This window comes from Pagrus pagrus (assembly GCF_965226575.1).
Source record: "Pagrus pagrus genome assembly, chromosome: 18".
Lineage (NCBI taxonomy): Eukaryota > Metazoa > Chordata > Actinopteri > Spariformes > Sparidae > Pagrus > Pagrus pagrus.
Window position 1 is genome coordinate 9,889,136 of NC_140202.1, and position 239,881 is coordinate 10,129,016.

Here is a 239,881-nt window from a genome sequence, read left to right on the forward strand (position 1 = left end):
ACAGTAACAGCACAGATATTATGGTTTGTGTGACATTTAGTCAGATTCCACAGGATTTATAGGTCTCTGTGGACTGAAATGTTTGTGTGCAGATCAGTGTTAGAATAATGAAAAACATGGGGGATAAAATTCTTAAAAAAAGAAAAAAAAACAAGCTCTGTTTAAAAGGCACCGATGTGGAGGAATGACACTTGCTATTCTGATACAGTATCTCAGAGCTCAGAAAGTTTTATCCACAAGCAGCAGTAAATATTTGACCAAAACACTGAGTGCCACTCTGCAAGAAGTGAGTCTTGTAAACAAGGTCGGGTCCTTCTGGAGCCTACACATCCTTCTCTGTTTTTTCCTCCGCTGGTATAATTTAATAAAAGCTTGACAGCAAATATTATTCTGTGTTAGAGAAACTTTTATAAGCCTTAAATGGAATCAGGCCTGAAAGTGATGCACACTGGTGCTCTCATGGGAAAGAGACAGGAAGAGAAGAACAGAGGGCGAAAATATACGGTGGAAGTGTCCAGATGACTCGACAATAGCGTCATTGTTCATTGTCGCTGTCTGTTTGTAGTTTACAGTGATTCCAGTAAACCCTAAATACACAATGTGATGGACAATTATTTTCACATTTGACTTGACAAATCCTCACAAGAGATTAACTGTAAGTTGTGTTAAATATGACTCTTTCATATATTAAAGTAGGGGTTCACAAAACGCAGCCTGCGGGCAAATGTCCACCTTTAGAAAAATGTTGTGGAGCCCCTGAACATGACATGAAATATATACAGTATATTTTAATCATTCTATTTCATTCAATAGTGCCATTATGTAACATTTAACCTTAGAATAACAGCTTCAGAGTTAGGGTGAATTGTGTCTTGTGTCTCTGTGGGGGTGTTGCTTTAATAAAACACTCGGCTGCTGTGTCAAACTGTGCCCGACCCATTTAGGAATGACAGTTTCCCAGAAAGTAACTAGTTGCATGGCCATCAAGGCTAGTGCTGTTAGCTAAAGTTAGCCATTTTGGTGGCTAACTCTGCAATGTACTGTATGTGTGGAAGTGAAATGGACAAGCCACCACAGAAAAAAAGCTGCATGGTTGAGCCGTGGGTTTCAGGAAAAACATTTTTGTCTGACCTCGGGGGACAAATTAAGTAATCTGGCTTATCTGCAAAGAGGTGAATTTGGTGCTCAAGGTATTTAAACTTAAATGCCACACTCAAAATGATAATAATAATAATATTAACCCTAACACTACAACAGTGACCTTAAATGTTTTAATTACATGTAAAATTTCCATCTATTTTTTTACATAAGTTCAGTTTTAAGTTTCACATTGAATGCAAAGTTTATTTTGTCATGTTGAATCAATGTGAATAAATTCAATGACTTGGTCTGATTAACTTAAATTAATGCAGAATTATGCATAAACCTTATGCATTTATTCATTTGTGACATGACATTAGGGGAACTTCTATTTTTTTTAGAAGACTAATCACAAATACTACAACAAGTTCATGGGTTTCCCTCAATATTTTTATGATGACTGGCATTTTCAGCAAAAGGGTTCTTGGTTCACACCTACTGACCCGCCTGTGGGGTTTGTATGTTCTCCCTGTGGTGCTGCAGGTCACTCACATGCAAACACGTGCAGGTTAGGTTAATTACCGCCTCTGAATTGCCTGTAAGTGTGAATATTTGTCTCGCTCTGTGTGATTGATAAGTGACCTGTCCAGGTCGACCCTGCAGCCCTCTGAAGGATAAACAGGTAAAGCTAATGGACGGTGTTTAAAATGCAAACAGCATCCCCTCTACTCTGACATTCTCTGCAGCAGACAGACCCAACTGACCTGCCAAAGTGAATTTACCTAGTAAAGTGAATTACAGGGTGATAAACGATACTTTGGCAGCAAGGCAGTAAACTGCTGAGAGAAGCTAAATACTAATGCGATTTGTCAAGGAGTTTATAAGCTGTAAGTGCTGCGATGAAATGACTGCCCCCGTTGGAGGAGATAAACACGAGGGGAAAGTCTTTGTTTTGCAGCCTAATCGACCACTGGGAGGCCAGAGGAGAGGAAATGGTTAACATTTAGTGTTACTGTTTACACATGGAGAGGAGAGACAGTGCTTTCCTGTATGGTAAAGCAATGTACTGTACTGTTGAGCAGAGCAAGAACATCTTAAGACAGATACTAGACTGCTGATGTATGGGCTTCTTATGAACAAATATTTTCTGGTATAACCTTTTCATTTCCATATGGGAGGTCTCTTATATCTGAGGAAACTAGATCCTCAAAATATCTCCTTCAGCTTGCCCCAGACTCTACCCGACCTACATGGATGGACACACACACACACACACACACACACACACACACACACACACACAAACACACAATCCTCACTGTCACTGTGGCTCTCCTGTGTTATGCTGTGGGAGGCTGAAGTGGCCTTTGTGGGCCGAGCTGAATATCTCTGTCCACTCTGGCAGGGCCTCACAGTGCCTGCTGCCGCCTGCTGCCTCAGCCCCGGGCACGGGCTGCCAGCCGGCCCGCCGACCAACCTCCCTGAACCCCTGCCAAGCTCCTGACGCCACCCTGGGTGGTCCCGCTTCATGCGGCTCTGGCATGGCCCGGCTCGAATCCCCCCCCACCTCCCCCTCCTCTCTGGCTCCCTCAGCAGCCGCAAACAACCTCACTGTGTTCCCAATGTGGAGCTCCACTGAGAACCAGTCAGTGTTGCAAGTTATATTTTTATCGTCAGGGAGGATGTGGATGTACTGTATTTTTGAGGGTTTTTGGAGAAGTGAAAAGTGAAAAAAAAGAATGTCTGTAGGCAGGGACGTTTATATTTAGTCTGCAGATGAATTTGTGTTTATATATTTGCATTCTTTTTTTGGGGTAAAAGTGTTACTGATGGTTCACACAGACTGAAGGGAAGTCTCTCTTTGCTCTTTTGCCTCCAGATCTAATGAACTCAGCCTCTTGCTGTTACCATCTCTGTCCCTCTGTCTCTCCCTTAGTCAATGAACCACAACCAAAAGTTAAAGTTAAGTTAAAATCATCAAGACGCAGCACCGAAATCATCCAGCGCGGGTCACAGTGATGAGTTGGAAACCGACTGTCAAATTACACGACGAAGACTCGAGATTCTCCTGTTACAGATACCACAGCAGGCAGCCAGCAAATCAAGCCTGCCTGAGCCAAAGCGGTGCTCCCATTCCTCCTCTTGCTTTAGAGCGGGAGTCATGTTCCCTTGGAGCTCTGGAGGTAATTGTGCCACGCTCCTACACACCGTTTGAACCCCCTCCTTTCTGTTGCCCCACCAAAGAAAACACTCTCTCTCCCTCTCCCCGTCCGTCTTGTCTCTGTCTCTTGTCCAGAGATTTGTGACTCCTGCACCTGATTGCGGACTATTAAAATCATTAGAGGTCATTAGCGGGAGTCACTTACCACTGAGCTTGCTGTGTGGATTGGGTGGGGTCTGGTGGAGACGGGGGACAGAGGACAGAGGTGTTGCAGGAGCTGGTGGGGGTAGGTAAAGGTGGGGTTTCAAAGGGCAGACGAGTCTCCTCTGACCTAAACGAAAGCATTACAAGCTGCCAGCGCCCAAATGCGCAAATATCCATCTGCCCCACCCGTCCACCTTTGTCAGTCTCACACACACACACACACACACACACACACACACACAAACACCAAAACCACCCAAGCTGCAACTGATACCATCAGCAAAAAGTCTCTGAAGAAAAGTGCCAATGTGTGTATTAGCAGTGTGTGTAATCACAGGGCCATTGGGGACCCTAATGGATTAGTACACTAACACACTGTCAACTCTGGGCCAAGCTGGGACCACACTCACACACAAAATGCTAACATTGTCAAATGACACAATCACTGTGCTGGAAAAGTCCTAATTGCCTCTGTTAGACATCAACAGAGGACTTCATTATACTCAAATGACTCATTTTTTGTGCCCAATGTTTTGAGCCAGTTGATTAGAAAAAGGCAACAACACAAACAGAGTATTTACACCAAGTGATCATCGTCGGCTATATGAAAATGTGCTCGCTGTCAGGAGTGTGTACGACGGCTTTATTTTGAACACAGATGCAACGCAGATGTGTTTATCTCTCTAAGTCACTGCGATAACTGCAGTTGGTTTAAGCAGCCATATATTAACCTGAACGTACTCAAAAGCATGTTGCCGTCAGGCCGATGCTATCTGTCTGTCAGTGACTGGAGTGGGTGGCTGGACAGCTGTTGTAGCCAGTGCGTGCTGTGAGTGGATCACCGGGCTGTAAGGCATGAATAATAGATGCTGTTTATGAGTGTATGTTTTCCATCTGACCCCTGGGTCTACAGCGAAAACTGTAGCAGGCCTCTTAAGGGGCTGAAGGAAAAGCGAGGAGAAAGTGAGAGAGAGAGACAGATGAAGCTCGTCCAGGGAGGCGATGGGTCATTTAGTGCCCAGGGACCCCCCATCAACCATCAGTGACATGTTCAATCAGGGCTTATTGTGTTATACACAGAAAAACACACGCTACCCCGCTGCTGTCGACACTGAACAGGGGACGCTGCTTTCACACTGCAGCATTTTTGCCACAGTAAGCAGCCTCATATTAAACCCAGGTGTTTACGCTCAAGGCTTTAATATCATTCTGACACATATCAAGCAGACAAACACTGGACAGGTTCAGCTCTTGTGTCGCTGCAGCGGGAAAATGCTAAATGAGAAAAGAGTGTTTAGGTAAATACTATACCAGCTTGGTCATTAAAAACATGGACCGGTTCCCTTTTGTATCAAAATTAGGACCCAGGAGCCCACTGCAGTCTGACTAATGAAGGTCAGGCCTCTGGTGCAGGTTGTGAGGCCTAGACGGTGGGGTTCACCTGCTTCCCAGCACTGGCAATTAAGTAAGGCAGACCAGAGCTGCTTAAGAGGCTGCAGCAGGCCTTACAGTAAGACTCGCACAGCTGGCCTCTCCCTAACACTGCTTCTAATGACACAGGGGTCAGAGAATGTGTATGTTTTACAAGGGCGGTTATGGTCTGTGGGTTGCTGACAGTATTCTCATATGTTGAGAGGTTTGGGGAGGAAACAAAGGGGTCGCCCGAGCCCTTATCGCTCGGGTTGTTAACTTCAGTCGAGCCTCCAATCCTCTCTTTCAACTCTGCAGCCTGTCAGAGGTCTTTACCTTCATCTCCAGTGAATGTGACTTTGAGTATTGATAGTGAAGTTAGTGTAAGCAAATGACGCCCTGTTAAGAAGGACCTGTGGCTGGAGTACCACTAGGTGGCATGGTCACTTTGAGCACACGCACGCAAGCACACAAAGCAAACTCCTGAAAAATAAAACCACAGACATTCAAATGTGAGGCTCAGCATTGTTACATTTCATCATGTTGACAGCTTGATGAGTAAGAAGTTTTGCTGCGTATCTGATTGATAAAGAGATAACAGCTGACACACATGAGAAGTACAGAACATCAAGACAGAAACTGAAGTGTCGGAGCATTATGTGAGGAGTAAATGCTGATCTGATAGATATTTAAAAAATAACACGGAGATAAGCATTATCTTTGGCCTTTGTACAAGCAACGTGATGCAGTCATCAAAGGATGATATGTCTTCAAGCATTGCTTGCCGTGTGATTGTAACCTGCACTTTCAGCTAAGTCACTGTGTCAACATTTCTCAGAAAAACTATGCAGATGTTATTTTGGTGCTGCGTGAAATCACGAAGAGGAAGAAAGATTGATAAAAAGGAAAGATAACGGCTCAGTGTGAGAAATGTGTGTGTGTGTTTGTGCGTGTGTTTGGGTGTATATCTGTGAGCATGTGTGTGTGTGATCACAGTTTTAGCCTGCTGAATTATTCAGCCCCCCCCAGTGCCAACACTGACACTAACTGAGGGGAGCCATTAAAGATCCATGAGGAGAACATTACAGGCGGCCGCTGCACGGCCTTCTCCCCTTCCCTGGGGCGACTCCCTCTCCAAACAGTGTGGCCTTACCCCTCAACATGAGCTCATTCTCCGGCCCCAAGCTGCTACAGGGCCTGGGGGGTCAGAGGTTAGCCAAGCAAAGGCATGACCCGCGGCACTAATGCACTTGTAACACTTTAAAACACTTTGGCGAGAGTTAAACAGAACAAGCTCTGAAGGAGGACCACACAGAGGGCCGCTGGCTACTTTTTCTCCTTTTTTTCCCTTTTCCCCCCTCACTCACTACTTAGTCGGCTCTCGCTGTTTCTTTGGCTGCTCTTTGGGCCAAAGTTAGAGGAAAGTGAGATGTGTCCCTTCCTTTTCCCTTTTCTGTTTTATTTCCAGTGCTGGAATGTAACTGAGTACATTTACTCAAGTACAGAACTTAAATTTTACACTTTAAAGTGTCTTGTGAAGGACTACTGCATGTGTGAAAAGGTAGTATAAAGCCTTTTCTGGCTCCAGAGGAAGCTGCATGCAATCTGATTAATTGCCTCCAGTGATGTCAATCAGTGGCTAAGTTGCACTGTGGATGATTTAGGCACCAGGTTTTGAAAAGTAGTCAACTGATCCAGCATTGCACCTATAACGAAGTTGGACTTATTATGGACGGTTTAAAAACAAATGATTAGGGTCAATATAGCAGAAGCAGAGATATCACCTTTTTTAATCCACAAATATCTCTTAATTTTTTAAAACCTGGTGCCTACATTACCCATAATGCAATTCAGCCACTAAGTGATATCACTGGAGGTAATTTGTCAGATTACATGCAGCTTCCTTCCTGGAGCCACAAAAGGCTTTCTTCTTCTTTTTTTCACTTAAGCAGCAGTACTCCCCAAGATCTTTAAACACACTTAAATGTACAAAATTGGTGGAGTTGCCCTTTAAGTGTAAAATCAAGGTGCTTTTACTTTACTTGAGTATATCCATTTCATGCTACTTTATACTTACACTCTACTACATTTCAGAGGCAAATGTTGTACTTTTTACTGCACTGCATTTGTTTGACAGCTATAGTTACTAGTTACTTTTCAGATTACAACGTTTTAAACTCTTCCTTCCCTTCTTCCCCTCATGTGTCTCCAAATTTGGTGATTTTGAATTGGAATTTTCCTGATAAACTGAATTGTGAAGTGTTTTATGTCTTCAGAAATGTTCTTAGCTCATAAAACTTTTCAGACTTTTTCATAGATGCATGGTTCTCACAGGACAGCAACGCTACAAACACTTTATGGTCTTACGGAATATAATGTATTGATGTTGACTAAACTACACAACAGTATATAAAGTAGTTTATACAACATCCAGATTAATGTTGAGGGAATATCAAATATTATACATTTTAGGAATTTAAGTACATTCTGCTGGTTATACTTACATACTTGTGCAGGACTTTTACTTGCTGTGGATTATTTTTGCAGTGTTTTATTAGTACTATTACTTAAGTAAAGGATCTGAACATTTCTTCCACCGCTGTTTCTTTCACAGCAAACTGATACATTTGTATTCATTCAATTGCACATCTTGGACTACAACTCATAAAACAACACATATGATGCATTAAAAAACCTTAAACCCAAAATACATACACGTCTCTGTTGACTCAGAGGCCTGTGTTTACGACCACCTATGCATGATAAGCATCATTTCACATGTCCAATCCGCCCGCTGCCCCTCTCCCCCCCTTTCTACCCCTGAGACCTCCAACTGTTATCGTGTCATGTGAAACCATCAAAGTGGGCCGAGGGCATCGAGCACGCTAGTCAACAATTAGCTCACATTTGAGGTCCCTCTTGGTGCCAAATCCAATCAGACAAGAGTCACCACTGACCATCCTCTCTCTGCCCAGCATCACAAAGGCTGATATTGGAAGTCCTAATCACCTCTAAAACCCAGAACATTTGATTTGCTGACTTTTCCATATATCTGAGAATTACTGCAAGAGTGCATTCTGCATGCTTTATTTTCAAATTCTCATTCTCACATTTAAAAGCTTGACTTTTTGCATCTTTTGATAACGCAGATTACCCAGTGTTAACCTCTACTCCACTTCCATTTCCTTGAATGCAATCATGGTTATCTGTTGTTATTGTAAAAAGCCTCTTAAAAAGGTCATGCTAGTGTCATCTTTTACTGATGGCTGGGGTCAGAGGTTCAGCCAGCCACCAGAATGGCAGCTGTCATTTGACTGATGAACACAGTCCCATCTTCCCACCAGGAAGTTGAGGTGTGTATGTGTGTGTATGTGTGTGCCATAGAGGCTGTGGAGTGTGTGGTTAGCTGGTGGGTCAGCGGTGGTCCAAGAGTGGTCTGGTTCCAGCTACCACGGAGCTCTCAGGCAGCAGTGGCAGCCCAGAGCACTGACAGATAGTGGGCATTATCATTTGTTAAGTGCCCCCTTCGCCTCTGGTCAGGAACACTTAACACTGTCTGTGGTCACTAAATGCTGCTGGACTGCCGGTTGCGAGGTAAAATATTCATTGTCGCGGAGTGGTGGTTTTCCTCCAACACTAAAAGCTAGGCGGCTTGGTTTTGTGTTTTTAACCAGGGCCCTAAAACCAGGCTGCGCAGGAGTGGCCTTTTACTGGACAATGTAATGGACCTCAATAGGATCTGCATACCTTACCACAAAATCACTGAGAAGATTCAGCCGCAGTGTGGATGAAAGATCTGTAAAAATCCAGGGCAAATATGGAAAGAACTGTAAATAAAACTCACATTTCTAAAAGAAATGCAGTTGTAGATTTGACATGCTGTGCAATACCTTTTCTAAATCTGACAATCTGCATAGGTGCACAAAGTCTCAAACTAATGATAGGCCATGGTTGGCTTTATGGTTTAAGCGCAGATGTACTTTTTGAGGGCTTCAAACTCCTAGAAAGACTATATATATATATTTAGGTCAGCAACCTTTTCCCTTTTACAGTGAATGTGTGAGTCACCTAGTTCGCTTGCATTTGGAAGACGCTGCAGCCAGTAACCTTCATGAGTGCAGTGCCTGACAGCAGGGGGACTTCCCAGAAGACCCTCTCAGCCTGTCCGCCCTTCAACATGACCGCATGGCATTTACAATTGTGTTAACACGCTGAAGAAAACTGAGCAAGTTTACTTTCTTATTGCTGACTTGTTGTTCTGTGTCTGTTGTGGCCACCGCCTGCAGCATTGTTGGATGTCAAGTCACAGACTAGTTGAACAGATCCAACATTTTGCCTGGTTTTAATGGGGTCGAAAGAGGAGCTCCCACCTGTGGTGAGTCTGGCATTTAGCAGCCCATAAACTTCTCCCCCCTCTTTCTCTCCCTCACCACTCCTCTCTCTTTCTGCTCTCTGTCAGCCGAGCACACATAAATGCACTGCAGTTAGTATCAGGTGCTTGTTTCCACGTGATCTGTTTCCAGTTTTGTCTTTGTCCCAGTTCGGCTGCAGCCTCTGGTGTCTGAGCACCACAGAACCGAATTAAAGACAAGTGTGGTTTCTCCCCCAGTGGCCTCAGACTGACTCTCTCTCTCTCTCACTCTCTCCCTCCTGCTTTCTGGCGGGCTGAGCCCTTGGGGTTGTGGGGTTCTGGCTGAGGGGAGCCCTGCCCCCAAGGGTGCTTGGTGGCATGCTTGGTCAACCTAGGCGCAGCTCGCAGGAGGCTTGAGGCCAAGCAGAAGCCAGGCTGTGGCAGGTGTGGCTATGGGATATGTGAGGAAACAGCCACATGCACAGCCACATATTGCTGCTGCAAGATGTTGCAATGCCTCCTGTCCTGTGCAGAAGTTAACAAGATCAAACATTAAAGGTTCCCTATTATACTTTTATTTACTGTGTCTACGAGAAAATGTTTACATGCTTGAATGTTCAGAAAACACTTTCTTTTCTCATACTGTCAAATGCTGAAGTGTCTGTCTCTTTAAGGCCCCCTTCCCGAAGGCCACAGGCCTGAGCAGACACAATCTTCAGTGTTTCAGCTCTACAGTTAGTTTGAATTGTCATTTGTCATTTCTGAATATGGCTGTGTGTATTTCTAACTGGACTGAGCGTTTTGATACTTGATACAGTATTTTAGCACCTGGTCCTGCTTTGTAATTCAAAAAAGCCATAGAAATGTCACTTTCTATTATATAGGACCTTTAAAATGATTGTTTAATCATAAAGAAATGAAAATACAGTATGTAGGGATGCTGTTCACTGATGCCTCTTTGTTCATGCAGGTGCACAGGTTTGTCTCTCAGATGAAATATATGATGCACTCAAAAGCTATAACCCCCTTACAGTCAAACCTCATGACTAAATTAAATAAAAAAAAAAGTGTAACAGAATCGCTGCAGGATATAAAGGCAGTCAAACAGTGTGTAAAGCATGGCCTGACCTACAATGTTGCTGCATGTATGTCGATGTGTTGCATTTATTACCGACTTCAGTCATAGCCTGCACAAATGGCTACAAACTGAAACAGAAAGCAAAGTCTCTGTAATATCTGCAGAAGACAAAAAAAAGAGAGAAATGCAGAATTGAAGATGAAATTTCATCTGTGTTGTAAGATATTCTTTCCCAGAGACATCGGCCACAAGCCAGACAACCACAAGGACTCACAGGAGTGAGTCTGCACTTACTTTCAGCATATTTATTCAATATCTGATAATGATCTTTTGACATTTGGCAATGTACCGGTAAGAAAATTAAAGCTGACCATTAAAACCTCATTGAGGGTCTGAGTAAGAGTAGGTCAGGAGGCATGAAATCATTGTAGTGTGACTCAACTCAAGCCGCTGTGTGAGGCCTCCGAGACTGTGTCAGTGGTTGTGTGAGCCGATTTCCGTCAAATGAGTTCTAGTGAATTTACCCCGAGTAATGCCTCAACACACGCATGCAGAAGTACAGTGAGAAAACTTGGGTGACGTTGCTGTGGTTTGCTCAGACCAGGTGAGACCTACACCACTGTTTCCACGCACACTGTGACAGCAGAACTGGTGGCCGGCTCCCTTCACGTCAGAGAAAGCTGCTGGTGAGCTTACATTTCTTGGGAAATGACAGTACAGGACTGCTGTGCAGTATGTGCCAATGACTTCTCTGAGAATGATGTAGATGATTGTGAGGGAAATGGTTGGCAGGCATCGCTTGAGATTTATCAAGCAGCATCTATATCTATATCTTTATCTGAAATGTGCACTCACTTGTGATGCTGATTTCTGTGTTAATTCACATTCACATGATAACAGTTGAACAAACGTGGCCCTCTGGTCATAGGTGTCACCGTCGTCATCACTATCAAGATGACATTCCCACGCTGGCTGACCGTCAGTGCAGCACAAGGGCCGAGTCACGGTCTTTCTCATGAAACCACGGCGATGGCCATCAAAAAACCAATAACTTCCTCAGCGCGCCGGCTCACTTCCGCCTTCTGCATGTGGGGACCTGCCGTTGCCATGGTTCCCGGGCCAGCGTTTGCGTGCGAGCAACTTAGACAGCCGTCTGGGGTTTCACGCACACATAACAGGAAGACGCTGGTCGTACTTCTCAACCGTTTCTCACTTCTGCCTTCTTGATTTAGGGAAGGCTGGGGTAGACGTGCAGACACAACACACAGCGGCTGTGAGCAGCCGTGGAAGTCTAGCCCCCCCGCCCCTCCCCATTACAAAAAATGCTGTGTATAAAAATGTGATGTGTAATTGTGATGATTCATTTTTCTGAGCACTTCTGATCAAACTGAAAGTAACAGTTCTCAGGTAACATGTAGGAAAAAAAATTTGATGCAGACACTTTAGCAACAGTGTGCGTGCATCATTTTAAAATATAACAATTACATAGTGATCATGTAAAGCAATATCATCTGCATTTGTTATATCACTGGAATTAGGGCTGCAGCTAATAATTATTATCACTGCCGATTAATCTGTCAATTACTTTCTCGATTAATCGATTTGTTGTTTGGTCAGTAAAATGTTAGAAAAGGAAGGAAAATAAGTCTTTCCCAAAGTCCACTATGACGTCTTCATATGTTTTGTTTTGTCCACAACCCAAAGATATTCAGTTTACTGTCATAGAGGAGTGAAGAAACCAGAAAATATTCACATTTAAGAATCTGCAATCAGAGAATATAGCCTTCTTTATTCTCAATCAAAGTAGCTGGTGATTAATTTAAAACTATTGATCAATAATTGCTCTCATATATATTGTCTCTTGTAGGTACCTGGAAGCTTGTCACTGAGCCTCAGACGTGGGTTTGGAAGCACTTTCCTCATTAGCATAATGGAAACATCCAGCTAACGAATGTGACAACCACAAGTGTTGGATGAGGTGATTCATATCTGCCTCTCATCTCCAGGTTGTTGACCGTTGGCTTTGATAATGCTTATGTAAACCATGACTCACCCCACTTTACTAGTGCAAACACTTAAAAATATTTAATCTTTCTTTTAATGACATTTAATCAAAGGTCATAGGCTCCGACTGGAGGGAGCGACACAGCTCGTATTAAGAGTATGAAAAGGGTCTTGCAGGATTAATAGCCAGAAAAACGCTCACACTGATCAACTTGTCACAACATCTGTCACTTCAGGTGTCAAAACAGACAACCACAGCTCTCTTGTTTTAAGCACATGATACTGTTTGTGCTTGTCTTGAGAGGAAGAAAAAAAAAAATAAAGCTGCAGAAGTAGCCAAGTGTAAGTGTTAAGCAACCATAAGAGTAGCCTTAGCTGCTCAGCGGCTGTGGGAAAGTGCATAGCATGTCTGTCGCATGGTTAAGACTTTCTCAGAGCACAGAGTCGTCAAGCCACAGAGAGGCAAACTGTACTGTAAACTCATACCGGAACCCGTCTGCGGCCTGAGCTGTGCCAAGGCAAGTCTTCCCCATGCCAACCTGTCTCTGATTTCACTCAACGACAGCAGGCAGGTCTGCACTCTGCACATAACAAACAAACCTGAAACACATTCACACACACTGAAACCTCTCAGCCAAAACTTGAAAATCACTTCAGAAAAAGAAACTGTATCCCTCAGCATAGGTCTATTTAATAAGCTAAAGGTTCAAGTCATGAAAGGCTGCTGACATTCCTCAAGAATATTTTATATCATAGCTTATTTTAAAATCAGATTCAGGTTTCTAATGATGAATATCTCAGTCGAACGGAAAATTAACATGCATACCTCCGCATTTGTTTCCACATAGTGATTTTTTCCTTTTAATTTTTAAACTCTATTTGCATAAAGCAGCTGTATGACTTGTGTGACAGCAGCCTGAGACAAGGACAAAAAAGAAAAATGAACTGCAGCCCTCACATCTCCTTGTCTATATTATCGGCCTATATCTAGTCCTACGCCTTGATTTGACGGATAAAAATCTGCATGTATGGTTGCCCTAATTAGTTTTTAATGTGTGCTACAGTCAAATCTAGCAGTTTCTTCTGTGGAGCGATGGCTCACACTCTGCTAATGATGCAACAGGACCACTCATTCCCATACGCACATGAATCACAACAGTTACAGCTCTCTTAAATATCAGGTGATGTATAATACGGTTGACGTTGCAGTGGAAAAGTATGTATGTGGGTGTGTGGGTTTGTAGAAACCACGTTTTTGCTTTTGCTAAATTGTGAGCTTCAACCTAACAGCACTGTGGGTTGTTGTTACACACCAATATATTTTCTCAAATGGGTCTTGTCAGTAGTTTCGCTCCTGTCTCCTTATGGCTCCAACTGAAAGGAAAATGTTGCAAACAAACCGATCCACGACTGCATGAGGTCAAATCAGGACTTTGACAATGGCTAAATCTGTGTATTTTAATGTGTATGTGTGCAAGTGCTTCATCTGTGTGACTCAGATAGCACGTAGTGGTTTGTGTGAGGCTGAAGCTTGAAGCCTTTAGCTGTGTCGAGATGACTCAACTAAGCAGAACCTAGCCAACAGTTCTTGGTAAAGAGGTTTGGCTAACCAACACCGTGAGAATGTGGCAACATATGTCCTGTTCTGTGGCAACATCTGCCTGCATCCTGCTCGCAGTCTGTATACATGGCAACAAAGGTGTGAGACTGCTTCAGAAAGTGTGTTGGTGGAATATCATATAGAAAATCTGCCTTGTATTAAATCCAAATATATAATTAGATGCAGCCCTTCGTGTGGGCATGTGTCACTCTTCAGTAGAAAGACTAAATATGCCAAAGGTCAAAAAAACAAAAAAAATACATGTGACTCGTCACCATTCCTGATTACTGATGTATCATGATGAGCTGAAAATAGTCACAATCATTATTCTCAATCATAATCATATATAATCATAAGTAATCTATCTTTTACCACATGATAAACCAGCTATTGACACAGTGCACCCATGTCAAGAGCCCACAGACCTGTGCTGCTGCTTTCAAGCCAGCAGGCCACAATCATATACACCCTGGGCATCATGTGACACTATGCCACCATGGGTCCTGAGCCAAGGCTGCGGGAATGTCAGAGCGCTATCTTACTCCCACTCCAACCATTGTTTCCCTTTGTAGTGAGCCCGCAATGAGCTCCTCATGTGGGTTCGAACAGAGCCTTTGATAAAGCCAATGCTACACTATCCTCCGATCTGATCACTTGCTGCCTGCTGGTGTGTTTATGCAGCAGTAACTTTTGAGAGTGGCAAACAAGAGACCGCAGACAGAAAACAGGACAGATGATGCTGTGTTGTGTCTGCAGCGTGTATTGTTGCACTTGACACATTCACAGTTTAAAACTGCATTAGGAGAGTTGAAGAATAAAGGCTTACATGAACACAAACAGGCAGACTGCACCAGACATGGATATGCACTCTGGTGCACTCAAGTAGCACTGCAGCGGAAACCAAATCCCCCTCAACTTGTCACGAAATGCTCGTCAGTCTGTGAGCAACATAGAATAGAATTTATATTCACGTTATATTCAGACACACACACAAACACACTCACAAGCAGATAGAAACACAGAGAAAAGGAGACAGTTCCTTCTCGGTTGTCTGCACAGCAAGCAAGCCACCAACCACAACCACAAAGCCCCAGTATGTCAGCAAGCACCTGGCTATACACTCGCTCCCAGACAGACAGGAGACACGCACACACACACACACACACACACGCAAATATGCACATAAGCCCGGAAAGATGCACACTTGGTGCATTTCTCAAGTCTTCCAAGGAAGAAGATGCATAAAGCACCTGCTTCCTACAAAGCCTTGCCATATAATGTATATAGGTGGAGCAATGCATGGATCGCAGCGGGTGTCGCATAGTTTCTGTGTCAGTGTGTGCGTCTGCGCGTGTGTGTGTTACCCATGAACCCAGCAGCCTCTAAACCTATTTACAGTGATGAGCGTGGGAAACAACATCAGAAGTCTTCAAAACTGAGAGATTGTTCTAAAGCGAGATCGCACCATGTACATTCATACATGAAACAAAAATCCATCTGTCTCTGTAGAAATGTCCTTTACACACAGTTTAGATATATACACATTCATTTATAAAGTATATCTAATATTTCTCTTTCTGTTATACTTTCGGATCATTATGTATATAATTCCAAGGTAGCAAAGAATGCAGCTTTAGTCCATATATGTGTCCATATATATAGAAAAAATGCATGCAAAGATATCTGCGCGCACAAACAAACACAGACACACACTCTCGTGTTGGTAGATGGTAAAACAGATTCAGTAGATGCAGTGGAAATGTTTGCAGTGTCGAGATAATGACACACACGCCGGCTCAAAGCAGCAAGTCACAGAGGACGTCTCTCTAAATCATCTCTACACACATCTTCTCCCCATGTTTTAAAAAGTTTTATAGAAGGAAAAAATACATCTGGGCTTGATTCGGCTCTCTCTGTGATTTTACTGCCACCACTGTATTGTTCATTATCACTGCGAGTAGTTTGTATTCAAAGACCTAAAGGTGTTAAAACCACACGACAAGCGTGGATATTCACAACTTTCTCATTTCCATGTTGGTCTGAGACAGTTAGGCATTGAAACCCCAACACATGTGACAATCATCTGAAATTAAGTGAAGCCGTCTGCCTCTACTAGAATTTAAAGCCAGATTTATTCAGTTTGTTGTTTTATTTTGTGTATGAGTATGTACCTGTGTAAAGAAAAGCAAGTGTTACTTTAATTAATAGACAATTCAGTGATTACAAAAAAATAGTAAAAGTAAAATATGGGGTTTGGTAAACAAAATAATGAACATTATCACTGCAAATTTGCAACAACGTACTCAGTAATGATTCGCCTTTCCTCTCTACTCAAGATGGAAATCTTGAAACTGTCAAAAATACATATATTTCAATTTTTAAAAAGGCAAAATAACTTCCAGGCATAGATTTTCCTTTCTACTAGTGCGTACTCACAGCAGCCGGGCAGTATATGTGGGTGTTATGTAATACAAATATGGAGGAAAATGTCACACAATGCAACAGCGTGACTCATTGTGTTTGTTGGGCAACCATGGAGATGTATAGCACAGAAAAATAAGCTGTGTCAGCCTTCATCTACACGGACAATGCTTGTTAGCAGGATCACTTCACTGTTGGTTTAGGTATTTTGACGTCGATTTGTTCACAATAAGAAAAATAAATAAAAATCAGAAAACGGGACCACAGAGGTGGAGAAGGTTACAAACATTTGTTTTTATTTTATCTGATTTTCCATGCTTCAGGTCAGGAACACAGTAGTGGGAGGTTTGTGACTTTGGAGCCTTTTTTTTAATGGAAATCACAACCAGTGCTCAGCTTGTCTGCTTTGTGTAATTATGTGAGCAAAACCACTAAATAAAATGTTCAAAAGGACGTGTCTATGAGGAACAGTCCAGATTTCTTTAATAAATAAATAGTTTCTCGGGCTACTAATATTTCTGAATGTCTTCATAAAAGTGAACTGGACCCAGACCTTTAGTGAACCATGAGCAGGAGAGTCATTAGAGGTGGTCTCATCGTGCTCTTTGACAATATGTAGCATACATGTCTTTAGACTTGTGGAGAGCAGTGAGTGAGGCAGGTTTAAACCTTCCTATGCCGGTGTGCACCCTCGAGCCCCACCAGTCATCCAGCCTGCCAGCCAGTCCGGGGGGCCTGGGATGCATTAGAGGCTGGGGGAGAGGCCGCCCTGAGTGGCCTTCATTAGGAGCAGCAGCGACCCCCCCATGCACACACACACACACACACACACACACACACACACACACACACACACACACACATACACACACACACACACACACACACACACACACACACACACACACACACATCCCACAAAGGAAACACTGTATGTCTCCCTCAGAATAAAAGCCAGCCCTGGATCATAGATCAGACATGTGTAGCGTCTGCTGAGTCTGGTTCAGGACAAGTAAGGAGGGCACGCCAGAGCTGAGGGATCACACACACACACACACACACACACACACACACACACACACACACACACACACACACACAAGGAGACAGCATTGCAATGGATGACAAAGAGCAATGAGCTCTGATATGAAAGAGCACGAAGAGGACGAACGAGGAGGTAGAGAGAGACAGGGAGACTTGAGAGAGAGTGTGTGTGTGTGTTTGGGGAGTTGAGACAGTGTTAGGGGCCGTCAAGGGTGCCCTGTGTCACTATCACCCCATAAAGCATCCTAATGGACGTCGCTCCTATTTGTCAAAGAGAGAGACAAATGAAAGAGAGGCAGCGTGAGGGAGGGCTGAAAGAGAAAGTGAGAACGACATTTTTGAGAAAAATGGAGTGCGCTATTATGTTACTGGCTTTCAAAAGACGATACAAGCTTATGCACATATGCATACATTTACAGTTACACGGACACACACAGGCAAAAACACACACACGAACACACACACGCTGTGAACATAGCTGTGGATTTCCTGAGCCCCCTTCCCTTGTTCTAGGTCAGTAAAACCCACCAAGATACTGAAATGTGTGGGCTGCCATATGAAAGCAGGTCACTGCTACAAAAACACACACACATACACATTCACAGAAATCAGTGGCAGAGTGACGGGTGAAAGGTCTGGCTTCAATTCTGCCCTTTACACTGACTCGCAAATTCTTGGTAGGACAAACATGCACCTCTTTGATATGCGCATGTGCAGTGTTACATCCTCTAACCTGATGATAGTAAAGTGGATAACTGCCTGGTTAATATGGTTGATTTGTTTATCTCACCTAATATGTACTTCCATGTGGCCAAATTTGATGGCAGCAGCTTTAAAGCTACAGTTAGTTAAATGTGTTAAATGTGTTTATGATGGAGAACAACATTACAAGTAGGTTTGTGTTTAACAGAGTTACAATGATCTTAGAGAGATCAGTTACTGCACACTTATGGTTAAAATTGATGGTTAGACACAATGCTATTCTGCATTATTGATGCTGATTATGTAAAGTCAAGTTCTTTGGAAAATCCACAAGGACATCACTTTGTCACATGTTGTGTTTTAATAGAAGCAGGGTTGGTTCTCTTGAAATGATACAATTCAGGGATTTTTAAAGGACAAACTGTTTCAAAATAATCAAAATAGATGCTCACATATACCATTCAAACCCAGCACAGTACCAGAGGCCGTCACGGCCGTGTCGAAAAGTGGTGGAACATACCGAAAGTGCTCAGATCCTCAACACAGGCAATTTTAGGCAATGTAATGAGGTGATTTTATGCCGTCGATTACAGCAGGAGAAAATGTACATAATGGTGCATCAAAATTAATTTCATATCATTTGTTAGTTAACATTTCTTGGTGCAATCTACTCTTATCACATTTTTTTAAATCAAATTCTGATTTTTAAAAAGTAATGGGCATAAAATTGGTCATTTAAAAAAGTGGTAAATGACACCTATGTATGTCATTTTTATTTATTTTGCCTGACATTTGAACCTTTGGGAGTGTCAATGTCAGTGTCAATGGGTAACACACATTTCTTCTTGTTTCAGATGTGAGAAAATAATAAATCGCTCTAAAAAATGTGGCCATATTAGCTGCATTTAGTCGTTTCTCACACTCAGTCGTGAGTTATCATATTGCAAACACTCATGTTATCTCTCACGTGCTCTAGTCGTTACTTTGTCTAAATGAGACTGAATAACGAACAGAAAACAATCAGGAACAACTCCTTATGTCTAGATGACATTTTACATTACATAGAAGTTTGATTAACTCTATTCTTTACTACATTTCAGGAGGGAATATCGTGCTTTTTACTCAACTGCTTTCACTTGACAGGTACAGCTAGTAGCGCCTTTACAAATTAATATAACATTAAAAAAGCTTATTAAAAACATGTAGTTATTAAACTATCTACCAGTATGTAAAATGTGTCCACATTGACCATCTACAACATTTAAATACTGCTTACACATAAATATAACAATTACTTTTATTACTTAAATGAGCTCAATACATCTTACACAACATACCAGGCAACTGAGCACTTCATCTACATGCATTGCAGCAGTACTCTATTTGACTATTTGAGTCTGGACATATGACTGTTTCATGCAGCAACACATGCTCTCACGCACACAGTGTTGAAGCAAACCACTGTGACTCTGCTGTGGAGGAACATCCTGCCCCACACAGACGAGCATGCTTGCAGGCTCGTCTGTCACATCCAAAACCCATGTCTGAACCACAGGAAATGCGTATGCGCGCACACATAGACAGAGACAAACGCATACATACACGCACAGGTAATAAAACATGGGGAGAACGGCACCCTGACTTAAAAACTGCAACTCTGCAAAGCGAAACCCTCAGCTACGCAGACAATATGCATTTCTCACAAGTTACGTTTCAGCGGTAGAGATGAAAGAGTGAAAAGAAGAAGAATTTTTGAAAAAAACATTGCAACGTTGCAACATTCCACCTGTGTTAGCTCAAAAGATCCTGATGATGCACTGAGGTCAGTGGGATCAGTTGGGTTTGTGGCAAGACCATGGTCTGCTCTATTCTGGTCTGGCTGGGGCTGAGCTGTGTTTCTGTGTGTGTGTGTGTGTGTGTGTGTGTTGAGCGTTGGGGCATTTGGGGTAACTGAGGTCTCGGGTTTACGGGTGCTTTTATGTGAGGCTGCAGCACTTCACCCTCCAGCTGCTCCGTTGCCATGATGTGGTGCCTCTGTGTACCTCAAAGCCGAGTGTAAATTTACCACTCTGGTGAAGACAAGTCGTTCACAAAACACACAGGCACAATGTGATAAGCACTGTGAAGCAAAACATGAGACAACTACAAGGCGCTCAGCCGAGCCTAGTTTGTTCTATAACTCATCTTCCTGTTTCGATTTTCAAAGTAATAGACACTGAACACGCTGCACAGTTAGCAGCCAGTGTGTCACATTTGTTGCATCTTATCACCGGGACTTGAAAGCAGCATTGTGTTGTATTTACAAACCAGATAAAGGGAACAGAGTAAATCCCAGATCACTAAAGCTTCTCAATGGATCCACGAGTCAATTTGATATTGTTCTAAAAATAGACCTAAGTCTCCGTTGTTGAACAGAAGAAAAACTTTGTGTAGTGTGTGCTGGTCTCCTGAAAACTGAAACACTGAAAACAACATTATGTTTTTAAGTGTGTAGCACAGAACACAGGCGTATTTATAAAGCGTCTTCTTCATCTCTCTCTAGCCCCCTTTCCATGTCTGACTATGAGCTGTCCTGTCTAAATAGAGAATAAAAAAGCCCCCAAAAATCATCTAAAAAAAACCACTGAGATGTCCCACTGATATGTATATCTACTCTAACACCCATTAATAGATAAATATTCATAGCATATCAATTTCTCACCTCCCACTAAATGACTGGAAAATATGAATCATTGAAAAAACGTGCAGATTACATCGTTTCACTTGCTCCTCTTTCAGTGTAAGACTTTTAGTTGAAAACATTCAAAAATTGTAATATTAGCAGAATGCAAATAACAGTTCTGACATCTATGTATTGTGTTGCAAAGACATATACTGAAGTTAGCATGCTAACCAGCTATCCCCAACCTGTCCCCGTCTAAGCTCCTGTGCTAGTCTGAACTACTAGCTCCATGGCTAACTAAGCTAACGAGCAAATGGCAGCTACGGTTAGCAACGGTTGCTCTGGCAATATGTGGCCCCCTATTTCACAGGTGGTCAATATTTTAATATTACACCTTTAAATCATTATGATTGAAGCATGATGTGTTATGACTGTTTCAGAATGTACACAGGAGGAACTATATCATAAGCTCACTGCCAGTGGTTGGGGAGGTTTTGAATCAACCTGCTTTGAAGGAAGCTGGATGTTTGGTCTTTGTGTTGGCATAGTTTCTGAATAACAGGAAGAGCTTTGGTGAAGGGGGTAGGCTGGAGGGTTTACTACCTGTACACGTGTTAAAGAGCTGAGCTTGATGTTGTGCAATTAATCACAATCTTCATCTGTCCGCACACAGCTCATCTCTGATCACTCCTGACAGTGATCTCAGATTTTCTCCTTAAACATCCACGTTGCAGCGACAGCGCTCTCCTTCACTGTGTCGCTGTACACATGAAGCGCTCCTCTTGAACTCTGAGATACGGCCTGCTCAGCGTGTGGCGACAGGGCACACTCCCCTCCTCTCTGTGTGGTTACCACAGTCAAGTCTCCATGTCTGCTGGAGCCAATAAATAAATAATGGGCCCGGTGATCACTTCCAACCGTGATACTACGTGCTGAAACCACTGCATCTGGGAGTGCCTCGCTTACAAACAGCAGCAGAGACACACACGTGTAAACACACACATGCACACGCACACACACATAGACACACTTTTTAATACAGTTACAACTTTCTAAGAACTCAACTTTTAAATGTGACAAGTTAGGAATTTTTATATTTTTGTGTCTTGCACTGTCCTAAAAGAAGTGGGAATGAGCTTGAAAACTTCCAGAAGAGTGACCATGAAGTATAGTTATATACGAGTTATATAGAGTAGAAGTATATGTAAAACCTGCATATGAAGTCAATTTGTACATCAAATCTATACAAAGTCCTACTGCCATTTCAATACTGTTATTACTGTTACTTTATTTGCATTACATTTTAGTATGTTTAATATATTTTTTGTGTATTTTTTAATGTGTTTTTTTGTCAGTTTTTTGTTTATAGCTTAGCTTTTATATGTATTGTATTTGTTTTTTGTGTCCATCTTGAGAGTTGCAACATTTCATTTCTAAATAAATCCTCTTGAATCTTGACTGTTATAAATCATAAGAATAGACTATGGGTGTGCTGTACTAAAAGTGGACAGGAACATCAGTCTATGGAATGAGCAATGTAATATAATTACAAGGAAATGGCCAGTATGAGGTGTGAGCTGAGCTGGTAGGACATTGGACCCGTGCATGCAGCCCAAAAACGGGCTCCCATGGCCTATCCTCGAGGCAGGCAGGACCATGGTGTTTGATGCAATGACGGCCACTTCATTATAAAAGCCTCCTCAAGTCCCACGCTGCATTCCACGTTTATAGGGAACATATGGGGAAGCCTGCAATTTTTAGACCACAAAATAAGCCCCTTTGCAGCTGGACGCACGACCGCACTGGGTCCTTTTTGCCTCACGAGCCACACCCGAGAGGCGTAGGACCACTGACAGTGATTAAACCACCACAGTTTTCTCAGCAAAACAGGAGTTATATTAAGCTTAAATACAGGGGCTTGATAAACAAGGCCTGGGCAGGGGAAAAAAAAAATTTAGTGAAAGACGGCCACAATGATCTTCAGACTATTTTCCCCTCACGGTCATGGGCAGTGCAAAGCCATGAGATACATTTCAAAACATGAAGCAGATGTTTACCTAGACAAAGAAGAAAAAACACAGAGCTTAGACTGAGGACGGAGAAAAAGGCCTCGACTCCAGCGCTCTCTTCAAAATGTCACGTTTCGCCTGCACTACAATGGAGCCAATTCCCGTTCTTGCACAATGCTGTGGGATGGTCCTATATTTGTTTTGCTTTTCTCTATTCCTCATTGAAAATCCAGAGGCAACGTCTCTCACCACAAATGGACGAAAATAAGGAAACTGACTATAATCCGAAACAGTCTCGTTGTGAAAACAGCAAGCGGAAAAATATATTACACACTTAAATGAGATCTGCAAAACAAAACATGAATTATTACCAGCAGTATGTCTCACTTGCAGAAATACATGCATGTAAAGTGATTATAAACTGAAACAACCACAAGCCCCTTTACTGTGAAAATAGCACTCTGCAGGATCCCCTCTTCTAAACAAGTGCAGATGCGTACGGAACGAGACCCTCCACTCGAAAACTTAGGGAAAGCACAAATAATAAACAACTAAAACTAGAGAATCTGAAATGTGAGCAATCATGTCCCTGTCCTCGCACAGAGCAGCATTTCCCTGTGGGCCTGTGTGACAGCAGAGAGACACAGAGCTGTAATCTGTCCCGGGGCTGGCAGGCCAGGTCCGAGGCCATGTCGGGAGGCAGCAGAGGTGTGAGAAGAGGAAGCCTCGCTGTGTGTGAGGTTAAGCCCGAGGCCTGTAGTGGCCGTGTGGACGGACTGATAAAAGCCCTGGGGCCACGGCTGTGGCCTCAGCGTTCGGCCACACTTGCCGACACGCCGTGTCATTTAGCCCGCACTGCCGCCTAACTCAACGGCAACTGCTCATTTACAGGGCAGTGCGGGCTACCAGGAAGCTCTCTCTCTCTCCCTCTCTCTCTCTCTCTCTCTCTCTCTCTCACACACACACACACACACACGTACACTCAGAACATGGTACTGTATATACACATACAAACACATGCTGTGGTCCATGAGGCAGTTTTGTTTGGCAATTAGCAGAGGACAACGTGGGCTCACATTCATACACAAAGCAGTGTGAAACAGATACAGAATACACACACATGCACACACACATACACACACACAGGTTTCCAGGGAAAGCAATTGGGTCACATGAATGACCAGACGGTGGTTTGGGTCTGTTGTCCCGTGGCCAGACATGGTCAGTGTGTCACTCAGAGACAGGAGAAAGGAGAGAGGAAGTGCGGCTACCACAGGTTTGCAAATGCCAGTGATTTGTCTGCACAAACATGAAAAAACACACACACACACTCATGTAGTACTGACTAGATTGTCAGGTTAACAGGACCACAACAAACAGTTCTCACTGACTGCACATTTATCACTTTGCCCGTCAGTTCCTTTCTGTGTGAATCTGAAGCAATGTGAATCATTTCCTGTTTTTTCTCAACACTGCAGAAGAAGCAAATAAATAGAGTAAAAACTGCAGAAAAAGAAAAAGGCAACATTGGTATCAAGTGACATCTCACGCTGCTACTGTAAAAGTAGAAAATGAACCTAGAAAATGAAAAAGTGTGAAAACCACAACCAGGTTGAATCGCTTTGCAGTTTCAGAGGAGGGAGAGGCCACACATGGCCACAGACGCTCAGGTTTCTGTTATTTTTTTCACAGCACAAGGAAGCTCAGGTAAAAATAACTCAAAATTAAATTTGAATTTGAACTGAAAGTCATGTGTTCATATTAAGTTGAGTTAAAATCAATTAATGATAATCAAGGAAGAAAAACTGTAAATACAACCTGAAACAGAGGAACAAGAGAGAAGAGAGAAGAGGGAAGGACCCAAGGTAGAGTAAAGTCGAGCAACTGGCAGCACTGCTTCTAATGAGACTAAGATTATGATACTATCAAGTGGTAAGTGAGGGTGGAGGTTTTGCAGGCCCAAAACCACCGGTTCTTACAAACACAGATGTGCTGTGAGTCAGACAAACATAAAACTAGCACAAGACATACATAGACATTCAAGAACAACACGCTCACTGTTGTTCAGTAGTCAGACTGACACTTTCCTGTTTCTAGCAGCGACTGCAGCCGCAGTTACCTCTCATTTTCTCATTCTCTTCATCTCACACACTCCTGTCTCTTCTCCTCTCCTGTTTGTGTTAATACATTTTAACGCCTCTCGTGCTCTTCTGCACTGGCTTCGGCGCTCTCTGCAAACCTCAGTGAGCCACAGTGGCGCAGGCTGCTGCCTGGTTTGAACTCAAAAGAAAATAAAATGTTTCCAAAACTTGAACGACCAATGAGAAGCGAGAGTGAAGACAGCGAGTCAGAGAAGGAGAAGCATGGAAAGTACAAGCCCGAAGCGCAAGAAAACCAGAGAAAAAGCAAAGACGATAGCAGGAGAAGGGAGGGAGGGAGGGAGGGGAGGGAGGGTGGGAGGGAAAGGCCCGGTGACCTCACGTGACATGTGACGTGGGCTCCACCACTCACGGAGAGGAGTGTGTGTGTCTCTCTGTGTGGAGGATGGCGAGGAGGATGCAGATACACTGTGGCTTTTAGCCTGTTACTAGCACTGACGCTCCAGTCAGGCCACCACCATCGTGGGAGAGAAAGACAGACCACGCTATCAGACTAGCTGGCTAACCTCAGACCTTTAGCCCCCCCCGCGTGACAGAGGACCACAAACCCGGCCCTCCCCGCCAGCCCGCTTCCACCACCCAAGGGCCCCCCTCTCATCTCCAGCCCTGGTGAGTCCACTTCACACCTGAAGACACTGCTGTTGCCTCTGTGTAAAACTGCTTCTCTCTCTCTCTCTCAACTGCCTTCTCTTTCTCTTTGCTTTCTCCTTCTGACCCTGTTCTCTCTCAAACGTCTCCTGGTGCTGCTGCTAACACATGCTGCTGCTCTCTCTGCAGGCTTGTGGCTTGGGATTCCTGCGGTAGTCACAAACCCTAGATTCTTGGTTGCAAACGGGGCTCTGAGCTCCAGGAGTTTCATCCTCTCTCGTCTCTCTTTCTCGCACTTAGCTCCTGCGTTTCAATCTTCCTTTTCCCCTCCCTGAAGGTTGGTGGAGATCGACTGCATCGACAGCTCCACACCGCTCTGACTTCCCTGACATGGCATCCAACAGCATCTTTGACTCCTTCTCCAACTACAGCAGCAGTCTACTCAGAGGTGAGTGCTGATCCTCCCCTCTGCCCCCCCCCCCCTCCCTCTCCACCCCCCTCCCTCCCACCTCCATCCATCCCTCTCTACAGTTATCTCGAATATGCAGCTTCACTACCTGTTTCCTTTTTTTAAAAAAAAAAGTCTTCTTGTAGTGTGTGAATGCATTTATCTCTCTGTCCACACTCACACAGGACGAGCTGATCTGCGCGGTATAGCCCTCATCTAGTTGACTGATATGGCCCTTAAATGCCTCCTCCTCACCGCTCCTGTGTTTTCTGTAGGCTTGATGGAGTAGGGCCATAATGGGATTCTCACCACAGACATTCATTATCAAGTGAAACTCGGCGCTCTCACTGCGAGAATACGAGCTCACAGGCTCCATGTGACTGGGCCCTTTTACTGGAACACAGCAATACAAAAGAGAGCAAAGAGAAAAAAAAACAAAAAACATATTAGTGTCTCTCACTCTGCTTTACTTCCAGGAGGTACTTTTGGTCTGTGTGGTGAGGTGAGTGCACTATAGTTGGTGACGCTCCACAACAGGCTCAAAGGAGAAGCCATTTGTTGGCATGGTGATACCAATCAGACGGCTTTTACTCACAAACAAACGGAAACTTTTACTTGATTTTAACTGGAAACCTATCTGAGTTTACTCCTCTGAGCGATGATAAACCTCTCGAAACATTAAGTAGTCTTACTCTGATGGCGGCCAGGGGACTCAGTTGTTCCCACTGTTAGTCACTTAACCACTGAGATGGCCACCGAAAAAGGCAGCGGCGCAAAACAAAATCTCTGTCCCAATTAAGGCCTCGTTGCTGTGTTAATTAGAGACAGCCAGAGGAGAAGCACTACCAGCTCCTAATTGTTTGCAGAGTATATCTTAAAATCCCTGGAGCCTCGCACACACTCATACAGTGAGACGGTCGAAAACACACTCAGTACATCTGTGTCTCACATGAGAACAATCCTCTGATATCCTCAGTGGAACCGCAGTGACAGGAGATGATGTTCCAGTGTTCTCACAGCTTCTACAGACAGCAAGGCATTTATAGTTTCCTCCTGACAAGACTCGTCCCCCTCCCATCCTTTTACTCTCTACAACCGCTGGATCTGCATCCCTTTCTCTCCACCGTTTACAGATCAGAGTGTCGCCAACTTCAGGTTTTCACGCACGCCACCCATCAGGCTTTTGAGTCTGTTTAACCTCCAACGTCATGTGTGTTCTGGTGTCCGATTTTGATTCTGAACTCTACCGAAGCGGGGATGTGAGACAGTAGGTCAAAAAGGGGGAAAGAGAGACAAGCGATTAAAGCTGTAATCATCCATTGGAAATCGTTACTGAACATGCAATATCCTTTTACAATTCGTTCTGTCAGGAGGCTGAAACCGAACTGCGAGAGAACAAAGGCCAAGAGTCATTAAATCCTCCGGTTCAGTCTGAAAGCATTTCAAATTGGGACTACCTCATGTAAGCAAAATACCCCAGCGGTTAGTTTAACAACTTGCATTACACAGGCAAAGCAATTTGGCAAGTTCTCTTTTTTAGACTCAAATCAAACTGAAATTAAGAGGAACGGTTACAGAGAATCAAGGAGACTGTTAAATGTCTGGCTCCCCGAGCTCTGACTTTAATACGGTGTGACACGAAGCTCATGGAAATACTGGATTCGTCTATCCAGAGGGCAGGAGACACTCATTCATTTGAAAAATTACGCAAATTGAAAACACACTTGTGAAAGTTCCTGAAATTCTAAAAGCGATTTGTAAATTCCTCATTAAAATCAAGTAATTTAGGCCTTTAACGAAGCTGCACGATACGGTAACAAAAAAACAATCATATTGCAACTATTTTGACTGATATTACAACTGCAATATGATTCACCGTTAGTGGGAATGATCATTTCTGCGTCATGATTTTCATTGTCATTGAAAAAACAATTAAAATCATGAAGATGTGACATTTGTTGAGGCCTGTACTAAACAAACATGTTTTTTCTTATATCCGGGGAGCAGGGTTTATAGGCCAAGGCATCTGTACTACTACAGCACTTCTACTACTTCAAGTCGTGCTAAAATGTGATTAAAAAGAAAGACGGCAGCACTATGACAAATATGAGCACATACAAACACTAACAACCTGGGCTGTAGCTGTTAAATTGGTAACATTTGAGCCTATCTCTCACTGCAGACAGAGAATACATGTAAGCATGTGATGTGCAACATCAGATGCGCATCGCGTGAGAAGCGAGAGGACGCCTCACCTCAGAAACCTCAGTCCTCTGCTGAAGCTCAGGGAGACACACACACACAAACACACACACGTAAAACATATGACACATGCACACCGAGTCACAAAGAGAGCAAACAGACAGACGGGGCAGCTGTCGTTCTCATGATGTCCAACTCTGCATCGAGCACTCGAAACAGCTAATAATCTGACAGTTAGTAGCTCAGAGAGAGAGAAAGAAAAAGAGATGGAGAGCTTTGCGTCAGCAGGGTGTTAATCTGATGCAGACTCACAGGGCTGCTGCAGTTCACTGATAATAACCACAATGAGGCTACACCTGCTAACCCCCACACAGCAGCAACACTTTTTAATCAGAAAGCTGCATTTGTGAGACACACCACTCATTTTTTTTAAGCAGTAAGCTCCAAAAAAAGCACCGGACTTTCCCCCTGTGAAGCAGAGTTGTATACTTTACAACTACTACTTTACTATACTTACTATACAGAGTTTTCCACACTGGCAGTGTTTGCATCAGGTGGGGTACCTGGTTTATAGCAGCTGTGACTGGGCCTGCGTGGTGGCCTTGGCTCACTCTCTGTCACCGCATTTTCCTCCACTTCGAAGGGCCACTGTGTTCCCGGCTGGCTGTTTTATACAGGGGTCCGTTTTTTTAGAGTGTTACGCTCTTGGGAGCCAGCTCCCTTTGTGGCAGAGAAAAAGGCCCCGGTTTATTAGGGTGGGAATGGTTTTATATGTTTGGCTTATTGCGCTGCATGAATGGAAGTGAGGGCTTGTGTGTGAGAAACGCGCCATGCCTCACCACACTTGTAGCAAGGTTATTTTGGAGGATTCTGGGAGGTGGTCTGGTTTGTTCTACAAGTTTTGAGGAGTGAGAAGCCGGAAAGACACAGCGTGACACAGAGAGCATCAAAAGGAGTCATTCACACGAGATAAAATTCTAATTTCAAGCTAAGAACCACTGACAAATATAAAAAAGGCGCAGGACGGTAGCTCAAAAAAGCAAAAGGCCGTAAATTTGATAGAACACATGGTCGGCCTCTGGTGGATTTATTAATAACAAAGTCATATGGTGGAGATTTTTTTTCTCCTCTCTTAAATTAACATGCTTGATTGGAGCCCATTCAAAGTCCTGCTGAGTGTGAGGCCCCTGAGTGACGCCACAACATGAGGACTGGGCTGAAATCTGTAACTAGATATTAAGAGTTTCAATATTCTAAAGTGAAAGCAAATAATAGAAAACTCATGACAGCCACAGAGCGGTGAAATCCTGTCTCCAATTTGGCCTAGTATAATATCTATTTATAAAACTCTGAAGGCATATTGGATAGAGGGAACGCTCTGGACTTGATTAGGGCTGTAAACGTTTTTGGAGGTACTTATTTACTTTTTGGTCCGTCTCGCCGTTTTCACCGTCTGTCAACACGACTTTATGGGGAACACTTTCAGGGGTTGCCAGTAAGATGGCTTCCAGGTAGGCTACGCAGAGGGCTGTGCTGATTATGTGGTCGGCTAATCCCAAACCTGCCTCCGCCCCTGTACGTGCACTCAAACCCCCAAGCTCGGCGTCGCGTTGGTCAAGGTTAAAGTCGTGCTAAGTGTAGTAGTAAATACAATTTTCTGGTGGTCGGCAAGCGACCACAGGGGCCAGATTCTTTTCAGCCGATCTGATAATATGGATTTAAGCTGTAAAGGTTTCTCTGACTGAGGGGGAAAACATGTTCTGAAAGGGTCGAGCAGCTTCTTTCAACAAACAATCCTGCAGCTCTAAACTGTAGGTGCGTCGACTCCGAGGCAGCATCCAGGGAGAGAGGAGCGAATGAGATCTGGCAGTGAGAGAACACTCGGCTTGGTGTCCGGTAAACACAGTTCATCCAGAAGTTAGCCTGCGTGTTAAACTCTGTGATGTGACTGTGCATGGCAGCTTTGACAGCGGTGACCTCAGGGTACGCAGCGCACACTCACTGAGGTCAGGCGGAGCAGAAAAAGGAGCGAATGTGTGCTAAAGTCTTTCAGAATAATTAAAGAGCTGCAGTCGAAAATAATGAAATTGAAGGGCACAAATGTCCAGATATGATGTGAGTGATGTAAGAGGAATTCATAACGTCTAGACCAGCTTCTTTAAAAAAAGAAATCGAAACAGGAACAACCGACATGCTGGCAGGAAAATATGCAGACTTTGAAATACGCTTGCGTAATTGGATAACGAGGTGGAAATGATCACAACATTAAATTCTTTAGCTTGATTTTTTAAGAAGTAATGCCCATACCGGATGAGGCTCCGCAGTTCCTATGACTCACTTCTTTATGGTTAATTTGCTCCGCTTACGAGCTGATAATATTTCATATAAACCCTTAAGTTAAAATGATCATGTCCACATCACTGTTATTAGACTCTTCATGATCTCATTCATCCTGCATGGCGTACGACTAAATTAAGGAAAAGCCTTTCTCGCCATTTTCTGTTTCTTAATTTTGTTTTAAACCTACGCCCTAAACCACAGCTTATTACATGGTAGGGCTGGGACGGTAGAAAAAACACAAGTATTATTGTAAGCTAATTTATGTATTATTAACCTAAATTTATGCAGCAATTACGTCGGTGTATGGAATTTGCTTGCAGTTTTCAGTGAAGCTGGAAATAAGATAAACAATTTAAAAGTAAAACCTGAAATAAAACGTTGCAGGTTTAGTTTGTTTTCAGTAACTGGCTACAATTACAGAGCTGTGACCTGAGCCTGACTCAGATGAAGAAGACTTATTGTTTAGACCCCTCCCTGTATCGTTTAACAGATGTTGTCAACAACATCCTTTCTGTTGCACCGAGAAGCAGGAAAAAGCAAAAAAGCTGTCTGTGACTAAGCACAACGTCGATTGCTGTGCACTTTTGTTTTTAACATTACAGTTGCATTCTAACCCACAAATTACTTTAATGGGCAGGCATGGGTCTGGTCGGCAGCACATAAAATGACTCAAACTTATGGAGATCCCACATGTTCAGAAACATATCAGCAGAGATCAGCTTTTTATTTTTTTTTTTTACATTAGATGGAAGACAGGAGGAGCAGAGGCTTTTATTTTATCATGTGTGAAAGTTTAGCAAAGATCTGAGGCGCGGAGGAACTCATTCTGTCACCATCAAAGGATTAAAAGGAATGTTTTTCACAGACTAAAAAAAATCCATCCTCCAGACTGAATCTTCACGTCATTATGTGCAACTTCAATCATGCTCAAAACATCCTTATAGCCTATCCCTCTTCCCATAAGCAATAAAGAAAAAACTTAATTACGGTGGAGGAAAAATGCAGATAATGATAGGATGTGAGAGGCTGCAGGCAATGAAATGTTTTCAGATTCTCAATTTTCCCAGATTTTTTTTTCCTCTCAACTTGTTTACATACAGTTAATTGTCGTTGCTGCAATAAAACATGTTTTTGGGCTGCTTCTTCCCTCCCCTCAAACATAACTTTAACCACAGGGAATTGATTTTTGTGGAGACAGCGTTTCAAAAATGGGATTTTAGTTTTCTCTTTGCCTGTTCACTGGGGAGTACAAATAACTGGCTGTGCTCGCTGCGTCAGTAATGGGTCACCTAATTGTGCTTTTCGATTCAGCACTGCAGAGAGAGGATGTAAATTTGAGCATTTAGGGTTCTCATTTACATTTCTACTAAGAGATGAGTGAAGGAAGAGTTTGATATGTTATGAAAAAAGCTTACTTGCTTTCTTGTTGAGATTTAGATGAAGGGATTGATGCCGCTCTCATGTCAGTTCAATATGAAACGGCAGCCAGTTAGCTTAGCTTAGCATAAAGACTGGAAGACAGCTGGCTCTGTCCAATAGTAACATGTCTGCCTACCCACTAAAACTCACTAATTAACACATTCTGTTTGTTTAGTTTGTACTAAAACTGAAGTGTAAAAATGGCTGGTAGCATAACCACAAAATGACAACTAGACTCTAAGAAGTCACTGTGCCTGGCAAAGAAATAGTCCGACACATAACCCCCCATAAAAACAAATATTTGCTTAAAGTTTGAACTTTGTACCAAGTAAGTGGAGGGACAGTTCGCCTGGAATGTCAAAAATACATTTCCTCGTGCCTGCTGTGCTATTTATACAACTGAACTGTTTTGGTGTGAATTGCTGAGTTTCTATTGGCCGTAGAAACGTCTTCCTTCTCTTCAATATAATGGAACTAGATGGCACTTGACTTGTGGCGGTCAAAGTGCCAAAAAAACTATATTTGAAAAGCTCAACAGCAATGTCTCTTTCCACAAATCCTGACCCGGCTACTCAAGATAATCTGCAGACCTCATTTGTGCGCAGTTTCATGCCAAAACAATTTTTTGCTACTGAACTACACCTGCCAACTGTATCAGTAGGAGCAGAAGGAAGTGTATCTACTCACGTAAGAGAGGCTCCTAATCGTGACAGTGAGGGATGTGAAACTTGAATAGCGTCTCCTTTGGCTGAGTTGTAAAGTTAGCCTGTTTGGTTAGCTAGCCTCTCGTCCATTAATAGATGCATGCTTCTTTCTGCACAGTGTGGTTCGGTAGAAAGAAAATAGCTCCAACATGAGACTGCTCTCAACAAGGTCTGTGGATTATCTTGAGTAACTGGGTCACGATTTCTAGAAAGAGACATTGCTGTTGAGTTTTTCAAATGTGTTTTTTAGTGCTTTGAGAGCCACAAGCAGAGTGCCATGTGACTCCATCATATGCAAGAAAAGGCAGACATCTCTGTGGCCAATGTCTCCAAAACTCAGCAACTCACACCAAAACAGTGTAAATGGACGAATAACACAACAAGTCGGAGGAAAAATATGTATTTTTGATTTTAGGGGTGAACTATCCCTTTAGGTCCATTTCTTAATGAATTTAAAAATGCATTACTTGGGCTACTTCCTCCTTGAATGTTGCCCATCTTCCATACTCTAATTTTGCTTGTTCCGGACCGTTCTACATAATGTTATGCCTGTATCGCAGCAGGTTCTGCCCTGAAGTAAACTTCAGCGAGCTCGTACTTTCTCCGCAGCTGCTCACTTCTGTATTGGCTCAGTAGGAAACACCATGCCTGGGATTCCCCCTCAGCTGTGCAGCAGAAGTGGCCCCTCCATCTCTTCTCCATAGTCTGTCTGCTGTGAGGTCACTCCGTCTGCTACACATGCTCTTCTCACGGTCGCAGACACCGCCGTCACGAGCACAAACGCACAGGGAACTTTATGGTGCAAACTGAAACATACAGGCTACGCACACACACACACACACACACACACACACACACACACACACACACACACAGTCCACCACCTGAGTTTTCTTACCCGTGCTGAGTCAGAGAGGAGCAGTGCATGTCAGCATGATGAGCGTGACGTTTTCCCCACTCTAAATGCTGTCTGACCTCACCGTAATAGCTGGTCAGGACTAACATATGGTCTCCCGATGCCTTAGTCCAGCAGAATTACCCACACGGTGACTAAACAGCAGAGGACTTAACTGAAAAATATCAGTGATGGCTTTCATGATTTTATAAAGTGCCAATTTGTGTCTCGTGCTTAAAAAAATATTTAACCGACTACTGTGTACTGTGGTTACTCAGAGTACCTATCCAATGAGCCTTCCCTGTGAGATACAATCTTGTTGAATTTACATTCCACATAACCTAGAGAGGCTTAAAGCATTTCATGGTGCATCAACGAGCTTGATTTTTGCTATTTGAGGTGACTTTTTACAGAATAATATAATTGTTTGTAGTTGTGGCAAAAGGGGATCATGAACTAAATAGCAATAAAATGACCAAAATAACACCGACATCAAGTTGGTTTTCAATTAAACAGAGAGTCCCTCTCAATTTTCTACGTTTTAGCATGACAGCTAGCTGTGCTATCACTGCCAACCTGGCAGAAAGGCGTTTGTGTTAGCAGGGCCTGACGGACTTGAACACAACTTTCCCCCTTTAATCAGTGTGATGACATAAGAGGCAGACAGCGAGCCAGTCATTCAGTCAGTATAGAGTTTGATTAACCTAATCACCAGGCTCCAGGCTACTGATTGGGTTTACAAACGCTCCTTGTCATCGTTGTGTCATTAGCTCGTCGTTAGTCGCGGCCGCCTTGACGTGGAGCAGCGACGTGCCGCGCCTAAACACAGCAATCAGGGGATTAGTGTGCAGTTACAGCAAAGCCTCAATGGACGCCTGAGGCTCTGAGTCAAAGAGGGGAAAGTCCTGCCTTACTATGCTAGCTCCACGTGGCCAGGGTGCTAACTGTACATGGGCAACGCCACAACTGATTAGCAGTGGGGATGATGAGAGGAAACATTCAGTCACTTCGGACACACGGGTTTCCCCGGTGGTTGGTTTCCCGGACTCCAATTAAGCCAAGTGTTTTACTCAAGCAATGATTTGAATGGAGGGATTCCATTGAAAATACGTTTTAGCCTCCAATTAGGTTTGCTTAATCTAGAACTGGGAATGGAGCCCAAGGACATCACAGACACAGAGTTGCATGCAACGAAGTGACTCTGAAGTGGCTGCAGAAAGACTGGTGACATTTGGAGATTATTTTCTTCTGACTTAATTTTGAAATCAATTGGAATGATTGACAATAATCACTTACTGTGCAAAAGATTGGATTTATGAAGAGTGACAATATTATGTGTCTGAGTGCTCTCCTGAGCTCCTTGGCTTGCAGGCTTAGAGTCACCACACCCTTGTTTCCTTATGATGAAAAGCCCTAAGGGCCAGCCGAGTACTTTCCAAGAGTTGTCTCACGTCTGCAGAGGAAAGTGGCACGGACACTTGTCAGGAAACCAGCGCCGGGTTCCTGCTCGAATCTGGTTGGATTCTGCGGTGAGTCAAATGGTGCTTGGGAGGCTGAACCCCTCTGAAGAGGGAAATAAATGTAAATTCAATATTTGGGGGCTCTTTGAAGTCCATTTGCACTTGAATGAGTGTGACAGAACCTGGAATGACCCCTCTTGAAAGAGTCCCTTAACAGCGATGAAAGGAGTTGAAAGGGACAAACACTGATGACAATGGTTGAAAAGTTGGAGACGTGTACATGGTGTGTGTTTGTGAGTGTTCACAAGAGGCTGTGCTTGAATGTGTGTGCGCAGTGGTGTTAGACATGCACAGACAGCAGGGATTATTGAGTTTGTCTTCTTAAAACCATTTGAATGTGAATACACAATGGAAAACAATCTGTTTGGCCCTGTGCCGGGCTGGCAGGGTCCTGTCTGACTTGTGTTTTGCTGGTTGGCATTCATGCCATTCATTTCATACACTACATACCTCACCGTGCTCCTTCACAGCTCCAAGTACCAGGGACCTAGTCTCAAAAATAAAAACATGTGGCTTTTGTTGCAGAGAGGAATGAACAACAGCATTCCATGTGCAACCACATCAAAGGTCCCCCGCGCCAAGGGGCTAAATGAGGGCAGACTGTCCTGCTCGCCCATCCTGACATGACTGCCACTAATTAACCCGAGATCCAGAACTGACACTTAATCTTCATCACTTTTCTTCACGTCTTCACTCTAATCTCCACAGTTTTTTAAAAGTGCATGGCTCCTCTTTTCGAGAAGGGACAGCCACACAACAAGCACAAAGGGGCATTGTCTGCTGGTGAAAATGTGGTTTACAGGCTCTGTTATAATGGCTTGGTGGTTGCTGGAAGCCATGCGCACTTCCTAATATTTGACTCACATGCGATTTCATTTTGAGAAAAGACTGAGCTGTGGAGCTTTGCCTTTGTGCGAGGGGGACGCCTCACAACTTATTTTCTGAGCCGACAGGCCCCCTCCCTGCTCCTCACCCACTCTTCCCCTCTCTGGTGGCGCTACTATATTTGTGTGGGATCTCTAGCGATGGAAGGGGAGACGCAGGCTGCGTTGCCAGTCAAACGTGTTCGGGCTGTCAGACTGAACGGCTTCCAGCGCTGCGATCTGGCTCCTCTCCTCGTCAGTAGGAGCTGTTTGATCTGACAGAGAGACTCCATTAGAGACACAGGGAAGTTCAACTGCTGGGAGGTTGGATGGCTTCAGCAGTCAGAGTAGCAGCCCAGAGAGGAAAAGGTTTGCACACACAGTCTGGTTGCAATCTTGGTGTCTGCGCTGTGTATCTATAAATGTCTCTGAGTATTACTTGTCCTTATACTACAGTAGGTGTGTGTGGTTACACTTTGACGAGTGCAACGTAAGAAAGCCCGACTGGGTTGACATATTTCGGGGCTCTGTCGGGCAAAGGGGCGATGACGCAGTGGATAATGATATCATAAATGTGCAGCGCTGCTGAGCTGCAATCAGGGGGGGGGGGTTCGGGCATAGGTGCTGAGAAGAGCAAGTAAAACATGATATCCTCTTCAACACACACCATAGTTAACCCTCAGTCTCACGGTGGTGATGACCTCATAAACTTGCGCCGCAGTCTAACAGGTTAGGGTAGACACTTGTGTCAGTGGTAGACAATGGTTTGATAAATATGCATCAATGGTTCAGCCACAGACCGTCACTGCACTCCCTACATTTAATGTGGCTTCAACTTCCACTAATCAGGAGGAACTCTGACAAATGACTCAATTCTCCGAGATGTAGTAATAGACAAAGTAATATTGGGGGATTAGTACTGCAGTAAACCTGGGGGGATTTCATCAGCGGCTTGCACTGTGCGATAGCTGTTAAAAAGGAGCAGGGAGAGTGAATTGATGTGGCTCCTGTGAAGGTTTTGTCTCCTCATCTGTGTGTGGCAGCTGGGCTCTGGCAGGGCTCTGGCACCGGGGCTGTATGGCAGTTAAACTGTCACTGGCAGGAACTGTAAATCTTTTGCAGAAGGTGAATGCAGCCTGACAGCAGCGCAGGTGTATGTGCGAGTTTGTCGCAGGACAAGAGTTGCTTGTCTGTGTGTCTTTGTCTCTCAGCCATCCTGAGAAGCAGCCTCCAAAAGTTTAGCACATTTGGCTAAGTCAGAGTGAGTCAGGATACTCGTGCGTGTATGTGTGCGGGTGTATGTGTGTGTGTCTGTAGGGGGTGGGGGTGCTGTCACTTTGGCAACGCAACTGCACATATTGCAGCGATTACCACAGCGGAAAAATGTTTTTCTGCAACATGCAATTACTACAGATTACAGATTGCCGTCCTTGCATCAGAAGCTCTCGCTAGAAAAGGAGAAACACAGCGCGTCTGTGTGTGTATGTGGATTTGTGTGTGTGTCGTTACACACAAATAGACAGACAGACACAGAGACAAAGAAAGATGAGAAATGATTATAGCTCACACTAAAAACCACAACTGAAAAAAATGGGGGAGTTGACGTATTTATGGGACTCATTTAGATTTAAAAGTTATACTGACTTCCAGGGGTAAATAAAGACCCTGGAAAAAACACAATCTGTCCTTCAGTGAAATGACGAAAAGTCAAGCGGGTACTTTTCTCAGGCCTCTGTCTGTCATCATCGATATTATGAAAAACAGACACTGACGTCCTCATGAAGTACACAAACCTAAATTCCGCCAGTCATATCAATTTTTGGACTTTACATTTTGTTCCAGGTTACAAATCACCATGAATATCAAAAAGCTTACTTCAGGTCACACTAAACAATATAGCCCAAAAGTGGTGCCCCGCAGCAAGGCAGGGCCCTATTTACAAACCCACCAGATCAAAACTCAACCCAAACTGCTCCTATAATAGCACTGGGGCCTTCTGGTGAGCTTACCATCCAATGCTACTTTTAGTGGGTTTCCAAAGAATAAACAGGCCTAGGAACCACATCACAGGCTGCTGACTGTCATCGTTGGGTGAGTGTACCCGACGGATGATGTGAGGGCGGAGCGACCGTGACACCGGGGTTTACGGCGAGTTCCCCCCTGCCTGACTCGGGTGTGGTGTGTGCCATTGAACTGCCACTGAAAGGACAGGAAGGGGGCCTGACCACGTTTAACCCCGAACTCCGATCACAGTCAACTCATCAGAGCGTCTCACTGTGCCTTTTGTGATTTTTTTGGGTATTGTGAACAGAGGAGCAGTTCGGATAGAGTCCTGTTTTCTTTGTATTAAAAACAGGATGATGTGCAATCGGATATGCACACATAAACTAAGCCCCCTCTAGAACAATGGTGGAAGAAGTACTTAAATCTTTAACCTAAGTAAAAGTAACAATACTCCATTACAAGGGAAACTCCTGAATTTAAAGATATAACAGTTCTGCATTAAAATGTCTTCCAACAATGTTCAAACCCACAGAAATCCATAAGTTTACTCAAGATAATGGCGTGTTTCATTTGGTCTCCTGCCACTTTAATTTCCGGGAGAGAGTCAGAGAGTGTGACAGGAAGTTGGCGAACAGGACTTAAGTTAGCGTCAATAAGACTAAAACATTCCTTCGGTCATGAATATTTCTGTCTGAGTCACATAGATAGATTTTTACCATCACTAGTGGTTGCTTAAAAATAAAGACAAAAATTCTCATAATCCTGCGCTACTTACAACTTTTGTTTTTTTTTTGATTGAGAGACCCCTAGTGGCAGAAATGACATATTGTACATTTAAGATCCTACTAGTAAAAGTGTAAAAGTACAAGTCTCAATCGCTAAATAATAATAGTAAAGGGTAAAATGTGGTGTTACAATAGCACAAGTAGAACAGAGTCATAAAGTCAGCAAATGTATGTCAGCTACAAAGCAATATCTATCTCGAGTTAGCCAACATTAGCCAACATTAACCACCACAGGCTACTGGTCATACCAGACCAAGTACAGCTGTAGTAGTTAAACTGAGTGTAATGTACTGAAAAAAGGTGCACTTGATTGATGGTCAGTTCAACTTTTCATTAGTAAGACAAAGACTGTATTTTTATTTCCTTTCAAAATTACATGGTGTCGCTTTAATGTACCATAAGGACTCATACTGCAAAAAGAAAAATGGTCCCTGTGCAGAAAAGTTCAATATTAGATTGTTAAGAGTGATGCATTAGTGTGGAAGTAGCATTTTGCTGTTGACTGTCAGGTGGAGCTGGTTTAGGCAACTTCATATACACATATTTCAGTCATGTGGTTCCCAACCTGATGTTCACAAGGATATTTGCCTTTAGTAGAACAAATCATTAATATCTGAAGTCATACATGCTTTTTTGTACGAGATCACAAACCATAAAGTTTGGACACCACTGGTTTTCCCTTTAATACCATGTTATAGACTTACACTATTTTTTTTTTTTTTTTTTTTTTCAAATCTAAAAGCTTAAACTGAAAAGCAACAGGTAACTTAAGCTGTCAAATAAATGTAGTGGAGTAAAAAGTACAATGTTTCCTCGTGAAAGCATTCAAATAGAAGTATAAAAATGCATAAAATGGAAATGAAAATACTCAAGTAAAGTAAAAAAAACTTCAAAAGTGTCCTATGTGTGTAAATGTATTTCATTACTTTCCACCACTGCTCTAGAGAATTGTAGATCATCAAAGTGGCACCACTACCAAACTCGTCCCATCATTTATTCAATATGAAATGAAGTGTCGGATACAAATACATGACTGGTATGTTTGAAAATGAATGTAGTCTTTAAGAAGTCCATTTACATTTAGCAGACAGAAATAAAAACATAGTTGGAGTCGTCCCCCAACAGCCATTACGCTGCTCAATTGATTCAGAGGGCTTTTATAAGCCCTTGGCTCCGCTCTGCACCTTTTATAAAATGTAAGAATATTAAAGATGCATGAGATGAATGTGCTCATTGTCTCCTCTGGTGACTGCCGCGTCTCAACTCATCACGCTTACATAGTAATTAGCTGCTGGGTTTGGAAATGTCACCATCCTCTTCATCATTTTTAAGATAATATATACTCTAAACGCCTTCAAGGATCTGGAATTAGGGGCTGACACTCCTATGAGTTACTGAATGTATAAAGTGCAATGAGGGGTAAATTATAGAAGGAAACTATAGAAATAAAAGTAAAAATAAAGAGGGTTTTTTTGCTTAAACAAAGTCTGAATACACAAGCACATTCCAGTGATCATTAAAACTAACACAGACAGCCCTGGTGGAGAAAAAACAACATACAAATTTATATGATCAAAATTGTCCAATGTGTTTCCTATTTTCTTGTCTGAACATCAAACTGGACAAAAATGACCACCAATTGTGATGTGCTGACATATTATGTAATCAAAATTTGAAGAGAGAATCAGCCATCAGAGAAGTGCGAGCCCAAAACCCAAACAGTCTGTACCCACTCACTGTTGTTTAAAAGTTTCTCCATATACTTGTGTATATAAACACTCCAACGCTAGAATATGATTTGGCTTTGAGGGGCCTGGCACAAATGGCTTTGGTGACTTACATCATGCTTGGAAGTCTAATCACAGACACTCTTGTCATATCAAGCAGAAAAAGTCCATTTCATAGCGAGCTAAAAAAGAGGAAAAAAAAGAAGGGAAGGGTAAACAAGCTTGGCGTTCCACAGCCACCGCAGAATTCATCATTCATACAAAAAAATACCCTGAGCCCCAAAGTAGAGCTAATTTAATCCGAGAGGAATAAAACTCCATTTCATAGAAGTCGTCCATTCAGAACACTCATATTTCCACTGAGCAGAAACCCCCGGCTGAAATTCGAGCAGACACTTTTCGGAAGGAATGCATTCGGTGGGTTGAGGGCCAAAGCTCGCCCTGTAATTTGTGAATGTACAGAAATGTGTGACCGCCACGGCTCCTCTAAAGATAGAAATCTTTGTCTTATGTCATCGCCGAACCTCAAACTATTTCTAATTGCCCCCATAGCCCCCTTTTCCAAATGAATAGCTACCCATCCAGAGGCTTATGTGTGCATGTCTGAAAATAGCCCGGGAGTTTACACAGGCTAATAGATCATATTCAGGACAAAACAATGAAAAACTTTAAAGGGATCTCCACGTATCTGAGAGTGCCCCTCTCTTCAAAGTGACTTTAAAGTGGCACTGAAAGCTGTGTGGGTGGCATTTAGAGTCAGATATAAGTTTACAGACCCCAAAGGCTTCCCTGGGTTCCTCTGCTAATGGGGATCATACTCATATTAATCTTTACAATCTGACTCACTACACATAAAACCTAAAGTGAAGTTGGTTGAAGAAGTAGTGAGACTTTGTAGGGACTCCAAAGAACTTAAAACTGAAGGTCTCATTTTGAACCATTTGACTGATCTTCCTCGCCAACAAACCATTTTCTGATACCACAGGAAACCCTTTGCTTCGCCGTGAGCGTTAATTGTGACACAGTGATGAAGGCAACCTCACTCAGAGCAACCATCAGTAAACAATGATGAGATTTCTTAGGATCTATTTTCTTTTAATCCTCCGCTCGTAAGAATCATATATTCTGAGGCCTATTTGAGGTGGGTGCGGGGGTTTCACATGTCCTCCACGACTTGTGTCTTGATTTCAGGCTCAACCCACCCGGATCATTAAAAATCGTTCAGGGGCACGGCGGGCTCTGTCCTTGATGCCTGTTGCGGCTGAAACTGTAGAAACTGCATGTTGAAATGCAGAGGTCTAAATGTGACAGGCGCCCGGAGCGCACATTACTTCTGAGTAGGGTATAGCTGGGGTGTGTGGTCACGTATTAATAATGAACTAGGGCAGGAGGGCGACTAAAATATCACCGGCATTGTCATTGTCCCAGTCGAGCTGGGCTCAAAAATAGAGGCTGCATGATAGGCGATCTGATTGGAGGTGATTTTGTTGCAGTAACAAAAGAGTCTTTTATATGGGGTTCCCAGACATTTTGGATAAAAAAACACCTAAAGTGAAACACGGATATTCAGGTATTTCCCTAGGACTCTTACGAAGGAAGACTTCAGACGATGATGGCAATGAAAATGGCCTCATCCTCAAAATGAAACATTCTCGTTTCTCTAACTGGTGTTATTTCTAAAGTAAAAGGGCGTGATGTTTTTTTAATTTACTGGTAAACCTCTTGACTCACCGCACCCTGCTGAACTACTGCCCTAGATCACCAATATAACAAGCAACCACAAACAAGGAGTGTCAAGGTGTAACACAAGCGTATAGGTAAATACTAAATACTGTGGCCTGAAAAAAAATACATTTAAAAAATAAGAATACAGACATGGAAAATGTTTCATGTTGATTTGATGTATAGAGATAATTTTAACCAGCGCCTTCTTGCAACAGATCCTTCAGATACAGGTGTGTGCTATAGATAAACCATGGTGTTCCTGCATGCTGCATGCTGTGAGGTCTGCGGCCAGGGTTGATCCCACATAAACAGCAATCATAAAAATAAGCTCTAAAATCCCAATCATCCCCTTATTATTTCTGTAATTATGAATTATCTATTTTTCTGTTTTTAACTTTTAATCTCTCTCTCTGCCCCTCTCTCTCTGACTGTGGCTCTAGCGGTAATTAAGGGAAAATGTGAAGCCACTCCGATGGCTCCTCGCGTCACTTAACTGCACCTCATTTATTCTCGTGCAAGTAAACAACTTAAAAACCGCCGCACACGCACGCACGCAGAGACGCGCGCGCGCACACAGGAAAATAAAACGTGTTATTATTATTAAAATGAATCATCGATTGATTGGATGCGTTTGAAAACGCGCAGCAAGGAAAAATCCAGATGACTTGTTCAGTATCAATTTTACTTTCAATTTGCCGTTTGCATTTATCAATTCAGATCATTGGCTAGGCTATTTTATCATCTTTTGTGAGAGGTTTTAATTTTTTTTATGCAAGGCTGCATTGAATTTCTAAATTAATTTCTGCAACAGACATGTCGCAAAATCTTCCAGAATAATGTTCATATCCTGATCAATAAGAACGACTCCGTCAGTGCTCACTAAATCTACCAAGGTAAACCTGTGAACAATATTTTAGGGGAGAATTTGCACATGGATGTACATTAAAAGATATAAATCAGTACACAAATGGATTAACTGCATTTTATATTTTGACACGGACGCGTAAACTCTGATCCGTCACACGACGCCAATGTGCGTCAATTAAACGAATAAACGTCTGTGTTTTTATAATAATTGAATTTCTGAACAATTTGAGAGATTATTGTGCTTCAGCCAAAAAATCAAATATAGATGTAAAAAAAAAAAATTAAAAAAAAACATCACAAGCGCTTCTTCAACGACAAAAACAACTCATCGAGAGAATTCGTTTAACTGATGGAAAACAGTGGAGATTGGTTCATCTTTCCGACTATCTGCCAGCACAGATAAAAGTTTCCTTCTCTCTGCAGATGTGAAATGTCTGCCTCAGACCGTCCGAGCTGACAGCGATTGAAAAGGCAAATGCGCCAACTAGTGTCAGAAAGCAGCATGGCGGAGGGCTCTGCAGGGTGTGCCGCCGTCACTTGATTGTAACCCTCCACATTTCAGGTTTCTAATGAATTCAGCCTCTGGCACACACACACACACACACACACACACACATACAGAGAGAGAGAGAGAGAGAGAGAGAGAGAGAGAGAGATTACTCTGCTGTGTCGTTTGATGTGTTTGCTTTAATTCTCTAATAAATTAAGCTTAGTCAATTAAAATGATACGGATCTGTCCTACACCCATAATTTCACTTTATGAAGATGTTATTTACCGGAGGGAGAAGGTGTGAAGCCGCCAGACATAATAGCTTTTCATAATGAATAAATGAGAGTAAAGCCACATGTCTCTGCATTATAAATCCTTTCTTAGATAAATTAACTGCAGTAGAAATAGGTCGGTGGAGACGCTTTGACGCACCAGTGTGACGAGATAAAGGTCCACTTTTTACATGTTATTCACCATTTAATGAATTAAACTGGCTCCCTGTCAGACTAATAATTCATAACAACACAGAATCAGCTCTTATGAAATATATTTAAATCCCTTAAATTAGATATCTAAGACACATAGAGATCCTGTATCTGATTTAAACTGTGCTTTAAGTCGCTGGCTATCATTTAAAATCACCAGATCTCCAAATAACTCATTTTCACGCAATTCTGTACAAACCACGTGTCCCTTCTTCACCCAAAAAAAAAAAATTCTTACTGCCTCCCTGCATCGTGTTAACATGTGTCTATATGCCGTATAATAACACACGCAGGCACGCAAGAGCACAGATATGTATCAATAATTCAGCTCGTGTGTAACAACAGCACGGCGGCTGAAGAAGGAGCAGCGGAGAGTTTGATTGGTCTGGTGAAAGCCCAACCCAGCAGATTCATTGGTGGAAATCATCTCCACACTCCCAACCACTAAACACTAAAATGACTCGGGTAAAATAATATCGCGGCACTCTGCACTCCTTTCAGCCTCGCGGCTCCTTCTCGCGCCCTGTAACTCCTGCGCTACGAGGATAACTTTAAAGGAGACTCCACGGGAGCGACGGGGCGCTTCATCTCACACCAGAGTGTCGTTGTTGCTCTTGTTTTTGTGTGTGGGGAGATCCGACGAGGATAAAGTTGGAAGAACTTTTACGCAAGAAAAAGGGACTGATGTGCCTCAGCTTCAGTTTGACTTCAGATACGTTTAGTTTGACGGCTTTTCTCAGCGGAGTCTGGTGAGATCCGAAGCGTTTGGCTCTTTAGTCGACTTTATTTTTTGAAGAAAAAAAAAAGTTTAATCCGAAAAAGTCATTCAGCTGGATTGTCTAATTTTGCGCATCACGGCTGGATTACCTGATTCCTGCCAACAGACTGTCGCACATCGGCGATAGATTATTTAGGGAATCCATTCATTGATTTGAGATTCTAGACTGAGGGCTCAGATAGTTTGTGGTGTTGATATATCGTGTGCAGTCGGGTGAAACTGTCCATCAAGCGTGCGACAGATAAGAGCGCCGATATAACACAAGTTCAGCGCTGTGAGAGACGTTGTGCTTTTTTTTTTTTTTTTTGCTGAAGCTAGTGAAAACAAAGAAACCCTGATGTTCCTCAGGCTGACACATCCTGTGCAGCTGATCTAGCACAGTCATCAGACTTTATTGTTTCTATTAAGGTAGTGAGGCTTTTTTTTTTTTTCACTCACACGTAGCGCGCACTCGCCTCCATCCTCTGCGCTCACACGGTGGACTCCTGAGACCAGCCGCGTCTGGAGGGAAAAAACAGAGACTGAAATCAAACCGTTTTTCTCCCAAAGAGTCCCACTTTTCTGATACGACCCAGTCAGGTGGCACTGACCCAAGCTGTTGTGATGCATATTCCCGTAGAGCCGCCCACCACCAGACGGTTCACGCCGCCCTCCACGTCCTTCCCCTGCAGCAAGATTGGAGACAGCAACGGGGCCATGGCCACCCCGGGGCCCCTCAGGACGAGACCGGACACCAGGAATGTGGTGGACGTCCTGGCGGACCACGCCGGCGAGCTGGTTCGGACCGACAGTCCCAACTTCCTCTGCTCCGTCCTGCCATCTCACTGGAGGTGCAACAAGACGCTCCCCGTGGCTTTCAAGGCAAGACGCATGGCTTCTAATTATCATTTATTATAGTTTTATTTTAATGACGCACACTGTGGTTTTTATAACTGCGGGGAATGCATGAGAAAAGACTTTAAAAACTAATTTAAGAGAGCGCGGAGAGATTTTAACGGGGCAATTTAATTACATTTATCTAGAAATATGAGTGAGTCCTGCATGTTGTGCTTTTCTATTTCTGTATAATTCATTTTTGCAGGATATTAAATTATTATAAGTATAGATAGGCTGTGCTTTTATTGGCTTTAAACGGAACCATCCAGAATAAAAACATCCTACACTGGGCCAGGAATGATCACAGATAAGAGGTCGGAAATTAAAAGAAGTCTGAACAAATAGATGTGAACCCAAAGTTTTTATTATTATACTCGTCGGCATTATAAATGCTTTTAATTCTTTTTAAATATTTGCGGCTTGTGTCAATAGTAAGCCCTGCATCGTGGCTAAATAACAGTAATATCGCTGGTAATAGTTAAATACATGTTATATTAAAATGTCAGCGTCAGTGTCTATTCTACCTAATGAAATCTCACAGCTTTGCAATTTATGTGTTGATTTATCGTTGACGTGGTGCTGAATTTGTGGAGATGTTCCTGCTCATTATTATGGGATCCGGATGCGGTTTTACGCGCGGCAGTGTGTACATTTTGGTTTGGTGACCCAGAGTGACCGTTTCTTTCCTCCTGTCCTCCTGTGCGTGCAGGTTGTGGCTCTCGGTGATGTCCCCGACGGGACTCTGGTCACCGTGATGGCCGGGAACGACGAGAACTACTCGGCCGAGCTGAGGAACGCCTCGGCCGTGATGAAGAACCAGGTGGCCCGCTTCAACGACCTGCGCTTCGTGGGCAGGAGCGGACGCGGTGAGTTGAAATCCTCACTCTCTCTCTCTCTCTCTCTCTCTCACACACACACACACACACACACACACACACACACAGAGAGAGAGGCCTGCACACACACAGTGAGAGAAGGCTGCTTGTGATGACATTTGCAGCACCGTTTGGAAACGCGCTCATAATAAAATAATGGATCATATTCCTGCCTCTAAGTAGAATAACGACTGACAACTGACAGCATGTTATTATTTTTAGTGAATGTGAACAATTATTAAACGTCTAGGTCACAAAATATGTTGCACAGGCGCACATGAAGGAAACGCTGACCCATTCAAATTCAGCTTTTAAAAAAATATTTTTCTCTCAACTTCGGCCTGTTGTCCATTACAAAGAAAAAAGGAAAAGAGAAAGAAAGAAAGAGCAGATCTGGAAACATTTAGGTGTGGGTACAACGGGTGCCCACACTGCCAACTGACGTCCGCGGGTGTCATCCGAAACATCTGGCCTGCGTCACGGTGAGCAGTTGCGATGTGTGACTGTAATTTTCTTAATCCGAGGGAATACACATAATTATCCACGTGGTGTCTCAGTCTGAGGAGTGGATGAATAAACCACCTCGCGATTCAGGTCCCGAGGCAATTAGTCAAACAACCCCCGCCACCTAGAAGCTTATAGGTTGATGCATAGTATTATGGGTGTTGTGTTTAATTGCTGTTATAATAAAGCAAAAAAATCTCACACGAACTGGCCTGGATGTCAATGCAGAGGCCCGTTGAGGAAAAAAATAATTGTTTTCAAAAAATCTCTCATCCTTCTCAGAACCTTTTCCGGCCTCCTGTCGGCCTTTAATATTTCCTTTTCATGATAAAAAAAAATAAAAAAAAAATCTGTCACCAATGAATGGGGAAATGCGTCTCATCTCCAAATTAAAAAGTAGTCTAATACCTTTCATTTCTGTGGTCAATTACCCAGCAGAGAATTCTTCCTTTTTCCTCCCACGCAGTCTCTTTTTAACAAGAGATGCCTTTCTCGGAGGCGGGGACGAGCACCGGACCCCGCCGCACGCGGCACATGGGAGCAAGATCCTGCCTTGTTGAACAATAAACCATCGCTGTAAGCGCTTTCGGACAATCTGGAAGACATTCCCTCAATAATTTAAATCATACCCGCGGTCAGGCCATCAAAAGAGGTGGTCTCGGCCTGTTTTTTTTTTTTTTTTTTTCTTCTTCATGATGATTTTTTTTGATGATTTGAAGTTGAACAAACGAGGTATTGTTGCAAACGGGGGTCGTGTATAAAATATTAAAATGACATCCTTCCATAAACCTCACCGACATGTTTCTGTGCTGCAGGAAAGAGCTTCACTCTGACCATCACGGTGTTCACCGGACCGCCGCAGGTCGCCACCTACCACCGCGCCATCAAAGTCACAGTGGACGGACCCCGAGAACCGCGCAGTGAGTACACGCACGCACACACCCACGCACACACACACACGCACAAACACACAACCACACACTCTCAGTATTGTTGTTAGTGCATTGCGGTGTGAATGTTGCAGTGCCACCCAGTCAGAAGCAGCTACTTCTGGTTGTGAAAGCGGTGGGTGTCAGTATCTCTACATGCTAAAACAACTGCATGACTCATATGCGGATGGTATATGATAGCCTAACACCGAGCATATCTAGTAGTGTGTGGGTACAGGTATAAATCTGTTCACACGACCTCATGTGCAAAAAACTTGGCTTCCACTAGAATTATTTTGGGGTTAGGACTCGGTTTTGGGGTTAAGATTAGAATTAAGACTAGGCTGAGGTTGGGGTTAGGCATGCAGCGGTTATGGTAAGCCTCCGGAGAATGAATGTAGGGCAGTGCATTGTCCTCACAAGTATAGTAGCAGGTTGGAGTGTGTGTGTGTGTGTGTGTGTGTGTGTGTGTGTGTGCAGCAGGGGCACAGGGAACGGCCCAGTCAGAGGAAACTGTAAAGCATATTAAGGCATAACCCAAGACCACTAAGAGGAGCTGAGTGAGTCTCCAAGCCGCAGGTGGCTCAGCTCAGTCGACCTCCCTCCCTCCCTCCCCTTCCTCCTCCTCACCCACCCCTCACCCCTACCTTCCCCAGCGCTGGTCAGAAGGGCCCGTACCTGACCGACCACATAAGTGCCTCGTTGATTTAACACAGGGCAGACTCCGGCCGCTGTTAGCCCTGGCAGGGAGGCCCCGGCGCGCTAAAGCTGTTAGCGCCGCCGTTCAGCCACAGCTACATCCTCATGTGGTTTAATGCTGCTGCTGTGAGGGATGGGGGCGAGTAGAGTTACTCGGATGAGTCAGGGGGCGAGGGCTGGTGTACGCATGTATGAATTTTTCTGTGAGCTCAAGGTAGGATAGACGAGATGGGTAGGATTTCATGATGTACCTTTGGAGGGATCGTGTTTTTGACGGTGGATAGCTGTGGCTTGTGTTCATGTCCGCGAAGGGGACAGGGTGGATTTAGCCCAGTCAAAACAGAGAACAGCAGGCAAGAGAGAGTGGTAGCAAGTGCCACATGAGGGGGCACACAGAGAGGGGGCATCATAACCCCCACCTGCCAGGCTGAACACTATTTGCAGAGGCATTAAAGAGACTGCAAAGGAGGGAGGGACTAGATAATAATAAGCACTGTGTGCGTGTGTGTGTGTGTGTGTGTGTGTGTGTGGGTGGGGGGGGGATTTGATTGTCTTCAGTTAAAAGAAAAAAAAGCTTAACTTGTGCGTCTGCATAAATGCATTCTCATGGGCATCTGTGAGCGTCTCGGCTTGAAATAACTGTGTACATTAAGGCCGTCTCCTGTCTGTCTGTCAACATGTCAGGGCTCCGGCTGAGGCGTCAGAGTGGCCGTGCTACTTTTACACCGGCGCTGGGTGCTATAAAGTGACACTGTTTAATATAGGGCGAGGGGAATTTAGAGCTCTGTTAAACTCTGTTACCCGGCGCTGAGAGGGAATTCACAGAACGACAGAAAATACACTTCTGCAAAGGCTGATAAAAAAAAAAAAAAAAATCTGAATATGATTTCAATGTTGACTAACCAGAACCTCCTTCGGCTCAACCCACCCTGGAACCAGAGATCGCTTGATTTGTGCAAATGTTTGAGATGGCTGAAATAGAGCTGATCTGAAATATGAAAACATCCAGTGAAAACAGACCAGGAAATTCAGACAGCTGATCACAGTTAATAGAAAAGACATGCAGCACATTTATATTGTTGTTGTTGGTCATTATATACAGCCTATCGGTCTTATATATTGTCATATCTGAGGCTGAGATGAGTTTGGTGTATTGAACGACTCAAAATAGAAATCAGTGGCTGGATGAGATAAAAGACCTCTCATAGTTGAACAAAAAGCACATTCTGGTTGTATAATATCAGTAATGCTCCGGCACAGTCAAAGCACAGGAACACACACAACCATTCAGACATTATTAGGGCCATAAAAATAATGAGATTCTTCTTTAACCACAAGGCACCACATTATATCGGCTGTACAGCGTTTAGCGCCGAGGCAGAGAGGCGCTTTTGCCAACACATAAAACTAACAGCACATTTTCATTACAAATCTCATCCTCGCAGACGGTTATATATTCCAACGCTGCTTTCATCCTACTTTTTTATCAATGCCGCGCCGTGTTGCTCGTACATTTCAGCTTTATCATTCATAGAGTGCGGACAGCCCGAAGCCAGACTTGGCCGCGCCGCGCTCACCTGTCCGCAGGGCTGGCAGGCTGCAGGGCCGGCCTGCACATGGCTTTACAGGCTGTTTGCGCAGGGCCTGCATTTGCATGGCTGGCAGCCGAGCCGCAGCAGGAGTTGGCACAGGCGGGGAGGAGGTTTTTATTAATGTTTGCTGATATAGTTGGGAGAACCTGACAGACAGGACTGCAGCGGTGCCTCGCCTGCGGCAATGTAACAAAGAAACGCCATGCCTTCTGAACACACATGATCAGTAAGTGTATAGACACACGGGCACAAATGCGTACGCTCGTTTTTCTTGACATGCCCGCATACGCACAAACACACACAGGCAGCACTCTGTCCCCGAACAGACAGTAGGCTAAACGTTCAGCTCAGTATTTTTGTCTCCTTTGCTGCCGATTTCCTCATCACGCATCCGGCGTTCGTCATCAACCCCCCCCCCCTCCCCTCCCCCAATCTATCCGTCATACTATATTATCAAACTTCTGCTGAGGCCAAACTGGAAACACAACTGTTGCAGAAGAAACGTCTGCCTGCACTTCTGTCTGAGAAGCTGCTTTAACAACAACAAGAGAGAGCGTGCAGAGCTTAAAAAGAAGAAATGCACAAAAAGGAAAGCAGATGACCTAAGTGTGGAGACCCTCCCTTTCTGTCGCAGCTACCAGATGCCTCTGCATCACCTAATGCACCCTGCAGGGTTATTCTCACCAGTTAATACCACAACTATATTTTTGGTGTCCTTCTCACCGCCTCACTTATATATGACATCAGACGCTACTTATTTACCCACAGGGGAGGGGCCGTTTGTATTTCTGTATCTCTCGACCTGAAATGAATCAGTCCCCAGGAAGAAAAGATGAACTCAGCACAGGTCAGCCGGGTCAGAGAGATTAAAAAAAGGGCCGGAAGTATTTGAGCTTGTGAAACTCAGAAATAATTGTCATCGGTGTGTGTCTTTTTTAAGGGCTGAAAAAAAATGATTAGCTCGAGAGCGTTTCCTTTTTTTTAAGTTTGTGAATCTTTAGAAAGAAAACATATCAATTACAGACGCGTGGAAAAGATCCAAGTGCAGCATAAAAAAATTTGAGAACGAGTGACTAAAGTTTCATGCATGACTGATTTCAAGATTGAAGGAAAAAAAAAAAATTGTGAAATCTGAGGAGATATTTAAAGCTGTTATCTGTGTGTGAAAATCAGCACTCAAAGGCCTGTGTGTTTGATGCTGAAGTCACAAGAGCTTTGACTCTTAATTAATTGCCAACTATTTTGATAATCGGTTAAGTCAATTTTCAAGCAAAAATGTCAAGCATTTGCTAGTTTCAGTTTCTTAAATGTTAGTATTTTCTGCTTTGGGGTTTTGGACTGTTAGTTGAACCAAAGAAGCAATTTGATGAGCATTTTTCTTTTTCTCTTCTTTTTTACATTAATAGACTAAACCATTAGTTGATTAAAGATGCAGCTTGTAGTTTTGGGGAAGATATTTTAATCAGAAGAGAAACTGAATGATTTGTTTTTGTCTAAACAAACTAAATAAGCAAACTCTGTTTGTTTTCATGACTGAATAAAATGAGTAAACAAACTGACCTTAAAGGACAACACAATTTCATACTATTTTACTTTGTTTAAATTTGGCAGACCCTGCCAACTTTCTAGCTTCTAACAGAGTTGTTGGGACCTTATTTTCCACTGAGAACAGCTTGTTTATCCAGTTATGGAAAAAATAAATATTTCTGAGTGTGTATTATTACCTCGTTAATATTGTAAATATCAAAATTCAAAATTGAGTTTGAATTTCTTCTCCGAAACTGCATAGAGCTCCTTTAACCCTGAAAATAATCAGATTAGATTTTCATAAATGAAAATAATGATAACAAAATTTACAGCTGAATCTGACTGAATAATCATGTAGCACCATTTTTTAACCCAGGTAGAATTAATTCAAAGTGTCCAGCCAAATCAGCATGTGGTTATTTCCTGGTAGATATTTATTTATTTATTCTTCTAACAGTCTTTTTGGCCCTTTCTGTTCCCAGCCAGAGGTCTAAGTTACAGGGAGACAGTACAGGGACAGTTGTTTGCTGAATGTTGAAGACGTGGAAGCCTGTTGCCTCAGTGAGGTCAAAGTGGCAATTTGTATGAGGGGGAAACGATAGGCATGAATACACCCTAACCACTGACACAATTACCCAGTGTACATGCAATACCTGCATACGTTCAGATAGAGCTCACACACCTTCCCACCCAAGGGCCCACGCATCCATCGAAATCACACAAGTGCTGTCGTGTTTTGTTGCCTCTGTTTACTCGGCTGGGTGTGTTCATCACACAACTCCAGGAGGAGAATGGCGGGCGTGGGGGCGGCAGAGCTGGGGCGGCTGGGGTGAAGGGGGGGGGTGCGTGTTGGAGTTGGCGGGTTGATTGTATTTGCATTTGGCACACAGACTGTTCAAAGTATGCAAATAGACAAACAATGACATTTGCTGTGTTATTTTTCCTGTGATATTGCAGTCTCTCTGTAAAGTCAACAAAGAGATGAGCATGTGCGTTGCTGCGTTTGCTTGTGCTCGCCTCATACACCTGCCAGGTGCGTCCATCTTTTTAAGTCGGCCCCCCAACGGGCCACGCCCATGCTCCACAAATCACATGAAAGGCTCGCCCTCGCTGCGAATTGCTCTCTCAAAGGCAACTTTGATGTCTGAAAATGGAGATGGGGTGTCTTTGAAAGAAAGGCCTACAGGTGTATCAGTGCCAGGGGAGGGGAAAAAACAGTGGCATGTCTGATGCTGGGTGCTTTCCTGACTTCTAATAGCTCACTGTGACTCCCATATGTATAACCTAGAGACACACACACACACACACACACACACACACACACACACACACACACACACACACACACACACACACACACACACACACACACAACTCATGACTACCCAATTTATGATTTGGTAGAGAAGATATTCTGGTTTAATACTACTGACAGACAGATGGGAGCAGATAAAGACAAGATTTCATGACTTCCTAAGAAAACGACACGCTGTGGCGTCTGTAGCGACTGGCTGCCGTCGACTGTGGTGTTCCTCTCCCCTGGGGTCACTCAAGACGCGTCATACTTGGCCTCAGTGATTAGAAGTAGAGCAAATATTGGCCAACTGATAAATCCACTGGAATGCAGCAGTGCATACTGAATAGGTTTTGGACTGATTTCAGAGAGGGACTTGTGTGTCGGGACAAAACATTCTGAGGCTTGTGATGGGTGGCGCATGTCATGAGGACAGTTTCCTACAGCAGTCATGCAAGATGTCTGCGCACTGGAGACAGCCAATCACGCTCAATTATTAATTATTCTGTGAGACATTTTCATGAGTTTTAAAGTTAGATGTGGACGAGGTTGTCAGAGCCATTAAAGCGTGATGGGACAGACATGAAAGCATCTGTAATATAATCAAATGTTGTTGTGGGAGAGTAAATAAAGGACTGAGATGGAAGCTCTTTGACCACTGTTGCCACCTTAACCACATCTAGAAGCTTTAAGGCCAACTCCCTTTGAGGGCTGCACGCACAAACACACACCCATACACACGCGCACGCACACACACACACACACACACACACACACACACACACACACACAAATGCACACACAGCTGCTGGTAATCCTACTTAGGCTTTTGTACTTAGGCTTTCCTGTGAAAGCGGAGCTAATTAGTTTAAATACCTCAACTAAACTGAGATGTAAACAAAGAAAATGTACCTCTTAGTCTATTACTGGCACTTTTCTTCTTTCCTCACTGCCTCTGTTTGCTCTTCAACGTGCTGCAGCAGCGTCAATGCCTGAGTTTGTGCTGGAAACAGGAAAAAAGAAGAACATTGTCTAACATTTTCAAACAGCGCGACGTCTCCTCCTTGGGCCAGTTGATGACTGCTGGAGACAAACACAATGGCCTCGGGACGAGATGCCCTTTCGTTTTCCACTCAGACAAAATTTCCACCCCATATTTGCTGACGCCAGATAGAGCAGCAGGACGCACTAGCAACTACCGAATTATTTACAGAGGCCCCAGACAGCGCTTTTAATTCTCTTTGATGATGCAACTAGAGGACGTTTTCTCAGAATTGCTGACAAGCTCAGCCAACCCCTCTCCACCTACTCTCCCTACACACTCCCTTCTAGACTCACCGGCCAAGCGTCTTTCCTGTTTACCTACCTATGAGGGGAAGTAAAATGCCCTCTGTGTGTGCTCACTCTTCCTTATTTACACTGACCCATACGGGCGGGAGCCATTACAACCTTTCAGCTATAATTCAATAAAAGTTCCGTTCTGCATTTAGAAAAATAAATGGCCCATGAGTGGAGGAATATTTTCTCCCCCGCTGCATTATGACAATAAACCGTTTTCTGTGTGTTGGGGCAGTTGGTGGCGGGGGTGGAGTGGGGGGGGCAGGTTGTGGGAAGAAGGCACCTGCTGGTTACTGGAAAAGACGCTGTGTACCGCCGACCTGCGGTTTTGTTGGATATTTATTTCTTCTGGGTCTTGATGGTTAGGAACAGTGAGCAAATAATAGGTGTAGCAAGATCTTTCTTTCGCTTCCAAGAGCGGAGAAGGTTGTAATCCTCTGGCTCGTCAAAATAGGCTGAAAACATCTCAGAAAAGGAGAGGTCAACCTACTGCAGCAGTCCACTGACATGATAAATAAAGAGACAGGACTGAAAGTGAAATGTGTGCATGCCTACACAGTGGAAAATTCACACATATGACATTTCACACATTTACTGACCCACCTGGAATATGAATTGTCATTCTGTGGAACTGTGCATGTTTAGGGGCAAATGCACACTTGTTGCACATCTTTGTGTGTGACCCAGTATGCACGGAGGTGTGAACGCGAAGCCGTTTGACACATCTGCTGGCGTTGCATTGATGTATGTGACAGCGGCGGCTTGCTTTCCTTTCCCACAGCCTCACAAGGCCCCCACCTTTCCCCCAGCACCTCGCTGCTCAGAACAACCTGACTACCACATACACACACACACAGGCACGCACAACAACCCCATTCACCATTAGAGCTAAAATAACACACTCAAAGCAGCTTATTGCTTTAATATGATCTGTCACCGGAGCCAAATAGGCCTTCTGTGCTCGGCAAGGCCAGGGCAGCGGCAGCAGCACTGGGAAATCTACAAAGTTTGCAGGCAGGCAGCCAAAAAGGGCTGAAAAACAGCCCTGCTCATATCAACCCCAACACGCCTCAACTCCAGTGTAAAAGACAGTTACACACACACACACAAACACACACACAAAGTATGGAATGGTGGGACAAAAGAGGGATGATTGCTCTCAGCCTGCTATGGGCCTTGTTGTATTGTTGGAGAATCCGGGTGCATTGGGCCTTATTTTGTTACCCCTCCACTCGATCAGCCTGCCTCAACCTGCCTCGCTGTAGGGCTGTCCTTGTGTGGTACTGCTTCTGTTCCACACACACACACACACAGACACACGCAAACAGCTTTATCCCCTTATCAGAAAAGGAAGGCTGCGCTCTTTGCTCAAACAGTCTCATGTAGCAACTTCCGCTGTGAGCAGCTTGTTTTCAGGCCTGCGAGGGGGATTTTCACACCGCTTATGTCCCCAGAGAGACGCTCAAGCATCTGCCTGAGGGACCAGACGATCCCCTCAGCTGTGGTCAGATAGGGTGAACTACACATATATAAGCGTGCCAAAACTTTTGCTGACCTCTTCCTCAGAGCTTAGATGAAATTCGCAAAGCCCCCCTCCCCACTGGATTTTACGCCCGTCATGTTTGTGACTTCAACTCGACTTGAGACTTCAACTCACACTTAGATTATCTCCCAAGAAATAAACAGTCTGTGCATTCAATCCATGGTAATGTTAGAGTTATACAACTTAATGTATTCAATCTGAAACTGTTACAAGAGTGTTATGTAAATTAATCTAAAGCAGTGTAATGTCTGCGTGCAGCTAGCGTCGACTCATTTAGGCCCAGACGAGACAGCCACAATCACCAGCCAAGGGTAAAACCCACATCCTTCGGGGTCAGCCTCAAAACAAGATCTTTGATTTGTCCCCACTGTCAATACCTAACGGTGTGATTGGTGGCCTTGGCGAACACAGTGCCAAGTAGCACCGCCGCAGAGATGCTTTATGAGCTGCGTTGTGATGCCGGTAATAGAACTAAAAGGGAAGTATAAGAAAGAGCAGTGGAAAGAAGCAGGGTGGGGACGAAAACGTATGGGGGTTCAGGTCTGCTAGAGAGGAGGAAGAGGAAGACAGGTGTACAAGGCTTTGCTCAACAGATGTTGAAACGTCCCCAGTGTCTGCTGAGGGCAAACGGAAGTTTGCTCGCAGGCAAGTAGGCCTCGCTGCGACATGTGTTCAACTGTCGCCCCACATCTCACTGCAGGGTTCAAAAGTTGGATAAGGATGCTGCTCTTGTGTCTTTCTCACACTCGACTTTCACTATGTATAATCACGAAGCACGAGCTTACCTAAACAAAGAGCAAAGCTAGATCTATTTTAAGTTGTGTTACTATCCATTTGAACATCATCAGCGTCATCGACACAAAAAACCTCTGTTATAAGATGGAATCACAGTAATGTGCATACGAGAATCACACAAGCTTCTTACATTTTTGTGTAATCCTATAGCATACTTACATAGACTTTACAGTCCAGACATAGTTTTTAGTGTGATACCTGCGCTCCAAATCAATTCTAGCCTGTTATCAGGGGCCTATCAAGTCCATTTATACGTCGAATACAAATATTTACACTTCAAATATATTCAGTGCAGACTTGGGCCGGGGCCAAAGCACGTATTGCCCTTTGCCGTCCAGATAGAGTTTCACTTTGCCTCTGAAAAGCGCCCAGCCCTTGAAAAAGAGCTTGTGTTTAATGTGTCCCCTTTTGGACGGGAACATATGTTTCTTTCTTTCAATGGAGACAGGGACAGACATACAGAGCGAAAGAGAGGAGAAGTGAAAAAGAGAAAAAGTGGGGGGTGAAGGAAGGAAACAGGTCATATTGGGTGATCATTCAGCTGTGGTGTCGGTGTTTAAGGCCTGGCTGTCACCTCACTGAGCAAACACTGTCTCTGTGTTGAGCAGATATAGGCTTTGTGGAGGCAAGGCTGGGCAAAACTCGGAGGCGTTTGCTGTTCTTAGAGCATCGGGTGCAACCCCATGAGAAGTAACTTCACACTTTTCACATCGCTTGAAGCTTGAACCTGTCTCCACGGCTTTATAGCACGAGGGCAAAAGAGCAAGGCAATATCTCAGGTTATTCTGCAGCTATCAGGAAATAAAAAGACACACACACACACACACACACACATACATGCATGCACAAAACAAAGCAAGCCTGAGAGCGGCACACCCATGTCTTCAAAACAAAGCCATCGTCTTTCAGTACATCGTTAATACCAGACATTTTATATCATGCATTTTATTTGTTCTTCATAGACTTCCATAATGCTTTCAGATGATTCAACCACCACTCTGAGAGGAGGCTAGTAAATCTACAGCCCTTAGCATCCATTTCGGATCTGGGTGCGTATTGAGCGCTGCTGTTTAGGCCTCATGTGTGCATTGGCCCCCATCTCCCAGCTCTATCTTGTGGTTATGATATCATAGAGAGAAAAACAACGGCATTCTCTCCTAAGTGCACCCTGACACATTAAATATTCATCCGACCACAGAAACCCCTCTGAAATGGGGCCGGTGTGGAGTGCCGGCACCCCTCTGGCCCCCGGCACTGTAGAGTAGAAGTCAAATGTTGGCGGTCGGAGCAGACACACTGTGGCTACAGGCCGGGTCAACTGGCCAAAGAGAGCGCATTAAAACAAGGTTTAACTGGAAGATACAGGTCGAGTCTCTAGTGTGTTCTAGCAGAGAGTTTTTAAAACTTTTCTGCAGTGAGTGATGTTGTTTTCTTCCAGAAGTTATCGGTTTAAAGGAGGGATTTTACATAATTCATTTTTTTAAACCTCATGTTTTATGAGGAAAAAGGAAAAATAATCTTGGAAAATACACATAGATGCAAATTGGAAGCAAAAAAGTTTGCTTCCTAAGTCGTTACAGTCCAAACAATCTGTCTTAAAAAGGATGACAGGAAGTATGTCTGCGTGTGCTGCCCTCCTGATTTGCTTATTTTAAGTATCCAAGAGACAAAGGCAGAGAAGGCAAAAGAAAGTTTTGGGCTGCCTCCCCGTTGATTAGTGGTGTTAACAGCAACTGTAGGCCCCGGGGTTAATAAGCTCCAGGCCTCGTTTTAATGAAGCTCTCCCAAAAAGTCACCCTCTCACAGCCCACTAAAGCCCCTACTGGAAGCTCCAAACAGTGTGTCGCCAAACGCGGCGTGTCCCTGCCAACTGGAACCGGGCCAAGGGATCCGCAGCTCGGCTCAAGAAGCGTGTGTTTGTGGGCGGCTGAATGATCACTTTCATCCCTAAAGAGCCGGCCAATTCAACCTAGACCACCATTGGCCACAGAAAAACTGACCAATTATCATTTTTTTCCCCCTGCTCGTCTGTCTTTTTTTCCAACCGGAGAGCGACGGGATGTATCATTTCCCTGACCTCAGCCGTTTGAGGTGGTGTAAATCTCTTAATAACTACACAAGGACACATATAGCGGCTATATTTGGAGGGCTGCTTCCCCTGGCCGCCCCTGCTCTGGCCTGGAACAGACAGTAGCCACAGTGTCTATGTGGGTGATGGAGCCCGAACCTGGCGTTGTGTGTGTGTGTGTGTGTGTGTGTGTGAGTGTGAGTGAGAGAGAGGAGGATAGAGTGAGAACGTAGGCCTTCATTCCTTCCATCGCAGTTTAAAGAGTGTGAGTGTGAATAAAAGCGATATCAGAGAGTGAGTGTGTGGATATGTTTCTGAGTAACGGCACGGAGCAAACTGGTGGGCCGGTGGGTGGAATCACACACACACACACACACACACACACACACACACACACACAAACACACACTGTTCCTTTCCTTTGGCGTCCAACGTCCTAATGCTCTGGAAAACAAACAGCTGGAGAGCAGCAACAGGACTGCTGTCTCTGCTCAGACAGATTAGTCATGACTGAGTCTTTCTCTTTCTCACACACGTAAAGTGCAACGTAACTGCTGATCAGCGGGTGTGAGTAAAAAGAAAGTACAGCACGGACAGCGCGGATCTTGATTTCAGTGCCTGTCTGCGTTCAGGCATCATGTCTGTGCATCAATCTGCGCCTTTCTGCCTCTGCATGCATGTGTGTTGGGGGCCGTCAATGTTAGATATTTCTGTATAGTTCGTAAAGAGAGGGTGGAGGGGAGGCGGTGGGCACAAACAAATGGACAGAGCGGTAAACGAGAGGAAACTTTACCCATGGGTCAGCCTCCGAGGGAAGATATATTGCCCATGGGTCAGTGGAGAGAAAGGACGGGCAAAATCCATATTGGTCCGTCTGCCTTGCCCCCTTTATATAGTGATAAAATATTCAAATCCAGCCATTACTTCACATTAGGCTACTCTGTAGAGATGCCAGGGAGAAAACCACAGAATGTATACATGCCGGTTCACACACAGTTTTGGTGCATTGATAGTTACATTAAAATCTCTTCCTCCCATTAGAGGCATAGCCCTCATCCGCACTCACGTCTGACATTTAAGGTGTGTTCGCATGTAGAGCGCGCGCGTGTGTATGTGAACATGTGTATTTGTACATGTCTGCGCACGTGTGTGTCTACATTAAAGGCATGATCAGAGGCTTTTTTTTTTTCTCTGACCATCTCCCTGAACGGGACATCAAAGTGATAGGGGCGCTAAGTGTGTTGGTTAGTTTTCCGGGTCTGGATAAAAGAGATGCAGCAGATACACTTCACTTAGTTTATTCTCACCCCCCCGCCCACACACACATATGCACTCACACTCAGATCTAAAAAAGTTCTCTTTCTTTCTTTCTCTTTCTGTCCTTTTTTATCCGTTACGTTCAAAACCGATGACTACACGGTCTGGTAGCCCTGTCTGGGTGTTTCCTTCTGACTAAGTGCTGTTAGTCAGACCTGTGTGTGTGTGTGTGTGTGTGTGTGTGTGTTTTTGTGAGTGGGTTGGTTATTGGGGGCAGATCTACTCACTATTTCTCGTTTTTAAAGCAAGGCAAGCAAAGATAACTTAATCAGCTCGTAGACTTTTCTAATCTAACAGGTCATAGTTTTATTTCTTAGACTTTCGGTTCAGGGAGAGCAGCATTCCTCAAGTAATCATTTCCAACCACTACTGTTATCAGTCTTATCTGTGGATGACGCGGCAGCAGGTGCAGCTTGGGTAACACTTAGTGTCTAGCCAATGTATTTCAAGGTCTGCTAACATTCAAAAAATATTTTTGTATTTGGAAGCTGAAAAACACTGTGACGGTGTCTCTCTTTCCCCCGCCTTATATAATTTCATCCTGTGTGAGTGTGTGTGAAGTACAATGACCTTCACAGTCCAAGTCAATTTTACACTTATTACAGTTAAACAGGCAAAAAGAAGATCTTTGCCAGGGCATGTCAGTGTGCCCAGCGCCATTAAAAAAATCGGGGAGTAGGAAAGGTTTTCCAACAGGACTCTTGTTATTGTTTTTGCTATTTTTGTACAACTCTGGAAACATCAAGTGCCATTTTCCTGGTTGTGTAGGTGGTAAACTGGCAAGTCCTTGATTCCTCTCTTACCCGTCCTCTTTCTGTCACTGTTTCAGGGCACAGAGTGAAGTTAGAAGACCCGCAGAAGATGCAGTTCTCGGACAGGCTGTCAGAGATCGAGCGCTACCAGCGGAGTATGCGAATAGGCCCGGTGAACAATAATCCTCGCCCCATCCACCAATCCCACCTCAGTACCACACAAGGTGAGGACCACTGATAACCACAGGCAACCAAAATCACCAGCACTGCGCTAAAATCAGATCACAATAACGGCCATTACTTAGGAGTAAATAACTCCTTTAATAAAACAACCTTTTTCAATTTTATTAGGCCAAAGGGTAAGTAATCTGTAATACAAACCTGCGATACATCAACACAGTACATCCTGTTCGCCCGGCATTAAACTACGCCAAGAGCACTTCATGTGCGTTTCCTCCACAGGGGGCTTGCGACTTCTCTTCCACTGATCTGGGAGCTCTTATATGTGTTGGCCGTCCGAGTGGAAGCTCGTGTCAGCTCTGTCCCCGGATGCCCTGCGTTGGTGGGTCCGGGCCCCACAGTGCGCAGGGTTGAGTCTGTGGCCAGGTGGCATGGTGGGCGCTGCCAACCAAGCTTGGCCTGGGTGCTGAAGCTGGCCTCTGCACACTACAGCCTCAGGAATGTAGCAGCCGCCCGCTACCTTGGCAATCACGTCACACTCAGACTGGTCGAATGTGCAGGGGCCGGGGGGGTGGGGGGGTGAGAGTCAGACTGAGGTGGTGCGATGGAGGGGAGGGGTTGTTTCATGCGGACAGCTGCGTGGGTGATGGTCAGAATGAGGATGAGTGTTCACTCTCCGTCATATGTCAGAGCCTCTTTAACAGGATGCCATGTCTGGACGCATGCAGACTAAACACACACACACACGCGCGCACACACACACACACACAGACACTCCTCGGTTCTCATGCTAGCTAATGAACCTCATTATCTTTGTATCAGCACGCTGCTGTGTACAGGAGGGCTTGTTTGGGAGCTGTGGGTGGACCTCTATCAGCCATGCACTGGTGTTTGGCCTTGTGCTCCTCTTAGCCAGCACTGAGTCACCAGTATGGGCCTATATAACAGCTGACTGCGGAGAACACATGTCGTTACTTACTGTTGATATTGATTTTGTTCCCTCGCACAGGCTGTACCCAGGAGAAAACATGTCAGCCATTTTAGAAACATCAAGCTGAAAATAAACGCTGTGAAGCTTCAACACAATACGGCCAGTGTGATGATAATTTTCTGACGACTTAGAGGTTGGCGTGAGCTCTGCAGGTTGTCTGCCAATAAAAAGCCCCCTGCAGCTAAGCTTATACTGGGAGCTTTAAGTTTCTGAGGGCAGACTCGAATACGAGGGGGGGCTCCCGGTCGGCAGGGAGAGGTGTATAGACTTGGTCCAGACAGCAGGCGAAGAACCACTCTTTGCTCTGCTCTCGTCTGCCCTGCGCAGGATTAGGGCAGGAATTAGAGTGTCAGAGGCCTGTCAGGCTTCAAAGAGCTGCGATGTTGCAACACACACATGTACAGTACATACAATGTGAGCAGACACAACACATTAACAGCAGTTGGAGCTATCAGACACAGTTAAAGGCCTTGAGCTTCACATTGCAGCTGCCAGTGAGTGTAGGCCCTCTTTAAAAAGTGTGTGTGTGTGTGTGTGTGTGTGTGAGGCAGACGAGGGGAAGGGTTGTAAAAACCACACACCTTAATCTGTGGTATTAGCGTCATGACGGCACACCGCAGGGCAAGAGTGGTAAAATAATTAAATAACAGAGCCCTTCTCCCTCCCTCCTTGTCTATCTGTTGGAGCGTCTGAGCGGCAGACTGGAAATGTATGTCGCGCTCCTGTTATGTGTAGGGAATCATGCACAGACAACAACAGTACAGCATTACAAGCAAAGCTCAAACAAAAATAGACTTGTTGTAATAAATCCCATTCAGAGACACAGGGAGGTGTTTACATATCAACAGCACACACGTCTCTGCTTTTGGCAGCCCTGCCAGACTCTGTTGTATTTTGCAGATACTTTAAATCCCGGGGCCTGTTCGTTTGAGAGTTGCCGGGTGATAGATCGCCCATCAACACGTTATAATTAAATGGATTCCCGTCTCACTGTTACAAAAGATGTTTTCCATTATCCCGGCGGCTGGAACCTCGCGTTTTCCCCTTGAAGACGACTAAATAAGAAAATACAGTGTCATCTCCTCCTAAAGCCTCCTTGCTTCATTTTGTTGTCTGAGCTATGAAATACTGTCTCGGTTTTCTTGTCAACAGGACGCGTCTCCAGACATCTGCTCAATGCTACCCTGGATTCTTAAATCATTCTCACACACACACACACACACACAGCAGATTGCACCATAGGCACATTGAGAATACAAAAACACACACATACACAATTCTGTGCTTGTGTTGCAAGTTCTCTGTTAGTGCCCCAGACAGACAGGGTAATTAAGAGCTCATTACAGTGCATGCAGTGACAGGACTCCTGCTCGCTGGCAGACGCTGCATTCGCTGCTTGTTTTTGTTCTTCTGTGGCCACAGGTAAGCCTGCTAGACATGTGGAATGATTCTCAGCGAGGGCGGAGGGAGGGGGGGAGGGAGAGTGTGTGTGTGTGTGTGTGTGTGTGTGTGTGTGTGTGTGGTTGAGAATGCGTGGTTCCACCAGTGCAGTCGGGCAAATCTGACACTCAGACAATCTAGTACTAAATTGTTATTCTGTTTTTTTAAAACCTCAAGGGAGGTACATGTGTATACTATACTGTGTGTGTCTCTGGGTGGCAGTTTTTTTTTTTTTCTTCCTCTGATACAACATGTCGATCCCTCTCAAACGCCTATCCATGCCATTGCATTTATAACACGCACGGGTCTCTCCACTCGTAAGAAAAGCAAACAGACGATAGAAAATTCGATTTTCCTCGAAGAGCAAGGTAGAAAACAGATTCCAGTTTTACCTTGTTCCATTTTAAATGCAGACAAAACTGAACAAGCCCCTGGCACGGCCTCTGACAGACGGCCGAGACGAAAGCGGCTCTTTTAACTTAAATGTGTTTTAACAGCGAGAGAGGGGGGAGGAAAAAAAGGCATTCAGCAGCAATTTAATCATCCAACAAAAAAAAGTCCTGGCACTTTTGAGGTGGTATCATTTAACATGTTATTTGTTCCAACACCTGTGTGTTCCTCTCTGAAGATGAATATCAGATACTAGCATAACGTTCCGCCATCAAGTCAAGTGCTCAGCGCTTTGATGAGGGCCCAACAGTGTGTGTGTGTGTGTGTGTGTCTGTGCAAGTGTGTGTGCTTGTCTGAATGTCTGATCCATGTGTTGATGTCATTAAAAATGTCAGTAGGATCTTGGAGACATAATATATTACACTCTTCTTTTTTAAACATACTCAGCGTTCATGCTGCAAATTCTAATTCAAAATAAGAAAGATTTTCTATCAGTGACACAAATGTTGCTACTTCCTCCTGCACAACTGGCACACATCTGCTGCAGCTGTGCTTTGGCCCTCTTGTTCAGTATGTTCAGGCTGTGGCCTCTGGACCGGACCTAGCTTGAGAAAGTCCTGTTTGATGGAGCCCGACGCAGCTATGCCCCTCCCGCCTTGTCCACAGCGACCACACTGTTTACTCCACATAAACAAGCTGGCCGACCCCCCAGGTTCGAGGCGGCACTCTGCTACCGCCGCGGCTGAGAGGCTCACACTAATTCACACATCCAGAATGACATGATCAGCCAATTAGAAGCAAGAGCGGGACAGGAAATTAGCACCGTCAGGTAGCTGCGGTGTGGACTTTTGAGTATAGCCGTCACGCTAGTTAGGTTTCATGCTGATTTCTGCCAAACCCAAGCAGGAAGCTGGCCCTCTGAGGCCAATACAACCAAAACGAGCAGGAATTTGGACCAGTCCTTTAGACACTCTGTTTTACTTATGCACTTCACTATTTACATAATATGTCAATGGCCACCACCGAGTTTATTTGTTATGGTGCCTGAAAGCTTCACTTGTGGTTACTCTCTTTTTGTGACCCTGAGATGAATAATTCAAACTGAAAATGTTTTTGTTCTTTAACAAAAAAAAAAAAGAATCTTTTGAAGCCACGTCCTTGGTGAAAAAAAAAGGAAAAAGAGAAGTGAGAGCAAGTTCTTTTTCACCAGACTCAACTGTTTGTGTAAGTTATAATTTCACATCAGAGTCGGGCTGAGTTTTACATTTCAGCAATTACAGAAACTACATGTGTGCCATGAACAGTCTCTATTGAGTCTGGGGAGAGGGCGAGGGTGGGAGGACGATGAGCTCTCAAAGAGAACATAGGATTTTTCAGGCCATGTGTTTGTTTTTGCTCACGTTATAAGTGAGGGCTCAAAAGACATATCAAATGTCCCACATAGCTGAGCCAAGGCCGTGTTCCTCCCCTCTCTAACACGCTCTCTTTCTCTCTCCTTCCCTCGCTGGCGTCTTTCTTTCTCTCTTGCTTGCTCTCTCACATTCTCTCCCCGTTGCGACGCCTAAGGCCTAAGCGAAACAGGAAGCCAGCACAAGGACCGGCATTCACTGTGTCTCAATGACACGCTTCATTACGGCAGGCGCATTACATGTCTCAGAGGCGTTGCTGGATCCGGAGTCACGAGGATGGATGCCATTTTGGCTCAGAAGTCTTCTCAGCAACCCCTTTCATCTACACATGCACTTCAAAAGCAGCGCATGTGTTTATTTGTGTCCTCCCCAAAACTACACTGGCACCACCCCAGTGCTCTTTATTAGTGACGCAGTCGCCACTTCTTCCCGTCGCAGCCCCCGCCTCTCCTACTCCTCAGCTGCGTCCAGGGGGTTGGTCCTCTTATTAACAGGGGTAATCTGTGCCTCTGGTATTGACGTTGTCTGCTGGCCAATCAAAATATTTGAAGGAAATGTTTATTTTCTTGAGCGAATCGCACCAGCTGCTTGGAAGCCTTTCTGAATAAGGCCATTTATGCGTAAGAATTTGCCATTGTGAGGCATAGTGCAGGACCTCTCGGTGACTGAGTGCTGATCTGGGCCTTTGCAAAGGAAGTGGAGGAGCTCCAGGGGAAGCACAGATCTTACACATGCTGAGCCCAGTGTGGCTATAGGTACCACACAGCCCCCTCCCCTCTGGTCCTGGCATCCGCCTAAGTCCTAATTGCCACTACGGGAGGTGAGGAGTTTACTATATTGCGGTATCTCAACAGCGTGTGTGCAGAGTCATAGTGATACCACATGTCTGACTGCTGCTGCCATTAAAAGTAGAACACCATGAGGAACAAAACGTTATACAATATGCAGGTTTCTGTCTTGATGATGAAAATATTTAGGAATGTTCGATAAAAAAGTAATAAAAAATGTAACACTGTTCAGTGTTCAAGACTTCTGGACAACCAGTGTGCTGAGGCTGCCCACGTCCACAGAGCTCCGTGCAAGTTGTCTTGTAACAACTGCACCTTCTCAGACCGAGAGCAAACAGCCCCCGTTTGTGTCACCCCTCCTGCGGTGTGGCCGTTGAGTGTGAAGCAGGGTCCCACGCGTTGGGCCAGCAGGTCCTCGACCCTCCTTCGCTTCCTGACAGGCTAGCGAGTGTCCTGCTACTTCGCAGGTCTCCGCTGGCCCTCCGAAGTCTCGCCTGAAAAGACCCAAAAATATCTCCGTGCACCCATCAAGCATGTTTTTCCAAGCCTGCTCTCACTCTGGTGAGAAAACCACCCCTCCCTCTTCCCAGTCTTCGCTGCTCAGTCAGCAGAGGCCAACCTGTGACAGGAAGACACATCTCCAAACTGCCATATGTCAAGGCAATTTTTGACAAGTCTGTCATGAAAAGTTTTCAGGGTCATGGCTCTAGATTTCAACCCTCACGCATTGACTTTCTTGCCCTGTACACATATACAACTCACACATTTCTCTGCTTACCATTAAAGTTTTACATTCCTGCGCAAGCACATTTCCTCTACTGACTTATTTATAATAATTCTCATGTTAACCCATTGTTCATATTGTGTGTTACAACAGCCCTGTGGCAAGAGCAAATGGACACCCCCGCTCTGAAGACATGCAAGGTGGAGGAGGACCTGAGACCATGGCCAGGTGAGACACTGAAATGCTTGTCTTGATGTGAATTTGGGGAAAATGCATCTACATGCATATCTCTGTTAATGAGAAAATTGTTGTCAAGGGTGTTTGGTAGTTGCTGGGACATAATCATAATGCGTGGGCCAATCAACCATCAGCATCAGGGGTGAAGTCACCAGTAAGCAAAAGCCTTAATTACTATGTGAGCAAACAGACTTGGAAAATACAGAGGAGATAATTGAGGCACTTCAGCCTGCCAGATAGTTTACACCTTTCAAATCTACACCTTGAAAATGATCTCAAAACACATTTTAATTAGTAGACTCTTTCTTTGTAATCGAAACAAACAATACCAAAGATGAGAAGCGGTAAAAGGCGGGCACAACACAGGGTGTGCCATGCGTTGTGACAATCTTGGAGTCTGCTTCGTTTTGCCCGTAGGGCCCTACAACACCCCAAACATTCCTCGGACGCCACCACCCTGCTTGCCTCCTTCCCTCCCACTCTCTCTTCCTTTCATTTGTTTCTTGGCGATTTAGATTTTTGCTGCTTGTGCTCTAACAGCCCCCTCAGTCTCCTGTTCGTCCCCTACCCAGAAACCACCACACCACACCAGACATGCTGAGTCATCCACTCACACTGAGATGATGACACACACACACACACACACACACACACACACACACACACACACACACACAGAGGAAAGAATAAAAGACTTTTCTCTTTTTCTACAATGCAGATATAACACAGTGCCTGAAGCAGAGCATTAAGATTACAGATTTACATATGTTACTGCTTGTGCAAGACAGTCATGACGGTGTGAATGATGTGGTTGACAGTTATGCTTAGTAAAAGCATATGTTTGAAATGCCATGACATCCTGACAGTGAGAAAATGTAACAAAGTGTAATAAATTACAATGCTACTTGAACTCACATGCCTTTATCCTTACAACAACAGCGTACGTGGTCTAGGGTCAGCAGAAAACACATCACCTCACTGGAATTATCGTCTCTCATAGAAGAGGATTTACTTAACAAACATATTAATCATGTCACCTTTTTGTTGATGCATTAGGAAAATCTCCGGTTTTCTGTAATCACAAACTTCCTTTACCATTGCTCGTATTGCATGTCACAAGTTGGGGACATGCAAAATCCTCTGTGCTCACATGATAAAGTGCCTAACGTGGATGAGGCTTTGGGGCTGTTGACCATGGTGCCACAGTGCAGAGGTGATTATCATTTGCATCCGACATGATGCTCCGGCCCGAAGCCTTGCCGCTTAAAAAAACACCTGGAGATCATTTGTGTTCATTTGGGTCTCCTATTCTTCTGCCCTGGCATGATACTGCTTTGTCATCGTCGACCTATTATCCATAATAATGTCATCCTCATGGCATCTTCCGCTGTGAAAACCAACCGAACCAGTCGGGAAGTCAAAGAGAAGCTCTTTAGAAGGAGTTGCAGCGCAGCGATGTTTCTTTAGGGACCAGATCAGCGGCAAGATTAGAAAACCGTCTCGCTGCACAGTGCGGTGTGACGAGCGTGGGGTTTTCTCTCGCCCTTTTCCTTCCCTCCACTTATTTGCCTGAGACACCATTCCCTGGGCACTGGCCGTCACAGTTTGCATCAAGCCTGAGTAAACATTTCACAGGTGAGCGCCTGGATTTGCATCTCCCCATCGCCGGCCACCACATGCGGACACACACACACGCATACGTACACACGACTGCGCACGATTACACACACAGATGCGACTGCCTCAAACTTGCCCTTATGTTAACAACCAAAATCAGTTTCTCCCATATGCAAATGAGGCAAACCTCCTATCTGGGTTACACGCTTGACTGTGGACTAGTGGACCTCTTGAGCTGAGCAGAGAGGGAGGAGGACTCCACCCTTGGTGTTGCAGAATTAAATAAGTGCGCGGCGCTATGCTTCAAAGCTGGAGGAAGAAAGAGAGGGCTGGAACACTATGTTCTCTATAAAAGCCCTGATTCCCAGCTAGCTGCTTCATAGACTGGGAACATCGCAGACAGCAGACTGTGCCAGCTCACCCTCTGGGGTCCATCCCCTCTCCTGTCCCTGCAATTTAGTCAACACGTTTCAGATGAGCCTAATGGAGATCATGTGTGGTTTTGGGCCGCAGAGGTTACAGGCAGCTAATACTAGGCTCAGTTAGGAAGACCCTCTCTGCCAAAGATACACCACAGTTACCACAGCCACAACAGCGTAGCCTGTACTTATACTGGGTGGGGGAGGGTGGGGATGCAGAAAGGTATGCAACATGGTTAAGAGGGAGAAAAAGCAGACTGCAAAACTTTGCTTCTCAATTACAAAGCAGTTTGTTCAGGCCTCTCCTCCAGAGGGAGCTACTGTGCTGCAGAGAGTTTAAGGTGATAGCAGGCTCCTCCTGGCTCAGAGCCAACAGCCTGATACTGCACAAGCCCATTAAGGTGTTGTGATAAATGTCCGGTCCAGTTTCCCCTGACGGAACACAGGAGCTGATCCCCACCGCAGTTTAGCCAGCACGTTTCCACCGACTCCAATTAACTGGAGATCATGTGTGGGGTGTGCCGCAACAGCGAGGGCCATCAAGTCCCTGCGCCACACATTGCCTCCCCAGCTTCACCCTGAAGCCTAAATTTAGCACAGACAGAGAGAGATGAAGGGACAGACAGAGAGAGAGAGATGGAGAGAGGGGGAGAGGGGGAAGGCCTTTTGGGAGTCCGGTAGGAATAAGTGGGCCGACTCCACTTCACCCGAATCAACAGCAGCTGAAAGCTTGGATTTTCCTTGCGTGAAATCAGATACGCAGCCCAACTCCGGTGCCTGGTAGACTCTGGAAAAAGAAACAGCCCCCCCACCACCACCACCACCAAACTCCCTCATCTCAAAAAGAGGAGGAAATTCAACTGCAGAAATGTGTTGTTGAAAAAAAAAAAGGGAGTATAGCAGGGGCCATGGAAATTGCAAGGGAACAGATTTTTTTGCAGCTGAAAACGGACCCAGTTCTCCAGACATAGGGAAAAGACATTTCAACGAGACCGTGGCACGCAAGTTTGGCATTCTCCCCCCTCAGGGCTGTGGCGTGCAAGCGCTTGCTATTTCACAAATACAAGCCCTCTTTTCTCTGCCATCCAAATCCACATTTTACACTTGCAGTCATGTGGGCACACCGGATCCATGAAAGCCACATGCGGACAAACAAATGACCATGGACTGAGGTGTGTGTGTGTGTGTATGTGTGTACACACGGCAGGTGTGGACTGAGTGTGTTGTATGTTGGCATCAGGTATGAGGAACTCTCCCTCGTCATTGTGGCTTACGACCAGGTAAAGGGCGTTTACAGTTCCAGAGAATTCGGGCCTGGCTGTTGGCCACTTTCATCCAAAATATCTGACAGTCACGGTATTTAATTACTAAACAGTTAAGACTTGACATGCTTGACTTGTCAGGCAACTATGATGCTCAAAACAACTATGATGCAAGTGTGTGAATGACTTTTTCATGATAAGCATAAAAAACTACAAACTAACCTGAGAAACATGCACTGATATAATAAAATAATACAGCAGAAACATGCAACATAACTGTCCCTGTTCAAGGTCCAAAACGTAAATACCACAACAGGTGGCAGCAGGTAGCGTTCAGAAGTCCTACACGACTGCAGAAATGTGAATGGGTTCATATCCAAAGCTTAGACGCAAGATCAGCCAATAACACTCCTGAGAAGGGCAATATGGTGTTCGACTTAAAGAACCAAGTTGGTGACAGTAGCGGTCGCCCCAAATCTCAGAGAAGCAAACTGCCAAGTCAAAGCTAGAGCGAATTTTTATTTCCCTTTTGTCAGCTGAATAAATTAGAAAGTGTGCAGTGAAACTGAAGTCCTAACAGCTGGGTTCACAGTGCTCTGTGCTACCTGTGAGATTACACTTAGCAGTTGACTCTGACAGCCCCTGGACTGTGATACGCATTAGTTTAGCGGACACTCACACAGAAATGCTCTCTCTTTTTTGTGTTTCGCTTCCTTCCCTCTTTCCTTTCATTTTCCCTCTCTGTCTGTCTCTGATTGTGACCCGTATGCCTCTGTCGCCTAAGCGCGACTTATAATAAGTTGCATAACAGTGCAACAAGCCATCGGTGTTTATACAAAGCACCCCTCAGCACTGACAATGCCTCTTTTCATTGCTCTGAAAAAAGACAGAATACTGTAAGTTGCTCTCCTTTTGAAGGAGTGGTAGGAGGGCCGTGGCGAGGGGGCCTTTTCATAACTTGGGTCTTGTGCACGGGGCTGTGGGACGATGAGCTGTCAGTGTTTGATGACTGCTATTAAGCAAAAAAATGTCTCAGTTCATTACTTTGAGCAAACATTTCCATGGACAGACATATCGCAAGAAATCTGAGCTCAGAATTGGGGGTTTGGGGAAGTTCAAGGGTCGTTTTTTTTAAAATATTAGAAAAGGAGAAATCTCTGTGCTCCGTGTTCATAATCACAACAGCCGTTTTCAGTCATGGCTGAATGTTTGTTGACTCTTGTTTCTTCATTTCTGCCAACAGGGACTACAGATCTCTTCCAACAGAGGACCACCTTCCCGTCTCTGTCACCGCTGACTGACCCTCGTTTCTCAGACCCCCGTATGCACTACCCCGGGGCTTTCCCCTACTCCGCCAACACCTCCAGCACCGGCATCAGTGGCCTCAGCATGTCAGCATCTTCTAGATACCACACCTACCTGCCGCCCCCATACTCAAACAACCAAAGCCAGAACTTCCAGTCCAACTCCTACCTGTATTACGGCACAGGCTCTGGATCCTACCAGTTCTCCATGGTGGCGCCGGGGAACACCGGGGGCGAGCGCTCCCCCACCCGCCTGCTGTCCTGCTCGGGGGCCACGGGCGCAGGAGGGACCAACAGCCTGATGAACCCGGGCCTAAACACCCAAAGCGAGGGCGTCGAGGCTGACGGCAGCCACAGCAACTCCCCCACTGCCATGAGCGCCTCGGGCCGTCTGGATGAGTCCGTCTGGAGGCCTTACTGACTGACTGACAGCTAGACAATCGGAGGGTGTGGGAGGAAAAGTAAACAGGATGATGAACAAAAAAAAGATGAACACTGAAAGAAAAAAAACAAACAAAAAAAGAGAAATGCTGCATGTTTGTCTTTTATTTCTCCGGCACTCGCTTTAAAGACTTTCTGCGTTTTACCGACTTTCTCAAGACTTCCAAGCATTTTGTAAATTTTGAGTAAACTCCTGCACTGTGCTAAAACATGTACTCTTAAAGGACTAAAAAAGCCATACAAGTTGAGATTATGTTGAGCTAAAACTGTAAATAGACATGAGGGTAAAACCAGAGAAGCCATAGTGACCTATCAGGATCTGGTGTAAACAGGTACTCAAAGACAAAGAGACAATGGTGGTACGATCAATCAGTACAGCTGATGTACTGAAAAACCACAGTGGACATTCAGCAAACAGACTGATCCGACTCACCTGGTAAGTGGAGAAGAGCAGTCGGACTGGATGTTTTCTCCTCGGGCGACATCCTTCCAACGGCATGGCTGCACTGCTGTAGCAATCGGTCCTTCTAAGCTTTAATATCTGTAAAAATTTTAATATTGCAAACCATTTTGTGTCAATACCTTCACTTGCATCCAGGGCTGTTTCTTGTGCTCACAGTACTCATGCAGTAATTTATTATCCAAACGGACACATTTAGCCTTTGGTGCTACGGTATGCGGTGGATGTTTCAACACAATCGCTGAGAGAAAAGCATTTTATCTGTCAGGACTCACATGTTTGAGAAATGAATTGTCTTTGCTGTGTCATCAGTGTATCCAGTTTCAACAAGACAATGGCTGAGGAATGTAAAAGACGAACACAGTGGGCTGATTATTTGGTTTCTTTTTCTGACGGACTATTCAAGTCCTGTTGTGTTGACTCTTCGTGTTTCCTTTGATTTCTTTTTCAAGCCCTTTTCTGAAAAGAAAAAGTCCTGGTCTGGTGTCTTTGAACTGGATGACACGGTTTACTTTTGATATTTATTTGAGCCAAATTGTGAGGAAATGTTGCGCATATACCCAAAATCCTTAAGCATTTCTCTCTACCTTTCCTTTTTTATATATATATATATATATACAGTATATATGCCATATTTTGTTGTTGAGTATAAATTTGGAATTTGTGTAATATATTGCTACTAAATTATAAAAAAAACAAAACCTTTAATGTAATTATTTTGTCTTCCAATGTAGCTTTGATGCACTAAAAACTTTTATTCCTTATGAACCACGCCCAACAGATTCTGTTAGTGAGATGGTGTATCTATAGCCGAAATCTTTTAAACGACTTCCAAATTGCCTTCCTGCGCTAAATAAGCCATTTGCTTGATTTTTGCACTATGTTTGAACTTTCATTTCTCTTTTTTGGTTATGTATTTACAAATAGCTGAAACTCTGCCGAGCTAAATATGAAATATTCCTTCTCATATATTTGCTGAACACACTGAAAGTGTCCTTTTAACAAATCCTCCACCAAGTAAATAAAAGATTTCATGATAAGACACACACGCACATTCCTGCACCACAGGTGTGTGTGCACATTCCCCCTGTCCAGAGGGCCTTTCCCCTGCAGGTACACATGTGATCCCTCTATCCCCGGAGGAGGAAGAGTGTGAGGATGAAGGGATAGAGGGAGGAGGTGGGGTCAGAGTGGTATCTTCTTACTAACACCAAGGGCAGTAATGCAAGAAAAAAAACATCCCTTGTTGTGCATAGGTCCCTTTGTTCTGTATAATCAGTGAGTGCTTTGAAGCCTTTATGGCTCTGATTCTGCCTTTTCTGGTCTAATTTACTGATCAGCAGTGCCAGGGGCTCATGGCTCAGCCGATAATTCATACGCCTGCACAGATGATCTGGGTATGAGCTGTGCAAAGGCTTTTACAGCAGCTATCAGGTTTCTAATATCTAATAGAAAAGTCTTCCACAAGAACGAAGCATTCAGATCGGTATTTAGTTGCTATAAAAGTGAGATTTCATTTCAAAGTGGACAGTGATCCAAGGAGGCTTGCGTTTGCAGCTCAGGTAAAAATAAGTTATGCAAGGTGTTTATAAAGGCCTCTCTGCCTTATTCCTCTTTTTTAAACTTCAGCAACAGTAACAATGTCTCATTCCTATCTCCCTTTGATTTAGAGGAAAAGCCTTTATACTGTAGAGGACCTTACTTTATTACGGGCAAAAATCATGCAGCTAGAGGAACCACATGTGTATTTATATTTGTGTGGTTCCTTCAAAAGAAAACCAAAGATCTTCACAAACTGCCTGTAATACTGTCGGTATGTTAATGATGGGAAAGATGTGTGGCAAAGGAGTCGTGTCTTGATATCTGGTATCGTTCTTTATGCAAAACTAGGAAGCCAAACTGTACAAGTGAGTTGTATTTTAGTGTGTATTGGATTAAAGAGCACAATGTTACTTTTTCCTGTTGTCTTTACAAGATGTCACTTTTTCCTTTTCATTTACCCAAAATGTTAATTCATCTTGCTCCTCTCATTTCTCTTGATGCTCAAAGCATGTACATCTGAAAACTGATGTTAATTTAAGAATCTCATCTATGTATGTAATGACAATGTTAATGCTTCCATACTGAGTGCTTGTAAAGTTTGCGGATAATGTAGTTTTTAATCATTTTAATTAAAAAACATGTGTCTCACTTTGGTCTTCACAACTACTGTTTATTTCATCAAAATGACATTTTTTTACAGGATCTCCAGGAGACAGTTAAGATAACACATCATTTTTTCTTTTACCTGCCCTCTTAAGAAAATCACACACACATTAGATTTAGGTTCAGCATTTATGGCCACATTCTTCTACATTATTCGCTTTACTAGAAAAACAATTGCATACCGTACGAGCTCTCTAATTTTGAAACTCAATGCTCCAAAGTCTGGATTGTGAAGTCTTTTATGGTTAACAGGGGGAGGTGTTGAGAGTGAAAACGTTAAACATGGAGGCACAGGGTGTAATTCACCCCCAGGAACCCAGACACCATAACGGCGGCTGACAAATGAGCAGGACGAGAAAAACACCGTAAACGTTGATGGCTTCCAGCACATTCTCATCCAACTAATTCTTCTTTTTCCTCATACAGTAAATACCATACATGCCTCCATCTCATACCTCATCGGTGGTTCCTTTCTAGTAACCTCTCTTAATAATTATCCTCTCCCATTAGTGAGACTCTCGCTGGCAATTACCCCACACATCTCATGGGTTCGAAAATGCCTCAGCTGTCGGCGTAGTGGTACCCAGAGTGTAAATAAAGCACGGCTCAGGAATCCAACACCGCCCTGGCAGCCTCCATGTTAGCGCGCGTCGGCAAGTTGTCACTTGTTAAAAACAATACAGGAGAAGTTTGGAATGTCGGCCGTCTTTTTTACCAGCTATGTGGTTGTTAATTTATGCTGTGCTGATGGCATCTGTTTGGCCCATTTGAAGCCGAGCCACAAGATTAAACACTCGAGATGCTACCTTGTGGGGTGGTCTGATTTCAGATGTCTCATGTGGTTAACCTGAAACACAATACCCACGATTCCTCACTCTTAAACTAATGCCACCTGTTGATGTGCCATGAAAGGTCTTTCACTTCTCAACCCTTTGTTTTTCCTTCTTCTAATTATTCTTTTATTTTCCTTGTTTATGCCGTCCTGTGTCTCTTTTATCCTTTCTTCTCATTCGCTTCTATCCTTCCTTTCTTTCCTTCTGTGTGGCTGCTGCTGTGTCTGTGTCAGGCCTTCTATGGGGGCAGTGCTGGCAGAACAACAAAGCCTCAGGACGCACACACGCAGCCTTGATACACACTGTATTCAATTAACTCTGCACACACGCAAGAGAGACTCGCACACACAATCCCCTGCTGACACACTGGCCTCCACCCAGACAGCCAAAGCTCCACTTCTCAGTGTGAGTGTATGACAGATCTCCACCATCTTAAACATTTCCAACTCTTTCCTCCAGGTCTCTGTGACGCTCCTCGCTGATCCCCCACCGCTCAGGAAGCACAAAGAGAAGATGATAAGCTTTCAATTAGAGCAGGCTCAGGGGAATTTTCCAGCTGTCTTCACACACTCTGTGAGACCAGACTCTCTCGTCCACATGTGGGGAGCAGAGAAGCTCTCATCTGGCTCCGTCTTTGTCATGGACGTACATGAGCCGAGCTGCTTTTTTCATCTCATCCCTGTTCCTGCTACGATGTTCCTCTTCCGAAAATTGTAACTCTCCAGGAAAGAGGGGGGAATGTTTTCCTGGATGAGGCTGCTCGTCTGGATGTAATTGTAGTCAAAGGCATGATGAATTGGTTTATAAGACGACTTAGAAAATTGCATTTTAAGTGGATGAAGTATAAAGAGGACAGGAGACATGATTGTGAGTGTCAAATGAAAGACGAACTGAAACAATGAGAGTCATTGAAGAAAAAGTACTTTGTCAGGTCAATCATTTGTTCAGATGAACAGAATGTCTTTTGAGTTTTCCTGTAACAAAACCGAGCCTTGTCCCACACAGCTTTATCTTCAATTAATCAGAAAAATGAGAAAGATTAAAGCACTATTTATAAATTTAAATGAGAGGCAGACAGAGAGAGAGAGATGCAGCAGCCAGAGAAAAACAGAAAGAGAGAGGGCAGAGAGGGAGTGTTTTGGAAAGAGCTCAGAATCGTTAAAACCCTCTGATTTCTCATGAGTACAGTATCCCGTGTCGCTTCTGCGGTACCTGCATACGAAACCCATTAGGGCCTCCTCTGCAGCCGCTGACCTCTCCTAACCCGAACCCGTGAGAAGGACAGGCTAGAACCGGCTCGGTTTGGGTGCCTGGTACATGACCAGAAGTCTATTTTCTAACCAGCCTGGTGGTGGGAACAGAGGCTGCCGTCCAAAATCAGGGTTCCCACAGATTGACCGACAAACACAGGGGCCAGGGGCTAAGAAACCGCGAGAGCTGTGATGCAACTGTTCTCACACTGATGACTAGCACTGCCCTCGCTGACAGAGAGGGAGATATGAAGAGAGAGAGAAAGAGGGTTCTCCCAGTTCAGAGGGATCCCAGCGAAGGTAGTTTCTCATCCATGTTGGGTCTACAGAGACCGCTTTGTGTTGCGATACGCCAAGCAGCTCCCAGTTCCCACAGTGGAGCACCTCTCCATGGGGCTAGCACTACGTTCCCGCTTGGACCCAGAGGATCACTGAAAGCTTACAAGAGGCTCTTTGCAGAAACAGTCTCACTATCAGGTCGATCTAGAGAGCTGCCACCATAAATTTAAGGTCATCATCATGTGTGAGCCAGAGTTGTTGTGTTGAAAGACCGAATGTCAGATGATATGAAAATGTCAGCAAGATGTACAACTCAAAAGTTTAGATGAACAGAGCAAAAGCAAATGGTCAATTAACTTATTAGTCAATCAACAGAATAGTAAGGGACATGTGACTTTAAAAGTCAACATTTTCTGGTCGCAGCTTCTCAGTTTTTAGGATTTGCTGTATAATGTGATATGTATATCCTCAAGTTTCAGCCCAGCCACCGGGATATAATGTTAGCAGTTATCGTTTATGTAAACCGCAGACACCTCCGAGGTTGACATGTGTACCGAACGTAGCATATCATGTTCACATCAAATGCTTAATAGCTGGCTTTTACTTCAGGAGGTGGAGGGGAGGGTGGTGGCGATATTACAAGCCAACAAGCCGACCGCAGTTTAAGTCACACCAGTGGATACTTTTAAGAAGACCTGGGGATATTTCCAGCCTGTTTTGTGACAGGAGGCTTTTTTTTTAAGAGGTGACCTATGGACATTTCCAGCGTTTTTTGTGGTGACCAAATCTGGCTATTTTTCACGGGAAGTTGGACCATCTCCATCTGTGATCGTGGCGACCAAAACAGTTATTGTAAGCCAAACCATGATATTTTCCTAACCCTAACCAAGTGGTTTTTGTGCCTAAACTTTAAGCAGAGCATAAGCACAGCATGACAAGAGAGAAAAAGAAAATTCAACCTAAACAGGTTTAACACATCTGTGGTTTTGCAGAAATGTACTTTGTGAGTTTTTGATTTTGCTTAAACTCATTTATTAATTGTTGCAGCTCTATTGAAACAATTCTCAGATGTTTAACAACTTTTATTTAGAAATTCATTTTTCCAACCCACTATTTAGGAAAGCTAATTTTAGCTTGTAGGCAGCAGCAGCATCGATTCCAGGAATTAACATGACAGCAGTTATACAATGATGTTTCCTGATAGCGCTGATAAGAAACGGGCCACGCTCTAAACAATCTTCTGCTGAACTGAGTCAGCCTTGCCCACTCATCTCATCACAGGAAACCAAGGCACATAAATGAGTCAAAACCAGAAGAAGGCCTTTATACATTTATAAAAAAAAGAAACCAAAAGACCACTGCATGGTGGACCTGTGGCCCAGACCATGGTTAGAGGGTAATCCAGCTAAGACCACAGCGGCTAACTTTCATTTAGATGTCATAACAGCTTGAATTTAAATTCTTGTCATTGCATATTGACCACAGCTCTCTCGCTGTCTAAGCAATCTGGCCTTAATTTGATTAGTTAGTTAGTTGAGGAAAGGAAGAACATTTGACATGGGAGGATAATAGCTTGTAGTGTTTGAGGACTTTTCATTATTCATTGAATAAAATAACATGCTTTTCAAATTTTCATTTGAACATTGTATTTTCACTTTGCAGGAAGATGCGTTTTCTGAGAGAGAAGGGCAGCTTCCCAGAAACAATGACAGTTGTTTCCCATACAGATTCATGAGAATTGACACAATCTTTTTTTTTTCTCCCTTTGTTTCTCACAGAGAAAATCTGAACGATCTGTACATGCAAACACCGCTTCCTCTATAAAACAGGAAATTAACATGCACACACACACTGAGAGAGAGAGCACAATCACTACACACTATAGCTCTCTGCCAGGCTCTCCCCCATCACGGTGGGGTCCTGAGTGGAGGGGGAAACAGGGATCCCTGCGGACCAGGTCTCTGTTCACTTCCTGCTCAAGCAGGGGAACGCGCTACATCGCCAGTTCACATACACACTTTCTATCTTTCTATCTCCCTTCCTTTTTTCATCCGTGGACGCAAGTAGTGAGTAAGATGAGGATGATTGCTCAAGTCTGTTTTGGATCACGTGGGAACATGAACGGTCATTCAAAGACTAGATCATACTCTCTTGTTCCCACTATCTGCCTTGGTCAGATAAACGTATGTCTTTGGTTATTTGTTGCTGAGTCTAAAAGTAAAAGTCATTCTGAGAAAGACCTCCAGTCTAGATGACTAACATCCTTTCACCAGTGAGGGCTCATGTGGCTGTAAAGAAATCAGTGGAAACCGCTGAAGCACCACAGACCTGCTGCCTCCTCTAACCCATAAACTGGGCGACAACATTAAAAACATCTTTTCCCTCTTCCTCTCAAGTGTCGCTAAACACAAGAGCTTCACAAAAATGTGTCTGGCATCGTCTTTCTTATATCATCACTCTTCCCGAAACAGTCACTTTTATTGTTGTTGCTATTTTGGCACTTTGATCGTAAATATCAAGACAATCAAAGCCTAGTCTGAATAAATCAAGCTGCTGCTGACACCTAATAAAGTGTTGGCTATTGTTACTGTGAGACAGGTGAGGTGACTATAAGCCCTCGCTTTGGTGTCTCTGTCTCCAGTCTGCAGTGTGTGTGTGTGTGTGTGTGTGTGTGTGTGTGTGTGTGTGTGTGTGTGTGGCAGTGTTACACACCCCCGTGTCTGGCCGTGGCTGCCCCGCAGGCCTCTGCTAACCAGTTCCCATGGATCCATGGTTCCACTATAGTGACTGCCGACTTCCTCAGGGGACACCTCCCACTCACTGGTTTGTTTTCATCCTTAATGGGAGATCATCTTACACTCTTTATGGTGGGTGCGTGTGAAGTAAACAGTTTGTGTGTGTTATTCTTTTCTGTGCATATGCACCTGCATGGACAAAGGCATATCATCAGCTTTGAGTATGTGTGTGTGTGCATGTGCGCGCGCATGTTGTGTCGATCTACAGACACCAGACACCTTGATTTCTGTTCCTTTTGTTTTTGCCCATGAGGCAGAGGGGAAGATGAAGAAAAAGACACATATCTTTAGAGTGTCTGGAGACGCATTCAAATGTAGGAATAATTGCTTTTAAGTGCTGAAATATAACAGCCAAATGGCCCGTGGAACAAAGAGGGCCTGTGGGGGGATGGAAAATAAAGCATTTACATTCAGGGCCTGGTAATGAGGGGGTTTTCCTGAGAGATGACAGCGAGGAGAAGGATCAGAGATACACCGAGGGAGAGAGAGGTAAAACAGAGACTTCATCAGATCGGGGGGGGGGCAATTACAACACTGATCCCAGACAAGATTTTTGGCTGTAATGATGGCCTCAGACTGTGACACACTCAGGCTAGAGGATCATACACAATGCACACACACACATATTTCACCTTCCTACAGCTTGAAGCCTACAGGTGTTTGTGCTTCATGAGAGGCCCTATACTGTATCTCAGCAGGGGTTGCAGCAACGGAGCGAGCCAAGGAGGATTTGGGCTGTGGGACGTCTCGGTGTATTCAGCCACGTTATGAGGTGCGGCCTTTTGGCAGGTCACTCACAGCAGGGCATGGCAGACCTGAACATAAACACAGCCAGTCCTTGAAAACCATCCATCAAACAGGTCCACCGGGGAGAAAAACCCATCAATCTCACTCGCCGAGACGGACACAGACACAGATTATTGAGGACACTGAGAGGAGTTATATATTTTTTGTTGGACATAAAGTTAGTATACAACTTCCTCTGGATGAATTATTGAAAAAAGAAATGTATTGCTGATACATTAAATCAAACAACAGATTCCTCCTTGTGTTTTCTGCTCCACAGTCACCCTGTATTTTGCCGAAGAGTGGCCCTGCAGTTTTCTTTTTGCGGTTTTTGGAAATGCCCCCACTTTTCCGGCCCTGCTCCAATTTTCTTTAAATACAACCGTAATTGGTTTGATTTCCTACCTCCGGCCTGGCAGTGAGAGGGGGGTTATGAGCAGCGGTGGGAGCTAGAGAGGGCCAGGCGAGGGGGACCCAGCCCACAGCGGGCGATCTGCACGCTTGGGTGGCAATACAGCTTGGACTCGAGCGCCAGCACTACTATTCCCTCGTTTAAAGGCTGTTTATGGGCAGAACCTGGAAGGCCATCAGTGGAACCTGACATAAATCAGCAGAGAAAAGCACACCGACACACTCAACCACACAATATTCAGAAATGTTCTGATACCTGAGTGTGTCTGAATCACACACACGTCATAACTCTTTCTTCTTTCTGTCTCGCACACATCTATCATAACACCCCTGCCAAAAAAATCTTGCGACATTATCACAAAGGCATTCCAGCCTACAAATCAAAACCAGTCTCCTACAAAAAGACTTCTCTTTGTGATTTCTCTCAAGGGCAGGCAGGCAGGCAGGCAGGCAGGCAGACAGAGAGGAGTATGAGTGTGCCGCTCATCAGGCAGGCGTGAGTAATCAAAGAGGAAATAAGACGTAGTGTCTGAGAGAGGCCAAGCGAGCCCCTACTGATCTACAGCCAGCTCATTGTTCTGGCCTTCTATTGTTTCCTGCTTAGTTGGCAGACCAGAGAGCTGCCAGCCAATGAGGAGCCAGTCTAGATTTGTTGAGGTCTTGGAGCAGCTCGGAGATATGCCTCTGGTGGCACTGATGGCGAAGGGGTAATCCTGGAAAACCAGGAAGGAGCAGAGATGCCAAGGCATAATGACAGTCTATTGTTGATGTACACTTACATAATGTCAAACTGAATCTGATCTGCCACACAAGCTACTGAAACTGAATCCTACAGATTTCAAGCTAATAAGCGGTTTGAGGCCCTTAAAGGTGAGAGAGTTTAGCTCTATACACACTCTCCTCCCGATGTCTAAACAGGCCAAGTGCACAAGGGGGAAACTGGATCCACGCATTGAAAAGTCTCAGTCTGGGGTAGAGGAGGTGTTGATTTTTACTGTAACCAGCGGCAACCTAGGGCAGGCCTGTTATGGTGAGTCCAGGGCCAAACACAGCCTGTTAATATAGGATGGGGAGACAGTAGAGGAGTTTGTCTTTATGATGGCTGGAAAAAAAACAGACTAGCTTCCAACCAAAGCAAGATCCTGGGGTATGCGGTCCAGCCGCAGGAGAAACGGACCAGGAGGCTTCCGTAGCTCAAGCGCTGGTGCAGAGAGAACACAGGGACGCTTCCAAAAATGGCACAAGTGCGTGCACGTACACACAACGAGCAGCCTTCCCGGCAAGCGACAGTCAACGCGGTGGAAAAATACGGTAACCGATGCATTAAAGCCCAGGACTTTGAGGGCTTGCAGGGACACAGTGGCATTAAAGACAGACAGACCAGGGGGAAACACACCACAAAATATCCAGAAAGCAGAGGAGTCGGTCGAGCAAAATGGGTCAGTGCCGCACACAGACTAGTGAAAAAGGAATCAAACCAATGTGATCTAGGCTCATACAGTTGGAAAAGTGTACATGTGCATGTGTTTTTGCATATGAGTGAACCCATACATGTATTACTATAGATATGTGCAGCCTCTCTGCATATCAAAATGCCAGTGTGTGCACCATCAAAGCCAGACATACCCAATAATTAAAGCGATCGGAACCAGTGTAGGCCACAGCGCCTTTCTCCACAAAAGAGGGACCTTGCTCCTAATAAACAACTTTTATAAAAACAAGATGGCTTTAGAAGTAGAACCAGGAAACAGCTCAACAACAAAAAAAATCCCCAAAAACTAACAGTCTCTTCCTTTCATGGCAGCAGAGGCCTGTATTTCTGTTACCAAACGATGCATTTCTAAGCCCAATCCTATTGAGCCCCTTTTCTCAGTATCGAGCCATAGGTCTCTCCTCGATTAGTGGACTGTACAAACATCCACATCTCCTTGCACTTTAGACGTGAGACAGCACTTTTAACTGTACACCAGTCCAGGGACCGTGCAAGTTTACAGGGCGAGGGAGGCGCAGCTTCTCTCCGCTCAATCGAACAAATTCCCCAAAGTCTACAAGCTAATCCGTCTCAGGGCTTACCAAAAAAACAGCACGGCACAACAGTGACGCGCTCAAAATGAGGACAGTAAGCCAGGCTTTTGGCTTTGCAATCTCAACTTGTGCGTTCCTGATGAGCTGACAGGCTGTAGGAGTAACACTGACTGTCTTATTAATGCTTAAAGTATTCTGACAGAGCCTTTTGTTACTTACTTAAACCACGCTGCCTGCAATGACTTAATGGAAGTCTAAAAGCCATTAGGCTAGAGGGCTTAGCCAACACAAACCATGCGCGCAGGCTACGAAAGAGCAGCTAAGGGCAATCAATACATCTCCCCTCATTGTCCTCCTCTCCTGCTCCAGTGTTAAAGCTGAATCTCATAGAATTCAATTTGGCTGCTGGCGAGTAAAGGAGACACCTTGGTTTAGCTCGGAGAGAAAGCAGGGACCGAGGGCCAGCACCTGCAGCGTGAGCAGATTGGACACGTCCATTAACGTCAGCTGCAAGTTAATTGCCTTTCGCTCCGTGCTTCTCCGCTTGGTTTTTCTACTCCACTTTGATGTCTAGCATGTTGGTTATGCAGTGCTCAGCTAAAAATCAACAATTCATATTTTCCCTTTTACTTGTAGCTATATTTATCCATCTAGATAGTTTTGGTGTGAGTTGCAGAGTTTTGGAGACTCTCTTGAGTATAATGGCACTAGACGGTTCTCAAACCACCCAAAAAATACATTTGAAAAACTCAACAGATATGTCTCTGTTGATGTTGGAACTAGTGCTGCACAATACAATAGTTCAGCATCAACATCGCAATGTGTGCATGCGCAATAGTCACACTGCAGGATACACAATGTCATGTAAGGCAAATTATACGAAGGAAAACTCGCAAGGTCTTCATTGAGTCCACTCTTGATCAATTTATCAAACGCGGTGATATAATAGAAAGACAATAGTTCCAACTTGAAACTGCTCACAACAAGGTCTGTGGATTGTCTTGAGTAACTGTTTCATGATTTCTGGAAAGAGACATTGCTGTTGAGTTTTTCAAATGTATTTTTTTGTGCTTTGGGCACAGCAAGCCGAGTGCCAATTAGTTCCATTATAGTGGACAGAGGGCAGACATCTCTACAGCCGATATCTCTACAACTCACACCAAAACGATCTAAATGGATAAACAGCACTACATGTAAGGAAAAGTATGTATTTTTGATTTTGGTGTGAACTGTCCTTTCAAGACGGCACAGACAGAACAAAAGCCAAAATCAAAACAGAGAGAAGCTTTGCTGTCAGTGGGGGCACGTGAGTGCAGTCTGTTGTCATTTCACCATGGCGACACGGGCAGGGAGGAGCCAGCTGGGGCGTTTCTCTTTAACAGGCCTGGCATGAAAAGAAAAGGCAGCGGGCTGGAGACCGATGGCAGAGCCAAAACATCAAAGACCTCCTCTCTCTTCCCCTAGATGTACTGTATGGCGCTGAGAGGGAACCTGCTAGTTCACTTTAGCACAAAGAGATTCAGGCACACTGTTTCTAATGTGCACACACACACACACACACACACACACACACACACCTGGGACTATCAGCCGGCCCAACAGACGTTTCCTGATTCCTTTTAAAAGGAACAACAGGAGTGCGGTTATGAAAACACACATATATACAGTCACACGTAGTATTACACAAATGCAAAGGCGTACAGACGCAGCAATAATTCACCACATACCAGACAGATATTCGCCTGCAGGCTCTGACACACTACCATAACATAAACTGCAAGGTAAATCTTCCTCTGTGTGGAGCTGAGGTGTGGCTGCTGACAGAGCAAACTCTTTCATGCCTAATAGTTTTTCCGTCGCAGACAAAATAAAACAGGCCACTATTGTAGTCGTATAAAGAGACTAAACAAGCTGGACAAAAGGGCCCTGCAGGCACCAAATACCTGACGTCACAAGTTTTCTTTCAAGTGCACAGCTGACTTGGGCTCATAGTTGCCCATTTTTCTTTTTAAAACCACTTACTTTAAGACCCACATCTCTCGTTATCCCCCACTCACACACACACACACACACACACACACACAACGTCCCTCACGCTTCCTGTGAAAAAGTGCTGACCATGTACAGGAGATAAGAACAAATCCCCGAGAGTATAGTCACTGCCAGCTTGGAGAGTTCCCCCTCTCACGGCTCAGTGTGGCTGAGTCCCCCCCTCCAGTGGTGATTATGGTGAATGACACTTTTCCTACATGAATTTGTGTCCTCGAACCCTTGATGTGCCTCTTTACCAGCCAGCAGCCACAGTTAACCACAGCTCTGCCACAGGGTGTGACTGCAGGACACAGAAGGGGTGAGTGGCAAGCAGGGGAAGGGGGTGAGGCAGCTTTTTGTGGGTCGCCCAAGGGGGTCCACCACATTCCTCTATCTCCCCACCACAGTAGCCACCGAGCCCTGGAGAGAGAAAGCCACCCCACCACATTTTAATGAGGGCTAAAATAAACAATGTGAGCACACAAAACCCACCCTGACTGGTTGACTGCGGGCACTGGAGCGGGGCAGATAAGCTGGGCTGTTACTCGGTGGTCTGGGAGTCGATGGGGTGGCAGATGCCACAATGAAATCCACTATGAACTCATGTAGTATGGTAACGTTAGACCCTTACACTGCTCAAATAATGGGTGACAGTGTTTATCGCAGAGGCACTGCGCACCCACTGGAAGGCAGAGTCTTGAAGGGACAGTCTTTGAAACTGCAAAGGGTCCATTAATAGATTTTCTCACTCACCTGCGATGGAGTCCAGCCATGCAGATACTGTAGATTTGGTTTTCTTTGTCCAGCATTTGAAAGTGAGAGTTCTGCTTCTACCTCAACACAAAGGAGGCGAGAGGAACTTTAGACATTATGTTCAAAAAAATCTTTTCAGAAGGAATTTATTTTCTGTTTCTGGACAATCCATGGTCAACTTTTATAATCAGAACAACTTTAATTAAATTTAAAAATCACAACGAAAGCAGTAAGTGGAATATAAATACATTCACTGAATTTTAGCTTGCTTAATTTCAGTAACATAAAAGTTTATTGTGTGTAAATGTTTGCATTTGATTCCAACCCCTGCTGTACATCATCATCATCATTATTATTATTAATATTATTATTATGAGAATGGGTACTGTTCTGCTGTCAGAGAGGAGGAGCAAATACACTGGTCTAAAAAAAAACTTTTACCTTAACTGATAATCTATTAAGTGTAACTAATCACATAAAGTCAAAGTAACTTGATCATTTGTCAGTGGTGCAACAGAAAGTCGTGATTCAACCTGCAATAATTCATTACTCATCATGAGTCATGCATCAGTTGAGAGTTAAATGATTTGCACCTTTATTGTGAAGTGTTAGCAACTGAACCTTATAAAAGACACCTCTTACAACACATTTATTCCAGTCTTGACACCAAATAAAATGCCAAAATATTGAGATTCATGGCATATGGAAGCCATTTAGACTCACCAACTATATATAGGAATATTCTCTAGTTTCACACTTTCCTCCAGTGTGCCACTTTGCATCACTCTTACCATACTGATGTGTTTTTTCAGAGTTATCACAGTACATGTGGGCCTATTCATGAGTAACTACATGCCACCAGACAAAAGCCCAGTGTCGGTGCCAAAAAAAGACATACAAGTTGATGGGTCAATGACAGCTTGCACGACTTGAAGACGTTTTGCAAGAAAAACATACCTTGTTGCAGGATCAACACACCCTGGGCGCTCATGCTAACTGGTCGCAGACGACCAGTATTCAGAAGGGCGCGAGCAGATGCCAACATATTTTCTGAATAAAGGCCAATGCTGCTGAAGATGTAAGGAGCAGATAAAGTGTATGGGAAGCATTATGGAGGCGGTGAAGTCTACAGGAGTGTAAGTCTGACTGAAATGCCTCAGGTTCTTTGCTATCCAACAACAACAACAACAACAACAACATGCTGTGTCGTCTGTGCCAAGCTAGCTAGCAGCTGCTGTGTTTACATTTCTGCTGCTTGCTTCTGATTGGTTCATTAGCTGTGGTTAATTACATTCTGATTCCACCTGTGGCTACAAAACAAGTAATTAAAAATATTGACAAGCTTCTGTTCAATCACAGCATATAACTATAATTGAGTCATGCCTTGTTCATGCCTTTGAAATGGTTTACGGACACTTCTCACTTGCCAATATGTCTCAGGGAGAGCACAGGTGGAACTAATAGCATTAATTGTGGTTTGGTAGTTCCATTTAGGTGTGCCAGTATCCTTCCAGCAAGCCAGCGCGTACAAGACCAACACTCTTCCTCTTGCACACCTGAGTGGAACACAGCCATTATTAATGTTATTAGTTCATTTACAAGTCACACGTGTCCTTTTTTTCACGCTTCTATCACACAGCTAAACACATTTTGTTTTGCTTCAAGGTGTGCCATGAGGAAGAAGCTCCACATCAGATATGTTTCCTCATTTTAATTTGAACCGGCCGAATGCAGTAACGGAAAAATAAGAAATGAATACTTAGATGACCACATAATTATCATTACTCGAGGCGTTTGGTTCCTAAACTGGGAGCCTGGATGCCACAAGATAAACTAGTCTATTTTCATGAAGTTTACATAAATATACAAGTTCTGTTTATTTCTAGCTGGTTAAATTTAACATTTCTAGTTTTTATTTTCGGACCAGGTCAGAACTCATAAACAGTTCTTCAAACTTGAGGTCTTTGTCATGATGAGTTGGATGAATGTACAGTGCAGATTTCAATCAACTCATTGAAATTTTTGTTTCTAAAGACATATGATCAGCATATTCAGACTTCCCACTGTCTGAGAATTAAGTTTCATAGTATGAATAAAACATATCAGATGGAAACTTGCTGTGTGTCTCTAAAGGTGCTATTTGTAAGAAAAAAATATTTTTGAGTCTCGCTCCTAACATGAGTTAGGAAACCCAGGGAATGGGACTCAAAAATCTTTTCTTACAAATAGGATCTTTAATATGTTTTGGGATACGTCACGGTTGTTTATTTTTACAATAATGAAAACAATGGCACCTATAATTAAAGTTAGTATTCCAGTCAGTCTCACGTGTCACGGGTCTACTCTGAGAATATCAAGTACCTCCTTTTAAAGCAGTTACAGCTGTAATTTACAGAGATAAAGTTGACTCAAAGTTCCTTAGAAAAATATTTAAGAAAGACTGATCAACTATTTTCAGTTGAAAGAAATTAAAAGATTGTGTCAATTCATCTCGAGAGTTATAGGAACAGATTTGTGATTACGTTACATAAACTTAAAGATTTAAATAGAACCAAATTAATATCAAGTGTACATGACAACAAAAGTTTTTTTGTTTTGAATCATTACGAAATTATCTGAACTGGCAAAATATGTTAATGCTACACAAAGTTTAATTTACTTTTCAAATGTAAAATAAAATCTTTATTCCTTATAAATTACTTAATAAAATTATCCGTTGAGGTCACAAAAAAATGTTCAAACAAAATAATCGGGGAAATAAATCCCTCTTTGTTTGACCTGGTCAGAATCTGTGGTGACATCATTTTTGTAGCCCATAGGAAGGTTTTTTTTCCTGAAAATGAAAATATCTATAATTTAAAAACTACATACAATTTACATATCTGCACACCTACTTGAAAATACTACAGTCTCTCTTCTAAAACCACTGTAAAGCCCAGCTCCAACTCAAGGCTACTTGTGGCTTATATCTTAAATGAATAATGGCAGGCCTTGCCTGTTGGCCACAGTGAACTTTGAAAACTGGCAGTGAAAATAACTTTTATCCTTTTATTTCTTTCAAACCTGTCATAATACAAGTTAGATAATGCACACGAATGGAATATTATGAGCAAAATCAACTGAAAAGATATTTCACAACATGGATTATTCTTCCAACCATGAATTTTCCACATATAGGGCTGCGTGCTGTCAATCAAACAGACTAACCAAATACAAAGCTACCTGTATGTAGCCACATCAAATGTCAGGTGCAAAGAGTCCATATGCAAAGAAGGTTTTTCACACATTGTAGGTCCAAAACCCAGTTGGGATATCACTGTGTACCCTTGAGCGAGCTACTTTACCAGAGTAAATATTTAGCCAGCTGTATAAATGGGTGTTGTGTGTAAAACCTGCAAACTGAACTGGCACTGCAGCGAAAGAGTCGATGCCAAACAGAAACAAGGCTCCACTGAAAAACACACCGCTGATTGATTTGCCTGGTGAAGTAAAAGGACGATGGCTGAAATGTGTATCAGGGGTGAAGACATTACACGTTTTTCTCTTCATAACAAAGACAAATCTGAGGAGACAACTGTGACTGTATCCTTTGTGTGTTCATAGCTTAGCTGAGTTGTTGGCTCCCTCTCATGGTGTATAATATGGCCTGCTCTTTACACACACACACACACACACACACACACACACACACACACACACACACACACACACACACGCAGTCAACATGTTTGAGAAACAATACTCAGCCCCTCCTTTGCCGCACCTTCATTACCCAATTACACTAATACACTCACCCCTGCTTGTAATGACTGTGTGGTCTGAATGATAGCCAGCCTTGTTGTGTCTTCTCTTACCTCACACTGACACACACACACACACACATTCATCTGTCTGTTTGCATCTGGGTGGATTTCCTCCCAGTGAATTACTGAGACCGTGTCTCAGCGCTCACCAGTGAGGGAGGAGAGAATGTGTGGGGCTGCAACACGACACTTTAATGATCTGGAGAGCATCCAAAAACTGTACGCCCCCTCACCTTTTCTTTTTTTCCCTCCTCTTGCGAAACTTTGTCTGTGATCGGCCCTGCAGAATAGGCTTGTTTGTGCCTCAGAACAGTAGGGAATTGGCTGAAAAACATCATCAAGCTGACAGCCAGAGGGTGTCTTCTGGGGGAGGTGGGGCCCACAGTGGGTGGACACCCACATGAGACATTCCTTGGAGATGGAGAGCTGTAAACAAACATCCCAAACCAAAAGAGTGTAAAGCAAGAAACCCAGTGTGAGACGTTTTTTATTTTGGATGACAGTGCAGGAATGAAAAGCTTCACAAAAACACTCCTTGCAGTTATTTTTCCATTGATTTTACATTTAAAGAGTGAGATAATAGTGACTTTTCCTCTTTCTCTGTTTGCTACGGAGCTCATGGAGGCCCTCAGGATCCCTGGGCCCCTCTGTGAGTTACTCTGTGTCCACACCGCAGGTAAAAACCTCCCAAATGTGGATTTTCCCCAGTAGAACTTCAATAGATTTTGAAGACAGTGTGAACACATCAAATGAAACTAAATATGAAGTCAAAAATTCTGATTTTATATATTTTATATTTTCATAATTGGTTCTAAAACTTCTACACAACTTTAAATAGTCAGGCTTCAGAATTTATGTAACTTGTATGTCACTCCAGGGCGAAATGTTCAGAAGAAACTGCCTGTGTGAATGCCTGATGTTGAAAAGCTGACTTTTGCTGGCTTTAAAAGTTGACAAGCACCAATAATTCATGAAAGACTAGGCACATTTTAAGGTTTGTTGAAAAGGTGACACTAAACTGAATTTGCTGGCTTTAATTTGCATTAAAAGCTAACTGGTCCAACCCTGATCTGTTTCAATGAAACTTCAGTTTGAAAAGTTACATCAGAATTTATGTAACTTTCATGTCACTCCAGGGTAAAGATTTAACATTAGTTACACTGATCCCTGGTTGAATGAATAGAAGATAGGGGCAATAGGCCTTTTGTCACTGACGACATTTTGAGATGTCCCAGTATTTTCCTACTGGTGTAGATGAGAGGAGCAATGGCTGAATTCCATTTAGCTGCTTCTATCTTAGTCAAAAGTGTACCGGTCATTAACATCTTGGATGTCAGGTCACTATTTTTTTTAAAGCGTGTAGGATTTAGGGGGATCTCTTGGCAGAAATGGAATATAACGTTCATAATTATATTTTGTGTATCATCACCGCAACATTTCTACAGTTGCTGTGGACAGACAAACCAAACACTGGCTCTGGGGAGTAGCTACTTTAGGGCGTGAGATGAGGGGTATGTCACTCTTTGAAATCTGCAACCACACCTCTAGATGCCACTAAATCCTACACACTGGACTTTGATGAAGGATCTTGCTCCGACTCATATGGGTTGTGACCAATAACCTAAAAGGCAACCATGTGTACTACAGTAAATGACAGAACAGAGATTTGTACAAAAACCACAAGTGCCAATAAGAATTTTATTTCAATTCAATCAATATTGTTAAAAAAAAAAAAAAGACAGCCATGACATAGCTTGGATATTTTCTATTTTCTTTGTACAACGTCACACTCATGTTGTAATGATATGACCTGTGAAAAACTTTCCTGCAAAACATCTGCAGAGAGAAAACAAGTAAGGCAAAGAGGAGATGGTTTATCTAGAATCAGAATCCAGCAGGCGATAAACGGCCCCATTTTCCTCAAAATTCAGATGAAATGTATGCAATTTACACTTGAAATTCTGAGCAATCAAAACAAATATTTACAATTCCTTTTTTTTTTTCTAAATCAAATTTGTTACGTAACAAAAATGTCTGAGAAACATGGCGAACAGGAGAAAACAAAAACAGGTTTTGCTTTATCCGCACTAAAGCACTTTGGAGCTACTGTATCATAACATACATTCACTACTTTAGAGGTCGATCTACGTACTGAAGAGAAAGTGAAATTTCGACCAGGTATTCTTTTACTGCTACTCTCCTCGGATGATTATGTCATAAATATCTTTAGTATCGCCTGACTGCACATTAGTGTCCTTCGTTCGAGTAAGCTATGGAGAAGGAAACGGTGAGAGTGTGGTTTCTTTCTTTTTCTTTGACTCATCCTATCCACAGTGAGATCAGAATCATGTGCCCCTTTTTGGTCCGCCACGTGTAATCCAAACTAGCGCTACAGTCAGCACGACCAAAGTGAAGACTTTCCTTCATGCTTCATGAGAAGAGAGAGTCTGCAAGCTTGTATGTGCTGCTCAGTGTCTAAATGAACACTTTATATGGCAATGCGGTGATAAACAAAAGGCCGGTCTACACATCTTTGAGCATCTGTAAGCTACATATGGTTGAATCTTTCTTTAGACCTCAGGTTTGATTTTTCCTGAGTTATTAATTCTGCAGCTGATACAGGAAATCCCCTACAATTCTACTGAGCTGAGCTACAAGACGTTTGCCTATTTGAGGCAATCAGAGCATGGATACCAGGTAGCTTTACCTGCAATTATTTTGATTTACTTTAAAACAACTTGACATTAAAATAAAGCATCTTTAAGTTGATATGTCGACCAGTCAGGTTTGGATTAGCTTCAGCTTCTACTTAAACCTGGCAAATACTTGAGCCGCTGAAACTTCAACACTGTTTACCTCTTAATAAGCCAAAAGACAGGAAAAAACTGCTTCTCAGTGTTCATTTATAGCAACACTACAAAGAGCTATTTCATCACTAAACAGACAACAGAAAATTAACAAGAGCTCGTGACCTTCCCTCTGCTCACAGAGAGAAGGTCAGCTTGAAGGTCACTTATCAGGGAGTGTTGTTTGACGAGGCTCCCAACATTGATAAGCACTGATACACATGTCTGGCTGCTTCTCCAACGCCTCGCCACCACACAACATTCATCAGCAAATGTAAAGCAAAAAGCAATTAATGATGAAAGGTGGAACAATGGTAACTTTGCTGCATCAACTAAAGAGGTCTTCATAAAAACCGGAGAACAGGAGGGGGGGGGATGATCGAGAAGGGTTCATGCATTGGCTCTAGATGAGGAGAGAAGGAAAAGAAGTCCAGAGTTTTTCTTTCTCGTGAATGAGCACATCAGTCCCAGTGCTAGGGTGGGTGGTGGTGGTGGGGGTGGGGTGGGGTTACAGTGTGAGGGATGGAGGACAGACAAGCTTATTTGACCAGCCTCTTGGCTACGTCTCCGTAGGCTATCTCGATCTCCTTGTCACTGGGGCAGGTGTTGGTGAACTCTTCGCGTGTGTAGGCGTTGTTCAGGTACTTCCAGATGGCAGTCATCTCTTTGGGGATGTCAAAGCCTCGGTACTTCTTGGCCACCACCTGGAGGAAGGCATCAGAAGTTAGAACTCTCACCAAACTGGGCTATGAAATCCTTAGAAACTCAGAGCACCCTCAGGCAGAATAGATGTATTGAGTCTGTGTGAAGCACTGTGATGCATTTTATATTGTCAATTATTTGCATTAGTTCAGAACTAATCTAATCTGAAGAATCATCTGTCAGGAAATACCCAATTAATTAACAAAATCATTTTTAAGTACTTAATCACTGAAATGCCTTAAAATTTCTTGTACTCATAATTAGTGGCCATTGCGAGAGACTTAACTTAAGACTAAAAGGAATACAAGACTAATATGTAATCACTATGAAGTTGGAAAACTCACTACAAACAAAATAAATTGACCATCACCAAGAATACTACCCTCCACCAGCCTCTTTATTGCTTTTTACATGATAATCAAAGTGATTCAATGATGTTCACAAATGCTCACCTTGACTATATGCAGCTTGGGCAGCAGGTTACAGTCAGCCAGGGTCATTTCATCACCATCCAGGAAGTTGCGGTTGGAGACCTTGATGTCCTCGATGCTGTTGTGGTCGATCTCATCGGGCAGAGGTGAGCGAAGATACTCATCCAGCTTCTGCAGTGTCTTCAGAAGCCCACGCTCCAGAGCTGCAAAGAGAAACAAGTTAATTATAATATTAAACAGTAACAACTGCTTTCATTTATGTTCTATTATTTCTTCAGTATGAGCAAATAGGCCACTAAATAGTGTTAAATTGTCACAGTTTTTCCTGATGCCACCTACTACAGCTGCTAGTACACTGATATGCTTATCAACCACATGGGGGCAGCATTTCATCAAGAGACAAGCACTTGTACATTATAACTACAGGAAACTACAATCTAACGCAAACCATTGGAATAGCAGTGTGATACAATGAGATGCTTTTGAGGCGCTCATTACGCACCACACATTTCAATGTACTGCAGTTGGTTGCACAGGTGTTATTCTTTGTCCTCACCCCATATCCATCCATCTACAGATTATTCATTAATAATTAATTCCATTGTTAGAAAATATGACATGAATGCTCGATTCAGTTTTCCCACAGCAGACTTGACTTGAGCACTTATCATTGAACCATGAGATTGAGCCTCAAAATCTGTTGACACAGCTTTGGCTTTCACATCTAGCTCACCATGGTTCAATATTTTCCCACAGTGGAGAACAGCCAACTAAAACATGACACAAAATTTGAGTATTTTCTGAATACCAGAAACATCTATCTAGGGAAACAATTCCACACATTGTTTCACACAAGATTCAACAGGGTCTACGAGACAATATACGCCACATTTTTCATATTTTTCCAATAATATTATCTGTTTTAGTTTGTGATATGACCTCTCTTACAGCAGGGACCAGGGTGCACGTATCAGGAACAGGAAGGATGAGATTGTGAGCACTGGTTAATTCTACAGAGAGCTGCTCTGTGGTTTCCAGAGACCTCCATCAGGTGAGACAGGGGACGTCAGGGCAGGAGGAGGCTGCAGAACAAAAGCGCTGTGTTCCTGACTGAACCAGGAATCCACCAATAAGGGCAGCGGCTACTAATGTCGCCTAGCGATCAGAGAACCTTCTATACACAATTGGAAGGTTTCTGGATTCCTGTGCTAAACCAGTATGCCCACCCTAGTGCGTGTTTGTGTTTGTCAAAACGGACACAGGTAACTTACCCTCATTTGCATCTGGTTTTGAGTTCTTAATGAATGCAGAAAACTTGGCGAAGATGTCCATACCAGCTGTGTTGGACTCTGGGTGTCTGGCACCGAGCTTGATGTACCTGCACACAGGAAAACATAAAAAAATAAACACACACATGAATGTATGAAGAGGTTAAAAGGATCATTTATGAGCTCCAATTAAAAAAAAATGAATTTAACCTATTAACAAATATTGCTAATGATGCGCCTGAACATGGTAACTGTAGTTTACTATGAGTCCTACATACACCACCATAATCTTTTTTTTTTTAACGTTTCCAGCAGGAACAATGGTCTATGGGTCGAGGCCACAGACTGGCTGGGAAAGTCAGAAAGAACTGAGAAATTAACTGAGATTATTGTGATCATCTCTATTTAATTCATAGCATTTAAAATCGAAGAGGGTGCTCAAGCAACTGCAGTGCAAAATACTCACTTTGGTGGGCAGAGGATATCCTCAAGGAACTCCTCAATCTTGTTGACGTCAGTTTTGACCTCGCCGTTAAAGGTGATGAAGGGCGGGTGTGTGCCTGGGGCCAGGTTCTGGAGGTCTGCGGGCTTCCTGGAAGACAAGTGGAGCGACTTTAGTGGATTGAAACAAACAAACCATGCAACCTATAAACATGTTGATTCATAATTGGCCTTTTGTTTCCTGGTTAATCACATGAATACAAATAGTGGGTGTATATTCACTTTATAAAGTTCAAGCAATTGAGAGCCCGCTGCACTTTAAACCACTTTTTTTATTTTACAGCCATCTCACTCTGGTCCTTCCATAACTACAGCTCCTCGCTGTGTTTGTCTCCATGAACGATGTTTGTGTCCCTTTCTCACTGCGGCCTTCAAACCAGCACATTTTGTACCAGATGTCTCTGGCAGGGAGATGACACTGACACACATAAACAAAAATGAGCATGTGTTGAATGAGCAGTGTGGACACAACTGACTCATGAAATCCACAGACGCTTTAATCCCTTCAGTTGAGCAACAGCAAAACACACAGCAGTGTCTCCACAAATGTTGGAACCTAATAGACAGATGTGAGCCAGCAGATGGTGCGAATCCACTTTAATCTAATGTTACAAACAACTGCATCCACCCACAGACTCTTTAATGGTCCGGGATTTTGGTATGAGCACAACAGCAGCTCCAGTTTTAGGAAAGGCCATCTAAGGGCACAACAAACAGGAAATTACTTCAATCCCATAGCATACAAAGAGGAAGTTGCACCCTCACCCAATGATATCACTGAGGAATGGCCAACAAACTGTCTTGGAGGATCTCAGGCTTTCATCACAGAATTATAAACATGACAGCCTTGACCCAAGAGAAGACATAAACTCAAGGACTTATGGCAGCGACATGTGACATTCAAGTCCTTCCACAGGCATATTTAAATACTACAATAAAAACAGCCATAAACATGGCAAACACACACCTTCTTTTGCAATACATTGTTGTTTTATGTTTACTCTAGATTACAGACACTATATAGCATGAACCAAGAATCACATGTTCCTCTACAAAGAAATAAAAAATTAAGCCGCGAGTAGTAACACCAGCTGAACAAAGGGTTGTTTGAGAAGAGAGGGGTAAACAGGCACTGCTAAGTAGGCGGACATCCTCCATTGGCTTTTACAGGATATCAGCCAGCTCTGTTTTATGTTACACCTCCTCTGCCAGGGAAAATACATGCAAATATAGCCAAACTTGACTAGTCAAATGGGCACTGCTCTCCTCTTTTTCGCTGTATAAATAGGCCCAGTATTTAAATGGGATGTCTTTTTTCTGTGTGTGTAGCCATTTTTTTCCCCACTGTTATCTCATCTCATTTTAGTTCACTATTCAACCATTTTCCATTTGTCTCACCTAAATTAGCATCTGCGTCATGTGACTGCCTCCTATTGGCTGTTGCAAATGTATACTTAGGTGTGGCCACACCTCTGATGTTGGAGCCCTGATGAAGACATAGTGGTGGAAACATCCTCCTTTTTTTAATGATTTGCCTTTAAATGCTTGTCCACTATAATAAAGGCTTTTTAATATTTCCTTTCCTCCTTGTTTGACACTTTTTCTTTAAATTTGAAGAGCCTGGATAGCCGGGCTCAAGACTTATAATAAGAGGATAATAGAAAATGTGTTTATGACAAAAAGAACGATGTATAACTATGGCTTAGCAAATGACAAAGACAACCAAGTGCTGTGTGTCCTTCGCACCGTGTCATGCTGTTACCATAGTTATCTCTCTCTCTCTCTCTCTCTCTCTCTCTCTCTCTGTAGCGCTGTGTCAGCGTTAGTTATGGTCAATGGCCAGCTACAAAGTTCAAGACCCAAGAAAAATATGACGCTTAATAAGTTGTTTTTGATTTTTCAACAGTTTACATTCATTCTGGGACAGTTAACGTGCTGAAAAAAGGAGCCCTGTTGGATTGTCTTCTTGTTTTTGAAAGCACAGTATTTATTTTATTTTATTTAATCTCTGTGGTGTTTTTGGTCTCCGTGTCTCAGAGGAGGAGACGCCTGTCAGAAATCCAGAATCTCTGAGTCAAACACACGTGACAAAGAGAGACCATATAAACCAGACATCCATTTGACTATGCCTGGAAAATAATCTGGCACTTGTCTATCCTGCCTTTATCATGTGGAAAAACCATTTAGGGAGCATTTAGATGAATCATACACACAGAAAATATAGTGGGTTTGGTAAAGAGCTCCTGGTACTGGAATCCACATGTGAAAGCACGTTTGCTTGCAGCTGGGAGGAAAAATTTAAATTGCAGTCAAAATTGCAGGGGATAACTGTTTTCTGATCCCTGTGGTGAAAAAAACAACATGCTGCCCATCAAAATCTAGGCAGGAAGTAAGCGGAGTGAAGAACCCTGAATAGCCTCTCCAGAGTCTGTATGTTTATTTTTCTCAAATTTCCTCCAGCCTGGGATAGGGTCATGGGAAAACCAAATAAGCAGTGGGGAAGCAGCGAGCGTGTTAGAGGTGGGGCTGGATCAAAGCGGTATGCAGTCACCCAAAAAAAGCTGTAGGACACTCCCAAAGGAAGAAAAAGAGGAATATCCTGGTTTAACAGCCAATGAAAGGAGAACAAGGAAGAAGAGGAAAAAGAGCAGAGGAGGATGGGTAAGGGGTGTGGGACTCACCTCTTGAGGTCCACCGTGGTGACGTTGAAGACAACTCCTTTGAGCCACAGGATCATGAAGAGCCTCTGGGAGAAGGGGCAGTTCCCGATGCTCTCTCCATCACTCCCCGCCTTGAATTAACAAGACACATAGCAAGTTAGAATAGGAGTAGATTAACTATCAGCGATATATTGCAGGTACCATTCCTGAAGAATAGATACACAAACAATGCCAACCTGTTTCTATCCTATGAAGACCACTGAAGATGGAGTGGAAATGTCTGGGAATGAATGACTGCAAGATCTTAAAAACATCTGGAACAGGTTTCTGGTGGCACTGATAGCACTTAGCTTATAGCTGAACACAAAATGGAAAAAAAAGGTCCCTGCAATCTTGATAGAGATCACATCTCTGTTGCACAACCTTTATGGCCAAGAGCATTTTATTGCACTCACCCAGAGAGGGCCCATTTCAGACAATGACTCTTTCATACACATTACAGGCTGCCCTCAAATAGCCTTAAGTAGGAGAGCCAACCCCCTTGTCTTAAATGCTTCAGCACACTTCCTCTCCATTAATCTGCAGAACTACTGTCCAAGAGTAAGAGGAAACTTCTGGAGTGATTAAGACCGGGACGGCCTCCTGTTTCCTCTTTTGCTAGACTGCACAAACACAAGAGGTGAGCTGCGACGGCGGGAATGGGATCAATAGAAGCAGCGCGTGTCCTCTAAATTAATGAGGAATGCTCATCATTTAGCACCAGACCGAAAACAGGGCTGAATGTTGACAAGAGAAATCAAGCATTAAAAACACAATATGTAGGTTTTATTTGAGGCTGACAGAAGCGATCACTCGATGGCGGATGAGAAAAAAGTAACAATAGCAGTGTTTCTGTCAGTAAACAGAAAGGGAGGGTGTTGTAAACTGTCAGAGATATCTCCTGTCTTCACAGCAGCCATCCTGCTCTTTGTCATGTGCTCTCCTTTCGTTTCTCTCAATCTCTAAATGATCCTTCCCTTCAGCTCACCACAGCCATGTATGGAGTGAGGAGCCTGTAGCAGAGGACAAATATGGTTTGGGTTCTACATGAGAGGGCAAATTGAGCATCTCATTTGATTAACTGAGCTTTGCGCAATCTCTTAATGAAATCTGCAATGCTGGCGCACACGAATGTCTGCTTCAAGAGAACCAATTACATTCCTAGTTAGGTCAAATAATGGCCAAAATTCTGAAGCATCACTGTGAAACAGAAAGTGTTCTTATTTGCTCCTTTTCAATCATAGTGCATCGCCCAAAATCTGCTTCTTAAATACACCAGTGACTAATTGCAACCTTTATCATGGACTGGAGCTTTATAGCTGTGGATACAATGTTGAGGTATGCCACTCTCCAGGCGAGGTAGGCCAAATAAGAATGCACCGTATTCATCTATTCACAAGGACAAGCATGGAGGTCATTCAAGTACCTGCGCTCTGGAATGCACCTCTTCATTCATCCAGTGAATTACTGTAGCAGAGCCTCTGTGGAACGGCTAAATATCGTTTCGTCAGTCACCGCCCAGTCACTGCAATTCTCACCTCGACATCTGTCCTGCAGGATGTGATATGCAAAGTGTGGCTGTATTTTCATACAAATTAATTTTGGTATTTTTAACCTCAGGTCTTATATTTACATGTTTTGATGAATAATGATTCATTCTTACCAATTGTCTGACAACATTACGGAAACAATTTCTGTAACCAGAACCCAACCCCTCTTTTTTTCAAGGAGAAGTCTCAATCTGAAATCTCATTGGAAAGAGGAGTTTGGAGTTTACCTAGAGGAAAACTGCCTGCAAGAACTATTTTCTAATGTCATGGCTGAGTATTAAACTGATTTTGACAATCTAGATGAGGCAAAACATCTTTGCAGCCATTGAAGCTGTGTCGTGGGTACTAGCTGAGGTGAACTAGTGGACCCATCCAAAAACTTTTGGCAAGTCTGAATAATTTACACACCAAAACATAGGGCCCAGGTTTAAGTTGTGGACTGATTTGCAAAGGGTGCTGCATAAAAACACGTTTCAAATCAGTTTTTAACTCTTACACAAATGGATGTTTAGTATCAGAGAGACAGGTTCTGCACTGTCTTCAATAGTGGACTTTGTTCTCAAGTGTCCAGACAGGCCAGCAGCTCCTGGCTAGTGTGGGGCTGGCTGCTGTTGTCCTCTGTGTAACGCCCAGTGGGATGGCTCTGTTTGATCTGCCTGCTGGCATCCATTGTACTGCTGCTGTACCTCCTCCCCTCCCTCTGAATTCAATATCTGAAAAGCTTGGATTAGATCACTGCCTTTGTTCGGCAAATGAAAGTCCCTTTTTCACCTTACGTGATTCCATTTCTAAAATAAAGCTTCGGCCATGAAATGTTGGGGGTATTGTGGTTCATGGCCATTAATAGACTGGACTAGCATTAGATGTTTCTTAGGGGGATCAGAAATGACATCAATGGGATGATCACTCCATTTTCCCCACAGCGCTACACCTACGGAGACCCATTCAACTCTGGATCAAGGGTGGCAATGCAGCGCAGCAACGTTCCCATGGCAATGGCCAGACACATGACATGAAAAGCAGAGCACGCAGTGTTGAGGGGATGACTGCTTCACAGGTAAACCATGAAGAAAGTTTTCTCTCTGTGGGGACAAAAATGCAAACCACACAATGCACTGTCATTTTAAATCTAAAAGATGCTTACTGTACTTCAACATAATGAGCTGCTATTAAGCTGAGCTCATCTTCAAGTTCTGTGTCTCAAGTGGCCAGGAAGAAGGCCACAGCAGCTGAGAATGACATTTCACGCTTTTCTCTCTCTCTCTCAGTCTGTTCCCGCAGCCATGACGGTGCTCATACCCTCTGGAGTCTGCAGTAGAGCAGCTCTCTAGCGAAAACAGACAGCTAGAGGAGGAGATATTACAGGAAATAGGTAAGGAATAAGAGATCATGAGTAGTGCTAACAGATATTAAGGAGAACGGGAGTAATAAATGCTTTCTATGGGAGGAAGGTGAGACTGCAAGCTTTGGAGGCTGTGTGCACATTGCTCTTTTCTTCCTCCTCTTCTCCTTCCTTTATCCCTCTCCCCTTATCCTGGGCCCCTCTGTGGAGTCAGACAGGGGGCGGGGGGATGGGCATTTGGGGAGGAGGGAGAAACTATTCCAGAAATGTCCTGTTACTACCGCCGAGGAGGGTTTAGTTTAAGTGATGATGCTGGTCGGAGCAGCATTTCAGCTGCTTGTGACATATAAACTGCTTCGCTGTTAAAGAACTGCTGCCCTACATTTCAGTGAGTGGTGGTCTTCAGCATTAATTGTGCTGAATAACATTTCAAAGTAGCACCCTAGAGAGTGAGCTCAGTGGATTGATGAGAATTAGAAATTAAAATGAAATGTTATATGAAGGCAATTGGCCAAAACAAGTTTGTAGAGGTTTCGGTTTGTCCTCCTCCACCCTACTAACGCTTTCCAGAGTGCTACTATTATAGTGCAACATTCAGAAAAGGGCTTCTGGAGAACCTTCTATACAGCAACAACACAAAGCACTTTTTGTTTGTAGAGTCTAAGGTACGTCACCAGTTAGCAAGGGGGGGAAAAACACCCCAATAAAAAAAACACACAAGCGAGGAAAGAAATGATTTGCAAATGGAGGCCTTATAAGGCATTTTCCAAGAAGTAAACGAGCGTTCACAGGAACACTTCACAGTGCCCTGTGTTTAGCCGGCCATTTCGCCTCCCGTGTCAAAAATGACTCACATCTTGCAGACGGTTACACCATCTTTCACTGAGATTCGAACAGAGATTTCCCCTGATGTGGATAACAACGTCTGGGCGACAGAAGCCACAACAGCTGACGACTGCCAACAGACTCTCAAGCTTTATTTAGGCTCAATGGATGGACCGTGAGTCAACAGATGCCTGTTTATTTAATGCCAAAAGCACACAGCTGCCCAGCGGAGAGTGTGAGTCATGCTCAAGTCGGATGTTATCTAGGAGTCGGTGTCCAGGACAGCGTGGCCCCACAGCAGGACAATGAGACCTCAGTCAGCATGGGGGCCAGTATCTTTACGCTTTTTCTTCAATAACACACACAGTGAGATCATACCTCTTTATCACTTTCCCTCAGACAATGCTCATATAGCCACTGATGTAATGGACCAACTAAACACATTTCAGCAAAAATGAGGACAATGTTAGGCCTCAACTGATTACCTCGAGCACTTCAAGGTATATGGACTTAACAGGTACAAAAGGTTTCTTCTTCAGTACCACCCTGTTACATTTTACGAGCAGGCTCATAAAACGCAAGAGCTGTTCAACTCAATCTACCTCTTAAGCACTCCCAATTTATCAGTTATTTAGTGATATATCGACTACATTTTAGAGCTCTCATCGTTACTTGAGACACAGCTTTCCTTTTTTTTAGATGGGTGATGTGAGATCACAGTTACAGTAGTCAGCATTCAAGGACAATGGATCCTGTTCAGACTGGGCACAGTCCTCCCAGTCTCTGCTCACAGCCTAATTTTAGTAACACGGAGGCCTGAGCGTTCCCCTCCCAGATTTCATATTCTAAATTGGGTGGGCTGCTCAGCAAGTTCAAGGCACACTTTGACCGAATAAGGAACTGCACTGTAACAAGCGCAGCAGCTTTCCTCCTCCTGCTCCAACACACAGCAGGAATGTCCGTTTGAGAGAGTGGGCAGCCATGGTAACATCACAGCAGCAACGCCTCGCCCTGTTTGCTGGACAAGTATGCAGCAGGGTGGTGGGTTAGGACTGTGACTCGACTGAGCAGCTGAATCCAAAGCTGGCCGTCTTCTTCAATTTGCTGAACTGAACCAGGTTGAATGATTAAGTTAGGTTAATGAGCCATATAATCTCCGTCATATGTCCTATTCCAAAGGCAAGGCAAACTGCTGACCAGCAGCCCTACACCTGGAATGACTTGATGCCTTGCTCAAGGTCATGTCAGCAGCTACTTGCCAAGGAAGAAGAACCAGGTCATCAGCATGAATTACAGATTTCCTGGACAAAACACTGATGGCCACAATATTTTTAGATTCATGCTGCCGCTATATCTTCAGTCGTTACAAGCCAAACAAGACAAGTATTCAGAATTTCAGACTTCAGGAAAAAGCAACCAGACTATGACGGTGAGCTGAGCTGTCTAAATAGGGCAGAGTATAATGCTGAAACAAACAGTCAATTAGATCATTCAAAAAATAAACTGTTAACTATTCTGATAGTAATTTGTTTTAATTCATTCTTCAAAAGAAACACCATCCATCCCTCTCAAATGGTTTTTAACTCTTTTGGCCTCTGAAATACATTTTTAGTAAGATAATATGAGAAGGGTCGAAAGTAGAGAGTTCTTTATTTAAAAAAGGTTCACAAGCCAGTTGTGGTTTGGGAAAAAACTGCTTTACGCTGCTTTATAGCAGGTAGGTGTTGGTAGTAAATTAAATATCTCTGAACTTTTGTTGGGACAGAACAAGCAATCTGATAACATTGTCTCGGCCATTTTGTGATATTTTATAGACCAAGCAATATATTGATTAATTGAGAAAATAATCAGCAGAATTAAAGATTTTTTTAAAAAAGATTGTCCTCCTGGCCTTTTGGCTATCGTTTCGATAGGATGGCAAAGAATGACAGTAAATAGGGTTAGAGAGAGGGGACAACAACATGCAGCAGGTTGGACTCCAGGTCATTGTGTTGAGGGCATAACCTTTGTAGATGGGGCACGTTCCACCCCCTAATTCATAGATCTTAATAGCTAGGTACTGGTTATCAGTACCAATACATGACAAACTTTTTTTCTTTCAATATCTTACTCTGAGGAATACAACCATGTGTTCAAAAAGGACCCTTATTTTTTATTTCACAAAGTAAGTCAAACTTCTCAAATATTCACTGTCTAAAGACAAGCAGCTTTTCAAGAACTTTGCCTAAACAAAACTAAAAGTCTAAAATTATGATTTAAATTAGGAACCATATGATCAAACAATAACCAAAGAAGAGTAAGGATTCGACTATGCATCTGATGCCACCTTTCAATACTCAACAGTTTTCAGTACTCTGTGGGAAGGTTTCGGCCATCACCAAGCAGTACTAAATTTCAGTCTCATTGTCTGAATGACTCAGCTTGACTGGGTGGGTAATGAGTGCTGAATCCCTCACTCAGAGATGTGAGTGTACAGAGGAGTCCGAGTTTGCCATAACATGGAAATGCCATCACATCCTTGGTGTGGCTCTGACTCAGGCTTACATCACTCAGTGGAAACCTCAACACTTCCAGTCAGACACATGCCTACTGTTCTGGAGCACATCAGCGCTGTCTAAGAACCAATGGCTTATGTGGAAAGTTGGAACTGAAGTCTAAAAGAGACTGACTGCATAACCAAATCAGTATTATTATAACTTCTGTATACACATAGATGCCAGTTCAGGTTTCTAGAATCACACGATGGTGTTTGGTGATGAGTAATACAGATCCAAAATGACGGAAAAACAAACAGACAGCCATGTGGGAGATCAGCATGAACCAGCAATCGCCCTCGCCCTTACTGTTGTTTCAAGTGTCTTGCACAAACAGTGTGCTGCATACTGAAGACTGCAGCGGCTCCAACGCTCCACCCACTTACACATTCAGAGACCCCAGGCTGATGACTAGGGCAGACTCATGCATTACACACAAAAACCCATGCCTCTGTCATCCTGCCTGTTTTTCCCCACATTTGCATAGGAAAAACTGGCCTCCGCTCCGCCTATCTGAAACTTCCTCAAAATGTAATTTCGCTGTACACAAATGAAATTTTCACTTTCAACCAAAATTAACCTTGTCGCAATTCTTTCAGAACAAATGTCTAGACAGCTGTGTGAACCACCCTTTGGCACCAACACAATGCCAGCATGAACCTACCACTCGTGCCAGATTTGCATGGCAATATATGCCTGCGCCGTGGCCACTCAAACACTGGCCTCGTCTGTAATTCTGAGCAGACAGTGTGTCGCTCTCTGGCCACTCGCTGCTTGCATCCACTCTGACCTGCAATTGAGTTGCCTCTCGGTACACGCTGCCTGGCTTTTCACATTATAAAAACCAAACATGCGAAACACTTGAGGAACAGCTCATGCACTAGCCTTTAAGTTTGCATGAGTGTAAACTGAACATTTAAACATCACATTACTATAAGTCATAATATTAAGTGGCATATCAAACCAGTATTAATAGAAACCAAATTTTACTTGACATTTCTGCTGTAGTTTAGTCACAATGTTATTAAAGTAGCCACTATGATGCAGTTCAATTATTTATTATCCAAGTGTCAATACTCAAAGACACATTTCAGCCAAACGCATATATAATAAATACATTTTAGCCCTGACTGAGAAGCTGTGATTGGGATATTAACATTACCAAGCAGAGCTGCAACGATTTGTGGATCAAAACAATTTTATTCACCAATTATTTTGATAATCAGTCGTTTCATCAATTTTAAACAAAAAGGTCAAACATTTGCTGCTTCCTGTTTCTTAAATGCAAGGATTTCCTTCTTTTCTTTGTCATTTATAATAGTAAATAAAGAGTCTTTGACTGGTTCGATTGTTGGTTGGACAAAAGAAGCAGTTTGAAGACGTCACTTTGGGCTCTGGGAAACTGTGATGAGCATTTTTTTCACAATTTGTTGACATTTTATAGACTTAACGATTAATCGACTAATTAAAAAAGTGTAAGTCGCAGCTAAGTGGAGTTGGTCTCTCAGTGCTTCAAGTTGAAGACTGCCTAGATGGACATTTGGGACACTCAAGGTTCACTGTACACCTTGATGGCAGAGATGGTAAGATAGTTTGAGGAGTCAAAAAAGATGCCCCCCGTCATCCTATCCTCCATGTTCAGTTACTACACTTTGGGTTACACACACTTTGGCTCTGCTATGAAGAACACAGCACATGAAACACAAGCAGACTGGATCATGTTAAGACTGATTGAGTTACACGTGTAGCGAGCAGGGGAGATTCTCCTCATTTAAGAGGTCACACACCTCTTCTGACAGTGAAGATGATACAACAGTGGCTTGTTTTCCCTCTGTATCCTGATCTGGAGGAATATAATTCCTGCACTAATCTGTACAGCCCCCTTGGTTAAGAAGTAAAACACACCAGCCCATGAAGTAACGGGACTCTCCGATGGAATTAAACCTTCACTCAAGTCTCATTTCCATTCATGTTTTTCTAGGGTGGTCTTACTTCCTGTTCTTGAGCTCATAGGAGAAATGCTTCATTAGCCACCGACTTCCTGGACAGGCAGTACATATAAGGCAAGCGCTTCCTCCTTCTAAAAGGCTGCACAAAGCTTTTCCTCAGGATACATCGGCACAGTATGATTATATACAGCAAATATTTATTCAGACACAACCAATAACAGGCCTATATTCAACTGACAGGAACATGACTTCTGCACATTCAGTCTCATAAAATGTAAAGATTGGTCAGAAAGCCCCTCTTTAAACTAGTGTAATAACACATTGCAAGATCGATTTGGCCAGTGTCCAGAGTCAGTGAACCAGACCGTAACAGTGGTAGAAGCAGTGACAGGGCCAGGTGCTGCAATAGCAAAATATCAGAAACAACAGCACAGCACTCTACAAGAGAAACAAGCCATTAATTATTGTTCCCTAACTCATGATGCTGACTGCAGCATTGCTACATGCTTGGGAAACATTAACTGGGCTATTGATTTTCCTATAAAAAACAGTACTCAGTTACCTGGAATATTGCCCAAGGGGGAGAGGAAGAGTTCATTTTAAAAGGGTAAGTCTGATATTTTTAAACGTGGGATCTACAGTATTTGGCGTTTAAACTAAAATGACTAACAAATACAAAATGTTTGGTTCCCGTTTTAAAAGGTATATTTGAACTTGAACTTAAAACACCAAAGTCACACAATAACACAAAGTAGTCAATTGTGCCAATGTAGTACAGCGACTCCAGGGTACTGCAAAGTAAATTGCACTTTTTGTCAATGGAGTCTGTTGGCTTTGAAGAAAGCAATGTAACAGCTGTTTCTGGCTAAACAAAAATTATCATACTCTAACAAAAAGTAGTATCTCTGTAGGAATCCTTTTACATAATGTTCACAGACACAGGAATTACAAACGAACATGCCGGTAGCAAAAACAAGCACTTTTAATATATACTTTGACAGGTGCAATTGCACCAATGATTTTGTTGCAGTCCTTGCAGCCCATGTTGCAGCTGCCAACTGAGGTGATCTATTGGACCAATTAACTTCTGTACTCAATAGTCATTTTCACACCGAAATGTGTAAAAAATGGGGGCAAGATTTTAAAATATAGTAATTGCCCTTTAAGCTGAAAAGCAACCTGCCACCAATAGGCAAATTGTGCCTGAAATTCCAGCAAGATAAAGTCTTGGTATTATTACCACTATTCATACAGTGGTTTAAAAAAGTGGCCTTGTATGTAATTTCATGCAACAGCACTGACTGGAGCACAGGAACTGCTGAAAAAGGTCATTGTGTCTCCATAAAAGAGCACATCACAAGGCACAAGTCTGATTGTCACATGTGCAACTGATAGCACAATATGACAAGAGCAGCTCTTCCCAAGGCTCTTTAAATAAAACAGTGTCAGACCTACTACGTGTTTATGGTGTGACACTTAACATATTTCCCCCTGTCCATGGAAGACAGACTTTGATCTGAGTGTGCATTGTGATATGTGCTGCTGAGCATTCATTCCTTCTATAAAGTGGTCCGACAATGTAGACCCTGAACGTCCCTACAGAAGTGTGGCTTTGTTGGGTCCTCCCCCTTAACACAAGCATCTCCACAGACGGTTCCCATGGGATTGTGCTGGAGGACACAAACAAACACAGACAGGCTCTTATGCCATCCAGACTTAAAAGCACTTCTCCACCATGTTTTCTGGCTCCGCAGTCGCTGTCTGCTGGCAAGAAAGTGGAAATCTGGAGGCAGCAGAAGGCTTTGCAACCAGTAGTGCGACCTTGGCACACTTGCAGCCATGAGACGCATACACAAGTAGAGATAAAGCCTGTCTGTTTCACTTGACTCATCTGTATTCTGCTTCCTCTCATATAGTCGGGTCATACACTGGTGGAGGATGAGTCACTGGCATGCTTTTATTGATTCAGATCTGGGAAAAACTGAATGAAAACATATCCAAACCAGTAATGATTTAATGATGAATGTACACTGACAACAGGGAATCTCCTTCACCTTCCTGGAGAAGTAACACAAGACAATCATCTAAGTGACGTCAGAAAGGCTTTCAAGAAAATCACTGATTCAATCAGGTAGTGCTGTAATTTTACGTTATAATGTGCAGCTGCACTCATCCTTTTTGGCTTTATGTCAGAGTAATACATTTCCCAACTATCACAGCACAATTAATGCCAGGTTTAGGGTTTCACATTGCCACTTTAAATATGTGACATGTGGAAGGGCCAAGTCAAACAGACATGGGCAGATGCTGGGAAGTCACCTTCTACAGCAATCAAGCGCCGTCTACTTCTCATGTGTGCTAAACAATATCTAAATCGCTGTACTGTGATGAGGTCAAGGGTTGATCCAAAGTCATTATAACGCGCTCATTTGTAACTGAGAGCAATATAAACTGACAAACTTCACCTCCGGGGCACATTAAAGGTGAGCATAATGTAAATTGTTCCCATAGCAAAGAGACAACTGTTGCTGTAAACACTGTAGAAGGAAAAGTTGAAAGATCGTAGAATCTCTAAACTGGGACATCCACTGGTGTTGTTTCTGCTTAGTCTATACAGACTCAGTGGCAAGTCTTGTTCTAGTAGCGTAATTAGTTTCTCTTTGATATGTGGCAGTTCCCTGACAGATCAGACACTGCTGTGTGTGGAGAGCACACACAGTTTGTTATCAGCTGTTCCCAGAGGCCTGGCTCAACACAGTGTGCCTATGGCAACCTGCATGCCTGCCATTGTCTCCCATGACTGTGTTTAACGCAGCACGGCAAGAACAACGGCATTAATAATATATGTGGACATGTCAGACACTGGCACATAATGCTGAGCTGTGAAAGAGGCAATAGAGACTCGCACACAAGTGAAAACACACAGTGGAAGAAACTCCTTTTCAAGGTCCGACGAGGGAGGGGTTGAGAGGGAAGAGCATGCCACATGTGTAAACCTTCCAGGCCTGGGGATGATGTAACCTCTCCTGTAGGCTGTGAGAGGTAGTTAGGAGAAATGGTGCTGGCCAGTTCGTTTTCCATCCATTCTGCCTCGTCACTAAGGGGCCCTCTGTTCAGCCTCATCTACAGAAGGCTTCTCTTAAAGAGGGCAACAGGAACAATACAAACAGGACAGAGGTTTGGGGGATTTTGACTGAATCTGGAAAACTAGAAGACTTATTCACAGCTACTGCAACTTACGAGTACAACTTTTACAGGCCAGAGCCAATGGTATTGCAAATGCATTATTTGATTAGATTTTAATGAAGTAGATTTGCATGTAATCCTCTCTTAAAGTAATGACTCTCGCGTGTAGCATTTACAGTTTTGGTTTTTTTCCAGGGCTGAAAGCAATCACCATCGCCATTACTTTTTAGGCATTTGCTGTTGACAGCCCACAGCACCATGACCCACAGTCTATCCCAGTCTATTCAGGATGACTCCCTCCCAGTCCCCCCTGTCCCAGCCCCACACTCCCCCTTTTTCTTTCCTTTGCCATTTTCCCGCCCTGCAAAGCGGCAGGCTGAAGAAAGAAAAACAGCCATTCACAACCCATTGACCATCACCATCCTCACCGCTGAAGCAGAGACAATGATGCATGGTTACAGTATTAGGGAAGGTAGTTGTGCAGTAGAGCTGGTAGAGAATAGACCATCAATTAAGCTCCCAAATCTATCACAATACACAGATGAACTGTGTTTCCAGAAAGCAATAATGGCAGCTAAACAACATTAAATAACAACCAGTGCTAAGACACCATTAATGACAGATGCCTGCAACATACAGCAGCAGTAGCCCACAATTCATATGAATAAAAAACTTGGAAAACAAAATAGCATCACCAAACTATTTCAGTGATCTTTGATTGCAGACTTCAGTGATGACGAGGTGACCCACACACCAAACTTCACAATAAAATAGCTGCTTTTAGTCTATTCCAGTACTCATTAACGACTGGACAGAAATAATGTACACACTTGCAATACAATCCATTACTTTGTGTCGCTATATAATGTATCTGTCAGCCATGCAGATGCAGCACGTCAGCAAATGCTACAGTGTTGAATCGACTGCAGGGGACCACAACTACCGAGCTATTGTTAACGAATTAGCGCCCTGCTCTCCAGCATGGCAGGCTCGGCCGGGGGAGGAAGCCGTGTCCGCCCTGCTGGTGACACCACAGGCTCCACATGGCCACGGTGGCACGTTGGGTTGTGGATGGAAAACCTAAAAATTAAACTTAGTCGGACTACAACCCTTCTCCTCGCGGTTTTATCAAATGTAGAAACCCCTCGTGAGTGAAAGGCAAAGCAAAAAAAAACAAAACACCTAACGTTCATTTGTAGAAAGACAATAGCAAACACTGCATCCGTGAAGCCCTCATCATCACAATACACTGGTGTGGGTGAAGCTAAGTGTGAGGTTCACAAAATGAAAAACTTCTCCCATGCGGCTCGTGCTGCGGGCTTACCTTCACGAACAGCTCGATAACGGGCTCGTTATCCGCCTTTACTCCGTTCTGCGGTACCGACAGCGACATTGTGGCTACTACTATTTAACTTTTGCTATCAAATGGGAGTTTTTCTCCTGCTACCACGCCCGACTTAGCTCGGTCCTCTTCTCCACTACTCTTTTTTTTCCCGCACTGGAGCCCAGTAGGCGCTTTGTCACCCCGAGGAGGACCCGGTGCTGGTCACTGAAGTCTCTGTAGCAAAGCGGACAGGAGGCAGCGGTGTCTGCCAGATACAGTTGTTCAAACGGTGCTAGTGTGTAACGCTAAGCTATTACAACATTGTTAGACCGTGAGGCTCTTCCTCCTGGGTATGTAGTGATGATGAGGACGGGTGGGAAGAGGCAACGGGATTATTTAAAGCCGTGATGTCATCTGAAGCGCAAACATACAAAAAAATGTGGGAGGGTTTTGGGAGGGGAGTCTTCTCGTTGGGAGGAGGAGGAGGAGGAGGGGGGTGAGGATGCCTCAGAGCCGCTCATGGCTACAGAGAAATAATGCGTGAACATATGCAGGAGACAGATATATACTGCTTATCAACAAATTAATACATGTTGAATTCTCAAGAAGTATTTTATTTTTAAAGGAGCACTATGTAATGTTGGATAAGAAATTCAAACTCATCATTTTATTATATTAATGCGGTAATAATACAAACTCATTATTTATTTTTTCCATAACTGAATCAACAAGCTGTTCTCAGAGGAAAACCAAGTCCCCAGGACATTTTTTTTAAAGCTAGACAGGTGGCAGGGTCCGCCAAACATAAACAAAGTCAAACTATAAAATTGTGTTGTCCTTTAAGTTTGTTTATTCAGTCATGAAGACAAAGATTTTGGTTATCTAGTTTGTTTAGACATAAAGCATCGATCTTCCTCAAAACTACATATTGCACTTTTAAAATAACTTTATCCATCATTTACTTTAATCTATGCAACTCTCCTGACTGTGATTTGTAATACGTATTTTTTATTTTTGTGCTATTGATCCAATCACCTGTTTACATAGTGTATTCTGCTTTGTCTGGTCTTCCCCAGGTACTTGACAATTATCATTAAAAATGCCACTTTTTAATGAATGACTCAAATATTAACTCACTAATATTGTCAAAGATCAACACAAATTAAGGTTAACTGGAATTTTCATGGTTGGCCAGTACTACTGCTACAAAAGACACATTTTATTATCTTAGCTACAATGAACACATTTCAGTTAAGCTGTTAATGTGCTGCATCAGTTTGCCACTCATCTCTTCAATTAAGCACACAAAGGTGTTTCACACTTATTTGTATCAGATGTAGACCTGCGTACAGAAGCAGACATTCAAACCCAATAACTACTAACAGCTTCTTTTTTTCCATTCTCCTAAATAAATTAGTTCTGATATCTACCATCCCAAACAAAAGACAAAGATCTGAACATTAAGGAATGCACACGTCCTATAAAAAGGTTTTAATTCCGAAAGGATGACAGTATGACAAGAGCCAGGGGTACTAAATACAAATCATATAGCAGTCCCACAGAGTTTAGCTTGGTGCAAGGGTTTCAACATAAAATTGCATATCAATCCATTTGGAAAAATTAAAGCAAACTGTATCACATCAGATTAGTCTTGAAACGAGACCATGTCAGAGTCAGAAACAGCCAGGTAAACAGTGCCAAAGACCTCTATTCGGTTACAATAAGGGACAAGACATTCTGTTACAGCCTCTGATAGTTCACACAGCTATGCAACTGTTTCCACTAATGAAAGGCATTGGTAACAGTACGTTACTGTATGTTGGTTTTTCTCTACACTCCATAAGTGGTTCATGCACATTAGAGACAATCACTGCACATGCAATCATTTCTCAGTGGAATCTATTGAAGCCTGTGGGAAATATTTTAAACCTGCCTATTTCAAACATCTGAAAGCTCTTCAACTGTTCCCCTGCTCAACATTTTAAAATCAAGGACAACAAAAGCGTCTTTACAGTTTAGATAATACACTAACTGACAAATCAAGTTTTTAGTCAAACACACTCTTCAGAATGTACCAAACCAGTAAAAAGAAAACAAAGACTCAAGATTTAACAATTTGTACATTCTAAAGCTGAACCAGGTTGATGACAAACATCAAAAGTGAGTGGAAAATTCAAAAGTGACAAAGGCTCTTGTTTTCAAGACATCTGTGATGGAGACATCTGGGCCTTCCTCATGGAGCGCAGTGCCTTCTCTCGTAGGTGCTTCTCCAGGTCGTCCAAGCTGTCCTCTACTTCACTGTCTGATTCCTAAAACAAAAACAGCATGAAATACACACAAATACAGAATGTTGGTGCATGGAAAACCAAACAATATCTTTCTTTGGAGCAGAAGGCCTTGGTGGCCACAATCAGAAACGGATTTAACCTTTCTTGACTCTCCATCCTCCTCGATGCCCTGGTTTTCTTGTCCCTCTCCAGTCACAGTGGGACCACTCTTCTCCTTCTTATGCTTCTTGTGCTTCTTGTGTTTCTTCTCCTTCTTATGTTTCTTTTCCTTCTTCTTCTTCTTTTTCTTTCCACTGCCATCGACGTCAGAATTCTGTGGTAAAACAGATTATTATGAGGACATCCTTAAAAGTGTTTAGAAAATAACAACACAAAATTAAGTAAATTGATGATGATCAAGTATTAATGTGCCAAGATTGGATTAGGCAACAAAAAGGTTGAATGAGGGGTGGGAAAGAGGTGGGATGATGATGAAAAGTTCACAATCCTGTATATTCCTAATTTATTGAAGGAATTGTTGCTGTGATGTTGGACAATTATTGGCTGAGAGCATATGATGATGTTTTTGGCTTGCTGCTCAACTATTTACAGAAATGCAATGTATCTGCATACTTTCAGTGCAATTTCCAACTCTAAAATAATTTTAAATGCTGCCAGTTAGGAGGCACCAGACAAAAACACATTTTATGTGCATGTGAGTTTTTTTTAACAACCTAATGGGCATTTTACAATGTGCAGCAATTGTGCAAATACAGAATCTCCAAAAAATACCCATGATAATCAAGACTCAAGTTAAGATCTTGCATAAATATATAGCTGATCTAAGAAAACCATGTTAGTATGTTGATGTAAGCTGTAATGTCAAACCTTGCTTGGAGATTGACTGCCGGAACCACTGCTGGCCTTTTTAGCGGGGGGTGGAGACCCACTGGCTGAGCGGGATGGTGACGGGGAGGCAGATGCGGGGGCTGGACGTTTCTGAGCTGCTGGTCGAGGGGAAACCGATCTGGATCTGGAGGATGCTCTCCTCATAGGCTGAGGACTGGGAGATGGTCTGTGAAGAATAAAAAGGGTAACATTTAAATGATGGCACGTGTACAAAACAGATTATTACATCCAAAAAGATAAGACAGCATTATTCAGGCATGCTAGCTGTCTTGATTACCTCTGGTTGTTGCGTGGCTCTGGAGTGCGGGACACTCTGCGAATGGGTTTACCACTGTGTGAAGGGGACTGCTGTCTCCGCTGGTTAGATGGAGATGAACTGGAGGTTTCAAAACGTCCCTGAGGACTAGTGGAGCCCCTAACATTGCGACTGCGGTTTGCAGGCGATGGGGAGAGGCGGCTGGCTGCTCCATTGGGGGATCGTGTATCCCTGCTTGGCCTGACAGAAGGCAACATGGGGCTCCTCCTGTGTCTGGGGGGAGATGAGGAGGTTGGAGGTGTGCGTCTCCTTTGAGCGGGAGAACTTCTGCGCTTGGGGGACCTGGAGGGGCGTCGCTTGGCCCCTGGAGAGGAGCGTTTTGCAGGAGAGCTTGACATCCTCCTCTTCTGTGGCGGCAAAGGTGAGGGGCTGTAGCGCCGCTGGATAGGGGGAGAATATCGTCTGGGGGACGGAGAACGACGACGGGGAGGTGGGGAAGGAGACCTGGGTAGTATCAAATTCAATTATCAAAAAAAAAAAAAGCTTCAAATTGTCAAATATTATATACAAATGATAGCTCTAAGATAAAATGACAATGTTAATACCTTCGTCTAGGAGGTGAGGGAGATCTGCGACGACGTGGTGGAGAAGGGGATCGACGTCTGCGTGCTGGAGATGGAGAGCGTCTTTTTCTGAAGGCAAAAAAATACATGCGTACAATGTAGACCATGGATTTCAGTTGAACATCAAGTTAAGTCATTCAGATAAAAATGTGTCTGACCTTGGAGAGATATCCCTGTGTCGCCTCCGTGGGGAGGGGGTACGACTACGTCTCCTCCTGACCTCACCATTTCTGGCACCTGGCCCTGCTGTCGGCCTCTTGAGCCCCTCGTCTTCCGAGGAGGAAGACCCTGTATCTGAAACCAAAGAGACAGAGGACATCAACAACTGGTTTTATTGTAGCCACAACCATATGCGAAGAGGATAAAACACCAAGGTTGGGGTTAGGGCACAGCTTCAAAGTCCATGAGACGATGAGAGCAAGATGACATGGACAGACTTGGTTAAAAAGAGAGGGTTGAGTATGGGAGAGGACAGAACGGGGATAAAAACGCTAATAACCTGAAGATGACTGTCGGTTCTGCCTGCGATACTGACGCCGCTGCTGCACCGAATCTGATGTTGCCCCTTTCTCATTTTTATCCTCCTCTGAAATGTAGAGCAATGAGTGTCCCATCAGTGTAAACAGAGCCAGTGAAACAGACCAGTGCCACGGAAAAGTTACAGATAAAACAGAAAAATAAAAGATCCCTATATCTGGGTATATTGAGTTCTCTTTACGTTTCAATGTGGCACAATGTAATGAGACATGTGCTACCATTTATTCTTGTGCAAGTGTGATTCATCATGTTTTAGTTTGTATTGATACAATAACTGGGATCATTAGACAATTATCACACAGAATTATCAATGCAGGTTATGCACTGGCATGAGGTCCTTGGACACAGATTTACTTAACCTTCTACTTCACAGACTATTTCCATCTGCAATGGTCAAAAATATTTTGGCAAAAAAACCTGGTTCTCAAACAACAGAAAAATATTAATTTTTGATGTTAAAATAGGATTTTCAAACAAGCCCCTGGAAATGTCCTCTAATTTTTTCCTCCACAGCTAGACCAATCTTCTACCATTAGCTTAACTTGTAGTGCATTTTCAGAAATAATCATTTCAACCTTGATGGTTGATGATTTCTACCATTGTGCGCCTTCATACTGAAAGTCAGGGCAAACCAACCAGGTAAATGGTATCCATTTCTGACAGGTACAAGTGTTTGGGAACTCCATGTGCCTGGTCATCCCAATTTTTAAAGTGAAAGGCCATTATAGTTCTTCAAAAAGACATAATTTAACTCTTACCTGACTCGGACCCTTCAGAAGGTCTGGGCTTGGCATTATCTGATGGAGAGTCGCTCCTTCCTCCTGGTTTTCGCTTTAAACCTGAAAAACAAGAATTTTAGATGCACTTATGATAATCATACTCCTTTACTATAACTAGTGAAATAACGGTTTAGTCTGGAAACAATTCACACTGTGAAAAATGGACTGTAATGATTTGGTTCTGTAACCTTATTTACAAAGTACCACAAGATTTGAAATAATGAAATCGTATTTCTAAGACACAGAGGGAGCCAAGGGGCTAATGTGGCCGATGAACGATGCCATCATCCATCACCGATGTCTGACAGCCATCGATTACTAATCTCTGACCATCGTAACATCGTGATTCAAAAGGCTACCCACCAGAGAGCACAATTAAGAGGCATGCCCCCTCAGAGTTGCAGTAGGGCAAGAGTTGTTGTTGTGTATGTGATATGTGGGGAATGGAAATGAGAAAAAGTATGTTACTACTCGGTGCACTAACATTACATCTCCATGTCTCATTTACTATTTTCTCATTAAACCAGATCAGTTAGGCAAACCCAAGACACTCGGTTAAATTTGTGGCAGCAGGGTTTCTTTTCCCACGGGCCGCTGTTTGTCTCAGTCATGCCGTTTTTATATACAGACTTTTTAGCTTAGCTTCCTTGGCTAGTCAGCCAACGTTGTTTTATGCATATGAGGCTGAACAAAGCCAAGTAACGGACATGTGGTACTGAGATGAGGACACTTTTAAAACTGGCACAGGGATGTATGTCGGTGTAACAGGAGATAGTTTTCTCTGCATGGAGAGACAGTTGGAGATTCATGTCAGAGCAGTGGTGGGAAACAGCGGCGGCTACAGTGGTGAGCTAATACGCAACTACTGCCTTAGGACAACACTGAGGGGACACACTGCCTAAAATTCGTAAACAATGTCATCGCCCATCACAATGTCGACTGTAGACATCGTCATGTGCCAATTCAGCAGATATCGCCCAGCCCTAGATCATACCCAGTGATCTAGTTGGTGATGCAGAGCCTCTGCCTCTTCTGCCCCGTGGAGATGGTGATCTTCTGTCCTTCCCTGCAGGGCTGATGGAGGTGTCAAGATGATGGACCTGTTTTCGTGGTGGTGTGCTTGATACTCTTTTCATTGCTTTTTTAGGTGAGCGAGAGCCGGAGGAGCTGCTGCCAGATGATGAAGCAGAGCGAGAGCGCCTCCTGCAGGAGGCAAACACATTAAAAACATTAAGCCTTGTAAATCCATGATCTACTGTACACAAATTGTATGGTGGCCAGTAATATATTTAAACAATACAAATAGGAATTAGTTCTTGAGAAACTAAACCTGTAAGCTGCATTCACTGACCTGCGGACTGGGGAGCGTCTATGCCTGTGTCTGGAGCCGGTGGGGCCACGTCTCGGAGGGCTCCTTCGTCGAGGAGACATTCTCCTCCTAGGACTCTGTCTTCTACGAGGGGAGTAAGATCTGAAATAAGGTAGAGAGGGGGAGCTTAGAAAGCTTTTAATTTTTCTTAATATGTTCAAGAACTTTGAAGTTCTTGATTTTAAACAAGATAAATTAGACAAGGCTTTTGAAGAACCAGAAGACACTGTAATATTTTCTAAGTAAGAAAATCAGAAATAACCTGGAACGGGAGCGTCGCCTGCGAGAGCGGGAATGGGAATGAGAACGAGAGCGGTGGTGAGGTCTTTCCCTTCTGTTGTCCTTTTCCCTTTCCCGAGACCTGGGCCTTTCCTCTTTCTTCAGAGTCTTCTCTGGCGAAGGTTCTTTGACTTCAATCACAGAGTCTGCCTTCACCACCTCCACAACTGTTTCACTACAGGCCACAGAAAGCATATTCGTTCTACATGTTACCCTTCAGGATATTATTCTATTTATCTAAAAACAAAACTACACTACCCATTTTCATGTAACAACATTATTTTTGACCCAGTCAACTGTTTACATTCTGTTTGCTAAGAATCATGGCTGTATAACAAACTAACCAAGATAAAATACAAAAGAAACAGCAAAACAAACACAAGAACACTTTGTTTTTGTTACTAAAACCAACATTACAAACAAATTAGTATCAACTCCAAATCTACAAAGAAAATGTCAAATTGAACACAAAGGAAATTTTTCTACAAACCAGGTGGAAGATGTTTCTTGGATGACTGGTTCTGGCATGGCTCTTCCAGATATCTCTGGTTCTACAAGTGGCTCCAGCGGTTTCGTGGGCAACTGCATCAGGGGTGGTGGGGGTGAACTGCCACCAGCTGGACTGGGTTTGCGTCTAGGGGAGCGTGAGGCACTGCGTTTCCTTTCCCGCTTCACTGGCGACCTTCGCCGTGGTGACGGTGACCTTGTCTTTCGCCTGGACAAATAAGCAGTAAACAAAGAGTTTGTTGTCATGTTCTGTAAAAAAATATACAATTCTAATACTTCACAACTTCAATACTTGGACATTTTTCTCTTACCTCCTTGGGCTCTTTGACTGAGCCCTTTCTCTGACGTCCTTGTCCTTTTCCTTCTTATCCTCGTCAACCTTCTTCAGAGAAGCTAGCTTCTCCTGTTCAATCTATCAGACATGAAACAATGGGGAACAAACATGAGTTCAAAGGGTATTGTCTATATATGGCTCTTGTAGGACACAAAAGAGGCTGTAGCTTTTCAGAAAAAAATGCTTTAGAACTGTACACCCTTTCCACAACCTCCTACTCCGACCACAGATCCATGACCTTCCTATGATCAACAAAGAAGTGCTGAAGTGCATCTCTGGGAGAAGCTCACCTGTCTCTGTTTAATTTCCTCTTTCTTCTGTTCCAGAAAAGCAGATGGGATGCCAGCAATGTTATCCTGGGCACTCAGCAGCAGGGGCCACAGGTCCTTCATGAACTCCCGGGCATTCTTCCCATTCAGGAAGCCTGTCAGGTTGATCTGCATCATCTTGCTATCCGGGTGCTGTAACACACACACGAAGGGGAAGAGAAAAGACCAAATGGCCATTGAAATAACAGAAGGCAAAATATCATGGGGAGGTAGGATCCCACTGGTGGGACTGCCTACCTTCTAGTCCTCACTAAACTATACCTGTGACTATGCAGTTAACCATAATCAAAACATGTTAGACTCTGACTACAATATTTAACATACCTGGGTCCAATACTTGACTCAATAACCTATCAAAATAAAAGTGTATTTGTACTCACAAACTCATCAAACTGAGAAAGCGAGCTAGCTGAGGGGAGACATATCTAGAGACTTAAAAACTGCATGCAATATTCTGTTTTACCCATTTCTGATCTGATTCTCCCCAGATATTCAATCAACAGACTCACATAACACAAAAAATGTTGTCATTATATTGATTTCCTCAGTGCTATCCCCACTACATTACATTTCTGTGTCCCTACCCACCCCTTGTTCTCCGGTCTCCCCACAGTCTACACTTCAGGAGTTAAACAAATAGCCACAATACAGAGTGCATTAAAACCCAACACAGCAAGTACAGTTCCGGTGTCTTCAGTGAGTCCCGTGGGATCAGTGGGCACGGAGCTCCCTTGGCTTGCTTCCGCCTCCCTACTGCTTGAGACTCAACCACCTTGAGCTTAATGTTATATCATTTATCTAAATTGCAAGAGACGAACAAGCAATAATGAGTACACAGTTACACAAAAAAGGAGTTTTATTTCAACAACTACTAGAAATATTGAGAGATACCGTAATCTCAATTAAATCACCCTTTCTTACCATTATGCAACAGTACCCTTTAAACTTAGCTTTAACAGCCCCCATCCCCCAAAAGCTATGGCAGGAAAAGATCAAATGAAAAGACAAAAAGTAATATTTTTATGTGCAGTGCTCATGTCACCTATATCATTACTTAATACATGTGTGGTTTTAAGCATATTAGGAGAAGGAAAATCATTGGTTATAGGCATATGCCAAAACTTGCATTCAAGAATAATGTGTGTAAATTACTTAACCTTTTTTCAAAAGTCAGTCTGTGCAATGGAAATTACCCATTACCCATCTCAGGTGGCTTGACATATAAGTGGGATACACAGTATGAATTAAAGGACAACTTGGCCATAATAATTCTATTTGAATAAAGGAGTCAACAGTCTACAGGATGAACATCATGCACAATTTAGTCTTCAAAAATCAAATGCATAGCATTGTGGGGCTCAGTATTACAGCTCTGCTGGCAAGAAGGATTTTGTTAAGTTCAAAAACATGATCACTATGGCTATTACAATGGCCTTCCAGTTTCAAAAGAGTAACTTAATGCCAGACTGTAAAGTATTGTTTCTTATGGTTCAAAATCTCCAGTCTGTTCAACATCTAATTACACCTGCATGAGATGCAGAGGTTTAACAGACTTGTTACAAAATATTTCTAAATCAGCTGAAAATCTTGGGTTTTGCTGACCTCCAGTGGCTGAAAGTCTCAACTTCCTACAGTGATGTAAAGGTACACCTGGATGGGTTCACAGCACCCTCACATCACTGTTAGGTGTGGTTACATAAACCACAACCAACAGAGGTGCAAAACACCTGAAACTTTCAGAGGTGGTCAGGTGGACACAATACTTTTCAGCTTGGTGTTAAAATACTCTTAAAAAATGTTTTTCAGCCGATAATTCTAGCTATATTTAAAAGGATCTGGGCAATTTAATGATGCACTGCAAATACCCACTGAGAATATGATTATGGCATTGTTCAGGTGTCTTTCACTGACATGATATTGGTGATCCCTGCATATAACTCACCTCAAACCACACACTGCATCATGAAGGGAGAGTTGGGCTCAGTGACTTTGGGCTCAGGAGAGAGCTAATTAGGTGTTGGTGCTATACTTCTGATGCAAGGTATAACATCCATATTGGTTCAGGCCTTTTAAATCATAAATCACATCATCATTAGAAGACTGCTGAATAAAGGCACTTTGTCACATAACATCAAAACATGGTTATGTCATTATAAATAAGTTTAACACCAATTGTTACTTTACCCACTCAATGTCAATTTGACTAGGATGTGCAATTATGCGTTTATACCCCTTCTAAATGAGTAAGCAATGCCCTCAAATATATCACAGTTCTGAAAAAAACAAAAACAGACTAAATTAAAGACATTACCTTCTCCTCAAGCTGGTTAAATATGAACTCAATGACGACGTCATCCTCGAATCCAAGAATCTCTGTCACTCGCTGAGTAATCCAAGGTTTGATGACTTCCAGGTTCACTTTGGTCATGTCCACCTGAGGGCAGAATAAGCAGCCAAAGGTAACCACTTGGTGAAGACAAGCAGGACAAGCAAGACAAGCATGACTAAATGACCTGAGGCTACAATGTCTACAGGGAGCTCTGGGCTTTTAGTTTCATGCAAACAACAGTGACTGCCATATTACCAATCCAATCAGTAATCACATGTTTCAACAAACAAATCAGTACCAAGAGTGTGTATTAAAAATATAATGTAAATGTGGATGATCTGATACCTTCTTGTCCAGACATTCTGCAAATTTCAGCTGCTTCAGCAGTTTCTTCTGCTTGTTGCTGAACCGGTTGTCTTGCTCTGCACTTGTGCCCTAAAAAAAAAAAAAAAAAAATACATTTTAGTCGACCTATTTAAAGTAAGTGCACAGTTAACGCTACATCGACACACACGTAAACATGTGTACTCAAAAACATGCCGGTGAAACTGACATCGAAACCAAAACAATGAGTTTAAGATAAGTTAGTAAACATTAACATTATGATATTGCGAGCATATGAAAGTTGGTAAATTGGTCAACACTTGTTCACATGCCCGGTTCCCACAGCAACATGCTGAATTTAACCCATGAAATTGAAGGCAGATAAGCTAACGTTAGCTTGACAGGCTAAGAGTTAGCCTGCTTAATCCTCCAAAGAGACCCGACAGGCTAATATTTGCCAAAGTCTGGAGGGTATTTTGACCGACTACGACTCTTACACGGAGAGAATATCAAAGTGATGTCAGCGCTGTTATTCAGTACGCATTTAGGTGTACTTTACCCTAGCTAACGTTAGCATAGCAGCGGTCGTGACTAGCTCCCTCAAAGATAGGAACGATGCACTCCTTGGACGCCATTTTCAGTCAAGGCTAACAAATTAGTAGCAGCTAGCTAGCTATGTTGGCTCGTCTATTTCCTGCAAATATGTATTTGCTTACCAATGTACAAAGGCTATGCTTTATAGGCAATAAAACGCTAACATCACACAATACTATAGGGTAACATTTACTTCGTTAAGCCACGTAAACTACAGAAATAGACCCGCTGAAAAAAGACTCGTGTCGAAATCCAAGATTGTTTGTCATCAGTTGATAGACGAAGCCACCCTGACCATACCGTTTCCGACTGTATGGCCCTCCACCTGAATACATATTGCATATATTATGTTCTCAAAAAGGACTTTAGCCCCATGCAACTTTGCAGCAAATACTATGAGGTTACAAATAAATGTAAAGACTTACGCGGAAGAATCCCGCGTCCATTATCGGAGAAAATTAACAGGCGGCGTTCAGAGAGACGTGTGTGTGGCTCCGGTGAAATTGTGAGAGGCTAGCCGGATGAAGGTAGCGCCCCTACAGGAAGCAACAATACCTACATCTACTGTGGAGGGCAGGGGAAGCACTCAGCCTGACCTGTACAGGAATCAATTAAATGTGAAAAACACCTTCCAACTCTTCTGTGAATATCATAATTTTTATTTTATTGTGCATATCATTGAATCATTAGCCATTTCTCAGACTTTACAAAACCACATCCCTTAGTAGGGCTAAATATTTCATATCTGTTCCAAATATCTGTTGTCAGTCTCCTTGATTACTAATAATCGGTGTCCCTGAATAAACCATATGTCGATCCCTAACCCTCAGAGTTGTGACCTGACTAGGAGTAGTTTGGTGAATTGTCTTTGGGACGTGTAACCTTTGCAAATGTGAAGGGCAAGAAATGGTTTAATGATAGAAAAACTGAAATCAAATTTTAAAATGATTAGTAGTATAAAGCCATTTGTGGCTCCAGAGGAAGCTGCATGTAATCTGATATGTTTCCTCCAGTGACATCACTCAGTGGCTAAATTGCATTGTGGGTAATGTAGGTATTCCAAGGCAGTCCACTAGTCTAGCATTGCATTCCTGTAATACTGTTGGACTAATTATGGACAGTTGATAAAACAAATGATCTGAATCAATAATGCAGAACCAGAGATATCACCTTTTTTATCCCACGCATTCTTCTTCCTTCTCATAACCTGACGCTAAAAATGACACTTGCCTGAGCTATGATGATAATTTTAACAGTTTGAGGTGTTTTTTCCAAACACAATTCTCATAGAAATAGACCTGGGATTGTCAAAACATACAGCTAGAGCAAAAAAGGTGAATATCAACACAGTTTTGGTGAGCAGAGTAAGAGTCATTGATACTGCCCAGGATAGCACTATGCTTTAAGCATTGGTCAAACTACAGAAAACAATCTGCACTGCTCTATTAAAAATGCTTTTACGAAAAGTAATGAGTGTATGACAGGAAATAGACGAGTCAATGAAAATGTTTTATTTTTTACACTGATAAGGCACAGATCAGTAAATCAGTACAATGGATTTACATTTACATTTACATTTAGGGCATTTAGCAAATGCTTTTGTCCAAAGCGACTTACAATAAGTACATTTGTATAAGTGAGTATAAGTACAAGAAAGAAACTACAACATATCACCGTTGATAAAGTAAGAATGAAGAAATGGAAACAATTTTCAAGCCCTTGTCTGAGCATAGTAGCTGCTATTTGCATGCCTGTCTAAAAATCTTCTCCGTCATCGTCGTCGTCTCCCTGACTATCGGTTCCAACCTCTTCATAATCCTTCTCCAGGGCTGCCATATCCTCCCTGGCCTCAGAGAACTCTCCCTCCTCCATACCCTCACCCACATACCAGTGAACAAAGGCACGCTTAGCGTACATCAGATCAAACTTGTGGTCGAGCCGAGCCCAGGCCTCTGCAATAGCAGTGGTGTTGCTCAGCATGCACACAGCCCTCTGGACCTTGGCCAGGTCTCCACCAGGAACTACAGTGGGCGGCTGGTAGTTGATGCCAACCTTGAAACCAGTGGGGCACCAGTCCACAAACTGGATGGTGCGCTTGGTCTTGATGGCGGCAATGGCAGCATTCACATCTTTGGGCACCACATCACCACGGAACAGCAGGCAGCAAGCCATGTACTTGCCGTGGCGAGGGTCACATTTAACCATCTGATTGGCTGGCTCGAAGCAGGCGTTGGTGATTTCTGACACCGTTAGCTGCTCATGGCAAGCCTTCTCAGCAGAAATGACGGGGGCATAGGTGGCCAGAGGGAAGTGGATACGGGGATATGGCACCAAGTTGGTCTGGAACTCTGTCAGATCAACATTGAGGGCACCATCGAAACGAAGGGAAGCAGTGATGGAGGACACAATCTGACTGATCAACCTGTTCAGGTTGGTGTAAGTGGGACGCTCAATATCGAGGTTCCTGCGGCAGATATCGTAGATGGCCTCATTATCCACCATAAAGGCACAGTCAGAGTGCTCCAGGGTGGTGTGGGTGGTCAGGATGGAGTTGTAGGGCTCCACCACAGCGGTGGACACCTGGGGAGCGGGATAGACCGAGAACTCCAGCTTTGACTTCTTGCCATAGTCGACAGACAGGCGCTCCATCAGCAGGGAGGTGAAACCAGAGCCGGTGCCACCTCCGAAGCTGTGGAAAACTAGGAAGCCCTGAAGGCCGGTGCACTGGTCAGCCTGAGGACAGAGAGGAGGAGACAATGATCAAATATTCTGAAAACAAATTTTGAATTAAAGTGTTCTGCGCTGAATTTACCCACCAGTTTGCGGATCCTGTCCATTACCAGGTCGATGAGCTCTTTGCCGATGGTATAGTGTCCACGGGCGTAGTTGTTGGCAGCATCCTCCTTGCCAGTGATCAGCTGCTCAGGGTGAAACAGCTGGCGGTAGATCCCACTGCGAACCTCATCTAAGGGGAATTATCATAAAACATGACAGTAACAACTGCAAAGGAACCCAGAAAACAATTTTAAAAACTCATTTGATTTCAGTTTACCAATGACAGTGGGCTCCAGGTCAACGAAAACAGCTCTGGGGACATGCTTTCCAGCTCCAGTCACACTGAAGAAGGTGTTGAAGGAGTCATCTCCTCCTCCAATGGTCTTGTCACTGGGCATCTGTCCATCCGGCTGGATGCCATGCTCCAGGCAGTAAAGCTCCCAGCAGGCATTGCCACTCTGGACACCAGCCTGACCAACATGCACTGAGATACACTCACGCTGTGGAAAGAGACAAAGGTTTTTAAGGAATCAGAATAAAACTAAGTCTTGCTTGTCTGAAAAGTTCTAGGAACAACTGTAACCAATTCAACACCGGAGGCTTCTCATCACATGTTGAGGACTTATCGAGAGCTAATATAAGATCTAAGGAGAAGGAAACAAGGTTCTTTTGTAAAGAATCAGACACCAGCTCATCATGACTTAAGTCACCTGATGACACGGTGTCATTTTCCCTCTGAAAGAACACCTTTTAGAAAGAAATATATGACAAAGAGGCTCATTATTCAGACATACAACGTGCCTAAACAAGATCAGAAATCTTGTTTAGGAACTTCACATTCCCCATCGGAGTTCTGTAACAAAACACAGCTGTAGTGAAAGCCTCCAAAACATGCATCATGACAAATTAGGTCCTTAAGGCTTTAAGTGAATGGGTTTCATTTGAAAAGTCCTTTAAATAAAAGTGAAATTGTATAAGGTTAATGCTGCTCCTTCGACTTGGCTGCCATGCGATAACACACTTTAGAGCTTTACATTTGCTGAAATCAACACATGGTAAGTGAAGATAAGTTATATTTTAATACTTACCATGTTTCCTGAAGTTGTTACGTCTTTCGGAGTTCAGACAAAGATGAAGAAGAGACTGGGTAAACTCTTTCAGGTCGGCTTTAATGAGTCCTGTGCAAGAAGTAACTGCTGATTTCTCCTGGGCGGTGCTTTTCATACTATCTGTATCAGTGGAAAAGTGGGGTCACATGGGGGGATTCCTATTGGTTAAAATGAAATCTTCACAGTATGACAGGCCACAAGTTTGCTTCAGGCAGCAAACAAAAACAAAAACAAAAACAAAAACAAAAGGCACAAAGTGAATAAGTGGATACTTGCCTCCATTTATACATCAGTATCTTAAATGAGACACATTATGCTACTTTTCAATTTCATAATTTTATTTTGGGCTGCTACTAGAATAGGTTTACATGCTTTAATGCTCAAAAAAAGGACTTTTCTCACACTGTCCAGAGCAGCAGCACTATATTCCCCCTCTTTCTGAAATCCCCCCTCCTGAATACCCAGTCTGCTCTGATTGGTCAGCTCACACAAGCCTGGGACAGCAAAGCTGACCGTGTCTCCGGTTGGCTCTGTCATGTTTTCAGCTTCCGGTTAGCTTTAGTGAATAAAGGCATATATTATGCTAATGTGTGACATGGTGACTTAGTGTGATGTCAGAAAGTCAAGTAAATAAAGGCGGGACTACCAACGAGGTGTTTCATACAGTTCAGGAGCAGTGTTTCCTATGGGAGAGAGGAACTTCCAGTCGGCGCAGACTTTCACATGCACAATGACCTGTATAACACACTGGAGGAAAGGGGAAAAAGCATAATAGGTCTCCTTTAACAGTAACAGAGTCTACTAAATATTACTTTATGTAGTAGGGTTACCTTGTCCACCTTAAAGGCCAGTCTACCTTCATACAGCCTGATCCCAGGTACCACTGAACCACAGGTGAAGCTCATTTAGGCTCCTCCATATACAGTAAATATCCCAGGCAACTCCTCAGGCTGTAGACACTGTGCTGCATTTCTGTGGTGAATAATCTGAGGTATTCATTTGAGCTACTTTCCCAGCAAACAAGTAACCTTCAGGAAATGTTCCCTAAAGGTTCCCTGAAAGTTTTTTTTTGTAACCTTTAAGTAAATGTTCTAGCTCTAGCAACATTTTTTAAGCGTCTCTTGAAGAACACTCTAGGAATGATCTAGGAAAGTCCTTAAAAGGTTATTTTTTACAAAAACAACACCAAGGTTCTCTGATGGTATTTTGTAACTGTCAGAGAAGCCTCAGGGAATGTTACCTAAAGTTTTCTGAAGATTATGTTTGTGTAACCTTTAGAAAACCTTAAGGGAACGTTCACTGAGGGTTGTCTAATGGTTATTATTGATAAACCTTTACAGAACCTATAGAGAACGTTCCCTGAAGGTTTGTTTGATTCATTGCAATACTGTTTGTAGCTCAGAATGACTGATCGTGTCACTGCTGTTGGACAGATTTTTACTTGACACACACTCTGGGCTGTTTGTGGCTGATAAAGAGGTGACTGCCTGTTCTTGCCATAAATGAGAGCTGACTTACCCCATGATTTGTTTGCTAAGGTAAAACCAAGGGAATCTTTCTTTTTCTAATGTTTTGTATGTAAAATCAGAACTTGCAAGGGAAATAATATTCATGGTTTTGCATAAATGTTATGGAATAAAAGTACAATTACTCTCTCCCTGAAATGTAGTAGGGTACAGTTTATTTTTATAATTGTGCTGAGTTACCACCATAATCAATGCTATTTTTGTCAGCATCATCATAAACAGCATCATGGCTCACTCATTATTAAAAATGACTCCACATTCCAGATGTGGAATACATGAAGTGCAAGAATTTACAATGTTTTTTTTGAGGTTTGCTTTTATTATCAAGGTCTGATTCAAAGTACACTGCATTTTTATACATTGTTGTCAAAAGTAATCTACAGTAAATAAGGCTTCATTGATTATTGGTACTCTTTCGTAACCAAAATCACACAGCTGGCAAAAAAGTTAAAGAAAGGCTCCCTGTTAGATGCCACAGCAGGGGTAGTGGGGTTGTATAAATTGTGTGATTTTCACTTGATAGACTATATTATAAAAGACTGCCCTTTAAGACAGCCAGAATACATGATGAGTCATTACAGTCCAGAGTTATCTGAGCCTGCCACTCCTGGTGATCCTGAAATCAAAGTGTACAACAGATTTGTTACTTTAAATGTGCAACTGGTCCATATTGTATTCGACATTTTAATAGACATTGTAACAGACTGTTGTGTCCATGGATGAGATTAACATGACATTTGGAAATCTCTAAAGTTTAAGAAGTACTTTTCTATCCCATCTGAGGCAACATGTGTAAAGTGATGCTTATACCATGATAACAATTAAAAACAACAAAGATGAAGAGAAGATTTGACAGTATATGATTCCCTGAAAAAGACTGAAATGTGCGCGTTTGAGAGCATGCACATGACATCTCACTGTTTACCGTATATTGAGAGGTTCTGACTGAGAATTCCTACTTTACAAACAGTCCCTGGCTCATTGTTGTAATGTTCCAGAGTAACGGAGGATAGTGGTTGACAACTTGCGAAAGTGAAGTGAAAGAAAGTGTATTGGTGGTGAATGCTGGCTGAAGAAAAGTCAGGGCTAGGGCAATGGTCAGTCTTTGTGGAGCAGGTTTCGCTAGCTGACTGGCAAACCCTCATTTGTCCTCTTGTCTCGAATGGAGCGCAGCATGTCTGCCACCAGCTCCTCAAGCCCAAAAGCAGGTGCCCAGCCCCAGTCCCTCCTGGCATTGGAGTCATCAAACCTCACGGGCCAGCTGTCTGCTGCCAGATGACAAGCAAAATCCCCAAATTATTTCAAACACGTCAGTTTAAATTTAGGATAGCAATATCAATGCCACAAATGATTATTTCACAACAAAATTTGATAAAACATCACGTAAAAACTATCATGTCCATCCAAGAAAAGACCTCAAAACCTCACAGATATAGCTTTTTGTAAGTGTCACATACTTTAACATGTTAACACATGCCAGGACATGAATGATATACAGCATCTTGTCTTGAGCAAGTGAACAAATCACCAGTAATGTTGCAGTTTTTGTCATGAAAACAAGCCATTGCAATTTTTCATTGCCAGAATGCAGTGTTGAATGCACACAGAAGTCATATTTACATATATTTTTTTGCAATGTGTTAAGATTGGCCACCGGTTCAAGGTCACTACACACAAATAGGGGGAAGCATATCACCAGAGTAACTGCTGCACACTATAGTCTTTGCTGTAGCTGTCTTTGGCTCTAGCTACTAGCTGCCATTAGTTAGTTAGTTTAATTAACAACAGCTTGTCGCCCTATAGACCATATTTACACGGCAGCCATTTTCTTCTGATGTCACGCTCATGTCGGGAAGCTCAAATGCTGACATAGTGTTACACTGCAGCGTTCCAGGATGCAAGTCGTATAAATGTGGAGAATCTTACAGATCGTTATCATATCGTTATCATTTCATTTTGATTGATCCGCAACTAAAAAGATGATGGATATTGAAATTCTGGAGGGACATCAGACCATATTTCCAGGTTAAACTGAATATGATAACATTTCACAACTACCTAGTTGATTAGCAACTCAAAAGACCATGGATAGAGAAAGTCCTTTCATTTTTCAAGGTAAAACAACACATTTGATAACCCATGCATTTCACTTTCAGGTTTAAATAAATGTGTCCAAGATGTTGTGACATTTTTTAATTATTTTACACTAGAAAGTGGTTGAATGCTTTTGTTGGTTGTTGTCTAACGTTAGCAAATGATTTATCAATATGTTGTTTTACCCTGAAGTATGGACGGATTTTCACTATCCATGGTCTGTTCAGTTGCAATCAGGAAGTGGTGAAATGAAAACATTAGTCAGATTTTCCGCGTTTGTTGGTCTTGCAACTTGAACACAGCATTATGATGTGAGCTTCCCACTCTGAGCGTGGCGTCACGATTTGCTATGGACTTACTTCGATCAAACCAGAGGTGATTGTTAGAACAGTGTTGTTAAGTTTATTTTGTTTGTCGAGTTTGAATGATGTGAGTCGAAGTTAACAAACCAGTTAAACTCGTCAAAGAGAGAAACTTAATTTAGCAAGCGTATGGTTGTACTTTCAGTTTGACAAGAAAAATTGTTGTAAGAATATTTTATTTCTTGACATTTTGTTGTTATTTTGTTCATTTATTAGACTAAAAAAGCCAAGAAAGGTTGTGAAACGTAACAAACCAGCCGCTCACACACTACTTGAGGTAAAAAGTGGTATTACGAGACAGGATGGGCCGGAGCTAGCTGTTAAGTATGCTAACTTCTCTGCAACAAACACATAGATCAAAACTTTTTTTTGAAAATGTTTGTTCATATTGCATTTAAAATAAAAATTCTGGCCATATCTTCCAAATTGCACCTTTCATCACTTTGGACCGATGGTTTATTAGCCTCAATCAGACTGGATTTGTGTTGTGAAAGATGCCAACATGTATAATCTTTTAACAGATTGAAAACAATGCAAAGATGCGTCATCCCACACTGGTTTTACTTGTATACCAAGTGTGTCCAGTCTTACCGATGGTCTGGCGGACAGAGTCAGGATTGTAGGTGACCTTCAGGTGAGGGAGGTGCTTGCGGATTTCTTGGGCCACCTCCTCTGGAGTGAAGCTCATGGCAGCGATGTTGTAGGTACGCAGGGACAGCTGGCACTCTGGAGCCTGCATGAACTCTACTGTGGCACGATGGCAGTCGGAGATATGCATCATGGGAAGACGAGTGTTGGGACGCAGGTAGCACTCATGGTGACCTGTGCTGAGAGCGTCGTGGAAAATTTGAACGGCATAGTCTGTGAAAATAGAGGTCATAAGAGCTTTGTCCACAACACCAAGCCGATTATAGTGAATCTATGTGGCATATGCAGATGTCCAGTGATGGAATACCTGTTGTTCCTCCTCCAGGAGTCGTGTTGACTGATATCACACCTGGGTAACGTAGGCAGCGGAAGTCCAGACCATATTTATGATGGAGATACTGAATAAAAGGATGCAAAGAACATTGAGATGCCACACAATCTTGCATATATATGTAGTGGAAGAGTGCGTGCATGTGTAATGTGTGTGCACTTTAAGATTAACCTACCTCCCCCATCAGCTCCCCGTGCACTTTTGATACGCCATAAATGGTTCGAGGTCTCTGGACACAGAGGTCAGGGGCTGGGTCACGTGGAGAAGAGGGACCAAACGCTCCAATGGTGCTGGGGACAAAGAGGCGCAGGCAGTTCTCCAAGGCCAAGTCCAGCACATTATGAAGGCCTAGATGGACAGCAGGACATCGAAGTGGAGTTCAATCCATAAAAAAGACAGTACATTTAAACTGTGTGTGTATTCAGCTAACCTGTGATGTTGATCTTGCGAGCCAAAGCCACATTAGCCTCGCCCACAGCACTGAGCAGAGCGCTGTAGTGCACCAGCCAAGTGATACGATTATTTACAATCAGTTCTCGGAGAAGTTTGTAGTCCAACACATCAGCGTAAACAAATGGGCCTAATGGGAAAAGAGGAGAAGGTCGATTAAAAGAAAACTAGTGCTTTCTTTTAAGTGCAAATTGTGTTTAAAAGAGAACAAACAGATTTTTGCATACCACTGCTGTAAACATGAGGTGGAGGCTTCTTGATGTCCGACAGGATTACATTCTCTGTTCCATACTGTTTCCTAGACAGTAATACACAGATGATGCCATTCACATTTCAAACATTTCAAGTAACTTTGATGTCTCAGGAATTTCCCCAACCTATCTCACCTCAGTATCTGTGCGAGTCCCACACCTAATTGCCCAAGACCACCTGCACACAGAGATAAAGTTAAATATTGTATCTCTCCAGAGAAAACAAGACAATCTTTGGAGGTCTAAAAATGAAATCAATGTTTTCGGCGCACTGCGTTTCAGCTTTTTGTTTGTTCCAAAGCTTTATCCGAGGACAAAAAGTGACAGCAGGGTATTATTCTAACCCACAGCTGCTCATTGGCTCTTTTATGTCACCAGCACTGTCTGTACGCACCCTATTGTCATGAGTCAAAATGGGGGTCCTGCTGCTGGTGCACAGTGAAAACAACTCGAAAAGAAAAAAAAGATAGCACGTGTCTGTAGTATTCCACTCATGGCGTTGATGCTGCAATACACTCTTGGATTTAATTTATTCAAACATGGGATCCGCTTAAAAGTGATTCGAGTAAAAAGGTTCCCTTCACTCAACCCCTGATGTAACTTTTCTTTGGCCAACAGCAGCAAACAGTGGCTACACACTGACAGTGGCAGAAAACAATGCTTCGGTGTTTGGGTGGCTGTGGAAAAGTCCATCTTTCCCTGATTGAATACAGGAGGAGGAATTCAGGTGGACGTCGATATTATGAGCTCATGACGGAAAAAAAATTTGCATTACCCGTAATGAGGACTCTGGGGTTTTCCTGAGGAGGTGGGGGGCCACAGCCCTCCTGGTTGTTCCACCTGCTCATCTGCCTGGGCAAACAGCTGAAGCTGCGACTGGGCAAGCTCCGCGCCCTGCTGAGACAACCTCGGCAAAACAGGCCCAGCACAGCCGCAGTGGGCACACAGACCCGCACACACGGTTGCATATCCAGTAGCAGTCCTTTAAAAAGTTAAATTAACCAGACCATACTGATGACACAGAACCTCCTACAACATAGGCATATACAGGTTGTGTTAAAATAAAATTACAGGCACAAACTGAACTGAAATGATAGAGAAAGAATACTTTTTACCTGACGAAATCAGAAATCCCAGACAGATGATTCTTGATCCAAAACCAGCTGAAGCAACTACACCAAAAAAAAAAAAAGGGAAAAAAATCAAAAACTATTCCTCTAAATCATGAAATAAGAGCTGATAAGACAGTTTTCGAAGCATTTAAGTGTTAGAATTAAAAGATTACCATCCAATGGGTCACCGTTTCAGTTCACTCGACAACACTGGATATATAAGCAGGTGAAGAAAGTCATGCTGGGCTATGTGGTTCTTGTCTACTTTGTATAATCATCAGGGCTTGTGGCTCTTGACCGAACAGGACTACAGTCTCCAGCTTGCAAAGCTCCATGTGTGCAAACATGCTGACTTGCACAGGGATTTGTATTGTGAAGAGTGTTTAGCTGAGCTTAACAGGACTGGGAGGTGTGTCCGTTACACAGGGATCCGCTATTGATAATATTTATGAGTGAATGTGCCGTACGTCAGAAAATAATTACTCCATTGAAATTATGCAAAACAGGGAGAAAATATAAAATCAGTTTTCACTTAATCCGTTTTTTTAAAACACTGAAACACAATGTGAAAATAGTTTTTTTATTATACACTTTTTTATAAAAAAGAATACAAAATGACTGTACATTAAGACACAGTAGTTTGTTAAGACTTGGGAAATAAAAAATGATGATGTCAAAAGACATTGCACATTGTTAACATTCTTCCTTTAAACACGTTCTACATGTTCAGACTGAGTATCCACAGAAAGGGCTTCAGCTGAGTGCAAGCTTCCCCCACTCGATGACCATGTTCCTTATTTCCTCCTGAGCCTCTTCTAGGTGGCGAGCTTGTGGGGTCCACCTCAGGAAAAAACCTAAGGATCAGACATGGTTTGAGTCAACAGCAACGCTTCAACAAAATCCTAGAATCATCAAATTTAGCAACACGGTTAACTTACAACACTGAACTAGAAGGATGCACGATTATCAGCCTGGCGGGGTTGATATTCAGCATTTTTCTGATTATCCGTATCAGTGTTTTTTTTAATATCCAACTGCCGAAAAAATATATATCAATCTGATGCAGCAATACTATCAATGCTGAATAATCTGAATCTGCAAAGTAATCAGTAACCAAAGTTATCAAACAAATGTAGTAGAGTAGAATAAAGTAGCAGAAAATGGAAAACCTCAAATAAAGTACATCAAAATTGTAATTAATTACAGTACTTGAGTGAATTGTATTGGTTAAATTCCATCATTGGTTATTCAAAATTTTGACACCAAGATTTTCACTTTTACAAATGAGTATCAGTTTCAAATATCAGTCACTAATCAGTTTGGTATCGGTAAAAACCATATCAGTCGATCCCTACTCAGTATAGTGCAGATCTCTGCTAGGCGTGTCTCAGGGCATGTGGGTGGGGAACAAGGAGTGCAAGGCAGGTTGCGTGTCCAGCGTGTATGCATGAGTGTAGTGGAATAAATAAGGAACAATATGCAGGTTCCAAGACGCCAGCAATGTGAAATGCCAATTTCAAAGAGAAAATGCCAACAAAAGGATCACAAAAAACCTCAGGTGACCTCCATATACGTGGTCCCCAAGTGGACACAAGAGTCCAAAATTGAAGTAGTTGTTGATCACTTGCGACCTCTACTGGCCAGTTAACAGAAGTGAAGAGTCAGCAGTCAATGGCAACATAAAACAGAGCATTCACTCAAATATCAATATCAGTTATGCAGATATTTTCCAGCTCATTTTGGCTGATTTACGATATTCAAGTATTTTTTTTCCACCTAATTGCAGAGAACATCAACAAGCTAAAAGACTGCATTCACCGAAAACACTCGATGAACTGAATGTAACTATTTGTAACTAATTAACATTAACGAGAGCGTCGTAAACTCCTGTGAGAGTTAACAACACTCATAAGACTGACTAGGCATTATAAAATGAAAGAGGTGTAATGTTTCATTTCAAGTAATCTCAGCGCTGAAGCTCAAGTTTATTGCAATTCATTACAAATCCAGTGGTGGGCGATACGTTATAGCCTAATGTGGGCTCTAAGTCAGAAATAAAAGCCTTGTGATTTCATTTGAAGCTACGGTGTTGTAGGAGCTTCACTGTTGACACCAACTACAGGTAAAAAAAAAATGTGAGATCAAGTTACAATACATGTGCAAATCAAAGCTCACCTCTCCAAAGCTGCAGGGACTGAGGGTGCACCGAGGGCCAGATTGCTAGCTCAGTGGGCTCGTACAGGGGGTTGGAGTAGTAATCTCTCTCCCTGAGCCTCAACAGGGTCCAGAACAAACAGTGAGTGTTCTCCATCACTCCTAGAGAACACCTGAGAGGGAAGACACAGGTGGATGGTAAGAATAGTGTGCAAGATGATGAACGTGTTGGGTTTTTGTGTCAGCCTTTAAATTCCAAGTGCCCAGTCACTCTGAGAGGTGCCACTGACCTTTCCTGATGGCTGTTGCAAAGGAAGGTGCCGTAGTTGGATGCGTAAGCCTCAGTGGCCAGCCTCAGAAGCAGCGCCTCAGAGAAGCCCAGTGCCAGAGGGAACTGACGCCACAGCTGCCACACACAGTCCAGCAGCAGCAGGAAGACCGGGGACTCCAGCTGGAGACGGGCATGGGAGTAGGCAAAGTGGGCACATCGCTGCTGAAATGGGTGTCCTGCCTGAAGAGAAGAACACATGCTGGACACAGTCTTGTTCTCTTTAGCTAAGCTACTATTATGAAAGGATAACTCCACCATTTTTACACAGCCTTTTGTGGCTCCAAAGGAAGCTGCATTCAATCTGATAAATTGCCACCAGTGATGTCACACAGTGGCTAAGTAGTGTAGGTAAGCATGAACCTAACCATTGAGCTTTATTCTATCACCTACAAAATAAAATGTATCCTCACAAATCTTTACAAAATTAGACATCTTCCAGTCTTTTACACAAGCACATACACACAGTACACTCACTTGTATCCACTCCCTCTCCAGCAGAGCCAGGAAGCCCTCCAGTGTGCGGCAGCATGGGTCCATGATGAGCTGAGCCAGAGTGCTGATGAGCAAAGTGGAGTCTGTCCCTTCAGAGCCGTGAACCAGAACTGAATGACCATCCCTGGACAAAACCCATAGATGTACGGTAATACAGTTCTGTTCTTCCACATGTATAAGAAAAGGCATACATGCATTCATTTAAATGCAAAGAAAATTACTGAAGCCCTTCTACTGGTGCTGTTGACATGTTTTACACTGTTTTTTATTCTATTTGAGTTGTGTACAGGTTCAATAAATTAAATATTATTATTCTATTCACTCTTTATAATTGTGGATTTTACCCTCTTCCTGTGAAGTGAAAAAAAAATCTTCTCAAATGGTTGTTTGCATACAGTTTGCAGTTATACAAGCAGGGGATCAGAGCACACAAACTGTAATCCCAACACAGACACACACAGTGGGTGTAGTTCATACCTCTCCACACACTCTGCCAGCAGGCCAGCAGTCGACAGAGCCGTCTGGACGTGAGACAGCCACTTTGAATTTTCAAGCTTACTGAGCCAACGATCCATATTATGGGACGAGTCACCACAAGCCTCCACCAGTTTAATTAGACTCTCCTGCAGTGCTTTACCCCTGTGCACACATATAAAGACAGTGAGTTTGATGGAACACGACAGTTATTATAGAAAGGTGAGCAACACGTTTTACAAACACACACACCTCTCCATCTGTCTGTGCAGTCTCTTCCAGTGGATATAAGACGATTTGGACTCAAACCCTCCACCTGTCATCCGTGCCTGCTGCGCCTGCTGACTGGAGCGTGTGTCGATAATGTAGCCTTTATCTGAGCCTTCAATCACAGCCTGGAGGAGTTGTTCATCTTCCCTGCAGCGCTTCCTATTGGCTCCCGTCAGTGGCTGACTGCTGCGCATGATTACCTGAAGAGTTTTTGTTTGATTAGAATCATTTTGCTGCATTTATGGGCTGTAAGCTAACAATAGAGCTACATAAAAGCACCTCACCATGCCATTCTTCCTGTGGTAGTAGCAGAGGACAGGGAAGCGTCCTCCCTGTCTGAATTTGGCCACCTTCTTTAGCACCTCGTCATCCGTGTTCTTGGGGACGACGACAGCTGGAGGGTACGAGGGGCACAGCGAGTAGTCTCTGTTCACAGTGCTCAGCCTCCACCTATCATGCTGCAAACAGGAGAGAGAGAGAGGATGATGAGGGCTAGTCCCAGTGACACATGGGTAATGAATAAAAATGAATGCAAAACAATTGGATTCGCAATAACTCACTATTTGGGAAATTTGAACTTAATACACATTAAGTATGTAACCTTTGCCAGTAATTTGCACACAGCACAGCCTTGTTTTCCACGCTGCTTTGTCTGTAATGACTTCATGTCAACGGATACTAAAATGACAGGAAACAGCACTGATGTGGGTGAGCCAACCTTCCTCTGCACAGAGCATGTCTTTACTCACTCTTAAAAAAACTTTGTACTTCACTTTTCAATTTCATTTTTTTTTATTTGTCACCTCCAATAGGTGAATAAGAGGCCGACCCTGATGCCAAAATTACATCAGAAAATGACAAAACTAAATGATGTGAATGCTTTTCTGTAATTCTACCTTGTTTTTTATAGGTTAGTGAGCTTCTAAAAAACTATCTGAGCTTGAAATTAACAGTTTGACATTCTAGGAAATACACTTACTTGCTGTTTTGCCAACAGTTAGCTGAGAAGGGTCAGGGTTAGGGTTAGAACCACTTTTAAGTCTGTACGATCAATATGAAGCTACAGGAGAGATTTAGCCGTGCTTAGCTTAGTTTACCATGAAATGTGGAAACAGTTAGCTTGGCCCTGTGCAAAAGTAAAAAAAAAATCTGCCAAGCAACAAAAAACGCACATCAACACAATGATATCTTGCTTGTTCAACCGATAAACAATAAAAACGAAACTGTAAGAATGACGTGTCTGGAAAAACAGTTTCTTCTAGAAGAAGGACAGTTGCCAGACCGGCCTGTTGAAAACCAAAGATATCGCACATGTTCTGGGAACATTGTTCCCAAAAAAACAGAGGAAGGTGTCTTTCTATTAAACACAAAATCAAGCTGTGTGCAGCACATTCTTGAGTCAAAGGAAAACAAATGAGAGCTAAGCAACAAGGACATCCTGACTCTCAACCCCTGCGTTCACTTTTGCTGGCAATTTCCTGTCATGTGGATGTTGGATCATTGCTAGAAAAGGTTGCCGGTGAGTGGCTGGGTGTGCATACTGTACGTTTTATGCATGGTGGATTACATTCGTTTGTAGCAGAAACCAGTTTATAAGTGTTTAGTATGTTTCTTACCAGCTCCTTCATTTGACTGTAGTGCTTTTCAGGGGATGAGAGACCCCACTGGTCCTGCAGGCTGAGATCAGAGGGTCTGTAAAAGAAAGGGTACATCTCCGACACCCTGTCCAGACAGGACAGGGTCTACAGAAAGGGAGATGGGAAGAGAAACAGAGATTGTTGTAAGACATGTCATGAATGTAATCAAATGTAAAGGCACAGATTTTTTTTTATCAAATGATTGTATTATTTATTATACCTCAATAGAGTGTGCGATGTTGAGACACTGCTCCATGCCTGGGATGTCAAGCTGGAGCACTTGCAGATCTTTACACTTAATGATAATTGTCCCTGAAGATCCAGATATCCTACATACACACAAGCACGCACAACAGTAAGAAACAATGCCCCTGTGCACTTCCCGCCTCACCCCTCATGTTTTGACCCTGGCAGTGCAGAAAGTTTGACTTAGAGCAGCAAAGGAAGGCGAACCCAGTCAGCTGAGCTGTGTGTGTCTTTTGCTGACAAACTGGGTGTGCAACCGCTCCTGTTGTCGGCCGAAAATATATCAAGTGGTTTTAACACATAGGCTTTCACGAAGCTAATACAAAGCTGTTAGTAGCAAGCAACACACAACATGTTGTGTGTGTGTGTGTGTGTGTGCGCGCGCGTGCGCGTGTGTGTGTGTTTGTGGAAGGTAATGAGAAACCAGAGTTGCTGTAATCTTATTAGTAAATTTCCTATTTCAGCACACAGCAGACACATGGCAACACAGATGATGTCCAACCTTTTACCACCGCCTGCATTAGAGAAGAGGCCCGAATAGGCCAAAAGGTTTTCCACACTGGTTAAAAAGATTTGAGGAATAATGGAATTAGACATGAATTAGACATTGACACAGTTAGTTGTGTGAATTAGTGTATTGTTTTGGTTTGTAATTATAAACCTTAGTATAAATAAGTGCTAAAATGATCCATACACTGGTTATTAAGTGCTGTAATTAGTATTTCAAGTAATCAAATCAGGCTATCGGTTGAATTTTGTTGAATCTAATGTCAATTCTTTAGGAAAGAAATGGAATAAAATGTCTGTTTACTACTGTTTTATAGCTTAATTTCATGATGTAATGCTCAACTAAACTACTCAATCAAAAGTATATTATTGCAGTGATGACGAGGTGCCACTTCTCAGTCCTCCTCCCCCACCTTTTCTCTATGGCATCGATGTTCCGGAGGAGCAGCAGAACCTGCCGAGCGCTGCCCTCCTCTCGGTCCGAGAAGAGCAGGTGGTGGCCGGTGATGCACAGGGTGCCTCTGCTCGGCGGGTGCAGCGGCTGTCGGAGGACAACATCCTCCACGTTGGCCGTCTTGATGTGCTCAGAAAACTCCATCAATCACAAAACATAAACAAAAACAAAAAAACTCCGCTCCCCTCACTTCAAATCACTTCCTCGCCTCTCCGGTGAGAAAATGAAAGCAAACTCCCTCCTTGTGTTCACTCACTGTCTCGGTCTGCCGGGTAGGGCTGCAGATGTGCTCTGTTTGTTTGACGATAAGGAGCCTATAAATAGAGCCATTTTTATCTGAGCACAATCAGCCTGTAGTGCAGCTACACCTTCTCTAACGCACAGGTGGCTGAGCAGTGAGCACGCGACTGCTCTGGAAATGGAAACGCATTGCTCGAGGCGACAGAAGGCGGAAGTGGACGTTTCCTGAGAAAGAGCAACACAGAGATGTGTCACAAAACGCTGGTAAAAGTTTTGCAGGCGACATTGTGTGGAGGAGTGATGTGCTTGTCGTATGATAGACGGCCACAAGATGGCGGCATAGTCAAACGTAAACAGCAGGTCGATTGCGAGCGCGAGACAGCAAACGATATTTCAGTTCAGTGCGGTGGTGGAGGCAGTTTTTGAGTCTTAACTTAAAGTATCAGTGTATAGATAGTAAACATCAAAAGTACACATGTAGAATTTAAAGTATTAGATTATTATATTTAGGCTAAAATGCCCCATTTAAAGTATCGCATCATTATATTTAGTCTAGAGTGCCTCATATAGGCCTAGGCATTATAGCCTATTATTACACTTAGGCTAGAATGCTCCATATATTATATTATTATATACAGGCAATATTATGTTATCGTTTTGGTATTACTGATGCATAAGAGTGCATGCAGCATTTTAATGTTATAATCGGTTAGCTGAAGCTTTAGCTATAAAATACAATTTTATGTGGTCACTTTTATATTGGACATTTATTCTGCAAATGACGAGTGACTAAACTACTAAAATAACTTTAATATACTTCTCAGAGGAAGTGTAATAGTTTCTTTTTATATGTAGTACAGTGATGGAATTAAACCAACAGTAGGCCTACATTTACCAGTGCACTGTACTTTTGAGGATGCTTTTATACTTTGCTTGAGTAGGCTATTTTCATTTTATGCTATTTCATACTTGGACTTCACTAATAAAGCACTCACAGTGGCCATTTTCCTGCAATGTATCATTGTATTTTTCATTCTTTAAATAAGTTTGGCTGGTAATACTTTGCTGACACTTGTAATGGAGTATTTCTAAACTGTTGTAATATTACTTTAACTTAAAAAAGAATAACCTGGTGACTGGTGACGCAGAAGTATAAAATAACAAATGTGACTGAGTGACCCCTGGGCTTTGCTGGATATCTCACTTCCTTACATAAGAAGAAGAAAAAACAAAACTATGAGTGATCGAGCCTGTGTCCTCTGCGGGATGGGCGGTCACCGCCTCTTATAAAGGAGGTGAGGACCTGTTGCGCTCTAATCGCCGAGCAGCCGATCCAGACAGCGAATTCCTCAAGGAGCGCATTCATCACCGCGCCGATGGACTGTAAAGAGTTTGGAGATGAGTCCTCCGAGGGAGATACCGAGGATCTGGACAACGTGAAAGCACTCACAGAGAAGCTGAAGTTGCAGACCCGCAGACCATCCTATCTGGAGTGGCAGGAGCGCGTACAGAGCCGACCGTGGATTGAGAGTTATTCAGCACACAGTCCGGAGTCTGGAGGAGAAGAAGTTTCCATGCCTGCAACTCAGAGAAATGACAACCCAGATGTGGTTGTGCGCAACATCTGTGGCTTTGACACTATTGATGATGCTTTGGAGTTTCTGAGAAAAGAGCTGGTGAGTGCATTTTGTTTGCTGGTGAGTGCTGTCATTGTAGTTGTGATAATGTTGCAAACTTCACAGTGTCAAAATGGATTTCCAAAGTTCCCCATTCCAGCACGTGTGTGAAACAGATCTATCTTCCTGCTTCACCTCTCAGGTAGATAGTTATCTTTGACTTATGGAACCGCATGACTGACTTCATGCAGCCTTCACAGCTTAAACAAACTTTGTCAAACAATATGGTGTCTGCTTTCTCACGCTCTGAGCAAACAGCCGAGTATGAGTATCTCACTCATGCCAGTGATTTACACGCCTTGATAAGAAGATAAAAACTATAAACCAAATACGAGCTTCCACATATTTCTGGTTTCTCACTGATGCTCACTTTCTCTACCACCCCCCCTCTACCCCCACAACCTCTCACCCCTCAGAGGGAGATGCAGGTTCAGGACAACCGTCTGGCCCGCCAGCTGATCCACCTGCGTGGGGAGATCCACCGGCTGAAAGTGGAGCAGGTGTGCGACCGCCACAAGGAGATGCTGGACGATGCAACGTACGAGCTGGAGGAGTGCGGTGAGGAGTCGGACCTGCTGTGTGACATCCCAATGAAAGCTGCCTTCGCTCTGTCCACGCCACTCAAACACCTGGGCCTCACCAAGATGAACATCAACTCCAGACGTTTCTCACTGTGTTAAAACCTCTAACTTCAGTCATGTAACATTCAGGACATTCCCATCACCTCCCATGTGTTTGTATTGGCTAGTTAGTAGGGTTATTTCCTCTGTTGGAGGAAGGTGTGTTTCACGTTAGAGTGAAGGGAGATTGCCAGTTTTGGTGCCCTAGGAGGAAATGAAAATGACTCCTTTGATGCGCACCTTGGCCTGACATGCATGAGGAAGAGTCAGCATGCAGACCTGCAGGGGCACACACCCTTAACACAAACATGCCCTTCTGGTGGACGGCGCATCTGCTGCGCCACTGTTAACTGTTCTTTGCACAGTGCAGAGTTCATTAGAGTATTTAGATGAAGACTAACAGCTAGACTGAAATGTAGATGTAGATATGGAATGGGCATTATGTTCAGTATCTTATTCCCAATGATTTGGTAATGTTCAAAACAAAGTTTCATATGTGCCAAAGAAGTTCAAGACAGCTACAGGAAGAGTAGTGCTGATTTTCTCTAAGATTGACATAGAAATGAGAAGAAGTTCACTTCAGAGTAGAGGACAGTGTCTTCTGACAGGTAGTCTTATTTTTGTATATCAGTGGTTCCCAACCTAGGTGTCAGGACCCAGACAAGGCACTTAGGCTAGAGAGGTCGTGAGGTCGTGAGCTGATTAAAACCGAATCGCCAGAATAAATGTTGGCACTGTACATTTCTGCAAACTTCAGAAACTTTACTTTTTATATGTTGCAAAACTACATTTTATATGTTCAATTTTCATTTTTATGTTTTGACAACACTATGCTTATGGTCAGATTAGATTTAGGCACAAAAATAGCTTGGTTATGGTCATGGAAAGATCATGTTTTGGTTTATGTGGTTCTATCATGGTGTCCCGGTAAAAATACCCCGTTTTTAGCTAGAAATTATCCAGTTTTTTCGTCAAAAATATCCAGTTTTGTTGCCAATTACAGGACTGGAAAATATCCAGTGGTTTCACGATTTCAAATTTTAAAACATCACCTGAAACAGTGATCTCTTGCTTAACAGCAGTACAAATGTTGAAATGCTGTCTTAGACAGTGGTCTCTTATCAAAAATATCCAGCGGTTTTGCTCTTATAAATGTTAAAAAAACGTCTCAAAGAGTTATCTCTCACTTGGCAGCAGCAAAAAATACTAAAATGCTGTCTCAAACAGTAGTCTCTTCTCTAAAATTTCCAGTGGTTTTGCTCTTACGAATGTCAAAACACCAGCACAACCACTGGTCTCCCGCTTAACAGCAGTAAAAATGTTGAAACGCCGTCTCAATCAGTGCTCTCTCACTTTGCAGCAGTACCAATATTGAAACACCTTCTCAGACACTGGTCTCTCATCAAAAATATCCAGTGGTTTTGCTCTTACAGATGGTAAAACGACGTCTCAAACAGCGGTCTCTCACTCAACAGCAGTACAAATGTTAACACGCCGTCTTGAAGGGTGGTGCTTACCCCGTGTTGGAAGAACTAGCTGTCATACCACCACCAACCCTCCTCTAGACATGATACGCAGCTCATATACATGTAATGTGAACGTGATATGACAGATATTATAGAAATGTTGATGATACGCATGAAACATGCAAGTTCAAAAAGGGGTTTCAGGTAAACGTTCAAACGCTTAATTTTAAGAGGTCACGAGCTGAAAAGGTTGGGAGCCACTGCTTTACATTACTAGTACTAGTACATATTTTGTGGAGGTGACTGAAATAAAAACAGTATGTAGGTGGCATATCAGATAAAGGAAATGTTCAAAAATACTTTCATTTGGGTGACTGTCCCTAAATCTGTCCTCAAAGGAAGTGAGAGGTCACACTCCAGCATTTTTACACCTCTTCTTCACAAACCAAAAATATCTCCATAGCCTCACCACTGCAGTGACAGCACCCAGGAGACTATGCTTAATGCATTTTGTTTTCCATTACCATGTCCAGATGCTGCAGAGCACGGTCTGGAAACTATATATGGGTGGACAAGTGACCAAGTATATGTTGTTGCTGCATGGGCAATTGAGGGAGAGTTAAATCATTTATCACATAGCTTTTTGTTGATTGTAAATATTAAAAAAGATGCTACAATTAGCCTTATTCGATCATGCTACTGTAATATGAATGTATCTACATGACAAATGAGTGTAAAAGCAAAAGGCCTTAAAATGTAAATTGTTATTTTCTGTTGCACATACAACACAATATTAAATAAACGTAACTGTATCTATTTCATTTGTTGTTATCTCTTATCAGTATTTAAACTTTTGTTTATTACATGTGCAATTGGTATTTTGGAGTGATTAATGCACAGTTTACCATTAGTATTATCTAGGTCAAGTGTCACCATATAATCCATCAAATCCTTCCCTCGCTCTTAAAGTCAACCTGCACAATAGTCTTTTCTGTTCTTCCGCGACACATTCATGACCTGGTGTACTATCCAAACATATGAATGGGGCCCTACAGGGATGTGCAGAACCATAGACATTGTTGGGCATAATTAGTTAAACAGGAAACCAAATATGCCTTAGCAGACTGTGGTCACTATGTGAAATGAGAGCACAGTCATAGACTGCTGAAATGTGCATAATGTGGCATACTTCAGGACACATGACCTCATGTGATGACCTCAATAGTGGAAATGAATATCTATGGAAAATGCACAGAAGTAGAGGTATTGTACCTCCAGGCCTCTTTGGTGAGTGCTTTTGGAAGAAAGCGCTGCAGACTTGTGTTTCTCATGCCACTCAGCTCTGCCCTGCAGATACTTTCCCTTGACCTTTTCCCCATATCATACCACATGTCATCGTATGAGCAGCAGTTGATATCAGGGAGTAAATAAACCACACAGTTTTGATTTGAACTCATGCAAACTTAAAAATGCATGGTATTTGAATTTGTTTAAGACTTTTTAAAGTGTACGTGAGTATGCATCTGCAGGGAAACAAAAGCGGCGCTCGCTCACATGAAAGAGGCCAACACCTGCATCAAGAAGCGGGCGGGAGGAGGGTTGGAAAACTTTCCACATATTGATATTATCTCTGTTGATTGCGTAACAGAATGTGATTTCCAACCACATTTGGAAGTAGTGACAACTGCGGTTGAGGGGAAACTAGGAATACCCTTTAAGGCTCATAGGGCCTGCCAGAAACTGAGCTTGAAGATGATGAAGCAAGACGATCTACGGTATTATTCCATCAGATTAATGATGAATTTGTGCCTGATAGGATTCTTTCACCAGAAACAGATAAAATACCATTGCTATTTTTTCTTATTGTTGTCTCTTTGTAATAAGCTCAGTAAAAGGGTGTGGAGCATACATCACTATCAAAATGTCTAAAAAAGTAAGACTACTTCACCCATCCTCCTTTACACCCTCTCAGTTATGTGCTTTAACGGAAAAAGAGTGAGCTCAGGTGGTTTCATCGCAAGTGACTTAATCTATGCTGTGGCAGTCTTCTAAGCACATTTTTCTGTGCACTTCCTGTAATGTTTGGACTGACTTCCTGCCAGTGCATGCTCTGTAGCAGCAGCCGTTCACCACAAGAGAAGAGATGCGGCCCACAGCAGAGTTGTCTGAGAGGTAGAAAATGCGACAGCACGGGCTCAGAGTGTGTGAGAGACTTTATAATTAATGTCTCCTCTCAGGGCTCAAAGTTATCATGCTGTGGCCCCTGCTCAACAAAGATGTGTTGATTTGTAAGAGGGTCATTCACTGATTGATATTGAGATGTTTATTTTTGTCTCTGTGGGTGATTTTGTCTATTTTTTTTACACTTGACTCGTAAAAACCAAGGTCGGGGTCTTTTTTTGAATGGTCGCTGGCCACAGAGCAGACACAAACCACATGTGTGATTGACACCAATAGCCTTGATGTCTTGTTGTCTTGATGATGGCCTGAAACTACTTAACAGGAAACACAACAGTTCCAAATACCTAAACACTCTTTTGTGTGGCTTTACTCTAATCATTTGTAACTAATCACAATACTACTAAGATCAATCTAATGATGTCTTGTCAAATACTCTCTTGCATGGTAAGTTCTTTTGGACAGTGCTGTATAAAGTATCCAAAAGTCACACAAAGTATCTGATATGAAATGTACTAAGCATCAAAAGTACAATTAAAGGTAATTTAAACATATATATACATGTAGGTATAAACTGTATACTTGGCAGTGACTTAGTGTTATAGATGTTGGTGTTATCAGTGATGGCGTTATCAGACCTGATATTCAGCATTTTTCTGATTGTCGGAATCAGCTTCTTTTTTTGTTTTTTTTTTATCTGACGGCAGTTAAAATAAATTATTTTTCAAATGTGCTGCTTTGGCTCTGATGCAGCATGTAACCTGCAAAGAAGCGAGTTACTAAAGTTATCAAATACATGTAGTGCAGTAAAAAGTACATTTGCCTCCAAATGTAGTGGAATGGAAGGATAAAGTGGCAGAAAATTGAAATAGTGCCTCAAAGTACCTCAAAGTTGTACTTAAGTGCAGTACTCGAGTAAATGTTCACTCATCACTGCTTTTGGATAACCCTGGACCCCCACCTCAACCCTGATGGTGTTCCTCACCTTTAAAGGTCACAGACTAACAATTGTTACACACAAAAGTAGCACAAACATACACAAATATAACCCCACCATTGTCTCCTACCCTCCTTGTCTAACTGTATTGGAACATTCACATCTCTGGGAGTGGTGCTGTCCTGACCCGTTAACCATGGAGCCCATGACGTTCCCCTTGCTCTGCTCACACACAGCTGCATGGTAAAGCACCTGTTAGAAGCCTGCAGAGCAACCCTCAACCTTTCAACGACAGGAAGCTCTCTGGGCTGCTCTTCTCCACTCCTCTACGCTCTGTGTTTGCGTGTGTGCGTGTGCACAGACACATATCAGCAATAAGAGAAGCGGATGATGACAACTTCACACCCTGGCTCCGGTGGTGAAAAACTCAAAAACTGCTAACAAAAAAAAGAACTATTAAATAAAGAATATCTCTATGGCGGTGCTTGAAATCTGATATTACTGGACACTTGAAGAGAAAAGTCAAACTTCAAGAGGTAAGTTTCAAACTTGTGATTTGATGTGTTACATAGTTAAAAATGGAGAAAGAAAAGCCTGTGGTTTTGGTAGATTACATTATCATATTTGTTACATAAAATATGTAACGTAAAGCAGAGGGGTTGATTAGAGAAGATAAAACATTTGATTTTTTGATGTTTTTATAAAATAAATCGTACGAGTGTGTATTGTACGAGCAGAGTATGGCCGCACCCAGAAGTGATGGCCAATTGCGAAAAAAACGCATTTTGTTCAATATGATACAACATAAAAACTAGCAACAAAACACATGTTCAGGTACCAGTTGTGTCATCATCACTGTTGTTAAAAATCATTATTTCGAAGAAGACGGGACCACATATGAACAAGGATGCTTTTGCTTTGCAATTAAACATACACTCTATCTTATTAATTCATCTCATGAGTGTACTATAAAAATCTAGCAAAAACATCAGGCATTTATGTGTTTTATAAATGTTTAGCTGTCACACCAACATGTCTAAATACAGGAGATAATGACAAGATGTGAAGTATAAAATCAGAATGTAAAACATCAAATTGTTCATGTGAAACTGAAATGTTTCTCGTTTTATAGTCTTTTGAAAGGATATAGTTTTAGCCCACAAGCTCCTCTTACATTAACTTCATTTCTCAATACCCATAATACTTTGCAAACAGTAACAATCTTCATTATTTGTTTGGAACGGCCTCCAGCTGCACATCATAAAAAGAAGAGGGTAGCCCCTCAATGGAAAATGCTGACTTTGTTTGTCCTTGAGTGCTCACTTGCAGGCGTAGGAGTGCTGATCATTCCAAAAAAACTTCTGGTGATCCTCCACTGATTTGCTCCTCGGGTCTCAGTACAGTGGAGTGTTGTTATTGCCGGGTCAGGCCTCCTCAGATTTTTCTCACGGCTCGAGGCCCTTGGGACAGACGACTGCTGCGATTAGCCCACTGACCCTGTTCCACGAGTGGCCCAATGGGAGCCAAGTGAGCTTGAGAAAAACCTGTTCGTACAGGGCACCAGTGTAAAACACAATGCAGAGCACGTGCAGACGTTGGATTATACAAGATTAGTATTTGTGGACTTTGGTAAAGCCTGATATTCAAGTCTCAATTAGAATTAGAACATGTAACGGCCTGTGTATTGCAACACTGAACGTTGTGGAAACAAGGTAGTCGTTTGTCGCAGGTCCGCATGTGATTTTACATCATTGTTCTGTAAATGTTTATGCAGTGTCAAAAGAGTGTCTAAAATGGAAACTTTTACAGGTATTCAGCTCTAAGTTTCCAGCTCGATTCACCGTCAAGCCTCCATTTTGAGGCGAGGCCCTCGGTCACATCCGATTCAAGCAGTTTTCTGAAACGAAAACATTTTCTTTAAGCGTCCTTCACCTGTAAATCTTGAAATGCAGCCATGAAAAAGGTCTAAAAAAAAATTGGGAAAAATTACATTATTTTGCTAAGAGTATTTGTTCTCAATTAAAATCTGTCTTGGATTGGTATGAGAGGCATTAATTTGCCCGTCAAAAACAAAATACTTCCGTTAGAGAATTTTTCGCAATTAAAAAAAATAAGTAATTGTCATTTTTTTAACACTTTGATGCCTATACTCGACCTTTAAAAAACAGCTTGAACCTCTAAATTGCAGGAAAGATGGGGTGTAACTGCAGTTCGGACTATTCAGACAGCGAGTGGATCGAGAACTTGGATGAAATCTGTGAACACTGCAACTGTCCCATATCTCCCCAGTCATGTAATCCAGTAAGTGTCTACACACATTTTGTATTTGACCTGTAACTGTTGTTTCATTTGTTTTGTTTTGTTTTGTTGGCAGCACATTGTACTTTGTGGTGTGTTAAAGTGTGTAAATGGCCTTGACATGGGTGGGTTTTGGTTGTTTGTGTGGTTGAATGTGAGTGACCTCTTATAAAAATAAACAAGGAAATACACACGAGGTGAAAAAGAGGGTGTGATCACATTTCCCACAATTCATTTCAAGATGTGTAAATTACATAAACATAACTAAGAAAGTTATGTAAAATCTGCTATTGATCCAGAAAAGTTTTACAGCGTACCTAAGTGCGAGGGAAGTTGTCTTTTGTTTGTGTCTAATTAAACGGCAGTGTAATTATTCTCTCAATGTTGTTTGTTTCCTCTCCATGAGTTAGATGAACCATTAGATTAGAAATAAAGGAGAAAAACACCTGTGTGTGCCACAATACATAGAGACATGTCGTCTGGGAGAAAACTGCTGATGTTTTAGCGATGAGATCTGTGCAATAGAGCAGAAATGGAAATGGCTTTTACTATGAATGTGACATGTGATAGTTCCTTGTTTCACAGCTAGAATCTTCAATTTTTTTATGGAAAGTTGAATTTAAAATGTGAGTCTACTCTTGTTTTTTCCCTCACCAGTACACAGACCAGCTGATTCCCTTTCAGCCATCAAATCATTCGCCTCCTACATCTCCTTTACCTGGTGAGACAGTCTATTTTTCTCTATGTGTTTGTGTGTGTACTTCTTGTATAATAAAATGATTCAAGGGAAGTTTCAGGCAGAGTTTTAAGAAAAAAAAAATCAAAATACATTTCAAAAGCTTTTTATTTTGTCCTTTACCCCAAAATCATTTACCCCAATTGATGTATATTTATATATACACCTATGTATGTATGTTTTACATGACCATGTATTGGCTGTTTCAAATCTTTCAACTTCTCACCCCTTAATTTTTTTGTGAGCCTTTTATATTTCACCCACACAACGTTTTCCCTTTTTCCCACCAATTTCCTGGGAACATTTCCATTGCTTTCATGGTATCCCCCGGTGTCTCATATCAATCTGTGGTTGCTGTATCATATTTCAACCTTGAAGTTAAAAAAGCTAATCGCTGTAAGCTGGAATTCTTCGTAGCTCCTTGTAGGCTCTTTGGAAACAAAATACATCAGTAATCATGGAAATCAAAAGAAAACAGTTCGATGCACATGCCTTAAAGAGCAAACTAAACTGGGAATTTCCATTTGTCACACAAGAAAAGTATGGCGTTGGAGAATCACATATAAACTGGGTACTAATATGCTGTTGGAGAATCACGCATTAAATGGGTTTCTGATTCTGTACGCCTCGCCTTCAGCCACCCGATCAACATTGTCTAACCGTCACAAACTCTCTCCATTTATCATGCTTAGCAATAGTCATTTGTCAAAATATGAATATCAAAGGAATTTTAACTCAAGCTTACAATATTCCTCTTGCAGACAACCTCGTGGTGGCCATTTACAGTTATGAACCCAACCATGATGGTGACCTGGGCTTTGAGAAGGGAGACAAACTTAAGATCATCAACAAGTAAGCTGCCGATTTATATCAGCGAGTGGGGACCGAGTGGGGACTTACTGAATGTCAATCCCCCCCCCCGCTCTCGCCCCGTGTTCCCTGCCTCTATACTCCTGTAACACACGAATACACGTAAATACAGGAAATAAAGGTACATGTTGTGCTGAAAGTACAGATCTGCAGGGCTATTGTTTAGTTATAAAATACTTGGGTAACACACTATGAAGAAAAATGCAGCAATCTTTTTTTTTTCTTACTTCAATTTTTAATAAATCAAAAGATAGTCTCTAGAAATGTGAAAAGCTTAGGAAGAAAGATTTACTTGGTTTTATTTGAACCACAAGGTCATGTCTTCTGGTCATGTTTGTGTGTTGTTTATGTTTTCACAAGGTAATCTAGATTTAAATTTAGGGGCCACCAGAATCAACAAAAAAGGAAATATTTTCCTTGTAGTAGCTTTAAAGGTGCAGTATGTCAGATTTTCTATTTGAGACATTCAAAAATCACCTAAAAATCATCAACAGAGTGTGAAGTAATACAAGTTTTGATGTTGTGGTATTGATATATTGTGTCACAGAGATATCTAGTTAGCATGCAATCCAGCTTGCCCTGTCCCATCCCAGTCCAAAACTTCTGTGATAGCAGGGTAAACACCAACTTTCATCTGGTGCTCTGAGCTTCCAGTCTGGACCACTAGCTGCACAGTTAAACCAGCTAAATAGACATAGCAGCAGTTACTCTGGTGATATGCTGACCCCTATTTGTTTTTAATAATTGAAAGTTGTTAGTGTAATTCTTACACATTGCACCTTTAAATCAAAGTGAAAGTATTTAGTGTTCTGCATACTTGGCACCAGACCAAAGTGTCACAAGATGAAGTACACATAAAATGTAACTGAACGGTGCAACGATCATTTTCATTACAAAGACTCCTTTTGCTTGTAGGGGCTAACTGAAACTGAAGGTGTGAGGCATAACAGACATGTACTCACACATGTTATGCTGTCTCTTTTAACACCCAGGGAGGATCCTGAGTGGTATCTGGCAGAGTCTCTCACCACAGGCCAGCAGGGCTACATCCCATACAACTTTGTCGCAATGACCACAGTGGAGACTGAACCGTACGTCATACAGGAAACATAGTGATACCGCTTCTCAGCACCATGTGACTTAACCCATCCACCATTTCACAAAATTCATGCTGTGTCCCAGAGTGTAAAGGAAGTGGTTAGCTCAAAGCATGAAGCATGTTGTGTTTTTGTGCTGCAGGTGGTTCTTTAAGAACATTTCTAGAAATGAAGCCATGAGGCTCCTCCTGGCTCCCGGGAATACGCTGGGCTCCTTCCTGGTTCGAGAGAGTGAGACGACCCCAGGTGATTGACTCATATACAATCTACACATAATCTATTTCACAAGGTTGTTTCTACATAAGTATGGTCTGTCGCATTGGCTTAAAGGTCCTTCCTGTAGCATTTTTAAAGAATCCTAAAGTGAGAAAATGCTTAAAATGACTTGGAACCTCTTGTTCTCGTTATGACTAGAAATGTTCCCAACTAGCTTCATCTATTTAATTTCAGGTTTGCTTTATTGTTGAAAATGTTGAGACTTGTGCATGTGCATTTCCTTCATTTCACTATTCCTGCTAGACATGCAGCACAAACTCCACTATATGGACGTTTGTACTACCATATATCAACATGTCTGCACTGTAAAGAAGTAGAATTAAAAGAAATTTGGTCAGCTGCAGAATAAAATCAGTGTTAAGTCTGATCGCGTTTGCTCCTGTGCTACTGAAATATAATTAGAAATGTATTTAATGATGTTAAAATGCTAAACATACACTTGATTATGCTTCTTCTTTTTCTCAGGCTCATACTCCTTATCGATCAGGGACTTGGACCACAACACTGGCGAGGGAGTCAAGCACTACAGAATCCGCAACATGGACAATGGCGGCTTCTACATCACAGCCAAGATATCCTTTAACTCGCTGAAGGAGCTAGTCCAACATCACTCACGTGCGTGTATATCCTCTTGAGGGGATTAATCAAGATTATTGTGTTGATCTTTACCTGAATAATTTCAAACGTGTCTCCTCACTGTTTTTACCAATCCAGGTGATGCAGATGGATTGTGCACAAAGCTGATGAAGCCGTGTCAGTCGAGGGCGCCGCAGAAGCCCTGGTGGCAGGATGAGTGGGAGATTCCCAGAGAGTCCCTGAAGCTGGAGCGCAGGCTTGGAGCGGGACAGTTTGGAGAAGTCTGGATGGGTGAGTGACAGAGGAGATGGATTCTGTGGGTTATTTTAAGTGACCGGGTCATGATTTCTGGAGAGAGTATTTCATATTTATATTTTAACACTTTGAGTGCCACAAACTGACTGCCATCTTTTTCCGTAATATTGAAGAGAAGGCAGATATCTCAGTGTATTCTTGATTTTGGTACATCACATGTACAAAGCCCAGTTGCTCAATCAAGTTGTGGGTTTGAATTTGTGTCTGCTAGCAAGCCATTTGCCAGGGTTTTTCTGCAGTGTATGCAGAACAGTTTCCTCCACACAGCCTTAATTGTAGGCTTGTATGAGCTGGTAAACTGGAGAATGATGTGAGGTTTTATCCCTGTACAGCAACACTCAAACTACATGAACCCACCTTTAAAATGAGTTCCCGAATTGGAGGAATTGTCTCTTTACAAAAGGCGTATGAATGTCTATTGTCATAGTGGAATATTGAGGTAAACAAGAAAGAAAAATGTTTTGTTTAGAAGGGTATCCACTGAAATAATCTGAGCCACAGCCCTCTTACTGTTTTCCATCCACATTTGCCAGTACAATTCAGCATCCCAAACAAACCACTGTATTAGAGTTAAACATTGCCAACCATGGAGCTCTATGTCCTCATTTCACAGCCGCTTTCTATTTACAGTATCTCCTTGCATGTAGTCTGGGCACTGTATTTGTGTCTTTATCCACGTCCAAACATTGGACGCACTTGAATAATGGGAGTGACTGTCATTTACTCTGTAATGTTTACTCTTGTTAGATAACATGAAAATATGTGATAAGCATAGTCTATAGCGAGAAGATTTCCATTGTGGATAAAAGAGATGGAGGAATGCTTTGAATAGTGATCACAATTTGTTTCCAGCATTGCTAAGCTTTGATGCATGGTGTGAGATGTTCACAGTGTTTTATGACTGAAAATGAAACATGACACGGGAGTGTTAATGTACCAGAGCTGGAATGAGGTCTTGCTTGCATGAGAGTCATGTGGAACTTTGTTAGTTTAGCACACATTTGATCACAACTCATGATCCTTACAAGCTGAGATGAACATTTTCCTGGTTTACTTGTACATTAAACGCAGTGTATTCATCCATGTGCACAAAACATTTTAGTCCTGCTTGCAGCATGGCTCTATTGGGGGTAATGTATGTCGGTTGGTCCACCGCTTTGGACCAGATTGAAGTATCTCAACAACTGCTAGATGGATTGTCACGACATTTTGTTCAGACATTTACAGAAGATGAAGCCTGCTGACTTTCTATTCTAGTGCTAACACAAGGGTGCAAAGGTACCGTGAAATAACTCAACAATTATCTGCTGGATTGCTTTTAAAATTGCTACAGATATTCATGGTCCCCAGAGGATGAATCCCAATGACTTTCGGTGTCCTCTGCCTGTTTGTTTAGCATCACCAGAAGGTCTTTGTTTTCGTTCATCTAATAAAATATCTCAACATCTACTTGATGAACCGGCACAAACTTTGGTACGATGTGATTCCCCGACTTTTCCTCTAGCATCATCCTGAGGTTGATTGTGGTTTTGCGGCAGAATTTCTCACCAACCCTTGACCTATTTCCCTTCGAGATGAAATGCCAAAACAAACTGCAACTCATGCAACTCAATTGCAAGCATCAAGGTTTTTTATCAATCAATGCAGAGGTGATAAGTGCAGGTGTGAATTGACATCTTTCAAAACTGTTGTCAACTTTTTGGGCGATTTGATTCCCATCACCACAAAAGACTAAGCAAGTTGTGTTCATGTTGCCTTCTACCCTCAAGACCCTCTACCCTTACTTAATTATAACAATTGTTTTAATTCCTTTTCCTCTACCAACATTACCAAGTGGATATTCAGTTTAGTCCAGTACTTTTGTTTATGACTAAATACCTGTATTTAGTATACCTCAGCATGTGAGCACTGGAATCATGCATGCAAGCATACTGATGTTAGCCTCGAAGGTGCAGTATGTGAGAATTTTAGTTGATAACAGTTTCAAAAATTAGCTAAATGGAAAAACGAAACTAAAATTATTGTCAGAATTTGAAAATATAACAGTTTTGACGTTATGATGTCTAAGTACTGTGTAGTAGAGATATCTACTGGTGTTAGCATGCCTAGCAGCTAGCCCGAGCCCATCCCAGGCCAACTGCTCTTGTGCTAGCGTTGTAAACACCAACACTCGCTGGTGCTTCATGCGCCCAGTCTAGACTACTAGCTGCACGGATAACTGAGCTAACTAGCTAATGGCAGCTACAGTTAGCAGCAGTTACTACCCTATTTGTTTTGAACATGAGTTCAATAGGTGGCCAATTTTTACATGCTGCACCTTTAGGCTCAAAGCACAATTATACCTAAGTACAGCCCCACAGAGCTGCAAAGTCACAAAATGGCCTAGCAACATTGTTGCCAATTGCTGTTGAAAGTTGAGGTCAGCACGACTCATATGTGTAGCACGTCCCGCCCATCACGCAGCAATACGTTTTGGGTGTCAGCATGTAGCTTCATATCACCGCATTACTCTCTTAGTTTTGTTTTAATCAATGCCTTTCAATAACCCAGTGATGTTTACATGTACATTTCCAGGTGTCTACAATAATGACAGGAGGGTGGCAATCAAAAACCTGAAGATGGGTACAATGTCAGTGGAAGCCTTCCTGGCAGAGGCGAACATGATGAAGAACTTGCAGCATGCACGCCTCGTCCGCCTCTTTGCCGTCGTTACCCAGGAGCCAATCTATATCGTCACAGAGTACATGGAAAATGGTAGGTAGAAATACTCCGTCTCACTACATTTATGTAATCACGGCAACCATTTAGAGGAAATTCCAGATATCACTGAAGGCATCAAAAGAGAAGAAAAAGTCTCAAAGTGTTTCCATGAAATTAATGCTTAATTGGACGTGAATTAAAAAGATATCCTTGAGTGATCACACCAGCTTGTTCCAGTTCAGTTTAGTCATCTAAATACGTCTAAGCCTGTCTGAAATGATCATTTCCTTAATCTCCCGCTCTGTTACCCTGAACACCAAAGATGGTATCATCAGGGTGAGCTCTGTGCCTGGAGCAAAGACAAAGGAAACTGTCTGTAGTCAGGATCAAACATGTTGATCTGTTATCGGACTCTGGGTGCCAAAAGCACATGCCCAAACAAAAGACTGGGCAGCCCAATGTGTTTCACCCTTTTTATGAGTCACAGTGTTGTCAGACGTGCGCTACACTCCAGTGACTTTATTGAATGGGCTTTTTGATCGCAGCTGCCTTCTTATTTATTTGTGTTTGATAAACAATATGAGATGAGATTGTAAGTGAATGTAGCCGTGTGAGCAAACCTTAATAAGGCAGATTAAGTCATGAGCCTTGCCACCCAAAGCATGCTGCTCTGCTCTGCTCTGCTGAAGTGGCCCACCTTCTGATAGGCTATTTTCAGCTTCTCCTCATGACCCTCTTGCATTCGCCGCTCTGTGCTAAAATGTTTCAAAGCAAACATGAACTCTCACGTCTTTTCCCGAGCCCCTCCAGACAGGTTACTGTTGTTTACTTGCAGAGGGGAAGTCTCTCCTGGCCAGTCTGGGACGAGACGGTGTTAAAAGAGGAGAGGGTGAATCACCAGGTTATTGTTCAGCCCTGATGAGACCTGGCTACCTTCCAAAGTATGTGTTAGGCACATGCGTCCACAGAAAACTCACATGCACGGGCACATGCTCAGAAATACTGGTTGTGGTAGTAAACAAACCTCAACAATGGCAGCATCTTTCCACTGCATCATCATCGTTTCCCCTACCTTCCTCGATAACAAAATACATGGGAAATTACTGTGAATCACAAACACGAGTTATAAAATGGCAGCCGTATGGAAGAGATGCAGTATATGTCTCACTTTAAGCTCAAACGTCCTTGTTTTTCTCTCTCACTGGGAGGAACAATAACAAAATGCATGGAGAGATGCTGTCACAAACACAGCAGCTGCCTTACAGCTGAATTGAATGGAGTGCCTTTGTATAATCTTGTATGTGTGGCCTGTAAACCACCAGCAATGGCTCTACATGAAGCTGCCTCTTTGTCTGGGATCTACGTGTGGACAGGACACAATCGTCGCCTCTGTTGTCAAGAGAAAGGATGGCTCAGAGTTCCCGTCTTTTCAATTTGTCCCGTTTTTATTATCGAAGACAACAAAGATGGAAAATAACAGGCGTGTCATCCCAGCTTCCCTTTGTGACCTTGACAAAGAGTCGTCCTCTGGCTCTCAGACTTCAAAAGCAGTCTTCCGGACTTAAGCAGAGGAGCAAAGGCCTCCTCTTTCCTGGCACGGTCATTCCTCTTAAAGTATTTCCTTTGGTTTGACTTGGCTGGCTGGCGTGCAGAGGTATTGTTCTGCGCTAATCAAACCCAACACAAAGTCAGCTGTCAGAGACGATGCATCCACCTGACTGATGCTCTGTGCACTTCCTCACTGTGTTATGGTCCCTGATTTGGAAACGGCTATTTTGATCCAACTCTGTCTATTTATGTCTGTGGAGAATCGGGGTGTTGTTTTTACTATTGCATTTATTTGTAGCTTAAAGGTGCAATACGTAAGAGTACATGCTTACTGCTGCTAACTGTACTCTTTTTATACATCTATGAGTGTAGCTACTGTTAGCACGTTATTATCAGGGGAGTGTTGGTGTTTACACTGCTAGCACTGGAGATTTGTGCCGCTGGGAGAAAGAGGTTTTCAGGCCTGGGGCTTACTGGTTAGTACTTTAACTTTTTTTGAATGTTTTAACCTAACATAACCTAACATGCTTACATATCACACTTTAGATCTTCCGTATGTAGAACCTTCAGATACAGCACAATAAACAAGTGTATCCATCTGTAGTACTCAGCACATACTGGTGGTGGTAACCTAGTTTACCCATTGGCCACCTGTTGGGGTTGACATGATTTGTGAAAGAAATCTTTCCACTCAGTTTGCATTTACAAGAAAGTCGTTAAAAACATGTAAAAGGGCTTTTCTGAAGAGGAATAACTTTACTGTCATTTTTACAGGTAGCCTTGTGGATTACCTAAAAACAACGGAGGGAAGCAATGTGCCCATGAACACCCTGATAGACATGGCATCTCAGGCAAGACACCTCTATTTTTTTCTTCTTCTGTGTCTATACTCCTTTCATCCCATTTACCAGATTCCCTTTCATTTTTTCTTTCACTTCCTTTTTCTCTTACCATGATCCTCACAGAAAGCTTATATATTCAACACTAGTCTTGTAACATCAGCAGAGCTGGATGGATGTGTGTGCAGGGGTGCGTGCCACGCGGAGTATTTTATGTATTCACCAAGGTGCAGGCTCAGCTAAACTGGCAAAATCCAGACATGGGTGACAAAACCTGAAACCGAAAGCATGTTGGCGATTTTCCTTTTAATTTCTTTGAATTTGTCTTGCTGCCTTTATCAACCTATGATTAAGATGCTCTGTCACCGCTGTATCAAAGTGAGTGTGTAGTATTAGGTTCATGTCACAGCCTGACATATGACTAATTGGGTCAGATAAGCCAGATGTATAAGCGTGGGGTTTGAACAGACTGCAAGTCAACGTGATAGTTTGACATTTTGGGAAGAATGCTTATCTCTCTTTTTTATAATGAGATAAGAAGAAAGTTACCACTGTCATATCTGTCTGTTAAATATGATTGGGCAAACAATTACAGGGGCTCTTTCTAACAATTTGTAGCAATTTACACATATTAATCACTTTTTTATGGGCCATACGTGAGCGGATTGCAACATCACATGAACGATGAGATCTTCCCTGTCTCTCTCGGTTGCCTATTCAAGTCTGTGGATGATTTGTTGAAGTCCAAGTTCTTCATCAACATGAACCCAGGTGGAACACACAGTCTGCTTAACAAAGCAACCATAACAGTTTGCTGATAAACTGTCTGTTTTCTGACCTAGCATTTCGAGTGTGCGATGTAGTAAAACATGGCCTTGGTGTATTTTGTTCTTTCTATGGCCACTGGGGCTCCCTAATAATGTAATGTGTTACCTGGTGGGTACATTGTTCTTACCCTCAGGCAGAGCCAGGCGAGCTGAATCCCTGTTTCCAATATTTATGTTAATCTAACGGCTACCGGCTCAAGCTTCATTTTTAGCAAGCTGCAGACATGAGAGCGTGTACGATCAATCATCTTATTAAACTCTCAACAGCAAAGTGAATTAACATGTTTCCCAAAATGTCAAACACTAATCATTACCACATCTGCTTCTTGAAATGTTGCATGTTAGTTGCTATAGGAACTCTCACTTATATGTGTTGTGGGTGTGGGAATGGAAACACAACCACAGGAAGACAGACTGAAGTTAAACGAGAGAGTATATTCTTCATCCGGAGTGGGCCGATTCTCTGACGCCTTAGAGCTTTACGCAGGGCTTTGTGGTGAATATATTTTACAGAAAGATGCACTGATAGCGTTTTCAGTAAAAGCGCTTGGTAAGTAACTCTAACCGTTATGTAATGGACCATTAAAATTCAATTCATTAATGACTTGATGACACCTACAAATTCATTGATTGATTCATACCACAATCAGATGAGAGGAATTGAGACTAAAGAGGCATTTTGTCAGATGAATGGGGAGTCATGACAACGGTCATGAAATACAAATTTAGCTTATGAGCTACAAATCCCCTGCATACGTACATCTCACATTTCTGACAAGACCCCCAGAGCCAGTCGGACCTATGTGAGAGATTCTTACGTCTGAAAGGTGCACCACTGACCCAGCAAAAGATAAAGACTTTCATATTTGAACACACACCCTGCAAAACAATGACACAGATGCTTATTAAGAGTGGGTGGGGGTTTCTGTTGAAATCATTTGCAATTACCTGAAATGCCTCATACGTGTGTGTTATGAATTTACCTCTGTGGGCTACCCGTGAGGAAATGAGTCATGCAGTGTGATTAAATCATGAACACGGGCACAGGATAAATCAGTCAGTCTGTCTTACAGTAAAGTAAAAGCGAGACTGCAGCTTTAAGTATCAGGAAGTAGCGCAGACGCAGCTGTGCACCTGGGTGGAGTATGAGGGTGGAGTGTGGAGGTAAAGGGGATAAGAATTGACCCGAGGAAGTGGGAATCTTTTATGTTGTGATGTCCAACACACACAAATACTACACACAATACTAAATCATAGCATGTCCCTCACACACACACACACACAGTAGGGCTTTTCTGATGATGTCCTGTCCCCTGCAGGTGGCTGACGGCATGGCCTTTATTGAGGCCAAAAATTACATCCATCGAGACCTGAGAGCAGCCAACATCCTGGTGTCTCATGAGCTTATCTGTAAGATTGCCGACTTTGGACTAGCAAGACTGATTGAGGACAACGAATACACAGCAAGAGAGGGTAACCGGACCTTGTAGAGATTACTCATATGACACACATGGAATATTATTTGTTTTATTGTAGTTGAGTTTGTTGTTTGAGTGTATTTGGCAAGGAAAGATTTCAATTGCTACACAAATATTGAAGCGTGGTGAAAATCTGCGCAGCAGCTCCACCAAGTGTTCATGCTTGTTTTTCTGCCCCTGTGTCCACAGGTGCAAAGTTCCCCATCAAATGGACCGCCCCAGAGGCTATTAACTACGGCACCTTTTCCATAAAATCAGATGTGTGGTCATTTGGGATCCTCCTGACTGAAATAGTGACATACGGACGCATTCCTTACCCTGGTAAATACTCATTCACTGTACTCACACCAGTTATGAATTACAACTAAGTACACTGAAGTACAATTTTGAGGTAGTATTTACATTTTCTGCTCCTTTATATTGACACTCCACTACAATTTGGAGGCAAATATTGTACTTTTACCCCTACACCTACATTTATTTGAAAATGTTAGTTACAAGTTACTGGAAGGTAGAGCCAACATAGTGCATTTTTAAATAGGTGTCACAATATCAGATATCAGAAAATTGGTCAAAGCTGACGAATTGGACAAATGTAAATATATGTATTATTCTACCTTTACTTGTACTCTTGATATGTAAGTACATTTATTGCCAGAAACCTACTTCTGATTCTTAAGTACACTTAATTTCAGATAATTTAGGACTTTTTAATCAAGTACAATTTGTGTGGGTGATTTTCACTTTTACTATTTTAACATGATATGTTTACTTTTATTGTGACTTTTGGATACTTTTTACAACACTGACTCATTGTAGTTGATCACAAAATAATTGTATAAAATCAACAAATCCAGTCTGGCATAGATTATAACTAAAGACACCATACCCATGGTCTACTCTCCAACATTTTACCTGTTGTTCAGGTATGTCCAACCCAGAGGTAATCCAGAACCTGGAGAAGCACTACAGGATGCCGAGGCCTGAAAACTGCTCAGAGGGGCTTTATAACGTCATGTGTTTGTGCTGGAGGGAAAACCCAGACGACAGGCCCACCTTCGAGTACCTGAGGAGCGTTCTGGAGGATTTCTTCACTGCCACAGAGAGGCAGTACCAGGAATAGCCCTGATGGGGCAGAAAGACATTAAGACATGCAATAAAAATACTCAAACTAAAGGCCTAGCCTGTGAAGGTGGAGGCTGAATTATATTTTTCTGTTTGTTTGTTTGTTTGTTGAAGAGTACGTGCCTTTATATTGAGGTGCACACTGAGATTTTGCAATTAAGAGTACTTTGTTTCTGCATCAATCTTATATTGAAATGGCCTCTTTGTTATGATACAGTCACATGCGGACCCTGAAGCACACTGTAGAGCCAGCTGGGAGCTGTCTGATGTCGCTGAATACGTAGCTGCTCTCCTGGTGCTTATTATTAAGATGTATATATTGTCAAACTGCTTCAGCCGTGTCTTACCTCTGCAGTTTAATCAGTGTTTTCAAATTGTTTTACCTACAGTAAAAATCTTTACATGGTTGTTGTTTGATGTTATACTGAATAAAGCAAAACCCATCACCATTCACTTAAGCTAAAATGAACCGCCATCAGCCCGAATATACTGTGTGAAATGTTTCATAATGTACAAAAATACTCAATAATATTCCTGCATTTAAGCACATTTATCAAATGAAATCATGCTGCATTCTAGACAGTGTAGTTTGTTGGCAACAATTCTGCAGAGATGCCAAAATAAATAAAACAGCCACAAAAAATATGAAATGATGATCATGCACATAGTCTTTGATTGATATTGAGCAACAGTGGTAAAATGTACAGTTACTTCAGAACTACTTGCACTGTTCATGCACACTTTCTTTTTACTTTACCATCTTATACAAGATATACATCACGTTTTAGAGCCAAATATGGTACTTTATACAACACTATATGTATTTGATGGTTGCAGTTACTAAGATTTAGATTTAAAAATTGAGAATGTATTAAATACGATGCATAAACACAGATTAAACAGCAAAGCCAGATACCTATGAGTAGGTTGAAACAGTCCTCGACAGCTGCTTACTTATTCTGCTTGTGCATTAATGCATCAGTTATTTTTCTTTTTTTTAAACTCACTTCTTATTTCACATATTCAGTCAGCAAAACATACAACAAATACCATATAATAAGGCGGAGATGTATAAACAGGTGCCCCTGGTCCAATCCATAGTCTCTTCAAGTCTTTTATGACTGTTTATAGAAAATAGTCCGTCGGTGCACATCCTGTCTGAAGTGGGTGCACAAGATCAACAGTGCGTCAGCGGTGTAAATAACATCTTTCAAATCAATTTGGGATCTTGGGGTTTCTGGAGACTTACATTTACATTTTACACCTACCTTTGAATTTTCATTTTTGGATGAATTGACCCTTTAATCAGAAAATATATAATAATGTCTTACTACAGGAACCATGTGGCTGCTTAACGTGACTGTTTACCATTTTCAGTGTATTTAATAATACTTCTGTACTTTTCAGTTTGAGTTTTAACATTGTGGTAATGTTATTTTATTTAATTTTAAGTAATGGATGTTCTTTGTGTAAAAACTACTACAACACAGTCCACAGTGCGGGACAGCCCGCCGCTCTGTCGCCCCCTGTTGACCGCAGCTGACATTACACCTCATTGATTGGACGTGATACAAACTATCCGCCTCTGGTCGCTGTTGTCTCTTGCGGTGTGCGGTGAAAGGCAGCCAAAGAGCACTAAAATGGCGCTTACTTCCCAAGGAACAAAGAAAAAAGTTTGCTACTACTATGACGGTAAGTAGTATTGTACTTTAGACGGCGGACGCACTATTGAATGAAAAGCGGCACTTCGGGCTCACAAAGGTTGCAGCTTATTTCACCTCTTGCTAACCTGGCACGTTAGCTAACCTAGCTAGCTTGAGTAGCAGGCGGCTCTCTTCAAAACACAAGAGTCCACACAGAGTATTAATGCCCTGGTAGTATATGCTCACTTTACATACATGCGCCGGTACATCTTAAAATACAATTTCAGGCGTTTATCTAGCAGATGCTAGCACTTTAACTTGATTAGTTAACGTGACTAGCTTGAGAGCTAACAAAGGGGATATGAGAAGCTACTTCATTGTCACCGCAATTAACGTCAACACTAAGCTAACATTAAAATGGCTCGTCTTGCTCCCTTCGAGTAATTTGGCGTGAACTAGTGTTTTGCTCTACTTTAATCGCAGCTCGTAACAAAGCGCCAGCCTTTAGTTACAGCTCGGTACTTTTCTAGCTCCGTGGAGGCGGTTTGATTTTAAACATTTTGGAGGAGAAGTCCGGTTTCGGGATCATGATACATAAGTTATGCGTGAGGCTGCTGTTGAATTCCTTCGCCACCTTTTCGATGCGTGAATCTCTTCCGCACAGAAACATGTTATGTCACAGTGTTTGCTGTTTACTCCATATTTACATGTAATCATTGTGCAAATATAATAAATAAATGATCCAACGTGGTGTGTTTTATTTGCTTATATTTCAGGTGATGTTGGAAATTACTACTATGGTCAGGGGCACCCCATGAAGCCCCACCGGATCCGTATGACTCACAACCTGTTGCTCAATTATGGCCTCTACAGAAAGATGGAGATATATGTATGTTGAGTTACAGTAACAGTGTTTCTCAGTCACATTTCTGGTCCTCCCTAGCTTTTCTTGTGTGTCTCAGGTACTAATTTGTGCTTTTGTTTCAGCGTCCACACAAAGCCAGCGGAGAGGAGATGACCAAGTATCACAGCGATGATTACATCAAATTCCTGCGTTCAATCCGACCAGACAACATGTCAGAGTACAGCAAACAGATGCAGAGATGTAAGTTTGGTCAGAGAAGGTGGTCTGTGTAGGAAAAGTTGTGTGTTCATGTTCTGATTATCTTTCTGCCCTTGCCTTGCAGTTAACGTGGGAGAGGACTGTCCAGTGTTCGATGGTTTATTCGAGTTCTGCCAGCTCTCAGGAGGGGGCTCTGTTGGTAAATTTATGCTGTAGTCACACAAATGATCTGTTAGATTCATTATATGAAGGCTGCTAATTTTTCCTTCCTTCATTGTGCTTCAGCTGGCGCCGTGAAGTTGAACAAACAGCAGACAGACATTGCTATCAACTGGGCTGGAGGCCTGCATCACGCCAAGAAGTCTGAGGCCTCAGGGTTTTGCTACGTCAACGACATTGTACTGGCTATTCTGGAGTTACTGAAGTGAGTACAGAAGCCACATCGTAGTTTGCTTTGCACGAGTGGATGATACTTATTTTCTGTAGGGTCCGACAAAAACATCATTTTAGAATATTTCCATAAACATCATAAGCAAGATCAAAAAGTTTCAGGACTTAAAGGCACTCCCCCCTCTTTCCAGATACCACCAGAGAGTTCTGTACATAGATATTGACATCCATCATGGGGACGGTGTGGAAGAGGCTTTCTACACCACAGACCGTGTTATGACCGTTTCCTTCCACAAGTATGGGGAGTACTTCCCTGGCACAGGCGACCTGAGAGTAAGCCTTGAAGTTATTTGACAGCTAAGAGTCACATCATCATAGTCGAACGGTGCGTTGACATTTGCTCTGTTCTCTGCAGGACATTGGTGCTGGGAAGGGTAAATACTACGCTGTGAATTACCCACTGAGGGATGGGATTGACGATGAGTCATATGAAGCCATATTCAAACCTGTGAGTAAATGAACGAGGACCTTGTTGACTGTGATGTTTTGGTAGCTGAGAGCTCCCTTCATGGACAGAAACATTTGAGAGAGTGAATGTTGTTGTTTGTGTAGATCATGGCCAAAGTGATGGAGATGTACCAACCCAGCGCAGTGGTTCTGCAGTGTGGAGCTGACTCTCTGTCAGGAGACAGGCTCGGTTGCTTTAACCTCACCATTAAAGGTGAGATAACGAAACGTCTCTCTCCTGATGGCACAACTGCAACTATCTTCAGTAAAGTTTAACTAAGAAAACAAAGAATTTTCTCCCAATTGAATATTTTTACTTACTGTGTACTCAGGCCATGCCAAGTGTGTGGAGTACATGAAGAGCTTCAACCTGCCACTGCTGATGCTGGGTGGAGGCGGCTACACCATCCGTAATGTGGCACGCTGCTGGACGTACGAGACTGCTGTAGCCCTTGATACCTCCATCCCCAACGGTGAGACGCAATGCCCATGTTGTGCTGAATATGAATAGCAATGTGAATATATATCTCTGGGCTGTGACAACTTCTCTTTTCATATGTTTCAAATCTTTTCTTACCTTTTTAGAAATAAGTAATTGCATATAGAGCTGCAACTATTAGCTAATTGATTAGCTGTTTGGTCTTTAAAATGTCAGGTTTTTTTTTTTATGTAGATCAGTGTTTCCCAAAGACCAAAATTACATCCTCAAATATGTAGTTTTTAAATAGTTGACAAGTAATTAATTCTATGATGACATCGTTCTGTTAATTTTCACTCAATTCAACAGAGCTCCCATACAACGACTACTTTGAGTACTTTGGACCAGACTTCAAGCTGCACATCAGCCCCTCCAACATGACCAATCAGAACACCAACGACTACCTGGAGAAGATCAAGTGAGTGCATGATGAAACTGTGCCATTCAATTTATTTATTGATGTCCTGAATGTTGTATGAGAGTTGCATGTGTATTGCTCAGCTTCATCTGAGTCATTATTCAGTAGTTTCAGCAGCTTGGACCTGTTACTTGTGTTGTGATTGATAGGTAGAGAGCTAGGCCATGTTGTAGGTACAGGTTCATATCTCAGGTAGTTTGTGGTTTCAACTTGTAAGTGATCAGTATGTTCACCCTGTGTTTTGCTTTCTAGGCAGCGCCTGTTTGAGAACCTGCGTATGCTGCCCCATGCCCCGGGAGTTCAGATGCAGGCCATTCCTGAGGATGCTGTACAGGAGGACAGTGGAGATGAGGAGGAGGATGACCCCAACAAACGCATCTCCAGTAAGAACCTTTCACACAGTCACAGCTTTCTTGGAACAGCAGAGTTCAACGTTTTGATTTAACCCTGTCCTCTGTTAATGTTCAGTCCGTGCTCATGACAAGAGGATAGCATGTGAGGAGGAGTTCTCTGACTCGGAGGATGAAGGCGAAGGAGGCCGCAGGAATGCAGCCAGCTTCAAGAAAGTCAAGAGAGCTAAAACCGAAGGAGAGAAAGAGGGAGAAGAAAAGGAGAAGAAAGGTGAGGAGGAAACAAAAGGTATCTATTCATTTTTTTTTTCTCATTTTCATCTCACTGCTCATGTCATTTCATAACTTAAGGAGATCTTATTTTCAGTCAGATCGTCCTATTTAATACAAGACTTACGTTTGCGTTATGATTGCCGTGACTTTTTGTCTTTTCTAGAAGTAAAAGAAGAAGAGAAGGTGCCAGAGGAGGAGAAAATGGACACCTCAAAGTGAGAAAACACAGCACAACTTAATTACCATGTTGTCCAGGAAGTGGCTTATTGTGAGGGTTAATCTTTTCCTCTCTGGGTCCTTTAGGCCTAAGGAGGAGTCCAAGACACCTTGAGGTCCTCAGCAGCCATGCAACTGATCAGGGCGGATCTTTGTGCAAGATTTTTGTGGATGAACCATCTGTCCAGGCTGCTGCCGTGGACCTCCATGAAGGACTGTACCTTTTTAATCAGACCCCACTCCCTCACAATGGGACAGGGATCTTAAACATAATTTTCTAGGACACCTTTTCAACCTTGCCGTTTATGGACTGAAGTCAGTCAGTGTTTTTGAGTATTGTTTTTGTATGCTTTCTCATTTTTTTTATCCTTCATCTTTTTATGCTACCACATTTGCTTTTCCCTTGTGGACAACTCTGTAAAATGGCTTAGTACACGTATGCTTTTATATATCTGATGGATTTAATTTATTTAAATCAGATATTTTGGCTACTCTGTTTTGTCTTTCAGTCCCATGTTTCTCCTGTCTTTGAATATGTAGTTGAAGCATGTTTATACAATAGAAACTTTTCTGTAATACATTTGTGTCACTGGTCTTGCTTCCATAAGGTCTTCAAAAGTGGTTAAGATGGTTGTGTATAGACCTGAATACCATTTACATGTCAAAGTGTAAGTTTATTACAGTCTTATATTTTAGAATGTTATTTAGTATGTGCCCTTTACTGATGCGTAGACATCTTTCGTAAATTTTCTGCACTCCTGACTCAATATATTGAAAATTTAGTCACATTTGTCACACTTGGGGTGTCAGGCTTTTTCATTCTGCCGAAATTGGACATAAATGTCCAGTTGTACTCGGTGTGAAGCAGAAAAATACCAGAACTCATATGTTGTGTATATATATTTGTATTCTGAAACTTAAGTAAAAGTGTTTCACATGAGAACTTGCAAATGTCATTTAAATTTGACAGACCCTGGTGCGTGTTGACCCCACTTCCTACACCCAGTAAAGTTGATGTAGATTTATTCTGTAAAGTTGAGTTTAAGATAAAATTACAAAACGTTATGTCTGATTAAATGATTAGACAACATTATAAAAAGAAATCATTTTAATCTCAAGATACAGGTAACAGCTCTTTGTATTTTATGACAATACCAACATACACAAACATCTGATAACCAAACCAACAGCAATATTTTAGAAGAAAAAAATCCTCCTTTTGATATAGAAGGAAATAAAATGCCATCGTCTTTGCTGGCTCAAGTCCCATGGATGTGTTCTTCAGACGTTTAATGTAACAGACGCACTGAAAACAGCCTCACGTGAAGTTTTATCTCGTTAAGCCCCGCTGTTTGCAACCTATTATTAGGTTTAGCTGCATCAGAGCCATTCACTCTGCTCCACTGCAGTGACAGAGTCCAGCAGTTCATCCTGCTCTGCGGGCTCAGCTGGAGCATCACTCTCTGGATCTCGTGCTGGAGGTGATGACTGGATTTCAACAGGTCTCTGGATGCGCACCTGAAACATGACATGAATTAGATTTTCAGTAACGGGATGCGAACTTGTATTCAGATCCTGAATGCTCCAGCCAGGTTCATGCTATAATTTATTGACATAATATATATAATATTGATATATATTATAGCTCCCAGGTATACAGTAGCAGTGTTGCTTAAGCATGTAAAAGCCTGTCCAAACTTGTGACAGCCGTATTTCATGAGCTGTTTTACTACATTTGTATGACAACTACGACAAGAATGAAAAGACTTCCTATCAAACAACGCACACAAAGTGTTAACAATACTGTGGATTTCCGTTTGCATATTTTATACACCATATTTGAACATGGTGAAGGTTAATCATTTGACCACAATGCTGCCTGTTTATAGAGCTGGCTGCACAAAAACTACTGGTGGTAATACATGTAAAAAGTATCTTGACTTTGTGTTTTAAATAATAGTTTTAATTTAACTGCAATGCTTGCAACACATAACAATTAATACATTTATCACACGTTACATTTTTATATGCCTTTGTTGACAAATCCAGTGATGGGAAATAAACTGAGCCACTGTTAATGAAACATGCTTTTTCAGTTTCAAGATCAGGCCATGTGATCATGCACACACAGCATAAGAGGAGACACAATTACCGCACAGCTCTGTTCAAGTTTTCCTTGTGAGCAGGTCTTCACCACTGGTTTCTCTTTGTCTGTATTAAATTCAATGTCACAATGCTATTTGTGGATGTATGAAGCCATGTCAGTTTAACGTTACAACACTGGCTTGATTAAGACATTTTAATTCTGCTATGCTAATTCTTAGCCTTGTATTAAAATGATATTTTGTATGAGAATAGTTTTATAATTGTAAACTTAAATTATACGTTTTAAAGACGTGTAACCTCAAACAGTACAGTACAGTGTGTCATTCAGAATGACAGTCCGGCAAAAAAGGTGCTGATCTCTCTTGTAAAAAATACACTCCTTCTTTAGCAAATCAAGGTTACAATACAGTGTTTGTCCATTTCACTGTATGGATTTTTCAGTTCTGTTATGTGAGGTTCGAGAAATTCACTTTTGTTCTTTTTGTTTCTTCTCCTTTGAAACCGTATACATCACTACCAGACATGTTCAAGTAATTTGATCCAAGTCGTTCAAGTCAAAATTACATGCTATTTATGACACAGTAAGATAACAATGATCCAGATGCAGTAGAGTCAGTGATCTTACCCTCCTAACCCGGGACGGCCTCCTCCTGCACGGACAGAGGTAGAGGAAAAAAATGCAGACAGCAAAGCAGCGGAAGGAGAACACCATTTCCACTATGGACATGAAGATGAGAGGCACCCACAGGATGATTGTGGTCCCCTGTCGACAAAACGGAGGGTGAGAAAACTCTGATCAACCCTTTTGCATCAATTCAAGTCAATATCCAAACTGCAAGTGGATAATTAATTATATCCAACTTACATAGATCCGGGTGGGGTCAAAGGGGCACTCATATGTGATGCTGGAAGAGGAGCCGACATGATGCGTGCAGTGTGTTAGCAGGCTCCATCCTTTGTTCATGATAGCTTTGATCACAGAAACTGACAAGCCCAAGGTGGAGGCAACTGCCAGGAGACCTGACAGGAAGCTGATGACCAGCAAGACCCACTGCTGCAAAGACAACATGACGTGAGAATGTTATTAAATGAAAGCTGACAACCCTTAATGTTGTATGTGAAAGGAGTACCTGCTTTTCAATGGTGAGTAGATGTAAGAGGGAAGTAGTGTGGGAACATGGAAATCACAAGTTGTTCCAGTATTTGAAAGGATTCTGGTTGTACTAGTATGTTACTTATTAAATAATTATCCACTTCTGTATCTCCACAAGCATGCACTCACTCACTCACTCACTCAAAAAAACCAAAGTGCAAGTTCTGACAGGAGAATGGAGGAGGGAGAAGCAGTGTCAGACAGACGGGAGTAGTATTTACCAGGATCCTGTTTTTCTTGTTTTTCGACAGGACAATGGCCGTTATTCCGCTGATTATTCCCTAAAGGGCAAACACAAACACAAAAAGGACAGATGTTTCATTCACAGATAGATAATACAATATCACCAGCCAAAATGCTGCTATTTAAAGATTAAATATTTACATGTATTGACCCAATGTAATTTTAAACTATACACTGCGTCGTGATCAAATGAGAAGTTTTCAGAAGCAAACTCTTTGGTAAAACCTATAACCCCGATTCCAAAAAAGGTGGGAATTGTAAAACTATTTAAAAGAAAAAAACTTTTACAGTCTTTTGTTGCCCTGTCTCAACTTATGCTGGCTTCAAATTCAGAATAAAAATAAAAATATATAGATAAATATGAATGCAGATAAATATGTTTTCTATTGAGTATATGAAGAAAAAAAAAGGATCAGCAAATTAATACATTCTGCAACCAGTATGTAAAGTTTGCCTGGAGAACTGCACGTCCCAATACTTACCACCAAGCCTGCCACGATGGCAATGACATTAGAGATGGCGTACACCATGGTCCGGGCCTGAGCGTGCACGTTGATGTGCCTGAGCACAGCGCCATGCACCAGTGCTGCAAGAAGGAAATTGACATGGCCCACGAGCACAAGCCCCAGCCCCATCTTCATCAGGGCTTTGTTGTCCTTGAGGTTGGCACAGCATACTCCTAGAGTAAGAAGAAAGATGTTATTTTGACCTCATAGCTTCACGTAAGGCATCAGGACCACTGCCAAAATAAAATAAAAGATAATTAACTCATTTAGGGCATTGTGTGTACAACAGTCCCTATGGTCAGACTAAATCCCACAGGAACCAATTTTGTATTCACCAAGAAATTCCTGTATGCAGATGTTGCAGATGTATTGAATGTGATGAGTGTGAACCTGTGTGAGAACTGACTTCACTGCACTGCTGTGGTTTCAGAAAGGAAGCGGGCAAGTGGTTCATGCTTGAGACTAAGGCAGTTACCACAATTATATCCGACCCCTGCAGAGAAGAAGATCTCATCCACCGCATGCTGCAAAAAGTGCTGCAGCTATGGTGACACCTCAGAAAAAGGATGGGGATTATGTTACGCTATGTTGTTCTTTCCCCTGCGTAAAAGGCGAAGCACCCACCCAAAGACCATGTAAGCCCCCCCTGAACCAAACAGGACAAAGCTTCGGGTGGAGCGTTGAGGACCTAGGAGGCCTAAGGGGTCAGGTAGTAACAGATACCTGTGACCTGTCTGACTCCATGTTTTTGGTCATAATATTGTTGATGTTTGCTGGCATTCAAGAAGACATAATCACACATTGTTGCTGTAATGTTCAGACCAAACTTTATTATTCATCTAACTTTTTTTTATCTGACAGGGACAGGATGTCTCTTTGATTCTGCTTGGTGATGTCAGATACTTGTTTAGGTTAAATAATAATGATATAATGTACAGTGTGGGACCCATAGCCCACTATACTGTGTCTACATCTGACCTATCGACAGGTCATAGTCATGAATCCAAGGTGAGGCAAGAGCTACCCAACAAGTTGTACTTGTATTTCAGTGAAACTCCAAACAAGCTATGCTACACCTGTGTGGGGCTTAACAATTAAATATCATTCATAAATATTAAGACACAAAATAAGAGATTACAATGAGTTCTGTCAGGAAAACCCCGGAAAAGCTACGTCTCTTCTCCTTGGATATCCGTTAACAACAGCAGACCACGCCTAAAAACTTCAGCACGCAACATGACCGACTACATACCTGTCACCTCAGGAAGCTCACGTGAAATCCAACTTACCTAGATTCACCATGGTGTATTCTGTGTCCCCGTAGATCACATTGGTGTTAAAGCGGTATTAAAGTCATTTCTGACAGCTTTTTTCGACACTCCGCCTTCGATGGGTCGTTGTCTTCTTCCAGTGCCGCTCACCTGCGGACAAACAGAGACCAACTTCCGCCTACCTGTGCGGAGGCGCCGCGCCGCCCCGCCCGGTGCACGTTCACTGTACAAGAGTGGTGTTTAGGAGGGAAAAGTTATTTACCTGTTACACATGCAATTCTATAACCACTCACCATTGATACTTAAAGGGATATTTCAAAATTATAACAAGAAATAGAAAGTGGATAAAAACAATATCCAGCAAGAGTTTCACTATGTAAATACCTCACCATATTGCATAAGATATAGCCTGCTATAGTGAGTTTATAGTGCAAGTAATACCTGATTCTGTGGTCTATTCATATAAGATTTTTTTTTATTACTGTTAGTTGTTTGGTCAATAAAATGTCAGAAAATGGTAAAAATGTTGGTCAGTAGGCTATTTCCAAATCCCAACATTGTCAAATCTGTCATAGAGGAGTAAAGAAACTAGAAAATATTCACATTTAAAGCAACGTTATGTCACTTTTTTCCCTCTATCTTAAAATAACAGTTTCAGAATCATGTTGATGGTACAGTGTCTTGTAATAGGGTGAATGGTGTCTCTGTCTCAGCCACTGTGCCCCCCCATCACTTGTTCCTGCACTATGTAACTTCAGTGAGAGGGTAGGATCACAGCGTTACATCACATGTTTACTTCAAGATTGAAGTTTTCAACACCTAACATTGTTATGATGTAATGAATTTTGTTTGTAGTTTGCACCTACAGTATGTCTGACAGATTGTTACAGACCTGGGATTTGTATTTATGACAGTGGTGTTGCACTCAGAAACTGTGGGGGGCGCCATATCGCACAAAATGCCAATTACTACATAATGTTGCTTTAAGGAGCTGGAATCAGAGAAATTTGACCTTTTATCTAAAAATAAATAAACTATTTAAAAAAAATGTATTAATCAATTACCAGAATAGTTGGCAGATAATTTAATAGTTGCCAACTTTTCGATTAATTGATTAATTGTTGCCACTCTGTACTTAATCGTGGGTAGAGGGGGCTGTTGTTTAGTAACATTTTTATTTTTTTTATCTTTAGCTTTACTGATCATGTTATTTCCTTTCCAAATGTATAAACCAATATACAAGCAGTTCTTTTGCTACATGCCCATAGAGTTAGCATCCTTATTCTTCAGTCCTTTGAATATGTAAATGTGACCTGATTCCTACATAAAGGAAGTTATTAAAACTGTATTATACACACAGTTCTATTTTTAAAGATTATAATATCAGTATAAAATCATAAAAGTTACAGATTTGGGTGTTTGCGGATGAGGATATAATATTTAGATTTTTTTTAAATCCATGATTTTTATAGATAGATATCATCAAGTGAATAATGATTTTATTATTCTAGATGGGGAAGACTGGACTATTTATTCTAGATACAATTTGCCTCAGGTGTCAGGGTTTAACAAAGACCCCTAAAATCTGAAATGACTTTGAAAAAAAACACACAATTTCCTTCATTTAAAAAAAAATATATAGTTGCTAAATACATTTAGTCTCACAATAAAACCCAGAGAAAGCACAACTGAGCATTACTGGCTGCATAATTGCCCGTGAGCCTCGTTAGCTTGATTCCCTTCACCTGTCCCTCCTGCCACTGCTCCTTCTTAATGACACACCTGTGGTAGGAGAGCATCAGAGTGGTTGGTCCACTTTCGAGGTCTACAATGGGGACAACAGAGATATTCCTCTGCCTTTTTCTTGGACATTTTATCACAGTTCAGTCGCGAATGATCAGGCAGGATGGCACCTTTCCCCAGGAGTTTCCAGGATTTTTACCGCCTTTTCCATTTAAACGCAACTTTGATTTCACTCCGTATGACACCATCTTCAGCTCGTGGCAAACTCGGACCCCTGACTTTCACATGCTTGCTGATTTCCCTCCTATCATGCACGTTCCCAAAATAGAGGTGTTTTGCGACGAATCTGAGCTGATTGTGCGGGTGGATAAAAGATCAAATGCTGTCATGCTGACCAGAGAGGAGATACAGTTGGGTGACGGCTGCTACAGCAACAGAGCGCTACCACACCAATTTGTCTTCATGTACAGTTTGGATGAGTGTGGAACTACACGTATGGTGAGTTGATCAAACTGTTACTTTCTCCTCAAGGCTTCATGAGAACTTTCTGAGATTTGACTTTTTCTTACAGATGCAGAATGGCCTGGCGACGTTCACAAACACACTCTACTTGAATCTCAAAAAACCTCTTCCCACCTGGTGGCAAACTCCTTCCACAGTGCACATCTCCTGCACCCCAAAGAGGTGCATCTATAGAGTTACTAAAGCTTTTCTAAGTGGTCACAAGTAACCATACTAAAGGGGAGTGCTTGTCCTTTCAGGTCATATGCCGATCCAAACTTCTTTGTCTCAGCTGCATTTTCTGAACATGGCAAGCCCTTTAACATCAAAGCCATGAATCGTGAGTAATCTCGTGAGTCAGAAAGGTGCCATTAAGCTAGGCTGTTTGGTTGACAGACACAAAGTTTTTTTGTTTTTCCTGTAGCCTCCTGGAGCAGCACTGCAGAGTCTAATATCTATAAAAGAGGCCAGGCTGTCAACCTCCAGGTTTCTGCCCAAACCAGACCCAAGCAGCAGCTCTTCATCCAGTCCTGTTTTGTCTCTGGATCTCCCGAACCTGAGACTGCACCCAGGCACGCAGTCATATTGAATAAAGGGTAAGCAGCCGGTCAGGAGCTGATGGTAATGCTTGCACTATGATGATACGATCAGCTGTGATGATGCGTCTCTCTGCAGGTGCACGGCCCCGTTGGGTTCTCCTCATGCTGTCGTACGATTCGTGGCCTCTAACAGAGCAGATGTGGTTAATTTGGTTCTGAACACGTCTTATCTCATTTCTGAGGTGTCTTTTCTTTTTTTTTTTTAAATAAATTGGTTTTACCATCATGCATCTCCTGGACAGCTGTATGACCTTGTGAACTCTCTTCCTCTGAAGATGTACATCCATTGCAGTGTCCTCCTCTCAGACAAGGGTGTCACCTTTGGCTCTAAATCCTGCAACTATAATATGATCCAGTCAAGGTACTTGTATACACATAAAACTGTATTTAGTGACCTTTTTCATTGCTTGATGAGATTTTTGTTCTAGATGGGAGGACCTGAGTGGAACTGCAGAGGTGTGCAAGTGCTGCAGCTCAAAGTGTAAAGGCCTGTCAGTCAAACGCCTTCCTGAAGGTCAGTGCTTTTGTGGTTTTTGTCAAAGTGCAGCAGCAAATGGATTTGTGCTATTTCTGGTCTCTGACTCAGTGACTCACTTAGCGTGTCATTTCAGATGTCAAGGCTGTTGTCAGCACTGGCCCGTTAGTCATCGTGGACAAAGATGTAGAGACGAGTCCTGAGCCTTCATTCTCTGAACCGCAAGAAACCCCCAGCGCTCTTGTTAGTGACCCCACACAGTTTGAGGCCTCTGATGGAGCAGCGACTGAGGATGTGATTGTTTCTGGTACTTCTATATCAAGAAGCAAACTCTCCTCTCCAACTCAGGGTGTTGTGGTTGTGAGCCAGGACCCAGCTGGCAGACTGACCCTTTGGCTGCCTGGACAGGTGGAAGATACTGAAAACAGAGAGAATATTGGTTCTGAGTCTGAAGACAAATTGACAGTTGAGTTACAGGCACGTTACCTTCCTGAGCTGCAAGTCTCGACCGCAGACCAAGAGTCTCAACATGAGATCAGAGATCATAATTTGAATCTTCTTACACTGGTTGACTTGATAATTCCTCCACAACTGGAAGAGGCATCCACTGCAGAGGACTCTCAAATAAAAATGTGGTTGGGAAGAGTTCAATTGTCTGACACCGAGGCTCCAGAAGAAGCTGACGTCCCTCTGCCAGATAAGACATCTGAAAAGGTTCATTTTAGCAAAATGAGAGACGAGCTGGCTCAAAGGCAGGCAGATGCAGCTGTGATGCCCAGAGAAGAACCAAATGACGCGCGTACTATAATTCGCTCAAAACTTCAGTTCTCGAAAGGAAAAGGTGGCTTGCAAACATTGAGCTATGAGGAAGAAGAGGTGAAGCAAGAGGAGGACGAAGGTGTGATCAGGAGATTTGGGATGGATGGAATTAAAAGAGAACCAAGGCAGACGGGTCTACGGTCAACTTTCCTGGATTTGTTAAGGTAATCTTAATCTGCGACTTCAGTGTGTTTCATGCATGTGACTAATTTATTTCTCAATCTTTTATCCTCAGGAGGATGGACAAAGCAGAATAATTGCAACTTCATAAGAATATTTTATAATTGCATTGAATAAATATATTGAGCAATAATCTGTTGTTGTCTTTAATTAAATGCATATACAAATGTTTTAAGAAGCAAAGCAGGTTTTCACTTCAACCACACTGAAACTGCCAAAATCAAACCCAAAAAGAAATGACTGGCTCCATAAATAAACTTGCCATTAAGCAACATTATGTAGAAATTGGCATTTTGTGCAATTTGGCACCCCCCACAGTTTGAGTGCAACACCACTGTCATAACAACAATTTGTCAGATGCAATGTAGGTGCTGATTACAAACAAAACTCAATACATCATAACAATGTGTTGTGTTGATAACTTGGTATCTTGAGGTAAACGTGTATGTAACGCTGTGATCCTAAACAAGTGATGGAGACACCATTCACCCTATGACAAGACACTAACATCAAAGTGATTTAGAAGCCTTAAAGTGACATTATGTTGCTTTAAAAATAAATGTAACCATTACATTTATAAAATATGACATTTATTTCTGTAAATTGCCTCCGTTTACCTTTTTTATCAATGTACTTTCTCATTTAAATGTGTGTGTACATAAATAATCACACACTGGATTATTTTCCCCTTTGCATTTCCCTACCTATTGAAGACACCAGTCCCCCTTTTAAAAAAAAAAAAAATCATTTGTTTCCTGCTTCAATAATCATTAATCACCTTCCCAAGCTTAAAAAGCCTGTCCACGGTGCGTTTTGTGTGCGAGCCTTTTGTATTCCCACCCAGATGTCGCTGTGGGGAGCGGGGCGCTGTAGTTGGAGCAGCTCTGTGTGCGCTCTCCCTTTTACGCTGCACGCTCGGTGTTTTTTCTCTCCCAAGTTTGACCCTGGCCACTATTTCCTCCGCACCGTCACTCTCTATAAAGTGCCCATGCTTTTCCTCACGCAGCCTCTTTCCCCAGCCACAAAACAACCGTGAGTGTCTAACTCACTGTTCTTGAAAAACTTAAAAATAATATAAAAAAATATAAAAGCAACAAAATCTCCATAAAAATAAGAACCTCACTATTAAAAAAAAAAATACAAACATTAAAAAAAAAATAGCAAAAAATTAATAATAAAAAACAGAAACAAGAGGCCTCGGGCTTAACCCGAAGTTGGCATCTTTGACGGAAGACTTCAGAAGACATCGACTTATGTCGTGATTTTTTCAGGTTTGACATTTTTTCAACAAAGCTGGACCTCGGAGCCAGCTGTCGGTGTCTTTATTAGGCGAGAAGTGAGGCGCAGCTTGGACCCAGGATACACTTCATACCGGCATTATTCTTCCTGGCGTGTCTGAGGGAGGCTCCGCATTCACTTATTTTGTGAACTCCGAGATATGAACACAGCGACGGGGAGTTATCCGATGGCTTCTCTCTACGTCGGCGACCTGCACCCCGATATCACGGAGGCTATGCTGTATGAGAAATTCAGCCCAGCCGGACCGGTGCTCTCCATTCGGGTATGCAGAGACATGATCACCCGGCGATCCCTGGGATACGCTTATGTCAACTTCTCCCAGCCAGCTGATGGTAAGAAACGAAACCTGCAAAGTGCTTTTTAAGCATGTTACTTGCATGTGGCTTTAAGAGGCTGGAAGCATGCATCCTTCAGACACTGACAATGTCACCATATGCTCTCAATGTCAGACCCGAAACTATCCACATAATCACAACCAGGGACATACTGGCAATGCATAAACATGGTTGAACTTTAAATTCTGGTGGATGAAGTGATATGTTTTTGCAAGACAGTTCTTCAGACTGTTTGGAGCACTACTTTGACCCACATAAGCATGTCCCAGTTCTTCTATATTCCTGCTAATGTATGTCACCACCATGGCTAAAGCCCTCTCTCACATTATGAGTTTGACTTGTGCTTAAAAGTCAACAGAGAGTCAGTTTATGTCCATCACTAATAAGCACTGCAACTGGGAATATATTGTAATCTCCTTTTGCAGATCTCAGTCATTGAGCCCAAAACGACCCATTTCTGCTCCTATTTAAAGGGCCACTGAGTGAAGTCAATTCCCACTGCCCTCTGCTGCAACAGTATATTCACTGAAAGCGTGAAAAGTGACAAGAACAGCTGAACGGTGACGATAAGCTGAACACCTGCTTGACATGTTTATGTGTATTGTCTGGTACATTCAAACATATCAGACTTGATCCTGCTTTTATTTGGATTTAATCACAGTTTTATTTTGAAAGTCCACGCATCCACAGGTATAGCAGAAGTGTTAAGTGTCTTTTATCATAATGCTTTTCTGTTTCCTAGTCAATGGTACCAAAGCATTGAGCAATAGTAGCACGTGTAGTGGTTGTCTTTAAAGGCCCGGTGATGCTATTTACATTGTGTTGACTCTGTTGCGCCTTGTATCAACGTTAAACACCTGTCACACATTTATCTGAGCGGGCAACCAAAACCCGCAGTAATTAGAGGCTACTACTGGCTCGCTTCCAGGAAGATAGTATCACTCAGTTGAGTAAATGTAATAAGAGCCACAAGTGAGAAGACACCATTTGTTATTGGAGGTGTAGATATGGGGGATGGTAGCTGTTGGGTATTTACATGGAGTCCTAACTAGCACGTGTCGGTGGGGCAATAGTTTTTTGCTGCCTGTGTAATGCTACGAAAAACGTTCCTGAACAGAGTTATAACTAGTTTTTACATCAGCGGTAAACGTTGTTTGTCATGTCACAGCTGTATGTGTTAACACTCACTGGTGTTGCTCATCTGAGCATTCTAGTTGAATGTGTCTCTTCCCCATCAATGGTGGAGAATGCTCTACTCACACTCCATGCCAGCACATACCTCTCAGGACCCCTCTCTAAATATAGAAGGTCTTTCTGAGCAGCTCGAAATCTGCCTGCCCACAATAAATTTAAGTTTTTAACATGACAGGAATGGTTAACAATGACAACTAATCCGACGCTGTTAGCATTTTACACAACTTCACTTTCATTCTGAATGACAGCATGTACTACATGAATAATGACCGTGCACATACAGTAGATCTCTTTTGGCCTTTTTTTTTTTATAACTAAGTTTTCTACACGGAACCTTCCAGAAGTCCACATGTTTGACAGCGATCACACACCTTTTCTGAGCACACGGCCTGTGTGAAGTACAATTGCAAGCCAAACTGCTGATGCCAGCAGACGCAAGGCAGCTCCGTTTTGTTTACCAGACACTTTTAGCTGGAAAGCCTGGCCTGTGTGTGTGTGTGTGTGTCTGTTACTGTGGAGTGACTGAACAAAAGGATGTTTGGCATGTGTGCCCACATGGACATGGGAGCCTATATGAGAGTTAAAGCCATAGTCTGAGAGAGAAATGATAGAAATTGAACCTTAGCGATTAAACCAGGCTCAAAGATGGCATATGAGGAAATGAAGAATGAAACATGTTAGTACTTAAGCTCATTTGTGTTTTCTGTGCTGGTACTGCAACTGGCCTAGGTGGGACGTGGCCCAGCAGCATGTGGTGAGTTAGAGAAGGGGGCCATGTGCTCCTAGCCTGCCACTGCGGCTGCCCCTTCACACCTGTCCCAGCTGCTCATCGGCCACATGGTCTGCTGCAGTATCTTAACCATGTTACTCAGGCCTTGTATATGTGCTCGTAGCAGCAGGGGTTCTCCATTGTAACATAAATTGCACGGGAGGGTAAACTGTTTTAATTCACTCCACTGTAGCTTCATGATATTTCTCCAGGAAAGTTATTCAGGCAATGCTGTGTTTGTAGGCCAAAGCGATGGCTGCATTATCACAACCGTTACTGGTCGAGAAAACAACGAGCATTGACCATTATAGATGAAGCATGATATATAGCATACATACTAGTGACTGATATGTTGTCAGACTCCTGGCTCAGCGTAAACAACCACGCATGACCTTTCCCTCCACCTCTCTGCCACCTCCTCCCTCCCAGCTGAAAGAGCCCTGGACACCATGAACTTTGACGTGGTCAAAGGGAAGCCAATCAGAATCATGTGGTCCCAAAGAGACCCCTCCCTTAGGAAGTCTGGAGTGGGCAACGTGTTCATCAAGAACCTTGACAAGTCCATTGACAACAAAGCCCTGTACGACACCTTCTCCGCCTTTGGCAACATCCTCTCCTGCAAGGTACAATTGTCATAGATGTAACTAAGAGGCTTTACAACTGTAATATTGTTTTTTAAAATGCTTTATATGTTCCCACTGTTCCTGCTTAGAGTTTTATACAGATTGTGCCTAAGTTAGACTAAAAAATCGACCTATAAACCTATGCACGTATAACTTTCTCCTACCAATTCCAACTAAGAACTGGTCACATTGTTCCAACACTTCCACTACTTGCTACTTGCTTCCAGCTGTAGCCTCATATCTAACTTCCAGACATGAGAGTTGTATCTTCTCATCTTACTTTCTGCAAGAGAGTAGCTGCTTAGCTTAGCATAAAGAATGAAAACAGGCATCAGCTAGCCTAGCTCTGTCAACAGATAACAAAATACACTTAACAGCTGATGCTTGCTAATTTACAACCAAAATTAACAAAGTATAAAACTGGGAATTGAGTCAGTTAAATGACAAATAACCCCCTCTAAAACCTCAAAATGTTGCTTTTATTGTTTCAATGTATAATATGTAACATTTCTGCATTAAAATGTCTAACAACTTCACTTTTGTTATATATTTTGTTGATTTAAATTTGACTTTTAACTTTAATACATTACCTCATCTGTGAACATTTCTGCCTGAGTCACGTAGATAGATTTTCATCATTAGTGGTGGATGTTTAACAATAACGGAACAACTCCCATGATCCCATGCTTCTTACACCTTTTGTTTTGATAAAGAGCCCCCTAGGCGGGGCACACTGTGCATCTAAAGTTAAGGAACTGCCTGCATGTGTCATGATGTCTCTCTTTGGATGCATATTTACCCACGTCTTCCTCTGCTCCAGGTGGTGTGTGATGAAAATGGCTCCAAAGGCTACGCTTTTGTCCACTTTGAGACCCAGGATGCTGCTGATCGTGCCATTGAGAAGATGAACGGCATGCTTCTGAATGACCGCAAGGTGTGAGTGTCTGATCATCTAGGAACTGGGGACAAACGGGTGTTCATTGTTGATAGTGTTTTGAAAATAATTTAGCTTGCATTTTAAAATGATTTTGATAGTATTTAAAAGTTAGCATGACATTGAAGGTCCTCATGTAGAAGGTGCAGCAGTTGGTGATCTAATGGTGATATGTAATGTTTAAACCTGACTTGTCTGTTGTGTTGCGTGAACTGACTTTTCATGTCTTTTTTCAGTTGGTGAGTTTGTGCGTGAATAATCTGACTAATAAGCTCATCTCTCACTACTGCCAGTATGAAGATAAACTCTAAATTGAAAGATAACAAACTAAAAAACTCTTTACTTACTCTCATCCTTCCTACCAGACGCATTTTCTGTTGCCTCATTTGTCCACTCGCTGGTCACCCGTCTCGGAGTGTTTGTATGTGTGTGTATGACAACGCTTGTGTGTTTTAGTGATGGATCGAATGCAGGAATGCAATACTGGATGGCGGAAGGAGAGAGAGGTCGTCATAGCAAGGTATATAAGATCATTTGGTCCTCCTCAGCTTTCCTGTACTGTACTGTGAGACTCTGTTCCTCCATCCCTCTCCATCCACCTCCTCATCAAGTATTTGGACCAAGAATTACAATGGTTGTCACTGTGTTGTCTAGCATGCTGACATATCTGCCTGCCTCTGGTGATATTAACCGCAGTTGGTTGTTTTTTCATTGTTTACCCTAGGAATGAGTCACGTGATGAAATGTAGCTGTGAATTTGATTTGTGGATGTTGTCTTATTTACCGTTGCTTGCGTGGTCAGGTCTTCCTCTGTCATTGCGGAACTTTCTGTACCCGGAAACCCGGATCAAGAGTGTTTTAGATCGGACAAAGCAGGTCAAAAGAGACGGATCCTGGTTTGTTTTCTCATCTCAGTCGGGACTGTTTTAAAAGAGTGTGTATTGCTGCTCTTCCTCTATCTTCAGGTTTGTTGGTCGTTTCAAATCTCGCAAGGAACGGGAGGCTGAACTTGGTGCCAAAGCCAAGGAGTTCACCAATGTGTACATCAAGAACTTTGGGGATGATATGGATGATGAACGCCTGAAGGAGCTTTTTGACAAATATGGTAACATTACTAGATCCATGGGTGTTACTCTGAACTCTAAAGTCTTACAACAAACTTACCTGACCTTTAACCTCTGCAGGTAAAACACTCAGTGTGAAGGTGATGACAGACCCCACCGGCAAATCCAGAGGCTTTGGATTTGTTAGTTACGAGAAGCATGAGGACGCTAACAAGGTACACTAGCCTCATGGAAATGAGGAATTTTAGTGAGCCTTTACAGGTCATTCCTCTGATAATAATGATTTCATCCAAAGGCTGTAGAGGACATGAATGGCACCGAACTCAACGGCAAGACTGTGTTTGTTGGCCGGGCTCAGAAGAAAATGGAGCGACAGGCTGAGCTGAAGAGGAAGTTTGAGCTACTGAAACAAGAAAGGATCAGTCGTTATCAGGTCTGTAGAAACTAACCTTTTAATTAATCAAATTAATCTGGACCATGTCAAAGAAGCTGCTACATATGTCTAATGACTGTGCTCGGTTTCAGGGTGTAAATCTTTACATTAAGAACCTGGATGACACCATAGATGATGAGAAACTGCGTAAGGAGTTCTCTCCATTTGGGTCTATCACAAGTGCTAAGGTGAGAATAATCAAACTGATTCTGCGATGCATTACCACTAGATACAAGACTGTGCATCACTGCAATATAAATATAGCAACAGTGTGATAACATTGTCTGCATCACAATCTGTCTATATTTTAGGTGATGCTAGAGGAGGGTCGCTCCAAGGGTTTTGGCTTTGTCTGCTTCTCCTCCCCCGAAGAGGCCACCAAGGCTGTGACTGAGATGAACGGACGAATCGTTGGCTCCAAACCGCTCTACGTAGCTCTCGCTCAGCGCAAAGAAGAGCGCAAAGCCCACCTCACCAACCAGTACATGCAGCGTATTGCTGGCATGAGAGCCATGCCAGCGAACGCCATCATTAACCAGTTCCAGCCCACCAGTGGCTACTTCATGCCAGCTGTGCCACAGGTGTGAGACTCAAATCTGATATGATAGTGTCTGTTAAAGTGGCTATATTTTATATAATCTATATATATATATTGATGTAATATTGAAGGGGTCGCTCCTTATGGTGAACACACAGATAATTATCACTTGACTCTACAGTTCCCCTTAGCTCTCCGAAGCTTTTTAGCATGTTAGCTTATTTTTGTTTTTAGGCTTTACACTTTTCTGTTTTGATTCAGTCTCACTGCTGATGTTTTTAGTGTAAAGCTGTTAAAACATTGAACTACAGACGAGCAAAGTTAGCAAATAGCTGGTGAACATGGTGAAGCATTTAACACCTTACGAACCTGATATTTCCTCAGAGGTTGGTTGAGACCAAAAACAGAGCTAAAAGTAGATTGAATATTGGACATATATTCACCAGGTGGACACAAACACTACTCCAAATGCATGCTAATGTTGCTCAGTGTCTGCTGGATGTATAAATAAGCAACTGTGTGCTAATAAGTTTATTATATCATGTTAAAAGATGATGATAAATCAGTGTTTTGTTTCCACCTGCAAGTGACCAAAAAAATCTTGTAATGCAGGTTTAAAATAAGTACTTTATTTAAATTAGTATATCAAGAACGCTTTAATAATTCCCAACAATTACAAGGGAAGTTTTCAGATGGCATTGCCAAGAGGTCTCTGTCAAACTTCTGATACTTTTGTTCAATTTCATTTCGGTTTAAGTGCCATGGATTAAGAAGTTAGTCCCATCAGGGGTTTCAGTGGGGTACGATTTTTCTTTTTTGGGGGGGGGGGGCTTATTTTTTGTTTCAGCTTTTTGGCACAGCATAAAACAAAACAAAAAAGTACAAAAAAAAAACCAAAAAAACCCAGAAACAATAGCTCAAATAAGGTCAAATAATATTGCCTCCATCTTGGTACTAAATGGCGTTATGATCCTATATAACATATGTGCTGTCTTGGCCTACTGTCCAGGCACTCAGCACACTTTACATTATTACAGCAGTCATTTTAGAACTTGTTATTAAACTACCTGTTAAGTAGGGTATGATTTTAATGACATAAATTGACATATTTCACTGACTTCTATCCACCAGGCCCAGAATAGGACTACATACTATGCACCCAATCAGCTGGCCCAAATGCGACCCAACCCCCGATGGCAGCAACAAGGTGGCAGAGGTCAAGGTGAGCATATGATGTGCATCTATCTTTGATATACTTTCAGTTACCTATTTAATATGTACTGTAATAGACCAATAAAAATGTACAACATTTTTCTTATCTAATCTCATTGTTTTTGTCTCGGCATCTGTCACTCTCAGGTGGTTTCCAAGGGATCCCCAACTCGCTGCGTCAGCCAGGACCCCGTGCCAATTTGAGACACATGACTCCTAATAGCGGACAGGGCCCACGAGGTGTGTTGACCAATACAATTGTACAAAATGATCACTATCAACTCACTGATTCTGGATGTTATTAATCATTGATTGATACTACATGTACATTAGCGGTTGTCAAGACACTGTGTGAATTCTGCTGCATTTCTCCTCCTCTCTGCTAGCTTCTGGCCAGGCCATGGCTCCTCGCCCCTCAATGGGAGTCCCCGGGCCCCGTGCCATGCCTCCTTACAAGTATGCCACCGGTGTCCGTAATCCGAACCCCCAGGTGGTGCAACCTATTGCCTTACAGCAGGTATGGGCAGAAGACCAATCACATTGTTCCAGTCACATCAAGCCCCCAAACCTATAATTTTTAATCTTCTCTCCTATGTTCTATATTTGTCCCTTCCAGGCTCAGCCAGCTGTGCACGTTCAGGGCCAGGAGCCTCTCACAGCCTCCATGCTGGCTGCTGCACCCCCTCAGGAGCAGAAACAGATGCTAGGTAAGAATTCCATATTGTAATGAATCAACTGTAGAGCTTTTCAGTTTGTATTAGACTGATTTGTTCTCTGTTTTTTTTAAATAGGTGAGCGTCTTTTCCCACTGATTCAGTCCATGCATGCCAACCTGGCAGGAAAGATCACTGGCATGCTGCTGGAGATCGACAACTCTGAACTGCTACATATGCTGGAGTCTCACGAATCTCTGCGTTCAAAGGTACTTCCCCTCATTGTATTTTTGCCATTATGTCACACTGAAATGTGCGTTATCCATATACTACACTGTGTCATTATTCATGTTTGATGTTTGGTGTGTAGGTGGAAGAAGCTGTGGCTGTGCTTCAAGCCCACCAGGCAAAGAAAGATGCCACTCAGAAAGTTGGTGGCATGGCTACAACTGCTGCTGCTGGCACATCCTGAAGACATGTGCTACATCAAATTGGTATGATAATACATAAACAGTGAAGTTATTCATGCTTGTTGATTTGATCATGCATTGTTGAAGTTTTGTGTCAGTTATTAAAAGTCATTGTGTTGTTTCAGGGCACAGAAAAACAAGCAGGGATGCGAAGAGACTCACTACACTGACTCAAAACACAAGACTCTTCTGAGCAATTAGGCAGAAGTAAAGAAAATGTAATTTAAAAAATGTACTTGAACATTTTGAAAAATGTTACAGTTCACAATTTTCTAGCTCTGTAATACTTTTAAACTGCATACCAAGGCCCCTCACTCTGTGGCAAAGGAGAGGATTTTTTTAAAGGAAAATGAGCCTTGTTCTTTTTCTTTGCTTGAAAGTTTTATGTTTGATTTGAAATTATGGACTCCCCCATTCTATCGTGTTATCATGGGTGTGTGATATTCTCAATAAAGGGATGAATTATCAAGGTTACCATTCTTGTGTTACTTTAATGCTTACGTGTAACCTATTTTATTCAGTTTCAAGTGTGTAAGTGTGACAATTATACGTTTTGTCTGGGCTAGATAGTTGTAATTAAGGTTGCTCTGTTTTGATAGATGATTGATATATGAACCAGAAAAGGGAGAGAAAAACATTTAATCTACCTTTTAAAAGGCATTTTTGCACTAAAAACAGAAGGACAGAGAGGTTTTTCACTGTACCAAAGTATTAGTTAGAAATATGGTTACTGAGCCTGAAACCTGAAACCTCATGATCATATTTATTTTCATTAAATCACAACAAACAAAGGACTGTCACTTTTGCATGGTCTGATATTGAGCTCTGAAAATGGTAAATCATTAAATGCGTCTAATTTTGTAAATAAGAACAATGTAATGCTGAAATAAAAATACTATTTTATAGGCGTCAACTTCATGTTCATGTCATTTTTACGTTATTCTCAAAAAGACGTTTATTTTGGAATCGTAAGTATGAAACCCAATCTAAAAATGTGATCCTGATAACAAGAATGGAAATATTCTTGATTTAAGTGACACTTTGTCAGACCAGGTAACTAAAAAAATTGTCAGGAACAAGACGGCCAGTAAAAAGGGCAGAACACAGACAGCAGAGGGCCACCTTTAACAAGGAGGATGATGTACAACTTGGTGATTTCATTATATCTCGTGAGGAGGGTGTTAATAATGTGTTAATAATAGGCGACATATATACAACAACTGTACTGGAAATTAAAGTGATTTTGTCTTTGTCTAAGTCAAACTAATTAGGGTATTGCAAGAAGATTTCTCACAGCTTGTAATTGATGCATAAGCATTGGTAATTCATTAACAATTAATGAACCATTAAGTAAGTAACTTACAACATTTAAACCTTTTAAAAAATGCCTTAGCCTATTTGAAGTTTGTGCCCAAATTATTTTTGCTGCACACAAAATGACATTTTGAAAAAGCGAAGAAACGTAAAACAAATTGCATAGCCTGGAAAAGTGTCATTTAATTTCACAGCTGCCATTTTAACTTCACAGAAGTCATCACAGAAAAACACAGGTGTTAATAATAACATTAATGATAGCTCGGTTCTATTCAAGTGTCTAAACTTCAATGAAAGTAAAACTGAAGTCCTGATTTTAGGACCTCGTGGTGCCTGTGATGCCCCTCAAATGCACCTGTGTTCCCTGGAAACATGTTAGACCTGCTGTGAAAAGTGAGGGTGATAATGGACAGTGATTTTAAGTTGGACAAACAGATTAACGCAGTGGTAAAATCTAGCTTTTTCCAGCTGAGGCTTTTATCTAAGGTCAAGCCATTTTTATCTTTTCAAGACTTGGAAAGGGTTATACAGCTTCCCAGCTTGACTATTGTAATGCCCTTTATGTTGGTGTTAGCCAGGCTTCCCTCTCTCGCTTGCAGTTGGTGCAAAATGCTGCAGCTCGTCTTTTAACTGGAACACGCAAGCGAGAGCACATCTCACCCATACTGGCCTCCCTTCACTGGCTCCCTGTACGTTTTAGGATTGATTTTAAGATTTTATTGTTTGCCTACAAAGCACTCAACGGGCTAGCTCCAGCCTACCTTACTGACCTTGTAAAACCTTATGTCCCATCAAGGTCACTCAGGTCCGCCGACCAGCTGATCTTGGTTGTCCCAAGGTCAAAGCTGAAGCACAGGGGAGATCGTGCTTTTGCATCTGTGGCCCCCAAACTCTGGAACGAGCTGCCTCTAGATGTTAGGCTGGCCCCAACACTGCCTGTTTTTAATTCTCGCCTCAAAACTCATTTTTATTCTGTGGCTTTTAATTCAGTATGAGAGTGTCCCCTGTCTGTCCTTGTGTCTGTCTTACCTGGTCTTTGTGTTTTTTTACTATGTCAGCCATTTCAGTTCTATTGTACAGCACTGGTCAGCTGCTGTTGTTTTTTTTTAATGTGCTTTATAAATAAATTTTGATTGATTGACTGACGGATGAATAATGTGAGCGTGGCAGTGAACCAGCATGCTCAACTGGCCACAATTTGACATGTCACAGCAGGAAAACCACAGGTGTAGATGATACAATGAATGATGGCTGAATGTCATATAGCTGCCTCAGTTTCAGGCTTTGGTATTTTGCACACAGATACTGGGACATTTGAATAGAGCAACATTTATGTTATTAGTAACGCCAGTGCTTTTAAACTATGACAAGGCAAAATGTCTGAGGTGAAAATTGAAACAATTTGAATTAAAGAGAATATAGAAATGCCTACCTGCCACACTTTACTTCCATTCTGTCAAAACACCAACCCTGCTTCCTTTAAAATCTGTAAAATGTCGTTTTCTTCGGTGGTCATAAAACAGAAACGCTGCCTCTACACTTTTGGTAATGATTATAATTGCGGAAAAAATATATAAATGTTAGAAAGCACTGTACTAAATGTAAAATGATTAATATGATGGTATAAAACGTGAAATATGAGTGATGAAAGTTGCAGAGAGGCTCCTCCGACAGACGGCGCTAGAGGGAGTGTCGTCATAGTGAGGCGGGCTTCAATCTCTCTGCACCAATCACGAGCCGCCGGGGTCAAAGTTGAAGGGTTAGCTAAATCCAATATGGCGGCCAACAAACGAGTGCTGTATGTTGGTAAGTTACTGTTACTTTTCATAAAACACGTTAAAGTTATATTGTTTCGTCATATATTGCAAACGTAATAAGGTTGTTACTTTATGAGTACAAAGCTGTGACACAGATTAATGTGTATAGAGTGCACGTATAGTGAAACAACTCTGATATGTAACGATTCAGCTGGTAAAACATGAGAGCGTCACCTGAAAACATGCCAACATGCCGATTTAAAACCTCAGTCAGTTTCCACTACACCAGGAATACGGTATATGGTGTCAAGTTGTGTAAAGAGTTGTGTAAGTAAACGAAACAAAACAACAAAAACAGCTTTAGCCTCAGGACTTCATTGGTTCTTCTTGTACCCTGAACGCACCTCCATGATGTAAACCTGCATTGTTATCCGCTCTGTATAAATAGACACATACTTACACATGTCCAGTGTAAGTTATTAGCTATAAGCGACATCTAAGTGTCATTACGTTGCGTTTCTGTCAGGTGGCCTGGCAGAGGAGGTGGACGAGAAGGTTTTACATGCAGCCTTTATTCCGTTTGGAGACATCACAGACATCCAGATCCCATTAGACTATGAAACAGGTAAGATCAGGAGTTTAAGTGTAATAGTAACTGCACTGTCACTGTATAACATTGAAAAATGTGGGTAAATAAATAATAAGCTATATTAATGTGTCTTATGTTCTATTTTCAGAAAAGCACAGAGGATTTGCGTTCATTGAGTTTGAATTGGGAGAGGTATGTACTGCTTACAGTAATGAAGCACACACTGTGTACTGCAATATTCTGAAATAAGCCCTAGGTATGCATTATATGAATTTTTAATCCAATAATTACCTGCTTCTTATGGCTTATACCAACAAGTTAATTTAAGTTTTTTGTGTTTTTAAAAAGAGGTTCATAACCTAAGTTTATCCGAACCTGAGGGTAAGAAAGTGAGCAAAGCTGGATGATTTATTCGAAATCCCTAATAAGATTTATTGTTTAACACTGTAACAGTGTCTTCTTTCCTACTGCATTAGACAGTGTATATGTTTAATTTGTTAGGTCAACAAAATACATTTTGCCTGGTATTATCGGCTCTATTTATTTGCTATAGTTTCACCAAAACTAAAACATAACCAGTAATATAAATTTTCCAATATTGGGATGATAATTTATCAGGCCTATATATAGTGTGCATCCCTAATTTACCCAATCGAGACATAACTCCACATGGTAATTTTCATTAAATAACATTGCAAATTCCTTACTTTACCTGATTAAGCGGGCATTCTGTATTATTTTCTTATATACAGTCTTGAAGCATGAATAAATGCACTCCAAACCATAGTAGCAACATAAGAGAAAGACTGTTTAAGGTTCAAGAGGGGCGGTTCCCAGTTATTAATACGGCTTTTCTCATACTTTTTTCACATTTCTTAATTTATACAGGCGTCTCATTCTCAGGAGAGACCTTGTCAAGACAACAGAGCAGTTAAACAGTTACAGACAGACAAGACATTTACACACTCTGTAAACAGGAACATAAAAATAATACATTTATCATCATCCTATGTACACAGCCTAACTGGAATACTGTATTTTAAAGTGAAAGATTCAGGGTACTCTCACTAGTGAACTTAGTGTCTGTGAGGTTTGTTAATTGACACATAGTGGGACTGTCACGGTCAATATTTCTGTGCTCATAACCTGTTCATTCTTCTGTAGGATGCTGCTGCAGCTATCGATAACATGGTAAGTGGAACACATTGCTGAATTTTACTTTTGTTTCTGAGACCTAGGCGTTGTGAGATTACTTAAAAAGTCCAGTGCTGTAATGTAGATGTTTTTCTTTGTTTATCTTCTAGAATGAGTCTGAGCTGTTTGGACGGACTATCAGGGTCAACACCGCCAAACCCATGAGAATCAAAGAAGGTTCTTCTCGACCAGGTGATTGATAAAAACCCTCTTTATAGATAATTATCTAGGAATTTTAATCCTTGGTTTGGATTTTTTAACTCTGCTTTTCCTTTCAGTGTGGTCGGATGATGACTGGTTGAAGAAGTTCTCAGGGAAGACAACAGAGGAGGCTGAGGCTGAGGCAGCAGGTGGAGAACCAACCAATACTGCGACACAGGAGGTGAGATGGCTTTTTTCGAGTGCTTTGGTACCTTTGACTTTTAACTATGTTCAGATAGTGACATGGTTACCATTTCTTTTTGCAGGGTGAGCCCCCGGCTAAAAAGGGCAGAGTCAATCCTCAGGTTTACATGGACATCAAGATTGGAAACAAGCCAGCAGGAAGACTACGCTTCCTCCTTCGGGCCGACATCGTTCCCATGACAGCAGGTGTGTATGTGCGCTGTCAGGCTTTCATTATCACATCTTTGTCTTAAATATATACTGTAGCACAGTAGGCAGTACATTGTTAAGTTTGTTTGCATAAAGAATTGATAAAGATACTCAAATGAATTCAGGTGTAAAGCAAGTGTGTAATGATACCATCTGCCCTTATATAATAGTAAATAGTTTTATCTTTGTTTTTCATCTCTTTTAGAGAACTTTCGCTGCTTGTGCACACACGAGAAGGGCTTCGGCTTCAAAGGCAGCAGCTTTCATCGCATCATCCCTCAGTTTATGTGCCAAGGAGGCGACTTCACCAATCACAACGGCACCGGTGGCAAGTCCATCTACGGCCGGAAGTTTGATGATGAGAACTTTGTCCTCAAACACACCGCACCAGGTTAGGAATTTGTAAAAATCTCTGTGTCTGATCTCTCTTTGAATGAGTTTATGGTTTATGTTCACGAGCAGATCCTGCGGATAACCGCCCAAACGTTGTCTTTTGTGCTCACAGGACAGCTCTCCATGGCCAACTCTGGGGCGAACACTAACGGCTCTCAGTTCTTCATCACCACAGACAAAACAGACTGGCTGGATAATAAACATGTGGTGTTTGGAGACCTGGTGGAGGGAATGGATGTGGTCCGTGCAATGGAGGTAGAGAGACATTAATTATTTTTATTTATTTCTTTATTTATTTTTTTAACACAACTGCAGGTTTCTATTCCCAATTTGACCTAGAAATCTCAACCAATCTATCCACATATGGTGTCATTTTCCTACAGCCATCACACTATGCAATCAGTATTTACTTCAGAATGATAAGTTGTCTATTGTCTACTTGTCTATCTATATTTAAGTTCTAAAAGTAAAATATATTTGTGATCATACCATCCACAAGTGTAACCTAGATGATTATTATTGTTATACTAGATTATTATTATTATTTGAGTTTGGAAAAGCACAAACAACTCTCTGGGCTTTGTTGAAGGAAGAAGTGTAACACGCTTCAACCGCTTCACGTGGGGTTGACACTGGACAAGCTCACAGTCTCTTCATCATCGTTCTGATGAAGATGCCCACGGCTTTGAAATGTTTGTCCTTTAATAAAGTGCGTTGCCTCAATCTGTGTGCTACAGTACACTTCAGAATATATTTCTGAAATAACTCTGGGCGTTGTGTTATATTGGCCAGTTTGTAATAACAGTTTGTAACTTTTTTGAAGACAATCATGCTGCAACTTGGCAAATAATTGCTGTATCTTGAAAAACTGTTTTTTTTCTCCCCTCTGCAGGCTCAGGGAGCAAAAGACGGCAAGCCGAAGCAGAAAGTCATCATCTCTGACTGTGGAGAATATGTGTGAATGAAAAAGGAGTGTGTGCTTGTTTTGTATGCGTCTATGGAGGCAGTGTATGTCGACGAGCACAAGTGTGTTCATGGTGTTTTGTACTTTGGACCCACATCAACTGCCATGTAAATATTTCAATAAACAACTTTTTTTTTTTATAAAGAAACCACAGCTTGATGTCTGTCATTCTTTTGTGAAGCACTTTGTGAAGTCTGTTCTTGAAAGGTCCTATTTAATACACTTAACATTACTTACATAATAAATGTCACATTAATCTGCTGACTGTTGGCTTACCCCTTTCTATAGTTGCATAATTACCTATTTAGAGCACATTGTCTTCCTTATTTTCAAGCTGAACTATTTAAAAAAGAAAAACAGTAACTTGCAGTCAGTATTGCCATAATAATTATAAACACATGTATTCTGGTTTCAAATTTGCACACTATACAAATCATGCATGCTGAAATATGTCATCTGTATATTTTGAAAACTATTTAATGTGTTTCATGTACATTGTGAAATGGTCACGTGCCTGTTTGACCACGCCACACTTTAAAAAAAATAGAAAGAAAATCCACCGTCGCCCGCTCTCCTCACTTAATAAGACAAACACGTTTTGTGTGCAGCGGAATGGGGTTGCCACACCTGAGCAGGTCGGGTTGTGAGAAAAAAGAAATGGCAGGCAAACAACTCCACCCCCTCCACCCCCGTCCTGTGTGAAGACATGTCCTGAGATACTCATCGGTGAGGCTCATCCAGAGCCCGTTTCTCCGCTCCGACACTGAACCGTCACAACTGCGTTTTAAACTGTAAGTATACACATTTCATATGTACGGTTATGAATCGGACTTTATGATTCACCCGATCTTGTAGGTGTTAGACGTGGATATTTTGTGTACGCGTAATTACGCACGGAATGTACAAACTTGAACGCGTTAAACGCAGCCGTTGCGGGGCGAATGGCTGGATTGAGTAAGAGTTGTCGGACTGTTTGTCAGAAGAGGGACGAATTAAAAAGTTTTTACTTGTACGACATGAAAGTTTCGTGTTCAGTGAACGTTTGAAGGCAGTTTAATATGTTCATTTTGCTCTTATCCCTTTTAGATGTTGCCTTAAAGATATGTAAACGTGTATGTATATGTTAATGACATTCCCACCGCCGTTTGTTGACTTGTTGTCCCAGCTGCCTCCTACATTTGTGACATTATTGTTTTTTTTCTTAGGCTGGTAGATACCTGAATTTTGTCTGTGCCGTTCCAGCTGAAAAGAGGCTCGCCTGTCTTCCTTCAGCAGGAAGCGAAGATAGACTGTGAACAAACCTCATCATGAACTGGGCATTCCTCCAGGGCCTCCTCAGTGGGGTGAACAAGTACTCCACAGCCTTCGGCCGAGTGTGGCTCTCTATCGTTTTCCTCTTCAGGGTCATGGTGTTCGTGGTGGCGGCAGAGAAGGTCTGGGGCGACGAACAGAAAGACTTCAAATGCAACACGGCTCAGCCCGGGTGCCACAACGTCTGCTATGACCACTTCTTCCCCGTCTCCCACGTCCGGCTGTGGGCCCTGCAGCTCATCTTCGTCACCTGCCCCTCTCTCCTGGTGGTGATGCACGTTGCCTACAGGGAGGACAGGGAACGTAAAAACAAGCTCAAGTATGGCGAAAACTGCAGCCGTCTCTACCAGAACACCGGCAAGAAACGTGGAGGCCTGTGGTGGACGTACGTCCTCACCCTTGTCTTCAAAATAGGGGTGGACGTCACCTTTGTCTACCTCCTCTACCACATCTACGAGGGTTATGACTTCCCCTCGCTCATCAAGTGCGAGCAAAAGCCCTGTCCCAACAAGGTGGACTGCTTCATCGCTCGGCCCACGGAGAAAAGAATCTTCACCCTCTTCATGGTTATCACCAGCCTGGTCTGCATTCTGCTCTCTATTTTTGAAATCCTCTACCTGGTCGGCAAACGCTGCCGCGAATGCTTCACCTCGCTCCATAACTCTCGTCACGTCATGACCAACACGCTGTCCAGTGGAAGCACCTTGATGGAGCAAAACTCAATAAAGCTGAAGGGCAAAGGCACCCCTGAGACACCGGCTCCTTCATACAGCATAGCCATATCTTGAGATACTGAAAGACTTTAGGGAAAAACAAGGACACGGGGAAGGAACTGTGCTTGTCCTCACTTTGCGAGCACTTCCACTGAAAGACTTGGCAGCAGACATTTCTCTGCTCACGCTCTGAACTACAACTTAAGTAGTTCCTCACTGTTTCTGTGCCACAAGACTCATGTGTCATTAATGTGGAATGTGCTCACTGTTTTGTGTTCGGGTCAGAGTTTTTACAGAGTTGCTTTTAACAGATGAAGTTCTATAACCCTTGCACAGGAAAGAAAAGAGGGGAAAAGTCTGCGAGGCGCAGTGTCAGATCTAGCCTTGATACCAATTACATGAGTCACCATGGTTTGGAGAGTATGGTTTTACAAACACATGTGGTTTTCTGTGTAAGATTTTCCTTCTGCTCAGAGCCAGACCTCCATATGTTTACTTCAAACTGTTCTTCTCCCTCCAGTTCACTCAATATATCCGACTCTGTCAATACTCTACATTATTTATCAAAAGGTTTAAAAGATTGTACTGTTGTGCGTGTTACTGTTTTACATTGCTGTCAAGAGCAATGGAGCTGAAACTGAGTGTTGTAAACACAGCTGTTAATAGTATCAGGATGTGCATATTCCACAGCGTTGAGATGCAGCGTGGCTGCACGATTGTTTATATTATTTTTCATTAAAGATCTTCATGTTTTTGAAAATGAGTTCTCTTTCATAATTTAGAGAGATCCACACACAGTAGTTCTGTCCTTTAACAGTTACACAATATGTAAAAGAGTGTTAGGAAATACACTAATGAACAATGTAAACCCAGTCGAAGGATTTGTTGATTCTGCTCGAGCTCTGTGGTCTGACTAAGACCTCAAACTCTCTTTCTTCTCCAACTTTTTTCCATGTGTTTCATGCAGCCCTCCCTCCCCGTTGGCACACTGTTGCTAGGAGCAGCGCCCTCATTGTTTAGCTTGATTGGTACTTTATGAAGGGCGGAGGAGGAGTCTCCCACTCCTCGGTTCAATTCATCTGTGCTGACGCTGATCCACCCAGCGCAGGAATGTTGGTCCATGCAGCCGGTGAATGGATGATTCCAGTATTTACACTTCGCAACGTGCAATAGGAGAGATATAGTGAGAGTAGAAAAAGACACATTTTCTCACTCACGTCTTGTGGGATTGATCCGTGCAGGTATTTTTGGAGAGATTTCTGCTGCTGAGGCTGTGAGATATCTCGAACTTGAACTTTTGATGCCAACCCAAAACCGCGGAGGAGGATAAGATATAGTTTGTGCAACTCAGAGCATTAAAGAATGACATTTTAAGAAGTCAAACAAAGTACCTTTCTGGATCATCTACAGGCACTTCTGTTAACACATTTCATTGGAACTATTAATGTCTATTTCAGTGGACAGTTGTTCCTATTAACAAGCAAGGTCTGTGGATCATCAGAGTAACTAGGGCACTGTTTCAGGAAAGACATTTTTCCCCTCCGCTGTAGTGAGTTGGCAACAGATTGAAATCTAAATCCTCATCAGACCAAAAATATGTGGAAAGAGGAAGTAGAAAACGTGTTTTTTGTGTGATTTCTCAAGAGTATCTCATCCGCATACAAGTACACAGGGATAACAGCTTCTTTCATTGGTGCAGCAATGGACTGGGTGAAGTGATGAAGTCTCAACCAATCATCACTTTGCTGAAGGAAATAGTGTCCAAACAGGATCTATGCTCTCAATAGTATAATAAGTCATTTCTACTAGCACTTCTGCCAGCTTCAGTATGTCATCTGAGTTTTCTCTCTGTTGGTCCAGCCTGACTGGGTGGTATTGTAAAGAAGCCAACAATCACTCCTATTACAAGGACCCTCCCATCTCTTTTGGGTTTTTTTTTCTCTTCTCTTTGTCCTCCCTTTCTCTACTCTCTAGTACTTCAGCACCAGCAATACAAAGTGTTTATCCTGTCGTGCTTGTCGGCCTTGTTGAGACGTGCAGCTGGCAGTGGTTGACTCACAAGGTGCATTCCTCCAGGTGTGCCCCAGCAGACCGACTGCCTCGACCAGTTCTTCATAGAGCAAAGAAGCAACTTTTCTCCCCCCCCCCTCCCTCAAATGTAATCCTTGTCTACTGAACTGCTCTTAATGTTGCACGTACAGATGTTGTGATCACGTGCTCAAGCTTTATGTCATAGACGATTTTCCTGGATATCACAGCTACAGTTGAGACATGTAACAAAATCCTGAGAGTTTTAGCTCATAGCTGCAAGACTCTGAGGCAAGTGTTTGACTTAGAGAGGCCTGCACTGTGACATCTCCTCATAGTGTTACTTTTCACTGTTGGAGTTAGCCTTTTATAACATAAAAAATGTTTTTTAGTTGTACAAAGGTTGAAAATTTGAGGCTGATTCAATTGCTTGTGTATACCCATGTTTAAGCCTGCCACCAGATTGCTGCCTTTGAGGTAGTCATGACCATTGCTATTGCCAGCGTTTGCTTGTTTAAATATGCAACATGTAAGGATTATCAACAGAATGTGAAAAAAAATCTGTTTTGATATTATGATGTCTATGTATTGTGTTCCAGAGATATCTACTGAAGTTAGCATGCTAAAGCTCCCAAAGCTCCCATTCATTAACGCTAGCTGCATGGCTAACTGAACTAACAAGCTAACAGCATCTACAGTTAGCAGAATTAGCGGTTACTCTGGTGATATGCTACCACATATTTGTTTTAAGTATGACTTTGACAGGTGGCCAATTCTTACATATTGCACCTTTAAGTACACCTAAAAATGTATTGAAAAAAAACCACTGTCACTATGAAAAAGTCACTATGATATTCTGTCATGTAAGAGTCATAGTCGGTCAAAATAGCCTCCAAACTTTGGCTAATATTAGCCTGTTAGGTATCCATAGAGAGTTAACTGTTAGCTAGCTAACGTAAACTTATCTGACTCAATATGACGGTTTAAATTTAGTGGTATTGTAGGCACTGGGCATACGAACAAACGTTGACTAATATCTCAACTTTTAATGTAACATCATATGTTAGCACAAGTAGCATAATGTTAATGTTAACTAACTTAACTTATACTCAAAATGAAAATAAAACAGCAATTCAGCTTGAAGTTTGTATTCTATCCATGTTGCATCTCAACAATTCCCATATCCCATATGGAGCTGAGAGGGTCATCTGAGTTTCTGTCCCCTCTGTCCAGGATCTCTTCCTACGCCGCTGCAGGAGCAGGGCATGAACATCGTCAGGGACCTCCCACCCTCTCCACACATTCTCTGATCTGCTCCCATCAGGAAAACGTTTCCGGAGTCTAAGAGGCCGAACAAAAGACTTATCAACAGCTTCCTTCCAGAAGCTATTAGATTGCTGAACTGCTGATCTGGAGCATGCGCACTACTGCACTTCATGAGCCTTAGTCGTAGTTTTAGTTTTAAATTATTATAGTAATATATTGTGTGTATTTATTGTGTTTGTGTTATGGATCCCGGAGAAACTCAATCTTATTTTTGCTGCTCTACTTTTGTGGGTACAGCTAAATGACAATAAAGCTTTGATTGATTGATTGATTGATTGATTGATTGATTGATTGACTGATATCACAACCTTGTAAATTAAAGGTGCAACTTACAGTATGTTGTTCTCAGGAAAGGTTTTTGGAGAACACTACCTTTGCCTCTTAGAAATTTTGGGGCTTGGCTGGGAGCTCTTTTTGTTACGAGCCTGTTTAAACATTGTATGCGATTGTACCAAGCAATAGAAATAAACCTGACTTGACTTGAGACTAGTGATGTCTGAACAAGCCCCCTGTTATATAACTTAAACACAGGATTTCCATAACTCCTATTGTGATTATCACAAGAACTGGCAAGCTCTGGTACACATGTGGCATTATGTTCCAGCTCATATTTGATACTCCTTAAAAAAGTGCTAATACTGGGCACATAGACACAGTAACGCTGTTTGACTGGTAAATCCTGTCTGCAAAGCGTTAGAAAAAATGTGAAAAGTTTGGTGGATGGTTCAGTGGAGACAAAGGCTCACGATCTAACAATGAAGATGTGTTTAGGACCGCTGAGAGTTCATGAATTGTGACAGTGTCATCTGAGAAGAACTTGGTTTTTGAAAGGAAGAAGGAAACACAATGCACCTTTAGGAATGCTAGATAACAAAAATACAAAAGAATGAATAGGAACAAGGAAATGTCAAGCTTAATGAGTTACTACCTCATTAATATTGTAAATATTTAAGTTATGAGTTTGAATTCCTTCACCAAAACCCCAGTGTCCCTTAAAGTTCCACTTGTGTACGACACAGTGAGGCCCAAACATTCAACCGTAGGAACGCAAAGAAAAATGTTTGACTGGAGAGGGACTTGCATATCTTTGACAAGGAATTCACTCTGTAATATTTGAACTGCTCTCTCCACTCTGACCTCCTCTCCACCAGCTGAATCGCACAAAAAATCTGCCGAGCGCTCGTAGTATGTACGTCAGGAAACAAATAGAGACACGCACGACAACAAAAAAATGCACCCACCTCAGGGTGTGTCTGTCTAACATACACTGTGTGAAGCACTCAGAAACAAGTTGGGACAGGGAGAAAATCAATCCTTCCTGGAGACACTGAATATTATAAACAATGACAAACAAAGTCAAACCTGTGATGAGCAAAAACACCCATTGTAAGAGGATTTTGCCCATTTAACATTGACTTGAGTTCTGCTCCTGTCTGTGCTGTGTTCAGGGACATGTTAAACATTCATCTTGTTGAATCCTCCCATTCATTGTGAAATTAAGCTAAACACACATTCAGCTTTATACAAGGACCCCCTGCTGTTGGAATCACAGCCCTTAACCATGTTTAGTCTGTGATTGGTTATCTGGCTCCAGACTTGATTGTTTTTGTGTTTGTCTTTATCGAAATCACACCCAAAGTACTTGGAGATGGTTTCAGCGATGGGTGATAACTGTTACGCAAAAAAAACATTTGATTTGCCACCTAACACTGGCATGTGAGTGGGAGAGAGAGGCAGAGCGAGGGAGGGAGGGGGAGAGAGAGAGAGGGAGAGAGGAAGAGAGGAACATCTGGGGTAGCTCCAGTCTTTCTTCTTTAACCACACCCACAGGCGCATTTCTCCACACTGCGCTTCTCTACCTGTCGACGGGAGCCAAACCTGCGCGTTAAAGCACTAAAACGACATTAGTGCAACGAGAAATTCACCGGAAATAAACGCAGTCTCGTGCTTTTCAACGAAGAATGGACTAACACTTCTCTTGGTAAGTTAAAACTCACCGCAATGAACTTTTGATGTGTCTGAGATGAGTTAAGCTTACGAGTCCGCGTGTCAGACAACTGGAAATGACAGTTTTTAAATGTGTTGCTTCGTTGGTTTTTACACGGCAGCCTATGACACGATCATTTCTCTCTGGTGGTTGAGGAAGGGTCATATGTCGCTGAGGAGCCAAAGATATCACGAAACCATGTTCAAATTACGCATTCAGCCTGTGCGTAAAAAGCTGTTTCTTGTTGAGACTCACACATTCAGATGACTAAATACTGCTTTTAAAGATACAGAACAGATGGATGATAGCTTTGAATCATTTTCTTAAATAAATATTTGTATAAAAAGTTGTGAAATGGGCAAACTTTGCTGCCTGAGACGTACATACAAACTCTAGGGGTGTTACTAACGTTGGTCCAACTTGTTTTTCTCGGTAGCAGTTTGGCTCAAGGCCTACCCAACTGTGTTACTGTTAGTGGTCGGGTTGATAAATGAGACACGTTGGAGATGTTCTCACATTAAATCAGCTTTGGAAGATAAATGACACAGTCAGAATAAAAGGTTCCTTGTTATAAAAGCAACCTGGCGTTGAGTGGGATAGCACTAACAGGGATGTTCACAGAGTGACAGTGATAGCATGTTCACCCCATTCTTCATTCTGCCACCTCCAGGTCTGAAGACAAACGACTACCAGCGAGAGAAGAATCCCAGAGAAGACATATTTGACTGCCAGCCAAGGACATGGACTGGAAGACCTTCCAAGCCCTCCTCAGTGGGGTGAACAAATACTCCACAGCGTTCGGCCGGGTATGGCTGTCTGTGGTGTTTGTGTTCAGGGTGATGGTGTACGTGGTGGCAGCGGAGCGAGTGTGGGGCGACGAGCAGAAAGACTTTGACTGCAACACCAAGCAGCCCGGCTGCGCCAACGTCTGCTACGACCACTTCTTCCCCATCTCCCACATCCGCCTGTGGGCCCTGCAGCTCATCTTCGTCACCTGCCCGTCCTTCATGGTGGTCATGCATGTAGCGTACCGTGACGACCGCGAGCGCAAGTACAGGGCCAAGCATGGCGACGAAAGCAAGCTGTACAACAACACGGGCAAGAAGCACGGCGGCCTGTGGTGGACCTATCTGATCAGCCTCTTCGTAAAGACGGGCATTGAGGTCTCCTTCCTCTACATCCTCCACCACATCTACGACAGCTTCTACCTACCCAGGCTTGTTAAGTGTGAGGTGTCGCCTTGCCCCAACCAAGTGGACTGCTACATTGGCCATCCCACTGAGAAGAAGGTCTTCACCTACTTCATGGTTGGAGCCTCGGCCCTCTGCATCGTCCTGAACATCTGCGAGATCATTTATCTCATCTCCAAGCGCTTTGTACGGTGTGCAAACAAGTTGAAGAGGCGCAATCGCAACATGAACAGGCATCACAACAAGTACAATGACGACGACCACTTTAACAACTGCAATGATGCTGTGACGAGGCTGGAGCCGGAGCCCAGGGAGCTGAAAGAAAAGCCTCCCTCCTTCAGGACTGCGCTCAAGCCTTCCTTTGGGCCATCAGGACTTAAACTTGAGGCGAAGATACGGGCCTCTGCTCCCAATCTGTCCACTTCATGATTGAAATTTGGAATCGGGCTGAAGAGCAGGAGATCGGCAGCGCTTGGGCTGGAACCCAACAAACAGACCTCAGAAAACAGACTCAGAACTATGAGCCAAACGACAGTGTGTGTCAGGCCCTGGAAGTTGAGTCATCAGTTCTGGATTCTTCCTGTGGGCCCCTGTGTCTACATCCAAGACTCATTTCGAGTGCCTGAACTTTGGTTGCCAAGTCAACATCCACAATATTTACAAGTCAGCTAGAGCCAAATTGATTTGTTAATGATACGTGGGTTTCTTTTTCAAATACAATACAGGACTGTGTGCCTTTTTAGCTTCACCCCTTCACCCGTATAGGAACATTCCAGTGAGGTGTCTTTGTCTTTCTTGTGATTGGAGTCGCAACACGGGAGGGGAAGGAAACGCACACAAGAAGGCAGGACACACCTGGCGGAGGTATTCACCCTCACTGCCAGCGTCTACAGTGGTGTGTCAGGGCGTTCTGTTGTCGTTGAATATTAGCCGTACATTTTGGTGATTCCGCTTAAAATATAGCTACATCTTCACTAATGATGTCCTGATGACCCCACGTCATTGGAGACTGGTAAACAATTTTGAATTGGAGTGTGGACACTCCAAAGTCATAAAGTTATGGCTGAGTAATACTTGAAGGGATGAAAACTGGCCAAAAAATGAGTTTATATTTTTTACTGCATTCATTTTCTCAGATAAGATTTTAACATATACTGTATCACTGGTATATTTCTTTATCTAAAGCCTTGGCAGGTATACACTTGGTCTCAGGTTTATGCTGCACAGCCACACGGTGTACCTAGACTGCCTGTGTTTAGACGTGCTTGTACACAAACTGGCCTCATCCAAGACCACTGTTGATTTAAATAAAGCGAGCGGAATGCTGCTGTTTAACCCTGTGCTGTTAGAGCTGGAGCGCAGTGGAGGAGGTGGGAGGAAGGCTGGACAAATAAGTGGCTCATTGAACTGTTAGTCCATAATCGTCCACTGCGGATGTCAGCTGGAAATGTATTTTCTGCACTTGTAAATAGTTTTTAAAAAATATATAAATTAAAATATATTAAATTTATTAAATGTGTGTTTCTGTTTTTTTTTTTTTTCTTGTTTAGATTTTGATTACAAAAAATACAAATACACAACACAAGGACAGTACACCAGAGGTTACAGACAAAAAGATGTAAATATAATATACTTTCTTAGGATCATCATCAGTCATTGTTTACAGGATTTCTCCATTCTGCTCATAGTAACACATCCACATTTAATATTAAACATGTATTAGACTCTATCCACAAAAATGTTATTTTGGAAATGCCGTAACATATGTATTAATGATCCACTCTCTCCAAAGCCATGCCAGCAGGCCTGACATATTAGGACTCATTTTATTCTGCTTCTGTGGAGTTATATATGTATATTCAGTATCAAATCTTCACCTGTGTTAGTTTATATCTAATACATTTTAATAAGTAATGTATATGCAGTGATGCAATGTAACTAAGTATATTTACTCAAGTACAATTTTGAGGTACTTTACACTACTACTTTATACTTTGACTCAACTACATTTTGGCAGCAGATATTGTACTTTTTTAGTCACTACATTTGTTGATAACTTTAGTTACTAATTACTTTGCAGATTACATGTGCCAAAGCAGTGTACTTTCAAAATAATTAATTTGATCAACAATTGAAAAAAAAACAACCCCCAAAACAATTATTCCGATAACTAGAAAAACGCTTAATATTCGATATTCGGTCAGGCCATAGCATACAGTATATACATACAGTATGTGTAAATATATGTTTAATTTACTTTTACTTGTACTTTTGATACTTAAGTACATGTATTGCCAGAAGATTGCTCTTACTAAAGTGCATTTATTATCAAGTACCGTAAGACTTTTACTCAAGTATGACAGGTAGTTTTTACAACACTTCATATGTTGCTTTATTGTGTCCTACTGTTCTAGTGTTGGATGTTTTCCCAGATCATGTTCCCACTTTGATTTAACTTGATCAATGCCAGTACAGAGGGAGAGAGATATAACTCTGTAAAGTTTGTGTGCTGTGCCTTATTTGTTAAAAAACGTTTTCATTTACAGTCTGCATTTGTATCCAGTGCCAGTACCTTTAGATGAGTTTCTGCTGTATAGATTTCAGCTGTAGATGTCCAGAGAACACAGATCATTCTGGCCAAATTAGCTTTAAGCTTGTTAATTCTCATTACATCTCATTACTGGTTTACATTTTGGTCCATATTCCTAACATTATGACTTTTCCACTCTTAGAAGAGTCTGAAATAAGTTTTCCATTCAGAAAAAGCTTGAAGTTATATATACAATTGAGCGAGAAATTTAAACACGTGGGACCAACACTAACTTTCTAAGCATACTCTCAAAAGATGGCTCCTAAATATAATACGAACTATTTTTTTCTCCTTCGATACCATCTGGTCATTCTTATCATTTACACAGTGGAATTTTTCCATTGCTGCTGACTCATAATTAGGACTCACCATGACATGTTATTCTCTCCGTGTGTCATACATATGATGCATGTTTCCAAGTGTCGCAGAGGCCTGCAGTAAGAATCTCTGCCTTCCTGTCAGACTTGTCGGGTTGGTTTTTACAAGGTGCGGCAAAGGAAAGAGTTTTTGTTTATTCTGAATCATTTCCACAAAACAAATTGAAGACTCTCTATGGAGATTGAAAAAGATTAAGTTGTACCTTAGTGCCTTATATCAACAATGATGGCTTCAAAGTGTGTAGAACTGATGTTGATTACACATCCAAGGATCAATCCTCTTAATTTAAAGTCATACTATGCAGGATTTGTAGGTTGCTAGTGTAAGCAACATGGGGGTGTGAGCAAAAAAAAGAATCAGTCCAACATGTTCTGGGTGTTCCTCATGCTGATGCCCAGAAACATTTCAAACACAGCAATTAGAAAAGAAGAAAATACAGAGGGCAGGATCCTGCTACACAATATAGTGGGTCATAAGTGATGTTTGAGGTGGATTATTTTTGTATGAGTCTACACATATGAATTTTAGATCAGAAACACTTTTAATTTATGAAATAAGCATTTATAATTATTTTCACAAATGTTTTGGATAGGTACATTTTAAAATAAATATTACAGTAAAACTAGAAATCCTACAATTTCAAATAAAAATACATTGTGAAGATCAGTGGAATACAGCACATCATCATTTTTTCACAGCTAAGTAAAATGCCCAAGTTCAAAGACTGATCGTTTCCATAGATGCTCCGTAGGAGAATTTAACGGGTTCATTTATTAGAAGAAACAAAGTACGTGCTTCACTTCTGCTTATCCGCTGCCCAGGAAGAAATGTAAGCACAAAATTAAAGAAACAGGTGAAGGCATTGCTTCTGACAGGTAGGATGTGTATGATTAGAGCGACTGTACATAAGGCACCGTTCCAGCTATGCTTTCATTTAGTGAATATCTAATCAGATATTTTATTCAGAAACAAAAGGGTGGGGTAACTACCATCGAAATATTAAAAGTAATATTCTCATAGTGGTAGAAGGTAAATCAAACTAAGCACTGAACAAACAGCAGATGATGGCTCAAGGTTACATGATTACGCTGCAGTGTACATGGTGGAAAAGAGCCAACAGGTTGATTTGTGTCTACAGTTTGCAGGCTGCCTGTGCCACTTTGGAGTTGGACTTTCTGTTGAGTGTTCGACAGATGAAAGCTCCGGCATCCATCAGCTTTGAGAGGTCCACTCCCTGAGATGAAGATGGAAAGTCAAATGGTCAAACTTGAAGCTCACATTGTACGCAATAATTAGAAGTAAATGATTGGGTGGAACATCCTGCAAAGCTTGGTGCATTTAATTAAGGAAAGAGCTGCTTTTCCTGATAAAGTATACACTAGATACAGTAAATAAATGAATAAATGTCTTGTTTCTTCTTCCTTTTTTACCTGCACTACTATTCAAACATTTGGAATCGCATGTTGTGTTGATGTTTTTCTTTCTTCCTTCAATAATGGCTATTTTAACATAGACAATATACAGACACTAAATATATTAAATAAATAAAAATGATATTTTTCCGAGGCCAGAAAGTAAAATGAACCTAGAGCATTATTGAACGAGCTAACCCAAGACTAACCTTGTATTTCTATTTTGAAGCTTTAAGAATAGCTTTACTGAAGCAACAAGCCCGTTAATTCCAGCATTAATGTGCACTTGACACTGAAACAAAGTTTCCAACTACTATTACCAATGACTGCTGATGTCTTATGTTCTCAGTTCCCTGTTCTCAGAGAGGTATCTTTGTCTCTTTCTGCCCTTTCAATTATCTGGTTGAACCACTGTATTGCGTTTTGTTCTCCATGGTCAAAACAATGCTTTTTTGCCAACCTTGCAGACTTTCTACAACATAAAAGCACAAAAAACACCATTCAAATATATTGAGTAGTCCTCTCTGCCATCTGACTGTAATGAAGCAAGCATTTGTGACAGGCAATTCCAACCTTTTGAACAGTAGAAGTAGTGTAAGCACAAAAACAAAAGAAGCATCATTAATTTCTATTATAAAAGAAACTGAGAAGAGACTCTCACTGTTTGAATCCCAAGGCCATGCAGCATATAGACTACATCTTCAGTAGCAACATTCCCAGAAGCCCCCTGGGCATATGGACAACCGCCCAGTCCAGCTACCGATGAGTCGACGACACCGATTCCCATCTGCAACACAAAGGAAATCTTTAATACAGTAAACAAAGCACCAACAATAGACCACCTAAATGGACACATCAACTTTAAAATAACCACAACCAAGTCTGACCTGCAAGGCTACGAGGATGTTAGCCAGGGCCTGGCCGTAGGTATCGTGGCAGTGCACTGCCAAGGCACTGACTGGCACCTCTTTGCTCACTGCCTCCAGCATTTCAATCATGCTACCTGGAGTCCCCACTCCTATAGTGTCACCGAGGGAGATTTCATAGCAGCCCATGGAGTACAAACGTTTAGCTACCTACAGGATAGAGACAAAGCTTGAGCTGCTTGTACAAGTCTTTATGTTTTCTGTGTTTTTGTCAAAAGGAGGATAAATAGATTTATGCCAGCTTAGGTAACATAAATGTATATCAAGTAATAACTCACATATGCAACTTTTTCAGGTGCCACCTTGCCTTCATACGGACATCCAACAACACATGACACATAACTATGGGGGAAAGAAAAACAGATAAAACTCATGAAAAGAATCAAACCCTTTAACTCCAATGATTTATATAGTTGTTTATGTTCAGGAGGAAGCCAGTAAGCCTACCCTCTAACTGGCACACCAGCCTCTTTGGCTGCTTTCATAACGTCGTCGAAGCGCTGTAAACTCTCATCCACTGAGCAGTTTATGTTCTTCTTACTGAACAGCTCAGATGCAGCACCAAATATGGCTACCTCTGAGGCTCCTGCTTTCACCTGTAGTAAGTAAGAGCAAGAAAACGGCACATTACCTTCGCTAGGTGTTTATGTAGCTGTTTGGAAAGTGTGTTGTATTATGATGCTTGGCACTCACAGCAGCCTGGAAACCCTTGAGGTTGGGGGTGAGGACTGGGTAAGATACTCCTGGTTTCCTACAGATTCCCTTCATCACCTCCACCTGGTCTGCCATCTAACATTTGGACAAAAAACATCAGAAACTAATCAAGTCATCTTCATCCCTATCCACTGCTTTTTCTGTACTGCCCTCAGTGGGGTGTGTCAGCAGCACTTTCCATATGAATAGCTCAGGGAGAACAAACTCACCTGGGGAACCCATTTTGGAGATACAAAGCTGGTGGCCTCAATGACTGGCAGCCCTGAGGCTGACAACATGTCAATCAGCTGAATTTTTGTCTCTGCCGGCACAATAGTCTGAGAGAGGAAGCGGGAAAGCAACAGGATGAGGAACACTTGAGAAAAAAAAAAACCTGACACATTGCATGACTGAGATAGTTTCATCTGGTTACACAACACATCAGCTATGCACCTGCTCTGCCTCAGTACAACAATGATGGTTAAGAGTAGACAATGGTGAGCAGTGTTAACGTTAGACTGAGGGATTTACTGGCAGTAAAAGCTGCTGTGTAATTAAATTAAACAATTATCTTTTTAAACAACGTTACCTTTTCGTTTTGGAGGCCATCTCTAGGTCCCACCTCCACTATTTTCACCTTTTCCGGAAGTGCTTGACCTGCTCTGACACCCACCTACACACACACACACACACACACACACACAAATACACACACACAAACACATTAAATAAGTCAATGAGGTTTACTTGTGAATGTTACATTGGACATAGCTGGCCTGTTGAGCCTGATAAATAGCCAACTAACAACTGGCTGGGTGACTGAACCTATGTAGCTTCACCGTAGAGGACGCGGACAGCTGGCTAGCGACCAGGAAGTGCTCTCCAGGGCTGCTAGCTAAACATGCACAGCACAACCTGCTGGAAAATAAAACTACTATATACTAACAATACTAGAAGTAAACTCACTGCTTGGACCTTTGGTGCGGAGCTAAACGCCAGATACTGCTGACCCATTGCTGAACTTAAAGAGCCTCTGTTTACAAGCCTCATGACTGCCGCCATGTTGGTCCAGCCTCCACTCTGACGTCACCCCTTCATCGACAGAGGAGGAGAGGAGCCCCGACAGGTTTCAAAAGCAAAAGCACCTCAAGAGCGCCATCTATGCGCCGGGGACTTCATTGAACTTTGCATTGAAAAGTCTGTTTGAAATTTAAAATATTAATTAGAATTAAATGTCCACTACCATATCAATTATAAATATACAACAACGCTCATGAAATACTGTTAAAAATCTCCAACATGACATTGACGCTTTGCACTTGCTGTTTACAGTTTTACCACAATTTAAAGCTGTATTTTAATGTTCAACAAAAAATACCATAATACTTTATATTTGTTTGCAATTTTTTTTTGTTGATTAGGAAACATCCTGAGGATTTTAAAATGGGTGTGGATTTAATGTATTGGCTTTATATTGCAATTTATTTCAAAAGTCTGAAATGCAAATGCCCCACACTACGTGAGTTCGCCCTACTTTCCATGTAAACTGAAAAGGATGGACACAGAAATGTAAAAAAATATCTTTAATGTGTCAAAAAGTAAAAAACAAACAAACAAATAAATTATAATTGGCTTTATATCATAGTGCATATCATTATGAAACATAATCATGAAAAGCACTGCAACTGTGGGACACTGGAACAAAAAGCGTCTGCTCTTGACTTTCCCTACAGGGAGAGGGGAAATAGCAGAGTCATTATTTTGTCCTTGTCGTTTTGTTTTGCTCAAATGCCAGCTTTTATCAAAGCAGAGAGTCCAAAAGAATAGCAAAGCTTGTCTTCCATGCATATGTAAAAAATATCTTTGAAAGAGCTTTCATATAATTATTATAATTAGAGCAAAGGAAACACTGAATATGCATGCTTTGGATACTGCATATCTTTAAGAAGCTCGACAAAAAGCATTCCACTTTGTCACAAGGGTCAACAATCTCATGGAAAGTAAAGATTAAACAGTTGCATTGAACTAATAGACAACTAATATATCATAAATGTGTGTATTTACATGAGTGGGTCACATATTGAATGCATAAATTCTCTTGCATGGCTTTAGCACACACACACGCACGCACGCACGCACGCACGCACGCACACACACACACACACACACACACACACACACACACACACACACACACACTTTGGTTCAATTTCACTGCAGCTCTTCCTCGCTGTCGTCCACTTGTTGGATGATGAGGTCAGCCCCCGAGTCTTCAGCCAGGTCGTCGTCATCAGTTACCATCCAGCTCCTCTTGGTGTCCCCCTCCTCCTCCCCATCCACCCCCAACAACAGGGCCGGCTCATCATTGGTCCCCTCTAGGCTGTCCATGGGGATGTCATCACAACCCACTTCCTGGATGCACGCAGTGCACATGCGGTAGCGTCGTGTGCCCTCACACACCACATGTCCGGTATCTTCTGTCACCTGACACTTGCACCTCCTGCACACCAGCTTCCTGGCTTGATGGATCTATGGAGGATCAAGAAACCAAAAACATAAATGCAAAAAAAATATAAATGTAAGTACGTTTGGAACTTGTTATGTTACTTTTTCTATGTTTCTGAGGCTGTTAACAAAATCATAAATGACAGTTTAATAATTTAGGTTTCACCTGCTGGTTGTTAACAAACCCACCGTCTCAAAATGGCTACGAAGATGCTCCAGGCGAGTGAAGCGTTTATTGCAGGCCTGGCAGGGGTATGGCCTCTCCCCAGTGTGACAGCGCAAGTGACGCTTCAGGTCCGCCTTCCTCTTCACCGTGTGTGTACAAAAGGGGCATTTGAAGCGCATAATAGGGTTGGAATCTGCAAAGAGGAAGAGAAACCGTTCAGAGTTTTTTCTGTTTATTCCCTGGAAGTCACTATTTCTGGCTACTTCTGAGGGCTAGACTCATGCCAGTCTGCTCGTGATGAAGTACGTTATTTATTTTCTCACTTCCCTAAAGGTAAAAGAACTATTGATTTCCCATTTTCTCACATACAGTCCAACTCACCTTTATTAAAGTGTCCAATAACACCCACAATAGGTGGGAGAGTAGCATACAGCTCCTCTGCCTTTTCAGCCTTCTGTGTCCTCGCCTCCTGGATGTCCAGGTCTTCATGCTGGTTGGAGCGAGCACTGTTGGGTGCTTTCCTCTTGGTCCCCCCTTTACTTCTCCGGCGCTCCGTTCCAGGCAGGGTATACAGTGGGTCATGAGGGTCCTGCCCGTCCTCCGTCTCTGCGTTGAGATCACTAGGGCTACTCGGGTTAGTCTTCAGGGCTGAGGCAGATGCCTCCTGCTCAGAGTCCTTCCCTATAAATCCAGACTGGGATCTGGAGTTGTCCCGGGTCCAAAGCGCTGGTGGTGGGCTCACAGAGCTGGGGCCTTGCTGCTGCTGCTCTGAGGTCTCATCTCCTGCTACACTGGTGAAACTGCAAGTCTCAGACAAGCTGATGCAGCGCTCGCTGTCTTCATCTTTCACGCTGATGTCCAAGGAGGATTTGATGAAGTTCTTGCAGTAGTTGATGACATTGTTCATTTGCAAGTAGCTGGCTGCAGACATCACCTCGATCACATTGTGACTGGAGAGGTCCAGTTGGCCGGAGTAGATGAAATCCAGAATGACAGTGAAGGTCTCGGGGCTGAAGACGTCGAAGGTGGCGCTGACAGAGTCGGACAGCCCGTCTGGCCCCTGGGACAGCAGCATGCGGAAGTAGCCGCTGCTGGCAAACAAAACGTTGCGATGGGCCCTGAAGAGCTGGCCCTCCACCAACACGCTGCAGTCGCAGAAGAGCTCCTGGCGGCGCTGCTGGTTGAGCTGCTTCAGGAGGTTGCTTTGGTGAGCCACTGTGATGTCAGCGGCGTTGAACCACCTCTGAGGCTGCCTGCAGGAGACAACATGAAAGATCATGACAATCATAGATGCTTTAAAGACATTGTCTACATGCACTACTGACATTGAGACACTACCATCGTCATGATCCTCCATTAACAATATACAAGCCTGTATGTATAAATTATGTGTTATGTGAATCCTACATATTCAAGAAAGAAACGTGCATCTTTCCAGTGTGATTAATAGGACACCTGACCTCATGATTATCTTAATAAGTGATTATGCTTCAGATCCCAAATACTAACTGCAGGTCACACAACAAACACAGCAGTGACACCCCATCGATGTAGCTGTCAGCTATCCCCCGTCTTTGTTTCTGCACTGGACCATCTCCAGCTCCGCAGACGGCCCACCCCCTCCGGACTTCATTCTGCACTGTGATTGGCTGAACGAGCCTTCAATCAAAATCCGCTTCTAATGGGCTACACCCGACTCCAGTCAGAGAGCATCGGGTGACAAAACCCTGTAATCATCCCTGAGGGAAGCTTAAGCACGCATGAAATGCCTGATGTTATAAACACACCAGAATGATGGGAAGAGGAAATAAAACACTGTACCCGGACATGTCATCCAAAGAGGAAAAGAAATTGCCGCAACCTCCTTTGCAGAATAGTTCTCCTCCTTCTATAGCACCCTATTTACCATCCTCATGTAGACTGAATTACACGCAGTCATTTTTAATTACGCGATGCTTGCTGACCGGCTCCACGGCGCCCGATAACCCCCGCCCGCAAGACTCTCCAGTGCTCCTCATGTCACGAGAAACCAAGTGTAATATCTTGCCCGAGCTATTCTGCGTTAATTCAGACATCACACGACCTACAAAAACGACACGAGAGTGCTGCAGTCCTGCGAGAGGAAAGCGGGCAGCGGCGCACCAGAGCAGCCCAGTCTGTCCTGGAGCGACGCCCACTTCAGGCTCCAGCCAGCACACAATGGAAAAATAGACACAAACCTCCGGCAACTGAGCACGCTGCGAGCTGATAAATAGACACATTCACACAGTGTATCACGCTGGGGAGAAGACGCGCTAACACGCCCGTTTTCATCTTCAAGACCACCCCCACTTCTCGCCGGAGGTCCGGAGCGCGAGCGAGCAGCGGGGAGGATTTGCCTGCTGCCCAAACCCAGCGACTCTTTCCCAGGCGTGAGGTGTCGGCAGGACCCGCTTACGCCCCACGCCGTGATACCACTGACAAAATCCATCGATACTCACTGGTGACTCGATTCACCCGGCGCCCGATAGAGTCTATTCGCCCCCAAGTCCGCCACCATATCCATTTTTAATTTATTTTGCCTTTTTTTTCTTTGCTCTGTTTATTTTTTCTCGTCCAGGGTCCACAGTCAGGCACTTCCTGCTCAGCCCTAAAGACCGAAACCCGGTTAAAGCGACTGGAGCACTGTGCTGACGTGGGTGTTTATTAACTGGGTGCCCGAGGGTTCAAGGAGCCATTTAAAGCCCTAGTGTCCCGTTTAAATGGGCTGTATGGACAGAATGTTAATCTGGAACCACAACCCTAATAACACAGCAATATTTGTACAATAATTCTGTAGGGATTTTAAACTTGACTGTGCCATACTAGCATGTGTGCCATGGCATTACTTTGTTATTCCTGAAGGCATTTGTAATGCTCCTTTACTGCAAGCTCATCACATTTATAGTGTCTTTGACTTCAATATTCTTATTTGTTCGTTTCAATAAAGCATTTAATCTCATAATGTGGCCAACATTGTAACAATCGTTCAAACAAATTGCACAATTATTTGAAACAAGACAGTTTCATAATGGAGTGGAAATGAAGGTTTCAGTTTCTCAGTAAGAAAATTTATTTATTCTTCCATTGTTATGGCTCACAGATCAATACATTAATAGAGAAAATATCCATTGTTGAAATAACAACACACACAGAAACCCCAAAAGACATTTTTCTTCTAATGTAAACGGTAATCTGTGAAAAAATAGAACCGTTAGTATAGAACAACATAGAAAATTAAATTGACAAAACATAAAACATTCAGCTCCCCTGAAGGTCTCATTCATTTGTTTATGTGATATGCAAAAATGAGGAAGTTGATGGTTTGCTTTGGCCCAGTGATTTAGAAGAGGAACAACGTGAGGCGGCATCAAGAGGCTGTGCCATTGGAGAATCCGGTGGGGTTCATGGACTGCCAGCGCCACAGATCCTCACCTGTACAGGAATAAAATAAATATCATCAGGGATAGTGTGGGAAAACATTTCTCTCTCACATGCACATGCGCACACACACACACACACACACACACACACACACACACACACACACAATTTATTTAATTATTATATATTCATTTTATGGAGGACAATCAAATGATGTATTTTGTTGTGCTTTTTATGTGCATCTGATGTCTTATATGTACTATATGGTTTTTTTTGTCACGCACCAACGAAAGACACATTTCCATGATTGTCAGCATAAATGGACAATAATGCTTTTTAATCTTGAATCTCCTTACACATTCTTTCCAAGTCAAATTCGGCCTTCCAGGCCAGTTCAGCCGCAGCTAGACGGGGGTCAGCGTAACATGATGCTATGTCTCCTTCCCTGCGTGGGGCGACTTTGTATGCAATCTGTGGAGAGGGCAAATTATTTATACGATGAATAAACAAAATGGAAGGAGGATTAGCCTTAATTAAGTGAGAGCTTCAGTGGGTCAGATGCCGGCCACCTCGATAGTAGCTGTCAGCTTGGGCATCCTTAAACTCACAAAATAACATAATGTAATATGTTTACCTGAAGTCACTTAAGTGGACACAATACAATGACAATTTACTTTGGAGAGGAGAGACCACCTCTGTTACTCACCTCTCTCCCTGATGCCTTCTCCATGGCTTTCACCATCTGGAGCACAGAGTAGCCAGTCCCTGTTCCAAGGTTGTAAACCTATGACAACAGACACAGAAATGCACACGTGCCAGAACTCCCGTAAAAACCTCAATCATGTGACCATCCAATGAACTAGAGAATGACTTGTTAAAAATGTGCTTTTGATCGCTCAACCGTACCTTGCAGCCGCAGTCATCCTTCAGCTTCTTCAGAGCTGCTATGTGTCCTTTTGCCAGATCTACAACATGGATATAATCTCGCACACCTAGCAAGACAAAGGAAGCCGTGTTTACAAGATTCTGAACATTAATAAAGACGTTATATGACCGTTTACTTGTTGTTAAGAGCACTGTTCCCCAAAATAATTAAATCTGTGCACGGCATTGCAAGGTTTTATCCATTACCTGTCCCGTCAAGTGTGTCATAGTCATTCCCAAACACACTGAGGCACTTTCTTCTCCCAACGGCAACCTATGAGGGAGATTAATTAACCAAAGCAAGTAACAGATAGTGGAATATGCATTGCATGCTCTTGTCAAACCATGTTTTTGGCAGACAGTCCATGTACCTGGGCGACATATGGCAGAAGGTTGTTGGGGATACCCTGAGGGTCCTCTCCTATCAGGCCAGAGCAATGAGCTCCGATTGGGTTGAAATAACGCAGCAGCACTGCATTCCAGTCCTGCTCACACAGAGGCAATAATGAAACATCACATATATATATATATATATATATATATATATACATATATATATATATATATATAAACTGTACATGTTTGTTTGCATCTGTTAATGCCTTTCCACCTTTTCATCAATACCTTCTCTGCTTTACAGTGGTCCTTGATCATCTCCTCAATAAAAAACTTGGTTTTGCCATAGGGGTTGGTGCAGCCGCCCACGGGGTGCTGCTCGTCGATAGGAAGGCGCTGAGGGTCTCCGTACACCGTGGCTGAACTGCTGAAGACCAGATTGTGCACCCTGTGAGCCTGCATCACCTGGGACACATGCAGATGCAAACATACACGGCACACGCATACGGTCAGCAGCCGGTGAGATAGCGGTCTAAAGCGCACACACACAAGTCTGAGGAGTTAGCACAAATGCTGCAGACATGGTGAGCTCCACACAATAAAAGTTACAAGGTGTGCAGTGTTAGAATTAAATGAACACACACGGTCACACACTCACCAAACAAAGACGAAGATTAGTGCGAATGACGATCAGTTCAGAGGGATGACTAGAATGAAAAGTGCAGATTTAATGGGCAGATGATAAACTGACCTCAAGCAGGTTCAAGGAGGCAGTGAGGTTGACTCTGTAGTAGCGCAACGGCTGCTCCACTGACTCCCCAACAGCCTTTAGGCCAGCGAAGTGCATCACTGCACAGAAAGAATGCTGAAACACAGATAGGTATAAAGTCATGTGTGATGGGTATGACCCATGTGGAAAGACTTTCGATACAGTCTGACAGCGTTACCTATTTTCAATGCAATCTGAGAATGTATGGTAGCCAGCAGGGACACTCTTTGTTTAAAAAACAAACAAACAAACAAACACAGTCTCTAAAATCTAAGTGTGGAATTATGTTATTGCCAAAAATTTGTTTCATCTACCAAAGACAAAGTCTACTTGCATTTTTTTCCAATACCATTAATTTTACTAAATCAACTGCTCTAACTCTCTGACCTTTTTGAAGAGTTTTTCCAAGCCGGGTTTGTCCATAAGATCGAGTTCGTGAAACTCAATGCTGGTGTCCAGCAGCTTCTCTATCCTGCGTATGCTCTCCGGCACGTCCCCTTCTCCTCCATTCGCCACAGGGAGTAGCACACACACACACACAGACACACACACAAAATCTGAGGATCAACTCTAAACAAACACTTGGAACAGCCAAGTTTATGATGACGTATCAAGTTATTCATTAGCCTGCGTTTCCCGTCAGGGAGCTTACCTCTTACAGCATTGCTGAAGTTATCGACCACAACGGGCTGGTAACCTGCTTCAATGAGCTCCACCACACAGTGACTCCCAATGTAGCCCCCTCCACCTGTGACCAGCACCTTCTCTGCCATTCTTGGACCTGTCGAACACAACACACAGTGTAGTACGATCCGATTGTGGTTATATTATCTCAGTTGGCATATTGTTGTTCTTCATTATAACCTGAGAACACATCCCTGAGAAACAGGATATCCTTTTTGTCTGACCACCTATGAGCACACCTGAACTCGTCGGCCCACTTGACAGATATGAGACCTGCCCATTTTTGTCCCACGTCTGCAGGCACAAGCCTTAACCTGTCTAACCACCTGGAACAATTATAGTGTATGCAAGACTAAAGGTCTGTAACTACTGTCCATTGTCGTAAGCTATAAATATACCTTGAGGGTGTGTACTTGTGTCTTTAAAGATTCTAAACAAGCTGAAACCTACCAGTACATTGCATTATAAAAGTTTTATAACTCATTTCCATTCAAAATGATTACCCTGAACGCAGCACATGTCACTATTGAATGCTGTATGGGAATATAGTTTGCTACAGCATACACTCATTCAGGCTACATCCTTACTACTCCTCTAATTTCCCCCTTACACTTTTTTATGCATGTGTATCTTGTATTCTTGGCTTTTGACACAACACTGTACAGCAAAGACCAACTAATTAATAATGGTCTTGATCAGAACTCCAGTTTTTAAATAGGATCTTCATCGTGTACTCGCTGCATCTCTGCCAGTTTCTAATCAAGACAAAACCAAAGCCTGACCCTGTGAGCAACTTCTTTGACGAACTGTCAAAATAAGACCGCATCGTATTGAATGATTGAGGGTGTCAGTGAAAACACTTACTAAATCTCCCGATAACCGTGTGCACAGTCGCTCGCGGCCGAGTCTCTTGATAGACCAGGTGAGGAAAAGCAGAGAAAGTGTGTGTGAGGACTGTATGAAGGTTTATCTGTCAGTTCATGTAGCCAAGTTTCCTCGCTCGCCTTCAGACATTTCTTTACTTCCTGTGAACGTGGAATGGAGTCAAGTGAATGACTGGCGCACGAGTTCCTGTGCGCTTTTTTCAAAATAAAAGCACAGCCGCTCCTAAAATCGCACCACGCGACATTAAATTCACTTTAGCTTGAACTGTGAGCGAAATAAACCGATTTTGAGTGATGCAATACCTTGTATGATAATAGAACAACCGATAAACTTGTGTTAATCCTGTCATAATTCAGCTTGCAGTGTTTAAGTTGAAGTATAAACGGATTCACTCTTTGCATTATCGCCGCTTTCACGCTCCTCTTAAGTCTCCGCCGTGGTACGTGAGCGCCTCACATGCCGTGACGTCAGACAGCGCACCAATAAAGCCACGCCTTTGGCCATTCAAACAGAGAGGTGACTGTACTGTGTATACACCTTTGTGTAGTCCCACTCACAGTTTACCGGATGGCAAATGAAAAGTGCCACGTTACTGAAAAAGGACATCCAGAGCTTCTACAGGCAGTAAAGCTTTATACAGTGATGCGAGTGCAGCTTACTCAAACAAACTAACTGCAGATACTTACATCGAAATAATAAATTGCCAAAATAGCAACTCAACCATCAGTAATTGACTTACATATTATCTTACATGACATTTACAACATGTTTGTGTATACCATCAGGTCCAATTCAGCCAGTTGAATAGGAAGTGTGATCTTATTTGTGATGCATGTTATAAAGCATATAGGCTAAAAAATATATAAACCACTAAACCTTTCCCAAACCCTCCTCAGATCAATAATAATTATAACTTTATTATATTATAATGTTATATTATAATTATAACAACCGTCACAGTGACAGGTGAACAGACTCACAGGCCACACACTTTATGGATACACACAAAAGCATGTTAACAGTATATGTGTGCTTTTATGAGTACACAATGTATATAAAGAAAGTTCCAGGTCCAAATTGCAGTATTTATAAAATGTTATCATTGTATCATTAAGCATTTGACTGCACAATAGAGAGAAATGTTGAGTGGGCCTATGTGACAAATAAAAGCTTGAAACTATAATCAAATTTGGAAGATTGATGGGAAAAAAACGAACAAACAAATATAAAATAATTAGATAATGCAAAATCCATCATTTCAATTCCTTAATCAGTGAAGCTGCCATGTAAAGTCCAAGCCTCACAAGTTTCCTAACTAGACCCATATACAGTATTCTATCAATGCAACTGTCAATGTGAATAATATCTAGAGAGGCATGTACACAGAAAGTAAGGAAATCTATTAGCATTATTGTTAAATACATAAATACAAATTACATAATTAGTAAATGGTATAGAAAGGATCCCTGACTGTATCAGTACTCTGAGACTGAGGTAAGAACAGAGTTAATACAATGAAAGAAACACACACTCACACACAGACAAACATAGAGCTCAAAAACTTCATTTGTAATTTGGAGAAAAAATGACCCTATACCTAAGTTTGTCTTAAAATGATTTCCTTCCTTTCCCACACTGCATACTCACAACAGACATCATCATGAAATCATCAGGAATTTCACGCTACTCCACTAGATAGAGAGCTTCCAAAACAGAAATGCATTTTCTTTTATTTTCAGATCCTTGTATGCTTAAGTATACATGTGAAATATATACTGGGATATTAATGTTCATATAAACAGTTGTTGGTTTCCCTTGCGATTCTATGATGTGCAGATTTAGCAGGATTCTTTGATATCCTGTGCCATTTCTGAAGCCTGTTTGCCATTCCTGCCCTGCCCAGAGACACTGGCACATGAAGAAAGGCAGCAGAATTGGGAGGAAAGAAAGATGAGACGCTGTTGGATACCTTAGAGATGAAGGGAGATGAGAGAAGTTTTGCCCACTTCATTCTCTGCAAATGCCGTCTCTTTGTTAGAGAGGACTTGGAGCTGATGAAGAAATCTCAAGAGGGGAAACAAAATGGCAAAATAATTCAGCAGGGGTACATGGTAATAATAACGAAAAACCAATCTGACCGTTCTGAAGAGGACAGACGAGGGGAGGCAGAAGGAAACATTTAAATCTCAGAGGAGGAACAGCATGTGACTTTTTGACGGTCAGAGAACAGCAGAAAACCAGGACTACCATCTCTCTTGTAAAATTGATTCACTTTGTAACCATCTTACAGTTTCATTTTGTGACTGTGTGCTTTCAAGTTGTTGCATCAGGAAGACTTTTATTTCTAACTTTGTATACCGATGCAGGTCAGCAGCATGACTCAGCTTTGCCTGTGTGTCTGTATATTCAGTGTATGGCTCTACACTTCCCTCGGGTTGCCACCCCAGCACCGTGGTTGGCTGCGGTTGTGGGAAGAAGGCGAGGACTGCAAGGAGTGCAACCAGCACCTCTGCCCCCCAGTCCCTGGCGAGTGCCCTGCAGGTCGGGTGCAGGACAACTGTGGATGCTGTGAACAGTGTGCTAACGTGGAGGGGCAGCAGTGTGACCCCGATGGAGCGCAGAAGTTCTACGGCAATTGTGGAGAGGGCCTGGTCTGTCAGAGGAAAATGCCAAAGGGGGGACACAAGGCAGAGCCAGAGCCTACATGTGTTTGTCAGGAAAAGGGCCCTGTATGCGGCTCAGATGGGTGGACCTACCAAAATGTTTGCCAGATGAGAGAGGCTGGCAGCCGCATTAACACAACCATCGAACTCACTGGAAGAGGACCTTGCAACTCTGGTTACTGCTCTCCTTTATTACATATAATCAGCCTAGGAAAGTTAATATTCTGAAGATTTCAGTGCTTGTGTATATAGGGAACAGTTTTAAGGGGGACTCTGGTATTGAACGTTGGGGTACTGCTTTTCTTTTGCTGCAGCTCCCCGCATCGTTCAAGTTCCTAGAAACCTCTCCAACTACACTGGGAATGACATCGTGTTTAGCTGTGAGGCCTCCGGCTACCCTCTTCCAAACCTCAGCTGGAGGAAGACAGGGAGCGACAACCTCCTGCCAGGAGACGATCCTCACATCTCGGTCCAGGTTTGATACGAGTCTCAGTTATTATGCATCAATGAAAGTTGCATTAATAGTGTATGCTTTTGATCAAACTGTGTTGTTTTGGGTCAATTCGTTTTTTTTTGTTTTCGTAGGGCTTTTGTCCCAGTTAGCTCAATAGACAGAGATGTTTATGGTTAAAGGGACATTCCCCTGATTTTACACATCAAATTCAGTATTTTTTTTTATCATGAGGAGTACTACTAAGCCTGTGAAAATCGTTGTATAACATCCTTTACGGCTGTGAGCGAGCATTTCCACAGTAAAAGAAACCCTTGTGATCTCATAAAAGACAATACTAAGTTGTATTATGGGAAATGTTGGGTTCAGTGTTTTTGGAGCTGCACACATGGAAATAAAAATCAGTCTCAGCCTCTCGTGGTCCAATTTTGACCATTCTGTTTTTAATCCGTCTTTTGTGCGAACCCCAACTTTCAAGTGCAATATTTAATCACCTAAACTTTTCAGTTTCAGATGGTGGATATCTTTAGATGAGAATCACAATGGATTCTGTGTTATGAATGACAGCACAATCATTCAAAAAGTAAAATGTAATCTTCACTTTCACAAAGTCACTTTCCAACAAAGTGATTCTTCTTTAACATCTGTATTCACAACAGAGATGAAACAGGGGTAAACAAAAAGGAAATGAGTTTCCTTTTAAACACCCACACAGCAATGTTGTGCCATCATTCACTTGTAGACAGTCATGCACTGGCTTAATGCTCAACTGGCAAGAAACAAAACAGTTCAAGTGCGTATTCCTCAAATGATAATATTACGAAATACAGGGTGTCAATATTGGTGCTAGTGTATCGATAATGTAATGATTTATATTGCTAAATTGCTTTCTCATACATCCTATACAAATGTCTTACCTTTGAGTAGAATTGAATAATCTGTTAAAGTTTAATCCGGTCTTTCTTTTTCAGTCTCGAGGCGGTCCACAGCGCTTCACTGTCTCCACCTGGCTTCAGATACAGGGCCTCCAGGTCTCTGACACAGGGATCTACTCTTGCATCTCCCACAATTCCTTTGGAGAAACATCTGCATCGGCACAGCTCACGGTGTTGACACGGGGTGAGTCTTTGAGCACCATATAGTTGACTGCTCACCTCAGTCAACAGTTTCAGTCTGCTGAAAGATACTGTATATTCTCACACAAAACGTTTCTTATCTGTTCTCCAGTGGAGACGGGAGGCCTTGCTGAGCAGAAAAAGGAGCGCTTTGATCATCCGGAAGAAGGCAGTGATGGACAGCTGGCATCTGGAGATTAGCTTGGATTCATTTAAGCCTGTTTATATGACCAGACAACAAGGAAGGAAAAATACGTTTAAACTAACATAAAGGATCGGCTAACATGTTTTACATTACAACAGTTGTAAATGCTTCATTATAATTAAACATTATATGCTTTAGTTTACCTTCTTACTGGACCACGGCACACAGGTGATAACAATAACCCCTTGGACATTTGTATATTCCTCTTCTTGGCCATGGCTGCTCATTACAAACCATAAAGCCACCAAAAGAACAATAACAAGGGAAGCTGTTGACTCATCTTTACAACATTTAATTGAAATAAATGCCACTAATTGTAATTATAAACACACATACGAGTCACCCCTAAAGCAAAGAGATCAAGCCCATCCTCCCGCTCTCATCACTCCATCCAGAAAACATAGAGTACTGTACATTTGTTCACTGAATGATGGATGGAGCAGAGGAGGGTGTGACCATCCGCAGGGTCCCCGTCTGATTCTCTTCATCTCTCTCCACCTGAGTGCCAGTTAATCCTCCCCTCATCCCCCGACTCCCAGCTGGATACACCAGCTCCTTCTGAATGGCAAGCTGCATTAACAGCGAGGAACTTTCCCCTGCTGTCTGTTAGTCAAAGCTGATTGGAGATTACGGGCCCGCGGCGAAAAACACAGCCCTCCATCTCATCTCAAATCACTTTCCGCCCCTTCCTCTCCTTTATCTCTCCTTCTTCTCTTCATTTCTTTATCTTCTTAATCCAAACCCTCCTCCTTTTTCAATGTCATCAACTTTCGCTTGCCACTACATTTTTTTTGCCCCTATTCAGTGTTCCTTTTTTGACAGCTGAATGACAAGAAAGATGAAGAGGAGGAAGAAGGAGAGAGAGAGAGAGAGAGAGAGAAAAAGCTTCCCCTCCTGAGTGGAGCCAGAATGATGTCATGGGGGCATTTGTCCTCCTGGTGTGGAGGCTTCCCTTCCCCTGCTAATTACCTTGTACAAACTCGAATCTGATATGGCGGATATGAGGCCCAAATACAATTATTGTGGGCTAACAAAGAGATATTGAGATTCAGGGAATGAGGGAGAGACTGCAAGTGAGATAGAAGGAAAGGCACACGCACTGCCATGCACGCACACACACACATATGCAGTAACCACATGCACGCGCACACGCTCACATACCCACCCACACACACAAACACAACCACTTGTCCTTCCCCTCCATTCCCTCAGATAGGCTAATGTTATTACTGGGGTAATTATCCTCATTAGTGCCAGCAGCTGTAGAGAGCCCATTGCTTGCTGCTCTAACTCCATTCCGAACCTTTCTGTCTTCACATCCTTCTTTGTATTCCCTAGATCTCATTTAGAGACTTTGTCTCCATCCTTTGCATGCTTAGTGGATGCTGTTGTAAAAATAGAGCCCCATCAAATATCTAATAAGCCAGAGTTACCCCTGTTTCGAACCTAGAGTCCATCTGTGGATGAAGGCTGCGCTGCTCCACAGAAAGCCTCATTAGAACAGTGAAAAGTGAGCAAAATTAGGAAAATAGTCAGAAAATGGCTCAAGTGCACAGTACTTATAAAGTAGTTAATGACATTCTGCCAAAAGCCTGGTAAATTAACAACAGATAAGTTGTTATTTTGATGAGAATTGTAACTATTTGTTTTTCTTTTCTTCCATAATCCAGCTGTATGAGTAATACAACTGAACACAAGATGGCACTGTTTGGTCAAATAACCACCGCTCTCCAGTGACTGTGCTTTTACTCTGACAGCTACATCTTTGAGCGCTGCTCTCTCGCTTCTCTTATTTACATCCCTCACAAAAAAAGCTAATCTTCACAAAAGAAAATTAGCTGTCATTGTGCTCCCTGCTTGGGGTGAAGAGTTGAGAATAATAGTGTTTGCATAACTAAAGGTACTGCCCATTCATTTGCTTCATGTTTATATGAAAGCATCCTGAAGATGACTCCCCACATGCTCTCTAACTTAATGCTCTGCCTGCATCTTTACACACAAATTATGAGATCAAGAGCTGAAACAGGGCGGCTTTACACACAGTATCCCCTCCGCTCTGTGAGATTGCCTTTTGTTTTATTGCCAGGGGCTGCTGCGGACAGTAGGTAACCTGTATGCAGCTAAGCCCCACATCAGGCGCTAAATGTCATGCATAGCCTGTTTTTATTGGCTGATATAGCCTGTTGTGCCCTTCTCCTTTTCCTGGAAGCCATTGTTAAAGAGCTGGTTGTTAATGCTGCTGGCCAGATGGGCTCCTTCTCCCCGCAGCTCTGACTGAGGGTGTTTACCATGCACTGGGCTGTGGATAACAGGTGAGACTGCTGCTGGCTTGTCAACCAATCCGAGAGCAGCAGATGTCTGGCCTCTGCCTGTAAACCTTTATTTGGCATTTGGGGCCTTGTGGGAGTGGATTTTATAATAAATGAATCAAGGTGAATTCTAGTTTATATGTTTTTACACAAAGCTATAATGTGACATGTCCCCACACATATCCTCTCAATAGCCTCTACTATCAAACCTCCCTGATCCCCACATACTGAATATCTTTTTAGTTAAATAAAATATATTTTTTGTGTAGCTAAAGCTTCAGATTTCAAACTGCCCAGCTATTTAATTTTCCCTTCATAAAGTTCAGACTTCATTTCCAGTAATGCTCCCTTGTCCCTTGTGTGACACAATGTTTCCAGCATTAGCTGGGCAAACATTGAACATTCCTTTCCTTTTCACATGCGGGCCATCTTGCATTACTGCAATTATCATGGCAACAGCAGAGGTAAGGCCAGGCCTGGGATTGTTAAGGTCTTTTAAAGCTTTGAATCAATCTGCCTTAATGGATGACCCAGACTTTAGCATGCATGTATGGATTAGTTTGACTGGAGCACCTGTCCCTGTTCTGTCAACAACAGATCAGGTTACTGCCTACACATTCACCTGGCTGACACAACTTCCTGTGATTGACAATATGCCGGCCTTTAGTCACTGCAAACCCTCGCAACAGTGATGCTGCATGTAGAATTAATGACAGACTTTGTTTAGTATGCTTTCAAATTAAAACCAGCTCTTACTGTGAAAAAAATCCATCATTACACATCATATCTCCACAAAATTCCACCTACAACCCATCTTCTAATTTCAAGATCTGGCCCGAAGGAGGCCTTGCAGGCTGATTATGGAGTTAAGCTGCCCGAGCGGCCCACTGATGCGAGGCTGAGTGCAGGCTTAGCATCCTTCCAAGGACAGCTTGCATCTAACACCAGACCTGAACTGGGAAGAATACTCTCTCTGAACTTTGCTCCTGAGTATTGAGATTTAAAGATTACATTATTTTCTAACTATAAGCCATTTCCCTCTGATTTCCAGTCAGATATCGTTTATTATTCATATCTGAAGTCTTGTGATTTTTAGAGGAGAACTGGGAAATTAGAGCAGCTGACAGGAAATCAAGCATATCTTCTTCACACTAGACAAGTTTTGATTTTCCTAATCAGGGCGGATATCTCCTCTGAGTTTCACAGAGCACAATATGGGGGAAATCCCCTCAGATTCATGCTAGTTTCATTCAGAATTAAAAATAAAGGAAGCTGATAAAAGCATCCAGCCAGCTCCATCGTACGCTCATGTGTAACCATTAACTGATGTTCAAACAAACGTCACTTAGCCTGCACCTCCTGGAGCTAAACCTCTAATGCAAGGCTCCATTTGAGATATTAGCATCATTCACATTTCAGTCAGGAGTCAGTACTCATTTCAACCAGCTGGCATTAAGCCGCTCTATATGGCATAGCTACTCTGTATTCACTGTCATCTCCATTATCCCTGATGATGAAACGATTAGCTAGCAACCGTTATGCTAACCACAAAGCTGGACGGGTGATGGATGGGCCAAGTGATAGACTCGGGAGGTTCGTTGGGGGCCTTTGTCCTGGATCTCTGACACCTTCTATCTTGTGATCAATGCAACTCCCCCATTTCCTCCATCCAACACCCCAGTTACCCCCACCAGCTGCCTCTGACCCCTCTTCATAGCCCTGCCTCTGCTTGCCATGTGCTGGGTGTCAAAGGGTTCCCACCTATCGCTCATCAGAATGGAACCCCACCATCTCCTGCCCCACGCACTAAATCACAATCAATCGCCTCAGAGACAGAGATGGATTGGGACATCCACGACCCTGTACCTTTCATGGAGGCCCCCACCCCTCCAAAGGGCTGCTGTCACTGACAAATAATGGAGGTGATTCTAGGAGGAGTGAGCAGGTCAAGTCTGCCGCCCCTGGAAGGAAGTTATCACAATGCAACGGAGGGGAATTCTTTTCTCTTTAGGAACAACAGTCACTGTGTCTAACAGCATGTCTGACAGAAGGACGTGTGGTAGAGAAAGGTTTGCAGAAAAGACTTTATAAAAAAATCTCAATCTATCTAAATGTTCATTTTGAATTTTCTTGATGTAAAATGTTCCTTATGGAGCACCTCTGTGTTGTTTTCTGCTGCTCATCAAAAGTTTATAATGATCCGTCCCATAAATGAAACTTCCTGCCACAAAATAGATTTGTCCAGAAAATAGGACCTTTTATGTTTATGGTCTACTGGAATGGAGAGCCATTGTGCAGAGCTTTGCCAAGGCTGTGTGATAATCTAATTCTGGCTTACCCAAGATGACAGCACTCTTTTTTAAATCAGACATCTCTGCACTTAAACCATTCTGCTTCTTTAGCATGAGCATTTCAATTCTAGATATGTGCATGAATCAGATGATGCCCAACGTGTCAGATGTCTGCCTTGTCTTGAATATAATGGAGCTGGTGGGCACTCAGCTTGTGATGCTCAAAGCAGCACAAATACATTTGACAGCTCAACAGCAATGTCTCTTTCCAGAAATCTTGACCCAGTTATTTAAGATAATCCACAGACCTTGTTGTGAGCAGTTTCATGTGAGAACTATTTTCTTTCTAAACCACATCGTATTAACGCGCAAAAGGAAGTGTGCATCTACTTATGGATGAGCTTGTGCTTGTGAAAGTGTGATATGTAAACATCGAACTCCTCTTCCTGTAAAGTTAAATAGCCTAGTAAGCTAGCCTCTCGTCCATGCACGCTTGCAGTTGCACGCTTCCTTCTGCATAGTGATACAGACAGAAAATATTTCCCACATGAAACTCACAACAAGGTCTGTAGATTATCTTGAGTAACTGGGTCATGATTTCTGGAAAGAGACATTGGCGTTGAGTTTTTCAAATGTATTTATTCATTTATTTATTTTTTGGTGCGTTGAGCACCTCAAGCCGAGTGCCATCTAAAAGATAGCAGACATCTCTCCAGCTGATATCTCCAAAACTCTGCAACTCACACCACAACCTTCTACAGGTAAGAGGAAAAATATGTGTATTATAAATTTGGATGTGAACCTTCCTTTTAAGGTTATTTAGATAAAGAATATGTGGGGAAACTGACAAGGATTCAATTATAATTAACATAATAAACCTCAGTGAACTAGGCTTATTAGCTAAGTGTTTAGGGGTGCCATATGTGCCAAGATGTAGGATCTGAAAATGTTCAATATGGAGCCACTTGGAGACACACAAAGAAAAACCATCTGATACATGTATAGTGACCTTCTGCACATTGAATCGTATTTCTTTATTCACTATAAAGCTTTCTTACTCCCAACGCCTTACTGCTCTCCTTCTTTCTCCACTCTCAAAACGGCACAATCTTGACATTGTGCCTCATATCATCATGTGTATTTGAAGAGTTGCTGTCTAGTGCTTCCTGATTTACTTCACAACAGTCTAAGTGATTGCATCATTCACATGAGCATTGACAACAAATATCATTCAGACATGTAAAAGTCTCCACAATGCCATAACACGATGATTGGGAGTGAAAGATCTTATTCTGTATTCACTGCAAAAGGCTCAAGGAGGATCATTCACATGTAGATGTGTCCTTCTGGAAGTGCCTCAGCTATACAATTTCCATTTAGATAAGGTGTATACACAAATAAAGAAAGGACATCGGGTTCTTCATTTGATTAACTAATCATAGTCTTTGTAATTCCACTCGGAGACCTTGAAGGGCAGCACCGGGCTGTGCGCCCTGATTAGACTATGCATGATTGCTGCTGCTGTGGCACAAATCAGTTCAAGTAACTCAACTCCATACACTACACAGTGGCTGTGATTAAACAGGCGATTGAGACATGGCGAGTTTCTGTCTGTTTAATCCTTATTCCCATTGTCTAAATAGATAGCCACAGTATAGTCCCTGATCAACAATAACTGAACACCGCAAGAATTGGAGTGAGAGGTGATTAGGGTCTTTAAAGCTCCCTGGAGTGTGCATGCAGGTTGTTTGTGATTAGCTCAAATTTAAAGGGACATTTTGTTCTTATTGCCTTTTGCTGGAGCAGGGAATTCATTATCTGATGCTTAAGCCAAGAGGGGAAAAAAGACACACACACAGCCCCAGGACGGAGGTAATATCTTTAAGTGAGAATGAAACAATCTACATTTGTGGCACACAACATGCCAAGTAAGGAAGCTTCCGGTTCGCAGCATGTTGACAAACCAAACAAAACACTCCTCAACCTCACAACTCAAGCCTCCAAGTGCTTTAACCCTCTTCCCACTTCTCTGGCAGCCCTCTTCATGCTGTGCAGTGGTGTCTGTGTATCATCTGAAGGCTGTATAGAAACTCTACAGCTCCTCTCCATGACTGATCTCTTTTGATAGAGCTCATTATGCAAACTGCTCCCAACTCCCACCGCATAATTAGTGCTTAATTAATTTGAGTGAAATCTTTCATCTGTCTATGTCCGGCCAGCTCCTTCCTTCCATTTACAACATGATATTAATTTCAGAGGGGGGAATGGTAGCCCAGCTGATGAAAAGGCTGATATAATTAATCAAGTACTGTATCTTTTTCCTTCATTTTTGCAGGAATAATAATAAGTGTGATGAGCAGAGTCTGATTAACCCCATTATGCTCCCTAATTAGGGTGATCATTTAATAATCAAGGAAGCAGCACAATTACAAATGCATGCAAATTATGCCATTTAATGAAGAGTGTGTAAATTCTGTGAATCCTTAGTTTGGAAAATATGGCATTCCAAAGTAAAAGGTCAACAAAAGGTTTTTCTCTCAATGTACATATGTTAATGATGTACTTAGATACTTGACACACACATTTTCCATATTTTTCTCTGACTCTGACTGATCTCTATGGAAAACAGCCATCAGCAGGAAGACATGAAGAGGAAATGTGCATTGATAACGCATAAAGCAGGTTCGTCATAACGGGACTCTTAAGTAATCTCTTGACATTTAACAAATAGTTCAAGATTTGGGGAAATATGCTTCGTCGCCTTCTTGCTGAGAGTTAGATGAGAAAAACGATACCACTCCCTTGTCTGTATGGTAAATATTTAGCCGAACTGGAGCCAGCAGCTGGTTAGCTTAGCTTAGCATATATACTGGAAGCAGGGGAAAACAGCTAGCCTGGCTCCGTAAAAACAACCAAACTTTTCCTTTCACTAAAACTCCCTAATTAAGCCATTACATTTAGTTTGTTTAATCTGACCAAACACTGAGGAGCAAAAAAGAAAAGAAAAAAGAAGAAGAAGAAGAAGAAGAAGTTGTGGTGTATTTCTGGACTGGTTGATGTAGCTTCATGGGGCGTCTCCCTGTAGAACCACAGTATGCAGTTTTTATTCTTCAGGTTTTCGTAAGGGTGAAAAGAGTGGGATATAAAGTATCAATTTGTGAGCTTTAGAGGATCTTTTAGGGGTATATTTCTTAGCCTACCTTTCGACAGAGCCAGGCACTGTTACCAGGCTTTGTGCTAAGCTAAGCTAAGCTCCTGCTATAGCTACAGACATGAAAGCCCTTCTTCTTTGGAATCTTCTTCCTAAATCTGAGAGTCTAGCTCAGTCTGGATCAGCCTTCAACCTCACATAGTCTGCCCTTACAACTAAATTCCAGCTATGCAACTTTAACTTTTTATTTATATGTTTCTACGTGGTCATGGTTAGGTCTATGTTGTGTATGTAACACTTTTTTTGGTATACAGTACAGTATGCGTTCTTGTATATCTGCTATCTCACTTTGTTTTTGCTAATGCTTCATTACTGTGTTGTTGGACATATGGTAGCTAACAAATATTCTGCTTTTAATGCTATGTTATGCATTTTTGTGTGTATTGCTAGTGTTGTTTTTTTTGTTTTTGTTATATGTGCAGCCCTCTGAGGCATATTTTGTGATATTCGGCTATAATAAACGATTGGCAACATCTTATATTAAAGGTGCAATATGTAAGGAGTCGAGTTGAAAACATTCAAAAATTAACTAAATTATACACAGAATGTTTAGAAATAACATGTTTGACCTACAGGTACATATGTACTGTGCTGCACAGATACCTACTGACATAAGCATGCTATCCAGCCAGCCAGTCCCATACCGGTCTAAAGCTCCTGTGCTAGCGGTGTGAAGACAAACACTTTCACGGTGCTTTGAAGCTCCCAGTCTGGACTGCTAGCTGCACAGCTAACTGAGATAGCAAGCTAACATTAGCTACAATTAGCAGAAGTTAGCTGTTATTCTGGTGATATGCTGCCCATTATTTGTTTTGAGCATGAATTCGACAGGACTCCATTTTTACATATTGCACCTTTAAAGTCCTTCTAATAACATTAGTCAATAAGTAATCAGGGCCTTATAAGATGCGTATTAATAATATTATGTATTAATAAGACTATGTAAGTGTCAATAGTAGCATCATAAACATGTTTAACCACTTTTACTTGTGCTTTTTGCACCTGCCAGATTTCTACCTACCAGAATGCCTTATCAAGATTATTAATAAACCCTTAATACCTATTAACTAGCACTTAAATATAAGGTGTTACCAAATGTAGAACTGTCCTTTTCATTTTCAAACTAAAATAAAACATTAGTAACATTTGAAAAATTTAAAAAATATCAAGATGTAAGATTGAAGAGCAATCTTTGGCACTCATATGAAAGCAAGAATAAAACTGTTCATGGTCATTTTGTTGGCTCTCATCACTCAGGCACTTAAAGCCACTGATAGATAGGCATTAACTTTTATTTCCCAGTGGCCCTGTGTGTGTTTTATAGAGCCTTAGGCACTAAAAGGCAGCTGCCACTGTAATCTGGAGCTCAGAAGTTCAGTACCATGGACAGCAACCAGTCTTCTCTTGAGAGATAACTTCTATAGACCTTCCACATTTACAGCTATTGTTTAAAATACAACACTGTGAACATTAATTCAAGAACTGGGACAGTTATGTAGTTAACAGAGATTTCTAGATGAGTCTAATGTATTAATAAGTGAGATAAGCTGACTAACAGTTCAGGGCTATGAGAGAGCAACCAATGTGTAGCTCCGTGTGTCAATAGATAAAGGATATGGCCCATTAGGTCTGCCAGAGGCCATCTATCATGCTCCTAGATGATACAGCTGCTGTCTACACTTTCATCAAGATAATGGTGACCTCATATATGGAGTCTATGAGCAATGGCCTTGATTTCATTTTTCTTACATGGAGTCATTATCAATATCATTACAATCTGCAGTGAGCCAGGGAGCAACAGAGGGTGGACCATTTTTGTTGTCTACTTGCATGAGGCATGCATTGCCGGCTAAGCTTAATGCCTGTCAGTAAGCTGGCTTCTCCTGCTAGAGCGCGTGTGCCTCCTCCACTTCTTTGTATCTGCGAGATGTGTACGTGTGTGTGTGTGTGTGTGTGTGTGTGTGTGTGTGTGTGTGTGTGTCTACATGAATGTACCTCAATTTAGTCCTCTTCACCCCCATAGTGCAGCTGTGCCTCAGAGGACTCTTGTGAAGTAATTGAATGAGCTGGGGCAGAGGGAAACCTGTGGCAGCGAATGTGGAGCCCGCTGGCCTTATTATCTGTAATACGGCAGGCGCTCTGCCTGCACTTTCCCATCCGCTCATGAATACAGAAATGAATGTGGCGCACGTCAGAGGTGAACGCAGAGGGGGGAATCGGGCCAGAGCTGTTTTAATCAGCTCCCAGATAGAACAATCACTTCATCCACCTCCGGAGCTCAGAGGTGAATTAGTGTTTAACATTCCAGGGCATGCTTTCTGACAGGGGACTCCACCCCAAACAACCAATGGACTGCGGAGATTATTGAGAGACACTCTGATGTTTTTGATGAGTAAATTAGAGCTAAACATGCCCCTGGGACTGCAGCGAGTGATATGCAGGAAGACCTCTTTTTTTAATAACAGGCTCTTTATGAGGGAAAGAAAAGCTGGTGTTGTCCCTTTGAAGCCTTTGTTCATACATCTGTAGACACACATTAAATATAACCAAAGAAAGCATCTAAGGATTTTCCCTCATACTTATTTTAAAGTGGATTTAAAATAATCCCACTCTAAAGATGCACTGCAGGATAAAATATATATAATATTCAAAAAAACATTCTCAGAAATAACCTGAAAGCCCACAAAAATCTGTCCTTGTCCTCACAGAGTCATCAGCGTCACTGTCAAAAGTACGAATGACATCAGGGGCATTCCACGTCAACACCGAGGTCCATTAGTATTAAGCTCAGAGCCGTACCACTTTGCAGTGCTTTTCACAGTAACCTGGTCTCGTGGGCATCCTTCTAAAGTACACTTTAAAGTCTAGACAGTGACCTCCGTGTTGCTCTCATGGCCAAACAGGCAATTTCCTCATTGATCTTCTGGATACTACAGTCTGACTTTCCCCCCAGAAACCTCTTACTAGTGCAGGTTGACTTGCTGTTTCAAAGTGACATGCTGGCTCCCCTGAGATTGCCTACAGATGGTTTTCCAGGTCTTCAATGAGAAACCAGTCACTGGGAATCAACAGGTAAAATTATTATTTTTTTAGAAGGCAGAAAACTTCCTGGTTCCATAAACTCTCGTCAGGGTAGAGTCCTGTAACTGTACTGACAGGAAAATGTATTCAAACATTATATTACATGTATGTACATTAAAACAAATGTATCAGAACATCCTTGTCCTTTGTCCTAAAAACAGCAGGTCAACATCTGGCAACAGAGGGGAAAAGGACAACAGGTATATTAAAGGTGCACTGTATAGTTTTGGGGAAGACATTTTTATCAGAAGACAAAGATCTTCATTAACTGATCTGTTTTATGCCTCAACAAACAAAATAAACAAACTCTTCGTTTTCATGACTTAATAAACAAACTTATCCTAAAGGACAACAACATTTCAAACTGTTTTACTTTGTTTATATTTGGCGGACCCTGCCACCTTTCTAGCTTCAAACAGTGTTCTGGGGACCTTATTTTCCTCTGAGAACAACTTGTTCATTCAGTTATGGAAAAAATTAATATTTCTGAGTTTGTATTTCTTCTCCAGAACTACATAGTGCACCTTTAACCACAGTGGAGTAAACTAAGTAATATGAATATATGCATATTAATTCAGATATGAGTATACAAACTAACAAACAGGTAGATTAATGACCAAAACTACAACAAAGCTCCTAAAACAATAGAAGAATAAGGAAGGACTGAGTTGCCTTCCCTCTATATAAATAGTAGTATATGTTTATATATAGACCTACAGTTAAAAACCAATCACTTCATTAAACTCTGGCACTTTTGTTCTACCACGTCATTGTCCTCTTGTCGGTGCCTGCCTGCTCTCAGTTTCGGGGACAAAGGCTAAAGCCGAGGCTGTGCTGGGTCCACAGCCAGCCTGATTAAATCTGGGTCCCTCGCTGGCTCTCTCCATGGTGCTGAAAGAGCCCTCTATCAGATTACAAGCAGCCAGAATAGGACCTCAGCTAATCCATTACAATAATTGATTGACAATGCATTGAAGGTGGCCATGTTGTGAGCACCAATTACAGTCATGTCCTATTGCACTTTCAAATTGGCTTGGATTTGGGAAAGCACACAGAGCCAATCATTCATGTGGGAAGTACAGGTTTTCTGTACATGTGTGGTGAGAATAAGGGTAATCTAATCTCTGTTAAAACAACCACGCTGCTCCACGGCTCCCTTGGCATCTTGGTAAATGATTGACAGAAGCATCGTGGTGAGATGCCTGCAAATAGATTTGAGTGCGGTGCTTTGGATACTGGAGGTAAACTGTCTGTCTGTTCTCAGCATTAATTCTTCATCCTGTAGGTGGTGCAATGAAGTAAGAACTAGGCTCTGAGGCCTGAATGTGTTCATCCTCAACTCAAACTTCTAGTTATACAGTTGAGTCATGAACAGTCGAGCCTACAGCTCAGAGTTTATTTTAAAGGGGCGCTGTGTAGTTTTGGAGAAGAAATTCAAACTCTTTGACTCGAATTTTAATATTTACAATACTAATTAGGTAATAACACAAACTCAGAAATAGGGATTTTTTTTCCATAACTGAATAAAGAAGCTGTTCTCAGAAGAAAATTAAAAATGAGGTCCCCAGAACACTGTTTGAAGTAGAAAGGTGGCAGGGTCCGCCAAATATAAACAAAGTAAAACAGTTTGAAATTGTGTTGTGTCAGTTTGTTTATTCGGTTGATCATGAAAACCAAGAGAGTTTGTTTCTGTAGTTTGTTTACGCTTAAACAATCTTTTCTGATTAAAATTCCTTCCCCAAAACTACACAATGCACCTTTAAAGTGAGTATTTGCGGAAAATTGGAAAAATGAAGACCTACTGTCAGGAAGCATGATTCAAAAAAACATTTGAAAACATTACTTATTCATATATTTTCAACTTCAATCTTATAATTACAGTTACAAGTTACACTGACAGCATCGCCTATAGGCAAGAGTTAAAAGGAGAGCAACGTTTAAAGTCCTATAGCATGTGGCAGGGCTGAGGAGGGTGTAGCTGAGCTGGCTGCAGCTGTATGCTAATTAGGCGCCTATGCTTCCCGTCCGCCAGGGCAGCACGCGCCACTGATCAAACACGCGCATGCGTCGGCGCAGCCACGGAGCGGCACACCGGCCCACGCGCCCCACAGAAACGATCACGGGGGAAAAGAGGAACTCGTTAAAATGCCATCAAAGCGTGTAGTCCCAACAAACCACGACTAATAGATGCGGACCGACGGAACAACAAGTAACAGAGCCGAGGAGGCTGGCGTTTCTCTCACAGCTGTCATTTAGAGCACAAACAAGATTAGGTGACGTTCACGCGTTCAAACTTGACAGAAAAATATGATTATCTGTGAATACTAATAATCACATCTTGGAACTGAGTCATTAAGTTAAAGTGTTGAAAAGTTTCTGTTTTCATCAACGATTCAAAAGAATCTTTTCAAACTTTCATCAAACGCGTCATTTCACCGCACCAGAGCAGAATAACGGTGTGCTCCCAGGCAGGTGAGAAGGCACGGTGACACAGGGGCCCATTGAAAAGGAAAAGGCGCAGGCCTGCGGCTCAGCTCCGATTGTGTAATTATTTGACTTGGTCATACTGCAGCTTTATGCAAATGAGAGGAACAATGTACGACGATGGAGATTAATTCCTCCCTGGTCTGCCGACTGAAAGGAAGAAGAATGCGCTCTCTGCCAAGTGGCGCACTGCAGCCTACATTTAGCCATTAAAACGGGGAAAAAAGGGGACAAACAATATATGAGGTATGCGCGAAAACCATAGGGGAGCTGGTAAAGAATATAGGCCACGTGAATTAGTCGTAAAAAAGTTGTTTTTGTTATGCAGATGGGAGGCTTTTATTTATTTGTTTTGCTTTTCTTTTTATAAACTACGCATGTATAACGAATCACGGGACATCTTTACTTGTTTAAAAACTTAAAACTTGAATCTTATAAGCTTCTTCCAGCAGAAAAAAAGGCCAGAAAATCTACAATCAACATCCTGAAAACAGCACATATCTGTACAAACAACACTTCCAGGCTGTCTCCAGTAACAGCAGCAGCTTCTCTGGATATCTGTGCAGCGTTTTTTTTTCTTTCTCCACCACAAGCCTCGGCTGCGGCCTTCTTTGTCTGGAGCACTGATTCCGCCCAGCACGCGTCTAGCTGTGGGCCAGATTGGCCGTGAGTCCCGTTTCACAGTTAAGAGGTCAATTTGCCTTTCAAACGAAAAAAAAAAGGAAGAAAAAAAAAACACAGGGATATCCAAGCACGGGCAGACGTGGCTATTGTGCACAAAGACCAGAGGGCCTTCTTATTACTTATGTATGCAGCGAGATGTCTGATTTATATGTCGAGTTAAACTACCGAGACAGACACGTGCCCTAAAATAAAGAAACACTCCCTCTGTGGTGTTTATTTAAGACATAATAAAATAAAGGTCTGTGAAAAAAAAAAAGCGCCTTATTTGGTTTGTTGGGTGGCTTAAGCAATTTGCGTAAAGGTCGTGCGTAAAAGAGGCTGGAGCATGGTCAGAGAAAATAAACAACCGTGTGGAGGTAAACAAAAATAACCTGAACGCTGAATTGAAGGAGTCTGTTCTGAAAACTGTGTCACGGCAGAAATGGAAAGGAGGAGAGCTTTTGGGTCGTATTTAACAAAGCTCGTCTCATCCCCCGTCTTAATTCTAAATTGTGATGATTGTGGCAGTGATGGACATTTCCTTTTGGCAGCTCCGGGGCCCCCAAAGGAGAGCCACAAAGCCGTGGCACGTGTGCAGTTGTATAGGGGCCCATCAGACCGTAAAAAGAGGAGGGTCCCGGCGTGTGCCTCTGTCGGGGAGGGGCTGAGCGCACACATTAATGTAATAAACCGCCAGTACATCTGCTAAGCTATCTGCACATCCTCCAACGAAATCCACCAAACCCAGGCTCTGAGCCCTCCCACAATCAAATCCACTGGGATCTTGGTTGCATCCGATTGGTCGGGGATGCTGCAGCGGGGGGGGCGAGAACAATAGCATCATTCCGGCATAAAAAGAGTGGAGCTATGCCTTGGAGACGAAAACATTTCAGCAACAGAAGGATCGATATACTGGGGAGATAAAGTCCCATAAGCTTCTAGTGTTGCCATATTTTTAACAAACCTGGATACTCGAGACTTCACCCACCTCCCCGAAGTGCCTTTCCGCTGTTACTCGCCAAGATGCCCAAAGGATTCCTGGTAAAAAGAAACAAGAAATCTGCACATGTTTCCTACAGGACTCGGTCAGACGATGATGACCTCCACGAGCCGCCCACCCCAGCTGCCTTGCCGTATCAGGCGGACCCCTCCCCGCCGATGTCCGTGGCGTCCAGTCCGGACCGCGCCGCAGCATCGCCGGATTTCAGAGCAGCTGAGGCGCCGGTGCCAAGACTGGAGAAGCCGGCACAGTTCGGCAACCCAGAGGCAGTGTGCCAAGCCCTCTACAGCCCCACCCGGCCCATCAGCAAGGAACACGACAGGGAATATTTCGAGAGAAGTTTCAATTTAGGCTCGCCTATTTCTGCCGAGTCATTCCCGACACCTGCCTCCCTCTCCGGCCTGGATCATCTCATGTACGCCCCGGTCGACCTGAAAATCGGCACCAGCAACAGCAGCCGCAGCGGCACCACCAGCAGCAGCCTCCCGGCACCGAGCAACCGGGTCGGTACCAAAAGACCCGCAGCTGACGGCGCAGAGCGCAAACCCAAACCCGCCTCCAAGAAACCCAAAGCCATTAGAAAACTCAACTTTGAAGACGAGGTGACGACTTCTCCCGTGCTTGGTCTCAAAATCAAAGAGGGGCCGGTGGAGGTGAAGCCGAGGTCGCAGTCCTCTGGAGGAAACAAGCCTTTGGGGGAGTTTGTGTGTCAGCTGTGCAAGGAGGCGTACGCGGATCCCTTCTCTCTGGCTCAGCACAAGTGCTCCCGCATCGTCAGGGTCGAGTACCGGTGTCCCGAGTGCGACAAGATGTTCAGCTGCCCCGCCAACCTCGCCTCTCACCGCCGCTGGCACAAACCGCGGACCACCGGCGTCCCCGCGATGTCACCGGCACCGGGCATCAAACCCGAAATGGCCAAAATGCCACCTCTGGGTGTCAAGTCAGTCTCCGACGAAGCCAAAGACATGAGTGACAGAGACACCCCGAGTCCAGGTCTGTCCGAGTCAGGCTCTGAAGATGGCTCATACGACTGCCAGTTCTGCGGGAAGAGGTTCAAGCGACAGGCATACCTAAGAAAACACATCATGGGACACCAGGCCTTGCAAAAGAAAGTGCTGGAGGAGCACGGGTTTCAAACCAGCGACCGCGCCGCAGAGCAGGTTCCGGTCTCATCCTCCTCAGCACCACTACCACCACCACCACCACCACCATCATCATCATCATCATCAACATCATCATCATCATCATCCTCAGAGGAAGCCTCAAACCAAAGCCCTCTCAATCTGAGCCCGGTGGACTGCCTGCTGTGCCCGGTGTGCGGGGAGAGTTTCACCAGCAGGGCCGGCCAGGAGAGACACCTGCGCCTCATGCACTCCTCCCAGATCTACCCGTGCAAATACTGCCCCGCCACTCTCTACAGCTCGCCGGGGCTCACCAGGCACATAAACAAGTGCCACCCCTCGGAGAACAGGCAGGTGATCCTGCTCCAAATGCCCGTGCGCCCCGCCTGCTGAGAGACAACGCAAAACTCGTGCCTTTAAAAAAAAAAAAAGAAAGAAAGAAAGAAGAGAAACAAAAAAAAGTGGCTTTGGGGTACAAAAAAAGAAAAAAAAAAAAGTTGCTCACTGCCATAACTTTAGGCCAATGAAAGGCAGGGCGGTTTGATGTTTAAGTGGTGTTTAATGAGGTGTCTTTTCCATGCCAATCAGTGATTGTTGAATGCTTCTCTCTATATTTGAATTACATATAGGCCTATTTTGAGATTTTCTCGTCTCAAATTAGTTTATCAAGTAAAAAAGACAAAAAAAAACACACACAAAGCGTTAGTTTGACTGTTAAAGGGTATTTTTCTAGGACAGCACATGTGTTCAATGATAGCTTCTAGACCTAAGAAATGTCTTAAAGATTCTCAGAAATCCTTCTCTCATCAGAGCCTTTTTCAATTCACCGACCGTGATTGCTCTATCACTGTAGCTTTACGCTAGTTTGTGAACGACAGAACTTATCAACTTTGTATTGGTGGGGGAGAAAAAAAGGAGTGAGTGAAGCATTCCCTGTGTAGTAGGACCACAAATGCCTTTAGTATAAGAATAAGCCTAGTCCGACATAGACTACATACACATCCAAATCCCGCTGTATAACTGCCTTAAAAGAAGTCAACATAGACTGTTTTGATTTAAGATGCTGGCACATATTTTATTATTATTATTATTATTATTATTATTATTATTGAAGATTGTTGCAATATTTTTCATCATGTTTATTTATTTATTTATTCTAATTATTTTATGTAACTTATTGTTGTGTTTGTTGTGATTTTTTCCTGTGAATCGTTCTGGCAGTTTACATGTCGTACAGCCAAAATGTTTTTTTTTTTGTTATTTTTGTTTGATTTTGTCAAATTGACCGTATGAGTTGTGATATTTGTCGTGGGTCGGGTTTTAATCTTCAGTCTCCACAGCTCTTGTAATACAAAAAAAAGACAAAAAGAAACGTAAAGCTCTTACCTTAGATGCAATCTTTTTTAAGGACAAGTTATTTTTCTTAAATGTTGGCTTTTATAGCGCTTTGATTGTATGTGTATATCGTTGTTGTCTATCGAAATAAAAAAATATTTTCAAAAGGACACGTGTGTCTGGAGGTGGTTTCCCTTTTTCAGAAGCAGCAGAGCGACAAAGAAAGTGAGGCGCTGATGAACTTTCTTAACGAAAATCGCCACATTTCTAAAGGGAGTTTTGTATTGCGGACACAAGTTCTGAAAGAAAACGCTTGTTGATCTCAGTCTCGATTATCCAAGAGGTTTTTGGAAGTCTTTGGCTAATAGTAAATAATTAGTACATGCCAAGAGGACAGATGCCTGAATACATGTCGGGAAAATGTACTTAAAAATATGATTTGGACTTATGAGATGTTTCTAAGGCCCTCTGATTTTATAGTCAAGTGAAACATTGATGCCACCCTGTGCGCAAATTAAAACCTCTTCGGCTTACTTTAACAAATCTTTACATTCACTCACTTCATGAGTTTATTCGTTAAAGTAGGATATTATATAAATTTAGGAGCTTATTTCATAAAAAACGGAGACAGTTTCTGTCTAAACCACATCGAGATTTTCAAAGGAGAAAGTGCAGTTTTAACCCTCCTTTTATTAAAAATGGTTTCTTAAGTCGGCTCTCCCGATGTTAATCAAATGTTACACCATTAAAGTTTGAACAAAGTCAGCATTCAAACGCCTGCAGCTCAGTCCTCACCCTCTGAAACAGTGCGAACTTCTTCCACAACAGGGAAAGGAAACCTCAGATGCACCCTCGGCCCATACCGTCCCCGTTCATCAGTCTGATTCGCAGTAAATCATCGCTGCAGTGGCTCAATAGACGCCGTTTCGCTGCCATAGAGAAGCACTTAGGGCCTAATCATAAATTCCCTCCTTAATACCATGTCAGGACACGACAGGAGGACAAAGAGGTGGTGCTGGTGGATCACAGCTCACCTCTGCAACAGTAAAATATCGGTCTGCTTTGGACGACTCATGCAGCTCGATTTGTTGCTGGTTTTGGGGTGATTTAGGACGCACTGGCTTCATATGTGACCTCAAGAACATGTAAAGCAGCTGTAATTTAGCAGGCGGCCTCCAA

General features: G+C 42.6%; 20 protein-coding genes across 33 annotated transcripts; 11 read left to right on the top strand and 9 right to left on the bottom strand.

Annotated features, from left to right (window-relative positions):
* The first annotated feature begins 44,449 nt into the window (after positions 1-44,449).
* On the top strand, positions 44,450-74,686 carry runx3 (RUNX family transcription factor 3). 2 transcript variants are annotated; one of them, XM_084381346.1, is made up of 6 exons: positions 44,450-45,586; positions 46,311-46,467; positions 47,796-47,900; positions 60,912-61,058; positions 66,910-66,984; positions 71,535-74,686. In XM_084381346.1, the coding sequence occupies exons 1-6, from the start codon at positions 45,329-45,331 to the stop codon at positions 72,014-72,016; spliced, it is 1,224 nt and encodes a 407-aa protein (XP_084237472.1). In that variant the 5' UTR covers positions 44,450-45,328; the 3' UTR covers positions 72,017-74,686. The 2 variants fall into 2 exon arrangements, with proteins under 2 accessions (XP_084237472.1, XP_084237473.1); XM_084381347.1 differs by lacking the exon at positions 60,912-61,058.
* A 16,659-nt stretch (positions 74,687-91,345) lies between these two features.
* Positions 91,346-111,217, bottom strand: clic4 (chloride intracellular channel 4). Its single transcript, XM_084382061.1, has 6 exons — positions 110,825-111,217; positions 98,097-98,206; positions 95,381-95,506; positions 94,918-95,024; positions 93,668-93,849; positions 91,346-93,217 (listed from the first exon to the last, which is right to left on the bottom strand). The coding sequence occupies exons 1-6, from the start codon at positions 110,891-110,893 to the stop codon at positions 93,053-93,055; spliced, it is 759 nt and encodes a 252-aa protein (XP_084238187.1). The 5' UTR covers positions 110,894-111,217; the 3' UTR covers positions 91,346-93,052.
* A 1,072-nt stretch (positions 111,218-112,289) lies between these two features.
* Positions 112,290-122,795, bottom strand: srrm1 (serine/arginine repetitive matrix 1). Of its 6 annotated transcripts, none has more exons than XM_084380469.1 (17): positions 122,686-122,795; positions 121,688-121,777; positions 121,325-121,447; positions 118,975-119,145; positions 118,662-118,762; positions 118,334-118,558; positions 117,827-118,018; positions 117,547-117,666; positions 117,190-117,398; positions 116,175-116,255; positions 115,379-115,465; positions 115,038-115,173; positions 114,862-114,948; positions 114,278-114,760; positions 113,980-114,166; positions 113,252-113,425; positions 112,290-113,126 (listed from the first exon to the last, which is right to left on the bottom strand). In XM_084380469.1, the coding sequence occupies exons 1-17, from the start codon at positions 122,704-122,706 to the stop codon at positions 113,115-113,117; spliced, it is 2,499 nt and encodes an 832-aa protein (XP_084236595.1). In that variant the 5' UTR covers positions 122,707-122,795; the 3' UTR covers positions 112,290-113,114. The 6 variants fall into 6 exon arrangements, with proteins under 6 accessions (XP_084236595.1, XP_084236593.1, XP_084236594.1 ...); XM_084380467.1 differs by having other exon boundaries at positions 112,290-113,133; XM_084380468.1 differs by lacking the exon at positions 122,686-122,795 and adding an exon at positions 122,226-122,302 and having other exon boundaries at positions 112,290-113,133.
* A 955-nt stretch (positions 122,796-123,750) lies between these two features.
* Positions 123,751-126,222, bottom strand: LOC311273619 (tubulin alpha-1C chain-like). The gene is made up of 4 exons (XM_084380743.1): positions 126,124-126,222; positions 125,313-125,535; positions 125,077-125,225; positions 123,751-124,993 (listed from the first exon to the last, which is right to left on the bottom strand). Exons 1-4 carry the CDS (start codon positions 126,124-126,126, stop codon positions 124,016-124,018), a joined length of 1,353 nt encoding a protein of 450 aa, XP_084236869.1. The 5' UTR covers positions 126,127-126,222; the 3' UTR covers positions 123,751-124,015.
* Positions 126,223-128,040: 1,818 nt separating this feature from the next.
* Positions 128,041-132,774, bottom strand: tdh2 (L-threonine dehydrogenase 2; the record flags this gene model as incomplete). The annotated part of the gene is made up of 8 exons (XM_084381154.1): positions 128,041-128,938; positions 130,718-130,987; positions 131,082-131,172; positions 131,281-131,453; positions 131,536-131,685; positions 131,783-131,853; positions 131,942-131,984; positions 132,582-132,774. The coding sequence occupies 8 exons, from the start codon at positions 132,772-132,774 to the stop codon at positions 128,793-128,795; spliced, it is 1,137 nt and encodes a 378-aa protein (XP_084237280.1). The 3' UTR covers positions 128,041-128,792.
* A 726-nt stretch (positions 132,775-133,500) lies between these two features.
* On the bottom strand, positions 133,501-140,046 carry LOC311273627 (myotubularin-related protein 9). 2 transcript variants are annotated; one of them, XM_084380761.1, is made up of 11 exons: positions 139,443-140,046; positions 139,025-139,081; positions 138,497-138,605; positions 138,256-138,381; positions 136,924-137,097; positions 136,622-136,839; positions 136,373-136,534; positions 135,878-136,019; positions 135,363-135,583; positions 135,094-135,245; positions 133,501-133,772 (listed from the first exon to the last, which is right to left on the bottom strand). In XM_084380761.1, exons 1-11 carry the CDS (start codon positions 139,625-139,627, stop codon positions 133,672-133,674), a joined length of 1,647 nt encoding a protein of 548 aa, XP_084236887.1. In that variant the 5' UTR covers positions 139,628-140,046; the 3' UTR covers positions 133,501-133,671. The 2 variants fall into 2 exon arrangements, with proteins under 2 accessions (XP_084236887.1, XP_084236888.1); XM_084380762.1 differs by lacking the exon at positions 139,025-139,081.
* Positions 140,047-141,004: 958 nt separating this feature from the next.
* Positions 141,005-144,301, top strand: fam167b (family with sequence similarity 167 member B). The gene is made up of 2 exons (XM_084381699.1): positions 141,005-141,399; positions 141,816-144,301. Exons 1-2 carry the CDS (start codon positions 141,100-141,102, stop codon positions 142,077-142,079), a joined length of 564 nt encoding a protein of 187 aa, XP_084237825.1. The 5' UTR covers positions 141,005-141,099; the 3' UTR covers positions 142,080-144,301.
* A 2,621-nt stretch (positions 144,302-146,922) lies between these two features.
* lck (LCK proto-oncogene, Src family tyrosine kinase) lies at positions 146,923-161,886 on the top strand. The gene is made up of 13 exons (XM_084381169.1): positions 146,923-147,136; positions 148,789-148,901; positions 149,556-149,619; positions 150,396-150,486; positions 151,497-151,595; positions 151,744-151,847; positions 152,343-152,492; positions 152,592-152,744; positions 155,343-155,522; positions 157,791-157,867; positions 160,002-160,155; positions 160,350-160,481; positions 161,087-161,886. Exons 2-13 carry the CDS (start codon positions 148,794-148,796, stop codon positions 161,281-161,283), a joined length of 1,509 nt encoding a protein of 502 aa, XP_084237295.1. The 5' UTR covers positions 146,923-147,136; positions 148,789-148,793; the 3' UTR covers positions 161,284-161,886.
* A 949-nt stretch (positions 161,887-162,835) lies between these two features.
* LOC311273591 (putative histone deacetylase 1-B) lies at positions 162,836-167,201 on the top strand. Of its 2 annotated transcripts, none has more exons than XM_084380717.1 (14): positions 162,836-162,977; positions 163,705-163,817; positions 163,916-164,033; positions 164,116-164,190; positions 164,277-164,415; positions 164,573-164,714; positions 164,797-164,889; positions 164,994-165,102; positions 165,221-165,361; positions 165,676-165,784; positions 166,037-166,167; positions 166,253-166,423; positions 166,571-166,622; positions 166,711-167,201. In XM_084380717.1, exons 1-14 carry the CDS (start codon positions 162,926-162,928, stop codon positions 166,736-166,738), a joined length of 1,473 nt encoding a protein of 490 aa, XP_084236843.1. In that variant the 5' UTR covers positions 162,836-162,925; the 3' UTR covers positions 166,739-167,201. The 2 variants fall into 2 exon arrangements, with proteins under 2 accessions (XP_084236843.1, XP_084236844.1); XM_084380718.1 differs by having other exon boundaries at positions 166,253-166,405.
* Positions 167,202-167,717: 516 nt separating this feature from the next.
* On the bottom strand, positions 167,718-172,088 carry tmem54a (transmembrane protein 54a). The gene is made up of 6 exons (XM_084380720.1): positions 171,921-172,088; positions 170,608-170,804; positions 170,104-170,163; positions 169,595-169,783; positions 169,355-169,492; positions 167,718-168,141 (listed from the first exon to the last, which is right to left on the bottom strand). Exons 1-6 carry the CDS (start codon positions 171,931-171,933, stop codon positions 168,004-168,006), a joined length of 735 nt encoding a protein of 244 aa, XP_084236846.1. The 5' UTR covers positions 171,934-172,088; the 3' UTR covers positions 167,718-168,003.
* A 1,598-nt stretch (positions 172,089-173,686) lies between these two features.
* zpcx (zona pellucida protein C) lies at positions 173,687-176,352 on the top strand. The gene is made up of 9 exons (XM_084380775.1): positions 173,687-174,143; positions 174,217-174,329; positions 174,407-174,486; positions 174,571-174,742; positions 174,822-174,927; positions 175,021-175,106; positions 175,174-175,259; positions 175,357-176,203; positions 176,275-176,352. The coding sequence occupies exons 1-9, from the start codon at positions 173,733-173,735 to the stop codon at positions 176,294-176,296; spliced, it is 1,923 nt and encodes a 640-aa protein (XP_084236901.1). The 5' UTR covers positions 173,687-173,732; the 3' UTR covers positions 176,297-176,352.
* Positions 176,353-177,211: 859 nt separating this feature from the next.
* Positions 177,212-186,217, top strand: pabpc4 (poly(A) binding protein, cytoplasmic 4 (inducible form)). The gene is made up of 15 exons (XM_084380488.1): positions 177,212-177,850; positions 180,246-180,439; positions 181,260-181,375; positions 182,339-182,478; positions 182,558-182,652; positions 182,733-182,870; positions 182,963-183,058; positions 183,182-183,451; positions 184,540-184,630; positions 184,768-184,860; positions 185,007-185,137; positions 185,237-185,327; positions 185,412-185,542; positions 185,644-185,767; positions 185,869-186,217. Exons 1-14 carry the CDS (start codon positions 177,658-177,660, stop codon positions 185,743-185,745), a joined length of 1,881 nt encoding a protein of 626 aa, XP_084236614.1. The 5' UTR covers positions 177,212-177,657; the 3' UTR covers positions 185,746-185,767; positions 185,869-186,217.
* Positions 186,218-188,801: 2,584 nt separating this feature from the next.
* On the top strand, positions 188,802-192,696 carry ppie (peptidylprolyl isomerase E (cyclophilin E)). The gene is made up of 10 exons (XM_084380496.1): positions 188,802-188,863; positions 189,341-189,439; positions 189,552-189,595; positions 190,568-190,594; positions 190,708-190,789; positions 190,876-190,979; positions 191,065-191,188; positions 191,397-191,582; positions 191,697-191,839; positions 192,477-192,696. The coding sequence occupies exons 1-10, from the start codon at positions 188,833-188,835 to the stop codon at positions 192,543-192,545; spliced, it is 909 nt and encodes a 302-aa protein (XP_084236622.1). The 5' UTR covers positions 188,802-188,832; the 3' UTR covers positions 192,546-192,696.
* A 503-nt stretch (positions 192,697-193,199) lies between these two features.
* gjb10 (gap junction protein beta 10) lies at positions 193,200-195,332 on the top strand. Of its 2 annotated transcripts, none has more exons than XM_084381586.1 (2): positions 193,200-193,339; positions 193,754-195,332. In XM_084381586.1, the coding sequence occupies exon 2, from the start codon at positions 193,856-193,858 to the stop codon at positions 194,645-194,647; it is 792 nt and encodes a 263-aa protein (XP_084237712.1). In that variant the 5' UTR covers positions 193,200-193,339; positions 193,754-193,855; the 3' UTR covers positions 194,648-195,332. The 2 variants fall into 2 exon arrangements, with proteins under 2 accessions (XP_084237712.1, XP_084237713.1); XM_084381587.1 differs by having other exon boundaries at positions 193,239-193,339; positions 193,791-195,332.
* A 4,444-nt stretch (positions 195,333-199,776) lies between these two features.
* Positions 199,777-202,622, top strand: gjb3 (gap junction protein beta 3). Its single transcript, XM_084380600.1, has 2 exons — positions 199,777-199,907; positions 200,584-202,622. The coding sequence occupies exon 2, from the start codon at positions 200,654-200,656 to the stop codon at positions 201,530-201,532; it is 879 nt and encodes a 292-aa protein (XP_084236726.1). The 5' UTR covers positions 199,777-199,907; positions 200,584-200,653; the 3' UTR covers positions 201,533-202,622.
* A 2,188-nt stretch (positions 202,623-204,810) lies between these two features.
* Positions 204,811-208,185, bottom strand: hmgcl (3-hydroxy-3-methylglutaryl-CoA lyase). Of its 2 annotated transcripts, none has more exons than XM_084381200.1 (9): positions 208,078-208,185; positions 207,692-207,775; positions 207,333-207,440; positions 207,103-207,198; positions 206,857-207,005; positions 206,688-206,751; positions 206,371-206,559; positions 206,145-206,270; positions 204,811-205,305 (listed from the first exon to the last, which is right to left on the bottom strand). In XM_084381200.1, exons 1-9 carry the CDS (start codon positions 208,162-208,164, stop codon positions 205,204-205,206), a joined length of 1,005 nt encoding a protein of 334 aa, XP_084237326.1. In that variant the 5' UTR covers positions 208,165-208,185; the 3' UTR covers positions 204,811-205,203. The 2 variants fall into 2 exon arrangements, with proteins under 2 accessions (XP_084237326.1, XP_084237325.1); XM_084381199.1 differs by having other exon boundaries at positions 208,069-208,185.
* Positions 208,186-208,670: 485 nt separating this feature from the next.
* Positions 208,671-212,402, bottom strand: zbtb8a (zinc finger and BTB domain containing 8A). Of its 3 annotated transcripts, none has more exons than XM_084381156.1 (4): positions 212,254-212,402; positions 210,155-211,026; positions 209,797-209,966; positions 208,671-209,631 (listed from the first exon to the last, which is right to left on the bottom strand). In XM_084381156.1, exons 1-4 carry the CDS (start codon positions 212,316-212,318, stop codon positions 209,314-209,316), a joined length of 1,425 nt encoding a protein of 474 aa, XP_084237282.1. In that variant the 5' UTR covers positions 212,319-212,402; the 3' UTR covers positions 208,671-209,313. The 3 variants fall into 3 exon arrangements, with proteins under 3 accessions (XP_084237282.1, XP_084237281.1, XP_084237283.1); XM_084381155.1 differs by lacking the exon at positions 212,254-212,402 and adding an exon at positions 211,993-212,245; XM_084381157.1 differs by lacking the exon at positions 212,254-212,402 and adding an exon at positions 211,595-212,068.
* A 446-nt stretch (positions 212,403-212,848) lies between these two features.
* Positions 212,849-216,901, bottom strand: gale (UDP-galactose-4-epimerase). 2 transcript variants are annotated; one of them, XM_084380529.1, is made up of 11 exons: positions 216,753-216,901; positions 215,857-215,985; positions 215,592-215,704; positions 215,187-215,300; positions 214,724-214,900; positions 214,471-214,584; positions 214,307-214,373; positions 214,082-214,167; positions 213,882-213,959; positions 213,532-213,646; positions 212,849-213,226 (listed from the first exon to the last, which is right to left on the bottom strand). In XM_084380529.1, the coding sequence occupies exons 2-11, from the start codon at positions 215,975-215,977 to the stop codon at positions 213,162-213,164; spliced, it is 1,050 nt and encodes a 349-aa protein (XP_084236655.1). In that variant the 5' UTR covers positions 215,978-215,985; positions 216,753-216,901; the 3' UTR covers positions 212,849-213,161. The 2 variants fall into 2 exon arrangements, with proteins under 2 accessions (XP_084236655.1, XP_084236654.1); XM_084380528.1 differs by having other exon boundaries at positions 215,592-215,707.
* Positions 216,902-219,133: 2,232 nt separating this feature from the next.
* LOC311273561 (kazal-type serine protease inhibitor domain-containing protein 1-like) lies at positions 219,134-221,274 on the top strand (the record flags this gene model as incomplete). Its single annotated transcript, XM_084380665.1, has 4 exons — positions 219,134-219,611; positions 219,751-219,911; positions 220,859-221,006; positions 221,115-221,274. 4 exons carry the CDS (start codon positions 219,134-219,136, stop codon positions 221,201-221,203), a joined length of 876 nt encoding a protein of 291 aa, XP_084236791.1. The 3' UTR covers positions 221,204-221,274.
* Positions 221,275-236,134: 14,860 nt separating this feature from the next.
* Positions 236,135-238,872, top strand: insm1b (insulinoma-associated 1b). Its single transcript, XM_084380512.1, has one exon. The coding sequence runs from the start codon at positions 236,270-236,272 to the stop codon at positions 237,758-237,760; it is 1,491 nt and encodes a 496-aa protein (XP_084236638.1). The 5' UTR covers positions 236,135-236,269; the 3' UTR covers positions 237,761-238,872.
* Positions 238,873-239,881: the final 1,009 nt, after the last annotated feature.

Excerpts from the sequence above, each read along its gene's own strand:
- runx3 (XM_084381346.1), top strand. The coding sequence starts at position 45,329 with ATGCATATTCCCGTAGAGCCGCCCACCACCAGACGGTTCACGCCGCCC. Across the intron at positions 46,468-47,795 it reads CGTGGGCAGGAGCGGACGCG|GAAAGAGCTTCACTCTGACC; the intron begins GTGAGTTGAAAT and ends TCTGTGCTGCAG. Across the intron at positions 61,059-66,909 it reads CCACCTCAGTACCACACAAG|CCCTGTGGCAAGAGCAAATG; the intron begins GTGAGGACCACT and ends GTGTTACAACAG.
- clic4 (XM_084382061.1), bottom strand. The coding sequence starts at position 110,893 with ATGTCGCTGTCGGTACCGCAGAACGGAGTAAAGGCGGATAACGAGCCC. Across the intron at positions 98,207-110,824 it reads TTATCGAGCTGTTCGTGAAG|GCGGGGAGTGATGGAGAGAG; the intron begins GTAAGCCCGCAG and ends TGTTAATTCAAG. Across the intron at positions 95,025-95,380 it reads GATATCCTCTGCCCACCAAA|GTACATCAAGCTCGGTGCCA; the intron begins GTGAGTATTTTG and ends TCCTGTGTGCAG.
- srrm1 (XM_084380467.1), bottom strand. The coding sequence starts at position 122,706 with ATGGACGCGGGATTCTTCCGC. Across the intron at positions 121,448-121,687 it reads CAGAATGTCTGGACAAGAAG|GTGGACATGACCAAAGTGAA; the intron begins GTATCAGATCAT and ends TTCTGCCCTCAG. Across the intron at positions 117,399-117,546 it reads AGACGCTCCCCAGTCCGCAG|GAGGCGCTCTCGCTCTGCTT; the intron begins GTCAGTGAATGC and ends TGCCTCCTGCAG.
- LOC311273619 (XM_084380743.1), bottom strand. Across the intron at positions 125,226-125,312 it reads CCTGGAGCCCACTGTCATTG|ATGAGGTTCGCAGTGGGATC; the intron begins GTAAACTGAAAT and ends AATTCCCCTTAG. Across the intron at positions 124,994-125,076 it reads TGGACAGGATCCGCAAACTG|GCTGACCAGTGCACCGGCCT; the intron begins GTGGGTAAATTC and ends CTCTGTCCTCAG.
- LOC311273627 (XM_084380761.1), bottom strand. The coding sequence starts at position 139,627 with ATGGAGTTTTCTGAGCACATCAAGACGGCCAACGTGGAGGATGTTGTC. Across the intron at positions 138,606-139,024 it reads AATGCAGGCGGTGGTAAAAG|GATATCTGGATCTTCAGGGA; the intron begins GTTGGACATCAT and ends GTGTGTATGTAG. Across the intron at positions 135,584-135,877 it reads TGGAGAGGGAGTGGATACAA|GCAGGACACCCATTTCAGCA; the intron begins GTGAGTGTACTG and ends TCTTCTCTTCAG.
- fam167b (XM_084381699.1), top strand. The coding sequence starts at position 141,100 with ATGGACTGTAAAGAGTTTGGAGATGAGTCCTCCGAGGGAGATACCGAG. Across the intron at positions 141,400-141,815 it reads AGTTTCTGAGAAAAGAGCTG|AGGGAGATGCAGGTTCAGGA; the intron begins GTGAGTGCATTT and ends CTCACCCCTCAG.
- lck (XM_084381169.1), top strand. The coding sequence starts at position 148,794 with ATGGGGTGTAACTGCAGTTCGGACTATTCAGACAGCGAGTGGATCGAG. Across the intron at positions 149,620-150,395 it reads TCCTACATCTCCTTTACCTG|ACAACCTCGTGGTGGCCATT; the intron begins GTGAGACAGTCT and ends TTCCTCTTGCAG. Across the intron at positions 152,493-152,591 it reads GCTAGTCCAACATCACTCAC|GTGATGCAGATGGATTGTGC; the intron begins GTGCGTGTATAT and ends TTACCAATCCAG.
- LOC311273591 (XM_084380717.1), top strand. The coding sequence starts at position 162,926 with ATGGCGCTTACTTCCCAAGGAACAAAGAAAAAAGTTTGCTACTACTAT. Across the intron at positions 164,715-164,796 it reads CTGGCACAGGCGACCTGAGA|GACATTGGTGCTGGGAAGGG; the intron begins GTAAGCCTTGAA and ends TGTTCTCTGCAG. Across the intron at positions 165,362-165,675 it reads TGATACCTCCATCCCCAACG|AGCTCCCATACAACGACTAC; the intron begins GTGAGACGCAAT and ends TCAATTCAACAG.
- tmem54a (XM_084380720.1), bottom strand. Across the intron at positions 169,784-170,103 it reads ACAAGAAAAACAGGATCCTG|CAGTGGGTCTTGCTGGTCAT; the intron begins GTAAATACTACT and ends TTGTCTTTGCAG. Across the intron at positions 169,493-169,594 it reads TTGACCCCACCCGGATCTAT|GGGACCACAATCATCCTGTG; the intron begins GTAAGTTGGATA and ends TTTTGTCGACAG.
- zpcx (XM_084380775.1), top strand. The coding sequence starts at position 173,733 with ATGGGGACAACAGAGATATTCCTCTGCCTTTTTCTTGGACATTTTATC. Across the intron at positions 174,928-175,020 it reads CGTCTTATCTCATTTCTGAG|ATGTACATCCATTGCAGTGT; the intron begins GTGTCTTTTCTT and ends CTTCCTCTGAAG. Across the intron at positions 176,204-176,274 it reads ACTTTCCTGGATTTGTTAAG|GAGGATGGACAAAGCAGAAT; the intron begins GTAATCTTAATC and ends TTTTATCCTCAG.
- pabpc4 (XM_084380488.1), top strand. The coding sequence starts at position 177,658 with ATGAACACAGCGACGGGGAGTTATCCGATGGCTTCTCTCTACGTCGGC. Across the intron at positions 180,440-181,259 it reads GCAACATCCTCTCCTGCAAG|GTGGTGTGTGATGAAAATGG; the intron begins GTACAATTGTCA and ends CCTCTGCTCCAG. Across the intron at positions 184,631-184,767 it reads ACAAGGTGGCAGAGGTCAAG|GTGGTTTCCAAGGGATCCCC; the intron begins GTGAGCATATGA and ends TGTCACTCTCAG.
- ppie (XM_084380496.1), top strand. The coding sequence starts at position 188,833 with ATGGCGGCCAACAAACGAGTGCTGTATGTTG. Across the intron at positions 189,440-189,551 it reads CCCATTAGACTATGAAACAG|AAAAGCACAGAGGATTTGCG; the intron begins GTAAGATCAGGA and ends TTCTATTTTCAG. Across the intron at positions 191,840-192,476 it reads ATGTGGTCCGTGCAATGGAG|GCTCAGGGAGCAAAAGACGG; the intron begins GTAGAGAGACAT and ends TCCCCTCTGCAG.
- gjb10 (XM_084381586.1), top strand. The coding sequence starts at position 193,856 with ATGAACTGGGCATTCCTCCAGGGCCTCCTCAGTGGGGTGAACAAGTAC.
- gjb3 (XM_084380600.1), top strand. The coding sequence starts at position 200,654 with ATGGACTGGAAGACCTTCCAAGCCCTCCTCAGTGGGGTGAACAAATAC.
- hmgcl (XM_084381199.1), bottom strand. The coding sequence starts at position 208,164 with ATGGCGGCAGTCATGAGGCTTGTAAACAGAGGCTCTTTAAGTTCAGCA. Across the intron at positions 207,199-207,332 it reads CTCCAAAATGGGTTCCCCAG|ATGGCAGACCAGGTGGAGGT; the intron begins GTGAGTTTGTTC and ends TCCAAATGTTAG. Across the intron at positions 206,752-206,856 it reads GCTGGTGTGCCAGTTAGAGG|TTATGTGTCATGTGTTGTTG; the intron begins GTAGGCTTACTG and ends TTTCCCCCATAG.
- zbtb8a (XM_084381155.1), bottom strand. The coding sequence starts at position 212,243 with ATGGATTTTGTCAGTGGTATCACGGCGTGGGGCGTAAGCGGGTCCTGC. Across the intron at positions 209,967-210,154 it reads TATTGGACACTTTAATAAAG|ATTCCAACCCTATTATGCGC; the intron begins GTGAGTTGGACT and ends TCCTCTTTGCAG. Across the intron at positions 209,632-209,796 it reads TTCGTAGCCATTTTGAGACG|ATCCATCAAGCCAGGAAGCT; the intron begins GTGGGTTTGTTA and ends GATCCTCCATAG.
- gale (XM_084380528.1), bottom strand. The coding sequence starts at position 215,977 with ATGGCAGAGAAGGTGCTGGTCACAGGTGGAGGGGGCTACATTGGGAGT. Across the intron at positions 215,708-215,856 it reads CTTCAGCAATGCTGTAAGAG|GAGAAGGGGACGTGCCGGAG; the intron begins GTAAGCTCCCTG and ends TGGCGAATGGAG. Across the intron at positions 213,647-213,881 it reads AGAAGGCATCAGGGAGAGAG|ATTGCATACAAAGTCGCCCC; the intron begins GTGAGTAACAGA and ends CCCTCTCCACAG.
- insm1b (XM_084380512.1), top strand. The coding sequence starts at position 236,270 with ATGCCCAAAGGATTCCTGGTAAAAAGAAACAAGAAATCTGCACATGTT.